General features: G+C 46.2%; 6 protein-coding genes, 1 long non-coding RNA gene and 1 gene segment (V, D, J or C); 3 read left to right on the top strand and 5 right to left on the bottom strand.

The window, feature by feature from the left end:
• Nucleotides 1-7,259: 7,259 nt before the first annotated feature.
• Nucleotides 7,260-10,882, bottom strand: LOC128767501 (BOLA class I histocompatibility antigen, alpha chain BL3-7-like). Its single transcript, XM_053879596.1, has 5 exons — nt 10,778-10,882; nt 9,942-10,193; nt 9,596-9,874; nt 9,168-9,458; nt 7,260-8,909 (listed from the first exon to the last, which is right to left on the bottom strand). Exons 1-5 carry the CDS (start codon nt 10,848-10,850, stop codon nt 8,683-8,685), a joined length of 1,122 nt encoding a protein of 373 aa, XP_053735571.1. The 5' UTR covers nt 10,851-10,882; the 3' UTR covers nt 7,260-8,682.
• A 43,248-nt stretch (nt 10,883-54,130) lies between these two features.
• Nucleotides 54,131-56,865, bottom strand: LOC128767353 (class I histocompatibility antigen, Gogo-A*0501 alpha chain-like). The gene is made up of 4 exons (XM_053879344.1): nt 56,386-56,865; nt 55,766-56,044; nt 55,336-55,626; nt 54,131-55,077 (listed from the first exon to the last, which is right to left on the bottom strand). Exons 1-4 carry the CDS (start codon nt 56,729-56,731, stop codon nt 54,845-54,847), a joined length of 1,149 nt encoding a protein of 382 aa, XP_053735319.1. The 5' UTR covers nt 56,732-56,865; the 3' UTR covers nt 54,131-54,844.
• An 11,352-nt stretch (nt 56,866-68,217) lies between these two features.
• LOC128767760 (major histocompatibility complex class I-related gene protein-like) lies at nt 68,218-76,246 on the bottom strand. 4 transcript variants are annotated; one of them, XM_053880038.1, is made up of 9 exons: nt 76,123-76,246; nt 75,939-76,043; nt 74,529-74,783; nt 74,197-74,475; nt 73,767-74,057; nt 73,341-73,508; nt 70,612-70,977; nt 70,265-70,451; nt 68,218-69,916 (listed from the first exon to the last, which is right to left on the bottom strand). In XM_053880038.1, exons 3-7 carry the CDS (start codon nt 74,752-74,754, stop codon nt 70,664-70,666), a joined length of 1,278 nt encoding a protein of 425 aa, XP_053736013.1. In that variant the 5' UTR covers nt 74,755-74,783; nt 75,939-76,043; nt 76,123-76,246; the 3' UTR covers nt 68,218-69,916; nt 70,265-70,451; nt 70,612-70,663. The 4 variants fall into 4 exon arrangements, with proteins under 4 accessions (XP_053736013.1, XP_053736012.1, XP_053736011.1 ...); XM_053880037.1 differs by lacking the exon at nt 75,939-76,043 and having other exon boundaries at nt 68,218-69,689; nt 69,770-69,916; nt 76,123-76,245; XM_053880036.1 differs by lacking the exon at nt 75,939-76,043 and having other exon boundaries at nt 68,219-69,916; nt 76,123-76,245.
• A 13,826-nt stretch (nt 76,247-90,072) lies between these two features.
• On the bottom strand, nt 90,073-138,158 carry gria2b (glutamate receptor, ionotropic, AMPA 2b). 7 transcript variants are annotated; one of them, XM_053878455.1, is made up of 16 exons: nt 137,820-138,158; nt 137,598-137,738; nt 115,890-116,129; nt 107,679-107,875; nt 103,284-103,337; nt 103,049-103,207; nt 101,165-101,332; nt 100,167-100,271; nt 99,988-100,095; nt 99,614-99,820; nt 99,127-99,494; nt 98,696-98,894; nt 97,678-97,925; nt 95,209-95,323; nt 92,394-92,609; nt 90,073-90,662 (listed from the first exon to the last, which is right to left on the bottom strand). In XM_053878455.1, the coding sequence occupies exons 1-16, from the start codon at nt 137,902-137,904 to the stop codon at nt 90,498-90,500; spliced, it is 2,775 nt and encodes a 924-aa protein (XP_053734430.1). In that variant the 5' UTR covers nt 137,905-138,158; the 3' UTR covers nt 90,073-90,497. The 7 variants fall into 7 exon arrangements, 5 of the variants coding, with proteins under 5 accessions (XP_053734430.1, XP_053734426.1, XP_053734431.1 ...); XM_053878451.1 differs by having other exon boundaries at nt 92,475-92,609; nt 137,820-138,156; XM_053878456.1 differs by lacking the exon at nt 95,209-95,323 and adding an exon at nt 94,648-94,762 and having other exon boundaries at nt 92,475-92,609; nt 137,820-138,156.
• Nucleotides 108,378-110,518, top strand: LOC128766901 (uncharacterized). 2 transcript variants are annotated; one of them, XR_008416034.1, is made up of 3 exons: nt 108,378-109,094; nt 109,619-109,878; nt 110,107-110,518. It is a non-coding gene; the product is annotated as an uncharacterized LOC128766901 (long non-coding RNA). The 2 variants fall into 2 exon arrangements; XR_008416033.1 differs by having other exon boundaries at nt 108,378-109,878; nt 110,107-110,198; nt 110,288-110,518.
• A 4,901-nt stretch (nt 138,159-143,059) lies between the features above and the next one.
• Nucleotides 143,060-166,602, bottom strand: glrbb (glycine receptor, beta b). Of its 2 annotated transcripts, none has more exons than XM_053879555.1 (10): nt 166,338-166,602; nt 161,542-161,680; nt 158,366-158,472; nt 157,325-157,392; nt 153,127-153,353; nt 152,252-152,334; nt 151,721-151,861; nt 150,232-150,384; nt 147,554-147,846; nt 143,060-144,413 (listed from the first exon to the last, which is right to left on the bottom strand). In XM_053879555.1, exons 2-10 carry the CDS (start codon nt 161,661-161,663, stop codon nt 144,117-144,119), a joined length of 1,491 nt encoding a protein of 496 aa, XP_053735530.1. In that variant the 5' UTR covers nt 161,664-161,680; nt 166,338-166,602; the 3' UTR covers nt 143,060-144,116. The 2 variants fall into 2 exon arrangements, with proteins under 2 accessions (XP_053735530.1, XP_053735531.1); XM_053879556.1 differs by lacking the exon at nt 143,060-144,413 and adding an exon at nt 148,200-148,284 and having other exon boundaries at nt 147,712-147,846.
• Nucleotides 166,603-174,010: 7,408 nt separating this feature from the next.
• pdgfc (platelet derived growth factor c) lies at nt 174,011-232,575 on the top strand. Its single transcript, XM_053879331.1, has 6 exons — nt 174,011-174,586; nt 206,623-206,815; nt 216,410-216,590; nt 230,276-230,474; nt 230,548-230,768; nt 231,873-232,575. Exons 1-6 carry the CDS (start codon nt 174,412-174,414, stop codon nt 231,984-231,986), a joined length of 1,083 nt encoding a protein of 360 aa, XP_053735306.1. The 5' UTR covers nt 174,011-174,411; the 3' UTR covers nt 231,987-232,575.
• Nucleotides 232,576-252,608: 20,033 nt separating this feature from the next.
• LOC128767704 (Ig lambda-1 chain V regions MOPC 104E/RPC20/J558/S104-like) lies at nt 252,609-254,787 on the top strand. The segment is given in 4 exon segments: nt 252,609-252,659; nt 252,735-253,043; nt 253,128-253,262; nt 254,465-254,787. Coding segments are annotated over 4 exon segments (606 nt in total).
• The last annotated feature ends 2,736 nt before the right edge of the window (nt 254,788-257,523 follow it).

The following is a 257,523-nucleotide window of genomic DNA, read 5'->3' as shown; positions in this document are numbered from 1 at the left end:
CGATGAAAAATGCATCGCTTCCATCCAGCATCTCGTGTCTGTCTGCTCCTCCTCCGACTGGACGCTTACCGTCCTGGGAGGATGGGACCTGGGACCTTGACCTCTTTGTGTCAGAGTCGTGCTGCAGCGCTCCCTGGTGGCCACGCGGACAGTGACAAACTGACAATCGCTCGATACTCCGCTTCAGCTTGATTTATAAATATTTTTTTGACTGGAAATTCATCCGGTTCTCAGATTGTCTGTCGAGCCTGAGAGAGTTGGAGGTGACACAGTTGACAATGCAAATATCCATCTGTTTTATCTGCTTAGAACAGTAGCATCGCCGGGGCAGCAGCTGAACAGAAGAGGCCTATAGAAGTATTATCTAGCCAGCATCTGCTGGATCTGTCCTTTGGCCTCCCCCGAGCTGAACATTTCTCAGTCTCACCCTCCATCTGTCCCTCACTTGTGAGCAAGACCCCAAGCTACTTGGGAAAGGAGCTCATCTCCCTTGACGGCAGGAGAAAAGGCCCCAAACCGAGCTAAAAATGCACATCAAGAATTCTGTTCCTGCTTTGTTTCCAGATCAATATCCGACACAAACACGGCCGCTCCTTCGTGTCAGGCGATTCTCCTCAGCGGAGGGAGAACAAGCCAGATAACTAGACGCTGCTGCTGTCACTTTGACGTGAAAAACGTTGAGTCAGAAATTGCCGGGAAATGTCCCTGTGAGAGGAGCGACAGAAGGCTGGCTGCTTCAAGCAGCTCGCCTTGGTGACGCAGCACTTCAGATCCTCTCAGGGAAAAACAATGTAAACATGTCACAGGGTTTGTTCCGCGCGTCTCTGATCTCATCTGGAAACCAATAATGGAACAAAACTTTGCTGTCGGCTCGGCGCTGACTGACAAAAACACGGATAAATTTGACTATTTTGAAAACTTGGAAAACTTTTCACCATATTTCCACACATTTGTGTGTCAGCTGACTTCACCCGCAGCAGAGTGAGGATTAGACAGAGCAGCCCACACTAATGGAACTCTGCTAAAGTGTTAAAGTGCAGGTAAAGTGGCAACTTTCTCGCTGACTCGGCCAATTTCAGTCATTTTGAGGCAGAGAGGGAACGTGCTGACATCAGCGCCGCCATTGTAGGGTTGAAGGTTTAATCCGAGCGTGATGATGAGTGTCCGAGGTCATTCCAGGTCAAACATGGAGAGATGATTTTGTGACCCATAATCTGTTCAGAAACTCAGGAAAACAAAGGGAGGAAATACACTCCAAGGGTTTCGCGTCCTTCTGGCTGAGAACCTGCAGCACAAACCACTATACCACCGTTCTGCAATTGTATTTATATCAAGTATTCGTTTTCATATTGTGTGTGTAAGCGAGTGTGGCCTTGTTTGTCATCCTTGTGAGTATCAAGTCTTGACAAGCCACCTTCGTGTGAGGACATTTTGCTTTGTGAGGACATTTTGCCTGGTCCTCACAAGGTTTACAGGGTTAAAACCTCAGTAAAATGAGTTCATTATCACTGGCTTTCAGTTTGATTCAGAGTCCTGGTTAAGGTGAGTCATGTGTTTTGGATGGTTAGGTTTAGAGGCTGGGGAAAGGGTGATGTCAATGAGAGCCCCCCCCCCCAAAAAAAATAGTGAAACAAAAGTGTGTTTGTTTCGGACCAATTTTGGGGGAAACACCCTCTTGTGGGGCCGTTATGTCTATGGGGGGGACATGCCTCTTTGTGGGGATCTTTTCCCAGGGCTATGTAACAATGAGAGGTCCCCACAAAACAGCAACACTGTGTGCATCACAGAGAGACAGAGAGAGTGTTCCACAAGCATGTTACATTTATTGAAGCCAAACAGGAGCGCACACTTTGCTCATCAGAGTAGTCAAAGGTCAGCAGTTGTTTACAAGCATCATGGCGGCTCAGACCGGAGCCTCTTCCTGCACGTCTGACTCTGGAGACAGCTGGGACATCTCCAGCTCCTCCACAGGTGCTGGGACCTGCTCTCTCCTCCTGCTCCTCCACACCTTCACCCCCACAGCAACACCCAGCATCATCAGCACCACAGCACTGAGCAGCACAGACCTCAGCAGATGGTGATCAACCTCTGGCTCCCCGAACACCACCAGGAAGTCAGACCTGAACACGTAGAGACGGCCTCTCTCGACCACACACCAGAACTGTCCACTGTCCCGCAGAGAGATGTTCCTGATCACCAGCCTGCTGCCATAGAGATGCATGTGGTCTGGGAGTCGATGGCTGACAGTAGTGACTTGCCCATTGGTTCTGTTGGACCTCATGAACCAGTGAACCCTATCAGTCTGTCTCCAGCTGCCACAGTGGAGAGTGAAGTCCATCCCCCCAGTGAAGAGCTCCACAGCCGGAGGCCCAGGCTCCGGACACACATACAGGTAATAATCATTACGACCAGAAGCAAACTGACAGCTGTAAGTACCTGAGTCGTTCAGTGCCAGGGATGGAAGAAACAGGTCAGACTTAGAGGTCACACTTTGTGTCACTGACCCAAGTGAAGTAAATATCTCCCACTTAACTACTGGGTATTGGCTGCCTTTGGAACAGTTGAGCTCCAGACTCTCGCCCACCGAGCGGAAGATAAACTGAAACACTACTTCAACAAAGAAAGCACTGTGAAGCTCACACCTGAGCTGCTGCTTGTCCAGACAGAAGTAGTAGAAGGGCGAAGAATCTTTGGTAACTGTGAGCAGAAGGTTGTTCTTCACCTGCTGGAGTTCGTGCTCTGGAGGTGTTCCATCATCTAACAAAGATAATCTACCACGGTTTTTATCGTAGGCCCACTGAACACTCTGGTTTGGTCCCACACCGTCACAGGACAGCTCCACTGTCTCTCCAACAATCAGGTTCACAGTCTCACTCTTTCTCATCTTCTGGTCATCGCAGACGAGGAGGGTGGATTTCCTCTCCAGGGTCACGTTGCCCCGAGTCCAGCACTGCACCTGGTACTGACCCGAATGGGAAACAGCCAGAGAGCGTAGCAGATAATAGGAGCCTGAAGAGTTCCGCAGGAGCTGCTTCCCCTCACTGGTCCATCTGGAGACGGAGCAGAAGTCAGCGGTGCGGTCCAGGTTGAAGAGATGATGGGACCCTGCTCTCAGGATGAGCTCAGCGTGGATGTTGGAGATGAGCGCCAGCAGCAGCAGCAGCAGCACCTGTGCAGCCATGGTGTCGTCTGTGAGGGACTGAAGTCTGACAGCTGCTTCATCACCTCTATCTCAACACCATCAGCAGCTTCGTGGAACTGAGGCTAGATAAGGAGGAGGCTGCATGCTACGTGCCTGCTAGCAACTTCCTGCTAGCTTTATCAGGTGTGAAGAGTGGAGGATCAGCGACTAGCATCCCCTGACTGAAGTTTATATTAATAATAATAATAACTAATCATCATCATCATCATCATAAAATGGTACAGCCTTATTTATTTATATTATATTTATGATGTGATCTTAAAAAGCAGATCAATCAGTTACATAATTCAGGGTAAATAATGAATAAATATTCTCTAAATATACATTGAATCAGATCTGAAAATGTATTAAGATACAAATATCAGAATGTCACCCCCAAATATCCTTTTGAAAAACACACTACATGTCTCTCCACTTGCTCTTTGGAGATCTTTTGATAGGTTTGTGTAGTTCAATGTTTTTCTCCATGTCTCGAGGATCGTGTCGACTGTCTATCAAACCAATGAATCTGAAATGTGTGAACGCTCTGAGCTCTTTTTTCAGAGACTAAAAATGACAGAAAGAAAAAAGACTGGTGGATGTTGTTATGTTGATGTGACAGAAAAAAAACCATTATTATTATTATTATTGCACGTTGTTCCAAAGCACTTTCCTAGTTGGAATCAGTTCCTATAAAGCTGATTCTGGTTCTGGTAAAAACATGACTCTGGCCAGCAGGCAGCGCTGTTGCTCTTTTCGTCCATGAACTGGTGATCCAGACAATATAATGACTTTAAAATACGGAGCCTGTTTCAGTGTTTTACGGCTGCGGCGACTGATAGCAGCAGGAATCATTCGGCCTCTTCCTGTTGAGATCGCCTGGCTGAACTGTGTTGGTCAGTCTGACTCGACAAGTGTGTGGCTGATTCCCAGACCCTCCGTACAAGTGAGGCCTCGGCCAGCTCATCCATCCTGGTGAAATCTGGGGGAGACATGAAAACAGAACATGGTGACAGGATCTTTGCTTCTCCCACGCAGAGCAATAATTCAGGCATCAAGAGAGAGAACTTCCTGTTGTGACGCTGATCCACACAAAACAAAAGAGGGATTATACTCTTTGTTGTGATATTTGATCCTCGAAAAACTACATTTATTTAATAAATTGAATAAATTTAGTTTTCAAAGGCAGTCTACACTGTATATGACCATATACGCAATGCCAGACCTGGGCAATATGCGGCCCGGGGGCCATATGCGTCCCAAATGCCTGTATTTTTGTGGCCCTTTTGATGTCATACTAAAACTATAACTGATATGTTGCAATCTTTCTGTTTTTGTCTTTTTTTGTTCTTTCTCTTTTAGTCACCATCGCCACCACTTCGGCAGTATATATATATATATATATATATATATATATTCTTTTCATTGGCCATTTTTGTGTGTTTTTCTTCTTCCTCAAAGTACACTGAAGGAATATCAAAAATATATTTTGAAATAAATTACCTTTTTACCTTGAATGTCTGGTCCATAGTTGTGTTGATTTATAGTCAAATTAAATGCATATAAAGTGAAATATTTCAATATGTTTCATGACATATTTACACTTCTTAATATCCTTACTTATAGTTCATCTTTTTAGGTCTATTATGTTGTTATCTTGTCATTATATTGTCATTATGTTGTTACTTAAGTATATATTTTGGATATTTTGCCATCATGTTTTGTAGTCTGGAATGTCTTTCTTTTGATGATGGCCCCTCACAACAGGTTGTAATGAGGTCCTTTAGGAAATTTAATTGCCCACCTCTGCGCCATGCATTCGCTGGCGCAACTCACTTATTTTGAAGATGAGATGAAGATGAAGTGAGTTTATTATCTGTAAAGGAGAGGGACATGTATTTGCCCTTCCTGACTCCGTGGCTCTTGGATGATGTCATCTATTAAAGGGGCAGGGGGTGCTAGAGGGGGATGCAGACATGACAGTGGAGGTGCACACAGGAAGACCAGCCTAACCCCACCAAAATAAAACTGGAAATAAACAATCAAACTTTCAGACGAATAAAGCTTAAGCGGCGACGCGAGTCACGAGTGAAATGCCAGCTACATTCACCTGAGAGGGATTTGCACCATAGACATTCACGATGCTGTGTTTCCAATGTTAAGCAAAGAGGGGCCGAACACCGGAACCACACCCTGTGAGGCAGAAATGGTCCTTAGGCAGCGAGTTGGAGACCGTTGTTACAAGGAGACAAATAACTGAAGTCTTGTGCTTCATTTGTGCGTAAAACATGGCACGATATGAGCGGTCGTGGGACGGGTGGGACACTGCTAGCTTCAGTTTCCTTTCAGCTGTTTGAAGTCTGACCTCTTGGACATGGAAACACTACCAGAGATCCGATGGTTGAGATGTATGGGAATGTATTGGCGTCATCTGTGACACCTTCTGTACGAAGCTTGATCAACTCTGAGCAGCTGGGCATCGGGTTTGAGAGAGACAATATGGAGAGTGAAAGAGACGGGTGAGGACGTCTGAACACAGTAGAAGCACACACTGTCCTTCTGCTCTCAGACAGCTTCACAGGCAGCGTCCACTAAACCCACGGAGGTGAGTCAAAACAGAGAGAGGAGGTCTTCAGGGACGGTGCTGATATAATGAACTCCACACACCGACAACACTTGAGCAGGAGGTCAGGGGAGTGGCGGAGAAACATCAATCATTCCCACAAATGTGCTGTGGATTTCTGAGACTCGACCTGGGAAGGTGAGGCAGCTGTGTGAGTGAAGCTGGACCATGATCTTGGCCTTAAATGAGTCTGTCTATTTGACCTTGGAGGAGTTGGAGAAGGTCACAGGAATGATGGCCAGGCAAGTACAACTTCAGTGGGTGTCTCTGGTTTCCTCCCACAGTCCAGAAAGGAATCTGCATGTGTGGGAGTGACAGTCAGCCCGGCGACTGGGTTTATCTTGAGAGGAGGAAGATGTGTTTCTGGAGCAGAAGTTGGTGGCTGAGCTGCTCATGTGAGTCAGAGTAATGACTCACTTCCGTAACACTGGAGAAGCCCGAGGATGAACTCTGACTCCACTCAAATTATGGAGGAAAATAAGGCTGTGAGACGCGACTGAAGTTGAAGGAGTTTAACAATCCCAGCGCCGTACTGGGTCGGAGCTTCGTCCACGACAGCGTTTCTCCGTCTGAGGTTATCGCAGTAATTGATGGGGATCATGGCTGCGGCGTCATTAACTCGCTCCGGGGGAAAGTGAAAAATGTGCTGTGCACCAAACATCTGTTGCCTGGCCTGATATCAGAGCGATAATCTGATGATGAATCATCATCGCCATGACAACGCCGGCTCATGCAATAGCTCCGTGACATCTGTGGATTTTCTTCACGCTCACCATCATTTGTCTTCTTTTATGCTCAGTGATGCACGGGAGACCAGTCCAGGGTGTCCTTCACCTCTCACTCCTAGTAGCTGGGACAGATTCAACCACCCACCTGCATGAATGACAATGAGTTTTTTCCATTTCCTCTGGATCTCCATGGCGAATGAAATGTTGTCTATGAGAGCAACTCTGACACGGGACACACACACACACACACACACACACACACACACACACACTGACTCACACACGGCAGAAAGCAATCATAGCACGATTTATATTTTATCATCTGTTTCCGCATCCAACATTAACGTGCAGCTCTCATCGGCGGCAACACCTGCTCTTCAGCCGCTCAGCAGTTTGTGACGTCCCCCTCTTCACCGCCACCGTAAATCACAGTCCTCCGGTCGTCTTCATCAGCATGCCGCTGCAGGAAGAGGCTTCCATCGGAGGAGCAGATGTTGGAAGACGCCCACGAGCAGCCGAGCTTCCTTCCTTGGCTACGGAGTGAGGAACAATCCTTGTGTGGGGAGGTGTGACAGCGCCACAGAGTCAGAGTTTAAAGACTCAGAATCTTCCTGCCATTTCATTTGAAATGTGAATGTAGCATTTGTTTTGCGTCATGATTCATTTTTCATTCAAATAACTCCTTTATATTTGTCATTGTATTAACTTAGTATAAGGTACGGTTCACTTCAATTTTTATTTGCATCATTTAAGCACATTAATGTGAATAAAAACATCACACAAAACATCAGGTGTTGGAACCCAGGACCATCGATCAGTGGACAGCTATGGCATCGACACAAGCATCGTGAAACAATAATACGATAAATGTGAAACGTCTGTGACTCTTTGACATAATCATGCAAACAGCAACATTTGCCCTCCACTCAAAAAAAACTTGAGTAATTACAAACAAGTATGGATTTTAGCTCACTTCTCCAAAACACGAGAAGAAAAGTACTGGTGTGAGATGGTCGTGGCTGGACGATGGACAAGACCAGTAAATAGTTCATGCTTTATATAGCGCCGTTTAACAACAGTTGTGTTCCATAACTGATCTAAAAATGGAAACTTTTTTTTACAAGTGTGTCATGTAAACATTTGTTAAAGACATTTTTATCAACAATTTGGTGATTAATATTGAAAAAATCAGTCATATCCAATGAAATAGCAGTCAATTTCAGATTGTTCATTTACAAAGGCTATAATACTGGTGATTCTTGTGTGTCTTATATCTTCACAAACCCACATAGCAGTGGTTAAGCTTTACCTCTGTAAGTAAATATATGGACAAAAGTTGATTTTCACCCAGAATTATTCATTATTCTGAGGCAAAATCCCTGAAAAACATCTCAAGATGTTCCCATGGAATAAATAATTTTTTGTAGTACAATTGTTCAGCAATGATCAAAATAGTGACTTTCCAGAGGAGTATAAATAAAGGCCAAGAAGACGGAGCTCAGTGAGGACCTGCATCACCGTCTTGTCTGAGGCCACAGTACAAGAGGAGGTTACAAGGACATATCAAAGCAGTGTGATGAGTCTCTGTCAACAGCATCATCAAGTTCAACACCACAGTGGCAGGAAGGGTAAAGGTGTGACCCCAGACTTACTAGGAAAATCTGTTGAGAGGTCAAGAACAAAATCGATAAGAGGTAGAAACATCTGGAGGAATGAAGCAAGATCCCAGACAGACGAGCCTCCAGAGCAAATTCTTGGGGCCGGGACCCATTAGAAAGAATGTGAAAGATTTGTCTGGAAATTCCCCAAACTAGAATTAAGTATACAGGTTGACAAAACTGAAGTAGATGACAAAACAGCAGCAGTTGACCAAAAAATGAACATAAAATGAACGTCTCTGGATCTACAAACAAGCCTTCCACCCAATCAAACGTGAGGCAATAGTACATGAAGGTACAGAGCATGACATCCAGAAAGAGAGAAAGGATGTAGAACGCCTCAAGGCTCGGTTCTAGGAGACCAATTGTTTACACCAGTGTTTTTCAATTTTTTTCGAGCCACGGCACCCCCAAAAATCGCGGGGCGCACCACCAAAGGAACCTCAGCACTGGTTGAACACTGAGCCACACCCTAATTTTCAGCTTTGTTCTTCATGCCCTCAGTTGCTGAAGCTCCTCACCGTGACATGGATCTTCTGATGGGGCTGAGCTTTCCTGGATCTGACTTGTGTCTGCACAACGAGAGAAACGATGAGAACATCTCTCTGAAGGTCTGTGATTTCTGCTCCGGAGGCAAAACACCAAAGCACCAATGACGAAAATGGCGATGGGAATGAGGATGATGAGGATGGTGGTGGGACTGATCTGACCAGGGTTTCCTGGAAAACACAAAACACAGCATCAGAACCAGAACCACGGCTACAGAAACACTGGAATGATGTCCAGCTGGAGACACCAACCGACCCCCAACACCTTCTAGAATCACAAAGACCATCTTGTCATCTTTGAGTTTGACGTCACTTCAGTTGTCTCATCTTCAGTAGTTCAGAAGCTACGAGACTCCAGAGTCTGTCATCTGGATCTGGACTCTCATGGAGAGAGAGAGAAGTGAAGGAGGAGAAGAAAAGACGACTCACGCTTGAGTCCTTCATCCAGTCTGAGGGTCACATCGTCCTGACCGTAGCTCTGGAACACACACTCGTACCGGCTCCAGTCTTCAGGACGGACAGGAGGACGCAGCAGCTCAGCCTTTCTTTGGAAAGTCCCGTCATGGTTCGGGAGAGTGTCCGTCATCAACACATCGTCACCATTCATCACCTCTCCAGCTTTCCTCCAGAACAACTGGCAGTGTTTTGGGAAGAAAGCTGTGGCGAGGCAGACGATGGGAGAGGAGGAGTTCTTCTGGAGGAGAAACACTTCAGGAGGCACTGGAGATGAAAAGATGTTCTTGGATCAGAGTGTGATTTGAAGCTGCTGAGGCTCATGACTGTGACTCCCACTGACTCACAACAGGACACACACACACACGTCCTCTCACTCTCACACAGCACTTGCTCCTCTCTACCTTTTCTCAGCAGCTGGCTGCTGCCATACTGCAGATACATCTGGAGCCGCTCAGGACAGTCCTGGGTCAGATAGTCATGGACTCGTTGGTTCAGAGTGACTCTTCTGTTCAGGTCACCTATGATGGTGTCAGCTTCTGCTGTCAGAGCGACCCACTGTTTCTTCTGCAGGTAGAATCCAAGGAAGTCTTTTCCATCGTAGGCAAACTGGTGATGACCTATGACCTCTCCAGTCTCATCGTCCCACTCACATTTGGACATCCTCTGGACCCAGTGGACACCTGAGAGAGACACACTGCAGTTCACTCTGGTCTGTGTGTGTGTGTGAGTGTGTGTGTCTACACTAACCTGTAGTGTGGTTGAGTCGATGTGTTGGCTCTAAGATCAGCCTCTGGACCTGCAGGTCATCAGCCCACGTGTTCACCTGTCTCTCAGGATGTTCCTCTATGAGTCGAGTCATCCACTCCTGCCTGACTTCTATGGTGTTGGTCCTGCTGTGGTACTGGACAAAGTGAACATCGTCCACATATCCATCCACAACCCTCTCCAGGGGCCGGTCTCCATTTATCATCAGCTCATGATAAGAGAGAGAGTGGAATTCTGCAGGAAACAACCAGACATGAGACTTCTTCCTAAACATCTTCATTCTCAAGTTAAGGTTCTCATAACTGCTCCATGGATGATGATTATGATTTCACTTGTGTTAACCGCTCATCTGGATCATGTGTATCTGTGTTTTCCCAAACTGCACAGGTGTTGAATAACATTGACAGTGCAAACACCTCACTCGAACTGAAGAAGCCAGACAGGCCCAGTTGCTGAGCCCACCAAAGGGGTCAGCCATGACCTGCGCATGTCTGCACAGTTCTGTGGCATCATGCAAATCTATGGCACTTCCACTCCTAAAACTGGTAGCTTGGTGCCAAAACACAGTGTTGATTCACACCAAGCTCAAGAGAGCTGAGTCCGATCGTGCCCAGAGTCGTACTGTCTCACTCACAGTGGTGGTTATTCAGACACCGATATCAAATGAAGTCGTCAGTGGAACTGAGTTTCTAGAAGAAGTGGCTCTGTCTCACCAGTCTATGGCTGCTCTTCACTGCTCCTGTTGAGCTTTAACTCAGTGGCATCAGAGGAGACGACATCATCCAGGCGCAGAGAGGAGCTCAAAGTGTGTTGCTTACCTGCTGCCACTCCAGCGACCATCAAGAGGAGCAGAGACCACAGGAGAAACATTCTCTTCAGGTCAGGGATCATCTCTGAACAGCTGCGGTGGAGTTGCTAGAGAGTGTGTCAGCTTTGTTCTGTTATATCAAAGGAGGTGGAGTCTAACATCCATCACCTGGATCAGCTCAGCCAATAACCTTCACTTTCTAATGAGCAGAGCAGGAAACTGAGCTGCAGCTCACACACCTCTTCTTTGTCCTCGGGCACTGTGTGAGAGCTACCACCCGTTCAGTCAACACTTCTGAAGTCACCATAAACAATGGATGATAAATGACACTCCTTCACAACACTAACCCTAATCACCAATGATGTAACAAAAAGATGAAAAAAACAGACAAAATCCAACATAATAAGACAGCTATTACTATATACATGAACATTTAAATTATTAAAGCGTGACGCTTGTGTTTTAGTCGGGCTGGACACTCACCTGAACAGGTGGCAGCACGTTCTCTAGCAAGCTAAATGTTTCAGTGGCTCAAAGACAAATGTAGTGACAAACACAGGTGCCTGGTCTGAAGTGTCTCTCAGTCAAATAATCTTGATGTTAGTGACAAAGATTGACTCAGGATTGAACTGGTTCTTTAACAACAGTTGAACAAGAACCACTAAGAGTCGTCTCAACTCCACCAGCCGAATGACAACAGATCTAAATGTTCAGTCAAACTCAAGCTGTGGCCGAACAGAATGTGTGTTTATTGAACATCCTGCAGCTGCAAATGAGTCGAAGGACAACAAGATCTTATAATTCTCTGAGGCTCCATCACTGAACGTCTCTGTGGTTCACCAGAGAGTCTTTCATTTTTCTTGTGAAGCAAACAATAACTCCCTCCCTTCTGCTTCAAATACAACAGATCTTCGTTCCTCCTCGGCAGCATATGCCCCCCTTGTAATGACTAGACTGTGTTTTTACCAGCGACCACCACAGCAGCAACACAAACATGCTCTCTGTATCTCAACTACTCTGCAACTCTGATGGATCTCTGGGTGATTTACCAATGTATCATACGTTTGGTGAACACTATTGAGTCAAATGGATGTAATGAATCAATGCACACTTTCACTGACATGAGCAGACAGTTAATCTTCATTTGATTTATGAGTCATGTGATGATTTTATCATCTGACATGAAACAGCCATGACTTTATTCCAATTTTCCTCTGGACAGGAAGATCTAACTCAGAGATCTGAATCACACACAGGTCTGAGGAGAACTGAGCTCAGATACTGTCTGACATGAGGGGATCTGACTCGGATCTCTTGGTGATAATAACATGATTTGTCTTTCCCTCAGTGGACAGAGGGGCCACACTGACCCTGCTCTGTACTGACCTGTCGTTTCATTCTTCCTATGAACATTTTGTCCAAAGCAGTGACATGTTTGCACTGCTCTGTGGCGTCTCATCAACCTGCTGCCAAGTGAGTTCAAACCAGAATTTCCACATTTGCTTCTGATCATCTTGATACACAAACAAAAAACTAAACACTGGGTGTATGGGGCAAGGAATGGATCAGCGCTTTGTATTGTTTCTTTAATAAAAAAAAAAAAAAAAAATTAATTACAAGAAATTGTTTAAATGTTAAAAATGTTTTTTTGGGAAACGTGTCCGGAAAAAAAATGAACAAAAAAAGTGACGAAACTGAGGAAGGAAACTGAAAACATTTTCTAAAATATGTCTGAGGATCAGAGACAGTGAAAGTGACAGGAGAAGAACACAAATAATTGAATAAACACAGACAGAAATAGTCTATACATTGTTTTATAATAATAATATTAATAATAATAATAATAATGAAAGAAAAAAAACAAACATGGCTAAAGAGCAGTGGCACATGAGTTGAAATATTTCACCAGACACTGAAGTACACAGAGTTCTTCGTACTTCAGTGTCTGGCTCTGCCGACTGGACCACACCGGGGAGCTGGACCTGCTGTTCTTGTGTGTGCTTGAATCCAGAATTCATCTTGTGATTGCATAGGAAAAGATTCTGGCCGCGTCAGAAAAACATTGGCCTCTGATCTGATGTCCCGCAGCAGCGGTTGATCCACTAATCTGGGTGTATCAGAATGTGTACCTGAGCCGTTTTTCTATACTACACATCACCCATTCAAATGGGCCAGTGGGCTCCTGCTGAGCCTCCTGGTTGGAAGAGTAGGCTGCGATCACACCATTCAGTGAGAGAGGGAGACGTTTGGTTTGGCTGCAATGAATTATGGGTCGGAAAACACCTGGTCATTCCTTAATATTGCGGCTAGTGAATATCATAATGTGAGAAACCACACAGGACTGAATCGTATGGATGAATGAGGCACCACACATAGCAAGTCAGTGGTTCTGCTGTCCACACAAATTATTAAATGCGACATAGTTACATTCACAGTACATTCACAGATCAGCTGGCAGACCAAACACACTCACACCAGGGTGGAATCCCGACGGCTGCACTGTGGTGGACAGCTGGAGGCCGTGGATATAATGTTGGCTTGTTGAGGACACGTCCATGAGGAGCCTGAAACAGGATTCAGTCTTGAAACAGTGGTGTGTTGCAACTTGTTGATAAACACTTGAGGAAACTGACCAGTGTTTTTATACTCAGTAACACATCAAGGGAAGCTCCAAGTGTTTTATTCAGAGTGGAACCAAAATACATGAGCACACTGTTGATGTACAAAGACATGCGCAGTAATTACTAGTCATGAACAACTTGGTCTGTTTTCATAAAGTATCATCACAAATGCAAGAATGTTCATCTCAATCTCCTCTAACACATTGTAAATGTCTTACAGGACGAAGTGTAAGACCATGACATATCATGGCTTCATTCTCCTCACATTACTTACAATTCAGCCAGTGTTTCTTCGTACTTACGTTTCTCAGAGATAGAAAAGGAGCAGGGAGAAGAACAGTTCTCATCACTTCTGACCCTCAATACCACTTTTCCTGAATTTTCTAATTCATGATTTTATCATGAATGACCAGAAAAGAAGATCCCTTCTTGACACTGTGGGATGACCAACAGCAGATCTCTCCTGAAGTCACATGTGATATCACCTCAGAGGTTTTCTTGGACCGAAGATCTGTTTCACCAACTGCTGCGTCCACCTGAGAAATAAAGAGAAAAACATCATAAGGAGTGAATATTGAAAAATGATGACCTGCTGCTACTCTTCATCACAGATCACCACATCAACCGTCCTCACCTGGTCCACTTTCCTATTCACCACTTCTAATCTGTCCATCAATCTCTGTGACTGCTCTCTAAAACCTTAACTTTTCACTTCTTCTGCTCCCTCACCTTCAACAGGCCTCCTGCCTCTCTCTCTCTCTCATGTTTATTGTTCTGCATCTACAGAGCTTCATTCCTCTCCTTTCCAGCTCGTACTTCCAGAGCTTCTCCTCTCATCACATCATTCCCGGTGTGATCTTAGGATCCACTTGAAACCTTCCCTAACTCCTGCTGCATACCTCACCACTTTCTGTCCTCATATTGGCCCTCGCATGTTTCTTCTCTTAGGAACTCTGGGAAGCTTCGTCTTGAACTACAAAGACCAGTGTAACTCCTGACCTTCTCTTTACCTCGCTATAAAGATCCACAGGCCAATGTTCTAGACATGTCCTGAGGTGGTCTTGGAAGACCTGTCCCTCTCCACACAAAGTTTGCATCAGTTATAGAAAGGTGCTTCAACTAGACCAGTGATTCTTAACCATAGGGCCGGGGCCCATGATTGGGCTGCGAGTGCCTCCTCGAGGGCCGCTAAAAGTATTTTTTGTTTTCCTCCTTTGGGCCGTGAGATGCTCAGTTATAATACATGAGCCACGTATGGTGGCAGTACAGTAGTGTGTGTCACTGAATTGACTTGACAGCTGCAAATCTGTGGTAGTTAACAACTATGGAGAAGTTCCTAAAAAAATGATAAACAAAGTGATGCCGTCCCCTCCAACAGTAAAAGCTGTTCATGTAAGCACCTGTTGAAGCAGTTTTGAAAATTGTAAATTGTAATTGTAAAATGCAAGTAGATATTATGAGTCTGCGCTCGTTTTTCTCTGTGAATTTGTCGGGAAACAGAACAGAGCACTCAGGACGGGAGAGTGAATAAGAGCCAAAATCAAAGTCAAAATGGTGAAATTAGTGACTCGTGTGGCTGTAACATTGTAACAGGGATCTGAGAAGCTCAAATAAATGCAGTACGAAAAAAAAAAAAAAAAAAAAAAATCTTGGTCCTCAGACGATAAAAAAGGTGGTTTTCATGACCCCATGCAAGATTCAATAGACTAAATATTTGTGACCACATGAACAAATTGCCTTCAGACCGGGTTGGGAATTCAGCAGGAAACAAGTTGAGACATCTTCAATGGCAAGTAAGTTTCTCAGACTTAATCCAGTCATGATCACATTCATGCTGCATTTACATACAGTTCAAAGGGGTGACTGGACTGACAGGTGCTGAAAGGTGTGTCTGTGTTTTCCCAGAACTGCACTGGTATTGAATAATACTGATTATGCAAAAAAACTGGAAGCCACCCTGAAGACTAACAAAGTGTCAACAGTGTCAAAGGAGTTATAAAATTATATTATAAAAATAATAATGAACTGGAACATGGTATTTGCTTTTGGTGGAGCTACAGGTAAATGAGAGTAACTTCAGGCTGAGTCAACACATGAGGCTAATGTTTCTGAATTGTCATTTCATTGCATCTACTTTTGCTCATGTACTTATGATTGGCTGGACTCACTATCAATATGACTGACTGATGATAAATCCAATGGACACTGTGACTAAAACGCATTGAGAGACCCAACTAAACAACCTTTCATATGTATAACGCAGATCATGAATGTGGGCAACAGGTTGAACAGTGTCACACATCTTTGTATTTATCTATATAAATGACTGGGTGCTTAGTTCAATCTCCCTCCACACAGTGTAAATACCTAAATGTAGGACATTTGTATGACAATTATGTAGCATGGATTCATGGTTACTTTGCAAACAGGTGAGTCAATATTTCTCATTTGATTCCACAGATAAGGTTTAGAGCCAGTGCAGCTAAATGTAGCTCACTCAAGAATGCATTCATAAGGCTGACAGTGGCCCTTCATGTCTGCAGGGAGAGAGCAGGAGGTTTCATCCCCATACACTGAACAATGAGAAAGCAAAGCCATAGAGTGCATTCTTTATTCAGTAAAAATACATTGTTAGTTGTAATCTACATTAAAATGCATAAAGAACAGTTGACTCAAAACATTGGATTCGATCAGATGTTCTTTATTGGAACCTGTAAACAGAGATGCTGCTCAATGATCTGAGTCGCTCCAAAAATAATAACAACATGAGTTACACAATAAAGCAACATAATTGTTAAAAACCTTGAAACAAGTCACTGGTTCTGCGGCCCACACAAATTATTAAATGCCACATGGTTACATTCACAGTACATTGCAGTTGAACACTGCTCAGTTGAGGTAGATTAGGGAGCAACTGTGTTGGGTTTCAGATCAATAATGTGACTGAGGTGGGACTGTCTGAGTCTCACACTTGATCAAACTCCAACCTGCATCCAAGACTAAAATACTGGTGAATGTACTGAGGTTTCTTAAAGCTAATGTAAGTGTTGGTCACAGATCAGTTTTGGAGCTCTGTTTTGGGCTCATCTACCTTCTGCTGCAGGAGGTTCTGATCCAGGATCATACAGTGCTGTGAATAAGTATATGATGCTTTTAGTTACACAGAGGGGAGAGATGACAATCCTATCTGGCAAAAATAACTGTGACTAACAACAAATTTGGGACAGATGAGGTCAATCTCACAAGCCACACCTTGAACACACCAGATCACTTGACATGTTATTAGGTTCAGGAGCCAATTACTTTTAAGGTCAGATACTTTTGTGCCTTTGATAAATAAAATTATTCAGGAACAGCATTTTGTGTTTCCTTGGATTTGTCTCTGAGTGATATTAAAATTGGTGTTGTTATGTGAAACCTTTGTGTGCAATAGATTAAAAAAAAAAAAAAAAAACAAGTTCAGGAAGGAAAATGCAAATACTTCCTCACAGCACTGTAGATCCATGACTCCAGACAAAGGGACCTCCACATCCGGGTCTTCGGAAGGCGGCGTGCGGGGTACCCCACACCGACGTCCTCGGGAGGCGGTAGCCTGGAACCCACGTCGGGGTACCCCACACCGGCTCGGAGGCTACACCGGAGTCTTCGGGAGTCAGTGGCTGGGAGGCCACGTCGGGTCGTTGGGAGGCGGCGCCCAGGAACCCACTTCTGGGTACCCCACACCGGCTCGGAGGCTACACAGAAGTCCCCTGGAGCCGGTGGCTCGGAGGCCACACCGGAGTCCGCGGGAGGCGGCGGCCGGGAACCCACGTCGGGGTACCCTACACCGGCGCGGAGGCTACACCGGAGTTCCCAGGAGCCGGTGGCAGGGAGGCCACGTCCGGGTCTTCGGAAGGCGGCGTGTGGGGTAGCCCAAACCGACGTCCTCGGGAGGCGGTAGCCTGGAACCAACGTCGGGGTATCCCACACCGGCTCGGAGGCTACACCGTAGTCCCCAGGAGCTAGTGGCAGGTAAGCCACATCGGGGTCTTCGGAAGGCGGCGTGCGGGGTACCCAAACACCGAGGTCCTCGGGAGGCGGCAGCCTGGAACCCACGTCAGTGTACCCCACACCGGCTCGGAGGCTCCACCGGAGTCGCCCGGAGTCGGTGGCTGGGAGGCCACGTCCGGGTCCTCGGGTGGAGGCGGCCGGGGTACCCCACACCGGAGTCCTCGGGAGACGGTACCCAGGGGACCCGACACCGGGGTACCCCACACCGGCTCGGAGGCTACACCGGAGTCTTCGAGAATCAGTGGCTGGGAGGACACGTCGGGGTACTCGGGAGGCGGCGTCCAGGAACCCACTTCTGGGTACCCCACACCGGCTCGGAGGCTCCACCGGAGTCCCCCCGGTCCTCGGGTCCTCGGGAGGAGGTGGCCGGGGTACCCCACACCGGGGTCCTCGGGAGGCGGCGGCCGGGGTACCCCACACCGGGGTCCTCGGGAGCCGGTACCCAGGGGACCCCACACCGGGGTACCCCACACCGGCTCGGAGGCTACACCAGAGTCTTTGGGAGTCAGTGGCTGGGAGGCCACGTCGGGGTCCTTGGGAGGCGGCGCCCAGGAACCCACTTCTGGGTACCCCACACCGGCTCGGAGGCTACACTGGAGTCTCCTGGAGCCGGTGGCTGGGAGGCCAAGTCCGGGTTCTAGGGAGGCGGTGGCCGGGGTACCCAACACCGGGGTCCTCGGGAGGCGGCGGCTCGGAGGCCTCACTGGAGTAATCGGGAGGCGGCGGCCGGGAACCCACGTCGGGGTACCCCACACCGGCTTGGAGGCTACACCGGAGTCCCCAGGAGTCGGTGGCTGGGTGGCCACGTCCGGGTCCTCGGGATGCGGCGGCCGGGGTACCCCACACCGAGGTCCTCGGGAGGCGGCAGCCTGGAACCCACGTCGGTGTACCCCCCACCGGCTCGGAGGCTACACAGTAGTCCCCAGGAGCGGGTGCCAGGGAGGCCACATCCGGGTCTTCGGAAGGCGGCGTGCGGGGTACCCCACACCGAGGTCCTCGGGAGGCGACAGCCTGGAACCCACGTCGGTGTACCCCACACCGGCTCGGAGGCTCCACTGGAGTCCCCCGGAGCCGGTGGCTGGGAGGCCACGTCCGGGTCCTCGGGAGGCGGCGTGCGGGGTACCCCACACCGACGGCCTCTGGAGGCGGTAGCCTGGAACCCACGTCGGGGTACCCGACACCGGCTCGGAGGCTACTCCGGAGTCTTCGGGAGTCAGTGGCTGGGAGGCCACGTCGGGGTCCTTGGGAGGCGGAGCCCAGGAACCCGCTTCTGGGTACCCCACACCGGCTCGGAGGCTACACTGGAGTCCTCGGGAGGCGGCGGCTCGGAGGCCACACTGGAGTCCTTGGGAGCCGGTACCCAGGGGACCCCACACCGGGTTACCCTACACCGGCTTGGAGGCTATACCGGAATCTTCGGGAGTCAGTGGCTGGGAGGCCACGTCCGGGTCCTCGGGAGGCGGCGGCCGGGGTACCCCACACTGGGGTCCTCAGGAGGCGGCGGCTCGGAGGCCACACTGGTGTACTCGGGAGACGGTGTCTGGGAGGCCACACCGGAGTCCTCGGGAGCCGGGACCCAGGGGACCCCACACCAGGGGACCCCACACCGGGGTACCCCACACCGGCACGGAGGCTACACCGCAGTCTTTGGGAGTCAGTGGCTGGGAGACCACGTCGGGGTCCTTGGGAGGCGGCGCCCAGGAACCCACTTCTGGCTACCCCACACCGGCTCGGAGGCTACACCGGAGTCCCCAGGAGCCGGTGGCTGGGAGGCCACGTCCAAGTCCTCGGGAGGCGGCGGCCCGGGTACCCCACACCGAGGTCCTCGGGAGGCGGCAGCCTGGAACCCACGACGGTGTACCCCCCACCGGCTCGGAGGCTACACCGTAGTCCCCAGGAGCGGGTGCCAGGGAGGCCACATACGGGTCTTCGGAAGGCGGCGTGCGGGGTACCCCACACCGAGGTCCTCGGTAGGCGGCAGCCTGGAACCCACGTCGGTGTACCCCACACCGGCTCGGAGGCTACACTGGAGTCCCCCGGAGCCGGTGGCTGGGAGGCCACGCCGGGGTCCTCGGGAGCCGGTACCCAGGGGACCCCACACCGGGGTACCCCACACCGGCTCGGAGGCTACACCGGAGTCTTCGGGAGTCATTGGCTGGGAGGCCACGTCGGGGTCCTTGGGAGGCGGCGCCCAGGAACCCACTTCTGGGTACCTCACACCGGCTCGGAGGCTACACTGGAGTCTCCTGGAGTCGGTGGCTGGGAAGCCACGTCCGGGTCCTCGGGAGGCGGTGGCCGGGGTACCCCACACCGGGGTCCTCGGGAGGCGGCGGCTCGGAGGCCACACTGGAGTCCTCGGGAGGCGGCGGCCGGGAACCCACGTCGGGGTACCCCACACCGGCTCGGAGGCTACACCGGAGTCCCCAGGAGCCGGTGGCAGGGAGGCCACATCCGGGTCTTCGGAAGGCGGCGTGAGGGGTACCCCACACCGAAGTCCTCGGGAGGCGGCGGCCGGGAACCCACGTCGGGGTACCCCACACTGGCTCGGAGGCTACACCGTAGTCCCAAGGAGCCGGTGGCAGGGAGGCCACATCCGGGTGTTCGGAAGGCGGCGTGTGGGGTACCCCACACCGAGGTCCTCGGGAGGCGGTACCCAGGGGACCCCACACCGGGGTACCCCACACCGGCTCGGAGGCTACACCGGAGTCTTCGGGAGTCAGTGGCTGGGAGGCCACGTCGGGGTCCTTGGGAGGCGGAGCCCAGGAACCCGCTTCTGGGTACCCCACACCGGCTCGGAGGCTACACTGCAGTCCCCTGGAGCCGGTGGCTCGGAGGCCACACCGGAGTCCTCGGGAGGCGGCGTCCGGGAACCCACGTCGGGGTACCCCACACTGGCTCGGAGGCTCCACCGGAGTCCCCGGGAGCCGGTGGCTGGGAGGCCACATCCGGGTCCTGGGGAGGCGGCGGCCGGGGTACCCCACACCGGGGTCCTCGGGAGGCGGCGGCTCGGAGGCCACACTGGAGTCCTTGGGAGCCGGTACCCAGGGGACCCCACACCGGGGTACCCCACACCGGCTCGGAGGCTACACCGGAGTCTTCGGGAGTCAGTGGCTGGGAGGCCACGTCGGGGTCCTTGGGAGGCGGCGCCCAGGAACCTACTTCTGGGTACCCCACACCGGCTCGGAGGCTACACTGGAGTCCCCTGGAGCCGGTGGCTCGGAGGCCACACCGGAGTCCTCGGGAGGCGGCGGGCCTGGAACCCACGTCGAGGTACCCCACACCAGCTCGGAGGCTCCACCGGAGTCCCCCGGGTCCTCGGGTTCTCGGAAGGCGGCGTGCGCGGTAATCCACACCGAGGTCCTCGGGAGGCGGCAGCCTGGAACCAACGTCCGGGTACCCCACACCGGAACACCGGCCACGTCGAGGTCCTTGGTAGGCGGCGCGCAGGAACCCACTTCTGGGTACCCCACACCAGCTCGGAGGCTACACTGGAGTCCCCTGGAGGAGGCGGCCGGGAACCCACGTCGGGGTACCCCACACCGGCTCGGAGGCTACACCGGAGTCCCCAGGAGCCGGTGGCAGGGAGGCCACGTCCGGGTCTTCGGAAGACGCCGTGTGGGGTAGCCCACACCGACGTCCTCGGGAGGCGGCCCGGGAACCCACGTCGGGGTACCCCACACCGGCTCGGAGGTTACACCGGAGTCCCCAGGAGCCGGTGGCTGGGAGGCCACGTCCGAGTCCTCGGGAGTCGGCGGCCGGGGTACCCCACACCGGGGTCCTCGGGAGGCGGCGGCTCGGTGGCCACACTGGTGTACTCGGGAGACGGTGTCTGGGAGGCCACACCGGAGTCCTCGGGAGCCGGTACCCAGGGGACCCCACACCGGGGTACCCCACACCGGCTCGGAGGCCACACCGGAGTCCTCGGGAGGCAGCGGCCGGGAACCCACGTCGGGGTACCCCACACCGGCTCGGAGGCTCCACCGGAGTCCCCTGGAGCCGGTAGCTGGGTGGCCACGTCCGGGTCCTCGGGAGGCGGTGGCCGGGGTACCCCACACCGGGGTCCTCGGGAGGCGGCGGCTCGGAGGCCGCACTGGAGTCCTCGGGAGGCGGCGGCCGCGAACCCACGTCGGGGTACCCCACACTGGCTCGGAGGCTACACCGGAGTCCCCAGGAGCCGGTGGCAGGGAGGCCACATCCGGGTCTTCGGAAGGCGGCGTGCGGGGTAACCCACACCGAGGTCCTCGGGAGGCGGTAGCCTGGAACCAACGTCGGGGTACCCCACACTGGCTCGGAGGCTACACCGTAGTCCCAAGGAGCCGGTGGCAGGGAGGCCACATCCGGGTGTTCGGAAGGCGGCGTGTGGGGTACCCCTCACCGAGGTCCTCGGGAGGCGGTACCCAGGGGACCCCACACCGGGGTACCCCACACCGGCTCGGAGGCTACACCGGAGTCTTCGGGAGTCAGTGGCTGGGAGGCCACGTCGGGGTCCTTGGGAGGCGGAGCCCAGGAACCCGCTTCTGGGTACCCCACACCGGCTCGGAGGCTACACTGCAGTCCCCTGGAGCCGGTGGCTCGGAGGCCACACCGGAGTCCTCGGGAGGCGGCGTCCGGGAACCCACGTCGGGGTACCCCACACTGGCTCGGAGGCTCCACCGGAGTCCCCGGGAGCCGGTGGCTGGGAGGCCACATCCGGGTCCTCGGGAGGCGGCGGCCGGGGTACCCCACACCGGGGTCCTCGGGAGGCGGCGGCTCGGAGGCCACACTGGAGTCCTTGGGAGCCGGTACCCAGGGGACCCCACACCGGGGTACCCCACACCGGCTCGGAGGCTACACCGGAGTCTTCGGGAGTCAGTGGCTGGGAGGCCACGTCGGGGTCCTTGGGAGGCGGCGCCCAGGAACCTACTTCTGGGTACCCCACACCGGCTCGGAGGCTACACTGGAGTCCCCTGGAGCCGGTGGCTCGGAGGCCTCACCGGAGTCCTCGGGAGGCGGCGGGCCTGGAACCCACGTCGAGGTACCCCACACCAGCTCGGAGGCTCCACCGGAGTCCCCCGGGTGCTCGGGTTCTCGGAAGGCGGCGTGCGGGGTAATCCACACCGAGGTCCTCGGGAGGCGGCAGCCTGGAACCAACGTCCGGGTACCCCACACCGGAACACCGGCCACGTCGAGGTCCTTGGTAGGCGGCGCGCAGGAACCCACTTCTGGGTACCCCACACCAGCTCGGAGGCTAGACTGGAGTCCCCTGGAGGAGGCGGCCGGGAACCCACGTCGGGGTACCCCACACCGGCTCGGAGGTTACACCGGAGTCCCCAGGAGCCGGTGGCTGGGAGGCCACGTCCGAGTCCTCGGGAGTCGGCGGCCGGGGTACCCCACACCGGAGTCCTCGGGAGGCGGCGGCTCGGAGGCCACACTGGTGTACTCGGGAGACGGTGTCTGGGAGGCCACACCGGAGTCCTCGGGAGCCGGTACCCAGGGGACCCCACACCGGGGTACCCCACACCGGCTCGGAGGCCACACCGGAGTCCTCGGGAGGCAGCGGCCGGGAACCCACGTCGGGGTACCCCACACCGGCACGGAGGCTCCACCGGAGTCCCCTGGAGCCGGTAGCTGGGAGGCCACGTCCGGGTCCTCGGGAGGCGGTGGCCGGGGTACCCCACACCGGGGTCCTCGGGAGGCGGCGGCTCGGAGGCCACACTGGAGTCCTCGGGAGCCGGCGGCCGCGAACCCACGTCGGGGTACCCCACACCGGCTCGGAGGCTACACCGGAGTCCCCTGGAGCCGGTGGCAGGGAGGCCACGTCCGGGTCTTCGGAAGGCGCCGTGTGGGGTAGCCCACACCGACGTCCTCGGGAGGCGGCCCAGGAACCCACACCGGGGTACCCCACACCGGCTCGGAGGCTACACCGGAGTCCCCAGGAGCCGGTGGCTGGGAGGCCACGTCCAAGTCCTCGGGAGGCGGCGGCCCGGGTACCCCACACCGAGGTCCTCGGGAGGCGGCAGCCTGGAACCCACGACGGTGTACCCCCCACCGGCTCGGAGGCTACACCGTAGTCCCCAGGAGCGGGTGCCAGGGAGGCCACATACGGGTCTTCGGAAGGCGGCGTGCGGGGTACCCCACACCGAGGTCCTCGGGAGGCGGCAGCCTGGAACCCACGTCGGTGTACCCCACACCGGCTCGGAGGCTCCACTGGAGTCCCCTGGAGCCGGTGGCTAGGAGGCCACGTCCGGGTCCTCGGGAGGCGGCGGCCGGGGTACCCCACGCCGGGGTCCTCGGGAGCCGGTACCCAGGGGACCCCACACCGGGGTACCCCACACCGGCTCGGAGGCTACACCGGAGTCTTCGGGAGTCAGTGGCTGGGAGGCCACGTCGGGGTCCTTGGGTGGCGGAGCCCAGGAACCCGCTTCTGGGTACCCCACACCGGCTAGGAGGTTACACTGGAGTCCCCTGGAGCCGGTGGCTCGGAGGCCACACCGGAGTCCTCGGGAGGCGGCGTCCGGGAACCCACGTTGGGGTACCCCACACCGGCTCGGAGGCTCCACCGGAGTCCCCGGGAGCCGGTGGCTGGGAGGCCACATCCGGGTCCTCGGGAGGCGGCGGCCGGGGTACCCCACACCGGGGTCCTCGGGAGGCGGCGGCTCGGAGGCCACACTGGAGTCCTTGGGAGCCGGTACCCAGGGGACCCCACACCGGGGTACCCCACACGGGCTCGGAGGCTACACCGGAGTCTTCGGGAGTCAGTGGCTGGGAGGCCACGTCGGGGTCCTTGGGAGGCGGCGCCCAGGAACCCACCTCTGGGTACCCCACACCAGCTCGGTGGCTACACTGGAGTCCCCTGGAGCCGGTGGCTCGGAGGCCACACCGGAGTCCTCGGGAGGCGGCGGCCTGGAACCCACGTCGAGGTACCCCACACCGGCTCGGAGGCTCCACCGGAGTCCCCCGGGTCCTCGGGTTCTCGGAATGCGGCGTGCGGGGTAACCCACACCGAGGTCCTCGGGAGGCGGCAGCCTGGAACCAACGTCCGGGTACCCCACACCGGAACACCGGCCACGTCGGGGTCCTTGGTAGGCGGCACGCAGGATCCCACTTCTGGGTACCCCACACCAGCTCGGAGGCTACACTGGATTCCCCTGGAGGAGGCGGCCGGGAACCCAGGTCGGGGTACCCCACACCGGCTCAGAGGCTACACCGGAGTCCCCAGGAGCCGGTGGCAGGGAGGCCACGTCCGGGTGTTCGGAAGGCGCCGTGTGGGGTAGCCCACACCGATGTCCTCCGGAGGCGGCCCGGGAACCCACGTCGGGGTACCCCACACCGGCTCGGAGGTTACACCGGAGTCCCCAGGAGCCGGTGGCAGGGAGGCCACATCCAGGTCTTCGGAAGGCGGCGTGCGGGGTAACCCACACCGAGGTCCTCGGGAGGCGGCAGCCTGGAACCAACGTCGGCGTACCCCACACCGGAACACCGGCCACGTCGGGGTCCTTGGTAGGCGGCGCGCAGGAACCCACTTCTGGGTACCCCACACCAGCTCGGAGGCTACACTGGAGTCCCCTGGAGCCAGTGGCTCGGAGGCCACACCGGAATCCTCTGGAGGAGGCGGCCGGGAAACCACGTCGGGGTACCCCAGACCGGCTCGGAGGCTACACCGGAGTCCCCAGGAGCCGGTGGCTGGGAGGCCACGTCCGGGTCTTCGGAAGGCGCCGTGTGGGGTAGCCCACACCGACGTCCTCGGGAGGCGGCCCGGGAACCCACGTCGGTGAACCCCACACCGGCTCGGAGGCTCCACTGGAGTCCCCCGGAGCCGGTGGCTGGGAGGCCACGTCTGGGTCCTCGGGAGGCGGCGGCCGGGGTACCCCACGCCGGGGTCCTCGGGAGCCGGTACCCAGGGGACCCCACACCGGGGTACCCCACACCGGCTCGGAGGCTACACCGGAGTCCCCAGGAGCCGGTGGCTGGGAGGCCACGTCCAAGTCCTCGGGAGGCGGCGGCCCGGGTACCCCACACCGAGGTCCTCGGGAGGCGGCAGCCTGGAACCCACGACGGTGTACCTCCCACCGGCTCGGAGGCTACACCGTAGTCCCCAGGAGCGGGTGCCAGGGAGGCCACATACGGGTCTTCGGAAGGCGGCGTGCGGGGTACCCCACACCGAGGTCCTCGGGAGGCGGCAGCCTGGAACCCACGTCGGTGTACCCCACACCGGCTCGGAGGCTCCACTGGAGTCCCCCGGAGCCGGTGGCAAGGAGGCCACGTCCGGGTCCTCGGGAGGGGGCGGCCGGGGTACCCCACGCCGGAGTCCTCGGGAGCCGGTACCCAGGGGACCCCACACCGGGGTACCCCACACCGGCTCGGAGGCTACACCGGAGTCTTCGGGAGTCAGTGGCTGGGAGGCCACGTCGGGGTCCTTGGGAGGCGGAGCCCAGGAACCCGCTTCTGGGTACCCCACACCGGCTAGGAGGTTACACTGGAGTCCCCTGCAGCCGGTGGCTCGGAGGCCACACCGGAGTCCTCGGGAGGCGGCGTCCGGGAACCCACGTCGGGGTACCCCACACCGGCTCGGAGGCTCCACCGGAGTCCCCGGGAGCCGGTGGCTGGGAGGCCACATCCGGGTCCTCGGGAGGCGGCGGCCGGGGTACCCCACACCGGGGTCCTCGGGAGGCGGCGGCTCGGAGGCCACACTGGAGTCCTTGGGAGCCGGTACCCAGGGGACCCCACACCGGGGTACCCCACACGGGCTCGGAGGCTACACCGGAGTCTTCGGGAGTCAGTGGCTGGGAGGCCACGTCGGGGTCCTTGGGAGGCGGCGCCCAGGAACCCACCTCTGGGTACCCCACACCAGCTCGGTGGCTACACTGGAGTCCCCTGGAGCCGGTGGCTCGGAGGCCACACCGGAGTCCTCGGGAGGCGGCGGCCTGGAACCCACGTCGAGGTACCCCACACCGGCTCGGAGGCTCCACCGGAGTCCCCCGGCTCCTCGGGTTCTCGGAAGGCGGCGTGCGGGGTAACCCACACCGAGGTCCTCGGGAGGCGGCAGCCTGGAACCAACGTCCGGGTACCCCACACCGGAACACCGGCCACGTCGGGGTCCTTGGTAGGCGGCACGCAGGAACCCACTTCTGGGTACCCCACACCAGCTCGGAGGCTACACTGGATTCCCCTGGAGGAGGCGGCCGGGAACCCACGTCGGGGTACCCCACACCGGCTCAGAGGCTACAACGGAGTCCCCAGGAGCCGGTGGCAGGGAGGCCACGTCCGGGTGTTCGGAAGGCGCCATGTGGGGTAGCCCACACCGATGTCCTCCGGAGGCGGCCCGGGAACCCACGTCGGGGTACCCCACACCGGCTCGGCGGTTACACCGGAGTCCCCAGGAGCCGGTGGCAGGGAGGCCACATCCAGGTCTTCGGAAGGCGGCGTGCGGGGTAACCCACACCGAGGTCCTCGGGAGGCGGCAGCCTGGAACCAACGTCGGCGTACCCCACACCGGAACACCGGCCACGTCGGGGTCCTTGGTAGGCGGCGCGCAGGAACCCACTTCTGGGTACCCCACACCAGCTCGGAGGCTACACTGGAGTCCCCTGGAGTCAGTGGCTCGGAGGCCACACCGGAATCCTCTGGAGGAGGCGGCCGGGAACCCACGTCGGGGTACCCCAGACCGGCTCGGAGGCTACACCGGAGTCCCCAGGAGCCGGTGGCTGGGAGGCCATGTCCGGGTCTTCGGAAGGCGCCGTGTGGGGTAGCCCTCACCGACGTCCTCGGGAGGCGGCCCGGGAACCCACGTCGGTGAACCCCACACCGGCTCGGAGGCTCCACTGGAGTCCCCCGGAGCCGGTGGCTGGGAGGCCACGTCCGGGTCCTCGGGAGGCGGCGGCCGGGGTACCCCACGCCGGGGTCCTCGGGAGCCGGTACCCAGGGGACCCCACACCGGGGTACCCCACACCGGCTCGGAGGCTACACCGGAGTCTTCGGGAGTCAGTGGCTGGGAGGCCACGTCGGTGTCCTTGGGAGGCGGAGCCCAGGAACCCGCTTCTGGGTACCCCACACCGGCTAGGAGGTTACACTGGAGTCCCCTGGAGCCGGTGGCTCGGAGGCCACACCGGAGTTCTCGGGAGGCGGCGTCCGGGAACCCACGTCGGGGTACCCCACACCGGCTCGGAGGCTCCACCGGAGTCCCCGGGAGCCGGTGGCTGGGAGGCCACATCCGGGTCCTCGGGAGGCGGCGGCCGGGGTACCCCACACCGGGGTCCTCGGGAGGCGGCGGCTCGGAGGCCTCACTGGAGTCCTTGGGAGCCGGTACCCAGGGGACCCCACACCGGGGTGCCCCACACGGGCTCGGAGGCTACACCGGAGTCTTCGGGAGTCAGTGGCTGGGAGGCCACGTCGGGGTCCTCGGGAGGCGGCGCCCAGGAACCCACCTCTGGGTACCCCACACCAGCTCGGAGGCTACACTGGAGTCCCCTGGAGCCGGTGGCTCGGAGGCCACACCGGAGTCCTCGGGAGGCGGCGGCCTGGAACCCACGTCGAGGTACCCCACACCGGCTCGGAGGCTCCACCGGAGTCCCCCGGGTCCTCGGGTTCTCGGAAGGCGGCGTGCGGGGTAACCCACACCGAGGTCCTCGGGAGGCGGCAGCCTGGAACCAACGTCCGGGTACCCCACACCGGAACACCGGCCACGTCGGGGTCCTTGGTAGGCGGCACGCAGGAACCCACTTCTGGGTACCCCACACCAGCTCGGAGGCTACACTGGATTCCCCTGGAGGAGGCGGCCGGGAACCCACGTTGGGGTACCCCACACCGGCTCAGAGGCTACACCGGAGTCCCCAGGAGCCGGTGGCAGGGAGGCCACGTCCGGGTGTTCGGAAGGCGCCGTGTGGGGTAGCCCACACCGATGTCCTCCGGAGGCGGCCCGGGAACCCACGTCGGGGTACCCCACACCGGCTCGGAGGTTACACCGGAGTCCCCGGGAGCCGGTGGCTGGGAGGCCACATCCGGGTCCTGTGGAGGCGGCGGCCGGGGTACCCCACACCGGGGTCCTCGGGAGGCGGCGGCTCGGAGGCCTCACTGGAGTCCTTGGGAGCCGGTACCCAGGGGACCCCACACCGGGGTACCCCACACGGGCTCGGAGGCTACACCGGAGTCTTCGGGAGTCAGTGGCTGGGAGGCCACGTCGGGGTCCTCGGGAGGCGGCGCCCAGGAACCCACCTCTGGGTACCCCACACCAGCTCGGAGGCTACACTGGAGTCCCCTGGAGCCGGTGGCTCGGAGGCCACACCGGAGTCCTCGGGAGGCGGCGGCCTGGAACCCACGTCGAGGTACCCCACACCGGCTCGGAGGCTCCACCGGAGTCCCCCGGGTCCTCGGGTTCTCGGAAGGCGGCGTGCGGGGTAACCCACACCGAGGTCCTCGGGAGGCGGCAGCCTGGAACCAACGTCCGGGTACCCCACACCGGAACACCGGCCACGTCGGGGTCCTTGGTAGGCGGCACGCAGGAACCCACTTCTGGGTACCCCACACCAGCTCGGAGGCTACACTGGATTCCCCTGGAGGAGGCGGCCGGGAACCCACGTCGGGGTACCCCACACCGGCTCAGAGGCTACACCGGAGTCCCCAGGAGCCGGTGGCAGGGAGGCCACGTCCGGGTGTTCGGAAGGCGCCGTGTGGGGTAGCCCACACCGATGTCCTCCGGAGGCGGCCCGGGAACCCACGTCGGGGTACCCCACACCGGCTCGGAGGTTACACCGGAGTCCCCAGGAGCCGGTGGCAGGGAGGCCACATCCAGGTCTTCGGAAGGCGGCGTGCGGGGTAACCCACACCGAGGTCCTCGGGAGGCGGCAGCCTGGAACCAACGTCGGCGTACCCCACACCGGAACACCGGCCACGTCGGGGTCCTTGGTAGGCGGCGCGCAGGAACCCACTTCTGGGTACCCCACACCAGCTCGGAGGCTACACTGGAGTCCCCTGGAGCCAGTGGCTCGGAGGCCACAACGGAATCCTCTGGAGGAGGCGGCCGGGAACCCACGTCGGGGTACCCCAGACCGGCTCGGAGGCTACACCGGAGTCCCCAGGAGCCGGTGGCTGGGAGGCCACGTCCGGGTATTCGGAAGGCGCCGTGTGGGGTAGCCCACACCGACGTCCTCGGGAGGCGGCCCGGGAACCCACGTCGGTGAACCCCACACCGGCTCGGAGGCTCCACTGGAGTCCCCCGGAGCCGGTGGCTGGGAGGCCACGTCCGGGTCCTCGGGAGGCGGCGGCCGGGGTACCCCACGCCGGGGTCCTCGGGAGCCGGTACCCAGTGGACCCCACACCGGGGTACCCCACACCGGCTCGGAGGCTACACCGGAGTCTTCGGGAGTCAGTGGCTGGGAGGCCACGTCGGTGTCCTTGGGAGGCGGAGCCCAGGAACCCGCTTCTGAGTACCCCACACCGGCTAGGAGGTTACACTGGAGTCCCCTGGAGCCGGTGGCTCGGAGGCCACACCGGAGTTCTCTGGAGGCGGCGTCCGGGAACCCACGTCGGGGTACCCCACACCGGCTCGGAGGCTCCACCGGAGTCCCCGGGAGCCGGTGGCTGGGAGGCCACATCCGGGTCCTCGGGAGGCGGCGGCCGGGGTACCCCACACCGGGGTCCTCGGGAGGCGGCGGCTCGGAGGCCTCACTGGAGTCCTTGGGAGCCGGTACCCAGGGGACCCCACACCGGGGTACCCCACACGGGCTCGGAGGCTACACCGGAGTCTTCGGGAGTCAGTGGCTGGGAGGCCACGTCGGGGTCCTCGGGAGGCGGCGCCCAGGAACCCACCTCTGGGTACCCCACACCAGCTCGGAGGCTACACTGGAGTCCCCTGGAGCCGGTGGCTCGGAGGCCACACCGGAGTCCTCGGGAGGCGGCGGCCTGGAACCCACGTCGAGGTACCCCACACCGGCTCGGAGGCTCCACCGGAGTCCCCCGGGTCCTCGGGTTCTCGGAAGGCGGCGTGCGGGGTAACACACACCGAGGTCCTCGGGAGGTGGCAGCCTGGAACCAACGTCCGGGTACCCCACACCGGAACACCGGCCACGTCGGGGTCCTTGGTAGGCGGCACGCAGGAACCCACTTCTGGGTACCCCACACCAGCTCGGAGGCTACACTGGATTCCCCTGGAGGAGGCGGCCGGGAACCCACGTCGGGGTACCCCACACCGGCTCAGAGGCTACACCGGAGTCCCCAGGAGCCGGTGGCAGGGAGGCCACATCCAGGTCTTCGGAAGGCAGCGCGCGGGGTAACCCACACCGAGGTCCTCGGGAGGCGGCAGCCTGGAACCAACGTCGGGGTACCCCACACCGGAACACCGGCCACGTCGGGGTCCTTGGTAGGCGGCGCGCAGGAACCCACTTCTGGGTACCCCACACCAGCTCGGAGGCTACACTGGAGTCCCCTCGAGCCAGTGGCTCGGAGGCCACACCGGAATCCTCTGGAGGAGGTGGCCGGGAACCCACGTCGGGGTACCCCAGACCGGCTCGGAGGCTACACTGGAGTCCCCAGGAGCCGGTGGCTGGGAGGCCACGTCCGGGTCTTCGGAAGGCGCCGTGTGGGGTAGCCCACACCGACGTCCTCGGGAGGCGGCCCGGGAACCCACGTCGGGGTACCCCACACCGGCTCGGAGGCTACACCGGAGTCCCCAGGAGCCGGTGGCTGGGAGGCCACGTCCGAGTCCTCGGGAGGCGGCGGCCGGGGTACCCCACACCGCGGTCCTCGGGAGGCGGCGGCTCGGAGGCCACACTGGTGTTCTCGGGAGACGGTGTCTGGGAGGCCACACCGGAGTCCTCGGGAGCCGGTACCCAGGGGACCCCACACCGGGGTACCCCACACCGGCTCGGAGGCCACATCGGAGTCCCCTGGAGCCGGTGGCTGGGAGACCACATCCGGGTCCTCGGGAGGCGGCGGCTCGGAGGCCACACTGGAGTCCTCGGGAGGCGGCGGCCGCGAACCCACGTCGGGGTACCCCACACCGGCTCGGAGGCTACACCTGAGTCCCCAGGAGCCGGTGGCAGGGAGGCCACATCCGGGTCTTCGGAAGGCGGCGTGCGGGGTAACCCACACCGAGGTCCTCGGGAGGCGGCAGCCTGGAACCAACGTCCGGGTACCCCACACCGGAACACAGGCCACGTCGGGGTCCTTGGTAGGCGGCACGCAGGAACCCACTTCTGGGTACCCCACACCAGCTCGGAGGCTACACTGGATTCCCCTGGAGGAGGCGGCCGGGAACCCACGTCGGGGTACCCCACACCGGCTCAGAGGCTACACCGGAGTCCCCAGGAGCCGGTGGCAGGGAGGCCACATCCAGGTCTTCGGAAGGCAGCGTGCGGGGTAACCCACACCGAGGTCCTCGGGAGGCGGCAGCCTGGAACCAACGTCGGGGTACCCCACACCGGAACACCGGCCACGTCGGGGTCCTTGGTAGGCGGCGCGCAGGAACCCACTTCTGGGTACCCCACACCAGCTCGGAGGCTACACTGGAGTCCCCTCGAGCCAGTGGCTCGGAGGCCACACCGGAATCCTCTGGAGGAGGTGGCCGGGAACCCACGTCGGGGTACCCCAGACCGGCTCGGAGGCTACACTGGAGTCCCCAGGAGCCGGTGGCTGGGAGGCCACGTCCGGGTCTTCGGAAGGCGCCGTGTGGGGTAGCCCACACCGACGTCCTCGGGAGGCGGCCCGGGAACCCACGTCGGGGTACCCCACACCGGCTCGGAGGCTACACCGGAGTCCCCAGGAGCCGGTGGCTGGGAGGCCACGTCCGAGTCCTCGGGAGGCGGCGGCCGGGGTACCCCACACCGCGGTCCTCGGGAGGCGGCGGCTCGGAGGCCACACTGGTGTTCTCGGGAGACGGTGTCTGGGAGGCCACACCGGAGTCCTCGGGAGCCGGTACCCAGGGGACCCCACACCGGGGTACCCCACACCGGCTCGGAGGCCACATCGGAGTCCCCTGGAGCCGGTGGCTGGGAGACCACATCCGGGTCCTCGGGAGGCGGCGGCTCGGAGGCCACACTGGAGTCCTCGGGAGGCGGCGGCCGCGAACCCACGTCGGGGTACCCCACACCGGCTCGGAGGCTACACCTGAGTCCCCAGGAGCCGGTGGCAGGGAGGCCACATCCGGGTCTTCGGAAGGCGGCGTGCGGGGTAACCCACACCGAGGTCCTCGGGAGGCGGCAGCCTGGAACCAACGTCCGGGTACCCCACACCGGAACACAGGCCACGTCGGGGTCCTTGGTAGGCGGCACGCAGGAACCCACTTCTGGGTACCCCACACCAGCTCGGAGGCTACACTGGATTCCCCTGGAGGAGGCGGCCGGGAACCCACGTCGGGGTACCCCACACCGGCTCAGAGGCTACACCGGAGTCCCCAGGAGCCGGTGGCAGGGAGGCCACATCCAGGTCTTCGGAAGGCAGCGTGCGGGGTAACCCACACCGAGGTCCTCGGGAGGCGGCAGCCTGGAACCAACGTCGGGGTACCCCACACCGGAACACCGGCCACGTCGGGGTCCTTGGTAGGCGGCGCGCAGGAACCCACTTCTGGGTACCCCACACCAGCTCGGAGGCTACACTGGAGTCCCCTGGAGCCAGTGGCTCGGATGCCACACCGGAATCCTCTGGAGGAGGCGGCCGGGAACCCAGGTCGGGGTACCCCAGACCGGCTCGGAGGCTACACCGGAGTCCCCAGGAGCCGGTGGCCGGGAGGCCACGTCCGGGTCTTCGGAAGGCGCCGTGTGGGGTAGCCCACACCGACGTCCTCGGGAGGCGGCCCGGGAACCCACGTCGGGGTACCCCACACCGGCTCGGAGGCTACACCGGAGTCCCCAGGAGCCGGTGGCTGGGAGGCCACGTCCGAGTCCTCGGGAGGCGGCGGCCGGGGTACCCCACACCGCGGTCCTCTGGAGGCGGCGGCTCCGAGGCCACACTGGTGTTCTCGGGAGACGGTGTCTGGGAGGCCACACCGGAGTCCTCGGGAGCCGGTACCCAGGGGACCCCACACCGGGGTACCCCACACCGGCTCGGAGGCCACATCGGAGTCCCCTGGAGCCGGTGGCTGGGAGACCACATCCGGGTCCTCGGGAGGCGGCGGCTCGGAGGCCACACTGGAGTCCTCGGGAGGCGGCGGCCGCGAACCCACATCGGGGTACCCCACACCGGCTCGGAGGCTACACCTGAGTCCCCAGGAGCCGGTGGCAGGGAGGCCACATCCGGGTCTTCGGAAGGCGGCGTGCGCGGTACCCGACACCGACGTCCTCGGGAGGCGGTAGCCTGGAACCCACGTCGGGGTACCCCACACCGGCTCGGAGGCTACACCGGAGTCTTCGGTAGTCAGTGGCTGGGAGGCCACGTCGGGTCCTTGGGAGGCGGCGCCCAGGAACCCACTTCTGGGTACCCCACACCGGCTCGGAGGCTACACAGAAGTCCCGTGGAGCCGGTGGCTCGGAGGCCACAACGGAGTCCGCGGGAGGCGGCGGCTGGGAACCCACGTCAGGGTACCCTACACCGGCTCGGAGGCTACACCGGAGTTCCCAGGAGCCGGTGGCCGGGAGGCCACGTCCGGGTCTTCAGAAGGCGGCGTGTGGGGTAGCCCAAGCCGACGTCCTCGGGAGGCGGCGCCCAGGAACCCACTTCTGGGTACCCCACACCGGCTCGGAGGCTTCACCGGAGTCCCCCCGGTCCTCGGGTCCTCTGGAGGAGGTGGCCGGGGTACCCCACACCGGGGTCCTCGGGAGGCGGCGGCCGGGGTACCCCACACGGGGGTCTTCGGGAGCCGGTACCCAGGGGACCCCACACCGGGGTACCCCACACCGGCTCGGAGGCTACACCGGAGTCTTCGGGAGTCATTGGCTGGGAGGCCACGTCGGGGTCCTTGGGAGGCGGAGCCCAGGAACCCGCTTCTGGTTACCCCACACCGGCTCGGAGGCTACACTGGAGTCCCCTGGAGCCGGTGGCTCGGAGGCCACACCGGAGTCCTCGGGAGGCGGCGGCTCGGAGGCCACAGTGGAGTCCTTGGGAGCCGGTACCCAGGGGACCCCACACCGGGTTACCCCACACCGGCTCGGAGGCTATACCGGAGTCTTCGGGAGCCAGTGGCTGGGAAGCCACGTCCGGGTCCTTGGGAGGCGGCGGCCGGGGTACCCCACACCGGGGTCCTCGGGAGGCGGCGGCTCGGAGGCCACACTGGTGTACTCGGGAGACAGTGTCTGGGAGGCCACACCGGAGTCCTCGGGAACCGGAACCCAGGGGACCCCACACCGGCTCGGAGGCTACACCGGAGTCTTTGGGAGTCAGTGGCTGGGAGGCCACGTCGGGGTCCTTGGGAGGCGGCGCCCAGGAACCCACTTCTGGGTACCCCACACCGGCTCCCGAGGTCCTCGGGAGGCGGCAGCCTGGAACCCACTTCTGGGTACCCCACACCGGCTCGGAGGCTTCACCGGAGTCCCCCCGGTCCTCGGGTCCTCGGGTCCTCGGGAGGAGGTGGCCGGGGTACCCCACACCGGGGTCCTCGGGAGGCGGCGGCCGGGGTACCCCACACCGGGGTCTTCGGGAGCCGGTACCCAGGGGACCCCACACCGGGGTACCCCACACCGGCTCGGAGGCTACACCGGAGTCTTCGGGAGTCATTGGCTGGGAGGCCACGTCGGGGTCCTTGGGAGGCGGAGCCCAGGAACCCGCTTCTGGTTACCCCACACCGGCTCGGAGGCTACACTGGAGTCCCCTGGAGCCGGTGGCTCGGAGGCCACACCGGAGTCCTCGGGAGGCGGCGGCTCGGAGGCCACAGTGGAGTCCTTTGGAGCCGGTACCCAGGGGACCCCACACCGGGTTACCCCACACCGGCTCGGAGGCTACACCGGAGTCTTCGGGAGCCAGTGGCTGGGAAGCCACGTCCGGGTCCTCGGGAGGCGGCGGCCGGGGTAACCCACACCGGGGTCCTCGGGAGGCGGCGGTTCGGAGGCCACACTGGTGTACTCGGGAGACAGTGTCTGGGAGGCCACACCGGAGTCCTCGGGAGCCGGTACCCAGGGGACCCCACACCGGGGTACCCCACACCGGCTCGGAGGCTACACCGGAGTCTTTGGGAGTCAGTGGCTGGGAGGCCAAGTCGGGGTCCTTGGGAGGCGGCGCCCAGGAACCCACTTCTGGGTACCCCACACCGGCTCGGAGGCTACACTGGAGTCCTCGGGAGGCGGCGGCCGGGAACACATGTCGGGGTACCCCACACCACACCGCTCGGAGGCTACACCGGAGTCCCCAGGAGCCGGTGGCTTGGTGGCCACATCCGGGTCTTCGGAAGGCGGCGTGCGGGGTACCCCACACCGAGGTCCTCGGGAGGCGGCAGCCTGGAACCCACGTCGGTGTACCCCACACTGGCTCGGAGGCTCCACTGGAGTCCCCCGGAGCCGGTGGCTGGGAAGCCACGTCCGGGTCCTCGGGAGGCGGCGGCCGGGGTACCCCACACCGGGGTCCTCGGGAGGTGGCGGCTTGGAGGCCACACCAGAGTCCTCGGGAGCCGGTACCCAGGGGACCCCACACCGGGGTACCCCACACCGGCTCGGAGGCTACACCGGAGTCTTCGGGAGTCAGTGGCTGGGAGGCCACGTCGGGGTCCTCGGGAGGCGACGCCCAGGAACCCACTTCTGGGTACCCCACACCGGTTTGGAGGCGACTCCGGAGTCCATTGGAGACGATGGCTGGGATGCCATGTCGGGGTCTTCGGGAGCCGGTGGCTGGAAAACCCACACCGGAGTCCTCGGGAGGCGCCGGCCGGGAACCCACTTCGGGGTACCCCACACTGGCTCCTCGGAAACAACCAGACATGATACTTCTTCCTAAACATCTTCATTCTTAAGTTAAGTTTCTTATAAGTGCTCCATGGATGCTGAATATGATTTCATTTGTGTCAACACAAAGCCTGACGTGTCCCCACAGGTGTGTCTGTGTTTTCCCAAACTGCACTGGTGTTGAATAACACTGACAGTGCAAACACTGGGACTCACCTGGTTTGCACTAAAGAAGCCAGACGGGTCCTGGTGCTGAGCCCGCAGGCTCTTCTCGAATGCCTACATGTTCAGCCTGACATGTCATGGAAGAAGTGGGTTTGCAGTTAATGTGTCACGAAAAGTTGCCACGTGAAGAAAGACGGACACATTGAATCTTTTTTGAGGTTTATTTAAAGAAGAAGGCGTTTACAGCCTCGTTCACAGATTCTGAATTGTCTCAACAGTAAATGACGTTCGGCACCAGAGCGTCAGTCAGAGATGGCGGCGTTCGATCTGAGACGATGTAAAGCGATGTGAATTGACTCATCAGCTGACGTGGCACTGTCGTCTACGCTGCCAGAGATTTCCCTCAGTGGACAGAGGGGCCACACTGACCCTGTTCTGCTCTGACCTGTAGTTTCATTCTTCCTCCGAGCATTTTATTTGGAGCAGGAAGCAGCGACTTGTCTGCACTGCTCTGTGGCTTCATGCAAACCTGATGCCACGCCCTGAAACTGGTGAAGCTTGGAGCCAAAAGACAGTGTTGATTCACACCCAGCTCAAGAGAGCTGAGTCTCATCGTGCCCAGAGTCGTACTGTCTCACTCACAGTGGTGGTTATTCAGACACCGATATCAAAGGAAGCCGTCAGTGGAACTGAGTTTCTAGAAGAAGTGGCTCTGTCTCACCAGTCTATGGCTGCTCTTCACTGCTCCTGTTGAGCTTTAACTCAGTGGCATCAGAGGAGACAACATCATCCAGGCGCAGAGAGGAGGTCAAAGTGTGTTGCTTACCTGCTGCCACTCCAGTGACCATCAAGAGGAGCAGAGACCCCAGGAGAAACATTCTCTTCAGGTCAGGGATCATCTCTGAACAGCTGCTGTGGAGTTGCTCGAGAGTGCGTCAGCTTTTTTCTGTTACATCAAAGGAGGTGGAGTCTAACATTCATCACCTGGATCAGCTCAGCCAATAACCTTCACTTTCTAACAAGCAGAGAAGGAAACTCAACTGCAGCTCACACACATTTTAAACAAATAAAGCACCAAGTTCCTTTTTCCAGCAAACCATGTGACTACATTGTTATCTGACACCAACAAGCTATGAAAGGTGAGGAACACTCATTTCTGTGTTTCCTCTGTGATCGCTGCCAGTCTTGAATCAAAGCCTGACGCTTGTGTTTTAGTCGGGCTGGACACTCACCTGAACAGGTGGCAGCACTTTTTCTTGCAAGCTAAATGTTTCAGTGGCTCAAAGAGAGAGAAAGTGTCTCCCAGTCAAAATCAACTTGATGTTAGTGACTCAGGATTGAACTGGTTCTTTAACAACACGAGTCATGTCAAAAACACATGCTGGGGTGGAAGTAACAGTTGAACAAGAACCACTAAGAGTCGTCTCAACTCCACCAGCCCTTCGACAACAGGTCTAAATGTTCAGTCAAACTCAAGCTGTGGGCCGAACAGAATGTGTGTTTATTGAACATCCTGCAGCTGCATATGAGTCGAAGCACAACAAGATGTTGTGATTCTCTGAGGCTCCATCACTGAACGTCTCTCTGGATGTACTGAATCAATGCACACTTTCACTGACATGAGCAGACAGCTAATCTTCATGTGATTTATGAATCATATGATGATTTTATCTTCTGACATGAAAAAGCCATGACTTTATTCAAAATTTCCTCTGGACAGGAAGTTGATCTACTTCAGATGAGATCTGAATCACACACAGGTCTGAGGAGAACTGAGCTCAGATACTGTCTGACATGAGGGGATCTGACTCGGATCTCTTGGTGATATAAAGACGATTTTTCTTTACTTCATTGGACAGAGTGGACACCCTGACCCCACTCTGTACTGACCTGTCGTTTCATTCCTGTATTTCATGACCTGTAATTTTTATTCTTACATTATCACTAGCAGTGACACGTTTGCACTGCTCTGTGGCGCCAACATGCTGTCAAGTCAGAATGTGTGAAAACAGGATTTGGATGAAAATGGAAATGAGTTCAAACCAGAATTTCCACATTTGCTTCTGACCAGTTTGATACATAAACCAACAAACCAACAAACAAAAAAAAAAACACTGGGTGTGTCAAGCAAGGAATGGATCAGCACTTCGTATAGTGTTTTTTTTTTCTGTCACTCTCACACTGTCCCACTGTTTCATCTGCAGGTAGAATCCAAGGAAGCCTTTTCCATTGTAGGCAAACCGATGATGACCAATGACCTCTCCAGTCTCATCGTCCCACATACATCTGGACATCCTCTGGACCCAGGGGACACCTGAGAGAGACACACTGCAGTTCACTCTGGTCTGTGTGTGTGTGTGAGTGTGTGTGACTACACCAACCTCTAGTGGGGTTGAGTCTATGTGTTGCCTCAAAGATCATCTTCTGGACCTCCAGGTCATCAGCCCACGTGTTCATCTGTCTCTCAGGATGTTCCTCTGTGAGTCGAGTCATCCACTCCTGCCTGGCTTCTGTGGTGTTGGTCCTGCTGTGGTACTGGACAAAGTGAACATGGTCCACATATCCATCCATGACCCTCTCCAGGGGCCGATCTCCATTTGTCATCAGCTCATGATAAGAGAGAGAGTGGAATTCTGCAGGAAACAACCAGACTGGGGTTTTCCTCCTGAACATCTTCATTCTCAACTGATGTTTCTCGTAACTGCTCCATGGATGCTGAAGATGATTCCACTTGTGTTAACCGCTCATCTGGAGTGACAGGTCTGACGTGTCCCGACAGGTGTGTCAGTGTTTTCCCTAACTGCACTGGTGTCAAATAACACTGACAAACACTGGGAGTCACCTCTCTAGAACTGAAGAAGCCAGATGAATCCTGGTGCTGAGCCCACCAGCTCAGCCTTTCTAAGAGGAAGTGTCTGGAGAGAAGCGGATTAAACATGCAGCACAAACATGCTCTCTTTACTGTATGTCAACTATCCTGCAACTCTGATGGATCTCTTGGTGATACCTCAGTGGACAGAGGGGCCACACTGACCCTGCTCTGCACTGACCTGTAGTTTCATTGTTCGTTTGTTTGTGTCTCTTCAGGTCAGGGATGATCTCTGAACAGCAGCAGTGGAGTTGCTGTGTCAGCTTTGCTCAATGAAAAGGGTGTGGAATCTAGCTCTGGCTCAAAGACAAATGTAGTGACAAACACAGGTGCCTGGTCTGAAGTGTCTCTCAGTCAAATAATCTTGATGTTAGTGACTTAGATTGACTCAGGATTGAACTGGTTCTTTAACAACAGTTGAACAAGAACCACTAAGAGTCACCTCAACTCCACCAGCCCTTCGACAACAGGTCTAAATGTTCATTAAAACTCAAGCTGTGGGCCGAACAGAATGTGTGTTTATTGAACATCCTGCAGCTGCAACTGAGTCAAAGCACAACAAGAACTTGTGACTCTCTGAGGCTCCTTCATTGTGGTGATGGGCAAAACAGTTCATTTTAGTGACTCAGTTCATTAACTCTCGCTCAGTATAAAGAACAAATCTTTTTTTGAGTCTTACAGGGCTTAGTTTCGCCACCTAGTGGTGACACACAATACTGCCATTGAATTGTAATTGCCGTTGGATTTAATTGACTTTACCAACATATTACAAATAAAACAAAGCGTCAAACATGGCATGCTGTTAAACAGTTTTGAGCAAAGTTTGCAATTTTTCTGTTTGCAGAGATACTGCATGCAATTTCCTGCTTGAATGAAGAAGTGGTAGGCGTAGGGACGCGACCCTCTCGTTCACCGGGGTAAACCCCAACACGAAGCTGCAGAGCTGCGGGGCTATGAGCAAGCCTACGCCAGCCCGCCGCCTCTCCCCGCGGACAACTCCAGAAAAGTAGAGGGTCCAGCCTTTCTCGAGGAGTTGGGTTCCAGAGCCCAGGCTGTGCGTGGAGGAGAGCCCGACTATATCTAGCCGGTACCTCTCAACCTCCTGCACAAGCTCAGGCTCTTTCCCCCCCAGCGAAGTGACATTCCATGTTCCAAGAGCCAGAGAATGTCCACACGAACCAGGTCGTCGGGCCCCCCGGCCTCGACTGCCACCTAGTTCTCTTTGCACCCAACCCCTATGACTCCCTCTGTGGGTGGTGGGTCCGCAGGAGGGACGGCCCATGTCATTCGTTCGGGCTTGGCCCGGCCGGGCCCCATGGGCAGAGGCCCGGCCACCAGGAGCTCCAACCCCAGGCCTGGCTCCAGGGTGGGGCCCCGGCTGCGCCATGCCGGGCGATATCACGGTCCTTGGTGTTTTTATTTTTGTCATCGGGGCTTCTGAACTGCTCTTAGTCTGACCCGTCACCTAGGACCTGTTTGCCATGGGAGACCCTACCAGGAGCCCTTGGCCAGAGGTCTATGATAGACTTTGTGATCGTGTCATCTGACCATCGGCCACGTGTCTCGGACACTCGGGTGAAGAGAGGGGCAGAGCTGTCAACCGATCACCACCTGGTGGTGAGTGCGATCCGCTGGCAGGGGAGGAAGCCGGTCAGACCGGGCAGGCCCAAACGTATTGTGAGGGTCTGCTGGGAACGCCTGGCGGAACCCACTGTCAGTGGGGTCTTTAACTCCCACCTTCGGGAGAGTTTCTCCCAGATCCCGAGGGAGGTAGGTGACATGGAGTCTGAGTGGTCCATGTTCTCCTCCTCCATTGTCAGTGCGGCTGCACGTAGTTGTGGTCGCAAGGTCTCCGGTGCCTGTCGCGGCGGCAATCCCCGAACCCGGTGGTGGACACCGAAAGTAAGGGATGCCGTCAGGCTGAAGAAAGAGTCCTATCGGGTCTTGATGGCCTGTGGGACTCCTGAGGCAGCTGACGTGTACCGGCAGGCCAGGCGTGCTGCTTCCTGTGCAGTCTTGGAGGCAAAAACTCGGGTCTGGGAGGAGTTCGGAGAGGCCATGGAGGAGGACTATTGGTCGGCCTCGAAGAAATTCTGGCAAACCGTCCGTCGCCTCAGAAGGGGGAAGCAGTGCCTCACCAGTGCTGTTTACAGCGCGGGGGAGAGACTGCTGACCTTGACTGATGATGTTGTCGGGCGGTGGAAAGAATACTTCGAGGGTCTCTTCAATCCCGTCATCACGTCATCCACCATCCGTCCGGAGTATCTGAAATCCCTGCATGTTGTAGGGCTGTCGTGGCTGGAGGACAGTGCCTCTGGATTGGCAGACCGGGGTGGTGGTGCCCCTGTTTAAGAAGGGGGACCGGAGGGTGTGTTCCAACTACAGGGGGATCACACTCCTCAGCCTCTCTGGAAAGGTCTATTCCAGGGTACTAGAGAGGAGACTTCGGCCAATAGTTGAACCTCAGATCCCGGAGGAACAGTGTGGTTTTCGTCCCGGTCGTGGAACACTGGACCAGCTCTATACCCTCCATCGGGTGCTCGAGGGTTCATGGGAGTTCGCCCAACCAGTCCACATGTGCTTTGTGGATTTGGAGAAGGCGTTCGACCGTGTCCCTCACGATGTCCTGTGGGGGGTGCCACGGGAATATGGGGTGCGGGACCCTCTGCTAGGGGCTGTCCGCTCCTTGTATGACCGGAGCAGGAGCATGGTTCGCATTGCCGGCAGTAAATCAGACCTGTTCCCGGTGCATGTTGGTCTCCGCCAGGGCTGCCCTTTGTCACCGGTTCTGTTCATCACTTTTATGGACAGAATTTCGAGGCGTAGCCAGGGGTCGGAGGGGATCCGGTTCGGGAACCACAGAATTTCATCTCTTCCTCCGCAGGGTGGCTGGGCGCACCCTTAGAGATAGGGTGAGGAGTTCGGTCATCCGGGAGGAGCTCAGGGTGGAGCCGCTGCTCCTCCACATCGAGAGGAACCAGCTGAGGTGGCTCGGGCATCTGATTCGGATGCCCCCTGGACGCCTCCCTGGGGAGGTGTTCCGGGCATGTCCTACCGGGAGGAGACCCCGGGGAAGACCCAGGACTCGCTGGAGAGATTATGTCTCCGGTCTGGCTTGGGAACGCCTCGGGATGCCCCGGGAGGAGCTGGAGGAGGTTTGTGCGGACCGGGAAGTTTGGGCTTCCCTGCTCCGAATGCTGCCTCCGCGACGCGACCCTGGATAAGCGGTAGAAGAAGGTGAAGGTGAAGGTGAAGGTGAAGAAGTGGTTGGACATCATTGCATGGAATACATGTCCAACCAGCCTGAGTCAGATGTATGCATAACAACAATATGAATCACGAGGCATAGTCTAAACCATCTTGAAGAGTTGGCCTGGTGTTTGACACCATATGAACAAGTCAAAGCTCAGCACAATATCACCACTGAAGGAAGAATGCAGGCAATCTCTTCACAATAAAATAGAGGAAGATTTTCAAAAGTGTTTATTTTTTTCAAAGCACAACAAGAATAAATAATGTAAAACAAATGACTCTCTCCGGCACATGGAACAGGTTCTGCACCATCCTTCTTGACGCCCCACAGGTCTGAGAGACAAGAATGTTAGTGGTCACACACTGCACCAGCAACATGCTTTTAGCATAGAAAAAGTACCTGCAATGGGATCATACCCCCTGTAGTGCCCACATGTGTTTTTGTGTGAAGTCTGGTGGGACGGAGGGTTGAAAGGGGCGAGAGAGAGAGAGAGAGAGAGAGAGAGAGAGAGAGAGAGAGAGAGAGAGAGAGATGGGGCAACAGGGAAGGGAGGGGACCCCAGATGAATAGAAAATGGCTTTGGACATTGTCACCATTCTTCAACCCCGGTGCTGAAAAGGAAAAATTTGTTTAAAGTTTTGAATGAACGTCAGCTACTGAACCACATTACTGTGTGTCATTTTGATCAGAGGAGATCTGCGCAAAAAACAAAGGCCTAAAACTAAACCGAACCTGCAAAGAGTCTGCTGGACTCCCAGATGAGAGAAGTGACCTCAGCATTCGGCAGAGTGGAATCCATTTACAACATCCATCGTCAAGCACAGAAGGCAGAGGAGACGGTGAAGACCGTCCTAGCAGCTGTCGCACCTGTGAATTCAAGGAGGACTGAGCCGTTGTCATGGTGGAAGAGATGTTCCACAGTTAACAATAGGCTTTCTGTGGTGATGAAGGCCAGTCATTGTGGCCACATTTATTCCGTTACAAATATTACAAACAGGGCTTCAACTTGGTCATTCAGTGTTTGGTGACTTTCTGTGTGGTGTGAAGCAATAGCATTTATTTTTTGTTATTTACCTTGTTTGTTTTCAACTGGTCACCGTTTTGGTGTCAGAATGGAACAGGGAGGACAGCATCTTCCATCCGTGTCTGGAGTGTGAGAATGCAGGTGGAGTGATGGGGTGCGCACTATTGAACTTTCTCATCTTTGACCTTGATAGCTGTTTTTTTCTGCAGCTTTAACCCTCATGTGTCCGAGATGTCGCAGAATGAGTACCGTGAATTTTATAAGCAGGTTTGCCTGGAAATCACTCGCAGAATATTACATTGAAAATAATGTCAGTTATAATAAAACAGAGTTTATCTCTTACAAGAGAATCGCCTGTGAGTGAAGGACAGTGTTTTGCTTACCTTCGTTGTTGCCCAGACAGTAAATGCTACGTGGGTAACATCACAGCTCGACTATATTCTAACTTACCAGTCAGACAGTCTGTTCGTTGAGAGCTTCCGTGTAACAAAGACGGAGGACGGAGTGCAGACGAGCTCATCGTTTGGGGACTGAATTAAGTACGACACAAGTAGATCTGAACATAGAAATAATAATGAACATAACTTCAGTTCTATGAATACGTGCGAAGCCCTCTAACGGGTTCCGCCTCGTGCCTGAGAATTGATTGGCTTAACTCTCCGCCAGGCAGGCTCCACCTCCCCTAATAAATCCCCCTGTTCATCCTCATTCGTCTCCTTTCTAAAACTCAGGAGAACAGGGCCTGCTGGGCAGAACGTTAGAGGGCTTCGCACGTATTCATAGAACTGAAGTTACGTTCAGTAACTATTATTTCTATGTCATACGTGCTCCGCCCTCTAACACCTCGGCGAAGCCCATAGGGATGAGTTCCCTCCCAGCGTGGCCCTCAATCGAAGGACCAGCCAAAGCGGAAAGCCAACCACAACAAAGTGACGCAGGTCAAGACGGCCCTGAAACCGCCTGCAAGACACAATGGGCCACGGACCCAGACCCAATATCCCTGAGATACGCGTGGGTGAACGTGGAAGCTGATGACCACGTTGCAGCTGCACAGATGTCCAGCATCGAAACACCTCTAAACAAAGCAGCCGATGCGGAGATGGCTCTGGTCGAGTGCGCCTTCAACCCCACTGGAGGCTCTGCACGGTGGCCTCACACGCACTGGAGATGGCTGCACAGATGCATCGTGCCAAGCGTTGTGTGGTCACAGCTGTCCCCGCCGAATGACGACCAAAACATATGAAAAGTCTCTCCGACTTCCGTACCACTTTAGTACGGTCCAGATAGGCCAGCAGGGCCCTCACTGGGCAGAGCAGGTGTAAACGCCCAGCCTGCTCATCCTGATGTGAGGGAGGAGAAAAGCCCTCAGAGAGATGACTCGTGACCTAAAAGATGATGTAATCACTTTTGGGATATAAGATGGTTTGGGCGGAGGGTGACTGAATTGCCATCATCCCCAAACAATAAACATGTGGAGGGCCAGAAGGAGCGCAGTTTTATATGACACCATGTCAGTGTGAGCTGACTCCAAAGGCTCAAAGAGTGGCCCGCAAAGTCCTTCCAGGACGACTTGCAGACTCCAACGTGGGACCACAGCCCTCGTGACTGGTCTGATCCTGTGAGCTCCACGCAAAAAATGGAGTCGCCCACAACAGGGTGACTCCTGGCTGAAAACCAACGAAAACCCTCGTGGCCCATAGTAATAGCAACTGCAAACACTCAAGGTGTAGACACTGCGCAGCCCTTGTCTAACAGTTCCTGCAGAAAACCCAAAACCCCAGACAAGGGACAAGACACTGCAACTGACCTTGTCCTTGGACCAGGCAGCGAACACCCGCCACCTTGAAGCATACGCTCTGTTAGTAGCCGGCGCCCGAGCGTTCTGAATCGTGGAAACCACAGATTCAGATAAACCAGCAACCAAACCTTGAGTGGACGTCCCAGGACAGGACGAGACAAGATTGTCCCCCCCCCTTCTGTGTTAGGGCCCAAGACACGTTGGGGACCGGCCACGGCTCCCCCACCGTCAACTCCATGAGGTTGGGAAACCACCTGGTGCCCGGACTCTGCAGGGCCACCACCACATCTGACAGTCTCTGATCTCTTATTCGCTGCAGCAGCGGCATCATGAGACCCAACGGAGGAAAGGCATACAGGAGCCCTTGCGGCCAGTGATAATGCGTCAGAGCATCCACCCCCAGTGGGACGACATCAAGGAGAACCAGAGGGGACATTTCGCATTCGCTTTTGCAGCGAAGAGATCCGCAACCAGTATGCCGAACTGACTCCAAACTGATGTCATAAGTCGAGGAGACAGCTCCCACTCCTCCATCAGGGCGCCCCCTCGCAACATCATGTCTGTTCCCACCTTGAGTGACGCCGGGACGTGGCGTGCTCTCAGTGACAGCAGATGACTGTCCGTCCATACTAAGATGGATGCTGCCATCTTGTGGAGAGCGGGTGACCTGATACCCCCCTGTCTGTTCAGGTAGGCTCCAGCCGTCGAGGTGTCCGACCTGATCATGACATGGTGGTCTTTGATGCGCGGAGCAAAATGGCGAAGAAATAGGTCCACTGCCATCAACTCCCAAAAATGTAGGTCCCGTGGCGGACCTGACCAGACTCCGCCCACGCTGTGTCCGTCCAGCGTCCCGCCCAGCCTGACAGGGATGCGTCCGTGAACATGTGAAGATATCTCGGAACACAGCAGATCGGCATGCCCTTCATCAGACGTGCCCGTGCACCAGTCAGCAATTCTTGTCCTTCACTGGGTCCAGCTTCACGTGGCTGAACCATCTCTGCATCCTTCTCATTTTTAACAGCCCCAGTTTCACTACTGGGTGCGCTGCTGACATCAGCCCCAGCAGCGACATGACCTCGCTGGCTCTGACTGTTGCTTGATTGAGCAGCCTCAGCACACGCTCGTCTGACAGACGTCCCAGCATCAGGGCGGAGTCGAGCCAGATCCCCAGATACTGGACCTTTCATGCTGGGCCCCAAAAAACTTTTCTTCTTGTTCACCACAAACTCCAGCTGTTTGACGTGACGTAACACCATGTCTGTCTGTATCTCTGCCTCCGTCTTTGATGGCGCTAGAAGGAGCCAATCGTCCAGAAACGTCAGCAGCCTGAAACCCCGTCTTCATAGCGGTTCCAGAGCCGCGTCCACGAACTTGGAGAACGTTCGTGGAGCCAGAGGGTACCCGAAAGGCAGGCGACGGTACTCAAACATCTCGCCTTCCACCACAAACCTGAGGTGCAGTCTGTGTCGCTGTAAAATGGGAACATGGACATAAGCGTCTGTCGAATCGATAGACGTCATCCAGTCCCCGGGTCTGACACACTCCAGCAATTGTTTCACCGCCAGCATCCTGAACGGACGCACCGCGATGTGTTGGTTCAATACTCGGAGATCCAGGATGGGTCTCAGCCCCCCGGACCTCTTCGACTCCAGGAAATACGGGGAGAAAAAAACCCTCTCCTTGTCTTCCTGGTCCACTCTCGACACAGCCCCCTTTTTTAATAAAGACGCGACTTCCTGGTCGAGACATTCTCTCTCCTGCAACGTGCAGGGTTGAGACACTCGGATACCCTGGAACCGAGGTGGTTGACGGCAGAACTGGAGAGCCTAACCGCTCCTCAAGGTCCTGTCGAACCAGGGAGCGAGAGGTCCGCACATTCTGACCCACTCCGTGTAAAACTGTGACAGCGGAGGAACACCCAGCTGCAGACGCTCTGGCTCCCCCACGTCCGACTTCCGTGGTGAGGGGGCTCCGTTGAAAGGGAGGCATCCCAGAGAGCGAAGAAACGTCACTGCCGTCGGTGACGTGCAGCTCGTCAGCTTCCATCGACATGCGCCCGGTGCATCCTGGGGATTGTAGTCTACAGGCGTCCCCAAAATGGCTGCTCGACTTGCATCCTGGGGATTGTAGTCTACAGGCGTCCCCAAAATGGCCGCTCGACTTACCAGATCTGCCCCCTTGAATGGACTTGGCTGGTGGCGATGCAAAATGGGCGTACTTGTCCACAACGGCCAGCGTCTTACGTCAGAAGTGGCGGTTTGTGATGCTGGCGATGTCGTCACTCCTACCCAGAGAACGCGTCGAAAAGCAGGAAGTGTAGTAGGCTGCAGTGAGGCCTGAACCACTTGACGAGGCACCACACAATGAAAAAGTACGGGCAACAGTAGCTGAATCACCAGGCAGGGAATACTTCTTGGAATTTTTATTGAACTTGCCAGTAGAAGGAGCAGTGTAGGGACCAACCTGGCACGAACTGGGCCTCGCGCCTCCTCCCTCGGCGTGGAAGAGTTGGCTCTTGGCTCGATCAACTCCAGCTCTCGGGTCCCTGCTCTCCTCTCGGCGAGTACCCCTCCGGTCCTCCTTTGAAGGGGACGGAGAACTAGGCCGCTTGTTGGAACGTGGGCCCAACGGACGGAGGCCCTTCCAGTCGACTCCCTCCACCTTATCAAACGGTTCGTATGCGTCAGCTGGAGCCTTGATATTCGTTGGGGCCTCCATGTCGTTCTTCAGAAAACCCGACAACGACGGTATCTTGGGGCAGGTGGTCGACGGCCTCTTCCTCGACTTGGTCTTGAGCTCGTGAGCCGAGCTAGTCAAGTCCTCGTACTGAGGAGGATCCGGGTCCTGTGGGGCGGTTAATCCCAGACGCTCCATCGCCGATGCTAAAAGCTCCGGCATGTCGTCGAGGGGGAAATGTCTCGGTGGGGGAGCAGCCGCATCCTCCTCATCGACATCACGCAGGGCCAATTCCTGAGAAGGCGCGGTACTGCCGGTCAACAGATGCGGCGGTTCCTCCTCCTCGTCGCTCCCGTCACACTGGGCCCGCTTGGCCTTGCCTTTGATCTTGGCCTGCGATGACTCGGGCCCGGCTGGCTTGGCCGTCCCGTGTAGGCCGCTGAACCACGAACGGAGGATCTCTCTCCTCCGACGTTCTTCCGCAAAGTTGTTCGCGCAGGCAGAGCATGTGTCAGACAGACAGTTGAAGCAGCGGTCGTGGGATTCCAACCAAACCAATAGTGAAGCCTGTTAGAGGGCGGAGCACGTATGACATAGAACTAATCGTTCATTGAGCCGGAAACAGAACTGAAACAAAACAGTGAACGATTACTTCATTGTGCCTGAACTGAATGAAATGCTGCACCAGAAACCGAAGGGAAAGAGAGAAGGAAACAAAGCAACGACTGTTCCCTGGAGTATCGTTTTGATCATGATCCATGGACTCGTATTTAGAAACTATGAATCCAACAACAAAGCAGAGGAATCCAGCACTTCTGTTGGAGCTACAGCGGACGATTAAGCGTTGTTTATTAGCCGTGGGAACTTAATGACAAGACTTCCGGTAGCGCCTTTCAAAATGAACTAAAAAATGACGGTGACATGAGGAAACCGTATCTGCGCATGCGCAAAAGCGAACTCATTACTCCCTGAGATGACTGGTAGTTCTCTGTTCATTTTGAAGAGTCGTTCAAATGAACGAATCGTTCAAAGAACGACCCATCACGACCGTGCACTGTTGTGATGCAAGCTTCACTCTACGCAGTGCTGTGCTCCAAGCTAAACACTTGCTCTGCTCACACACTAGCGACTCTATCGCTGCAGCCATCAAGGACATGTTGAGCAAGTGGCACATCCCCTGGACAAAGTGCATGTCATTTTGAGAGACAATGCAAGCAATATGCGGAAAGCTATGGACAACATCGGGGTGCACAGCCTGGGCTTATTCTCCACTCGCACATTCTCACCTTCAAGAGGCACAGGTGTCGATGCAAATGCCTGTTAAGCGACTGCAGCAGGATGTAAAATCCAGGTGGAACAGCACCTGTTTTATTCTTGCAACCAACCAGTGGACCTTATAAGAAAAAACAATAGCCGTTCTTGCCCCATATGAGGAGTTAACCAGGAAGGTTGGCTCAGCCACCTCCACTGCAGCAGATGTAATTCCAGCTGTTACTGCTCTTAAACGTCTCATGGCCAAAGAGAATGAGGAGGATTATGGAATACGAACGATGAAAAGGACACTTCAAGCTCTCGACAGACGGTTCAGTTCAGTACCTCAGTGCTCCATGCACCAGCATCGAGAGTGAGAGACTTTTCAATGTTTCTGACACGGTGGATGAAAAACGGAACAGAGTTACAGCTGAAAGTGCTGAAATGCTTGTGTTCCAAAGGAAGAATTTACCAATGCATTTCAGTGAGAAATGAATTAGAACATTCTACGGCGACACATTCATTTACACTTTACTTATTTGTTCTTTGGAGTTGCAATAAAATATATCATTTTTATTTTATGACATTCAGACATGGTTAAATTATATTTATTCCGAATTTTATTCAGTTTTTCCAATTTAAATAAAAAAAAAAATAAAAAATAAAATTAAAAAAAAAACCTTGAACACATGCATGCACATACGCGTTTGTCTTTCTATCTTAGTGAGGACATTTGTTTAACCATCCAAAACAAATGGTTCACCTTAATCTTACTAAAATGCTATTATAATAACTTCCTTTATTTTAAGTTACTTCCCTTCAAAATGAGGGTTGAAGAACTGGCCGAAGGACCGGCCAAAGCAAAAATAAAAAAAACTCAACTCTGAATTGGCACGAGACGAACTGTTACACGACACAAATACAAAGTTGGACAACCGTACTGCAACACCCACCTGTTCAAAAGTACGTCTGCTTGTTTGCCCGTCCCTGGGGTCCTTGAAGACGCAGGCAGCGCTTCAGTAGCCAATGACAACGTCTCTTTCAAATTTCGTTGCATGCAGGGCAAATAAGTTTCATTTATTTCCACGAAAATGTGCTTCATTCACTAAACTGATTCAGATGAATCAAAATGCGCGTACATCTTATGAGTCCGCGCTCATTTTTCTCTGTGAAGTTGTCGGGAAACAGCAGAGCACACTCAGGAGCGGGAGAGTGAATAAGAGCCAAAATGGAAGTGAAACTGATGAAATAAGTGAGTCGTGTGTCTGTAATGTTATTGTCATGTTGTTATAAATGCCTCCCCCTGGAACTGCAACCTTATCGTGGTGGGGGAGTTTGTGTACCTTGAATGATCCTAGGAGCTATGTTGTCGGGGGCGTTATGCCCCTGGTAGGGTCTCCCATGGCAAACAGGTCCTAGGTGACGGGTCAGACCGTGACGTCGCCCGGCATGGCACAGCCGGGGCCCCACCCTGGAGCCAGGCCCGGGGTCGGAGCTCGAATGCGAGCGCCTGGGGGCCGGGCCTCTGCCCATGGGGCCAAGCCCGAATGAATGACATGGGCCGTCCCTCCTGCGGACCCACCACCCACGGAGGGAGTCATAGGGGTCGGGTGCAAAGAGAACTAGGTGGCTGTCGAGGTTGGGGGACCCGATGACCTGATTCGTGTGGACATTCTCTGGCTCTTGGAACATGGAATGTCACTTCGCTGGGGGGGAAAGAGCCTGAGCTTGTGCAGGAGGTTGAGAGGTACCGGCTAGATATAGTCAGTCTCTCCTCCACGCACAGCCTGGGCTCTGGAACCCAACTCCTCGAGAAAGGCTGGACCCTCTACTTTTCTGGAGTTGCATGTGGGGAGAGGCGGCGGGCTGGCGTAGGCTTGCTCATAGCCCCGCAGCTCTGCAGCTTCGTGTTGGGGTTTACCCCGGTGAACGAGAGGGTCGCGTCCCTACGCCTACGGGTTGGGGACAGGTGTCTCACGGCGGTCGCGGCTTACGGGCCGAACAGCAGTGCAGACTACCAGGCTTTCTTGGAGTCACTGGGAGGGGTACTTGACAGTGCCCCAACCGGGGACTCCAATGTTCTACTGGGAGACTTCAACGCCCACGTAGGCAATGACAGCAAGACTTGGAGGGGCGTGATTGGGAAGAACGGCCTATCCGATCTGAACCTGAGCGGTGTTCTACTACTGGATTTCTGTGCCACCCACAGTTTGTCCATAACGAACACCATGTTTGAGCACAAGGGTGTCCATAAGTGCTCATGGCACCAGGACACCCTTGGCCGGAGGTCTATGATAGACTTTGTGATCATGTCATCTGACCTTCAGCCATGTGTCTCGGACACTCGGGTGAAAAGAGGGGCAGAGCTGTCAACCGATCACCACCTGGTGGTGAGTGTGAGGAAGCCGGTCAGACCGGGCAGGCCAAACGTATTGTGAGGGTCTGCTGGGAACGCCTGGCGGAACCCGCTGTCAGTGGCGTCTTTAACTCCCACCTCCGGGAGAGTATCTCCCAGATCCCGAGGGAGGTAGGTGACATGGAGTCTGAGTGGGCCATGTTCTCCTCTTCCATTGTCAGCGCGGCTGCACGTAGTTGCGGTCGTAAGGTCTCCGGTGCCTGTCGTGGCGGCAATCCCCGAACCCGGTGGTGGACACCGAAAGTAAGGGATGCCGTCAGGCTGAAGAAGGAGTCCTATCGGGTCTTGATGGCCTGTGGGACTCCTGAGGCAGCAGACGTGTACCGGCAGGCCAAGCGTGCCGCTTCCTGTGCAGTGTTGGAGGCAAAAACTCGGGTCTGGGAGGAGTTCGGGGAGGCCATGGAGGAGGACTATTGGTCAGCCTTGAAGAAATTCTGGCAAACCGATGTTGTCGGGCGGTGGAAAGAATACTTCCAGGGTCTCCTCAATCCCACCGTCACGTCTTCCATTCAGGAAGCGGGGACTGACTCAGACGACCCTCGGTGGTAGGGCCCCGGGGGTGGACGAGATCCGTCCTGAGTATCTGAAATCCCTGGATGTTGTAGGGCTGTCCTGGCTGACACGTCTCTGCAACATCGCGTGGCAGTCGAGGACAGTGCCTCTGGTTTGGCAGACCGGGGTGGTGGTGCCCCTGTTTAAAAAGGGGGACCGGAGGGTGTGTTCCAACTACAGGGGGATCACACTCCTCAGCCTCCCTGGAAAGGTCTATTCCAGGGTACTAGAGAGGAGACTTCGGCCAATAGTTGAACCTCAGATCCAGGAGGAACAGTGTGGTTTTCGTCCTGGTCGTGGAACACTGGACCAGCTCTATACCCTCCATCGGGTGCTCGAGGGTTCATGGGAGTTCGCCCAACCAGGCCACATGTGCTTTGTGGATTTGGAGAAGGCGTTCGACCGTGTCCCTCGCGATGTCCTGTGGGGGGTGCTCCGGGAATATGGGGTACGGGACCCTCTGCTAGTGGCTGTCCGGTCCCTGTATGACCGGAGCAGGAGCATGGTTCGTATTGCCGGCAGTAAATCAGACCTGTTCCCGGTGCATGTTGGCCTCCGCCAGGGCTGCCCTTTGTCACCGGTTCTGTTCATCACTTTTATGGACAGAATTCCTAGGCGTAGCCAGGGGTCGGAGGGCATCCGGTTTGGGAACCACAGAATTTCATCTCTGCTATTTGCGGACGATGTTGTTCTGCTGGCCTCATCGGACCGGGACCTTCAGCATGCGCTGGGGCGGTTTGCAGCCGAGTGTGAAGCGGCCGGGATGAGGATCAGCACCTCCAAGTCTGAGGCCATGGTTCTCGACCGGAACACGGTGGTTTGCTCTCTCCAGGTTGGTGGAGAGTCCTTGCCTCAAGTGGCGGAGTTTAAGTATCTCGGGGTCTTGTTCTCGAGCGAGGGAAAAAGGGAGCGTGAGATTGATAGACGGGTTGGTGCAGCGGCAGCAGTGATGCGGTCGCTGTATCGGACCGTCGTGGTGAAGAGGCAGCTGAGTCACAAGACGAAGCTCTCGATTTACCAATCGATCTACGTTCCCACCCTCACCTATGGTCACAAGCTTTGGGTAATGACCGAAAGGATGAGATCGCGGATACAAGCGACTGAGATGAGTTTCCTCTGCAGGGTGGCTGGGCGCACCCTTAGAGATAGGGTGAGGAGTTCGGTCATCCGGGAGGAGCTCGGGGTGGAGCCACTGCTCGAGAGGAACCAGTTGAGGTGGCTCGGGCATCTGATCCGGATGCCCCCTGGACGTCTCCCTGGGGAGGTGTTCCGGGCATGTCCTACCGGGAGGAGAACCCAGGGAAGACCCAGGACTCGCTGGAGAGATTATGTCTCCGGTCTGGCCTGGGAACGCCTCGGGATCCCCCGGGAGGAGCTGGAGGAGGTTTATGTGGACCGGGGAGTTTGGGCTTCCCTGCTCCGAATGCTGCCTCCGCGACCCGACCCCAGATAAGCGGTTATAAATGCAGCAGTAGCGCGTTACAGCATGTGAAGGAGCCGCAATTGGAGCCCCATTCATTTTTTTCATGTTCCACAGAAGGCAAAGAAGGTGGTTTTTGTGACCCCATGAACCATTCAATAGATCAAATGTTTGTGACCACATGAACGAATTGTGTTGAGAGCCTGTTGCGAGTCAAGACAATACTTATTCTAGAGAGTTTGTAGAAACATGACTTCAGAACAGTGAAAACGAAGTGGAAAAAAAAAAATCTGAAAACATTTATTGTTTTATTTGCCCTGCAGTTTCAATTGTCAGCAGCAGCATGGAACAATAAATGTAAATTGTTATGATTCACGGAGCGGATCCCAAATGTCTTAATGAATAAGACTCACCAGGAGATCAGAGTATCAAAAAATGATATTTAATTTGAACAAAGAGTTCACAATAATCAAAACAAGAGATAATCTCACAAACGTGATCGTCCAAACGAGCACACGAGAGAACTACACTAAAACCAGAGCAAACGTGAAACATACGGAGATCAGAAGCAAACAAGGAACTGAAACACCACTAACTCAGGCACCAGGGAGAATAAACCAAGAGATCAGAAAACACAGAGAGCGAGTGGATGAGGAGAAGGATAGGCGGAAGCCAGTTACCAAGATGCGAGTTGATTCGATCTGGCACTCGCTGCTGGAAGCAAGGTGTTGAAGAAAGGGTGGGATGATGATGTGTAGATCAGTTCCAGCTGTGTTCCAAGTCTATGGCAAAGCTCCAACAAATCAGGGAAAAAGAAGGAGGCGAAAAAGGAAGTGGTGCAAAATAAAAGCGAATCATGATATAATCACACAAAACACTGCTGTAAACAAATACACTCCCTCTAAATGTAAAAAACAAAGAATTAACAGAGGGATTTGTTCATGTGCCAGAGGTGAAATGTCTAGGTTCACATGAAAACAGTGCTAAATGTAAATATCCAGTCAGCTGTGTATCTGAAAACTGCAATGTGATGCTGCCGCAATCACTCAACAGTGGAGTTCTGGCTGAACACTTGCAGAAGTAACACATGATCACATCTACAGTACACAGCACATACAAATGTGAAATGAACCAAAGAGAGAATCCTTAAACATTATTCAGGGGGTGGCTGCTGAGCCAAACCCTGTTTTTCAGCTTTGTTCTTCATGCCCTCAGTTGCTGAAGCTCCTCACCATGACATGGATCTTCTGATGGGGCTGAGCTTTCCTGGATCTGACTTGTGTCTGCACAACGAGAGAAACGATGAGAACATCTCTCTGAAGGTCTGTGATTTCTGCTCCGGAGGCAAAACACCAAAGCACCAATGACGAAAATGGCGATGGAACAGATGAGGATGATGAGGACGATGGTGGTGGGACTGATCTGACCAGGGTTTCCTGGAAAACACAAAACACAGCATCAGAACCAGAACCACGGCTACAGAAACACTGGAATGATGTCCAGCTGGAGACACCAACCGACCCCCAACACCTTCTCGAATCACAAAGACCATCTTGTCATCTTTGAGTCTGACGTCACCTCAGTTGTCTCATCTTCAGTAGTTCAGAAGCTTCTAGACTCCAGAGCCTGTCATCTGGATCTGGACTCTCATGGAGAGAGAGAGAAGTGAAGGAGGAGAAGAAAAGACGACTCACGCTTGAGTCCTTCATCCAGTCTGAGGGTCACGTCGTCCTGACCGTAGCTCTGGAACACACACTCGTACTGGCTCAAGTCTTCAGGACGGACAGGAGGACGCAGCAGCTCAGCCTTTCTTTGGAAAGTCCCGTCATGGTTCGGGAGAGTGTCCGTCATCAACACATCGTCACCACTCAACACCTCTCCATCTTCCCTCCAGAACAACTCGCAGTGTTTTGGGAAGAAAGCTGTGGCGAGGCAGACAATGGGAGAGGAGGAGTTCTTCTGGAGGAGAAACACTTTGGGAGGCACTGGAGATGAAAAGATGTTATTGGATCAGAGTGTGATTTGAAGCTGCTGAGACTCATGACTGTGACTCCCACTGACTCACAACAGGACACACACACACACACGTCCTCTCACTCTCACACAGCACTTGCTCCTCTCTACCTTTTCTCAGCAGCTGGCTGCTGCCATACTGCAGATACATCTGGAGCCTCTCAGGACAGTCCTGGGTCAGATAGTCATGGACTCGTTGGTTCAGAGTGACTCTTCTGTTCAGGTCACCTATGATGGTCTCAGCTTCTGCTGTCAGAGCGACCCACTGTTTCTTCTGCAGGTGGAATCCAAGGAAGTATTTTCCATCGTAGGCAAACCGATGATGACCTATGACCTCTCCAGTCTCATCGTCCCACATACATCTGGAAATCCTCTGGACCCAGTGGGCACCTGAGAGAGAAACACTGCAGTTCACTCTGGTCTGTGTGTGTGAGTGTGTTGTCATAGTATAGGTCTACTTCTGGGGACCAACTTTTGAAAACATTCCTCCTTGTGGGGACTGTATGCATTTGTGGGGCCCTTTTGCCGCAACCCATGAGGGTTAGCCTCATATATGAGGATTAAACCATCAAAGTAACTGGGTAATTATGACTAGGCTTCAGTTTGGTTCAGAGTCCTGGTTCAGGTGAGCCATATGTTTTGGATGGTTAGGTCTAGAGGCTGGGGAAAGGGTTACGGCAATGAGAGGTCCCCACAAAGATGGTCTACCGAACGTGTGTGTCTACACTAACCTGTCGTGAGGTTCGGTCTTTGCATTGCCTCCTCTAAGATCAGCGTCTGGACCTGCAGGTCATCAGCCCATGTGTTCATCTGTCTCTCAGTATGTTCCTCTGTGAGTCGAGTCATCCACTCCTGCCTGGCTTCTGTGGTGTTGGTCCTGCTGTGGTACTGGACAAAGTGAACATCGTCCACATATCCATCCACGACCCTTTGAAAGGACCCGTGGGATCCATTTGACATCAGCTCATGGTAAGAGAGAGAGTGGAATTCTGCAGGAAACAACCAGACTTGAGACTTCCTCCTAAACATCTTCATTCTGAGACTAATGGTCTCACATCCTTCACTGCTACCCAACATCACCTCTTCTGATGATCATGAAAACACTTACACTTGTGTTTACTGTTCCTCAGGGGCATCATGTATCAACGCTGCATATGCACAAATACAGTATGTGGCACTGTATGGGCACTTTTTCTTGTTCCAAAGTATCAATGAAACAGTAGAACAATGAACATTGAATGCAACCTGAACTGAGCGTCTTCACAGCATCATTTCTATCGTAAATAAAACACAACAGCGGCCCTTGATGATTTGACGACTGAAAATAATCTTTATTTGTCCTTTTGCACTGTCAAAACTACATTCAACAAAATACACATTACATAATACACAATAGGATTCAGTCGTAACTGACATGAACTAATATGTGACTGTTAAAAACATTTTATCTTTATGTAAATAATCAAAAACCGTATGAGGCAAAGTATTCAAGATAAAATTTTGAATCAACTTTGTAGTTCACTAACTTCCCAAACAAGTTAACATACTAACAAAAGGGTTGAGTAGCTGCCCGAGGGTTGACTCAGCACATAAGAGAAAATAAAAATAAAAGGTTTGTTGGCGACCCCTTGTGGCATAAGTGAGCCCGTCACAGCGCCATCTACAGTAGAGTTCTGCTGACGGTGACCAAATGTTGATCGCAACTTTGACTGGCTTCCAACGTTCACCAGACGACAGAAGGGCCGCACTGACCTGACTCCGTTCGTGCCGAGTCATAGTTGGTTACTGTTACTCGATAAGCATTTCAACTGGAGCGAGAAACTGTGACACGTCAGCATTGCTATGTGGCATTTTCCATGGCATCAGTGGGCGAGGGGGAGCCAGGGCGCGGTCATTGACCTGAGAGCCACAATTCTGGATTTATTGTTCTGATGGACCCTCTACCCATAATTGTCACTAGGCTACAAGGTAGGGTCAAGCTAGCTAGCCTTCATTCCGATTGAATCGAGCTTGAAGGCTGTGACATCAGAGGTGACCACGACAAAATGAAGCTCAGTCGTCGAAGTGAATCAAAGTGTAGCCCTTACCTGCACCACACCTTGCTACGCCGGTAACCACCAAGACGACCACCAGGAGAGCCAGGTCAGGCCGCATTTCTGAACAACTGCGACAACTGTGATGTACTCGTGTGCCAGGTCGAAAAGGACACGATGAACGCGTCCGTGTGTTATATTATATGCGGAAGCAGATGTGGGCGGAGTTTAAGATGAGCAGATATGTCAGCGAATAAGAGTCGGGCTGACCTTTAATGGGGAGGAGAATCAAAGGTTCAGACGTAACGTTGAGCTACGTGCTCGTTCAAGGGGAACCACATGACCGACCAGTCCTGGCCGATCATGAGATGGCTGCCTGGGCGGAGTGTCGGCAATCTGTTATGAGCGGTGGAGGAAAACACTCATCATCCTTTCACATTCATCGCTTCCAAACAACACTTTATTTCTCTGTGATCCCACATCCTGCTGCCCGACACACACTGATACCAGTGAAGATCTGATTTATGACTGGTTTCAGTCATTTTCATCCTTCTTTATTGACTTCAGACGGACCAGTGCGGTGCAACCGTGTCATGTTTGTTTACGATTTCACTTGTGAGCCTGGTGGTACGTCAGTTTTATCGTCCAGACAACCTCCTTCCACCACTGTCTCCCACATTGCTCTGTTCCACAGAGGTCCAGCATCAAATCATAAGACACTTTAGTCCAGTCATAACGCATTTCTAAAGCTTCACAGGTGATGTGAATGTTTGGGATCATGTACGACAAGTCATGACAAGAATGATAGAGTTTGATAAGCAATGCACTTGACTAAGTGAAGTTATAAACACTTGAGAACCCCGAACCCTCACCACACTGTGTCATGTGACAGCAAATGACACTGTTCTCAAACATTATGATGCCTTCTGAATGTACCAATGATGCATTATTGCAAAGGTGACTGGTTGGAACAGACACCTGAGGACTGGGTTGAGACGCCTGAGATGAGAAGTTTTTTCTGCAAAAGCTGCTGGGAATAATGACAGTGATAATATCAGGCCTCTCTGGCATCATCTCATGATGGCAGCCTGCAAACACAAACAGAACCAGACCCATGGTCTCGGAAGCACAGCACTGTTGTGCAGCAGGAGACACCAACAGACCCTCACCACCTTGTAGAAGAGACATCATCGTCGTATCTGGTGTCTGTTCTATTACTTGCTTTTCCAACCGAGTCGTTCACCTTGTCTCCATGTGTTATAGAATCCAGAGCCATTTTGGATCTGGACTCTCGTGGAGAGAGAGAGTAGAGAAGGAGGAGAAGAAAAGACGACTCACGGTCGAGTGCTTCATCCAGTCTGTAGGTCTCATCGCCCCACACACACACTCGTACTGGCCCCAGTCTTCAGACTGGACTGGAGGATGCAGCAGCTCAGCCTTTGCTTGGAAAGTCCTGCCATGGTCCAGCAGGATTTGTCGTACGTGTGTGTATCTGGTTTACCCGAGCAAGTGGGGACCAATTCTTGACAAAACACTTCTCTGTGAGGACCTCATTCCTTTGTGGGGACTGTTTGGCTGGACCCCACAAATCCAAGCCTCAATTTGAGGATGAAGTCTTCAAAAATAACTGGGTCATTATCGCTGGGTTTCAGTTTGGTTCAGAGTCCTGGTTAAGGTGAGCCATGTGTTTTGGATGGTTACGTTCAGAGGCTGGGGAAAGGGTTATGGCAATGATAAGTGCCCACAAAACACACAAGATGATGAAAATCATTGGAGGAAAGATCACAATGACTGAATTCCGTAGCTTGTGGAACTTACGGGCACAAATCTAGCCAGGACCGTCTCTGAGGGTGAGACGCTGGGAGGCACATTATATCAATGCGTGAGGAAGACAAACAGGTCTGAGTGTCCACACTAACCTCTAGTGAGGTTGAGTCTTTGCGTTGCCTCCTCTAAAACCCTCCTCTGGACCTGCATGTCATCATCCGTTGTGACGATCCATCAGTCTTTCAGGATTTTCGGTGAGTCGACTTTTCCAGTCCCGCCTGGGTCCTCGGGTGCCGGCCCTGCTGTGGTACTGGACAAATAGACAATGGAGCACAACAACACATATTTGTTATTCAAACATGTTTTCCTTTACAAAGGTGATACTGGATCTCACTGCAGCTACGACCATTGAAGCCATTCAAATCCTTGAACAAAGCATCCAGAAAAGGTTGGTCTGCCTCATCAGGTATATGTCTATATCAAATAGGAGTGTCACGGTACACACACTCAGATCAAACCAGTTTTTGGTCTGGGGACAAAACAGCTTTCATCTGTTGACGCATGAAACAGACGTGAGGCATGGCAACCACCACAATGAACAAATCCAGCTGGGAGATCTTCAGTGATGTGTATTCTGTATTCTGTGTATTCGAGGCTTTGATGACAGCAGCGACCAATTCAGCCAGTGAGTTGGTGAGGATTTCACCCAGCTCTACTCAGATGATGCAGCTCTCTGAAGAATCTACAGTACAGGATCTGGATCAGGCACTTCAATGAAACAAGAATGAACCTCCGTCAAGGAGGTTATGTTTTCGACGGAGTTGGTTTGTCTGTGTCAAAGACAACTCAAAAAGTTATGAGCAGAGTTGGATGAAGTTTTCGGGAAATAGAATTTATTCTCATCAAAACGTCACTAGGAAGAAAAGATCCGGATCATTTTTTTCAGCTCTCAATTCAGGTGATCAGTACACACAGATATACACCCGGCTCAAGGTCTCCCTACTCCCTGTACTCCCTGGTGGTCCCAAGATTTGTTCACCTCTCTGAGCCTGAGCGCAGAGGTTTGTTCTCTCTAGTTTGTTTCTTTTTCTTCTTCAAAAAGGAATGCAGTTTAAAAAAGAATCCTGATGATGCTGCGCATTGGAGTCCATTTTTAGAGTCCATCAGAGGTGACATCTTCGATACAACAGAGAGGAGCTCAGTGTATAGTATAGAGCAGTGGTGGGCAATTAAATGTCCCAAGGGGCCGGGTTATATATTGTGACCGTTGAGAAGGGCCGTCAAACACAAAGAGAGGAGGACAAGAGAAAATTGAAAATAAAAATCATGTGTGATTATGAATCTACACTGTAAAAATGCATAGAAACTGTTGGTTTGTTGTGTTTTATTTAATGTAAACCACATTCCATTTAAAGATTGATGTATTTTAAGGGACACGAAATACTCCTAAAATAGCCAACGGAAAAGATTTAGAAAAATAATTAAACAAGAAAGTTATGTTTCAGTTACATCATAATAAACAAAAAACAATCCATAAGACAAAATGTCAGAGACAACAACAATGTCAGTTTTATAGTTTTGCTCTGACTCCAGGAGGGCCACATAAATACAGTCAAAGGGCCGCATTTGGCCCCCGGGCCGCACTTTGCCCAGGTCTGGTATAGAGCTTACCTGCTGCCACACCAGCAGCTGTCCAGAGGACCAGATCCACCAGGAGAGCCATCATCTTCAGGTCAGGGAGTATCTCTGAACCACTGTGGCAGAGTTGCTGAGTGAGGAGTGAAATGCTGAGCAGGCGTGGAAGTACAGGGGTGGAGTCTATGTTCGGACAGGCAGTCTCCACGCTGGTTAGATCAAAGGATCTGCCTCCACCTGGTCAACGCCATTCTGTATGTTTTGTTAAAAGAAAACTTAATGTGATCGAATAATAACGATGAAATGTAAAAATAACAAACAAAAATGCGTGGAGCGAAAGACGTAAATAAAATAAAAATAAATCGAAGAAATACACGAGTTATACACAAGGATTAAATTACAGTTTAAAAAATATTTATTATTGAAGAATGTAGAAAATGCAGAAAAAATGAAAACTAAGTACCATGCCTTTTAAGAAGCATCTTACAAGTTAAATAAATAAAAAAAGAATAAATAAATAAGAATTATAATGATATGAGAGTCAATATTCTGTATATTTTTTTGACATATTGTAGACGGAAGTTAGCTGTGAATCCTGTTCCATGCTTTTATTTTGTTACTCCAGTTTGCTCCCGTGTTTCCTCTTCCTTCCTTTGTTCCAGCTTCACGAGCGGCACAGCTGGTGTGCATTTGATCATCAAGCCTCATATGGATTCAACCCCTCGACACCAGTTTGTGCCGCCAGATCATTGCTTCGCATTCGCACGGTAACTCTTCCAAGATTAAATCTGTCTTTCAAATTTAGTTTTCTAAATTTGATTTCCTTTTTTTTCCTCGTTCTTCCTTGCTCCATTTCTGTTTCTCTCTCCTCCATTCTCATAGTCTGCCCGCGTGTGAGCACTAAGTAGTCTCACTTTTCATTCATCGCTGATTGTAGTTATTTCCTTGTGAGAATTTCAGTTTTCTCCTCCACGTAGCGCCTTCAGTTAATTTGACCTTGCAAGCTTATATCCCAGCGTGTTTGTGTTCTTCGTTTATAGGCTTGATTCTAATTCGCCTCTCTTTTGTTCCAGATTTTTCCCCAGATCCATGGCACCTGTAATTATCAAGCATGTTATTTATTTTTTTAATTTCTATGTTTTGATGGTGCATCCACATGTTCTTACACTTGGGATGAGTTGATGATTAATATCAGGACTATGACTCCATCTGATTTATTACCCGTTTTGGGTGTCAGTTTCAGAGGAAGAAACTGAGGAGAAGAGGGAAACGTGCTTCCCAATGCAGTTTGCCTTCGGATCTGTGGTCGATGCAGTGAACCAGGCGCTTCTTTTCGTTCTGGAGCATCTGGACTGCCCAGGAACCTATGCCAGGATCCTGTTTGTAGACTTCAGCTCTGCCTTTAACACGATTCTACAGCTCTGCTTAAAGACAAGCTTCGCCAGCTCAACGTGCCTGACTCCCTCTGCAGGTGGATGACAGACTTGCTGAGCAGACGGAGTCAGCGTGTGCGGCTGGGGGACGACTGTCAACATCGGGTCTCCTCAGGGCTGTGTCTCTCTCCATGGCTCTTCTCTCTGTACACTAACTGCTGCACCACCAGCCACCAGTCCGTGTAGCTGATCAAGTTTGCGGATGACACCACCATCATCAGACTCATCTCCCATGCAGATCCTGGTGCAGCCTACTGTGAAACGCGACACACGTTGTCTAGTGTGTGTCACTGAATTGACTTGACAGCTCCAAATTTGTGGCAGTTAACGATGGAAAAGTTCCTAAAAAAATGATAAAGAAAGTGATGCCGTCCCCTCCAACAGTAAAAACTGTTCATGTAAGCACCTGTTTTGAAAATTGTAATTGTAAAATGCATGTAGATATTATGAGTCTGCACTCGTTTTTCTCTGTGAATTTGTTGGGGAACAGAGGACTCAGGATGGGAGAGTGAAGAAGAGCCAAAGTGAAAATGGTGACTTGTGTGGCTGTAACTTTGTAACAGGGATCTGAGAAGCTCAAATAAATGCTGCAGTACGATTAAAAAAAAAAAAAATCATGGTCCTCAGAAGATAAAAATGGCGGTTTTCATGACCCCATGCACAATTCAATAGATTAAATATTCGTGACCACATGAACAAATTGCCTTCAGACCGGGTTGGGAATTCAGCAGGAAACAAGAGTTGAGACTTCCTCCTTAACATCTTCATAGGCAGGTAAGGTCCTCAGACTTAATCCAGTCATGATCACATTCATGCTGCATTTACATACAGTTCAAAGGGGTGACTGGACTGACAGGTCCTGAAAGGTGTGTCTGTGTTTTCCCTGAACTGCACTGGTGTTGAATAATACTGAATATGCAAAAAATGGAAGCCACCCTGAAGACTAACACAGTGTCACCGTGAAAAGAAATTGGATGAAAAACATAAAATTAACTGGATCACGATATTAACATTTCAAGTGTATAACATTGTCTTTTTTGCAATTCCAATGTTATTTTGTCATTGCAGGCTGCACTGTTCCATCTGGCTCCAGAAACAATAAAGTCGCCTTTTTTTGTTTGTACTGAACAAAGAATTGATACTTTTTTGGTGACTTCTTCATGCACACACAACGTATTAATTCAGATCATACCAAGCTGAAATGCTCGACTATCCCACTTGACTCATGTGTTACAGCTGGGATCGGATGCAAAACAGACACGTCTCTGCCACGACTCAGTATCGTCAGGGAGCGAGGAGCTTCAGAGTGGACTTGGCTTGCGCAGCCTCTCGGAAGCTCTCGTTCCCCGAGATATGGGAAGGTAGAGACTTTAATAAAGACATTAGTTTATCAGGTCCATCATCATGATGAGGGACTTCATCATGGCGCGGAGCTCCACAGTGGAAACATATGTGAACCATGAGTCAGGAAAGTTAGTCTCCGTCAGCCATGTCAGCCAAAGTGTGTTGCTTACCTGCTGCCAAACCAGCAACCACCAAGTGGACCAGATGCACCAGGAGAGCCATGGACTTCAGGTCAGGGAGACAGTGAGTTGAACCGATGAGTGATGATGATGAGGAAAGGGTGGAGTCCTCCCTCTCGCACTTGACTCATTGAAAGTTAAGCAAACAAATTCAAATCCAGCCCACAAGCACCTCAGTGTTTCTACGCAATGGAAACTTGAAATTGCTTGTCTTGACATGTGTCTTGAGTTAGTTCAGCAGAAGATATTCAACCCTAATACTGACGATACCAAATCAATGACTTGACCTGATTCAATACATTTTTACATCAAAAGTTGACTCATGTAAATAATTCAAGTTGGCTTAACCACCACAGAGCGGGCAGCAAAACACAGTGCAGGTGTCCTGTCCCCACAGCAGAAACACCCCCCAAAAGCATGAGGTTTCCTAGAGATCGGTGGATGAGGTTTCATGAAACAGCGTCCTGAATGTTGGAGGCCACCAGGTGGCGCTGTCTGCTGTAAGACGTTTGGACTTGAACAACTAATTCAATGAAACCTAACATCATTTCTAAACCAAGAGCGCCATCTAGTGGCCTCTGAAAATGAGGACACTGTTTCATCAACCCTGCAAGACTGTTTCATGACGCCTCATGTGCCCATCACTCATGTTTCCATCCCCATGTTTCATAGTAGGGATATTGTCCTTGGTGTTATAATGTTCTACTTTGAGCTCATCTGAGCACATGACCACTTTCGTCGACTTCCCCTCCGCATCATCCAGCAGGATACAGGAAATTCAACAGGTGGAAAACTTCAGATGAGGCTCGATAGACGGAACTTTCTATGGTGCAGGGTTTGAAACCACAAAATTGCAGTGTAACTATTGAAACTTTGGTCCAGGTCTCTTTGGACGACTGACCTCACTATTCCTATCATCATTTATCATCATGAGTTGAGAACTTGCATGGAGCCCCTCAGCTTTATCCACTTTCTAAGAGTTGCTCTCTCTTTCCACAAAGCTGGCCTCACCAATATCCAGGCTTCTGAAGCAGCTGAAACTCTGTGCAGCTCAGTGACAGCCCTAAATCTTGACAATACTGCAGTGGGCCAAAATCCCTGCTGCAGTGTGAGCAAAGCTGGTCCACGACTACAGGACACCTCGGTCAAAACACTGCCTTCTGTGCCAAATACTGGCATTGATTTTCTCAGGTGTTCAAATAGAGAAACACCTACAGCATAACCCTCCATCATTTCTGACTCGCAAAGTTGCATGGTGTTCAAATTAGTGTGTGAAATTCTCATGTTAATGGTGAGAAATGTGACTTTTTATCATGTTAGTCTGGCCTTTCTCAAATTGACTGAGGTCAGTTACGCTCCAGTTGCAGTGGCCAAATTCTATCTTGCACTGATGCGTTGCTGCTCATGATAGTGGCATCTCCGGCAGGATCCCTCCATAAAGGCACTAGAAAGTAATTTAAAGGATAATTCTGTACTGTGTTCTGTGAAGGAAGCAGTTTGGCAGCTATGAAACTGATGTAGACACACAGGAAGCTTTATAAAACAATACAATGTGCCACATGGCCTTTTTCAAAGCACCTTTATTCTGAAAGTACATGATGGAATCCCCTGAATCTTCCTGGGTCTCTTCATCAGGGAGCCTACTAAAATGGGTCCACTGAAACAGCTTGTCTTTCAAAATGATTTCTGGTGCCTTTATTTTGAGGTTATCCACAATCTTGCAAGAGATGGCATCAACTGTAGCAGTACTGTATATGTGATAGAGTTCTGCCACTCTGAGCAGGTGAGGGCTTAGTTCTAATAGTGGGGCGACAGGGGCCGAGACACAGAGAGTGCAACCACTGCAGCATGTAAAGGAGACACATCGTGTTTTCAACTTCCACTGTCTGAGTCCCAAAGGTGATCCGAGTCTATAAACATCAAAGTCAGTTTAAACTACAGGCCACTTTTGACATATTAGTGATCAGAAAATGCCCCCTGAGGGATCCTTCTGTTTCACTCAGTTCGGCATCCAATCTGCCCTTATGTGGCTAGTTCCGCCCTCTTTCCACCGACTGGTCGGCCGTGTTGACATGAGAATCCCGCCCCCTCAATGTGAGAGCAAACATGGCGGCTGTAATCCAAGTGAAGCAGAGACTGACACAGCCAGTCGATCAAGTTCTGAGTCAACACATGAGGCTAATGTCTCTGAATTGAAGTTGCGTGTACTTTTGCTCATTCATTTATTATCCGTTGGATTCTATCAATATGACTGACTGATGATAAATCCAATGGCAACTGTGATTAAAACGCATTGAGAGACCAAACTAAACAACCTTTCATATGTGTAATGCAGATCACAAATGTGGGCAACAGGTTGAACAGTTTTGTACATCTTTGTATTTATCTATATAAATGACTGGGTGTTTAGTTCAATCTCCCTCCACACAGTGTAAATACCTAAATGTAGGACATTTGTATGACAATTATATAGCATGGCTTCATGGTTACTTTGCATACAGTTGAGTCAATATTTCTTATTCGGCTACACAGATAAGGTTTAGAGCCAGTGCAGCTAAATGTAGCTCACTCCAGACTGCATTCATAAGGCTGACAGTGGCCCTTCATGTCTGCAGGGAGAGAGCAGGAGGTTTCATCCCCATACACTGAACAATGAGAAAACAAAGCCATAGAGTGCATTCTTTATTCAGTAAAAATACCGTGTTAGTTGTATGAAGATGCATTGAAGCAGGGTTCTTCAGCGTTTCCACAGCAAATGGGCCCTGGACCCATACAAGTCCTGAACTGATTCATTACTCTGGATTTCATTTGTGATCAATAACCATATTTAATCTACTTACACGTAAAGAAACCAAAACCTTGAAATAGCGTGAAACCATGTGATTAGATCTATTTGTCATCAAAAACACCCAACCTGCAGCAGAACTAGATGCAACTCATGTTCATCAAATTTGCAAAAGAACAAAAGAAAAAAAAATCACTTGATACCAACTGTTGAGAAAATTGGAAAAACTGTACGTCATGAATCAAAATTTGAGTAAAATAAATAAAATAATGTCTAAATATCCTGAAATAGGAATAATATATTTTTCAAAATATAAACAAAAGAAGATATAACTGTAAAACAAAGCATCAACATCTAATTTTGTGATTAATTCGACAGGTCTTTCATGAACAATGTTTACTGTTGGGGCGCCATCACTTTCTTTATCATTTATTCTTTTCAAGAACTTCTCCATCGTTGGTAACTCTCAAAGATTTGCAGCTGTCAAGTCAATTCAGTGACTCACTACTGCCACCATACGTGTCTAATGTATTACAACTGAGTGTGATGGGTCATGCATAAACACACATATCTCAGTGAATTTTTTTTTAGTGAAGCATCATGTGCAATTATTAGAAGGAAAATACCTCAGTGGACAACAGGGGGCCACACTGACTGCACATCTCTCCAGTATTTTGTGTAGAGCATGAAACAGTGACACGTTGGCATTACTCTTCAGCATCTCTCCAACTGACACGCCCAGAAACCAGTACCTTGGAGGACTTTCCCACACAGTTGAGTTGCTGCAGCAATATTTATGCATATACAGATATATAGTGCAGCCTTGACCTTGACCACAGTCTTTCCCGTCACTATATTACACCACAGGCGTGAGGTTGTATTTATCCATCAAGAAGTTTGCACTCCATTCACATCTCACAACTGACATGGTATTTCTATACTACCACAAACTCAGAAGCAAATGTATATGAACCAACCCCCTAAAATGATTGCAACAATATTAAATGTTAAAAACAATGTTAAAAACCCTGAAACAAATCACTGGTTCTGCTGCCCACACAAATTATTAAATGCAACATGGTTACATTCACAGTACATTGCAGTTGAACACTGCTCAGTTGAGGTAGATAAAGGAGTAACTGTGGAGGGTTTCAGATCAATAATGTGACTGAGGTGAGTCTCACACTTGACCAAACTTGCCTTGGCAGGTGGCCTTGGTTAGTGAGGAGGTCCACTCCCTCGTGTGTGTCACGAGTATGAAGGGACGAGGGAGCTAAAGCCACGTACAGAGGACGTGGTGTAGGACCCAAGTGCGAGGGGTTATAGGCACAGGAGGCAGGAGGGAATTATACATAATATTTAATAATCAAACAAACTAAAACAGAACAGAAAGCGTCACCGAACCGGGAGAAACAGAGCGAACACAGAATGTAAAAACAGAGTAACCAATACTAACAGAAGTGCACAAACATGAGTAAAAAGTCAAAACAGAAAGCGTCACCGAACCGGGAGTTAAATGAACTTAAATCACAAATGAAACCGAGAATAAACTACAAAAGAAACCAAGAAACACGGCAAACAGCAAGAAACCAAAAACACTAACTCAAGGCAGCAGGGTTAAACAGAGTAACAAAAGAACTAGCAAGTGCACAGAATAAAGGTACGTACACACCGAACACGACATTTCTGTCGCTGTAGCGCCAGTCGTCAGCAGCAGGTAGCTTGCTCAAGTCGTCATTAGTCGCCACCTGTCCGGATCGAAAGTAGGTCAGTCGCCGGAGGGCGTGGTCTCAAGTTGTTGTGGACGGTGGATTGAAGATGGCGGAGCCGGTGCTCAAACTATCGCTACATATTAATTGAAAACATGGAAAAAGAGACGTCTCTCGTTTCGTAGCATTCGCCAGAGCCGCCCACACTGGTGAATTTAACTTCCTGCTCCAGCAGCGTCACCGGGATACGGCCGCTTCGTGCGGTACTTCAGGCGGAACCGCCGCGAGTTGGACGACCTGTTGGTCCGGATCAGTGGCCGAATACAGGACACCAAGTGCCGCGGTCTGTCCTCTGGCGAACGTCTGACTTCGGTAAGCAACTCGATGTGTAGTTATGTACGGCGACTTGTGTCCAAGTCTTTCTGAACTGTCATCAGTTCATGAACTCCGCGGTCGTATCTGCTGTATGCTTGAAGTAATTTTCGGAGATATATAATCTGTCATCGTCAATAATTTGTACACTAAAGTCTTTTCAGTGAGCGCCACTTTGTGGTAATCAATGAATGCAACAGTTAAATGCATTGTGATGAAACAATTTATCCTAGATGCACTGTTGTATGGTTGATATATACTTTGTTAAATTATCACCAACATATATATGTTTACATATCCATGTATGGTTTATATTTTGCAGATCTTCGGTAACAGGAGACTCATCACCAACAGCTTCTGTGTTGGTGTGACGGTCCACTTCTAGGAGCTGACCAGAGGACCACGGCACCGACCACATATGTTTTTGTTGAAGATGAGGCTTCTCCTTTTTGGAAAAAAAACAGTTATCAGTGCAACACAATTGCTCATTCAAGAGTCAGCCACCTATTTTAACAAAGCATAGGTTCTTGCATATATATTTCATCTCTGCAATAAAACAAAGCTGTGTTCAACTCAATTTGTTGATATTTTGCAAAGTGCTTTTGATTTTATTTTTTTCTGTGAATCCATTTTTCACAAAAAGAAATGTTCATTGTCAAACACTTTATTTGCAAAAATAAAGTACGTAGGTGTGTTTTGAAGGATCTTCCTCAGAGGGACGAGGGTCAAGAGAGGCGGAGGAAGTGGGGCGGCATCCGGTTGTTTAATGAAACTGTAGCTACAAAGAAAATAAATGAAGGGTCCAAATGGTTTCAGTCAGCTGTTGTTTTGCTTGGTAAAGTAACATGTACATTTTACATTTATGTGGAACCTGGAAGGAACAGGGACCTTGAAAACTGTCCCTTCTTCTGAGCTGGGTTTGTGGAGGGAGTACATTAGTAGATGTTTGAGCTCAGCTTCAGCATCGGGGGACCCCTTCCTCTGTTGGTCTCTTCCATCGGTGTCCTGCACATAATGAAAGTTGAGTCCAATTACATGCCATAGTGATGAGTACGAATAAATAAAATCTGTATAGGACAGCAATAATTAACTTAAAGCAAGTCATGTCACTATGACAGTGCTTGAATGATGTAGAACAATAACATTTAATTATGGAAGGTCCATCCTCCTCATCATCATCACCAACATCATGAGTGGATCCATCCTCCTCCTCTCCTTAATGACAGCATAGCTTGATTACATTATTGTACAAGCTATACAGAAAAAAGCTATACAGAAAGCTACATACATTTTTATATTTATATATTAATCTAGTATTCAGAATATCCCCACTAAATGAACGTGCAAACCTACCTGCTACCTTGCTGCTGCTGCCTCTCCAGTCATGTTGGCCGAGGTCTCTCTTGGAGATGAAGGGCTCCAGAAGAGAGAGGACGGTGAAGAACGCTCACTTCACGGCACTACAGTAGATGCCGCTGACCACTCCGCTCCTCGGTCACCGTCCTCCCCTCATATAAACAGACCCTTCAGGACGTCTCATCTGAATTTAATTAAATCAGAAACAGTACTTATTCATCTCGTCACCATACATACGTAGTTTCTACCGTCGCAGCGGTGCATTCGCCTCGTAAACTCGGTGGACATTGCGTTTAGGCGAACATAACTTTAGTAAACTTACGTAAATAAAGGTCTCAACTCACCAGGAACGCCACCGTTGTGGCGAACTATCCCTCCGGACAAGATTCTTCCTATTTATGTTCCGGTGGAAATTAAAAAATGCACGATTTGAGCCACTCTCAGGACGGCGGAAAGTCTGCTTGTAAACAACCGCAGCGATTTGCTTCTCCTCCGCCGGGACACTGGTCTCTGATTGGTCAACGCTCCGCAGGTGGTGAACTTCTGCGACTGTCGCTGTACCCCAGTTGTGTCGTCTTGAGTAGCCGGAGTCGCCGTATGTAGCTCAAATCTTGTAGCGTTGCACACCCCAGTCGTGTCGCTGCCATGTTGGTCGCCGCTGGTCGCCGTCAGTCGCCCAACCCCATTGACTTTCTTTCGACGCGTTTGGTCTGTACGTACAGTAAGAGAACGAAAACAAAGAGAGCCACGAGTTAAATGAACTAGTTAGCAAAACAGAACTAAAAGCCGAACACAGGAAGAGACACGAGAACCAGGAGAGCTAGCAAATGGAACCAAAGAAGCCGAACACAGGGAGAGACACGAGAACCAGGAGAGCTAGCAAATGGAACCAAAGAAGCCGAACACAGGGAGAGACACGAGAACCAGGAGTTACCACGGGGGAACGAGAGGAGTCCAGAAGCACAGGAACCAGAGGAAACATCACAGGGGACGTGGAAACACACAGGGACTAGGAGAACTGGCAGGGAACAAAGACAACGATCAGGCACACGTTGCTGGAGCCCAGGTGTTCTTGAAGACAGTAATCAGGTGGTAATCGGCTCCAGCCGTGTGCCAAAGGAACAGAGGGAGAGAAGCAAAACCAGGACTCGGAGCCTGGAAGCGGAGCCATGACAGTACCCCCCCCTTAAAGAACACCTCTTGGTGTTCTACCAGTCCTGGATGGACGGTCGTCGTAGACGAGGGGAGGAGGAGGCCCATTGGAGCGACTGGAAGAGCCGGGCTGCAGCGACCCGGAAGACAAGCTGGGGTACTGGGGAGGTGGCGGGTGGGAAGTTGCGGCTGGGGTCTTCGGGAGGATGCGGCGGCGGCTTGGGAGCCACGCTGGAGTCGTCGGGAGGCGGCGGCAGCTTGGGAGCCCCGCTGGTGTCGTCGGGAGGCGGCGGCAGCTTGGGAGCCCCGCTGGTGTCGTCGGGAGGCGGCGGCAGCTTGGGAGCCCCGCTGGTGTCGTCGGGAGGCGGCGGCAGCTTGGGAGCCACGCAGGAACGTTTGCGAGGCGGCGGCTTCAGAGTCACGTAGAAGTCCCTGGGAGGCGGCCGCTTGAGAGTCGTGCAGGAGTCTTTGGGCGGCGGCGGCTTGGGAGCCCCGCTGGAGTCGTCGGGTGGCGGCGGCTTGGGAGCCCCGCTGGAGTCGTCGGGAGGAGACAGCGGCTTGGGAGCCGCGTAGGGGCCCTCGGGAGGAGGCCGCGCCGGAGAACATGGGAGGCGCCGGCTTGAGAGCCGCGCCGGAGAACACGGGAGGCGCCGGCTTGAGAGACGCGCCGGAGAACACGGGAGGCGCCGGCTTGAGAGCCGCGCCGGAGAACACGCGAGGCGCCGGCTGGGGAGGCGCGCCGGAGAACACGGGAGGCGCCGGCTGGGGAGGCGCCGGCTGGAGAGCCGCCGGCTGGAGGGCCGCGCCGGAGACCACGGGAGGCGCCGTCTGGAGAGCAGCGCCGGAGACCACGGGAGGCGCCGTCTGGAGAGCAGCGCCGGAGACCATGGGAGGCGCCGTCTGGAGAGCAGCGCCGGAGACCACGGGAGGCGCCGGCTTGAGAGCAGCGCCGGAGACCACGGGAGGCGCCGGCTTGAGAGCAGCGCCGGAGACCACGGGAGGCGCCGGCTTGAGAGCTGCGCCGGAGACCACGAGAAGCGGCGGCTTGAGAGCTGCGCCGGAGTCCACGGGAGGCGGCGGCTTGAGAGTCGCGCCGGTGTCCACGGGAGGCGAAAACGGGGAAACACAAGAGTCACGAAAAAAAATATCACGGACGGGAACCGACAGAATTGGCTCCGACGGAAGAGCAGAAGAAGCAAGCGGAACACTGGACAGAGTTAAATGAACTTAAATCACAAATGAAACCGAGAATAAACTACAAAAGAAACCAAGAAACACGGCAAACAGCAAGAAACCAAAAACACTAACTCAAGGCAGCAGGGTTAAACAGAGTAACAAAAGAACTAGCAAGCGCACAGAATAAGAGAACGAAAACAAAGAGAGCCACGAGTTAAATGAACTAGTTAGCAAAACAGAACTAAAAGCCGAACACAGGAAGAGACACGAGAACCAGGAGAGCTAGCAAATGGAACCAAAGAAGCCGAACACAGGGAGAGACACGAGAACCAGGAGAGCTAGCAAATGGAACCAAAGAAGCCGAACACAGGGAGAGACACGAGAACCAGGAGTTACCACGGGGGAACGAGAGGAGTCCAGAAGCACAGGAACCAGAGGAAACATCACAGGGGACGTGGAAACACACAGGGACTAGGAGAACTGGCAGGAAACAAAGACAACGATCTGGCACACATTGCTGGAGCCCAGGTGTTCTTGAAGACAGTAATCAGGTGGTAATCGGCTCCAGCCGTGTGCCAAAGGAACAGAGGGAGAGAAGCAAAACCAGGACTCGGAGCCTGGTAGCGGAGCCTTGACAGTGTGATATGAGATGATCAGGTGATGGTGGCTCAGATTTGGGTGACAGTGAGCCATGAGGAGGATTGTTGGCCAGGTGTGTGAGAGAGAAGAGAAGTTTTCAACCAACGATTAGATGGTTTCTCTGAAGGTCTGCTATTTCTGCGCCGGAGGAGAAGCACCAATGAAACGATGATCATTATGATGGCGATGGGACAGATGATGATGAGGAGGATGGTGGTGAGGCTAATCGCAGTGACGGTACCAGGCCTCTCTGGGATGATCTGAGCAGGGTTTCCTGGAAAACACAAAACACGGCATCAGAACCAGAACCACGGCTGCAGAAACACTGGAATGATGTCCAGCTGGAGACACCAACCGACCCCCAACACCTTCTAGAATCACAAAGACCATCTTGTCATCTTTGAGTCTGACGTCACTTCAGTTGTCTCATCTTCAGTAGTTCAGAAGCTTCTAGACTCCAGAGCCTATCATCTGGATCTGGACTCTAATGGAGAGAGAGAGAAGTGAAGGAGGAGAAGAAAAGACGACTCACGCTTGATTCCTTCATCCAGTCTGAGGGTCACGTCGTCCTGACCGTAGCTCTGGAACACACACTCGTACTGGCTCCAGTCTTCAGGACGGACAGGAGGACGCAGCAGCTCAGCCTTTCTTTGGAAAGTCCCGTCATGGTTCGGGAGAGTGTCCTTCATCAACACATTGTCACCATTGAACACCTCTCCATCTTTCCTCCAGAACAACTGGCAGTGTTTTGGGAAGAAAGCTGTGGCGAGGCAGACGATGGGAGAGGAGGAGTTCTTCTGGAGGAGAAACACTTTGGGAGGCTCTGGAGATGAAAAGATGTTCTTGGATCAGAGTGTGATTTGAAGCTGCTGAGGCTCATGACTGTGACTCCCACTGACTCACAACAGGACACACACACACACACGTCCTCTCACTCTCACACAGCACTTGCTCCTCTCTACCTTTTCTCAGCAGCTGGCTGCTGCCATACTGCAGATACATCTGGAGCCGCTCAGGACAGTCCTGGGTCACATAGTCATGGACTCGTTGGTTCAGAGTGACTCTTCTGTTCAGGTCACCTATGATGGTCTCAGCTTCTGCTGTCAGAGCGACCCACTGTTTCTTCTGCAGGTAGAATCCAAGGAAGTCTTTTCCATCGTAGGCAAACCGATGATGACCTATGACCTCTCCAGTCTCATCGTCCCACATACATCTGGACATCCTCTGGACCCAGTGGACACCTGAGAGAGACACACTGCAGTTCACTCTGGTCTGTGTATGTGTCTACACTAACCTGTAGTGGGGTTGAGTCTATGTGTTCCCTCTATGATCAGCCTCTGGACCTGCAGGTCATCAGCCCACGTGTTCATCTGTCTCTCAGGATGTTCCTCTGTGAGTCGAGTCATCCACTCCTGCCTGGCTTCTGTGGTGTTGGTCCTGCTGTGGTACTGGACAAAGTGAACATGGCGCACGTATCCATCCACGACCCTCTGCAGGGGCCTTCGGTCTCCATTTGACATCAGCTCATGATAAGAGAGAGAGTGGAACTCTGCAGGAAACAACCAGACTTGAGTTTCCTCCTAAACATCTTCATTCTCAACTAAAGTTTCTCATAACTGAAGCGAGCCAGACGGGCCCTGGTGCTGTGCCAGGAGCCATGTGTAACGACCAGATGCCAAGCAAAGTATCCATCCTCATCTCTTCGTGCCTCGTTCACAGATTCTGAATCGTTGCAACAGTTAATAACATTTGGCACCAGAGCGTCAGCTAAAGATGGCGGCGTTCGAGAGGATGTAAAGCGATGAGAGTCGACTCATCAGCGGAGCTGACACGGTGTAGGTACCAAATGTGTCCCACCTGCCGCGGAGTGATGATGTCACATCCGGCGAATATATATCTTTTTTTAATGTTTTAATGAGCCAGAGGACATTGATATGAAGGATTTAAAGGCGATTTCTACCACGTGTAGCATATATTCCCACAAAATATAATGTTTGTCATCGAATCGTTTGCGAAGTTTATGTCCGTTCTTCTCCGCAGTCTGCGGAACAACTGGCTGACATGCACGGAGCTTTGTTTTTCCTTGATATCACGCAAGAAATCACCATAGACTTCATGGAAGTCACTTATACACATCCAGATACATTTTTATTCATTTCACGCGGAAGTGGTAGGACTGATTTGGCAGGGGTGAAAACTCCTTCATAGATGCATACTCTCCCTGGTAAATGAATAAAAATGTATCTGGATGTGTAGAAGTGACTTCCGTGAAGTCTATGGTGATTTCTTGTGCAATATCAAGGAAAAACAGAGCTCCTTACATGTCAGCCAATCACGACGTGTTGTTCCGCAGACTGCGGAGAAGAACGGACATAAACTTTGCAAATTATTTGATGACAAACATCGTATTTTGTGGAAATAAATGTGACGCATGTAGTTGAAAGCGCTTTTAAATCCTTTATTTCAATTTCCTCTGGCTCATTAAAACAATGAAAAAAATATATTTTGTTTATGCCTGGTGTGACTTCATCACTCCGCGGCAGGTGGGACATATTTGGAAGCAGCGACTTGCTCTGTGGCTTCATGCAAATCTGATGCCACGCCCTGAAACTGGTGAAGCTTGGAGCCAAAACACAGTGTTGATTCACACCCAGTTCAAGAGAGCTGAGTCCGATCGTACCCAGAGTCGTACTGTCTCACTCACAGTGGTGGTTATTCAGGCAACGATATCCAATGAAGCTGTCAGTGGAACTGAGTTTCTAGAAGAAGTCGCTCTGTCTCACCAGTCTACGGCTGCTCTTCACTGCTCCTGTTGAGCATTAACTCAGTGGCATCAGAGGAGATGACATCATCCAGGCGCAGAGAGGAGGTCAAAGTGTGTTGCTTACCTGCTGCCACTCCAGCGACCATCAAGAGGAGCAGAGTCACCAGGAGAAACATTATCTTCAGGTCAGGGATGATCTCTGAACAGCTGAGGTGGAGTTGCTAGAGAGTGTGTCAGCTTTGTTCTGTTATATCAAAGGAGGTGGAGTCTAACATTCATCACCTGGATCATCTCAGCCAGTAACCTTAACTTTCAAAAGAGCAGAGCAGGAAACTTGTTTAAAAAAAAACACCAAGTTCCTGTTTCCAGCAAACCATGTGACTACATTGTTATCTGACATCAACAAGTTATGTAAGGTGAAGAACACTCATCTCTATGTTTACCTGAACAGGTGGCAACACTTTTTCTAGCAAGCTCAATGTCTCAGTGGCTCAAAGACAAATGTAGTGTCCACCAGGAGAGCCCTTCTCTTCAGGTCAGGGATGATCTCGGCACAGCTGCGGTGGAGTTGCTAGAGAGTGTGTCAGCTTTCCTTGTAATGACTAGACTGTGTTTTTACCAGCGACCACCACAGCAGCAACACAAACATGATCTCTGTATCTCAACTACTCTGCAACTCTGATGGATCTCTGGGTGATTTACCAATGTACCATATATTTGGTGATCACAAACACTATTGAGTCAAACTCAATATTGAGTCGACTGAGTTCTCTGAGGAGAACTGAGCTCAGATACTATCCCACATGAGGGGATCTGACTCGGATCTCTTGGTGATATAAACATGATTTTTCCCTCAGTGGACAGAGGGGCCACACTGACCCTGCTCTGTACTGACCTGTAGTTCATTCTTACTTTGAACATTTTGTCCAGAGCAGTGACACGTTTGCACTGCTCTGTGGCGTCTCACCAACCTGCTGCCGTTCAGAATGTGTGCAAACAGGTTTTGGCTATGTAAATGATAGGTCACAAGGATGAAAGTGGAAAAACCAGAATTTCCACATTTGCCTCTGATCGGTTTGATACACAAACAAAAGACAAAACGCTGGGTGTGTTAAACAATGAAAGGATCAGCACTTAGTCTAGTTTCATTTATTTGCTTTTTAAATGAAATTTTTAATGGCAAATTTTTAAAAAAATATTTTTTGGGAAACATGAACACAGAAAAAAATGAACAAAAAAGTGATGAAGGTGAAGAAACTGAGGAAGGAATCTGAAAACATTTTCTAAAATGTTTCTGAGAATCAGAGACAGTGAACGAGACAGGAGAAGAACACAAATAATTGAATAAACACAGACAGAAATAGTCTATACGTTGTTTTCTAATAATAATAATAATAATGAACGAAAAAAAAAATAAACATGGCTAAAGAGCAGTGGCACATCAGTTGAAATATTTCACCAGACACTGAAGTACACAGAGTTCTTCTTATATCAGTGGCTCTGCCGACTGGACCACACCGGGGAGCTGGACCTGCTGTTCTTGTGTGTGCTTGAATCCAGAATTCATCTTGTGATTGCACAGGGAAAGATTCTGGCCGCGTCAGAAAAACATTGGCCTCTGATCTGATGTTCCGCAGCAGCGGTTGATCCACTAATCTGGGTGTGTCAGAATGTGCACCTGAGCCTGAAGCAGTCTACTGATCAAACTAGTAATGAAATGAAAACCCAACTGTCTCATGACAGTGAAGTGTTTCTTGAGGAGATGCACCTGACACAGACAAAAGCAAGCTGTTTTTTCTATACTACACATCACCCATTCAAATGGGGCAGTGGGCTCCTGCTGTGCCTCCTAGTTGGAAGAGAAGGCTGCGATCACACCATTCAGTGAGAGAGGGAGACGTTTGGTTTGGCTGCAATGAATTATGGGTCGGATAAATGAGGCAGCACATTTAAGTACTGATACCAAATTCATAACAAGTGAGATGAACTTGGTTTTATGGCATGAAAGACAGCAATGCAGCTTTGAACAGCCTCTGGTCCTGATCCTGACCCCAACCATAGACTCATGAAAAATGATGGTTATAGCATTTGGAACCGACCAGTAGTCGCACAGGAGGAGCCTCCTGGTCCATATGGGTGATATGTGGTCTGAAAACCACCCAGTCAATGGGATGATGCGTCTGTATAGGGTGGCTGGGAGGAGGCCCCGGGGCCAACCCAGGAAAAATGACGTTAATAGCATTTCACCTCTGATACTCAAGAAGAATATCTCTCTTTATATATAAAAAAGCTTGTTTTACAAGACGAGAGGAGCAAATCTCATCCTGCTCACGTTTGGCATGGGACTTAGTTCCGATGGAAAACTGCTGAGAAGCACCTGTCTCACCATCTGTCCCCTCCACAGCGTGTGGCTCGTGCACTCGCGCGTCCATGTTATCTAAAGGGAGGTATTCTGATTTTCCTTTGGCTCGGGGGCCCCATCAGAACCCCAGGTCCGGTTTCCACCTCGGATCCGGTGTCTTCTCTGGGAAATACTGATGCATTAGTTTATCTGAGCGCAACAATGCTATCGATGGGAGCGGCCTCTGGGCCTGGCGGTTAATAGCTCCTGACACTCGGGCATGGGCTTGATAGATCAGGGGCCAAATGGAGGAAGGCTGCGGAGGCTTATTACAGCCTGACAGAAGGGAGTCGGAGCCGAGATCCATCACCCTCTGGGGAGCTGTTTGCCTGTGTGTGTGTTTGTGTGTGTGTGGGGGGGGGTGTCGAGGAAAATGGAAATCTACTGCTCGACACAAGGTGGTGGGCTTCTGTCCTGCGGGGCTTCTGTGAATACAGAATGTGGGTCTCTGTCACCGAGATGGTGCTGAGTCCAATCCTGTGGTGAAAGTGAGGCGAGTCTGGATGTTTGTGCTCAGGAGGAATCATTTCAGTTAGCAGATGAACCGGAGTGAACATGCCTCAGCAGGTCGGCGCTCTGACTCCTCCCTCCTTTGAATCTTAACCCATGAGAGACTCAACACTAATGAGACTGTGTCCCTGCCACTCAAACTGTGTTTTAAAAGATGGTTGTGAGACAGGAACAGGAAGTGTCTCTCACTCCTTGACAGGATTTTCTGGATAGTTTCGTGGATTCCACAAATCTGAGTGTCATGAGTCACTCATTCTGCATTCCTCTGAAACAGCATGGGTAATACTTCAGGCATGCAGAGGTACTACCAGTGGGACAGGAAGTGATGTGTACGTTCAAGAAACATTGCTCACAGAAACAAAAGAGGCCAACATGAAATTCCTGGAAGTTCGATACTTATTTGGGCCTCCGGTTTGTTCACACTGAGCACAACTTTTAGTGCTGACTTGTTTCAACAAAGGACCACCCCCGACCCCGCCTCATGAGTCGTATCACAAGAGTCCTGAAGTCGAAATTTAAAAACTTGTTCTCCACTTTCGATCTGACAAATTAGCACCAGAGCGATGCTGGTTTCTGTTGAACACATATTCCAGGAGCCTGAAAGCTCTCTGAAAGCTCCTGGATGTTCGCGGGAACAACCAAAACAGCAGTTTACAAGTCGGAACACGGGCGAAGTCGCGCACCTGCATTATTGACGAGATTCAGACCCCCCACCCCCGACAGACCGGCGGCGTCATGAAAACACAGGAGCGCTCACACTTCAGTCATGCGTGAGGAACCAGCTGCATTCTACTTCCAGCACGCAGAGAAGAAATAATGCACTTTATCAATAACTAAAGAGAGAGAGGAAAGTGCTGCGTCGGGGAACAAGCGGCTTCACGTGAGACGGTGCTTCAGAAGCCACGACTTAAATGTTCATTAGATCTGAGCAACACGGTGAGAAGCTTGGGCATCTGGGAGGGACTCATAGCGGAGCTGCTGCTCTCACTAGTTGCCTGCCAAACAGTCATTAATGCTGGTGAAACTCCGTGGGAAAGACATGGGACTCGCGGGGGGGTCAGCCTCAACAAGTCAGCTGAAGACAATAGGACAGAAGTTTGTCATGTCGTCTGAAAGTAGAGTTTCCGGTGGCGAGAACGGTGATGACATCACGTCACTAACATGTCTTGGAGGTCACGGCACCAGATGGTTGTTAGCTCTTCCCGCTAGTTTCACTCAGAAAAACGAATGAGTGCGCTGAAAATCCGACAATATAGTTGGATGACAAGCGTGGTGGGGCTGTCACTCTGCTGCAATACATCTTGAAAAGTGATGTCACCGAGGTCTTTATGTCGTAGAGTCCAAGAGGAACTGAACAACTAATTGGTCCAGCAGCTCACTGACCCTTCATGACCATCACAGAACCCCATTCATTCCCTCCCAGATGTCCAGTATCTCCTGCAAAGGTCCCCTCACTCTCTGTCCTCCATGCAGCTTCCTGTCGCTGCGCGGTACCTTCTGCTGTGTTGCCATGACGACCACTTCTCCAGCCTTTCATTACCAGCTTCCTGTCGCCAACATCTCTGGAACAGCTTGTCCTCTCCTGCTGACAGATGTCCGTCATTTCTCTCAGCCCCACGTTTTTCTCCCAGTTCTGCTTCAGTTCCGCTGCATCTGGAGGTGTTTTTGCTCTGAGCGAAGTTGAGATGACACGTGAGGAAAACAAGCATCATTACAGCCCGTTCAACATCCGATTACTCAGCAATTTGTCCAACAGCGACGTCCAGCAGGCATCATCCGTCAAAACGGGGGATGCCAGGTGGCTCCTCCCTGAACTTCAGTCTCTCCTTGAGGAGCACTTCTTCTTCCTGCGACAGGTCATTTAGAAGGTTTGGGTCCCTCGGGAGTCTCTGACCAGTTTTGGATTAATGGGTTTGTCCTGGGTGTCGACTCCCGACCAGCTGCTTCTTCTCTGGTGAGCAGGTCTGAATCAATCCAGGAAACAACAGTCTCAGTCGGGCAAAAACTCACCCAGTCACCGAGTCACGTCTCTGTCAAGTGACTCGGCTCATCAATCTTTATTTCAACCTCTGACTCAAGGATGACTCCAATTTACTGAGTCCCACAAATACTGCGATTTATACAGTATATGTAGTGGATTTGTTGGCCAATAGAGGGCCCCCTCGACTCCACTGAAGGTGGGTTATGGACTGAATCCCACACGTCTGAGTGGGTCCTTGTATGGTGAATGTTTTAAAGCAGAAATGAATTGTTGGGCTGTTCATTACGCAAATGTCAAAAACAAATATATGTACTGAATCGCAGACGTCAGGGTCATGGCACAAGCATGGATTTCCTCCTCGTGTGACTTGAACTTGAATCGTTCACTTTGTCAACCATGTTTAACCCGGTCGAAGAGACGTGACTCTTCAGTGGTGAATCGCACACTGAATCCTGGTGTGAGCCGGCAGCGCTGACTCTGCATTAGCATAAACTAGTTCTTAGATTAGTTTAAAAAACATGTCTCCTTCGGGACATATGAAATTTATATTCAAACGGATGGAATCCAAGTGACTCGCTAACACAAGTCAATCAAGTCAGGCGGTGGTGTCAGGATTCCTCAGAAGAGGAAGCAGCGCAACTCTTCATCGACGTGGAGCGATAACCAGCAGAAATCAGCTCCGCTTGATACCCTAAAACTATTAACAGTGCAGATAAGCAGCTTAACTTCCAGGAAGAAGCAAGCGAGTCCTTGTGATCTCAGAGTTAGACGTGTGAGTAAGTCCCATGTTGGCAGCACATTCAGACAGATGTGAGGATGTTTAGACTTCACTGGAGTCCACCTACGAAGGTCCAGGTGTCTGAGAGAGAAGTGAGTCACACCCTCCCACTCACGTCCTCCGTCAGCTGCGAGACTTCTGGACAGAAGATGAAAGCTGTCGCGCATCAAAATCGAAGGCCCCAACTTTTTTTGTGGCCCTCATAAGGATTGATCTCAAATCTCCAAATATGGAGTTGATGTGGAAGGTGAAGGGGTCATCTCCACGGTTGTAAGCTATCATGTGATCAAATATAGCTCAGGCTGGTTTATGCAGGTTTTGCAAAATAAAATAAAATAAGCTGAAACCTGAATCAGTTATCCATTAAATCATGCAGTCAATGGCAAAGTATGAAAATAAACAAAGAAAATTGGACTGAAAAAAAAAAAACTCAATACAAATCCACACAATACTCATTTTATACTCACAATACTCAGTTTGACATTTAGGAGCAGAAAAAAAAACACAAAAATAAATAAGTAGAAGTAAAAAGTAAAAGTTTTTCACTAGAAAAAAAAAGATTTTTATATTTTATAATAATAAATATACTTACTTTAAAAAATAAAGACAATTACAAGAAAGAACACAATTATATGAATACAAATATTAACTGTTTCATTTGAACATCAGTTGTCAACGGCATATACATTTAAATAAAGAAAATATAATAGTATATTGTACAATAAATTAAAAAAAGTCTTCCTGATTGAAAATGGAATCTACTCTTTCACAATGGAAATAATACAGTGATATTGGTGCAGATGAATGTCAGTTATGTCATGTTAAAATATTAACTTTAAACTTTAGTAAAATACTGATTAAAAATACATGAAATTAAACAACATAACCTCAAGAAGGAAATTGAATAATAATAAAAATGTAGTTTTCTATTTTATGATATTTGTATCAATAAATCCTTCTGCACATATATTTTAGACAGACGAGTGAAACAGTGAATGTTATCTGGCGTAGACTCCTGGAAGAATTATTTCATGTATTTAGTCATAAATAATAAATAAAACTAATAGATATTTTGGGTGCCAAAATATGTGCAGAAAAATGTTGATCAAATATTTACTTTGAATCAGCATAGTAATCCCCAAAACTGATCATCTTCAGTCGTGACACAAAACTTAGAGCCTTCACGCAGCAGCTGCTCCGGACGTGAACGTCGCTGCGGTGACATTTGCAAATCAAATGCCATCAAAGCTGCTCGCCGCCTTCCAGCTATAATAAAAAGACAACAACTCTCTGAGCAGCGTTGCCATGGCGATCTCTTCTCTCTCCCGTCGCCCAACATCTACATGATGTTGTGATGAAAAACTGTTTGTTTTCTCACGGCGACTTAAAATGGCGCCCCTCCCCCCCTCGCCTCCCCATCCTCCCCCCTACAGGGATGTCAGGCTGTACAGCAACATGAGAAGCCCAGCCAACGCTGTTGCCATGACGACCCAGCCAGAGGATAACTGTTTTACAGCCACCCACCACTTCAGATGTGGTTGCTGCTCGCCAGGCGAAGAGGAGCCGACTTTCTCTGGAATGTTCGCCGGAGATTGTTTCTGGTTTCCCTCCAATTCCAGATTCAAGTCGTCCTCTTTGACTGGACAGCCGTTTGTCACCACTCCGACTCGAGTCACAGACAAATATTGCTGTGATGCCATCGACAATTCAAAATTCAAAAATTGAGGGGAAAAAGTGTTACTGACTGTCAGTAACACTTGAAGACAAACTCACTTTCTGTCTGATGCTCTCATTCATGAGTTTTAAATGCTTTTTTAAAAATGGTTCACACATTCAGGCCTCATTCAAATGTTTAAACACATATTTCATATTTTTTTTTATTTTATTATAAACAAATGTCATGTTCTCATAATTTTTGCCAATACTACTTTTATTATTATATTAATTTCAGTAAATAAATGAATAAATAATTCAATAAAATGAAAAGTAAAAATGATCTTTATCCAGGTGACAACAGTGAGTGGTATGGTTGAAAGAGTATGAAAGAGTTCAATGAAACAACTTGGGAAAGTGAAAAAAGTTTCAGTTTCATATGTAGTTAATTGAAACCACAATGCAGTCAGTATGGAAATGACACACACCATGTCCAGAAAAAAAAAGCAAAAAAACAAAAGCTGGGGCCTCAGCATCAGTTTTGGATATGTGTTTTATTTTTATGTTATTTATTATTATTAGATTTATTATTATTCTTTCACATAGAAATGCTTGTTCTTCCTTGTAAAATGTGTATGAGTGCACCTGGTTTAGCTGCACTTGTGGGGACATTTTTTGCCAGTCCCGCAAAGTTAAGCCTCAATTTGGGGATTAAAACTTAAAAAATAACTGGGTCATTATCGCTGGGTTTCAGTTTGGTTCAGAGGCCTGGTTCAGGTGAGCCATGTGTTTTGGATGGTTAGGTTTAGAGGCTGGGGAAAGGGTTACGGCAATGAGAGGTCCCCACTAAGACGGTGGGACAAACCTATGTGTGTGTGTGCAGGGTCTTTTATGTTTCAGAGTTGATTTTCAGCGGACTGCGCTCTGCTATTGATAAATATTCATCACGTCGGCTGAAAGGTTGTCGGACTAAAGACGAAACATAAATGGCACTGAAAATGTCACGGGACCAGTAATTGCATCGCTCCATCACCAACTCAATAAATAAACCGATCGTCCCTCAGGTTTCTCATGAACGGAGCGTTGCATCAAAGAAGTCCCTCCATCAGCCGCCTCATCGGTTCTTCACGTGCGGCGCCGTAATGAGCTCATCAACCTGCGGCTCTCTGGCCGCGAGGCGGCAGATCCAGGCCAAGCGGCCGCTCGCTCCTTGTTAGCATCTGACCGCCATCTGACCGGTGAGGACTTGTTTAGCTGGATTATATCTGTGTCAGTCTCAGCGGATCTGATGTGAGGATAGATCAGGATAACAAGGCTCAGCAGGAAGTCCCGGTCAGTGCTGTCACCGCGAGGCCTTCAACATTTTCCTACGAAGAATCCCACTCTGGAGTTGAAACTGAATCATGACGTCGACTTTCAACTTTCGTCTGTACGGAGGCTGAGAAGTGCAAAACACATTTACAAACTTTTTAAACAAATTCACCAATGGCCAAACACAATTGCGACATTTCAAACAAATGTACAAACTTCGGCAAACTCATTTTTTTCCTGACTTTGTAGGTGTATTTGTGAGTATGTAAATGTGCTTCCAGAGTTTGTAAATGTATTTTCAGAGTTTGTAAATTTGTCTTTCTGCATTTAGTCGACTCCTAATGGAGATGCCCCAGCGCTCTGTATAAGTGGTCCCCTCCCTGTCTGTATGATTCTTCGGAAAGTTGGCACACTCTGGCAACACATTTACAAACTCTGAAAACACAGTTTGTATGTTTGTTTGAAATATTGTAAACGTGTTTTTGCTATTTGTAAATTTGTTCCAAGAGTTCCAAGAGAGTAAATTTGTTTTGCACTTCTCAGCCACCGTAGTCTGTCTGCTATGCTGTTTGCGAAGCTGACAATTATTCTAGTAGCTCCTCAGTAAAATCATTTTTGTGATATCACGATTGCTTTTTCAATTTTACGTTATAGTCATGCCAAAATCCACTGGAACCTTTTTTTTTTGGAAAAAAAAAGAATCTATTTTACAAAAAGACTGAAAACAAAAAACAGATATTTCACTGAAAAACCTTTTTTTTCCAGAATAATATGAATGGAGAACAAAAGAAAATAGGAGCTGTTGTTTCGATCAAACCGCTTGGCAGGTGGAGCTGGGAACCTTCAGCTGCTCTCCTTCCTCACAACTCTGGCTCAACAGTTCTACCTGACTGAGGCTCACTTTGTTATCTGAGGTCCAACCTGCAGCATCCGCAGCGCCGTCAGAAGGCCAGCGCACTTCGGCTAATGGGAGCACCGGTGTGGAAAAGCCTCTCCATTTTCAGGGGTCTGTAATCCGTCAACCTTTTGTTTGACAGATGTGAAGCTCCTGCGAGTGCTGGGATTCACACACTTGGCTTTTTGGAACACGTTTTTAATCACTCTGCAGAGAGTCTCCACGTCCTGAGCAGCACCAGTGGTCACATATCTGACAGCTAAAGGAGAATTAAGACCTTGGTTTCATCACCAACCATTATTTGTATTAAAACTCTTAAAACATAAAAAGACAACTTTTGTGACTCAGCTTCAGCAAGCTAAAAATGAGGTTCACTTTTGCTTTCCACTGCTCTGTTCCTCAACATTGCTGTGCCTTCTGAGTTCTAGTTTATACATGGAAACGTAAAAATAAACATGGTTGCTGATTCAATTGAAATACACTCAAATACTGATGTAGGACAGTATTTGTCTGGGGAAAAAATAAGTTCCAGATATATAAATTAAAAAATGGTATTTTGTTAATAAATAAACCACATTAAATGAACAAAAATAAAGAAATCACATAGAATCAAATAAAACAAAATGGAAATAAATCAATGATAGAATTTAGTCAAACAATACATAGACGTAATTTTCTGTTATATTCCACACAATTAAATAATAATAATTAGAATCTAAAAAACATTCTACTCATTTATTTTAGACTAGAATAAACCTTTAATATTTGAAATAGAGACTCCTGATTGAAGTTTAACTTAACATATTTGAAAGAAGCCAACATGATCCAGAGCAAAGAGATTGCAGATAATTGTAAAACTAAAATATGTAATATATATTTTTACAATGTCAAAAAAAATGTAGGTACTATGGATGCAAATGTTGGAACATTTAAAAATGAAAATAAACAATGTAGTCATTGAAATGGAGAACTCAATGAGACATTTTGCTTTAAGGGGCGTGATGCCTCTCTGCACATGGAGCCGCTGCTGACAGACAGCAGCCGGCTCGGTGCTGAATCCGTTCCAGAGATCCATCCACCTGACAAAACGCGCATTACCAGTTCAAACTGACCAGATGTGCCTGGTGGCATCCGATCCAGCTCAGCAACAGATGGCGAGCGAGTTCCCCCCCCTTCCCTCGCTGGCGCTCACATCAGAACATCTCAGCGTGTGCTGAGAGGCGTTACATCACCATGGCCTGGAGCGAGATGAAGCTTTTCCCAGCCTCCAGTGGCCCAACAAAGGAGCACACAGAGGCTTTATCTCCATGTAGCATCGGGTCGAGAAACATAAAAGGAAACTATGAGAACTAAAGAACTCCAGTCTGACAGGGACGCTACATATTTCTGGAGGATTTATTCGACGCCTCACCTGACTTCAGATTCAGAGGCACTCGTCTTCATGAAACACTTGTTGACATCACGTGGACGAGAAGACACGGCAGGTTCCAGAAGTCAGGAGGTTTAATTATTAACTCGAAGAGAGCGTCAGGAAGTGAAGACAAAGTAGCGGAGAGGTGGCGCATGTGAGGAAGGAGGATTATCTCTTTCGGAGCTGAAGCAAGTCGAGCGTTTTCAGAAGACGTGTGACATTCATTAACACCTGCCAGGAGGAGGGCTGACCACAGGAGCCTGTAAGCTCTCGGCGGGTTCCTCGAGAGATTTACTCCTCATCACTCTCCTCAAAGCTCTTTGATTAGTTAACTGCACCAAAGTACACTTTACTTTATCACTGAATTGGACCCCACCCCTCCTCAGTCTTCACCCCGCGACGCCGCGTTCCTCACTTAATGTTAGCCTAACATTCTCCATCGGACTGAATCAAACCCAAACTGAAGTCAAACCTCTGACATAACCTGACCTTGGTCCCGACTGACCTGAGACTTGACTTAACCCGAATATTACAAAAGCCTGGCTCGACACCGACTGCAGTTGCATGTAGCGCGACTAAGGCAATAGTTTGTTTAAGCCGCTGAGTCCAACAATCCAGCTGTGAGTAGTTCACCTCTGTATGAGTGGTGGTGCCATCAGCTCTTCAGTCCTTCCGGCTCCTAGTTTAACTTCAGAGGTCCAGAATCAGTGTGTTGGAGCGACGGTTCAACACCATCACCATCATGGAGCATCATCGCTAACACGTGACCTTCAGCAGGTTTTGGGAATAAACTCACGGATTTCTGAGTAAAATTCATTCATATTCTGGAGATTCTTATTTCTTTGTATCACAAGAATGACTTGAATGATTTGGAGTATCTACAGAGTCGCGCTTTGATCACTCGATTCACTTAGCAACCATGCTAATGGTTGCTAGCATGGTAATGTCATCTCATAAAACCAACAAATAATGTTCACTAATGTTCACTGTGACATTCGACAGTGGTTAGTCGAGGAGTTTGTTTAGTTCCGTTGCATCGCTGAAGCTCGTGCAGCCGCACATCACCCAGTCCGGTCATAGTCCAGCTACTTGGCTACATGCTATCTTATTCTAGTTGTTAACCACATTATCCAAGTCATGTAGTCTCACTAAGACAAATTCCAATTTCTCTCCAGTAGTCTGACTAAGCTGTTTACATGCATTTTAAGTCAAAACTTAGCCAGACTAATGCAATAATTCTGTTTTCTGAGCCGCCATGCAAACACGCTCACGGACCTGACCATCTTCGGACTCAAGACTGACATGCAACTCTCCTCACGACACCCCATCACAATCCTAACCACATCCAAACTCCAACGATGCCCTCACCTTATCGTGCGTGCTACTGCAACTCCCTTCAGCAAAACCTCAAGTTCACAAAACTCAGACTTATACCCACACGTGCCTTTAGCACCATGAAACTACGCACAAGCCTGCATGGACCTCAGTTGCTTGTTGGCACTCAACGTTCACCATCAACCCTGACTAACTCACTAACCTTTCTGTCCAAACAAAGAGCCTTATATGTCTCTCTACATGACTTTAACCAATAGAGATAAAACAAATCTGGAGTGTAATGTCTGTCATGTGCCGTGATGATGCCACAACACAGCACACGTCAAGATTCTGTCCCACCACCGATCTAGACTCTCTCTCATGACCACATGAAGCAGAGGCGGACAACACTTTTGCTTCCTTGTTTCTCAGTCGGCTCGATTCTAGAATGGCTGAATTCCATTACATCTTACAGTTCAAGTCACGAGGCTCTCGCACACCAAGATTGAATATGTTTAACATTTATGAAAGTCCTTGACGGTTAATAGTTAATAAGACTTATCTCACTCTCAGGTTCAAAAGTATATTTATCTCGACTGGGCAAGACACACAACACTCTTTGTCTTCATGGGACACCTGGGTACTACTTGTAAACAGTGCTACTTTTTGCAGCTCATTTAAATCTTATGACCTTGAACTGATGAATGCTAACATGCTCTACATGACGTTTATGAGGACATGTGGAGGAGGGAACTTGCGAGGGAGATCGAGACGGGCGAAGAATGAAGACAAGAGAAGCCGAATTAACCACAGCTGTGGAGCGGTAGCAAGAGATCAGCCACTTTTATTTAGAAAGAGTCCCAAAAATAAACAAGTTAGCACACATTCCAAATAGAAAATGCCAGTGAGAACATCCTGAATAAAGTCGACCTACCCTCTATGATTCTAGAATCCGTTACAAAAAACCCAAATGTTCCCATCGCACTTTTAGTTGGTCGAAAAAGGAAGTGAAGTGCTTTTCAGCAGGCGTGTTAGTCAATCGAAAGGGTCGCGGGAACGTAGCTTGGACACTGGAGTGGGGGGCTGGGGGTTTACTTTTCATATAAAATATATGTTTATATGTATATACTGTATATATGTCTAACATTATAGTTCCGATTCCAAACATTAAACCTCACAAGTTGAACACTGAAAATGAAAATTTGGCAGTAAAGTCATAAAAAAGAACGACATGCAACTGGCGCTACTTCATCGTCAGAGTAATACGTGGAGACGGGAGGAACCGAAAAAGAGAAGCTATTTATTGTATCATCGCCACCAACTGTACATCTAGTTACAAAAGATACAGAATGTTTGATTTACATTCACTGAAATGACAGTGAGTAACGGACCTCAGACCTACGTTTGGCACTCGGACTTGTTTGGCATTTGATCAGAAATCACCTGATGATGCTGCCTCTTCTAAAACATTGTCGTTTTTTTTCTCGTACGTGTTACATGGCGTGTAAACGGAGACAACCCTGGGCAGTTCCCGAAAAACAGCAAAAGCACTGAAGCGAAACACAAAGAGACGAAAGTAGGAAGCAAAGTAACGCTGCACCGACTCCTGTCAAGCATTGACGTATAGTTCATTATCAACACCGAGAAGAGTAAAATATACAGGAAGAGTATGAATTAATACATGACATTTGGCTTTTCAAAAATATGAAGCTGTTTTTTCTTTAGTTAGATGACTCCACCAGAATGTTAGCAAGATTCTTTAAAAGCTATCTTTTGTGAAAATACATAAAAATATTTGTACATTTTCATACATTTTCTTAAAAAAAAGGAATCACATTGTAACGCGGATGATATCAAGTGTGCTTGTTTGTGGTGGCTACAGAGACGGTGTTTTTTTTTTGTTTTTTTTTTTTTCCCGACAGCACACACACTCTAATCACATCCACGGAAGTGAAGGACTTGGAGAAGCAGATCAGTTAAGCCCTCGCTTCCCATCTCAGTCCAGATGGGAAAGCATGGTGATGCCAGTCAAGGAAAACACCTCCTTTTGTGTCCTAGAAATGTGATTCCGCCCAGGTTGTTTTGGAAAACGGAGACAGGAAGCAACAACGCGAGTCTTTGTGATGGACGAAACCAAGCCTCCATTTCCAGGATTTTCACAGAGACGGTAAACGAAAACAGAAGCACAAAGAAAAAAAAAAAAACTCTTGAAACCATTTTAAGGCACTCAGAAGTTCCTCGAGGATCAGGACAGATCCGTCAGGCTGACGTTGAGTCCCATGTCAGGTCTGGAGTACGGGACGCTGTGGACAGCTTTAGGAAACTCTGGAGTCATCACTCGACCGTTCTCCCCAGTGCTTCCAGTGACAGAGAGCCTGGCTTTATTCCTCATGGCGTCCCCGAACGTCATCTAGGAGGAACCGCACCAAACACACGCGCGCACACCATCACGCACGCACACGGATCGGGACACAAACAGGAGAGCACGGTCAGATTACAGACACTCAGACTGGAGCTGCTTAAGATTGGAATGTTAAAACGAATGTCGATGGGAAATCAAAGTGACGTCCATTGAAAACGCAGTCCCTCCTGGATTTTGTGTAGTTTGCTGCGAGCAAAAATGCCTGAGAGTGCTTTGTAATTCAATTACTTTTTATTATTATCGAAGGAACATGGAGATTTCAGACTTCCTGCCAATTGTCCCTCAAATGGCAGTGCATTTCAGTCACGTCAGTAAGAGCAGAGCCATGAAATGTAGCATGTGGCTTCCTATGTAATTCAGTGATGAGGATCCTGGAACGCCTCTGAATTTTTTTGTTCTCCTTTGAAATGTGTCTGCATCAGCATGCAACGCTGAAGGCTGCCTTCAGCGCCAGTATGGGACACAAAAGCCCACTTTTCCAACGTCAGTATATTTCGTCATGAGAGTGAGGATGGGTTGGTCAGAAAGAATATTTTGACAAAATGTGATCTAGTTTGACTTTTCAAAAATTGTATACGCTCCATACATTGTATATATCGAGTGGAAAATAGCAAATATCAAGGGAACATCATAAGAAGACGGAACGAGACAAAACAAAGACCAGAAGATTTCAAATCAATAAAAAAAATAAAGTTGCTAATTTGAGAAAATGCTATTTTTAGGACTACCTTTGTCCAAATTTCATTTTCATTCATTTCATTTCAAGTCATAAGTCTGACTTGACTTATTTTTCTAGTGGTCAAGGCTCTTGTTACGGTCACATAATTTGCCTTTTTCAAACCCAATTTAATATATTTCCATGAGATTTTGTGGAAATTGGGTGCTGTCCCATATGACAATCTGGAACAGCTGCAAAACAAGCTCCTATTTCCAACTACTGCCACCTGCTGTCCCATTGTGCTCACTTTAATTTCACTATTAATGATATGAATGATATTTCAAATAAATATTGAACAAACTTTTAAGGGGGGAAACATTGTAGACGGAGGTAGCTTCCAAGCGGCGGGATGCACTCACTGCCTTTACTAGTACAATTTCTTTGTTGTTGGTCAACGGGACCATTCAAATTGTCCTCAATGGTTTGACCATTACAGACTTGAAGTCCTTTCAGCCTGTTGTGCCGTCTGACGCTAACTGCTCGCATGTAGCTTCTTCAACGTTGGGCCGTCATGTAGTGCGGACAAACAAACAGCCATAATTCTTGGACCAGTTTGGATGCTGTGTGATATTGTTGCAGATCTTCAGCTACCTCTTTATATATTTCTGTGACCTCAAAATCTGGAAGGGACTGGTCGCGGGGAAACAAGACGGAATGATGATGTAACGGCGTTTGCATGGTTGTTGCAAGCAGTGTTACTTGGACAGAGGTGTTTACGAGCGAGGCCATCAACAGTCATACATGAAAATGGGTTGAAACTGGAAGGAAACTTAAAACAGACAAACACAGTTTATGTTTTGTTTAAAAAAGGGGGGAGGATATCTCTCTCTCTCTCATTAAAATCATAAATCACCAGTACATATGATCCTTTGGCCAGACCTCTTCATTCACTAACACTGAAGGATGGAAAGGATGGAGCCAAAAAAGCGTGCATTTGGGGGGAATTTATGAAAAACCTTGTACCCTACCCCCTAAATTTTTACACTTTCGATCCCATATACGTTGTAACCTTCCTTATAAGTTGCAAAATTCTGTGAATTCTGCGAGGAAGTTGGGTTAATATTCTGTGCATTCTTTGCCACCTTCATTCGTTTCGCCTCGGCTCGGGACTTGTAACAGAACTCGATCAAGGCCACCAGCATGGCCAAGCCAAGTCCCCCGACCAGAATGTAGAAGACCCCAGCCACGTTGCTCAGGCTGAGGGCGCTGGTCTTCTCCTGTTGAGCGCACATGAGACGCAAGTCAGTTCCGCAGCAGTGGTGAGATGCTCAGGTTTAAAAATGCACAACCAAAACAACCACAACCACCAAAACAAAAGGCACGAAAAGGCACCAGAAGTTACAGTTCTGACAGCCATTAATAAATACTAACAAGCACAAAAACCACAAGACAGGAAGTGGTGATCATTGTTCATTTGGGGTCACTTGAAAGCAGTCGTAGTGTGGCGGGTTAGTACGTCAATCAAAATGAAATGCAGCAGTAGTCTGTATGCAGTGCAGCGTTGTGTTGGGGTGAAAATTTGTGCTGTAGTAGGACCATTTACAGGGGTTGCCCATTGTGAGGGCTAAGCCGATACAGACGTGCTGAGAGACCTTCATGTCTTCTGTACACTCCACGACTTTGAGAAACAGTGAAATGGTTGACTTCAATGGGACAAGTGAAAGTCATGTGAGAAGGTCTGGAAGGGGCCCCAGACTATGACCCCCCTCATGAAGGGTCTGTGCCTTTATTGAGCCTAAAATTTTCTCCTACGGAATCAGTCTATCCAAGCAAATTTTGGGGGTGGGGTGCAAAAAATAGGCCTTAAAAATCAAATTTGTCTAAACTTGCAACAACTTCATTGAGACTGTGGTCATATTCTCTTGAGATGCCCCGCAGAGGTTTGTCAGCTACTTTTCATGAGAGAGGATGCCTATTCAATCTGTCAAGACATGTCTCCAACTGAAACTTGTGATCATTGAGGGCCACAACGTGTAGCTTCAGAGCCTCAGATTCTTGGATCGAAGGGAATTCCAACAAAAAACTGGTCTTGGATGACCTTGAGTGCGAATGGCTCCACAAGGAAAATCACGGGGCAAGTATTTGTGGTACAGACTAACTTGCGAGGGACATATTTACAGATAACTATCAAGTGACAAATATCAATGGAACCACCCAATTTTTTAGGGGGCGGTACATTCCCTACACTTCACTCCATTTCTGTGTACAGCAATTTAAAGGGCTACCGCTGTTACAGTAAAACAGGTACTGCAATGTACCTTTTTTTTCCTAAAAACAGGATGTTTTTAGGCAACTCAAAGTCGTGTAGTGTAGGGTCGACATTGCTTTTAGGACAGAGACAAGAAGGGGGGGCAACTTCTATCTCAACAAATTAGGGTCTCACACATAAGGTCCTCTTAGCTACCCATGTATACATTGGCGCTCAATGAATACATGGGGCTCTACCTGAGGCGGTGCGGAATATATCCCTGTTGGAGGAGTGATACGATGGAAGCCATGGACAACACAGTTACAGCAAGAGTTTTGAAAACAGGACAAGGATGAATAATCACGGAAAAGAAACAAGTGCTGACGGAGGAAAGAGAATCATTAATCTGAGTTCTTCAGAAATTGAGAGAATTGAGCCTAAACCAGTGAGGAGGGGGGATAAGGGGTGAAGGAGCTGCTTGCTATATCCAAATGGTGGGTTCGCAACTGCCACGAAACACCGACAAGATGCCAGGCAAAAACACATAAATAAATCCAAATAAAAAGACAAGAGACTGCGTGAGACACGGACACGGTACTACACAGTACAGGGGACAGGTACGACAGACGTTTAGCACCATTGGACACCCTTTATAGATGGTCCAGGAGTGAGCCAATCACTGTCACTGTTAGAGTTTTGTGTTTGTGTAGCCGCGTCTGCTTGTATTTTGCAGCTATTTTTCTTTTTTTCTCGAAAGAAAAACAGCTCGCCATTTCATTTGTCTTTAGGAATTAGGGAGCTGGAAAAGAGGGTTTTCATAAAGAAGTGCACATTTCAAGAATGACATGGCATGCATTACTGTATCTTAAGAGGTATTGGCTATAGCTATGTAGTAATCATTAGTAGGTCTGCAGGCATTAGTACATTATATCTTACCAAGGCATCTCATGCTTTGTTTGTGCATTTGCTTGAAATGGTTTATCATTAAATGGGGTCATTCCCACTCAAAACAAAATAAAAAAAAATCATGAGTGTGCTTGAATCACATAGAACCTGCAGCGACTAACCTTACTTCCAGAGTCCTTGGCTCCACATTCACCCTTATCGTACCACCATTTGTTTTTCAGCTTGTCTAAGACTCCTTGCTCACTGAGTTTCAATACCGCAAGGTTTACTGGCGTTCTTCACGTGGGAAATAACATAAATAACATTATAACATGTTATTTTATGTTATTGTGATTACATTTTTACACTGATTCAACTTTATCTCTTCTGTTTTTGATTCTCTTTTCTTACATTTCTTTCTCTTCTTTCTGTTGCTGTGGCGACGTACGTTGATGCGCCATTTGGCCTAGGCAAACGCGAGTTTTGCAGAGCCAAATGTGCATTAACATATCGCCCTAAGTAAGCAGCCAGGGCGACAGATTCTTTGCCAATTGTGGGTCGACGTCTTACTGGAGCTGGTGGCTGTCATGTGCGTTTGATGTCATTGCAAAGATGTGCTGATTCAGCAGGTGACCGAGGCCGCCGCTGTCAGTGTGAATCGGGCTCCTGCGCTGGTCTGCTGCTTACTTTTTTTTTTCGGTAGTTGCAATGAGTTACCCATCACTTTGCTCACTGGGGCTGACCTTGGAATCACCTCCCCCGCTGCCGCACTCTCCTTTGTCGTACCACCATTTGTTTTTCAATTTGTCCAACAGGCCTTGCTCATTCAGTTTTAGTACTGCGAGGTTAACCGCATTTCTTGAAACGATAAAACATACTTGTAAGACAGGGTGAGCCATTTTCAATTGACTTTGTGTTACTCCCTCACTTTAGAGATTAGGAAAAGCCAAACATGATCATCCCCCCTCCGCCCACCTCCCCGCTCGGCTAGGTCACTTACAAAGTTTAAAAATGCTAATAGGTGGTAGCGCTTTACCAACAGAGAACGCTGAAGGGATTTGGAAGCTACGGCAACGTACTCACATCCAAAACATACATAAAACAGTGTCTGCCGAGTGACTCCACTACAAGAGAGACAGCAGTTATGAAGAGAAGAGTTAGATCTCAATAAACTATAGTAGCACATGCAACATTTTGCCGCCCGACCCACCCGCCTGCTCTACACTAGAGGGAGGTTTTCTGCTGCGGATCCAATTGAGGGGCACAGTGAGTAAAATGCTAATCATTCAATAAACATCATCATTAAATCATAGAAACCCAAGCAGTCGCACAGTTATTATAAACAATGAATGCAGTTTGGTTCCCGCCAATTGTTTCCACAACGGAAACCTTGCTTAAGCTGTTAAATAAAAGCCGTGGGCTGCGAGGGTTTAGCAAGAGGAAACACTTTACATGTCATCATCAGAGGTGAAGCAGAGCAAGACACAACATGTTAAGCATCAGAGAAAAACACAGACAGAAGAAGTGACAGAACTAGACAAGACGGTCTGTAAGAGAGACATCTAAATTTAGAGCCATTTGAGGAAGAAAATTGTTCAATTTGTAACTGGAAATTTTAAGAGGAAGTTAGGTCATTGTGTGAAACTTCAGTCTCAGCAGGAGCAAAGGTTTTTACACACCAGAGCACGGCAGCTGTCCGCAGTTATGGACCATTATTCGATTGAGATTGTGAGGTCGAAGAGGGTCGAGCGAGAAAAATAAGACGTACGGACGACGTGCTTTAGTTTGACTCTTCGGTCTCGGCAGAACACAACGTGTTAGGGTGGAGGACCTGCTGCGGCAACTGCAGCTGGGAAATGCCCAAAGAAGGCCAGCAACTGTGCAGAGGAGAAGCAGCTTAAGGTTCCCTTTTCTCCAGCTTAATCCTGTGGTGCCTGTTTGTGCCTGGTCACCGTGAGGGCAGGGAGGACGCTCGCTCAGTCAGATAGAACGTGTGCTCATGTTGAGGAGCGTCACGGACGATAGACGGGACAGGATGGGCAAATGACGATCGGTCATGTGTAGTAGAGACCCCACTGTGTTGCTCTACTCACAACTGTGATGCCTGAGTCGAATGTATGTTCTTCCCAGGTTCTTCCGGAGGATTATTCCGCTGTGCTGTTTAATTTTTCTTTGCTGCTCCAGGACTGGAAAGGAGTGAGTTATGGAGAAGAAGACCCATTACTCATGGGTTAATTTAAGAGTGAGCACGAACAACAGAAAACTAGTTGTTCTCGAAAAAAAAACAGAAAGACTGAATCTTTTCCAACTCTAACTTTAAAATCTAGATTTCCTAGCTTGTTTATTTACTTCTACGACCCGAAAACAGTCCCCACTCGAGCAACCCGAGTTGATTTGAGCTACGTATCCAAGTGTCCAGCGAAAAAACCAACTCACTCATTAAATTAACCCAGATCTGAAAGATTAACCTGTGAGTCACGAATGTCCTTTTCCACTGACTCTCATTCACTGCCTTTGAGCCAGAGGGCAGCAGAGAAACTCAAACATTGTGTTTGTGATATAAGCACCACATAGAACAATCTTTGGTGAAGCCAGTGGCGAGGCACTTTCAACACTTTCTAGTCGACAGCTGCCGTGTACACGAGAAACAATGACTCATTTACCCTTGTGATTCTGACATGTTTGTCTACTGATCAAATCCTACATCTGTTGCTGTGCTTGAACTACACAACAAGACACGGACCTGCTGTGATCCTTGCAGCAGGTGGAGTCCCTCAGACTCTTTACCATGTTTAACTTCCACTTATAACATGGTGTAGCCTTGTTATATCATGGCGTATTAAGATAGCTACGAGAGTAAACCACATCAATACTCCTGGTTAAGAAGATTTTTCTAAACCTTCTGCCTCCAAACATGGTTGTTAACTTGTTGAATTTGTTGTTGTTTGCATGTATTCTGTTTATATGTCTCCCCTGGTGTGCAAAAACCATCACCTCATGATATCCAACGATAAATTTGGACAAAGATATGAGAAAAAAATGTATAGATTTTTTGCAATTTATCGACTTACAATAAATTGCAATGGTTTTAAGAATTGAAGGGGGCTTTACCTTATCTCTTAATACAAACCAGAGACATATAAGCAAAGCTACATCAGGGTAGGTGGGATACTATAACAACATTGGACACATTGTTATACTATTCCACCCACCTTAATGAGGATCCTTTCGGCGTGGCGATCCCGTATCCTTTGGAGTCCAGGTTCCCTCCCACCTTCATGGTGTCGCAGGGCTTGCGCTGCTCGATGTACTCATTCATGGTGGACTCCAGCAGGTAGGCGTACTTGCCCTTGGACTTGCGCACCCTCAGAACCCCCTCGGCTGTGGTTTTCACAAACACGGAGGGCTCTGCACTCTTCATGTACGTCCACATTTTGTCAAAGAGGGCAATTTTGGAGCGCTGCCGAGAGAGGAAGGACTTGGTGAGTGCTCAGGTCTTCAACAGATGGAGCTCATTTCTGAATTATTTAGGACGAATGCTGCTAAACGACTTGGGGGTCGGAAACCTTGTGTGTGGTGTCTCCCGCGATCACTTCAAACATTAGTTCAGAGGGCCAGGTTTTGCTAGGTCCTGCAAACCAAGCCAGGAACCCTCATAAAAATGTGTGTTATTTGATCACGATTCCTTGTTTTGTTTTGTTTTTTTCTCATGTCTTTCGAGAATTTTTATGTCTTGCCTTCTTTGGCATTGTCGTTGTGGTCGAGTTGTGCTACCCAAAATGTCTCATCGTCCATGGTGTCAAGTGCCAAGTTTTTTCACCTGACAGCTTGGAGTTCAGGTCATTAGTTTTAACATTCTGTTTTTGTAAATTGACCACATTTTTTGTGCTTTGTTTGGACTAACTGTAACCAGTAGGAAAAAAACAGAACAAGTTTATGCAGAGTTTATGGCACTCGTGGGACACTTCAGGGCCACAGAATTGTCACCTGGTGGGAGCACTCTCTGACTACAGTTGAAGTGATCAGTGCTTCATACTTGGCTTCACTCAGTGCATATTTATATGAAATATAAAAAACAGTTTCGCTAATATTCTCTCATATTGGGGAGGGCTAGAGGACATCTGTTAGAATCTCCTTCATGAAGGTGAACTGACCATTATTTTGGCAGCCACAAACTGGATTGCGGCTGCACCTATGAGCATTGCATTCAATCCAAAAAACACCTCATACCCTGAAAAACTCTTTAGTGGAGCCAGAGTCCAGAGTCCCATAAGCAATTTCGGTCTGTTTAGCCAGATCCTCTGCGCTCTCGATCGGGGAAACCATCCTCTCCACGGTCAGGAAGGCAGCGAGGTTTGCCGTGTAGGAGGAGATGATGATTAATGTGAAAAACCACCAAACGCCACCGACAATACGGCCAGACAGAGACCTGGAAGACCACAAATATAGCAAATTTAAATGTCATTATTCATTATTGCTGTGCAATATAAAGAGGTTGCTACTTCCATCGATTGTTTTTTGTGCACTTAAACGTTCCTGTTTGGATTAATGCTGCTACAGCATGAGACTAAAGACATTCTGAATCATTTGTCAAGTTCGGGAGCTCTGAAGTGGAGCTGTGCGGTGACTAATTTAATCTAGGACAACAGTGTCGTCCTTACCTCGGAGAGATGTCACATCCTTGTCTCATGAAGGCACCAAGCGAGAACCAGAGACTGTTGAATATGCCGAACTCGTTGGTTGACTCATTGGTCTGAATCTGCCCGTCCTCATACTCCTCAGTGTGCCACTCGTACGGGCTGAAGCGGCTGACAAGGAAGAGCACCACGCTGACGCCGATGTAGGCGAAGACGATGCACATCCAGATCTCGTAGGCCAGCGGGTCGAGGAAGGAGAAGACGCCGGGCTTGGACTTCTGAGGCTTCTTGATCATGATGGAGATTCCCAGAGACATGAAAGGTTTGGAGAAGTCGATGACCTCTTCTCGCACCAGAGTGATGGTGAGAGGTGCCACGGCTATGTCGGCTTTCTGTCGAGCACAAGTATTGCGGAGTCAGGGTAAGATTTCTCTGAGCAACTCAAGGCAAAACAGGTAACCCAGGTCATAGTTTCATGGAAGATCAACAAGACTGGAGTTTGATAACTCACCCCATACACCAACTCCCCCACCATCCCGTTCCAGATCTTGGTCTCTGCATCTCTGGCTCCATATTTCCCATCGCCCACTATTTTCAGCTGATATTTGAAGCCGCAGTGTTTGGCTATCTCAGCAGCCAGATCCACGCAGTAGCCCTCGTAGCGATCGTTGTCGACATAAAGGTCAGCATTCTTCTTCAGCATTACGTACGGAGCTTCCTGGAGAGACGGACACACAAAAGGCTCTTCAGCACGAGTGGATCGAATTACAATGAGGTCGGCATTTCTTACAAAGTGGACATGGAGAGCAATAAGCAGGGCTCACCACCGCGGCGAGAGATGCTTCAGTTACAGGGAGAGAACAGCAGTTAACTGCTCAAACTTACCAAGATGGTGGTGACAATCACCGTCTTGTTTTCCATCCCAGTCGTTTCATTCGCAAAGACGTCCGACTTTGTAACAGCCATTTTGTCCACCTCATTCCAGTAGCCAATCTGTTGGAGTCAGAAAAAATACCGGTTGACATCAAACTGTAAAAAAAAAGACTCATAAGAGCAAATCTCACCTTCACAGGACCATTGGTCTTCAACTCCATGATGTTGACCGAGTAGTTGACTCGTTTGCCATGCTGGTCGAACTGAATGTTTCCTGTCAGGCCCTCGACACGAACCTGGAATCACAGGATCCCTATTAGCTTCTCCCACTGACGGGACATGTATAATTCATCAAGATCAGGATCTGGATGCCACTCTGCAACCAGCTATATAAGTGGTGGTAAACCTCCAGACTCAAAAGGAACTGAACCATAAACTCTCCACCCAAAGCGTCTTACTTCCCCGCTGCTCGAATATCCTGGGAATTCCACAGGGAAAACCGTCACGGCACAGTCTGAGGGAAGGGGGATGTACTCATAGAGTTAATTTCCAAACAAAGTGTCAGGCAACTGTTTTTATTTATTTCCATAGCTGGTAGAACAGTTTTATTCCAAATCCGTAGCAAAATCATGAGCAGCCTCCATCGGATCCACACAACACACGCCGCTACAGCTGTTCATCTATAATGCATGGCACCATATGAGGCTCCGAAACAGCTTATTTCTGTGTGTAAACTAAAGTTAAAAAAGACTGTGGAGTACAAGCAGTATCAAAGGGAAGGCACGTTTGACGGTTATTTTGAATATTTTTTTAGGGTATCTTAAGGTTTTATAAGCATTAATAAACAAAATCATGGAGCCGTGTCGACAGCTGTCTTATCTCAGATGCAATTTTGTATTTCAAGTTGTTAAGCTGGAGAAAGACTTCAAAGGAAAAATGAACTCTTGCCGTCGAGCTCCATTTCTCAGCACGATTGAAGCGGATCTCAAACGCTCTGAGGACAATTTGAAGTCAGGCCTGTTTCTCCTCTGAAGAATATCTGTCCATGTAACCTTGGGTTCCGCACGCATGGCAGAGGCATCGCTCTTTCATCAGGCTCCTTGAAAGACGTGCCGCCTTTGGTGTGTGTTTTCAAAAGAGATCTGCTGTAACCACGGCAACAGGTCTTCATTATGAGAACATGCTTTACCTGTTTTAGCGCCCGCTCGATCTCCACTCCCTGGGCCCAGGGAACCGCTGGGTTGGCCAGGCAGTCGCCGGTGTTGGCTCTTCTGGTGAAGTCGATCCGCTGTTTGTGCAGATAGCGGAACGCTTCCGTCATCACCTGGACTGCATCGTAGGTCAACGCCGAAGTGTACTGAAACAAGTCACATTATTTGGTCATCTCTCAGACAATAACTCCATGATGCTAACTTGTGGCGAGGTCAAAAGTCTTGGACACCAGGTGGGCGAAGGAGAGAGAGTACCAAAGAAGTTCAAGCATGTGCTTAAGGAGGCTGACTTCTTGTGGCATGTGATGCTAAGAGACAAAGAGGAAGAGATATCAAGGTCACTCTTGTGACCAAAGGCTGGGGCCAAGTTCACATTGCCACATATCTGGAACATCTTGTGGACATTCCTGAACCAGAGTTTGGTCTGGACTACATACTTCCTGAGGACCCGGCAACCTCGGGACCAAATTCTCGATGCATAAAAATCTGTATTCATGAGTGTGTAAAGACTCTTACAGGGTGTCTTAGTCAGCCCAGCAGCAGACCCAGGGCCCAGGACTACGCCTCAGAGGAGGTTTCTGAGCAGAAGGTCTGCACCCCTTTGTCAGGGGACTGCCACGTCAACTGAACCTAGTTGTGGTGAAAGTCAATGGGTGACTCGAGTGGGCTGATGAGTGTCAGCCCGCATGTCTGACTATACATTATTTGACACTGTCTAACATTTGAAGAATAAGAACGAAAGATTTGCAAAAGCCACGCCACGCCAACCCCTCCACACTGCAACACTGTAATTATTTCTCAGGATACACGACACTTCAGACTCCAGTCACGAGTGACGCATAATCAACGCGAAAGCAACTTTATATAGTGCAATTCACCCACACTGAGAGCTCCTATGGTCACCCAACTCACTTCAGAACACAAATGCCTCTGCCTCTGTTTTGCCGACATTTTCCTCATTATAACTTTTCTTTTAGTCATGGACGGGAAAGTGATTTGTCATCCAGACAGCAGGCTGAGTGCTAATAAAAACAACTTCTACTGTTGTGATGCAGCGATGGAGATGGTGAGACAAGCTCAGTTTCCATGGAGATGTGCTCTTGCCTTTCTGGTGGATCAAAGCCCCGGTACTTGGAATTTCATTATCCAGATAAAGTGCCCAAATTGCTGCTTTATCTCCATACAAGGACAATAAATAACACATCGGGTTGTTTTCGTTGTGTGTAATTCATTAAAGAAACTCTTAGCCATTCATCTATGATCCATACTGAGATGAAAAAAACACTTGGTATTCAAAGACAGTGAAATGTTGAAACCCTGTTTTCTGATTCTGGTTGTGTCACGTTGCGATGAATGGAAGGACAGCAGCGTATCGGGCTTGTAGGTTCAAACTGGACACTGAAATCCACTAGATATTTGTAGTTGTATCAATAAATGCATAGGATTTAAACAGGTCGTCTGTGCGGCTGTCGGTGGGGAATGCATTCCACCATTTTGATGCCAACAGAGCAAATGGACATGAGCTTCCAGACTGAGATGATCTGAATAGTGAGTGAACACCAAGCTACTTCAGAGTGAACAGGGTATAAGGCAGAACTACTTCCCAGATGCATCTTTCGAGACCTCAGAAGCCAGTTCCAGAGTCCTGAAACAGAGTCTGGTGGCCAGTGGAGGAAGTGGAGGAGTTGTGCCGCAGACACCAGCCAGGGGAGAATTGCGGGAGTCAAGATGCGAGGATGGATCCTCCTGACTTTTAGGCGTGGAGAGTTGGTTGTCTAATATCTCACTTTTTTTGCGTTGTGTCAAAGGGTGACAGCCAGGTTGTCAATAGCGTACCGCAAAATGAAATGTCAGCGTCTCACCCTTATCTTATTGTCAGCACCAGGATACTCCTTCTCTTCCAGCGCCTCCCATCTCTGGTCAAACTTGGAAACCACCGGGTCATCGAAATCTACGATCTGGAAACCGGAGACGTTGGCGCCACCGTACTGGATCTTTGACAAGTCTCCGTCCACGAAACCCTGGGAAGAAGAACGTGATACTGAGTCACAACGACAGAAGAAGAACTCAGTTCTTCTCAGAATAAGAAGGACTCACCAGGTTGGCGATGATGTAGTGGTAGCCTTTGACGTGTCTGCCGATGGTGATCACCTGCAGGACGATGGGACGTTAAAGACTCCGGAAACAACCACTCAGAACAGGAAACACGCAGAGAACTGGAAGTGCAGTTGGTTCAGAGTAAAATATTTACAAGAGAGCAAACATTAAGATTTATTTTTTTTAGGTCGCGAACATTTCCACTAGCTTCAGCCTCCAGGGGGCCGGTCCGCAGCCATGTCAGACTCGGAATTTGAAAATGCTTTTACGCAGTATCGCCATCAAAATATTTTCAATCTCAACATACGTTGATGCAATGAGCAGTCCATTAGAGTTTGGGAGGCATCCAGAGATGATTTATTAATTTGGAGGAAAAAACACAAAGCTTATGTAATGTCTCTAAGTGCACAACAGCATCTATAATAAATCATTTTATTTTCAGATTTCTCTGAAGTCGTCTGGTCCATACTCCGATCCACTGTTCATCAGGCTGATATTGCCAACTTATAAATGTTTCAAGGTGGGTATGGGTGACTCACAGCCCGACCTGAACCAATCGTGTGTCAAAGGCAAAGGTCGGGGGCCAAATCCAGCTGACTGAATCATTTCTGTGGCCCTGTTGTGAGATGGCTGCTTGTGTTCAAGGCTACGGAACCATATTTAGACCTACTGTATTGACTAACCCACATACAGTAACCTTCAGTCAAGGGCCATATTCTGTCCTGTCACAGAAGTGAGGGGCCGTCGAGCCAAGAGACAGAAGGACAGAAGAAAAAAGAATCATAAAGGCGACTTTATTTACGTGACCTACATCATGAAATATGGGAAGTGTCATTATGCCATGGCATAAAATGCTGAATACCAACTTATTTGATTTTGTTACTACATTCAAAACATGACCTACAGTAGGACGACCAGGTTTGCCCACCTCTGGTGGAGACACCTGTCCAGGGTGACCATGCCCCTACGCCCCCAGTAGCCGGGATGGAATGGAACAAGCGGAATTATTATCCTTGATAACCAGTATTGTTAGTCGTGTTTATGATGTTAGTCTAACTATTCAGACTTTGATGACTGACATCAGGACTTGCTGAGGAGAACCACTTTGGTCATCTCCCCTGTAAGAACTTCCACCTCCCCCCAGGAGCCATGTTTAACAGCAGGTGATCTATTTCCCACTGGCGGATTTGAGCTGTGAGAAAAGACATTTGCAACCCAGACTCTGAAACAGAAACGAGGCACTGACAGAGTACTTAATGGCGCCACTATGAGGAAACAAATAGGCAGAAATATCTTGATCGGTCGGTAACCCGCCATGAAATGGCGGGAACTCATGGCTATTATCATCCCAGCGAGAAAACAAAATTGTTCACGCCGCCAAACATTGCTGGAAGGAGATATCACATTCCAAAGCCACGTCCCTTATCAGCCTGGCAACAGGAACATATATCTGGGCCGCGTACCATTTCACAGCACACCTGAAACTAATCCCAATGCTTTGACTGACACCTCCATTTGTCAGGGCAACCACTCGACGCAGATTTAAATAATAATGTGGTGCATCTCCGACTTAAACGTCTCCGACACCAGGCAGGAAAGTTCCAACTGTTCTCCGCAGATAAACAGTCCTCCAGGCCGCAGACATTGACTCGATTCAGCATTCTGTTTAACAGTTGTCGGCCGCTTTAAATGCTAATCGATGGGCGCTTCCCTCTCTGGGAATCAGCTTCCGTAAAAAAAAAGCCGTTTCCTGCGTCCACTTTAATTGGAGTTTTGTTTACAGCCAGGGAGAGCCATTAGTGTAATTGTTATGGTTCTGTTTAACCAGCGCTGGTCCGCCCCTCCAAGTGTCTTCTGAAGTGATTCATAAACTTGATGTTCCAGAGAGCGAGCGAGCGCCTTCTGCTTAATCTCATTGTTAATCGTGTTTCAATTGAAAGAGCTGCTAGAGGGCCCTTTTATGCATTTTTAATGCATATGGAGAGAGGTAGAGGTTGCAGTGGCGGAACAGAGGCAGCATCATTCATTTCAGGTTTCATTCCCAGGATTTTCTAAAATCATCTCCAGTGATCCAGAGATGGTTTTTCAGTGCGCGAGAGGAGAAATCAGGGATTTGACACACAAGGAAGCATTTTATAAACTAAAAGCAAGTTCAGCGGATCGCATGGTTGTTTTTGGGAAGGACGGCGCGGTTGAGAGGGATCAAAGCAGGAGCTTCAGACGACAGGACTCGTCTGTCAGGATGAAGAAAGTGCTGAGATGAAAGAGGAAACTCCCTGTTCACCAGGTGACATCCTGCAGCATTTCCTGATGCCACAGTGCCTCACCCGAATGTGCAACACAATGAAAACAAAACAAAACAAAACAAAAGAAAACAGTTGGGGTTTGGTTGGTGGTCCTCAGGTTCCTGAAGTCACAACACAACCAGGTCTCACTTGTGTGACACTTTCGTCATCACATGAGTCAAGCATAAGGGACTATAAAGTACAGTATATGCCAAGTGACAATGAGATAATAACATTGCTAAACCAAACCATCCCTACTGAGTGTCAGGAAGCCCTGTGATTTAACCAAAACCCCTCATGTGTCAATGGACGGTGTGATGGGTAGATGAGGTATCATGAAACAGTATTGCAAGGCTGACAAAACAGTGTCCTAATTTCCGAGGCCACTAGGTGGCGCTATTGCTTTCGAAATGATGTGGGCCGGTGTTTCATTGAATGAGTTGTTCAAGTCCAAACATTTTACAGAAGACAGTGGCATCTGGTGGCCTCTGAAAATCAGGAAACTGTTTCATGAAACCTCATCATTATTGGACGCAATGTCCCCTTGACAATCTCCAAGATGCGACGTCTAGGGAATGAGGCTCCAAGTAGAGCGAGAAGCCAGAAGACCTCTCATCCTGGTGTCTCTTGGAGACCTAGTTACAGGCATGTCCATCTGTGCAGAGAGCTGTGACCCACTAACACCTCCCCCTGGAGATCTGGAAGAGCGACCTAAGTCCTGACAGAGGTCCAGACCTCTAGTTTGGTTGTTACTCCCCTCTCCATGTTCTCATTTCCTGACTACTGAACCTCATTTTCAGTCTTCCTGTTTTACATGGTGATGTACCTCATACAAGCGCAAGGGAACAAGCCGGGTAAATGGATATTTGTACTACTTATTTGGCAGTGAAATATACATGCAGGACAACAGGACGCTCCCGAAGTGAGCAGATTTGTCCTGGAAGACAAACAAGCTTGCCTTTCAGTCAAAAACGTCTCATCATTCCCAACATATACAGTGCAGTTACCATACCATATTTATTTATAAAGCACTTAAAAAGCAACACAAGATTGTCACTAAGTGCTATACAACTGTAAAAACAAGATAAAAAAAACATTGAAAGGGGGTCAAAAGTTCTACTAGGTACTGAAAGGCAAGACCATTTAAAGCTTTAAAAACGAACAGAAGAACTTTCAAATCAATTATAAAAGTGGAGAGAAGCTAAAATGGGGGTGGTGTGCTGACTTTTGCGTGGCCACGTTTAGAACCTGGCTGCGGCATTCTAGACCTGCTGCAGACGGGACAGGGACCTGGCTAACTCCAACAAGGAGGCAGTTGCAGTAGTCCAGTCAGCACGTGATAAAAGCATGAATCACTGCTTCCAAATGCTGCCTGGATAAAATGGTTTTCACCTTAGAGAGCCGACGGAGATAAAAGAAACATGACTCGACCACCGCGCTGCCATTTTAAAACCAAGGTTTCTACCCGTGGGTTTAACATAGTCAGACAGAGGACCCAAGTTAAAAGACAGAGGATCACAGACAGACAACAAGAAGTTATTGTAGTTGTTGAGCTGCACATTATTTTTTGTTATTTTTTATAGTTTATTTTTTTCACTTTTTTTCTGGTTTGCAGTAACAAGCCACCAACTGAGATTTACTTTGAAACCATTAAGGAATTGATTTTCATTTGTCCATTTTAATGTCTAATATGAATTTAAATGATTCTTCCCTCATTATTATTTATGATAATGGAAGTATCAACTCGTACGTCTACAGCAGGCTTGTCCTAACTCCAGCATTGGGCCCTTTGGGAGCCTTGATCAGGTTCAATGCAGACCTCTGTCATCCAGTACTTTGTTAGAGGCCCATTAGCGCACTCAACCATAAAATAGACCAGTGAGGAAAAAAGGCGCATGTTTGTGTTATTGAACATCTTGTGAGTGAAATGAAAATTTCATGAGGTTTTTATGAATAAAAACTGAAGCAGAAACAGGGGTTGGGCTGGTCATTGCCAGATAAAGATAATAACAGTTTCCCCAGGTTAAACAGAAAAAGCCTCAGAAAAAGCTTGACACCCCGGATCTATGTGTACTTCACACATATTGGCAAGGGAGCTGCCGGACTCTACCTGGTCCATGATGTCTTTGACTTTGTCCTGCTCACAGTCCAGGATCACCCGCCTCTCCTTCTTGTTCTCCAGATCCTGGAACAGCGAGCGGTAGGCCTCATCCTTCCGCTCGTCCTTCAGGTTCCCCACGTTGATGGCCGTCACCTGCCACTTCCTCTCCGCGGCTGTGTCCAGCACGACCTGCAGCGTGGTCAGTCCTGCGGACGCAGGAGACAAAGCTGATCAACATGACAGCCTTTTATCTCACTTACCATCATGCTCAAAAACCTCAAAGAACATAAACCCGACCACTTGCAAAGTCAGCATATTTTCCTTTAGACACATTAATGAAAACGTTGAAGAGCACAGACTCATTGTGATAATTCATCTATTTCAATTTCAGCTCATTGAAAGCAGCACAACTTGTTATTCAGCGTGGTGTCTCGTCGAGAGACGTAGGAGGGACGTGCGTTCAGCAATATAATGGACTGAATCACACCGAGACTGGCTGCATTTTAAACGTGCGTAGGCTGGCGTCTCACTCTTTTCTCCAAAGTCAGAGGAGAGGATTTTTGGATTACTTTGTTCTTAAGTTGGAATATCTTCCACTGTGATCAAAGCCGTGTTCGGACGAATCTAACTGAAGTTGAGCTTTAGAGCCACACGACAAAAGTTCTGTTGCCAGACTGGACGTGACCCTGTCCATTCCTTTGATGTCATGTGACTGGTGTTGAGTTCGTATGTAGGAACTTCAGATCAGACCACAACAGAACGGACGAGCATCATCTGGTGTTTTAGCTCCTGGGACATTCAATGTTGGGTTTCACTGATCACTCCACAAGGATACATCTCCTAAAGCTGATGCAAGAAAGTCTTTAGACAGGAAGGACAACATAAACTACTGTGGCAAGATGACCTGAAGTTTTGTCAAGGATGGAGGTGGGAGTGGAAAAGTTTGTGGCTGCAGGAGTGTTGCCTGAAGTGTGGCAGTACTTTTACCCACTGCACGGTCAGACACTGTATGGGTGAATAGGGCAGGTCTGCTGGAGTTTTTCATGAACCCTGAATGCATCTTTTTCCATGTGACATGTTTTCAACCACGGATCTTTCACTGAGCAAGAGATACAAAGTATGTTGAAGTGTTTTGTCTCAAAACAGTGACGTGAATGTACTGTACCGAAGTGATGCCACAAAGATGTTTAAGACAAGCTGTGCCAAAGGCATCATTTTGAGACACATCACCAGTTCATGATCTGAGCAGGATCCCATCCCTTTGGAAAACTTAGCCTCACTATAACAGCATGAAAATCACACCTCCAAGAGGCGCCCGCACACATAAGGATTTTCTGTCGGTTGGCGATGTAAACTGCCTAAATGACAGGAAGACATCCGCAGCTGGCGGGACAAAACATTGTACATCCTGAAGGAACTGACCAGGTGAGGACAACTGCAAATTTATGCTCACGAATACTCATGATTTAAAAACAAGTGTTTTTCAGCAAGTCCATAAATGTCAAAGGCAGAGGCCACTCAGTTTTATTTTTTGCCAACAGTTTCCACATGAATGCCTCGAGCTATTGTGGTGGAGGTGGGGGACTTTACGTCGTATAAAACTGCCATATCTTCCGTGTTGTTTCATGAAAAGATGATCACAAAAAAGTCCTCTGTTGGATAAGTTATGTCCTGCTGGCTACAACAGCTGAACAACAGTGCCATCTTGTTAAGCAGTCGGCTGGTGAACTCACAAATCAAACCACCTCTTGTCCAATGAAAGCATCTATTAACCCCCTGCGCCCCCTGCGAGCGGAAGAATAATGAATAAATAAGACCTTCCTGGACCGGTCTGCAAATACATTCCCTGGATCCTTGCTGCCTCACAGCCTGGGAGAACCACCGAACTCCGGGCTGGTGTCGGTAATTGTTTGCTCTTTACATGAATATTCTTGTCATGGCCTCAGCAGTTTTGGATTTACGCGCGACCCTCTGAGATACTTCAATGAGCAGCAGACGTGGAGCGCGACCTGCTGGATCAATTTCATTTAGCAGCGATTGATCAACGTGAAGTTGAGTGAGTTAACGTACATGGAGGGACAACTCTGTCCATCTGCAGCCATCTCCTTCATTTCACAGCTGAATCTCTGCTGGAATCGATCGGGAGTCGGCGGCCGGAGAGGCGCTTGATGAAGGGGTCCGGTGTTTCACTCCGCAAGGCTACAGCAAGGTGAATTACACATGCAATCAATTTCATGCGCGCAGCTTTATGACGGTGCGGCTGAAAACGGAGACTTGCAGTTTGGCCGCAGTGAGCGGTGCATCATCATTACGGCGGGTCGTTGCGGTCCGACTGATCTGAACGGCTTAATCAATTTGTAAATGAGATCATTAAAATTCAGTTATTTACGGGGAGGTCACGAGGAGGAAATGAAATGTTTCTTTTTTCACTTCTCAGCGTCCGTTCGCTGTGAGTCATGGCAGAGCTTTGACCAGCGGTTGGATTTGGACAAAGCAACTTCAACCAGTTTCTGAGTCTTTTTACTGAAGGTTTGTTCTCCTCCTCACCAGCTGAGCTGAGTACTCCTCCACAAGGGAAGTTTCACTAACCAAATGAACTGCATATGGTGGTTAAGTAGTGTTACAGTTGAGTCCATCTAACCCGACACCAAGCTGAGACCGAGGCCAGGGGATGCAGAGATCAAATCCAAGACCAAGACTTCGCTGGCACCAGACCTAGTCAAGATCAACACCAATGAGCAGAGCCAGACCACACTCACACATCTAATTCCTACTGAAATAAACGCATCATTTTCCCAAAATAAATCAAGAACTGAGATGCTTTCGTTGGACCAAACTAGTAGTTTGTCGTGACGGGTGGATGAGGTTTTATGAAACAGTGTCCTGATTTTCTGAGGCCACCAGAGGGCACTGAAAATGAGTACACTGTTTCATCAACCTTGCAGTACTGTTTATGATACTTCATCATCACTAGTAGATTGTTCTGTTTGCAGTTTGGGCTTGACTCCGTCTTCGGCCGTCAAAGTCTTGGACTTGGTCTGTGTTTGCCCTTCACAGTTCTCCATTCTGAGCCTTTGTCTTGGTCGAGGACTTCTGTTCCGGGATGACTCTGATTCCAACCTCACTGCCTCATGAGTTGTGATTCGAACTTACCACTGATCTGCTTCACCTTCCTGCAGCATCAATACACGAACAAGTCGGTGCTTGTCACAAAGCTTTTGTCTGACCTTATGTCTCTTGGATCGATTCACAGAGTCAATTATTGACCCACAGCAGTGAGAGTGCTGGACCTGGGTCCACTCTCCACTCAAAGCCGACGTCTTTGAAAACAGGGTCCCAAGTGACCTGGGTGCACAAGGAACAAACCCACACCTCTCACACACAAAGTGTCAGAATGAGATGAAGACAAAATGTTTGTAAGTTTCTTTTCTGCTACCTAAACAAGAGACTACTACACAAGTGTCAGACTCAAGGTCCTGGGGCCAAATCTGGCCCACAAGGTCAATTTTCGAGACCTGCATGCTATAAATACATATACTGTATCTCAAATCAAATTCGAAACAAATTTAAGGTTTATGAAAAACAAGCTCACCAACTAAACAAGTCGACAAGCCAGGACGCGGAGCTTCTAATGGTCTAAAATATTCTTAAAAGTTGATGCGAGTAAAAGGGAATATTTTTGTTATAAGAGGAGAACCAGTCTGCCACACCTGTTGTGGGTCAGTGGTGTAAGAGGAATGTGTTTCCGAGGTCACAAAAAGGGAAATGACTGTGTTTAAACTTTGATGAACTTGGTTTGTTTGGCCCGGGACTTGGTCTGTGTCGGAAATTTCCTCTGCTTGAATGAGTGCGTTCAGCACCACGGTCCACACTAACGTACAGACTCCTCATCTTTTATTGCAGAACAGACCAGGTTAATTTAAAGCTGCGCAAACATCAATATTAAAGAGCGAAGTCACGTCAGTCAGTGCACTGCATTAAAGCTATAGGAAACATAAATATGTCCTGTGTGTGTTCAGCCGCTGCTGACCTTTAAATCCAGGACAATTTAAAGCCAAACACAAGGTCGAGCAACATCTCTGCCCCGCGGCCGCGGGAGGCTCAGCGCCTCTGCGCTGATGTCGCTGCCTGAATTCAGAGCTCCATCTACAGTCAAGGTTCAGGAAGCGGGATCTAACTGGAGCTGAGTGTTGTGGTGAGGAGTTTGCTGTACTGGAGTGATGCAGCAGAGGCACCTGCGTCCCCCAGCGATCGACAAAACATCTCCTCATACTCTTAGTTATGAGTCCAACGGCTCGAAGTACAGCATGTGAACATATTAGTATTTGTGTAATATAATGCAAAATTATTCAAATAGCTCGGAAAGTGACTCATAAATAATGCAGCGAGTAATTCAATACCTGCAAGTGCAACCTCAGAGAAACTCGATGAGGAGAATCATCCGAAAGATTCTCTGCAGGCAGTTAGTGAAGCGACTTCGTACGTTTGGCTACTACGTTACGCCTATTTTATACAGGCGTCAGTGACACTGGGCCGGTTTTGTTCTGCTGAATCGTTGAACAGGGCTACATGAATGAAAGAGTGACAGGACATGAAACTGGAGAGAGGACTTGAGACAGTTGGAGAAAGAACGACGCCATGTTAGTTGTGTTGCAGCAGCTGGATGGTTTCCCTTCTTGTCTGTAACAGGAGACGCGCAAATGTTGGAGTTTGCCTCCAAGAAGACAGAGCAGACAGCAGGAGTCTCTTCCACCCACACGCACGACACACACTCATTATCACCTCAGGACAACATCTATGGTGTCCGTCCAGTCATTAGTCAACGTGTGAACACATCAGAACACACCAGCGCCACCGTCCTTCTCTGACAAACACCCGCCCACTCATCCTTTACCAACCCGCTCCCTCGCCGCCACCCGCTCTCCCCGCACATTTGGTTGCCATGGGAATGAGAGGATCACACTGACCTAATTAGAGAACCGTGCGACGATGAAATATGCATGACGGGACCCACGGAACCGTCACAGACGTACAGTGGGGACGGCGGGTCAGATGTGAGGGTGAAGTCGATGAAGGCTGCAGGTTTCAGTCGAGGGAGGCGAAGAAGACGCAGCAGGAGTGAAGGCGTGGGAGAAACACTGGAGTCGCAACAGAAGATCTGAAGCCACCCGAGTCATTTGCATGTCTTTTACATTCCAATACTTTTTTCATCAGTTTGTGGTATTTTCCAATTCAAATGTTCTCCCCAGTGCAGATTTTTTTTTTGTAATTATTTGTTTTCACTTTCATTTTTTAATGTAAAAAAAAGTTTGTTATCTATATTTTTATGTCTCAACTTTACTTTCTGCTTTATGTAGTATATTAAATTTTCAAACCCTTTTGAGTTCGTGTTGAACCACTTCTATAATTGGTCATTAAATCGCAATCTATTTTTTATCATAGCTAAAGAAAATAGGAAATTTAAATATTTAAAATAAAAATGTTTCATTTCAAAGCAACGTAATCTAAAAACATTTCAATTGTGTTGTAAAATGTGTATTTAACGCATAAATTGTCTAACTTTTCTTTTATTTAAATTATCTTTTATTTACTATTCATTATTGTTTGGGAAATGAAATCCAAGAGATTTCACTTTTTCAATTCATATTCTTGCCATATGCTCTCATTACTCTACTTTCTTTATGAAACATTTTTTGAAGGACACTTCCAAAACATGTCTTGAACTCCAAATCTGATCCATCTGATTAAAAACAAACAAAAAAAAGTTTCACGCTCATATGTTGCATATGTATCGTTTTTTCTGTCACTATGATTTATTTTCTTATCTTGAACTTTGTGACTTTTCTTTTAAATTCAACAAAACACACATTTTTCTTTTATTAATGTCATTCCAAACTGTGTTGACTCTATTTCCAAACACAAAGTTTGTCTTGAGCCATTTCCTTTCTAGATTTATTTGAAAATCTTTGTATTTGAAAAATACATTTACATTGTAAACAATTTTTCGGGGGCTTTCATTATTTTAAATAATTGAATTTATTACAATACATTTTTATTTTATGTGATTTTTCCATGATGGTTATTTTACATATTTGACTTTGTAAATATGTCCAATAGATACATTTAAGGAGGTTAACAATGGTTAAATAAGGGCTAAATATGTGGAAAATATTTTAATAAGCTCCAATCGAGAAACCATCAACAAGAATATTCAGCTGAATAAGTGTTTCTCAAGTGGAGAGCAGTCAAACGCAGCATAAAACGCCGAGTCGACAGAAGAGGTGAGGATCTCACACTTGCTGCAGTGCTATCTGATGACACAACAAGAGCTCATTGTGAGCCAGTGACTGTGAGCCTCGGAGAACAATGCCGCCTCTCGCGTTGTCATCGGGCAGGAAACTCCGCCGCAGAGATCCTCTTCTATTTCCATCCTGCAACAAAAGCCGGGTATCGACGCGGCGACAATCGTTTGAGCCAGAAATAACAGGTTTTACGCCTGAAATCATTTTCTGTACTGCAATCACCGCTCACAGAGAACAGAGCCAGTCAAAGAGTCTCTCAACATCACGGAAGCTTCTCCCACACTGCACCGTGCCTGCACTCTCTTCTTCACCTGATGAGGGAGGCGACGACTGACCTTCATTCCTCTTCTTCGCCACCACCACATCATCAGCAAACATCAAGGTCTACAGAGACCCCTGTCCAACCTCATCTGCCAGTCTGTCCATCAGCACAGAGAAGAGAAGAGCTGATGTCATCTCGCTCTCTGCTGGGCTCCTTCCTGAAGTTCTGAAGCATCAGAACCGGCGCGGCTGACTTCAGAGAGAGCCAATTAAAACCATGAATCGTTGGCTGAATTGGAACCACAAGTCTTTCCCCGGTTTGCTGTGCTTCATTTGACATGTGGTGTTTATCTCTGATGTGCTTAAATAATGAAGAGGAATGATCAGAGGAATCGGTTGCCATGGTAACAGGCACTGCCGACTGCGAGTCTGTCACTCGACTGGTTCAAACACAGACGATGGCATGTGTGATGTCACTGTTCTAAAACTACAATTAAGAGAGAAGGAGAGCGGCTTCTTCCCTCCCTCCCTCCCCCCCGCCTCACCCCCACGTCTCCTATTATGATCCGATGTGACAGGCTGTTTGTGTGCACGCACCAGTACAACACATAAAACCTGCGACAACAAATCAAACAATTCTGGTCTGCTGACACTTCTGGGGTGCTTTTTTTTTACAATCACGTTGCCTTATCAGCTTTCACAGACATGAAGGAGACACAAAGAGGCGCTTTGTTAAAACCTCACTCATACAGACCATGAGAAAAATAAAGAAATGAATAAATAATTTTTGGCAAATGATTATATTTTAGTGTGAAAAGAAGATACTACTTAATAGTTAATTGTGTGTATATATATATATATATATATATATATATATATATATATATATATATATATATATATATATATATATATATATATATATATATGCTTGTCATCTATGCAGAAAATGCATAGATGACAAGCATAAAAAATATATATATATATATATATATATATATATATATGCATTTTATGAATATAGAAATTTGAATTTAATGTTTATTAATTCAACACTCAAACTATGGCACGTTATTAAATTGTTATTAATTTTTTTTAAATTATAAATATTTCAAAAAAATTTAAAGATATATAAAATACAATACACATTTATTCTTATTCGTTTTTATTCCACAGAAAGAAGAATCGAAGTATATTTCAAGTGAATTGTTTATTTTACCCAAATAATTCTGTAAACAAACATTATGTGAGAAATGTATTTCATTTATTTTTCTTGAAATATTCATCTCATAGAACACGTTTTTTAAAAAAACAGTTCTGAGGCACATGAGTTCATTTATCCACATTGAAATATTGTGATTTGTATTATTAGAAATGAATAATTCTACTTTAAAATTGAATTATTTCCATGTTTTACTTATTCATTGAACCGGCCACTTTCTTAATGTTTGTAATGGCAGAGGTTTATTTTTCATCCATTAATTGTACGTATATTTCTTTAAACCCTGCATTATTATTCATTCATATATATTTTAAGATTTTATCTATATTTATTTGACATTTCATCATCAGTTTTTTAGTCGACCAAACAGAGGTCAATGATAGAGTAGAGGTTTGAACTCGACACCACAAACCAAATAGTTGTCCCGGGTCCTACCTCTGTCGCTGTCGTACAGATAGGCGAACTTGTCCCACTTGTAGTACTCGATGAGGCTGAGCAGCGGCCCCTTGATGTCGGGTCTCATCTGGATGATGAACTGCTGGTTCCCATCCAGGGGGAAGCTGGGCGTGATGAAGGAGACGTGAAGCGTGCCGCAGAACGACGTGATGGTGTTCACAGACTTCTTGTCGTAGAATCCGAAAATCGCGTAGACTCCTCTGGAGAACTGCGAACAGACTGAAGAAGAAGAAGAAAACGTCACTTAAAGTGCCGCGGTGACTCCATCACACCTTCATATCTTCCCATTCGTTGTCAGGCCTCGGTCATCGAGGGACATCTGGCTTTCACTTGCAGCGGATTAATGGATGACTCTCCATAATCTCTGTCTGGGGAGTCATTGCAGCTGTTGAGCTGCTACTCTGTGAAACTTTTATGAGAGCAATGGAGCTGGACTCCAGCAGAGCTAACAAGACCGTAGCTTCTCAAACATCTGAAAAGCACTGTCCATGATCAATGTCCCCCGCGGGAAACTTTGAAACGCTAACATTTAGAGTCTGAATTTCCCCTCAACTTACGAGAAAAGCAAAGAGAAGAAAATAAAAAGCAGACCATTAAATGAATGGGTGTAAACATCTTCAGCAGTTTGACTGTGCTTTCTAATGTTCAGTCTGTTGGCTTCCTCTAGTTGGAGGTTCGGTCATGGGGGAGACTTTTGTCTCTTCGGGAGCCTGAATGTGGGGCATCTCTTTGCGTCTCTGGTGGATCCTGGGTGTGCCCTGGGGCCTCCACCCAGTGGTAGACCTCACTAGTCCAGGAGACACCCTGCCATGTGCTTTGAATATGAGTCTCTCTCAGATGACTGAGCTTCCATCTCGATGAGACTCCAAAGATGGCGGAACTTCTCGTTCTTCTAGTCACAACTCATCGTCCTCCACCACATGAGAGAGGATGATATGCAAGTCCATAAACAGATTTGTGTCAGTGAATCGTACCATGATTCACTCATTCATTTTTCATTGGTTCAAACCAGAGGAACGCAGCTCCATCTTGGTGTCAGAGAAAGTCTGGCTCACTCTGGACTCAATTCAACTTCCAAACCTCACTTTTGGGACTCTTAAGAGCCACATTAGCACCAAAGCGTCTCTAAATAGCTCACCGTGAAAAAAACACGAGTCGGGACAAATTAAAAGCGTGTTTACGTTTCGGGTTTTGGAGGAAACCTCAGGAGAATCATAAATTATTCTGGGAGACTCTGTTATGTTTCTTAATTGGCATAATATTTGCAAGACAGCGTTGCATCATCTTGGAGACTGACTTCTGAATCTCCGTCTTACAGCAACGGAGGGAAGGCTCAGCCAAGTCTTTCCTGGAGTTAAGCACTTCCTTAGCATCACTTCGTAATACACCCATTTCACAGGTGCTTCCTCTCAAGACTAGTAACGTGACACAACGTCTTCAAGGAAAATATACAGGCAGCACTTTGGCGTAACAATATTATTTAGGACTTTTCTATGTGAGCTCAGCTACAGCAAAGAAGCCCGGGAAGAAGCCTTGTAAACAAGAATGTCGACTTCATAAATCTGACTGGATGTGTTGGACCGGGTACCAGTCCACATATTCCACATCTGGACACATGCTCGTCGTGTCACCTGAGGATGACATCACACCAAGGTGTTTTGCACTGGGATGTTTCGTGCTTTCATTCCCACACATGCAACCTTTATATCATCAACTTTGTGAATGTCTTCTGTTATTGGCTGAATCTCACTGAGCCATCAGCTTGGAACGATCGTGTGGGCGGAGAATGTGGCATTCACTCTTTTCAAGTCCATTAAAATTCCATTTGTGGCTGATGAATGGAGTTTAAAAAGATAACAACGATAAAGGACAATAATACAGAGTTTTAAACATCAGATGTCAGACAAGGGAAATTACAGTGTAATGACAGGGGACTTGTTGATCCATGTCTTGGAAGAAAAACTTACCACGCAGAACAAAATACAAAAATAAATAATGTCAAATTAAAGTCAAATAAACAAATAAAACAAAATATTTGGGACCAGCATATGTTTAACATTCCAAAAATATGACATAAATATTTATTTATTTTATTTATTTATTTATTTTAAATATATGACCAGTACTTGAAAATGGTCACCTAATATACCTTTATTTTGACATTTAATATCAGAGGAAAAATATTGTTATTTTGAACAACATTGTGTCAAAATGAAATTTATACAAAAAATTCTTGTACGGCCTTTTTCACGTAACAAAAATAAAAACAAACAAAAAAAAGAAAGAAAAATAAACATAGAAAATAGTGACTCTAAAGGGGCGCGACATTCCAGAATCACGCATAATTTCGCCGACACTTCCATCCCGTTGACTGCGCGGATATTTGTTGAATGACCGATGGCAGCTTGTGTTTATAGTAAAGACGCTCGCCCACTGGTTCGTTGCGGACTAGCAGCCAAGGTGAACATGACGAGTGGATGTGGGTAATCCTGAGGTTGCAGGTCGTTCCTCAAACATGGGCCTGCGGTCAGCAGATTGGCACGTTGCCTGCAGATGTGTATTGATCGCATGTAAGTTAATCAGGGTTATTGACGGGGCCATCTGTGTCCTCCGGTGTAATTAATCTAATGAGGCATTCCTCTCTCACAATATTGCCGAGATGATCTGCTGACAGAAGCAGCTTCACATATCATGAGGTTTGTGTCAACACACGGCTTCCTGCTGGTGTAACTGAACCAGTTATGGAGGCAATTTTACGTCAGCAGTAAATACATCAGTAACCGAACGTCAGATTTTCTTTCCTTATACCTCAAAAGTATTGTTCCCAGCAACTTCAGTGGATGTCAATACGATCTGTGACATAGTGTGCCTCAATATGTCCATAAAAAGTGTGAGAATATCTCAGCCATGTTAGAGTGAACTGCCTGTTTTAGGCCTGAAGAAAGAGCTGAGCCAAAGGGCTCACTTTTATCGGTTGAACTATGCACCTGTTCACACCCGTGGCCATGAGTTTTGGGTGAGGACTAAATGTGGGTGGATACAATATGTCTTATTTTTAAAGGGGAGGAATGAGAGTAGAACAGTTGCTCCTTTACATCCAGAGAAACCAGTTGAGCTGCCCCTTGGATGCCTCCATGGCGAGGTACTCTTATGGCATCTCCATTTGTGAGGAGGCTCAGGACACGATCTAGAGACTCTGCCCTCGGTATCCCTTATCTGAAGAGGTGGAGATGATGATGATGGGAGGCAGAAGATGGACGGATGGAATTCATCTTGATTATAAACTCCCTTATGAAGATGACTCCCTGCTCTGATTCATCTGAAGCTGGTAACTACAAGAAACAGTCAAGAAATACATTTTTTTTTCAATCCAATGGCATGTATTTTATCTACATTTGATGTCATTTGACTCATTTCTTGTTGGATCTCTGGCTCTCCAAGTGAAAGCACAGAAAGTACAATAAGATCGGAGGAGAACAAACATCTAATCGCTCTTCTCTAGATTCGCCCCCCGGAGCAAACACAGCCGCTCCACTTCTGTGACGCTGCTCTATTGTCGAGCTTCCCGAGCTTTCGCTGCTGACACTCGGCCGCTTTTCAGCATGCTGAGTTTGGATTAAAACTCTCTGAGCTCACCCTGCGAGACTGTGCCGCAGCTTAAACCGGTGCCAACCCTCTGACAACATGTTACTTTATTAACAAATATGGAAATCCGTCTCCCGGAGCCGTGAACTTCCAGGCAGTGGATATCGGAGGGATTTTATTCGGCAGGAAATCTTGTAGCTGGGCGAGAGAGGAGGAGTGTACGCTCAAGAAATGAAAGCTCCAAGTAAAATTTTGGGTCGACACTTGACGCACAACATGGTTTAGCAACAGACAGCCCATCCACACCAAGCTACTGTAGACCAAGAAAACATGAGCTGAGAAACATAAACATGTCCAGCGAGAACTTAGACTCAGTGATTCTTGCCACATCCAAAACATGCTAATCATTTAGCGTAGCATGAGCTCCAAGTCAAATTCATTGCTCATTTAACCCTTTAGGTGGCAGGAGTTTTTTTTTTTACAATGAAATGTTCAACTTATCGATCTGTATTTCAAAAGGATGTTGCTTGAACACCATGAGAGGTGAAGGCAAAGAGAAGTGATGACGGAAGCAACGTCTATATTATATGTCACCAGGCGGCGGCAATAGTGAATTGGAAAAAATTTACAGATGTTTAAATGCCACAATACCACAAAGCCTGTCACATCGGAAACAAGCAGAAACAAGCTTCAACCTTCAGCTTTAGCCGATGACAAAATGACAAAAAGTCATTTCAAAATGACTAAAAAAACAGTTTTAATGCAGACTGAAGGGAACAATGAAAGGTTAGAAGGCACTAGAAATGGTTTGTTGTCCTGCTCCCAGACCAATTTTCCAAGGGTGAATTCAATTCCTTCCTTGATCCTCAACCTCAAAAATGGAGTGCAAGGATTGCCATGAATCTTGGGACTTAAGTTGAGGAGCAAGACTGAGATTCTACAGCACCTACCTTACGGTTTAAACAACAAGAGTCAAGGCACTAGAAGGAGAGGGGAACCTTAACATTTGTGTCATGAGGGGGAACTTCTTGGTCCATAAAAAAGACGTGTTAACATGCAAGAAAAGGACTAAAAAAGGAAAAGGAAGCTATAAAATCACCCAGACTGTAACACAACATATGCAGGACAAGCTGCTGCTTTCACAGACTTGGAAGCGACTCATCTTTACTCAGCTAAATGAGCTAAGCCTCGCACGCATTACAATTTCAGCGCCGACTTACACAATGGCTTCTGATCAGGCTACATTTCATTCTGCAGTAGAAACCAAGCCTTCAAAAACGCTCAACTAAGGGTGGAATGTGAGCAACAAGGAGTCACTCCAGGAAGGTCGGGGGGTGGAGGAAGTCATTAGCCGTTGTCACATCTGACTGACTTCTAATGAAACAGGAGACTTCTCAGACGCACCCGATGCTAACGCCTGTACCCGTGTTGATGAAGTGGATGTTTCTCCCGTCTGCTGAAGAGGTCATGCTAATTGGAATCTGTTGGGTGGAAACAACATTTGTGTTTTCCCGGCTGAAAAAATGAAGCTGTGATTCAGTATGCGACTGGATTCTGAGGAGTTCCATCAGTCGCAAAGTGGCCGCAGTGACTTTGGCTTTGGGGATCACCTTCCAGTGACAAGGTGAACCCTGTGAAATATATTTAGCCGGCCCAATTAAATGACCTCCTTTCCTCCGCGGGGCCGACTCCGCCTCGGCCCGGGCTGTTTAGGTTATCGCTCCAAACATGATCAAATAAGACGGATGAATTGCAAGAGACTCTCGTGTCACACAAGCTTGGAAAACAGACAGGAAATTACATTGTGAGTGTTCACATTTGGCGCACAGAATACTGTCTGTGTACTGGGCAAATAATAGGCCTGAATCCACCTTTTGGTTTGACCAAAACAAACAGAGCAGAAGGTTTGGCTTTTAAATGCGACTGTGTTTATCAAATGTTCTCCGGCGACATGGAGGCCAAGGATTCTGTGTTGCATCAGTAATATCACACTCAAGCATCGCCATGGTGACCATCAGCAGTCCAGTCGCAGCGGACACAGCTCCATATCTCACACTCCTCTCACACTCCTCTCACCACTCGGCTAGCCAGGCCTTCGGGACTTTTGTGCTCAGATCTAAAAACGATCTGTCACCAGTTGCCGACCAACAGTTACAACCAGAACCATATTGGAAACGCACTCACACAGCAGGGCCGGAAGGCTGTTCATCTTGATGATAGCTTTATATTTCAGCTATTACTAGGCTTTCTGGATCGAGGTCACCCTAGACAGGTCTCCAATCCCTCACAAGGTCCAGACAGGCAACACACACACTCACACCGAAACAAGTTTGACTCATCGCTTCGCCTCTACATGTTTTTGGGAGGAAACAAGAGGAATGACCAACACCAGACAGCGACGGAATTGAAACAAATCTCGTTGATAATGTAAATCCTCCATATGACTCCAAGAATTTAGTGACTGTGGGATTCTGACATCTGACTAGACGAAAACAATTTAAGAACCACTTGATGTGGAGTCGTGATACAATACAAACTTCACAAATCCACAGGATTCAAGTCATCCCACGTCTCTGCTCCAGGGAGCCCCCTGGAGGGCAGCAATGTCACGTCATGAATAAACTTCCACACAATATTCGGTGGTTAGAATCAGACTAAAAAGTGAGTCATACAAATTAAAGTCCCTCTTCACTCCCACACTGACTCCACCTTTGTCTCCGCCAGTTGCAAACAATGCACAAACCAAAATACAGTCTGAATACAAAACCCACTCAAGAGAGAAGCTCATTATCTGCTAGGTGAGAAGAGGACAGATCAGATATATGTTTTCCATCCAGTCTTCCGCACGGGTTTACAAACACAGCTCCAGCATGGGGCCCACAATATGCCCCGCAGCAGGATTCCTATTTCTGACTTGGCTGTCTATGAAGGGACGCAGCTGACCGGAACCCCAAGACTTCAGGAACAAGGTTAGTGAAAAATCCATCTCGCGTTTATGACTCATCCGGAGTGTTGATGTGAAGCCCTTGAAAGCAAGATAAAGATTTTTGATTGGATAAAGAAAGCCAGCAGCAGAGCACTTTAGTGAGGATGAACTTGAAGGTTTGCAGTCAACCCCACCAAGCTTTTATTTGATTCCTCTTCAACGTCATGTTTTATAGGCTCATTTCTGCAGGGAGAACCGCTGTTGTCGCACGTCGCCGCTCTCGTTCCTGCAGCTGACTCACCAAACAAACACCTCTTCACCTCCCTTCACAATGACTCCTAAATCATTTTTCAGGCTTATTATCCACCCACTTCCTGAAGTGAAAATCCTCAGCCACCAACAACTAATCCCGCCCGCTCACCCTGTTTGACTCGGACGGAAACTTCCCCGACAGACGTGTCTGAAGTCTCACCTGTTTGTAAATCGCGTCACCAAATATTCTTAGTGTTTGGAAGGTGCCATGTTTTCGTCCCCACGGATCTGCTGTATTCTGATGTACGTGACTCTGAACAGAAACTGTCTGGTTCATGACATCCTTCCACGGCCCCGCTGTGTTAGCCCGACCTGTTTCCGAAGCCTCTCTGGTGCCAGACAAACTGCTGTTTAGTCGTTTTACAAACTGCCCACCAATAACTTCGTCTTTGAATGCTGACCTGTGACTAGCAAAGCTCGAGCGGCTCCCACAATTCTAATTAAGAGAATAGCGCAGCAGTTTTACAAGGAACTCGAAGGGACAGTTTAATAGGAGCAATTTGCTTGTGAAAGTCATTCTGAGGGGCTCTTAGAAGAATCACTTGCAGGGCGATATTGGCTTGAAGAAGAGATGTGCAACTGGAATTTGATCGGGCGCTTCTCAGATACGAATCCTTGAAGGCGTATTTAGTGAAAGCATTCATTAACGCTGACTTTAGAAGCTAACTACTCTGAATGGTTTGGGATGTTAAACCTTGTCAATACTGAGCGATTCCTTCCCGCCTCAAATCGACGTGTGTCGCTCGGATTTGTGCTGTTAGCGACTCAACCAGTCTGACTTCTGTTCTGTGGACAGTAGGTATGAGCTCAGGCCTCATTTTCAAAGCTGACTAGATGGCACTTTCTGCTTCATAATCTTTGTTTTAAACAACTACTTGAGTGAAACCCACATGCTTCTTAAGACGTACAGTGCCTTTGACTGAGATCTGACAATGAGGCTTCACAAGGCTTCACCACCGCTCATTGTTTATCAAGTCATTGCTCCTTGGCGATCATCTCCACAAATACGAAGCAAGCAAATTCATCACAACTATGACAAATACACTGAGTCCCACATATCCAGGTGAGTCCCAGTGACCGGCAGGTGCTAGGATTGTTAATCATTTTCTCCCTTCTCAAGTGCAGTATTAATACTTGAGGAATATAAGTTGCTCCTGTGTCGTAGTTTGAACAGCATCTTTCCTTCTCCTCTATGAGGTGTCGAACTGAATCTTCACACCACACCTTTAACTACGAGAAGCCAACTTCTATTAAAGCTGAACAATAAAAAAAAGACACATTTGATGATGACTGTTCGGCTGCACTCGCAAACAAGTGACTCTGCTCTAATGTGCGGTTTGGCTTAGAGCGAAATGTTAATGTCACCATAGACTAATGCGTTCACAATGACCTTAACAAGCCCCGCTGCCATGTTTGTCCTTTTGTGTTGGGATTTTTTTTCCCTCACCAACAAAATCCAACGTGCCCTCTTGTGTCAGCGTTTGAATTCAGCAGGACTAAAAATACGACCAAATCAAGCTAGACACTCAACAGTCCTCATCAAATGAGTTTTATTTGAAAAGACCCAGGGCAGCTGTGATCGTAAAGTGGAGGTGAAACATAAACCCTGACCCTAACTCAAGATATCTCGAGCAGTTTTGAGCAAAGGCGATAGTCTTCTTGGCACCTCCCTCGAATGTGCCGCACCATTCTACTTAAACCACAGCACGTTTAAAGGCTCCACACACTCGCCCTTCAACTTTACATTTGACTCCCCCATAGCCGGTTAGATTTATTGTCGCCCTGTTGCCCTGTTTCTTTGGATTACTTTTGCCCTCCCCAGCCTCAGCTAGCGCTCTCTGCAGTTCCTCCACACCACCCCCGGTTTGTCTAGTGGCCCCAGTTATTGTAATTTCATTGATGAATTAATTCATATTTTTTTCATATTGGAGTGTGTTTCGAACCACCTGCCCCAACCTGTTCTATAGTTATGACTTTCCAGGGTTTTGGTCTTATTATATTCAAAGAGTTTTGCATTATTTTCTGGGTCCAAAACTGTGCTGAACATCAGCAAAACCTGAGCAAGATCTGGAGGAACTGATGGCAACAACACAACATAAAGGCTGGGACACGTGGACAAGGAGTACACAGCTGCACATAAACACTGTTGGAGAAATGAGGGAATAACAGGCAGGAAATACAGTGCAGCTGAACGGTTATGTGTGTCGGAAGGAATGTATTATAATGCAAAGAAATGTAAGTCAAGTAAATGTCAAATATAAATAATGTCCAAGGATGAGAGAAGATTGAAATATATATTCATATTCATTCAACATCACAGTACTGTCATGGCTCCAGAGGATTCTTGTGAACACCACAAGCACAGGAAGATAAGGAAGAAAAATCTGAATAACTGCGCCTGGTTGAGTAACTTGCTTAGCAGGAAAAACAGAGAAACAAAAATTATGACAAAGAATGAATGGTTAGATATCAGGGTGTGATGTTTGTTACCCGGCTGAATAGAAGCACTATATATTACTGTTATTTCCTGGTCTTCTTTTAAAGTTGCTTTATTTATTTTTGTATATATTTAATCCAGTTTTGCCTAATTCCGAAGAATTGAAAAAAAATTCCCTTATATTAAAAATTGCAAAAACATTTTCATATTCATAAATGTTTGCAGATTGTAAATTTATTTTTTATTTTGTATCTTTTTTCTTCAACCTATTTCAAAATATAGTTTATTTGATCATTTATTTCTAAGCATAAATGTACCTCTACTTCCTTCATTTCCTACACATACATTGCTCCTAGGCTCAAACGTTAAAACACACACTTACAGAAGGTCTTATGCATCAGTAGCATGTTTGCATTCACTGAACCTGAATCCACGACCAAACCAGTGGCCATCTATTTCTCTACATGTTCACTCATGCAGCTGCTCTGAATCTACAGACGCAGGTTTGCAGTTAAAGGCGGCAGAATCCAGCCGTATTGATCAGAAAAAAATCCATCTCATGAATCACATCCAACTACTTTGTTCACATTTCATCTCCCTCCTGCAAGAAAACACAATGTTCGCTGGCTGACCTTTCGCTGAAATACCAAAGCGGAGTTGGCGCTCGCACCTCGGTGTTCTAATGATCTTTGAGCTGCTGCTGCAGAATTAGTTACATCATTAGAACTTGTTTTCCGCTGGAATCAAAGGAAGCGGCTGCCATGGCAACCAGCAACTCCGGCTCGGCTGGATGAGGCTTTCTTCTCGGGTTTATGGAGGAGAAGTGAAATTCAACGTTCAGGAAAGGAAGGAAAGAAGACTTCCATCTATAGTGAACTTGGAGAAGGGAACAATCTTCTTGCACTGTGTCCTGCTATGAGCCATAGATGGCGGCATCATTACCATCCATCAGAGGGATGTGAACGCAGCGCGACTGAAGACGCTCTCGGGGTCGAGGTTTATAGAATGACGGTTAGAAACCCAGCTGTCAGATTGTAATGGACTCGGGGCGGGGGTCCAAGACAACTGGCAACAGGTAACTCCAGAGGCGACAACAGCAGTTTGTTCTTGCATCGAGACCCTGTTACAAAACAAGATCCAGAACCTGCCAAAGACCAGTCATGAGGTGCTGAACGGAAGCAGGAGTTTCAGATGGTGGTGAATTCAAGGAGCCTCTGAGTTCAAGGACATCCTGTGATTCCAGACCCATGACAGAACCATGTCAGCTGAAACACGTTTTAGAGACCAACGACCTGTGAAAGAGCTATTTGGCCATTCAGACCCGTGTGAAACGTGCTAGCTCTCTATCCGATCGACTGTCTGTGATATTCCATATTAACAGTTGTTGTTTCTCTGAAAATTAAGATACAGTAAATGATGAGAAAATAAATAAAAATAAAATATACATTTGAAAAGTTAACTTCTAATTGAAACCAAATGAATGTCACATATACCGTATAAAAGAGAATAAAATAAATTACTGCCTACAACATAACATTTATATGAGTTTTTATTTGTGTAATGAATAAATTCAAACATGGACTATAATAATAATTCAAAACAATTATGAAGAATAATTCTCTTGCTGATCATCGCAATGTTTACTTTTGTTATGGAGTGTAAATAGTTTCCTAAATGTTGGAATGAAACCTCTGGTCCCACCCAACACCAGCGAGTACAGTTGACCCACTGATCCCTGGTTATTTGTGCCAAAATAATGAGGCGCAGGAGACACACACAGTCACTGTCATTTGCATGCAACGTCCCACTGAGAGAGAAGTGGCAGCCCGTCCTCTGTCCTTCCCTTTAAAGCAGCTCTGACATTGTCACAGTCCACGTCAACACATTTAGATCCAGCGCCAGAAACAGATGAGATAATATCACAAAGTCATTCGGAGCAGAGCGGGGGAATAGACTGCCAGAAAAGTTCGTTCAGTCAGTGTTATTTGGTGTCTACTCAACGTTCATCCTCGACACCTTCTCAGCCGACTCACCACCAAGATCCTGGTCATCTCCCTGTCTGTCCCTCGAGTCACCCTTCCAAGAACATTTCTTCACTTCCAAGAAGTGACCTTTCTAAACCTGCAGCATTGCGCACCGCAGTAGGATGTAAAGGTCCAGAAAATGGCATCCATCTACCCGAGGCTTCACCTCATTAGATGATTCCTCTGTCTCCAACCCAACACAGCTTTCCTTCCCGAGGCAACTCCTCATACTCTCAACTACAATCCTTAAATCCAGCATTAATGGAGCGTGATCCCATCTCCTCGGAGACGTGAGCATCACACACTTTCCTTTATAGCAGCACTTCCATTCATGCCCTCGAAATATCAGCCTCACAGACCCCAAGCCACTCTGGAGTAGAAGGTCAACATCTGGTATCAGAGCCACTCTGGTGAGCACATCAGACAGGTCTGATAATTTATGCAGCTTTTTCTTTCACCTGTCTTTCTCCTGCTGTGTCATTGTGACAAGGGGTGGAGGAAATGCCCTCAGACGTGAGGCGGCATTGCCGACTGTATGACTCGACTGCTCAGTGAGAATGAATTTGATGGGTCTGTTGTTTTGCTTGTTTCACAGCAATGAAGATTTAATAACAAAAAAGAGAAGTCAGCAGGAATATGAGTTATTAAAATGGAGAGTAATGTTCTAAACTTCTTTAAACATTTTATTTCTCCAAATTTAGATATTCATTTTTTTCATAATTGCAAAGTCTTAGAAATAATAATGTCCTGTGGTCAAAATGGTTTTGAAAACTATGAAAAATAAAATCATTGTTATTTCAATAGTTTTCTCATTTATTTATTTCTTAACTTTAAAATTAAAATGGTGAACGAGAAAAGATGTAGTAATCCTATTACATAAATAAAATATACCAAAATAATGCCACATAAAAGTGAGAAAAAAATTGTAGTCTACGACCTCAAATTTGACATCAATAATAACACGAGATAAAGCAGTTAATAATAATTTCAAATATTGACAATGAAGGAGAAAGTACTTGTGAGTGACTGCAAATACTAATGATGTCTTCAATGCGATTCCTATATTTTTGATGCCAAATTTAAGCAGGGTTTTGGCTCCCAGTGACAAAATGAGCGACAGTTTTGTCGAATCAACAGTGAGCAAATACATCAGCGTTAGTGAGCTGTTTATACTGTCACCAGTTTCAATGGAGGACTCACGCGACGGAGACATGAAGCCTCTCAATGAAACGGGCATGAAAGAGCAGCAATAGACCCATTTTCTCGCTTTACTTCCCGTCATCCTGCCCTTTGAAAGCACCACACCCGAGGCATGTTGCTCTCACTCTGACGACATTTACATCTTCCTCCTCATATGAGATACAAGCACAACAAAAGAGTGAGTTATGTGTATTTAAAGTGATCTCTGGCTGCAGGCTGCCAGCAACAACAACAAAAAAAATCAGAAACGACATAGTAAAGATGAATAAAAATTACAAGGATCGTTCTTTAGGAAGTTAAATGACCAACCACGGCCAAGACGCTTCTCATGGTTGTGCTTCTCCTTCACATAACTTGAACTATATGAGGAAAAAAAGTGAAAAATTCAATAACTCTTTCAGTTTCTTCAGATCATCTGAGGTCCAGTAAACAGGTCGACATTACCCTTCAATCCCAAGCCTCATCCAGATATCAGATTAAGGGGGATCGGGGTCTGTCCCAGGACCTCCTCCAACTTGACAACATCTCACTAGCCCATCCTGAGCAGAGCAACCTGAACTGTCTGCTCTAGGACGAACAGAGGTTACCCTCTGAGTCCCTCCAGGATGACTGAGCTTCTCTCTCTAAGAGAGTCCAGACAGAAAGTCCAAAGCTGGCAACAGGTGGGAGAAGAAAGCCACTAGCCAGTGGAGAGCTTGTCATCTGAATCAGCTCTTTCTTCACCACAGAGTTTTCATAGCTGAAGATCAGTCAAGCTCAGGCTACAAACTTCCCTCACTGGTCACTGTCACACCCCGAGATATCTTCACTCCTCCACCGAGGAAGGAAGTTGAAGCGTCACAGTTCATATGATGTACAAGGAGCATGTCAGCCTTCGCTCCATGAGGAGCTGAAAAACAATAATATACGTGAAAAGAATGTACAGCTTCGCTGCTCAAACTGTCTCCCTTCAATTTAAATTTCGTCTCCCCACACACATGCTGACACACACACACACTCCACTTAATCTGTTGAACAGAAACACCTTGTAAGAGCAGACGAGGCAACTCTAATCATCACTGCTGCGGGTAATGAATACTGATGGAGCTGGGCTGAAGACACTTTTGCCAAAGTGCCTCACACTCTCCAGACTGGAAACTAAAAGCTGCATGATAGACACACAGAAACGTGCGCCCCAATCTGGATTATCAAGACATTCACCACCATGAATGGTCGACTGTGTGTGTGTCTCAGTCGCACTGCAGCCGAGCTTCACATCCAATTGGTCACCGCACATGACTCACGCAGCTCTGCTCAGATATGACCAGTCTGTCGCTTTTCTCTCCACACTTGATTCTCTCACACCGGAAACTCAGCTGCAGCCAAAGAATTAACCTCCACAATGTTGAAGAGCTGCTCAGCCAAACACTTTCTCCACCTCCTCACCCATTTTTTAAAAGGAGCGGTGCCCAGAAATATCGACCCTCAGTTCCACCAGACAGTCTTTCAACCTTAGCTGTTTCATGGACTTTTTTGTAAATGACTTTTAGGTCTTCAACTGTCATGAATCCCCCTCACAAAGACAGGGATTCAAACCAAGTTCTCTGATCCAGTGGTCCCCAACCCCTGGGCTGGGGACCGGTATCGGTCCGTGGATCAAGAAATTATTAATTGTTTCCGTTTTACGTACTAGAGTTTGAACAATCTTTTATTTTGAACAACCTTTCATTTTGAAAAATGACCGGATTCTTTTGGTTAAGCCTCAGTCACTTGAGAGCCACAAGGTCGCAAAATGAGTCAGAAACAGCCCGCTTTGGAAAGTTTCCTTGCAAAGAGGAAAAGGCTCAGTGAAGAGACAGGAGAAGAGCCCAATACTTTCAAGAAGAAGAAAGTCTTCTCCTGCAGGAGAGCAGGAGTCATACTTGAAATATGGATTTATCATGGACGATGAGTCCCACGAACCAAGCACACAAACATGCAGAGGCCTTATCTTATCCTTATCTTTAAAATGGCAACTTCATACTTCCCAGGCCACGTTCAAATGGTCAAGTGTAGACCGGTTCACGGTGATAAAAAGGTTGGGGACCACTGCTCTGATCAACGCAAAATCCAAAACACGTGGAGTACATTGAAGAAAGATGCCAAAAAGAATCCTTTTGTAGTTGCTCTTATCTGGCCTTTCCGTTGGACTCTCAGGATGTTGTCAGAAAGTGCTGATGTGACATTTCAAAAGCATTTCTGGTTGACAAAAACCACATTCCATGACGGCGGCTGCGGGCCGTATGAAATCTGATCAAGCGTCGCAAATGGCTCCGGGCGGGACTTCAGACATACAGAGGAACATCTGAACTGAAATGCAATTTGTTCCAGAAGCCAATCGAATCTGGAAAAGTTCAAGAGTAACGATGGAAAAAAAAGCATCCTCCTAAACAAATAACTCTAACTAACTTTAACAACTAAAAACCACTGAGACTGGACTATAAACCGCTACTTTTTTTTCTGAACCCTACAGCTTATACAACGAGCGGCTAATATAGGGATTTTTACAGGATAAAAGCATCACTCTGCCAAAATATTGAACCTTGTCGTTTTACCTTAAAGCGGACAAAACGCGCTGTTTTCGCCCGCATGTCTGCAGCTCCGCCCACAGAGCTGATCTCCTGGAGGCCCGGAGACATGAAGCAGCAGCTGAGACCTGCTGTGGTGTCAATAATGTCAATAAAAGATGTGAGGAGTTCATGTTCAGAACATTGCAAAGTTTGTTTCAAGAGTCAGTCTCCATGCTGGAGCCCGTTCCCCAAACTCGTTCAGAAGTCCTGATGCATTTTTAAGCCGGGAGCACCACTGACCTTTCTACAGTGCAGACAGCACCACTGCAACCACAGCTTATGTATGAATAAGATCTAGTTCCTTTCTTAAATTTTATGGGTGGGGCTAATGTTCTGGTGCGCTCTATAGTCCGGGATTTATCTTTTTTATGTCACTTCTTTAATTTTATTTAGAAAATTTAATTCCTTTTATTAGTTTTAAATATCCATCATATTATTTGCATTCAAATCGAAGCCTGCCTCGACGAACAATACAATACCCCGTGGGCTCCGGAACACGCCTGCTGGCACAGTCTGGCGCAGTAATTTCCCTATCTGAACGGCCCACAGATTAATTCCTTCATAGCTGATGATATCTTCCCTCAAGTAGACACTTTCCTCCCAAGACCTCATCTCTTCTGAATCTCTCAAACGGCTCTAAAAATATTGATTAGGAAGACGTTAGTATTCCACACGGCGGATTCCCAAAGGGACAATTATCTGTTTAGAGGAGCAGAAAATACAATCATGTCGCTTGTCTTAAAGTCATGGATCACTCTGTTACTAGGATACAAGCGGCAACTTCCAGCTGAGTGACTGAATGGAGCTGCGACTGATGCTCTCTTTCTCTTGCTGGTGTTTTTGAGGACAGAGTGAAAAGGCCCTGGTCAGGGCGGCTGTATTCAGGGCGAGAAAAGCTCCATGGAGACTTCTCCTAGCTTCGCTCTGTGACCAGCCAGCTCCCACGCCTGTTGAAGCGCCTCAGATATGATGGGAGATAGACTAAATTAAGCATGAACAATAAATTGGCTTCAACCGACGCTCGGTCGCACATGCTTTTGATGTTTCTCCGTGATTTTCAGTCGGGATAGATGCGTGAAATCAGAGGGCGGAGCGACTCAACCGTGACAAAATAAAACTTGGTCGTGCTAAATCGCAATGCCGTCGTCGGCAGTCGCAGTGTGAGGAGGGAATTCACTTCAGGAGGTGAGAGGAAACAAATTGTTCGACAGCATTCGAGAGCATTTGCACATCCCCCATCACGTTCAGAACTTGAGGAAAGTCCTCCGGCAACTGAACCAGTGTGAGCAGAGTGTGTTCAACTCTGAGTCGTGTTGGTTGCATGGCAGGAACTGTGATGCCTGAGCCACCACGGGTCTCTAAAGACAAGCAGCAGCTCTGGTCTGAGTCTCTGGCAGGCGATCGAACCCTTCAACCCCAACAGGACCTATAAGAAGGCCACTCACCATTGTAGGTAGAAGGGTAAATCACAAATACTGCTATCGATTTGGTTATTGAAAACCACCGCTTGACTAACTTATCAAATAAAACATTTCATCTAGTAACGGCCAGTGTTTTTTTTTTTTAAAAAACATGGTTTAACTATGATTTTCTCATAGTCTCGTCTTGAATGCTCTTTATTTATGGTAACATTTCTCTTTTTCTAGCTTTATATCTGATTGATCTATAAAATTTCTTCCCATTTCAGATAGATTTATTTAATTTAATTTTTTGTCCATATTGTGTTACCTTTTTCCCCAATAACCTTGTATTTTCTATTATTATTATTATTATTATTATTATTATTATTATTATTATTATTATTATTATTATTATTATTATTATTATTATTGTTGTTGTTGTTATCATCATCTGGATTGTTATGCGGGGCATGATAAACGATATACTCTGTTTTATTTACCTCCTCCATCACCTGCTAGAATCACCACCTTACAGAGAGTCAGGTCATGTGTGTAGGAGTTGGAGTACATGTCATGAAAACGGTTCAAATATTTGGTGTCAATCACCCAGAGTGATGAAGGGAAGCGAAGAAGTGGGTGCAGATGGGGATGGGAGGTTTGGAGATTGGACTGTGACCAAAGATCAGAGAGAGATCAGATCAGAGAGGGACATGATAGGACAGTAGTGGTCACAGGTTTGGACAGGTGGAGAGGAGAGACAGTGTTGGCCCACGAATGACAGAAATGGGGTTCATGATGAAGGAAGTGTGAAAAGGGAGGATGACTGAGACAGGAGGGGAGGTGTGGCAACCCCTGACGGAGAATGAAAGCTCATTGTTATTATAGGAGGGGCAATAACAAAGGCTGTTTTCTCATTAAGGTCAATCTTCGGTTGCTTCCGTCAATGTAAACATAGTCATTAGTACATCATCTGATAAAAGGGTTTCTGCGAGATTGATGGCTTTAGTTCTTATCTAGAGTCTCATGAGAGGACTTGTATTGATCCTTGGTGGGAAATTAGGTTACGGCAGGCTGAAGCACTGTCGAGGCCGAAGCGTTTTTAACTCCACTGGTGGCCTCTTCCAACCATCCAGATCCACACCTTAATCTAGGATTCAGTGTTCCGCTGACGGTCCCTTTAAAAGACTCTTGGACTGTGACTCTGGAAGCAGAAGCGGCTCTGTCCAGATGAACTGTTATTGATGGAGAGATGCATCATCCCGCCTCCCACTGTCTCCGACACGCAGCATTGATGAAGCAGGGATTGGTGCAGATACCGCCGGCGTTATATTTCACACACGTCAATATTTCATCATTTAAAGGGGAGCAGAGGTCAGAGAAACCTGCTGTGGAGGACGGGAAAGGTGATTCTCACCATAAACTACCAGCCTCTCCACCCAGGCTCTGTTCATCATGACGCTGCCTCTGGACCCGAAATGAAGAAGTCAGAGAAGTCGCAGCAGCTCTGTCTCAAATGAAGCGTGACGGGTTTCCAGCCGGCGCCGTGCGACTACAGTGCATTTTTAGAGAAAACAAAGTGGAAGTTAATGTGCGGTAATTACAGCTGGAGACAGACTCTGAGGCAGACTGCCATCTACTGGACCAAACTGACCCCTACCTCCTCCCCCTCCTCTCCCCACTCCCACTCATGCAAATCTAATTATTATGCAAAACACCACACCAGCGAGAGAGTGTGTCAGCACAAAGGCAGTCGGAGTGATAAAGTTGCTGTTCAAGTGACAACAATAATATGCTCTTTCAGTCAAGCTCCTCTGAATGGCGGAATAGATCACAGTGATTCTAATTTGATTCCACTTCTGTCTCTTGTATTTCACAGACATTGAGGAAGGAAAATTCTCCATCTACATTTGTGACTGTCTCTGAGGAAATACAAACTCAGCCATGATCGCAGATGCTGTTTCACTTATTGAAGTTCGCACCACTCACATTCCGTAAACATAGCAGCCAATGCTATTTGCCAAAACCTTAAATTTCCAGTCTTTGGTTGGTAAAAAAAAAAGACAACTAAACAAGGGAACTTGTCGAACACGGCAAAACAACACTGAGTCTTGTTGCAAATATAGACGCATGCTAGCTTTCCTCTCGCTGTGGTACAAACTCATCCATCAGTTCCTGCTGTTTTCCGAACAAACACGGCTGCAGACGTAAATACCGCCTGCAGGAATCTGCCTGCGTAAATCAGAGACAGAATTATGTAACTGGAACAGAAAATGATTCTCTGTACCGCCATAATCACGGCGAGACAGAAGCAATCACAGTAAATAAGCAGTCAGTCAGCCGTGTGACGTGTTTGCAAGGAACAAGTGCTTCAAACTAAGTCACAAAGCAGCTCCACTGGTGGATGTAGTTACTGCCTTGGAGACCGTACATCAGACTATTTGGTTACTTAGCCTGGAAAGATATATATTTGATTCTGAAAAAATACGTTTGATTATTCTTGTCTCTATAGATACAGTAATTTATGATTAAGCTTTTGCTGCGTCACCGATATAATAAGAGACAGGCACCCAGAAATAAAATATATTTATGTTTATATTTTGGTTTTTACAATTTTTACAAACCCAAATCATAATTTTTTTTGCTTAATATGAATATAAATATTTCTATAGTTGAAGAATTTCCCCTTTATGGGAAGAAATTACAATATTATCATATCTTATCTGAATTCTACTTCTGGTTAAAATAAATAAATAAATGTTTTCCTCATGGCCTGCCCCCAAACAAACAAAAAAATAAGCATTTCCATCGTGAAACAAAAATGTAATCTTTAATTCGTTTTTTTGTCTCTGTATTCTTTATTTTTCACCCTGTTGTTTTTGTATCACTGTATCACTGTATTTGTTTTCTTTTTTTTCCCTCAAAATAAATGTATACTGCTCATCTATTCAAACCAAATTTCTCTTTTTTTATTTCACTAATACACATTTTTGTTGAAATATGCTTCTGTATGATCAATTACCTCATCACACCACTTAGGTTTGGGATGAGAAAACAAAACGTCGTCCAGACAGATCAAAGACTGAACACTGAGCTTCAAAGGAAAAGTTAATCCACTTCAAGAAGCAGGATTCTTGTCTACAGAGGCACCGAGCCCTGCCGAGAGGACAACATCTGGAGCATCTGTATTCCGAACAGCGGCAGGATTGTGGCTGTAATCTGTCGGAACCAGTGAGTCTCCCCTCGCAGGGAGCTTTTATATGGTAATGAAATCGATTGGGCTCGGCGAGGACCAATCAGAAGCCTTTGATTTATGTTTCAGGCACTGTTGAGAGAAGCAGTCGCCTGGCAACCACTAATGAAATGTGCGAACCTGCGCCCATTAAAACGGTCGCCACATAAAACCAGCGTTTAGGCAGGAAATGGATTCGAATGGCGTGACTCAGTGGGAGAAGAGCTCACCATCGCACTTTTCACCCGTGGAAAGTTTCACTAATGTCCCCGCATGCTCACTCATCATGAAATCCTTTATGAAATGGATAAATAAAATATCACACTTTCTTTACATCAATACCAACCAGATGGCAAACAACAAACACTTTCACCTTCATTTTAAATTCATAAGGTATCAATATTTATAAATGTAGGGCCATTCAACCAAATATAAATGTATGAATATGAAGTGAATTATTAATTGAACACAAAGAACTTTTCCATTACGATGAGAATAATAACCTTAAAAGATGATTTGACGGGAGAAAAAAAGCGTATTTCGCACTTTGGCGTTAAATATGAGTTTATAAACGCATACAGACAAACCATCAGCCAATTAGCAGTAAGAATATATGAACACTTTTGTTCAGCAATGTATATATATAAGATAACAAGGCCCTCTACATGTAAAGAAAAAAAACATGCTGAGACAGCTGAACCAAGATTTTGTCAAAGTGAGTTTTGAATGGAGTCATTAACAGTGCAACAGATGTTGTGCAACCCTCTGACGGTGATAGGGATTACATAATGACTGGAGTGTTCTGGCATTGTTTTGTCAATTGTAGTTTGCTGCCTGAATTAAAATAGAAATGAAGAAGGGAAATGCCTTATTTTAAAGCTTTTCAGCCCTTAAAAATAGTTGTAGTTTATATATGTTGGCAGAAAAGATTATTTTTAAGATTATGTTTGAGATTGTTATTTTTTTAGCAAACATTCAGCTGTAAAGAGTAAAAATTCACAATGGTTTTCATCTTCTGTCAAACAGGATTAAGAGTTAAACCAGAAAGTGAACGCGTCATTCATGGACACAACTTGATGAATTGGTAAGAAAGCACAAGTCAAATGGGTCGTTCTGACAGGGCTCATTGAGTCTGATATTTATTATGTGCAAAGATCGACCACCATATTCACAGAAAATGGTGGGTAAACATGAAGCTGCGCTCAATTCTGGACACATCAAATCTGTCTTTGTATGAGAGAAATAGAAACAGAAATGACCCGGTAATGTGACGCTCTGAACGGCTTCTACAAGGACAAACTACTGGAATTAAATTAGGAACATCTCACACTCAACACGACGTGATTTAATAAATGGATTAAAGTTGTTCATTTCTTTGAAGGATTATGAACAATTTGCATGATAATGAGAACTAACCCTGGGTCTTAGTCTCGATCTTACACTCCTCAATGATCCCTGCTCCACATTATTATTGGGTTTATTCAAACTATTGATTAAAATAAAGCTCATAAATGGAATGAGGTTTTTTGAACGTGGCTTATGATTTCATTTTACACCTCTAAAGGACATCAATCTGATTAAGAGTGAACTGAAATCTTCGACAAATCTGATTAAGGGATCGTTTTTTTATGAATGACATCATTAAGATGGTGAAAGACATTATCATTATGACGTGTTACACCAAGAACCGACACAACCTGTCACCAGTTCTCTCATCATCTTTGAATCCAATGGAGACTGACCAGCAACGTCGAGCAGCTCTGACGCCCACGCTGACTTTTACGCACGGAAACAGTTTGGAACGCAACAAAAACCCATCAATTGGCGCCTCTCCATGAATCTCAGTCTCAATTGAGGGCTGAATCTGAGGAGCTGATTATGGGATGGAAGCGACCGTTACTGTGGAAACAACTTTCCGGCTGTGGTTTCGCTTACAGAATATTGATCATGACGCGCAAGTCTCGGACCCTGACGAGGAGAACTTACAGCAATTGGTGACGGCGAAACTGTTGGCCACTTCCAGGTTGTCAATGTGAGGCGTCAGTCTGAATTCCGCGGTGCCAAACTGAACCATTCCTATCCGAAACGCGCTGTACTCCTGATCCGCGCCCCTTGGAAAGAGCCCCCCTGGAAGAAGACACATGGACAGCATGACTTTCCTGTCTCTGCAAAGCCGAATCCTCCCAGGCTGAAGTCCTGAATACCCACCTATCTGCACGCTGGGCGACCCTCCGAGCGCACATCCCCATAAAACTATCAGCAGCGACACGGATAAATTCTCGATCTTCTCCATGTCCACGATTCAATGTCCACATCCACTTCGATGGTATCTCCGTTAGATCCGACTCATATTTGGAGAAGTAAAGCCTCCGGGAGTGACAATGAAAAAGAGAAAAGCAGGAGCAGGAGCAGGTGTCTGTCAGGGATGAGGAGTGAAGGAATGGAAGCTGCGATGTTAGACTGTCTCTCCTCTTCCGCTCCTCCTCCTCCTCCTGCCGGTGGCAGCTGATGGCTTCGCTCCTCTCGGCGCGCCGGAGACCCTTCCAGCTTCACACCCACCAGCGAAGACGACGGAAACAACCGAGAAAAGCCGAGTCCACAACACTCGGAGACAAAGCGCTCCTGCGTCCAGGGGCGCGCACACGGAACCAGTGAACCCTGATCTGGTACATTGGTGACCTTGCGTTAAAACCTTAGATAAAATCAGCTACACATATACACAGACTTCAAACACTGACACTTCTTTGCTTTATCATTCATTCATCATGGTGACTTTTCAAACATGGACAGTATTTAGTGAGTATGTAGGGATATGTTTTTGCAGTGCCTCAGTCCATGCTGCTGCCTCAGGCCAGAGCAAGCAAAGGAGAACTGAAATGAATTTCCACCACTTCCTTCTCATTTTCTAAACAGCGATTAAGACACACCTGTCGACGACAGCATGGTTCACGAACCCGACTTAGCTTTTCAGGTTCCGAGCCAGTTCTCATTCCTGTCTAAACATGGCCACCGATTCAAAAATTTTGTTCAGGAACTGCTATGTTGTGGAATGGCTCAGTGGACAGGAGTTTCTCAAGTGCTGCCCAGGTTTAACCACAGCACACCGTAAAGCTGGCTGGTCTCATTTCAGAGACTTCAGTTTTGGAAAATCTATGAGAGAATTATAGAAACTCTCTTTTAAAAAGTAAATATTGATACTTCATCTGTTGCATGCAGAGCCTCGTTCTGCCTGCTACCCTGAAGCAGGTCGTTCTCAGCCAAAACATTATCACAAAGTTATTCTAAATGCTGTTCATGTTTACATCCTGAGGAGAAAAACATCCCGCTGATGCTTTTAAGTTCCCGTAAGTGAAGTGAGACCACAGAAAGTCACGTCAGTCTCCGCCACAGATGAATCAGCAGTGAGAGAAAATCATTCTGGAAGCAACGTGGGTGTGAGGCGAGAAGAGCCGAGTGAGGGAGTTTCAGCACCACGGACAGCTCCTTACTTTAAGAGGTTTTTCAATACTAATAATCAGAGGAAAAAGTTTATGAAGTATAAAAAGTGACATCATGCGGAACAAAAACAACATGTCTTGGAATAAAGTGAATCGATATTTTTTTAAACCTGAAGCGATTCCGCCACACCAACTCGTCGACCTCATGTGGACGTTCTGCTCCACGTCACCTCACTTTGTCGCCAGCGGATTGAAAATTTCATTTCACTTTGATTATCTGGCAGCGACACTCCACAATGTGCCGCCGCAATAATGTGACTGTCACGTCGGCGCCGCGCCTCCTAATGAGTTTTTCCAGCGAGCAAATGATAATCAAATCATGAACCCGCTGAGTGTGTAAGAATGTTTACGTTCAAGTCAATTGACGCAATTAAATTCGGACCAATGTGGCGGCGATTTCACGCTCGCTGATGGGAAATTCAGCTGCGTGTGACCGGCAGTGGGATCTGGACTGATCTGATGGCTTTCTTTCAACAGCTGTATTTTACCATTTTCACGGTCAATGTAACTATGCAACTAAGATATTGCAGGAAATGATCATCGATAACAGCAGCCTGCTGACATCACACAAAAGCAACCCATGAAGTTCTCATTCAGCAGAGCAGCGGCGGCTAACTCAGTTGCAGTAGGGCTGTGATGAAGCTTCAAGATGCCCCAGTTTCTGCACCCACCTTAGGGCACTCGCTAGTTTCCCACTTTGATCACTATTTTATTGAAGCCTCTCATCTAGTGATGGGTAGACGAGGCTTCATGAAACAATGTCACAGTCACAGCTACCCTTGTCCCCTCTCCACCTGATCTCATTGATATCTTGCCGTACCACTAGTGATGGGTACATGAGGTACCATGAAACAGGGTTTATGAAACAGTGCCCGAATTTTCCCAGGCCACTAGATGGCACTCTTGGTTTAGAAATGCTGTGAGGTTCCACTGAATTACTTGTTCAAGTCCAAACATCTTACACCAGACAGCACTATCTGGTGGCCTCTGAAAAGCAGGACACAGTTTCAAGAAACCTCATCTACCCATCACGAAGTAGCATCATTCGACAATGAGCACATCACAACTGCTGAAGCCGTGGCAGCTAAAGCAGGCAAGCCAATCGCTGAGGCAGGTGGTCTTAATGTTATGGCTAAGACACCGGCAGAAGCCTCACGTAATAAAATATATATCACAGCAGTGTGAGGACTGGGGGTGTTGATCATGTGTTGGGCGTTTATGGAACACTTTGATTTACAGGGTTGTTTCTCAGAAACTCTGCGGCTGTTTAATGGAGCTCATCTTCATGTTTCCTTTACTTTTATTGCCGGCAGCAATTTGCCGAGCTGTTAAATGCCAGAGCTCACAGTCGCTCACCTGTGGAGCCGAGCTGAGGATCTAAGTCTGATTTATGAAACTTTGATTTCAACCACTGCTGTTCTCTCCAACAACTTTTCTAATAGAGTTTACTTTTTTACGAATTATGACAATAACATTTTTAGTCATAATCCTGGTTCAAATGTTTGATTAATTTATATTTAATGTTTAATGTAATTATGTTTATGGAAAATGCAAAAGTTCTTTGATTATTATCGCTATTCTTTCAACAAATATTTTGTAATGTTTTTCTTCAGCAAAATCTGTGTAATCATCTTAATACTACTGACAGACTTATGAACATATATTTCATTTCATTAGAATTTATATTGTCTGGTGTGTGATAATACTTCAACATCAGATTTCCCGCAGCAAATCCAGCTTTTATTTCTTCAGTAGGTTTTTCAATAATGAAGCTCTCTTCTCCAAATGTCTTTATATTTTTAATACTATTTCATTTTTATTGTTCACGCCATGTTCTACTGAATAAGCAATTATTTTTTGTATGAGATTATTAGTGATCGCCTCTGAATAAATAATTCTAAAATTCAAATCTGAAATGTGAATCATTTCTCTCATTCTAAGCATTTTCTTTAAGTATTCTAACGTAACCAACCGCCTCACCTGCATAGTTTCCACATCAGTAATTTCCTAAACCGAGGGCTGTTTACTGGACTGGCCTGCTGACGTGACTGTTTGGGAGCAGCCATGTGGAGCGCATACATATGGAGGCCAGCCTGAGTTGCAAAGCCAAGCGTTTGCTGTCATTAGAGCAGGTCTGGGGAGTCGAACCTTCGGGGAGGGGGTCCGAGGTCGCGCAGAGTGCTGAGGTGCAACTCTGGCTCTCACTCACGTCAATAACATCCACTCAGCTGACACGTGAGGAATTCAGATGCTGGAGGGAAAAGGAGATTATTTTCAGCGCTGGGTTCGCAGCAGCCACACGGCAACCTGCTGCTCGTCCTCTCACCGTCGCCTCGGGTGTCCTGGTGCTGCCCTGCTGACACCTCGTACTGGATTAGACGCTCGCCGTGTGATAAAGGTTACGCCGCTGTTTAGAGTGGCGGGGGGCTCGAACCCAACACATCCCTAGTCACGTCATGGGCGATTTCAAACACAAACAATGAAGTCATCTTTTGAGCCAGGTGTGGCATTTTAGGTTTTGATTTTTGCATGTAGAATAATCAAAGATGCTGTGTGGTTGTCATGGCGACAGTCCCCGACCCAGCTTCTCTGCAGCAAACACCATCCCCCAAACGATGGCAAAAATAAAGCGTTTATATATTACACAAGTGTCACTCTTTCGGACAGTAGGGGGCATCGTTGCGTCTGAAAGCTTGATGTGGCCCTTGACTGAAACTACTGCATGAAATCCTTTTGATGCCAACAAGAATCAAATATTGAACATCTACACCTTCGATTATACATTTGCTTCTGCCTCATCTTTTCTCCAACCGGCAAACCTGGCTTTCTTTTGGCGTCAGCAGTCCCTCAAATTTCAACCAGCTTTCGTCCACTGCGCTGCTGAACAGCACCAACCATGCTGCCAGAGGTCGTGGCCTGGTCCAGCTGACCAAGTTCCTGAGAGAAAGAGTATATTTAGCAGGGTCAGCAGGCGGGAATCGCGCCAGGCGACTGTAGAAACGCAGCTGTCGCTCTCGGATTTGGCAAAACGCCCGACCCCCACTCTGCTCTTTCTTGCACAACCTCTGGGGACCACACATACAGAGTGAGAATCCTAGCTCTCATCCATGTCCTTTACAAGAACACAGCCAGACTACAGACGATCTTTGCATTTCCAGCTGGTGAGACAGAAGATCCAGATTTGTCTTGTCTAATAGGGCAACGTTTGGTCACCAAGTGGACTTTATTTAATTGGAAACCCAGCTGTGAATTCCAGAAATTCCAAGTGTTGGGGAGAGGCAGATACTGTAAAGCATCAGTTTTATCTGGAATGTCTTGGCAAAACATTGTTAAATGATGGTCAACAGCATTTGAGTGTCCTTCACACTGGATTCTTCTATTCATTCCCGAATTAAAATGCAAAACTCTGAAGCAGAGCAGGATCACAGCCGGGATGTGGTCTGGGTGAACTGACCAAAAAAGTCCCTGTATTTTTGGTTTCTATGACCTGCAACTGCTTCCTTTCATGTGATGAATATAAACCTAAGAATAAGCAATTGAAAGAGAAACTAGATGAGCCACTCATGAGGGAGGGAAGACGGGTCACCTCTTGTGCTTCTTCACTCACAGCTGATTGAAGTGGTCAGGGGAAAGGTTGCCTGGTCATCAGTGGCTACCTCCATCTGTCGTTACAGCGCAGCTCCAGTTGTGGCGTAATTAAATTGACCCTGTTGTCGTAACATGAGGTCACCCTTTGTCTCGCATCATTAAACCTGAGACAGATTTCATACGAACCCTGCCACGCTGACGGTCAGGGGTCACTTTTCCCCGGCAGGTTTGTATGAATAATAGATGACCAGTTTGGGTGGATGAAGAGTGAGGAAGCATCTGCTTTGTCATGTGACATCCTGGAGACGAGAAGAAGAGACTTTTATACAGACATTTGATTTCACCACAAGGACGCACGCTGAGAATGGCGTTCGGTGAAAAGTCATATTTTAATATTTCCTTGTAAATGTCACAAACACACGGCCACGGCTCAATGGTGACCCAGGTAGGAGTGTAAAACGTTACAGTTGCTGGAGGGTGGCAGTGTCACATCTGGACAAGAAGAGGGAGATTCACAAACCCATCTTAGGATATTCTTCTCAAGAGGCAAACCATCATAAAATCTGATATACATTTTTTCATATATATATATATAGAATGCTTTTTATCTCCATGTACATGCCTTCTGTTGAACATGCTATGTAATTACAATGTTCGCTTTTGATTAGCTACTTTGCAATAAGTCATCACTTATGAGGTGACTGACTGTATTTATTTCCTTATATTTCTGTTTTCTTTCATTACTGCACTATTGTAAAACCTTTTAAGAGACACAATTATTTTATAGATTTTTCCTTCCACAACTATTAGTTTCATTTTTTATTTTTCAATATTAGCTTCCCTGCAAAATAAGTAATAAATAAAAATGGTTAGGGATTAATTACTGTTCTAGAAATATAGGATGATTTCATTCATTTTTTAACCCTTTAAACCATTCAAAATTACTATAGTAATTTATAGTAATTATATGCTGATAAATGTCAATACTAACCGATATTATGATGATTTTTTTGGTGATGTTATTGCTGCCACATGAACAATTTAAAGGTATAAGTGCCAGACATGAATGGTCATATTTAGGAGAATTTCGTAGTTAACATTTTCTTCAAACAGCATCATGAACCAATGATGATGACCTCAGGACAAATGACTTATTGCAAAGCAACATCATGAAATAAAACTGGGCAGAAGATTCCCACATGGTTGTAGAAATATTTACAAATGCTCTTTCATTGAACTGTCTCAAATTTTCAACAATGTGAATGCAAATTAAGGAATTATTAATACACAAGTATTTCATGTTGAGTTAAATACAGTCATACAGAGTATATCATTTCTAAATAAATTCATTTCTTTTTTAGTTTGGTTGATAAAGCACTGGTGGAAATGAAGAGCGTGTGAAGAGACACAACAGTTTCGATCACAAGTAGATAGACCAGTAGATGACGTTGAAGAAGAGGAAGGAGAACGGGAAGAGAGCTCGGGAGTAGAGGTCGATTCTCTTGGCAGCGGAGGGGATCACCGGTTTGGGAGGAGGCGGCTTCTTGTGGTTCTTTGCCTGGGATTTTCCGAGCGGCCCGCCGGTTTCGATGGGTTTCCCGTAGCAGTCAAAGTTCGACAGCTCAAAGTCCCGCGGGAGTGAGCCCACGATGCTGAAATCGTTGGTCCGTAGGTCGGATTTAGAGGTGCAGACCTTCTTACAGCGAGTCTCTGCCACCTGAGAGAGCAACACAATCCATGATTACCCTCTGCAACACTTCATCCCAAAAGAAAAAACGAAAAAAAAAACAAAAAAAAAACAGATTTATCTGACACACTGTCACGCCGGTTAGATTTACTCTGGAAGTGCTGCCGGCAGCCCCTGTGGCACTGAAAGTGGACCAAAGTGGTTTTAAATTTGCCTGACTGCAGCAGGATAGAGGCGGCCTGTTTATCCGGCACTGAAAACATTTTCAGGATGAATCTGAATTAATTAGGCTTACAGTGTGAGAGGATGGCAGTGACGAAATCACTGTCCTTAAATGCCCAAAATCCTCATCCCTGTTTCTTTGAGATCCTCCTCTGGGAACCATGAAGGAACTATTTTCTGACTCGGTTTGGAGAGGCACAATATTTTATACACTTTCAGCAGCGCATTAGAGTCAGGTGACGTCATCTCTTAAACATCAGGCATCCTGGCATCTATGAAGAAATACAACTTCCACAGACACCACATGAAACTGTCTCTCTTTCCTCAAAAGACACCAAAATTCACTATTCCGCCTGGATTAAAAGCCTGGTGTTAGTGGGTGGCACTAGGAGAGCAACAATAAACAAACTTATACGAAGCTGTTTCGCTCTGTCACCTTTGGTCCAGTCAGGTCGTGGGCTGATGGAGTTGATGCGGAACACATTGCTTTCATGTGTCTTACCACACAGCAACCACAACAACAAACACAACAAAAAACAAAAACCTAGTGACTGTTCACTGAGGTGCAGACAGGAAATACACCTTCAGTAGTTTTGTGAAGCCTGCACCTATGTTCCGATGACATAGCTATTAACAATTGAAGACTCTATGCCGGGCGTACCTTTGACAAGCTTTAAGAGGCAATGCAAGTCCCCCATTTTAATCACTCTTGCTTTATTTATAAATATTTAATAAATATATAAATATAAATATTATTTATAATACAGAAATCCCATTAGTTGGTACCATCTTACCAACAGGGTCTGTTCTCATTCTGACAGATGGTTGACCGCCTGACAGGAACAAAAAAAAAAAAAAAAGTGTCCCTAGTCGTATCACAAATGTACTGAACCGAGGCTTTCAAACTGTGAATCATGTCGAAGATTTTGTTTGGCGTAACACCTAGTCGTCACAGCTGATTCAGATTAACTGTCGACTCTACTCTGTGTCAGTATCACAAGTACAGAAAGAAATTCAGAATTCCTAAAGAGGGTGAGCAGCAATTGAACGATCACCACAGCAAGTTGAACATTCAGCATTCAACGTGCAACAGTGCCATATGTAATCGACAATAGGGGAGACAATTCTGGGTCTTCAAACTGTTCTCCTCTTCACTGACATAAACAAGTGCAGATGAGACTTGTGGGATTTGACACACATTTAGCTCTCACTTCAACATCAACATACTTGTCCGACATGGACATACATGTCCAGTTAACAAGGGTAGGAATCTGAAAACAGGACTCCCCTCAGTGTTCAACAGTACACGCTGTTCTGGTCGGGGAATCACAAGAAGGTCAAACGGCTGTAATCAAGCAGAGGAACACTGTTTAAAAAACAGGTTCTGACACTTCCCTTCAGGAAACACTCTTCTTTTTGGGCTAATTACATAATCCTGACATCCGTAGCAGCCCAATTACTAGAGGTCTGATCTTAACAGCTCCCTAAAACACTGCATCTGTCATGTTTCACTTTTAATGAGTCTGAAACATCCGGAAAGTGCAACAAATGATGATCCAGCCTCCTTAATCGAAAGAGACAGCTCAAGTCTTCCACCTCTTCCAAAGTGCTGCTTGACATCTAGAAAGTGTATACGAGACGTCTCTTATGTCACGTCCAAGTGGCAGATTGGTTTCAGCTGAGATGAGAGCTGAATTTAAACAAGGCCGTGGGACACGATGGCTGAATGAGGACTTTCAAAGGAGGCGTTTGATCCTGAAGTCTGTACCGAAATCCCGCTGATGAATCCAAACTACCAGAGGAAAAACAGGGAGACAACGACTAATTCTAAAATTACATTCACTTTGAGCTGGAGAATGGCGTCTAATCTCCGCTGGCATCCTGTGATGCCCCCTCCGTTTTCACAGCGGTGATTAAAACGCAGAGCGCACGAGGGCTGCGCCGGCGTCGTCCAAAATCGGGTTTTCATCATCTCCCCTGAAGGAACGCGATCTAATCAGACGACGGATGCTCACTGAAGTCATTTAGCTCATTAAAGCGTCATTATTTTGATTTGGATTCGACATGAAAACCAATTTAAGCTCAGTGGAATCAGGTAATCCTCTCAAACCCTCGTCCAAAGCTGACTCGGGGCGAAATTAATTTCAATTAGGCTCAACAATTGCAGAGTTCATTCGACATGCATGAGTGACACGCGTGTGACAGACCTGTGTGCACATCTGCGGGTCCCTGTAAACTGTTTAGCATTTAGATGAGAGACAACTTCAGGGGCTTGTGTTCAGGGACCGGGAGCTGCAGCACCCTCATCTGGAGAGCCACAACACACTCTCATTCTCACTCCAAAAAAATAAGTGCATGTTGAGAGGATGAGTAAAACTTTAAGCACTACCAAATCAAATGATCTTGAACGGGTAATTGTTGCTTGATTGTTGGAAAAAGCCGCAGCATGCCCACTGAAAATACAACTTTAGGTGACACTAGTTAAAGTGTGGCACTTACAGGGGACAGCAGATAGTTCACAAAAATATTCTCATTAATGAATAAACAAGACACAAATCAATCTTGCTGGGGACGGCAACTCAATATTTGAGGAGCAGCAAGTTAGACTGATGGTTGCCAAGGTGAGACTGCAGGAATAGCTTTCGTGATCTCAAGGTGTCCGAGTAATTCAGACCTGTCTTCAAGTTAAACAGGATATGAGGAAGACTCATGGAGTCTCAAGGTCACACATATGGGTGTAAGTCCCTCTGATTTGAGTGGAGAGCAGAGCCACCGGTGGGCCTGCGTTGCTCAGAATGGAGACCAGGTTTGAAGTTACAGCTTAGCTCACAGAGTTACTTAACTTAACTAACCAAAAGGGCCTGCTCTCTCAAGGCCGGTAATTCCAAGTGACAAGTTCAACCTTGAAGTAGAAACTTTGAAGAAGTTATAGAACGAGAGATACTGACATGCAGCGTGCTGACATGCAGAGGCGTCCCTCCGGTCCCGTTGACCGTGTTGTTCCTGGCAGCCGGGATCTTCCCCGCCGCCTTCTCCTTGGACGCGATCTTGGCCTTCTCCGCCTCGATGCGCTTTGGGCTGTTGAGCATCACTTGGACCACAGCGTACTCCACCAGTGAGGCGAAGCCGAACAGCAGGCAGGCGATGAGCCAGATGTCGATGGCCTTCACGTAGGACACTTTAGGAAGCTCGGACGCTAAAGAGGTGCACTCGGATGAGAGAGACAGCACGGACAGGATGCCTGCGAGGAGAAAGAGGAGTGACCTTGTCTGTCTGCAGAGGAGCCAAACCTTCAAAAGGCCATTTCAAGTCCTTGATGTTTTAGTCTGACAGTTGATCACGATGAACATATGTTGTTTCAATTTCAGAATAGCTAGTTGTTTTTGTTTTTTGTGTAATACTTTCATTACAGGTTCCAGCTCAACAAGGCTTCAACTTAATTCTACAGCAATTTGCTCCACTAAATATTACATAAAAACACAGCGATACTTGAGTTTATGTGCAAGGAAGTGGCATTAAACATCAACCACAGACAGCTCTCACACACATGCCCACACACAGTAAATGAGAAATGAGAGGCCGGTGTTAACTGACCTGGACTGATCCCATTTAGAGAAGAGTCAGAGGAGGCTTCCAAAAAGACTTGGAGTGATGATGGGATGGAGGAGGTGATAAACAACTGGAGGGAGGATGGAGGGAGAGAAGTTGGTGGACGACAGGAGCGGGATACCAATGATTATCTTATCCATGCAGGCCAGCACACGCACGGGTAGGTGACCGTGCGATACGGTGAGTGGTCGGTGACAGACATGTCGCGGTGGAAGGTGGGAGAAAATGCAGCAAGTGAAGTGGACATATCTACAGCAAACACATGCCTGAGTGAGCTTCCTGGTCTTGTTCGCTCACACATCTGCTGACAAATTTAATGACGACTGACACTTGATTTACTAGCAACAGTGTGAACAGTAGAGCTTCGATTTTGCTTTGTAGTTTAAGTGTCACAGAGAAGAGAAAGAGAGAGAAGAGAAATACAAAAGCAATCAGATTATTATGATTAAAGACACAACAAGGGAGAAAATGACGCCAGAATCTCTAACGAATGACAAAAGGTGCTAAGTATTGTGTGATCTAATCTATATTTTGTTCCGACTGAGATTACTTTCACATTGTCTCAGTCTGACACTGAAGCAGCACATCTGGATCTCCTTTTAGGATTGGCTGCATGTGTTTTGGGGTTTTAGAGGCACAACATTTCCTGTGATGCTGCGCAGCTCACCTCAATGTTAACTACTCCAATGTGGATAATTTTGATCAGGTGTCTGGTGGATGAATTTGCCTTGAAATATTTCCTTTTGGCAACAAGCGTTCTCACTGGAACTGATGCTTGGACTGCCTCTCATGTGCTTCCTGGCAGCGGAGGGACACAACACTGTGACCATCCTAATGTTGTATCTGTCTAGGAGGTTCAGTGCCAAGAATGCACCATCATGCGCAACACGTATTATAATGATTCAAATTTCATTTCATATCATGCTCATTGTTTGATTTGGCATCTTTTTCTGTTGTCTCTCTTTCCCATAAAGTGGTTGCCACGAGGGTGCCACTTTCCTTGGTCACACCTCTACTCCTCCTGTTATCTTTTCATAAATAGATGAGGCTCACAGGTGTCTTTCTGAAATACTTCATCAACACTGTATGTTCCTTCCATGCGTGTAAACCATTGACTCGTAACTAACCATAACTATACTTTCAAAATTCTCCACGAGCAGTGTCTCTGATGTTCCAATCTCATACTTCCCAGTCGCTAAAAATGAAAACCAGAGCTCGACTGTTCCACTTCAAACTCTGCTTCCTGTCTGTAACCCATATATCATGGCATGTCACACTACTGTCCTACAGAGCTTGTCTTCCACTCTTGCTGCCACTCTTCTGTCACAGGTCACTCCCGACCCACCTGTGCCACCCCGGCAGTACTCCACACTTTGCCTCTTTTACACTCCGTCTATCACTCTGTATGACTGATCCCAACTGCTTGAACTCAAGTGTTCTCACCGCCTCATCCTCACTGATCCTTCAGAGTGATTTGGCATCTGATGGAAAAATGTCATAAATTATGTTTATGACATTTATCATGAGATATTATTGTGGAAATTAGTTGTAATGGTCTGTGCATTCGGCTATTAATAGAATATATGTGATATTTAATATATCTTGCATTAATCCTCTTTACACTAAAATGCATCTGCTTGACTCTCTTTTTAAATCTTCATGATTAATAACCTCACACGAGGCGATTCGACGCTGAAGTGGGTCGCAGGTGTCAATTCCATTCCTACTTTATGATTTATCACACGGACGACAGATTTGGACATGAGCCTCATGCTTGGTTGATGCAGTCCTTCATGCTGTCACGATGATTGATGATGTCATGGTTGTGATGATTGTCAGTGATCCTTCAGAACCAACAAACCCCCAGAGAGTTTCAGGGTTTCAGTTCTTCACACCCAATTTCCCCAGTGTCATTCATCATCAGATTAAGCCACATCCAACCAGCCACTGAGCAAACTAGCAGCAAAGAACCCACAAAATCAAGACCATTTGGGACGGCTCAGAGATGACGCCATACCTAACGGGACTCTGGCAGCGCTGGCGTCAGGGTTGATCCAGAAGGACAGCCAGGAGAGGACCACGATGAGCAAGGTTGGGGCGTAAACACCCATCATGTAGAAGCCCACCTGTCTCCGGAGGGTGAAAATGACCTCCACACAAGTGTAGTACCCTTCAAATTAAAGAGAGATATTGAAAAATACTATCTTTTGCCACAAATGTATTAAATACATTTCAACCACAAATGAGGAGTCATACAATAATTGGAGGGTTCGAATCCTGTGCCATCCCATGAGCGGCCTCTATGAATGTGTGTGAATGGGTACAGTGGTAGTGGTGGTACAAATGTAGCCCACTCGCCATTACTATAGTATTGTTGAGTGAATTTCATTCTTTAAGGAACTTATTCAAATTAACATAATACATGTTTTCACAGTTTCGTGACAGAGGCTGATACAGTCCTGAGGTGGAAGTCAGCAGTCAAGCAGACCTGTATTCCTGGTGTTTATCTGTTGATTGTGCCAAGCACGACTTATACACAGTTCAATCGTGGAGCAGGCGGAAAATGGCACTTTAATGACTTCACTGTAGAAATTGGAGTAAAGTAATGGAGGCAGAAAAGGTCAACTGAAAACACATTTCACTGTTTTCAGTCTAGAAAAGATTATTGATCTCAAAGTCTCCCACCAAATAAATGCGCTTTAAATCTTATCGACTCCGAAAGTCCAAATGAAACAGGTATGTAATGTACACTTCCCATCAGCGCCTATAGCTTCCCGTGTGCAGCGGGAAGTTGAGATGATATTTAACTATGTCAGAGCGGTCTATCAAAGTGCTGGGAATATCTGGATGATGGAATCTATTTATTTGTTTCACGGACCTCGGAGGTAGTCATGGAAACCAGTTGGGAAGCTGATTCATTAACAGCAGGCGAGGACGATAGGGACAGCATGTTCTTATCATTCTGAAGCCTTTTATCAGTGAGCACACTGCCATCTGTTTGCTTGATTAGATTTGAATAGAAATGTTTAAAAAGTGCTAGATCCAGTGAATACATTTCTATATCCAATACTGTCCAAAATAGTAACTGAATCATTCAATGAAGTATTCCATGGTAAATTAAGCATCTTTCGTAATTCATGCAACAGTAAGATTAAAAAAGACACATTTTGCATCAAGTGACAAATGAAGTGACACAAAGCAGTGTGTTTTTGTCAGTCATCTTGAGCATTGAATTAACGCTTAAAGGAGAAACTATTTTGAATCAGTGAACTGTGAGAATAAAAAAATTGCTTGGTAATGTGATCCAAATGAAAGCAAATGTTACTTTCCTCGATACGTAAATAAACAGCTCGCATCTTAAATTGCTTTAATGCAACATGTAATTAATTATGAAATTCAATTATATTTTAAATATTAATTGGCACTTTTACAATAAAATAAAGCACCTCCTCCAATACATTGTAATGTAATTACGTCATATTTACGACATATTTCGACAGCCATACCTGTTCCTGAGTAGAATTTGGTGCAGTTCCCATAATCAATATCTTCCTGTCTGATGTCGAACTGAGGAAGAGCGATGGCGTCCATCTGCACTGGGTCTCCAGTCTGCCACATGAACTGCAGGTCGTCTGTGGTATATCCGACTGAACAAAAAGGGAAACTCTCAACTATGCTATATCACACATACGTAAGTGAATTAATATATCATGATAATAGGAGGAGAGGAATAAAGGAGCAGAGAGGGGCAGTAATTCAAGCCGGAGGTAAATGGTTCAAGTCCATTAAGACTTAATAGTTCTGTTAGCAATAAAGTGCTCTGTAAACAAGACGTGATAAACATGGTGACGCTCAATTACCTGCAGCGTCAACATCTTCGCTGACTTTCACAAAACCAATTTCATATGATTTATAACACACCTCCAACAGCTCACCATTTATATAAGATGATAAAACAAGCATGGCATTAACCTTCACAACGATTTATCTAGATGGACACAACAAACAAAAATGGATTCTGCACCAAACCAACTCACAGCTTTCAAGTTGCATTTTGCACCTCTGCGTGTCCATGGGGAAGAGCGTCAGGTCCAAGGGACAAGACAAGGTGATGGACAACCTGGCAGGGCGAGAAATCAGAAACACATTACCAGCTGCTTTGCGCTATTTTTGTCAGTTTTTCCTGAGTCTTGCTGCTTCTTTTAAGGTGATTTGCTGGATTACTGTGTCTCTGCCAGTTGTCTATTTCCAATTGATTGCGATTGAAGTATTAACCCTTTGGTTAAAAATGTGCCAACATTTCAACAAGCCAACCTCCATATAGGGCCTACTGTAGTGAGCGCTTTACACAAGCAGTGGGCGGACACCAGTTACTTTATTCACAGCAACATTTGTGGGTAATGTTTCTATAAAAAGTTGTGGAGTAAAAAGTGACGCAGCCAGCGACAGTCCGCATGCATGAATAAAAAGACAAGGAGACAGGTGGCAGGTGTTTCGTGTCCACTCCATGAATATTGGTTTCTTATCGTCCAGCACACCACATCTATTGAGAACTTTCGGAGTGTCTTTTCTACCAATTTACAACTCAGATATTTTTCAGATTAGCTCCTTCTCACATATTTTCACTCGGCCTCTGGTAACATGATGTTCGAATTTTCATTCTTCCTCTTGTTAGATGTTCTTCTGCCTTTTATAGGTTGTTTCATTACTGATATTGAGGATTTTTAACTAGGTCTGAACGCAGACCTTGCCACTTTTAAGATACTTTATGAAGGGATGTGATTAAATGTGGCTCTAAACTACAAATAAAAGCACAGGTTACACTTCAGAAGGCCGTCCAAGTTGTGACGCCACTTGTCCACAGTGTACTTCTCAAAAACATCAAGGAGAGAGGCTTCTTTGACTTGCTTACCTCATACTGATGAGGACATCCCCATTTCGAAAAATGAAAAGCAGAATATTCTCTTGTGTGACGTCGTGGAAGTTGGCACTTTTTTCGTTTGCGAAAAATAGATCGGGTTTCCACAGACATTTAAACATCTTTGGGTCGACTGTCAGAGAATCAGACTTGAAATCTTGGGGCAGCTTTAGGCGTGGATCATTCCAGCGCTGTCGCAGGAAAATGTTGACCCTATAATCCTGTCATGACCAAACACAGACACTTTTAAAACAATAAAAAAGTTGATTTATTGGAAACATGTTCTAGATACGGCCACAGTTATCTCTTGTCAAAACAACAGAAAAGTTAAACTTCAACCTTTAAAGAAAAAAAAAAAGTCAACTGACCAAGCGAATTGACTGTTTTGTGTAATAATTGACAATATTCCAGCATAAACATTGTCAATTGCTGCACAATGTGTACAGAATAATGGCTTTAAACTTCAGTCCCGAACCAGTCACGATTTCAATTCATTTTTTTCAATCATTTTTGATGGCTACATCAAGCTGATCGGGGACCAGGTGTTACTAAGAAACGCTCCAGTTGAGTGCGGAGATGCGTTGTCAAACAAAGCTGGAAAATACCAGCTGTGTAAGTGTGTGTGTGTGTGTGTGTGTGTGTGTGTGTGTGTGTAAGCTTGCCAACAGCAGTTTTTAAAAGAAGAACTCATCCATTTAGCCCTTGAATGAATCACGACAGAGCAGCCAGAAATAGTGGACAAGATAAATGCCAAGATTCTACTGAAGGAGCATTAAAATAATTATGAACCCTTCATTGTGAGGTGATTCACTTTTTATTTCGCTCTTATGACATTTGCTGGAACAGCAATAGGTATTTTATAATGTGTGACTTTTATAGACTGAAGTAGTTGCATGGTAAGTATGACTAAAAAAGACAAGCTTTGTGGCCCTTGTAGTCGTGATTAATATTTAACTGTAATTATTGTTTTTCTAACAAGCTAAGCCACTTATTTCTTGTACATATGTTTTTTCTCTCCTCATCCCCTCCTTAGCACGTCCCACATCATTCAGAAACACAGTGACATGGTAGACATTTCAGACACAGGAACCATATCATTGCTTTTTTCGTTGCAAGATCTACAGCTGAGCTCCCTTTGGTGCCTCAAACACAGCACTGCCAGGTCCACAGGCGCAGTTCCTGAATTGCTTTCATTTGCGCCTCTCTTCTAGCCATCAGTCTGATGCGTCCTGAGTGGATATTTCTTGACCAGTCAGCTCCTCGATCCACCATTATGGTTTAATCACGTCTTTCTCTGGTTTCCGGTGCTTCAATTATTTACCAACAGCTGAGAGACGTTCTACCCCATCTATTTATGGATCTCCATTTATCTCACATCCACACTCCTCTGCTTCCTCGCCTTGGTTTGCTTGCATTTGACTCTTGGTCTTTTGCAGCGCTGTAATTCCTTATTTGAGCAACCATCCTTGCACCATGGTGTTCGTTGCCCACTGGTACTCAAAGCATGAGGCAGCTCTTAGTATGAATGAGGAAAGCTTAGCAACAACTTAACGGAGACAATGTGTCCTCCATCTGTATATATACATATACATATATATATATATATATATATATATATATATATATATATATATATATATATATATATATATATATATATATATATATATATATATATATATATATATATATATATATATATATATATATATACAGTCAAGGAAATCTCATTTCCCACCTCTGGTCCAGAAGTGGATGGCGTTTGGAGCATTCCTACACAACATCGAAACTCTTCATTCAAACACCAAACTTGTTCGCAATACTTCTCGCATGTGCCAAACTTGCAAGACGTTGACCACGTCCCCAATCCTTTCACCAGCAACTTTAATTCCTTCAGATCAACAATTCGTTTGGTTCTTGCCATCTGTTTTCCATCTAAATTCTTGTGGTAGAAAGTATTTGGGGACACAAAAAGCAAATTTGAGGTCTTTTGTTCACGTATGGAGTTTGACATTTTTCCATTATTCTTCATGCATTACTCCAAAACTAACCAAATATACAAGAGCACATGTGACAAAGTAAACCTTACTTGGGATGTTAATAAATCAAGCATGAGATATTTGGAAGCAACGTCAGGCCAAACCACATGAAAGAGCTTTGTATTCTGCAAATGCTGCATATTTTAAGTATAAACTACTTGGATGTTTGGGTGTTTTAATTCACGAAGGACTTGAGCAGTTCTTATTTTGAGCCAAATACCAGGAAGTGCTTGATTCCCAGGCCTTTCTTTGTTATTTAAACAATGGAGAACTTGTTTCTATCTTATTTTGGAGCGCGCATTATTATTCCTAGATGACTTAATTTAACACAGTAATGTTCAACCCGTCCAGTCTATTCTGTGTCTGATAAAGCCTTTTAAAAACCAGACACGGATATAAATCTTCTCACTTCGGCTCCGCACCAAGCTGCCAGACCTGCGTTCGATACTGATGGCTTACGACTATCACAGACAAAATCTCAAAGTGAGAGTCAGTAAATAGCAAATGCCTCCTTTTATTTCAAATGCAACATCAAATTATCATTCTTGCTCATGAAGATTATCTTGCAATGTGGAGAAGTGCTAACTACAGCGAATGAGATGTGGTGTACTGCTGAGGGAGGTGTAAATGATGAGATGGTGTCTGGAGATCAGATATCCAGCCGGGTGATAGATTGAACGGGGAGAGGTGAGCAGCTGTCTTTGATTTCTTATTCGGATTTAGGTACTTTCACTGGGTGGAAAGGAGCTAAAGTAGACAGAAGTCTCCATCAGGGGGAGTCTAATCTCATTTTATCTGTCTCTCACTTTGCCTTCTCTGCACTCCCAAGGACTTTCCTGCTTCATCTTCTTTTCTCTATTTTCCTTCTCCCTGGCCTTCACATCTTCCTTCCAGTCCACATAACACATTTGTCTTCTCAATGGGACATTAAATGTTTCTTTTCACCTCATCTGGGCCCAACAAGTGTCACTTCCACACAAGATATTTCAATAAGATGGACATGAAATGAATCACTTTCCTCAAAGTGACGTGCAATGAGCCAATGCAGATCAATATTTTTGATTTAAATGGATCATGTGAACTCTTCAGTTCAGTCAGTCTTCAACCAAAAGTCAAAATGACTATTTTAAAAACAGTATGCCTCAATAATGGACTGCTGAATATAAAATATTTGACCCATGAAAGAGGATGCATTAGGTTGCTGGATAGGGTACAACTTCTGGGTACATAATAACATCACATTTGCTGCGATATCATTGCAGTATTAAAACAGATCATCACTGAGTTTCATGTTCACATCCAGTCATGACTTATATGACAAGTATATGAGTAAAGAAAAATACATTACCAATAAAAAGTTGTAAAAAGCAAATTTAATATAATTCAAATTATGACAATGTAATAGGAAAAGTAACAATTATATAAATACTGAAGATTTTAACTAGAATGTATATATTAATCTAATTAAGTGCATGAAATAAAAAGTAAAATAATGATTGAATAAGAAATAACATGAGAAAAATAATGAATTGTGAATTTGCTCAATATGACTATTTAAATAATCGTGTTTCATTAAAAACGAAAAGGGATCAAATATGAATGTAAACATCTGAACTTTTTTAAATTAATCACAAGTCCATAAAGGTAACTTTGCAATGATATAACGACAATATAGCTGATGATGATGATGAGTAATTAATCTGTTTAGACACCTTTCACATGAATTTAGATCATGATTACAACTGAATTTGCTCTAAACCGAGACAGTCGGAGCATATTCATTGACTTCTCACAGCAGCTTTACTGAAACACACCATTAAAACAAGCTTATTGGAAACCTTCAGGAACGCTCCCAATAAAGTCTCCACCTGGCTCTGGACCCGACACAAATCTGTCCTTGAGTTTAATCCACTCATTAGCATTCAAACTGCACTTTCTTTATCAGCAATTAAGCCATCAGATAAATGAGGCATGAAAACCACAGCGTCTCCATGATGACTCACTGCTAAGTGGTTTGATGCTGTTGAGAAAACACGCTCACCACTTCTTCCAAGAACGAAAGATAAAGCACTTTTTTTGGACCCAGTCCACTGCCCCTGGTTGGCTGAGCTATTGATCACCAATGTAGTGGAGATGAACAAGTGAATGCTCACCATTGTAGTTTCCTGGATGGAGCCAAAGCTGTTGATGAAGATGTTCACTCGATCCTCCACAGGAATGCCTGGATTGGGAGAGTGGAAGCAGAGATCATAGTGAGTGACTTCCACACTTGTTAGACCAGCACTGACAGAAATTGCACTGTCACCAATTTCACTGGGTTCTTTTTGAGGTAATTTGCACAGTGCCATCTGTTTAAATGGTTTTTGTTTGTTTCATACATAATAATTTGTAAATTAAACAGGCGATATATTTGGTTTAAAAAAAATCACTGCAATGCAGCTAACTGCAATTGTTGAAAATAATGCTGAAGGCGCATTTTTGGTGAGTAATTTGGGAGACCATGACGCGATGGGGGAATTTTCAGCCCACCCTGACAACCAAGAGCAGATGTTGCAGCTGCTGACACATCGAACACAGATACCATTTCTGCTGCCAAGAGCAGAGAAAGGAACCGTTCAGAGGATCCACCTGAAGGCTCGTAGGACCATCAATCAGGAAATCAGTCAGAGACGGATGACGCATGTCAGCTTGACAGCTCTTTCGACAGAGAATGAAGGCGCCCCGCAGTGTGACGCTCACAGTTAACGTGTTGGAATGACAGGGATTTAAATGGTAATGTGAAACACTTAATTCACTCTCACCACAAGCAGCATTTTTTAATTTAATAGTTGGCTATAATAATACAGTAATGCCTCACAACATTCAGGTTTCCTTTACTGTATATTGTAGAGGTTACTCACTCGTGGTATATGGTGAATTATATCGCCTATTATGGTGTATAAATGACTCTTGTAATTATGGTGAAATAACTTTTGAAGGGCTCAAAATATAGCAGTATCAATAGGAGCACACTGTTTTTTTGTTCTTGTTCCATGAATACTGACAAAGTAGATGCTAGACGATAATTCAAGTGCCAGGACAAGAAAAAATACATTTATACGAATACATGTTCAAGGCAATAACTTTTCAGTCAATTCCTGATCTAAAAATGCACTTTATATTTGGATAACAGATCAAGGGAGAAGTTGACTCGCCTTTGAAGTTGGGCCTTATTCTGGGATCGTAGCTGATCAGTAACCTGTTCAAGATGTTACTGGTTGAGTTGGCGGGGACTCGGGCCAGATCCTCAGATGACAGCTGTCTGCAAATGAAAAAGCCAGAAAGGGAAAGAGAGAGTGAGCAGTTGGCACCACTACATTAGCCGGTCATATTTCTGGCACAGGCACAGCACTTCCATTTTGGCTCTGCCCACGCTTTGATTACACTTTCACCTTAAGTATTACTCGTTTGACATTAAATGATTATTACAAAATTGGACCCCCAGGTGAAGATGGACTGCAGATATGCAGTGTTGGCGTGTTCTGCATGATTCACTGATAAGAGAGAAGACTCAATTTGTCATGCAGATAAAAAAGCATGTTTTGTTGTTTCACCACTGTGTGTGTCTATACAAAGGTCTATCCCTGACATAAATACTTGAAGAGACACATACAAATAGGAGATGTGCGTCAATAGTAATGATAATCATTTTCATCATTTATTGCACGTAATCATACTTCCTCTTGTTGAATCATCCATTGCGATGATCTCCCAGGTTCACTGTGCACAGCAGTTGTCTTGGATTTCTCTGACTGGACTGATGTAACCATAAGCCTTGAGAGGCAGTTGCCATAGAAACAGGCTCTACTGTTGCTCAACCAAAGCATTCAGGTTTAATTACTAGCATTTTACAGTCTAATAATTTAAACATTGCCTGGAAAGCTGCAGAGGGATACAACTGCAGACGGTTGCTGTCCAGGCTAAAGGATAAAAAAAGGATTATATTTCTTACTTGTGAGGGTGAGGGCAAACCGTAAATCATTACAAAAAAATCACCTTTCATATCCATTATGATGTGTTATGAATGTACTGTGTTACTCTTCTCACACTATGCATCCTGGTGTTATCTATATACAATTAAAAAAATGTTTTTCTTCTCAAGTTATCAAACTTTTCCTCAGACAACTAACATGAGCTGCAAGCTAAGATTCCATTCATCAACAGCTCCAGCTTCTGATCACCAACTAAGCTTTCCTGTCGGCGCTTCTATGAAACTATCAGAGTTTATCCTAGCTCTGAGCCAAACGGTGGGATCTGTGATCGTTCACAAATATTTAGAATCAAATGTGTTCAAACTAAACTATTTCAGAAATTGTGATAAAAGAACTGGCTTTTGTTTGAGTGTGCTATTTCTGACGACAAAAGCTGTTTTGAATCTGCCAAATATCCCTGCAAGCCACAGAGATTTCATTTCCAAAAGTTTCATGATGATAAAAACAATGACACAAGTCAAGAAATGGGGAAAAAAATTCTGGCAGGGGAGAAAGATGAAACAGTAATAGTCTCCTGTGGGTGGCAAAGAAATCTCCTTCCAAAAGAATGTCCCTCCTCAGAGCACTCTACATATCATTATTTCAACGTTATCATGCATTAGAGGATGAGTTCAAGGCACCACAGGAATGTTTCACAGTGTGTACGTTCTGCGGTCGCTATGATCAAAGCCAAACACATAATTCCCATCCATAAACCTGCTTTTTTTTCTTGTCTGTCAGCAGTGTTCTGACAACCTCGAGCACAACAGCTAAACTGGAACCAAGTGGTTCCCTTGATCCACAAAGGCATCTGGTGCGCTTAACAGAAAATATGTCATCCAGCTTACACTTGCCAATACCAAGAGCACTTCAAACGCGTTCTCCTTTTCATTTTCAAGTTTCATTGTCAGGACATTTGTTACCATTTAAGGAGGAAGTCAGCACAGCTTTGCAAGTTTCACTTCACAAATCTGCTACAGACATGTCAGGACATGTCAATCCATATTATTGTACCAGAAAAATGTGTTTCGATGCTGACACACATCGTCTGGCTCTGCCTGCTCATCCAATTTGATGATCGTATGTGTAATCTCCCTGTTTGGTTAAGTCTTTTGATGTTTGTCCCAAATTTGAATTAAGCTATTTTTGCATTATTGTTGCCTTTAAAGAGGTAAGCAACGGTCGCAAGGTAAACAGTTTTTTGGGCTCCTTTACATTAATTCCATGGCTTGTGGTTTTCAGAAGCATAAACAGACAACTGACAGATTTCTTCCTTCTATATCACCATTTTGCCCAATCCAGACTGGAGATGGCTGATATGGCATCAAATCACAAGTCCGATAGCTGCCAAAGTTATTTTCGGTTCATGAAGTCATTGAGCCAAAATCCACATTATTAATGGGTGAGTCCATTTTCATTATCTTTTCAGGTTAATGAATACAGGGGCAGATGTCACACATGCATACAGATTCATATATTCTTAACTTGAACATGAGTACAGCTGACAATATAAACAAGTAGCGTCTCTGGTATGTCTGATCCACAGTCTCATCAGTGGAGAAAAGTGACACAATATGGACTGTGAATATACCAGTTCTGTTTTTAAATCCTCAACAATGTACCCTTTTAAAAATTAGATGCTGAAGAGCAGATATTCAGATGACTTGTCATAGCTGTCATCATTAATGTCAGCTGCCGACATTATTTGGTGCTCACTTCAAGCTACATGACTTTTTCATCAAATTTCTCATCAATATTAAAATAAAAGAAAAATAAAAACACAAAAAGTATTCTTGCAAAAAATGGAGAAGAGCAAAAAAAGGAAAATAATTCAAATTCAGTGGCCTTTAACTGTCAACCACAAACCATCATTACTGTAAATGAATATGCTGTTCAACATCAAAGGCTCTAACATGAGCATCCCAATGCAAGTTTTTAACTCACAATTGTGTGGGGTCAGCAGATTTGTGCTCTCATTTGGGCTCTCAGCCGTGTGATAAATGTCACTTGATATGATAACGATAGCCATTTCTCTTGCGTAACTGTGTTACCGCATAGTAACAATTGGAAGGTGCTTTATTTTGGTCCACAGACAGGTTTTCATGAAACCAAACCAAAGGCAGCACAGATTAGGCTACCATTTCAATTCAAGTCTTCTAAGATGTCATCAAAACTGAAAGCAATAGTTGTCTGAAGAAGGGGAATTTGAAGTGACAACCCATTTCTTGTAGTCAGTATGTTTAATTGTGGGCAATGCTCTTTACGGAACTTGTAATTAATTCATCACATCCCCCAGGTATCACAATGGTAACACTGTCAAGTCTGTTTAGCGGCACGGAGGCCTTCAGAGCTGTACTTACGATGGACAATAAACCTGCTTCCCTTTCTTTTTTCCCTTCTTTGTGCCTTTTTCTTTGGCAGTCGCTGCCTCTAGACAAAGACAGAGGACCAGGAGGAAGACAGCAAACCTCTTAATGCCCATTTTGGTGTCAGCTGAGCCTGTAGGAAGAAAAAAAAAAACAGGGTTTATAAAAATAACAGTTGTGTTTTGAAGCGGCGCAGCATAATTTCCCCACAAATTACATCTTTTCTCTCCTTGTGTTGTGCAAAATGGACTTCTTTTCCACACAGACACAACACAGTAATGAGTAAATCTTCCCGCAGTGAATGGTGCTCCCCGTCCCGTCTGAAGTCACGTCACACGAGGTGAACGTCCAAAATGTAAATAAATCACACTGACAAGGTTCAATCCTGTAGAGCAAGTTCAAACATAAATCCAATCAATGGGGCCATTCCAGACGATGGAGGAGAATGTGACCTCCAGTGGACGGCTGAAATTAATTTAACCTGAAATGACCTTCTGCTTAGAGCACGCCGCCTGAATTAAGTGCGACACCTTCATGGTGGAGTATAATGGCGATCCAAGTATGTGATTTGTCCTGACACTAAAGACCGACCTAGGCGTCGTTCCATCCATGTTCTAGAAGGTTTAAGTACCATTCAATAGCATGTCAGTGTTAATCAAACCTCTTGTTCAAGCCATTCATGTCATTCTTGGTCACATTTATAACCTATACAACAGAAGAATGACTGCACAGTGAACACTTCCAGTTCTGCACTTGACTTGAAATAATAAAAGACTGTTTCATAGAAAAAAATGAAAAATAGTATAATAGTATAACATTGATGGGTCCTTGGTGAAACGTTCCAATACTTTTGAATTCAATTCTCCACTTATTGCGAAGTGCGCTACGATAAGGAAGACATCACGACTCATGAACCCATCCACAACTTATTTTATAGTCGACTTTGTCGACTAACCTTTGCAGCCCTAGATCTTAACAAATCAAGATTTAGGTCCCAATTTTCTCAATGCTTTCAATGCAGATTTTCTGCTGAAAGAAATGTATTTTTACTGATCATACAAACTACACAGGGAACCACACAAATGCATCCTGCTTGCACGTGGCTGCATTTGCATTCTCTGATGGGGGCCATTAATCACATGGCAGACTATACCTCTGTGACCTGCCGACTATCAAGAGAGGAGTTGCCCTCTCATTGTTCAGGGACCCTGAGACCGACACCTACGCCAGCACCCTGCCAGCAAGAGATTATATAAAGCGAAGTAGTTTATTGTCTAGACAGAGACTCTCTCTCTTCCTATCTCACTTTCCGTCTTGGCTCAGTAACTCGCTGTCTACTTTCCGCCCGCACATTGATCATCATTGAGAAAAGTGGAAATTGTTTCTACTGCTCGGTTCAGCATCTTTTGTCTTCATGAGAACACCTTGCTTTGTCCAAGTTAACATCATTTCATTGATCAACACATTTCCAGCAGCATGAGTAGTTGCCTGGTGGTGCCCTGAGTTGGCAGGGAGAACTCCAATACAAATGTCACCACTGACAAATGTACATCAGACTACACAAGCAGATTGTTTCTTTCAGACCTTTTTAAAAGATGCACAATGAAGGTGCCTCATTTTCCAGTGAGCATGTGTCAACTTAAAAAAATACTAGGTTGGTGGAACCAAGAAAATAATAGGGCAAATAAATATCATTCTCCAGCCCACACAAGCAACATTAAAGATATCAAATAAACTATAGCTTATTTATTTTGTGTGACTCAGCTAAATGGTGTCATACTACCTCAGTTTAAACTAGGCAAACCTGTGATGCTTCCTTAAGTACAATAATAATCTTGTCTTGTGGACCTTAGGTTTCAAGAAATCCTGCATAACATTGTGATACTTAACTATTCGGCACAGCGAAGGTTTGCCTAAAACTGAAGTTCAAGAGGTGTGATGAAGCACGAACATGAGAAAAATTGAGACAATCTATACATTCACATCATCTGTCCCCAGTTAACTTGGTCTTGGGCTTGGTCTCCATATGCTCTGATCTCAGGTAGCTTTGGCCTCATTCATAACACTAATCTACACACTAGAACTACGTTTAGACAAAGATAGCTGACGACTGCTCTGATGCTGGGAATTTCCCAGGGTCCAGAGTTAACTGGGAACTTTGGTACTGAAGAGAACCCTGACAATATTGCCTTCAGGGAGAGGTTTGCCATCCAAGGGTTAGTGGCCATCGTTGATGCAAAAGCTGTTAAATCAGGATGCCACATCATGAGCACTGTTGTTAACAAGCTTTGCACTTCTCTCCTTAATTCATCCTGTTTCTCTCCTTTCCATCTGTATTTGTGTCTGTACCCCTTTCCTCTCCCATGACTCACTTCTCAACCTCAGTGAGCAATATTGCACACCCTTGGGATTCTGGCACGACATTTGTCATCCAGCATGATGGTCTTCTCTCTAGTAAACAATCTGTCTGAGCTGCGGATGTCAGCTAAAATGAAACAGTATCACTATTATACAGTAGTTTTAACGTCTTAGAACTGTCAGTGGAACTTAAACCGTGGAATATCAGCCATTTACATTTAAGGCCACTGGGATGATACTCACGGTGGCACAAAGCGTCGTTGAGCAAATCTGACCTTGCCAGAGTCAAACTCTTTGCCACCAGTGAAGAAATGTGTCCTGCTCATTGTTTTCCTGTTGGCAATGTGAAAGCTGCAGAAGCTTTCTCGTGCAATGGCTGACAGTGACTCAAGCAGGATAACACGCTCTGCCCCGTGGGTCTATAGTCTGTCAGCATTTCTGCTTTGCCCACATAACTTCCAAGGACAGTAAAGGATTCATTGCCAGTATTTACAGAACATGACTGCCAGACTTATAAATGGACACATCACTCAAGTTAAGCTTGTTGTGAGCTCATCTGTTTACATTTAAAAGGACATTAGAGTCAATCTTTACAGTACAAATCTCTGTCAGACACACACCCATCTCATCTCACTAAATTTGCTTGTGTTGATGAGGATGAGGATTTGGTTTGTGTTCTCTTATAGGCATGGGCAAAGGAATTGATCAAGACATGGACTCCTGGGTAGCATTTGTTGAGACTCCCCTAAATATGCCTTAAAATACAAAAATCCAGGGTAGGGCATGATGCCAAGACTCCACTAGCTTGACTCCACCCCTAAGCATCACTTAATGACTGTAATTACATTTGACAATAGGTTCTCATCACAAACTGCAACGGTTACAGCATCTCATTCAGTCCTCAGCTGGCTCTCAGCCCAAACACCTTATAGTACCTGCGTGCTTTGTGGATAAGGGCAGCAATACTACTTAGCATAGTCCTGGGTGGAACAAAATTTTACCGAATGGATGCTGTCAGCTGCCACAAGGGGCAAACAAATGGGACAGGAATTATACAAGCTGTTGAAAAAAGTGAAGTACATCACACACCACTAATCTGCTCTGTATTCTTTGAATGAAGTTGTCATTCCTGAACTTCAGAAAACATACATACACCAAAGTAAATCAAATGACTCCTCATCATTAGTCACAAGTAGGTCAAAATCAAATCTTATGCAAGATGGTCATATTATTGCTATCATACTGACTTATAGGAATAATAATACAAATCAGTGTTCTTAAATAGAAGTGGTGCTCCAGCCGAACCATAACACACATAGGTAAAAGCTCAGTCTAATGCACAGAAGTGGACGGTCAACAGCCAGGGACGCGACAGCTTGTCATAGGTTAAAGCTTGTAAAGCTCATATTGTGGACTTTAAGCAGGGATTAAGACTATTTTGACAAAAATAGGTTAAAACTTACATGTCGGGGGGTCAGGGTTATGTTGGTGTGTCTCAGCCGAGGGGGTGAGTTAAAGAAGAGGCACATTAATTTATTTATATTGTATGCAGTGGTTTGTGTTGCGGGCACTCAACAAGGGTAGTGTGTGAGAATACAGTAAAATACACAGAAGAAGTGCTCTGTCTCTCCGTGAGATGCAAATATGCATCCAGTTTCCATCTTGCAACAAATTCCATTCACTCAGTGTAATTTTGTTTTATTTCTGGAAGCTTCTGGGAGTTCGCTGGCATTGAGATCCACTGAGATCCTTGTGGGTCATGACATCAACATGCTGCAGTGTAACTCCATTTAGACATTAAACACCACATTAACTACCTTGGCAGGTCATGTCCGGCCCCCGGGCCTGGTCTTTAGTCTTTACCACTCAAAAATTGTCTGAGTGTGTGTGTGTCTATCGATTGTCATCCCGTCCAGGGTGTCATCACCCCTCACCCTATGTAGTTGGGATAAGCTGCATCCCCATTAAATAGATGATAACTATTAAATAAAATGTTCAGTTGCTTGTTTCTATTATTTCAGTCAGGATTTATATGATCCAAAATGCTGGTTTCATGTCATTTTTAATGATAAATACGACACGATAGGCTGCAGTATTGACCCATATTAACTAAAATGGCCTCTTGTCTGATCATAACATTGATATTTGCCCCCAAACAAAACAAGTCCTCGATCATGGACCTTCACAACCTGTGGCTGCACGCTTCCTTTGGCTGTATTTCCAGAAAGAGGCAAAGAAAGTGTCGGCGACAGGCGTCGGAGTGGAGCACCGCTGGAAGAAAACAACATCAGCTCACGTCGACCACCATGACATGGGGGGATGCGAGAGAAGCAGGCAGATGTGTAGGACCATTTATCTTCCACTCATGCTCACGCGTAAATAACAACACGCTATTTTTTTAAAAACCGCACAAGACAAAGAAGCTGACTTACCGTTCGGCTTGGGTTAAAACACGATTAAAAAGCGGCTGAAACGATCAGAAGCTTCCAGACCAGCTGCTGTCTGTCTCTCCCATCCTTCTCTCTGCTCGCTGCTTCAGAAAAAAAGATAAAAGTTACATCTCGGCACCGTGCCAATTTATTTCTCCTTAACCTATTCTCCTCCTGGTTTTTGAAATATATTCATTTATGTTAAATAAACTGCCCTTTCGCCTGCGCTCTCGGAAGCCCAAGATGGAGGCTGGCGTGTACCTGTCATGTAACATGCGCAGTAGCGGCAGCCGCACGCGCTCCGCTCCAGCTCGCAGAGGCGCGCGCGGACAGACGCCGCCTGCCCGCCTTCACATGTTGTGACGTCACACAGATGGAGCGGAGCGGGGGAGGAAGAATGAGGGATGCGCTCTCATTCACGTGACGGACGTAAACGCATCACTATTTATGACTGTGAGTGTGTGGCGTTCAGAGGTAGATGAACGGGCCGCGTCTATTAGGCATCATAAAGAATAAACTGGACTGATATTTATGAGGCAGAGTCAATTCACTTGCATCCCGGTCTCTTTCTGTGGAAATTTACTGTTTATTGGACTCGTTTTCTGACTTAACATAAAAGGGATATCAAGTAAATAGATTTAAAAATAGATTTTTAAATTTGAGAATTAAACATTGTCTTAAGGATCTCATTTTTAGTCGCTAACAATGTCGTGATTTGTGTTGATAGGAAGGCGAGAGCTTCGTAGTAAGTTTGAAGGAGGCATGAGAAAGAGTGAAGCTGTAGGATGTGGGAAGTGGGGTCAAACACACCTATAAATCAGTATCCAACTGTAAAAACAACTTGCTTTCACAATGCAAAAGGCTTTTGTCCATTGTGTACTATTATGCCAGGTGTGTCTGCGACAGTGTTGTCTGTTGACAACATAGTGTTGTGTAGGATTTGTCTGGTGATTGTAAAGAAGTAGAGCTGACCTTTGACATGCTTGTCTCTGTGGCACCACCGAACTGACTGAATTGAGTTACATTGTTTTCATATTTCTTTCATAATGGAATCAAACGACATGAAAAGCAAAGTGGACGTTTCATCATCGGCAGCACCGTTCCCGTCCCCTACACTTGAATCCATCACTTCATGCGGAACAACTTGGGCGGCCATTCCGCAATTTGATTGACAATCTCGCTTGATATACATACACAAATTAATCTGCACCACATGTCGCATAGATTAATGATTTATGCTGCGGCGAAAAGCTCTTTAGTTAAAGACAACAAACTAGTGCAGCTTAAACATGTTCACCGGCTGATAATGAGGCGCATGTGTGTGTGGGGTCGAAACCCAGGAACGTTCCAGAAATATGTCAGAGGGGATTAAATCCATCAGTTTTATTGTTGTACCTGGCGTATAAACTCACCCCCGGAGCTGTGGAGCGGTGAATCACTCAATGAGGCATTGAAATGTCAATAGCGTTTTTGTACACAGAGATCAAACACTTTTTTTTTTAAACATGACGTGCTGCTATGTGACCAAGGCCTTTGGAGGTGGGCGAGCCAGAACTGAATACTGAAGCATCAGTTTATGCGTCATATAGACACACACATGTATTTCTTACTGCGAAAGAAGTGAGAGTTTTAAAAATAAATCCAGAAATGACACACTTTAGTCTTTTATCAGTTTGGTCTTGGTCTCACCCGCCTCATGGGTCTTGGCCTCTGCTCTGGTCTCAACATGGCCAACGCCACTGGAGCCTGGACCTCAGTACGTTTTGAACAAAATTCCTCACAGCTTGATCCCAGGGTTATATAAGCAACACAGTAGCAAGTCTTCCCTCTGTGACTCGCACTAGAGCTCCAAACTGATGAAGGTTGGCCATATTGTGAAGATGCTTGCTTGATAACTCTATGCGCACATTGATGTTTAGATGATTTCCTGTACGAAATCTTACCAAACTGACCTCGATTACTGGAAGCCAACATTCTTGGCTGACACCAAATATTTTACTTGTTGTTGGTTTTCACTATCATTTGAAATAAAATAATCATTTTTGTCACATTGTATTTGTGAAACATGGGACATGATAAGCGAGCCGGGAACAAAATGGGAACCCGATGCAGATATTTCCAGTTTTCTTACGTACATATCACCCATTCATTCGAGCCAGAAGGCTCCCACCATTGGCCATGAATTGACTGGCTTGGCTTAGGGTCGTGCCTTGCCCTGAGTCTCTCCATGGGCCAAAGAATGGGGGATCAGGTACATGTAGGAGGCACAGGAGGAGCTTACTAGTCTATATATGCTCTACTGACAAATGGCCAATGAGTGGACGATAACATCTGAATGGAGTGAAATGGTGGTGCAGTCAGATGATTTACTGAACTGTACTAGCTAAGTAATATTGAATGCTCGGCAAAAAATATTTCAGTTGTTCATTGAAACAAATGCTCTTTCATTTGAATTCATGGTGGTATTGTTAATGTCTTTTCCGTCACAGCTGCAGTAAACATTCAGTCGCCAGGCGTCAGCTATTGATGCAGTTCTTTATTGCTGACTTCCTTGATCACTTATTGATCACTGTCCTGCATGCAAACTGGTGATAAAACTTGAATCTTTTCTGAAATATATCAAGCTTTAACCTTCGGTACAAGCCACTCACATAAAATGAATTTTAAAACCAGACAGCGAGTTGAGGCGAGCAGATGTTTGCCATCCCACGCTCCATCGCCGTGACTGCTGTTTTATATTATATTGATGCGGCTTGGCCGGCTGGTGGAGACGACCCCGTGATCAATAAGCAGATTGCCATAATGGAAGCTGAGACTTCCCTGTCAGCAGATGTCCAGTGAAGGCAACACTGACCAAGATTATGATGGAGGCACCGAGCCAACCATCAAGTTCTTAAAAGGTTATGTAGAGTTTAAAGGAGTTGGCTCATATTCAATCTAAAGTTAGAGCAAACTGGCGGAGCATATGACAACACTGCAGAGCACCTTAAGTGCTTTTTAAAATCTTTAATTGGCTTATCTCTACGGCTATATTCACACTGTGTTCGGGGATCAGAGTTTGTTTCGGTCACCGCTTTGAAGTGTTCACTAAATTACTGTCAGCTCTTTCATCATAAGCACCGAGGTCGGATTGAAAATTAATAATTCATGTCATAGTTACTAAGTATTTTCGCACGATTCATTTGCTTCTCATCGATATGGTAAGCAGTACTGACAGATAAATGCAACATCTGAGTAGAATGAATCTATTATGTTCACAAATCAATTTGGAATATATGGAAACGTTTGAATCACACTTTTTAAAATGCAGTCACAAAGATATCCAATGTGAATTGCGGACAAGAAAAAAAAGAAAAAAGAAATCCAGTTGAAAGGGGCTTCTTTTGTCCCAGCCCTCCAGGGTCACAACAAATCTGGAGACATTCTTGCAATTTGCTCCTGAGTTCATGCTTCTGTACTGTGATAGGACACTGGAGTACCCGGAGGAAACACTGAAGAGTCGAGGCAGCACAGGCTAATCTGAAATTGAAGATGCGCTGCTGGTCCTTGTGGCAGCAATATTCTTCATTCAGATATGAAAGCGCACACCAAAACCCCATTCAAATATGAGGGATTTAGGTGGAGTGCCGTAATATATATTAAGTTAAAAAGAGGAGGGAGAAAAGAATACACCAGGGTCCACTGAGCCTGTGTCAGAGCCTGATGTAGCCCTGTGGGGCACCACCAGGGGGCTCTGGTTTCAAAGCCAAGTGAGGCCTGGGGCAATTGAAGTGAAACATCTACTCGGATTTTTGAGAAAATACAGAGCACAAGTTAAGCAATTCCAGTGACATCACTTTATTTTTATGAAGTGAACTTCACCCAGAGCAGAACTTAATGTCGAGTTTCAATTCATTCTGGGAAACGTCTGAGTCACTTCTGTCTAAATTCCTCAGCTGGTACATTTCCCACCTTCCGTGTAAATCACAGGACCACACAGCAGAAGTACTTAGAGTATTAATGATGTCATCTCTACCTCAGAGGCTCAGCAACAGGCCAAAATCTGGATCCGACAAACATCCCGTGCTGACACTGTGACAGATGTGCCGCATCATTTATCTGGATGGGGACAAAGCACTTGTATGCTTCCTCTAAAAATTTGGCTTCAGGCTGTTGACTGTTAAACCTCAACTGTATACGTTTCCGTCGTTGACACCCGCGGGCTGGCATGTCGTGGTGTTTCAGCCGTGACCTCTTGGGGAAAAAAAAAAAAAAAGTTTGGCCTTGTTTCTGATTTCCTCTGTTTATTATATTCCATTGGTATCAAAGGCTTTTGCACGGACCACCGAGGAAGCAGGCAATCAAAGGTGGACAAGGAGACAAAATACCCAGCTTCTACAGACGGAACCTGGAGGGGAGTCGGGGAGAGAGGGATTCCACAGTGTGGAGTGCTGACATCTGCTGCAGGCCCTCGCAGGGCTGGAATGTGATACTCTCTACGCTTTAGACAAAAGAGCCTTGGCCCTTCTAGCAGGCACAAGAAGACCTCCATATGCCCCTCTGCAAGGGGGCAACACCAACGAAATTAGTGCAGTTTTCCCAGCCATTAGTTTTGATTAAAACCGCCCTACTTACCTTGATGCCGGATAAAACACTGTGCTTTCATTCAGGGTGGTGGTCCGGGGCGATGTGGGGGTACATTTCTGCAGCATTGCATCATAGTAAAGCCGAATGGGTTCAATATGTGTCCACCTCCCTTTCAAATGTTGTGTCTGTGCTGCAGCGGCAGGACTGGGCCAACAATGGGACGGGAGGAACGCCACATGAAAAGCAGATGATGAAGGACAACAGTGCGGTGCGGAGGGAGGAAATTGGGAACAGGAGGGAGTATTGTTCCTGACTCTGATGTTACAAATTGAAGAGCTCTTAAACGCCTCGAGAATTATTTAAAAAACAAGGTGTGAAACCCAGTTTGATTTATGTGTTCCAGTCGACTTTGAGGACAGTTTTTGTTTCATGTACTCCGCAAGGATCAGTGACTCTTGCGCTCAGGTCAAATGAGGCAATTTTGTAAGCTTTTTTTTTTTTTTTTTTCATGGCAGTTTTATTTCATTGGAAAGAAAGATCTCAGCTTTCTCACCACTGCTGGCTGTTTTGGACATTTCTGCACAGTCCGCTGTTGTATTTGTTGTAGTATTGTTGATTTTTTTATATTTTTCTAAAATTGTAATTATTATTTTAAAGTATTTTTCATTTTTTTGTTACAAAGTGTGGTTGTATGTTAGGCTCGGGGTACACGTACAACTCATGATATGATCAAACATGGTCCCTGACATGGTTTTGTAACGTAGCTGCGAAGGACCATCGAAGCACTCCAAGTTCCGTAATGCACTGCACCTTCCTGAAAGTGTTATACAGTTAATTCTACCTTGTGATTGAGTGTGGCACCTCTGGGTGAGCAGCAACAGCAAGGCATAAGAATCAAGGTTAGATTCTTTGGAAAGTGACCCAAGCCGTGCCACTCGCCTCATTCGGCGTGAGCCTGGTTTTCGCAGTTTTCCCATGCCAATGGGGTTGTTTTATACCGGGGATGGGATGACTTGTCTTTCATTTCTACGACAAACTACACTTGTCAGTATCAGTTGCACTCTATGAATAAATCTGTGTCCTTCTGCTTCAGCAGTTTCAAACCTAAAACTGTGGTGAAGTGGACTGTAAGATGTTAGTTTTGGAATATTTGTTGACAGAATGAGAGGAGACTTTGACATAAATGTTCATAACAAGGCGTTGAGACCGGTGCGATGCTTGTTTTCCTGCTTGCCGTTTGTTCAAACCTGCACTCACTGACCACTATTACATCCACATTGGCACAATAAGTTGAAGCGCAATTTGAGATCCTTAATTTTAAGTGGCTCCGATTCAAAAAGCTCTGGAAACAACCAAGGTTTTTCCCTGTTCGGACACGAGTGCATCACCTGGATTTGTTGGCGGGACATCCCAACTGTCAATCTCCTGGTCCACCACGTCCAAAAGGTTCTCCTGGACTGAGATCTGGCGACCGTGGAGGTTGTTTGAGTCCAGTGACTTCACTGTGCCAGAGTGCTTCCAGCTTTGAGAGGTGGAGCGCCCCCCTGTCCTGTAAGAGGTAATTATTAGCAGAAGGTCGACTGAGGCTGCTCTTCTGGTGTCCAATTTGGGTGACCCAGGTGTAAGTTGAATTTCCTGCTCCAACGTGATGGGACCTGGTGTGGTCTTCGGCTGCTCTATTCCATATGCTCGCTGGCTCCATTTGTGGCGTGTTTGGACAGTCATGCAGAACCCCTCAGCCACTAGTCGCTCACCTTTCCTGTTCATTTTTCTTGACAGCAAATGTAAAATAGCAGATTTTTCTTCACATCATTCAACTGAGCAGCCTGAATTTAATCGGTTGATTGATCGATTGATAGGTTGATGGATATGACGCGAGAGGGTACTGAGTGGCTGGGTGCAACACATGGAGCATCCTTTTTTTTCCAGACGTATCCATGCACAGTCACTGCTTATAGCCTTGATCTGCCATGGTGTGTTTTTGTGTGTTGAATAAGAAGCCTACTGCTGCAGAGAGATGTTGAAGGGCAGTATGGGATGGTGGTTGAAGGCATCAAATATTAATAGCATATAAATATATGGCTCCTACTTCACAGTTTTCGACCCACAATATTTAACTGTGACTTTTTTGCCTGGTGGACATTAGAGCTAATGTCACCTTGATGCTATCTGTCTCGTTGATTCCATCGAACCAGTGGATGCAGGAAGGTATGTTCAACCAGAGGGCTGCTTACAATGTATATGCATCGACAAGAAGCTATGAACCCAAAAATAACGCCTCACCCAAATGTAGACTTTCATAATGACTTGAGGTTCACAGCACATTCAGGATTTATTCATCTTATGTCCAATAAATCCAACAAATCCATAGGTTCCAGAGTCACATTTCTGAAATCACAAATGTGTTTTCAGCCAGCTTTAAGTATTCTCCAAATCATGCACTGGATATTTTATGAATTAACACACACAATATCCTGAAGATTTAAATATTTTAAGTGATTTTTAAGTTTTGTAAGGTACTAAAGACCTTCTATTCCAACTTAACTTACTTTATACAGTGTGTGTATATATATATATATATATATATATATATATATATATATATATATATATATATATATAGAGAGAGAGAGAGAGAGAGAGAGAGAGAGAGAGAGAGAGAGAGACTATATGTGCACAATAACGTAATTCCTGGTTTCTGTTTTACTATATTGTAAAGCCTCTTTTATTTAATTGATTTTTTTAAATTCTTTTTTGTTTATTTGTTTAATAAGCTTCCCCAAAACATAAATGCCTTCATTGTATTTTTACATTGTACTAAATTTTCTGAACAAAAAAGGAAAAAAAAAAAAACAAATTAAAAGAAAACTAGCTCATCATATTCATTCATCTTAACTAAAACTAATTTCCATAATTGTGGTATAACGCGCACGTTTCCACGCCAAAGTGCGACAAGCATCGGACCATGTCAAGTTGTGCAGAGCTGCTGACATCATGGGGGAAAGTTGGCTGACACTCACAGTCAGCACCGCAATGGTTAACAAGCAGGGGAGTTTCCTTCAGTTGGGAACTTGCACTTTATGGATCTGCAGCACCTGTTGCTCCGCCAGTTGTCCAAACTCTCGGCTCCGGGACGCAGACACGTTTTCCTCAGCTACTTTCTCGTCGACATCCGCGCCTGCGAGTGCGTAAAGTCGCTTAGGCTGAGTGCGCCAAAGTCAGCGAGGTGGTAAAATGCGCTCACTGGAGGCGCTTCTGTGCCCGAGTGCCACCGCGTACTTCTGCACTTCTGATTGATCATTCCACGAGCTGATTCCACCACTGGATTATCCTCCCCGAACCTCTCTTTTTTGAAGCTCAACAAGTGCGCTCTTGTGGATCGAGTCTGCACGGACAGGATGGGTTACGCTTCTCGGTTCCACCAGGACTGACTGATTGAGATTATGCGGATTCTACTGTGCGTCTGCCTCCAAATGTGTTCGAAGCAACACTGGTGCGCTGTGACCCAAGCATGTGCGTGATCCGACCCGTCCCGTTCGCTGCGCGCTGTGACCGCCATCCACCGCTGATCCAAATGATCCTTCCTGCTCTCCTGCTGCTTGCAACGCTTCTCCAACAGTATGGATCGCACGCGGAGTCAAGTCACATCGGCAAGTTTCACCTACAAAGTGTAAAAGAACAAAACGGTGAGTTTGGGTTGCATTTTGTTTCTCTCCATTTTACAAACTTTTTGCAAACGCAAACTTGAGGTTGTTGTTTCTTGGTAAAGAAGGTTTGGTGCAAGTCCAGGACACTTTCATTCATTTACTACTATCAACTCCTTTTTCTTCAATCGTCCACTGAAACTCCTCTTTCAAGTCTCAACTTCATTCTCTTATTAACACCCTGTTATATCACACTTTTGTACTGGTTCCTTGCTTTCTATTCATTCACTGGTGGCCACTGAGTTGGTGACTTTAAAGGACAAATGAAATGAGGCGTGAAGCTTGTCCATCCAGTAGAGACTCAACGTTAAACCCCCTGTTTCTCCAAGATGAGAAATGTCAGTTGAGCTTGCTCTGGACACTTGTCGGAATGAGGCCTCCACGCTGGGGTGTTCAACCGGGAGGAGGCCCCGGGGCAGACCCAGATCTTGTCTCTCAGTTGACCAGGAAAGACTCTGCCCACTTCACCCACTGTGCTAGAGTGGAAAGTCCGGGCCACTTAAATTTAGCTGCTGCCCCCACGCTATAGGAAAAAGACAATACACTTCATTTCAATCTCTGCATCCTGCTGCTATGTAGTTGTCTGCAACAAGACAGGCAGAGTAACCATCAGTGCAGGAGGAGCTCGTAAAGTCTGTCCTTGAAATTGTTCCTACATTGTGTCGTAAGTCAGCCTAGATCAGTTAACGTCACTTATCAAGTCGTAGGTCATCAAATTGGACATGAAAACACTTTTTTTTGTGTGACATGAATATATAACTAGCATTGAAATAGCATTTAGCAAAACATGTTGCACTATAAAAAAGAAATAGTGCCGTAAAAAGTCATAATTCGAGTACCTACTGTAGAATAGACATTGTTTTTGTGAAACATTGAACTATACAGGTTGTGAGTTGCAACATTCGCACAACATTTTAAAATGGTGCTCCCTTCGTGTTAGCGCTAATTGGCTAGCATGCTATTTCAGCGCAGTACCATTAGCATGAGCTGACTGCTAGCTGAACTGTGATAAAGTAAACTTGAATCTGTGGATTAACTTCACAATATTGGCATGAACTAGCAGGACGTATGTCAGACATAAACCTAACACACGTTTATGTCTTTAAATATTAATAGTTGATACTAAACACACTTTGGCTTCCAAGGCATTTTTCCAAAAGGCACATCTTGCTTGAGTTTCTCGGGAATGAATGGGAGCGTTTCATTCAGTTCAAACGGCCTTGTCCAGGATATGGAAGTGCAAAATTACCTTTTACCTTTTAAGTGTACGTATGTTTGAAAAGGGGGAAAACCCTCTAAAATTCCACGTTCCTCCTGGGAAGGTTTCTCTGTGATAATAAAAAAGGCTCCATTCATGAGCCGTCGATGGCAGCGGCTTGTCGGGATGCGTTTTTGAGCCTTTTTTTAACTTGGACTTTTCTGCTTCAATATGATAGTTTGATACGACACAATGGAGATTGATCTGTTCTCAATCCATTCCCTCATTCAAAAGAAAGTGAGGAATGTGAAGCAAGGTGGCCACTGTAAGACACATGCCACAACTCAAGTATTACAGGACCTCAAGTGTTTCAGAGCTTCCTGTGAGCTTCAATTACTCCAGAAAACTCTGACATGGACTTAGCCAGAGTTTCCCTCATTATACAGTCAAAAAGATTAGTTTAAGACTTCAACGCAAACTAGAGCACGCACTGCTGATCCGGACATTCTTTAACTGCTGTTTCCTGACTCAGGGGGAATTTACTGAACATGATATTTCTAAATACATTCATGTTTAATGTATACTTTGCCACAGGATCGAACACTGCTCGATTCTTTAAACTTCGCAGCCCTGTCGAACTGTTGCGTCTCAGAATACCTTTTCAAGTCACAACCTGAGTGAGTGGGAGATTCTTGGGTCCCTCTGCCAAACATTCAATCTCTCAGTTGTTTGATATGAACGTGAGGGTGGCATCTGTGTATTCAGAAGAAGAGCGCAGCACATCTGGAATATCTTTATCTTGTTTAAAGGAACAAAATGTTGTTTGCTTTACCCTTCACTGGACCATCTTTAACCAGAAATATGATGATCAGCCAATTATTGAATGCATATTCAAAAGTATTGGATTCCAGATGGTTGGCTTCTTGTTTTGGCATTAGGTGCAGGGGTCAGACATCGGTCAAGCTCTTGTAGTGCCACTTCTGAATCACATTCTTGAATAAAAACAAACACGTGAAAGGTGTTTTGGAACTCATTTCACTCATAATTCAAATATGTGGGTCAATATTTCCAATTGTGTTAGAGCCGCCTGCTGGCTTGAGGCATCTCATTTTATTGGGAAAACATCAAATATTGATTTTCTGTCCTAATAAAAGTATCACCACTGGATACTCCTACCATCTTGGTAAAGGACAGTGATTTCAGGTCGTGGTGAAAATAGAGCTGAGCCAAGAGCCGAAGCTCTCAGTGATCGGTGGACTTCTCTTGTATATGTCACTTTGGTGACAAGCCTTGGATCGTGACTGAAATATACACATGGAGAGGGGAGTCAAGTCCTGGAACTCCCTCTTGATGACTCATCGTCATGTGCTGTCCTTAGCTTGACCGACTGGGAGGAGGTCCCAGGTCTGACCCACTGTAAAGGTTCCATATTACAGTCAACTTAGGAAGTTTTTTTCCTTCATGTGTTGCCCTTGAAATGTGGAGGAAATAGATTGATGTGTTTCCACCAAAGAGCTGACTGGATAAGTGTTTAAAGATGGAGCAACAAACTGTTATTTATAGAATAGGAAGCCTTTAAAAAACTGAAATGTATTTACAGGGGGCAGTTTATTGCTGCAGCAACAGATGTGGAGGCGGCCAAACGCGACTTAGTTCTTTGACCTGCGGGATTGATTGGCCTTGTGTGAGGACATGCAGCGCTGACTTGACTACAGTAACGGTCCGGAGCCTGGAGAAATCAGAGCCTCCCGCTGGGATCTCCAGGTTTAATCAGGATGGCTGAGAAAGGAAAACAAGAGAGAGGAAAGAAGGAGGGGCGGCGGAACAGAGCGGGTGCGAGTGAAGGGATGTTAAACTGTCAAAGAACTCTTTAAAAAGCCGGCTGCAGGTCGACTCTAACCTTTGACTGAGGAGTCGCGCCGCTAGGCCGCTTGACAACTGATGCTGGGAGGCTGTCTGGAGAGCCACAGCCGTCAGGCATGTTTAGTTACGCCCCCCCTCCCCACTTGTATTTAAGCTGCAGCTGCTGATGACTCCATAAGATATCAGAGACCCCTCCGGTGCGGACCAGACCGCCGGTTGCTGTAAATGATTTGGACTTAAAAATAGCCAACTGTGAAATGTAAACTGTTGTGGTGGCAGAAGAGAACATTTCCGCGCTCCGCAGATTCTTTTACAGTATTGAACATGTCGTTTGCATCTGCGCTCCAGATGGCCCCGGGGTTTCAAAAGAATTTAATATGTTCGCGGATTCACATTGTTTGTCAAATCAAGTTTGCGTTTTCCACTGCTGAGTAAGTTCTATACATCATTAGCACGAGAGCAAGGAAATCCCTCTAAGCTCCTCTCTCAAATGAAAGGAATCAATGGAGAGACAGTTAAAGTAGCACAAGCTCTCAGGACTGAATCAAAAATGAGGTGAGAGCTGTGAGCCATATTTATCAGACGTTCAGGCTCACTTGTGCCCAAAAGTGCCCTGCAGGAAACAATCCACAAACTTCTTGTAAGGTTCAATAACGTCACTCTTCCATGCTGGTGCGAAATAACGTTCCTGAAAACCTACCTCCGCTTCCAGCTCTGAACTCACTGACCCCTTGATTGATCATATGTTAGACCGGAAGTTGCATTTCCGATTACATGTACGTCTCCTTTGTCAAACTGCCCTCTCATGTTTTTGCCTTAAAAGCTGTTTTTATTGTGTTTAAATTGTAACTAAGGTCGGTAGCAGTCTGTTAAGTTGGAACACAGTTGGTGCTCCAAGTCAGTTTGACCACAAGCTAATGTTCTATGTGACTGGTTGTGACCCATTCTCACTCCCGTGGTGTCATATATGGACTTTCGCGTCCTATGTTGACATCTATAGCAGCTTCCAGCGTTGCATGTAGATGCATCAGCCTTTCAGTTGAAGCACTTGTTCCGTCTTCACAGGAAGGAAAACGTTTTGTACTCCATTGAAATGCCTATGCATCAACATGCAATACGGAGGGCTGCCTTTGGCGTCAGTATAGGACGCAAAAGTCCACTTACTCAATGCCATTTTTCACGCCGTGGGAGTGAGCATGTGTTTTCTTTTCTCAGTCCCTCGAAAGACTCAAGAAATACTTTTCACTTATTCAGTCAACCTATCGATATACAATCAAAATAGAGGTAGAGTCGGTCCCCGACGTGCAATGCCTCGACTCTACGCCACTCGTATCATAAGGCTTGCCATTCCAGTTTGCAATATTTTCTTCCTGAATGTGAATCTTGTGTATGAACAAGTTCATGAACGTGGCGGAGGGATATGTCAGCTGGGAGTTGCTGAGCTCAGATGGCAACAGTAGATCAGGTTTTTCTGAGCCCTGGGTTCTTTATAATGGCAGTGTCCATTCATGAATGAGTTGCGTGATTGAATCTGACTAATGGCACTATCAGGTTTCTGGTGCTACATAGTTGTATTGCTCCTGATCACTGCTGAGGTGTGAAGAAAGGAAGACACACAGGCTTTCTTTGGTGGGCAGTGGCTGAAGTGAAGAGGCCAGAAACCTATTCAGTTTATCTAAGGGAATTCTGAGGTGCTCCAAGGTAGACTGTCTTTTTTTTAGACATGAAGTTTTGATCTTGAGGCAGAAAGTCATGACACTGACCACTGCCATCAGGGAAAACCCCCTCCAGAAAGTAGGTCTGGCTGCCAAAAAGTGGAACTTCTTAATATGAAGTGTTAATGTTTGCCTGACATCATGCAGCGGTTGCAAGTGAGGAAATGAGCCTTCCTTTATTAGAACCTCACAGTTTCACACTCAGCAGTTCTCGTCCTTCTGCTTTTGTTTTCCGACCAACAAGGATTTTCAGGAAGGATGCCGCATTGCATAACAACATCGCACATGTAGCTGAAGATGCATCTCCGTTCCACAAACACAAAGGTCATCATATTTCACTTCCCCGAGTTAAGTGGAATTGCTTCATTTTCCCGTAAAAGGTCGTGTGCTCGCTGCCCACCCTCCTCCACCTGATCACAGAACGATCTTCCGCGACGAATCCCTCTCCAGATATGATTCAGGATTACTCACATGTATGATCTGATATCCTCCCTGGGAGGAAGGTATGCAACATGTTGGACTGGCCAGTGATCACAGAGGCTGCTGTTCCACTCCAGATTAGCAGATTAGCGTGCAGACGGGGGTCGCCGGGGTCACAGGTCTATAAGGAACATGTGCACGTCTGAGGTTTAGTGATAGAGACGTATTGTGCATTCACTAGTAATGATGCCGACGAATATATAAGTGCTCATAGAAGGGATTTTAAAGACAGGAAAGAGGGTGGGTGGCCCTGCTGTGGAGTGTTTGAGCTGCGCTGCTATGTTCATCATCCATTCATTCATACGTGACTGGGAACACAGTTTGTGGAGGATGGCAGCGAAGTGGGAGGAGCTAAGTCAGTCTCCAGAGTAAAAGGATGTCTTTGCGGTGATTGTGACTTGGTTCCGTTCCAAGACCTGGGTGGCCCCGGGAAAGGGGTCCATTTGATACAGGCACACAAAGGAGGAGCCACTGTCTACAGAAATAACCGTTATTGGTCACGTCTCTAGATTAAGGTATGGAAAGCAAGGTTCAATTACACGGGATACATGAAGTGGAAAGTTAAAGAAAGACGGGGAAACACTAATCATTTTTGTCTGGCTGAACAATAACAACTGAAGATTAGCGTCACTGGAAACAATGTTGTTGGGAGAGCTTTGGGGCAGATGCCTGTTGTGGCTGGATATGGAACACAATATCTGCTGAAAAAAAACTGCAGCTCTCTCAACTCAACTTGACTTTCATCACCTCTGTCCGTGTCATTCTATACAGTTGATGAAAGGCTGACTTTTACCTGGAGTCTTTTGCTTTAGGGAAATAAATGCCAACAGGTTTTGGAAGAAGATGTTGAATACAAGTCTGAGGTACTTTCAAATTAGTTCCATTGGATCAAAGCTGGAGGATCTAACTACTTAATCAACTCAACTCCAGGATTCTGGAATGCAGTTACGGAGTACAGTGCAAGTCAACGATTTGCACTTAACTCTCTCCCTGCAAGTGTGAAACATTTGCACTTTTCATTTCGTGACTATAAATATGTGAGTTGGCTTTAGTTCCAGTGTTGTGTCGCTGCATCAAACATTTTTAAGGAACAAGCAAGGTCACACGAGGCTAAGTGAGAGAGCTCAACCAGCAGTCTACAGTCCTGACTCCACCACTAGTAAGACAGCAGTGCCACACCGTCCTTGGCATGACCAGGGGAGACCCTCCTGTAGAAACACAATAGCTAGTCGGAGTGATGACTAAACATGTCAAAAATGGCACAGCAAGATGTGAGTTTTTGCAAAATTTGGAGCAAATATGAAACAGGTAAAAACATGATCAATACATGAGCTGCGAGCTCACCAGGCTGCCAACGGTCTGTGCTGTAAGAGCTTCAATAAACTTTTTTTGGGGCTTGATACCAAGCAGGTACGGTGTAAATATAAATAAATTATAAATGAGGTGTTTCATTTTCTGCCACAGGCAGGAGAACTTTCCCGGGGTAAGTTTCAGGCACAGAGATCCGGCTGAATTGCTCTTAGAGTTTTCCGTCCGGCTCAGTCGGGCGCATTAATTTGAAATCACGATACGGCTCTTAAACAGGTGAAACAATAACAAGTCTCCTTTCATTCTTTAACACGGGTCAGATGTTTCCAGAGATGTCCGTCCTGGGAAACGTCGGTTTCCACTCAGACGGAGGCAGAACTTTGATGGATGTGCTCGACTGAACGAACCAAGCAAGCACTTTGCAGTTAATCATTTTAGCAGACAGTACAATGGCCGCTGGTATGTGTGGCGGGATTAAAGCCGTCAAACTTAATAGATGGCTGTGATGTTTAATGAACTCGGCCAGGAGGGCAACGATTACACCATGCAATCTATCTATCTATCTATCTATCTATCTATCTATCTATCTATCTAGCATCCATCTGTCCGTCCGCCCATCCATCCATCCATCCATCCATCCAGCCAGCCAGCTGCCCGTCCGTCCGTCCGTCTGTCTGTCCGTCTAGCTATCTACCGTATATATTACACTCTGTGTGTAAATACAAAGTGAGTAAAAAATGTGCTTCTATTAGAAAATACTGCTGGCAAAGTTAATGTTATTTTGAAATGCGATTGTTCTTCTTCTTCTTATTATTATTATTATTAATAATAATAGAGAGAATAGAGAAATAAATGAGCTAATTTAATAAATTTGCATTTATTATGTTCATAATTTTACAACAAAACTATGATATATGTACATATAACCGAAAAAGGGTAAAAAAGAACCACTGATTTCTTTGCCTGAAAACTTCTACAGAGAAAAAAAAAATTGTATCTTGAAATTCAAAGGCAACATAAAATTTGAGCTGTAACTATAACTAACAACAACAACAACAATAATAATAACAAATCCAACAAGGTATGACAGAGTACAGATTAAAAATGTGAACGTAATGGACCAGAATTTTTCTTGACGGAAGAGACGGAAACTTCAAAAGTCTGAACATGAAGACAGCGTTGACACAATCTTTACATCTTGACACCGATATAAATAGGATTTTCCACACCATGAGGAGTTGACCTCGGAACACAGGTACGTGTGTTTCCTGATGGAAGTTTCTCCCTTCACATCTTTCTTCGGAGTAGGGAACCCTGGATGACTGCCTCTATGTTTCCCTGTCAGCACTATTTCTACGTGGAGTGCTGTCTTTGGCAAGCAGAGCATGCCCATGCCTGCCTGCTGTTTGTCATTTCGGAGAGGGAACACCGTCTCTCCCACCTCCTCAAGCGCTTTTCAAGGGACTTGGCCCGCTTTCAAGGGATCTGGATCGCTGCTTTACTAAATGACTCCGGACAGACAGTGCAGCCGGTCTGGCCCGAATTAATGTAGCTGAAGTTTTCTTTGGTTAGTGAGGGTTGAGTGGCTTCCAATTATAACGTATAGTGGGCGCTTTGTGAGTTTCCACAACAAGATGTATGAGAAGAGATGAACCGTTTAGGTCAGCTATGACTTGAGCTTTCTAAAGGGGATTACTGTTTTTTGCAGATAACAATAGCACAATATTTGTGTCTGTTTGTGTTAAAATGAAGAGGAAAAGAAGGACGGCATGATGGTTCAGGTCTAAAGAAACGTTCGATCTTTATCTACCTGATCATCTTATGAAGAAGCGCAGTATTCACTTCACTCATGACAAAGAGTCCAACAATGCCAGAAAAAAGCCCCCCTTTTATCCTTCAGTGTCACTCGAGGTTTGAATTTTCATTTGCACGCCACAGTGGTTCAGTAGCTCTGCTACAAAGCCGCACAAGTGACTTCCTTCTGAAACCTCTCACCAGGATTTTGACACCGACATTTCCTCCACCGACCTCAAGCAACTGCACACGACTTTCTCTGTGGCTGAAAGTGAGTGTGGGTGTTGGTGAGGAACCGCACTCCTTCGCATGCTCGACAACCACTTCCTGCTTGATGCTCCTCAAGAAGACATCAGCCGCCTGTGTGTGGTTGTTGTCACCGCCGCCGGCTGCAGAGTCATGTCGAGGTTTCATTTGTATTGTCAGTTCAGCTGCTCCTGAGACACGCACGGTGGAGCAGTGGTTAGTGCTGCAGACTCACAAGAAGCCGGGCTTGGATGTTGCTGCTTCTAATTTGTCATTGAGCTCAGAGGGGTCAGGCAAGGTCACCCCGATTTGTTCAGATAAATTCTGGGCCGAAGAAGACCCAGTTGGTACTTGATTTCAAACAACTCTTCCTAATGTATTTGAGCAGTTTAATCCGGCGCAGGCACTTCATGGTTAACAAGCAAGGTCATTAAGCAGGCTAATTTTAGAACGCATCCGTGAGGGTCGCTGGAGCGTGAAGAGCCAGGGATTCAGCGGTTAACAGTAAATATAAACAGATTATATTAGCAGGAGGACAAATTATGAGGCTTTTTTATCACAGCTTTATTAGGTTCCTAGGTGTATGAATAGATAAGGAACATTGTTTTTACCTTCTCAAGGCCTTCTATTGTAACACAGTTACACAAGAGTCATTGATGCTCTTCAGGTCTTCAGCTTCATGGACCACCAGCCAACACACAGCTCCAAACCTGTTCTTAATTTTGGAGGTCCTCGTTGGTTTTTGAGTCACATTCGTCTGCATTTTTTTCACACTTTTCCTTCACTGACCCATCAGTCAGACATTGTGTTGGTGATGAACAGGCTTTAAATATGTCACCTGCAGATCAAGACAACTTCAGTTCTGAAATGCCTCCATCACCCAATCCAAAATTCAATATGTTACAATAAATACATGAAAAAATAAATACATTTATAAAACATGTTTGGACATTCGACCGTCTAACCTTTTCATGACTACAACTATATACAATTTCCGAATAACATTTTCTTGTAACGTCGATAAAATATGAATAAAGGGGTCTAGATACAGTTCTTTTGTTTTATATCTAATACACTGTGTTTTGTCTGGGTCTTTGTATGTGTGGGTTTATTTTGAATCATTTGGCCAGCATTCTGAGATGCGTTATATCTCCTACAGTATATCATCAGCAACATGACTGATTTTTTGACTGTAATAACAGTTTAAATAAAAATAAAGGAACAAAAACTCAAATGGATTTTATTACCATTATTCAGAAATAAATGTACACATGAACAAGGAAAGAAAGTGATATTTCATTGTGTTTACCTTCTGCTTTTTGTCTACAAATGTTCATTATTTATTGTTTCCTAATTTCCACATTTCTTTCATAAGCTCTCCATATGAACAACAAGAACAAACTTTCACTGTTCTTCAGTTTTACTCCCATAATGGCAGTTGTATGAGCACAATGCTCTGGTTCTCCACTTTCAGGGGTAGCATGAATTCTCATGGAATTAGAAGCTCTTTGAAGAGTTATGGTCATTTGAATTGTGTAGGCCAAATCCTGTCTGCGGAGACTGGATTTTCATTAAAGGGTTAAACAAGAACTTCCACCAGGGGGCTCTGTGGTCCAGATTGGAACATCCTAGTTCATGTTTTTCCAGCTTCAAGGACGGACTCTGTAGCACACAGTGGATGTGGCTCAGATTGCTGCCCAGGTTTAACCTCGACAGACAACAGAGTTCATGAACTTCTGCCTCACATGTTGGTCACCATGTTGCTTGGTGCCACAGAAGTCTTCAGTGACAGCCACTAAAAGTGGGAAAGCAGTAGACTCCTGAGGGCTGATGTTGACTTGATGCTGTTAATAATACTACACTGCAACTTCATGACCCTTTGAGGTTTCATAATGATCCACCACTCTGATCGCCTGCTGAAGTACCTCATCTCAGTGCCTCTAAAGGAGTTTGAGAAAAGATCCAGCAGCTAATAAGCAGAGACGCATGAGGCAGCAGAAGTTTGAAACACACCTGTCACAGTAATCATCCGCCGCCGCTCGCCGGCGGGATTATGCCACCTAGCATGTGTTGCGACGCGATACACGGACAGTAACTCGATCACTGAGTATTTTGAGAATGTTGGGCTTTTCCCAAAGCACAAATAGGTGCAGACTGTGCTTCCACTCGGAACCCCCGAGGGAGCGTATCCATTTCTTCCATGAGTGGAATGAGAAGTCACGGCAGCTATTAGGACTCATGAGTGGAGTGATTTGGCAGAATGTTGGGGACTGTGTCTGAGCAGGAATTTTTCATCAAACGAAACATGAATGATTCACTGTATTCCAGCGGCAGGAACGACACGTGGATCTGCCCCTCCAACTCCCTTCAAGGTCAGCCGGGAGGAGAAACTGTTTCTCCATGGAATCTGTGTTCCACTTTCTGTGATACAATACAAGAAGAATGAGCGAAACATCGCACTCTTTGAGGAAGCTGGAGGAGTTGTACGTGTTAATCAGATTTGGTGAGGGAAAGAAGTGATGAGTTGTTTGAGAAAGAAAAAAAAATAAAAAGTTGCAACTCATGTAAAACTGAAAGGAATGGTGAGATTGAGTCTTTGACTTTGAGGATCATTGTATTGTACGGCAGATGATTTAGGAATATTGGAAACAAGTTACGCTCACAGTCATGCATTCGTCCCAACTGTCTACTGCTCTTGCAGTTACACAAGCCTCATTTTTGGAGCTCAGCAGGTGGCGCTCTCTTTTTAAGATAACATTTCATAAGAGAAAATTTGGACACTGTTTCACAAAGCTTCATCAGCCCCTCACCCGCTAATGCTGAGACTCTTCCTGATGGTACTACTACTACTACTACTACTGCTGCTGCAACGTCTATAACGCTATCCAGCAGAACTAATGCTACTAGCATTACAACAGTTTTTACTTCGACTACTACTGCTGCAAGCACTGCTCCTATTATTGTAACGACTGCTGCTACCACTGCATTAGTTTTCACCAAGCATACCGATATGAACCAAACTGTGTTTGGTGGAAATTCTCCAGTGGCCTCACCGACCGCCGCCTCCTACAATGCTGCCCTGGTTTTCCTCTTTTGTGCAAGAGGTACATTATCAATACTTCTTCCATGGGTGCCATGTTGGTTTTGCAGTTTGTTTGTCATAAACGTTGACACTGGGCTGCTCCCCCTGGTGGATACATTGGTGAGCACCAATGCCAACATAAAGAACACATGGATGCATATGATCAGTGACAGTAACATGGTGTGAAACAAATGTTTGTTTCCAATTCCAAATGTAAACAAAGCAAATAGATTTAGGCTCATAGCACAGGAAACCGACTTATGGGCGGCTAGTTTAAAATGCAAATAAACAGTGTTGACATGCATTATCAAATTTCTGTTATCAAATTTCTCTAAGTTCTAAAACCAAGCAGCATTTTGATGCTGACTGAAGCCTCACGGCAGAGTCAAACTTTCAACTCAGAATATCCTGCATAACAACTTTCCTGGTGAATCTGAGTCATCAGAAAGCTTAACTTGTTCGGCGCAAACAGCAATTATTTGGCCCCTTTGACTCATGGGAAATGGCTGGGTAACGGGCCTATAAAATACTTCCACAAATGCACGGTCATCATTCCATGAAGCAGTTTCCTATTATTGCGACGTTAACTAAATTAAAAACACACATCCTCTCCTGTCCAAAGGTCCATTTACCTTGGCCAATCACGGCGGAAAACAGTGACCATGTTGGAAACAGAAGTCGGTCGAACCCTCATTTGAAGTTTGACCCAGATACTGGTGTCTTGAGCAGGATCATTTTAAATTACAGAACTATCAAATATTCCCCAGACGCCGTGCTGGCACGACCGACTGAGAACACTCCCACAACACCTCTGACAGCCTGAATGCTCCGTGTTATTGTTGCTGACCTCACGGAGCAGCTCAGGGCCAAGCAATACAAGCGTCTGGAGAGGATGGAAAACCCAAAATGTCTGAATTGCCGGGTATAAATTAAAACCCTCCATTAATTTCCCTGGATTCAGTGTGTGCAGGTGATAATTATCCCGAACCAGGCTGCACGCCAGTCCAGTCACTTATGACCATCGAAGTGCTTTTATGAGGTGTTCTCGTCTTCAGCTCACTTCAGTTTATGTTGTTGCACCGGCCACAACTTTGCTTTCAGTGTGTTGACTTATTTCAATATTGGTGCTCTGTAAGAATTTCCAAGTAAACTAAAGTAAACAAGTAACTGTCTTGTTTAAGCTGTGAAACTGGCGGTTGAGGCTATTAAGATGCAAAGTCAGTGGAACCATTGCTGTTCTCAACTCAGTTTCGTCTGTGTAACTTCTTCTCAGGAGTCTTGGAAAGATGGTGAAACCCACTGGCTGGTCTTTCTCTAGTGGAAGTTCCAGGCAAAGATGAAGATGTTCCTGGGATTGAAGGCCTCTTGATGAAGTTCTTGAGTGTTGTGTGAGGTGGTGCAAATGCTTGGCTCCAGTTCCCAAAAACTGATCTCCATCACATGAGTTCTTCAGAGTTCTGGGAAACCACTTGGTTGCCAGCGTGAACCTGGTCCACCAATCTTCTGGATGGCCATGTCCCAGCTCAGAGAAGATTGAATGGAAGGTCTAGACTGCAGACCCCTCCCATCCACTGCGTCGTTCACATGTTCAGCTGCCTCTAATAAGAGCTTTTACAGATGACAGCATTAACACTGGACAGAACTCTACTGAGACACCACAGACGAGCGTCAGCGTTCAGTCACAACGTTGTTTGACATATTCTGTCTTCCATTTTCTGCCAGTACGCACAAAGTTTGTTCAACACGTCTTCTGCGCTCACGCCTGCTGGCAAGTCGTAGCGCCCACAGAGTTTGCTTGTTTTTGACATAGCTGGCAGCACCGGCGCTGAGCCATGTCTCGGGCAGGTTGCTCCTGCAGTCTGGCAAAAACATGGATTTTCTCCATCAACGCTATACATGGATGTTTTCTCTCCCATCTGATGAGTTCCAAATCAAATTTCATGTGTAATTCTCAAGGAGCTCATGAGTTTTTGTCAAGATTCTGAATAATTTCTGTCAGATTTGCTTGAGCTCCCTGTGGTTGTGTTGGTTTCTTAAGGTCCAAAAACCTCCACCTGTCCACCAATTCCTTCTATTATACTGGGTTTGGGCCCCAAAGCCAGTTGCCCAGATTTCCCTCTCTTTTTAAGCCTCTTCCAGACGCTCTCCAGAATAGTCTGGATCTGCCCTTGAGCTTCCTTCACACTTCACCAGAGAAGTGTCCGGTTGATGCCCTGACATGATGATGCAGCCACCATGACTGGCTTGTCTTTGATTATCCAACCAAACAAGGCAAAACTGATCCAAGTTCACCCACTATCGTGGTTGCTACAGGATTATGTCTGTTCTACAGCGGAGCTTCTGGCTTTTGTCCTTTCATATTGATGACTTTGATGTTGCACCATCAGATATTTGTTTCTATCTGATGTGACAGTGGCATTGCAGACGTTAGATTATTCATTCATCCTTTCGGGGAAGTTAGGGTCAAAGTAACCTGCTTCCTGGGCTTCATGCTGAAGGACATGGACAGAGCCGGCAAAGCTGACAAACTTCAGCGCCCTCTGGATGTTTATATTGAGTTGAGTTCAGGGATGAAAAGACGAGAGTGTGACCCACAGCTTTGGAAATTCGCGAAATATAACGCATGTATTCTCTAATTTTGTGGCCCTTTCAAAGATGGAATGGAAGTTCTGAGAACATTAAGGCCATTTAAAGATGCTTCTAGTCCTTTCAGCAGCTGATGTCGCTGTGTTTTCAGAGTGTATTTTGAAACCTAGGTCCAGGTTCATATTTGAGCCCCATGTTAAATGGCATGTTGTATTTCTTGAGTACCAAGTTGCTGGCTGGGATTCCTCTCTCAGAGCGGTCTGAGGTAACAATTCTAATCTTTTTTGTCCACTAAAAATGTGTTGATGTCTTGTATAGTGTATAGTGTGTTGTGTATTGTGCACACCCGCACACGTACACTGGTTTCTTCCTGATGATTGGGATAGCAAATCCTACATTTTTATCTGCTAGTAGCCGTTTTTGGTCAACATTCTTGACATTTTCTTTTCGCTGAAATGTTGTTAAATCGGTGCAAACTGGTGCGGCTAGTGTCCCTAAATCTGGTCAAAGTAAATATGCATATGGTGTTGTAATGTCCTCGTGTGAGAGCTGCCAAAGTTTAAACCACACACTTATAAACTCTTGTTTTGTGCTGTCTGGACAGCTGAATCCCTTATTTCTCACTTGTCTCGAGCGTCCTGGCTGAGAACTCAACCCCGCAGACCCAAAAAGCGGTGCGACAGGTGGCCGAGCCGCAGAGAGAGTGTTTTACATCTCATAAATGTTTCTGACATTTGAGACTCGCAGACTCAATCTCATGCCGCCATAACCCAAATAAGGCTCATGCTTTTGTTTTTGTGCTGAGTCGGCTGTCTTTTTCGACTTGTAATGCCTTCAATCTGTCTGCAAAATCTTGGGGTTTTTTTTTTTCGATCTGTCCAAATGCTGATTGCTTAAGGACTGGAGACCAGTGACTGTAATGGTTTCATGTATTCTCTTGTGAATGAAAGTGTCAGACTTGAACACCGCGTCATGTGTCTGTTGGACGTCCAGCCCTTGTGGGCAGCGTGCGAAACACTAGTGCCTCTCTGGGTCCAACCTTCTAAGACTCAATTGTGCGCAGTTGACAGGCAAACAGACATCAAGTTTGGCTGTGCAGTAAAATAAGCATGTTGGTGCTGTAGTCAGAGGTGGCCAACAGGTTTTATCTGTGTATCCGAGCGCAGGATCTCACAGGAAGCGAGCGCTTGTTCCTAGCCAACCCACCCTCTGTAAATAGAGGTTGAAAGCAATACACTGCTCCTTCCAGAGAGTTCTGCTCTGCTGCCTCTGTTTCCTGGACAGCTGGGCCAAGAAGGTCACCAAGGCTTGCTGTGGCAGTAATTAAAGATCCAGGGCAACCCGCCTAAAGAAATCGATTTTTGTCCCAGAGCCATAGAGCAAAGCCTGTTATTCCATAACTGCCACAATTAAAATGTTGCTCCGCTTGTCTCCTTGACGGCTGATTCGGATTCATGGCGCAGCTGAAACTCTCATCAGGACTTGAATTTCTGAGTGCATATTAAAGGGTTGAGGTTGCTTTTTATGTAAATTGCAGGATCCATTTTGGGATTTATGCTTTTCGAGTTTAAAAGGCCTGTTTTTATGCTGACTCTGCACTCCTCCCCAGAGAGCTAAAGGTTTGAGGTGGAATCTGCCCCGCTTCGCACCAGAGTTTGTGCTGTTGATACACTGTCTTCTGTGTTAACCTCCTCCACCTTCATCATCCTCTAGTCACACCCGTCCTTCCGGTCCTGCCCTTGGGTCTTCCTCTTTTTCACCTCCAACGTTCTTTGTCCAACGCTCTCTCTTCTCTCCGCAAACCATCGTCCTCCCTAACCTTGTCTCCAAACCTCTCCACATGCTCCACTGGTACTCGTTGCTGATACGATAGCCTCATTATCTCCATCTCTGACTCTTCTGACTCTGACTCCTGAGTCATACATGATGGCAGGGACCATGGCTGGCCTCTGAAGATGCTGCTCTGAGGTCACAGTTGACTTCTCCTCCACCCATGGATCTGAATGGTTGACCAAAAGAACTCTTATACAGTCCCTCTCCTTCACACACTCAGGACCTACATTCCCCTTTTCTCCACCTCATACTGTACCTAAACTTTTCTACCTGCTTCTAGTCTCACTATTTTACACCTTTTTAATCAAGACAAAACATCAACAATGAAATGAGACCGTTTTTTTCTGCGTCCAGAACATGACAAAGACTTTTTTGACTGCAGTTTGTGGCATCACTGAAGCTATACATTCATTCATTTTCAGGCCAGGGTTTCCCCTCCGTCTTTCTCTGACCCTGCATCGTGTTGCAGCACGAGGAATAATGGAGGAGAATGAGTGTAGCTGCATCAAGTAAGGTGTTGCAATAAGAAGTCTTGTACAAGGCTGAGCTGACCTGCCCTGCCAGCAACATTGCTGGCTGTTACCCGGCAGTAAAACTGGCTCACTGCAGACTGACGAGTCTTGTAACATTAACAAGCAAGAACAAGATAAAAGGAAGTGGAATGACTCAACTTTCCTCATGAGCCGATCCGGTGACGACATTGGCAGCATGTTTTGGACAGATTCGATTGGAAATCTGTTCTGTGTGTCTGCACGATTACGACCAGGTGATCTTTGATCAGCCCCAATCGTCAGGTCTGGTTCTGGTCCTGTAAAGTCGCTCCTCCAATCCGGCCGCTCACAAATCAGCCCGTGATTCCCTCAGAACACGGAGTCGTGCAGCGCGCAGATGTGGCTACAAAGCGGCCCGGAGCTGCCGTCTGCAGCTGCACAGAGAGGTTCTAAAAAAGACATGGTTCATCTGTCAGAGGCTGGTGTTCTGCCAGGAGGAGAGCGGTATTGTGAGAAACATCCTGCGGACTCTGTCAGTCCATCCATCCCTCACAACCGGGCTTTGATATTGATTCAGAGTCGGACAGCTGCGAGGAAATTGGGGTCGATACGGGCTGAACTGCATTAATGATGATCCATTCCAGTCAGTAACAAGCTGTCAACTTCAATTTCAATATTCATTTAAATCACATTCCTGTCTTATTTTTAACATACTTGAGATTGCAATTCAGGAAACACTGTTTTGTCCTCCTTTATCACAGAGTCAGTGGACCTTCTAAACAGAAACGACCTAAACATTCCACCGACCTCATGAACAGAAACATCTGAAGGTCAAGATTTCTCAGCTTCATCGTGGTTCCTCAGTGGTTCTCCACCTAATAAATCCAGACACAAGCTCTGAAATGTCTGTCTCCATTCTGAACCCAGCCATGCTGAAACTCAAACTCTTCCTGATGGTGACAGGAGAACTGGACTGTGACTGCACATGTGCCCACTAAATCTGTGTTTACTGTACTGTACAGAATTGTACTGAACCATACGGTGATGTCATCAACAAGCGCCTCCCTTGACTTGGACTACTGAAGACTCTTGTGTATTAATTATCCAACCATCCAAAGTACCGTCTGCATCTTGAAATTAAAGATTTTTTCTCAGCAATTTTGTACTCTTACATAGAACTTTAAACAGACCTATAGCCAGGGGGCGCTGTGGTTTGGCGATATAGTGTTAGCTCCGTAGTCCCTTCTCTGTCTGCCTCATTCTTCATATGATTTAGATTGTTTTTTATTCTTGGTAGAACGTTGACCATTTAGGCAGTTGAAGAGCAGGTCTCAGACCTTCATCGAGGTCCTCCACAACCTCTACTAGAATGAAGCCTGAAAGGGAAATGAGAAATCTATTTATAGGAGATGTGTCTTCTGAAGAGTTATCGTACCTATTGTTGTGGGATTCATCTTCTGCGAGCAGTGACATACTGCATATGAAACTTAATGACAAATACAGTGATTGAGTTTGACCTGCCAGTGTGGGACTCATCAGCACCGAGTCACAGTCAGCAGATCAGCGAGTCAAGATCCAAGTGCAGACTTGAGTTGTGGCTCATGGTTTAATCCTCAGAGTTAAAACTGGAATTGTTTGCTCATTGGTTTGATCAATTCAGAATCCTCTGTACTGTGAAAGTCTGAGTGACTCGCTCGATCAATGAGTCTGAGTCCTCCGCCCCCGTGACCACAAATACGAGCTGCATGTAATGAAATATTCTCAACACAGTCTGCCGCTACGATTACTGAAGTATGTTAACTGAACACAGACTGAAGTGAGATGTGCTGGTGCTGCAGGTGCACGTAAATAACGTTTGACAGGTTCCTCTGGCGGGGCTGATATCACGTCTAAACCCAGGCTCAGCAGCTCAGACTCCAGAAATTCCAGCGGGTCAACTGCCACACTGAAAAGTCTGACACTCAATCTTCTTCATCCAGGATGCCAAACACAAGTGTGGGCACTAATTAGAGGCTCTGGGAAATCATTCAGAGGCTAAGGACCGCGGTAACCTGAGCAGAAGCCGCTTGGCGGTGACAAGTTTCGTTCGGCGTATTGACCCAGAGCTCGGGGGGGTTGAAAGACTTCAATTTCTCTTTGGTGTGCCGGCTGTTGACACATCAGCGCTGCTCACACACCACTGAGGAATAAGTGTAATTGTGGCTGCAGCTGTGGGTTCAGATGTTTCTTATGAAATGGTTTTGGGGCTATTTGGCATTGCAATGGAGATCAAGTTGTCCTCCCTGCAAGGGAGGCACAGTGTCACTGAATCAATTTGCTTACACACTTTTCAAACACACATCACCAATGATGGCTTCAGGGCACGTTTGGTGGCTCTTACAGCAGGTCGTGGTATCTTTTTACCCAAAACTAGTTGAGCTTTAGCTCGATCTAGAGTGGAGAAGCATGAAACTGAGGTTTGCTACTATCAATGGGGGAGAAGGAAGAGTGCAGGAAATTAGCAGTGGAAGGTGAAAGTGGATCTTGTTCATGTAGTGATGCAGAAAAATGTTTAAAGTAAGTACCACATGTGAATTTAAATGCATTTATAATGATAGAAACTAAGAACTATATAGGTTTTGAACTCTTCAGCTCCATAGAAATCTCAATTATAATGTGTATGAAAGGTAACACACCATTGGGTGGGATCATCATAAGCACATTGTGGGCATTGCAGTTTGTCTGCAATACCTCGGTGACTAAATAATAAAATCCTTGTTCATCATTCCCTCTGATTCCCATCAATACCAACAGATTTTGAAAGCTTTTTTTTTTTTTGTTTAATTCATCTCAGCGTCTCAGTGTGCGGAGAGAGTGAGTGTGAGCATAGCAGGAACTAGCAGGGCGAAAGTGAAAGTAAACCCTGAACTATAGGTGCGACTCTTTCGCATATACTGCACATGATAACTAGAAATAACCAATTTTGCCTCTTGTTCAATGGTTGTTTCAATGGTTTTCTTGCTCAAATAATTACCCAAGTATGACAATGTAATTATACTGCTTAAAGGTTTACACATTCCCTCTGATATTCTGCGTGAAGAAAAACTATTATTAGAATAATCAAGTGTGTTTTATGGTCAATAAGTAAATAAATTAATCACTATTTTATTGCAAAAATTTATTTATTTATTTATTTATCCATATAACATTGTTTCATAAAAAGTGAGATCCACCTGTAGCATCAAAAAATAATTATGTATCTTGAATGTCAAAGTCACAAAGAGCCATTTGCTCCTCTCATCTGCATACTGGACGATCGCTTCTTAGCTCGACGCATACTGGCTTCACCAGGAGTTTCCTTTTCACTTTCAGTACAATTCTCTCAGCAGGAAGCTGGTTTCCCTCACAACTCAGTTTTGGCATGTTTCATAATGGAGTCGGCGAGAGGACACTTCTACAGGCGGGTGTTGGGTTTTCAGAGATAAGGCCGGGCGCCCGCGGCTTGAGAATGACTGCTGTGTCACTCTGTTTGCGAAGGTCAAACATCACAGCGTGTAGATATCACATGACTTGCAGAGGCTAAGATAACGTTTCATTGACTAACACATCAAGATGTGTCAGCTGCTGCCACCTCGGTTCGCCAGCTCATCATGACACGCTATATAAAATCACATCCGGAGAACAGTGCTGAGAGAGTGAGATGTTGTATGTCTCCATTAGGGGCGTTACCATGCCGACCAAGTCCGAGTATGTATGTGTCGATCTGAAATAATAATAATTTCATACCAACCATTCTAACTTATGTGTTTTGTTTTTTTTAAGAAGTGTATTTACAGTGTTTATCACAGTGTTTAGTACAGTACAGTGATAGTACATCTTGAAGCACCATAAAGGAAGGAAGTAGCAGCACCATCATGGTTCTATCACCAGATCAAGCCAGAGTCCACGTTGCACGATAACTTCTCCATGGCTCGCATGTGTGAGGGCCTCGAGTCATAGGCCGACAACAGATCCTTGAGGTACACCACTCTGACCCTGACGTGAACATGCTAGCGGACACACAAGAACAGTAAGTGTGCAAGTCATTTTGTAGCGTATAATAGACACTTGAACTCCAGTTTTATACATTTAAATTTTTCAAGATTTATTTCAAAGCATACGTCATTTTATTCCAAAACTTTGCGGCTTTTTTTGGGACTTCTTTTGCTTTTCACTTTGAATATCCAATTGTGAATTAGTAAAATATATTCTATGTTCTTTTTTAGGTCATGTTTCTTATTTATACAACAATTAAAGCTATTTTCAGCAATGCTCTCCTGCAAATAAAGATCTGTTTTCCATTTGTTTTCATGCTTCAGACTGTTTCTCTCTCCACGATGAGTGATGCTTTGATCTTCCTCCACTACTCTCATCCTGTCTTTATAATTTTGGATTGTTGGACTGGAGTGGGGAAACCAAGTCGGTTGCATGCGAGCACCAGCTTGGTTTCAGTCCAAGAGAGCAACATTTTGGCTCAACTTGGACCAGCTGCCCCTTCAGATGATCTTAACGTGCCATTGTGTGTGGGTCGGAGGATTTGGATGCTCGGGTGAAAGCATTTTTATCATTTTTAACATTCTTGCAGCGAGCTCCAGTCCACACGCTGCTGTTGGCAAGACAAACACAGAAGCACAACTGGATTTCTGCAGATCAACCTGTCTGCTGTCGATAGCTGCTTCACGGTGAAGCAGCAAACCGAATGAACTTTAAAAACAGAAGTTTAATGTTCAACAAGCAACTCAACAGTAACCCTTTCTCAGGTTGCCATGGTGACCACATCTGGAGCCAAAGGCTTTAAAATATGAAATTAAAACTGGACTTCTATAAGTAGGAGGTTTGTTCATGTAACAACAACTACAACAACAACAACTGCAACTGCAACCTATTGGTAAACGTACGGCTGCAGGGCCACATGCTGACCTGTGACGCGAAGTCGATGTTCGATATTCTTTTTTTAAAATTATTATTATTCATTAGTTTGTTTTTTTCTTTACATTTTTTTTTACATTTAACACTTTTGCCTTACCATTGCCACTCATTTTCTATACTAATTCATTGTCAATGAAACCAGATCAATAAAAGACAAAATTCATAAAATATGTGGACTTTTTACAATTAATTTAAAAGATTATATTCCTATTATTTTATTTTATTTTTCTTTGGTGATTTTCTTTAAAAATTTCTATGTTTCTGTGAGTGTTTTTCTTTCTTATTTTGAAGAAAAAACAACAAAAAAAAACAGTGCTTTGATATTGATATGAATTTAAATATGTTCTGTTTTAGAATAATTTTTTGCTGTTTCTTCAAGGACTTCTCCCTTGTATCAGTGGAGATGTTGGCCTGCCACTTAACTTTGTTGCACAACCACTGGTCAGTTCAGCAGCTGAGTTTTAGCTCAGTCTTGTTACATTGACTTTCTCCTTCATTTGACCTTCATTTGAAAGCATGTCTGCTGTTTGAGGCATCTTGGTAAACAACATTGTCGGCTAGCAGGCTAGTCACGTTGCTTATATTATTGCCATACTTTTTGATAAACTTCGCCAATATTTTAGGCAATTGTCTTCCATCCTGTATGTTTTTCAGGCGTCTGGCTCAGAGTCATGCTCACATGTCGTCTCACTAGCATCATGACCAGGACTCCTTTGTGTAAGGCTTGGCAGAAATAAAGAAATAAGCTGGCTTCATGTTAGCCGAACACTGGCGTGTAGACTTCCATGCTAACGCAGCTATCGTGAGTGAGCCTATAAACGGAACTGCAGTTCTGCTCCACATTAAAAAGCCCGCTGTGAAAACAGAGCAACAGATGAGCGACACGCTATTTAAAATGTTCAGCTGTTAAAGCGTTTATGGAGAAAGAACATTAAAGCGTGTTTGCTTACACTCACGCCGGCCGGCCGTATCCAGTGAGGACATCTGATCTGCTATGAAGATGTCTCGCTTTGCTTCGACAGCGGGCGGCAACAGATGTCTCCGCCGGAGCGAGCGGGCCAAGTTGGCGGGCTCGGGAGCACGATACCAGAGCGAGACCACCGACCCTGCAAGGAGAGGGTGCCGACTCAGCAGGAAGTCATCCGTCCTGACTGAGCCCGAATTAAGATTGTGGAGGATCATGTAGCAGTCGTGTTGCGTAACGATGAGATTCAGGAATCAGAACTGACCGTGAAAGTCACTGATGTGATCTCTGACCCAGTGACCTTTCACAGGTGTTGACGGATGCAGCTGAGGTTCCTGCTTCAGGTTGTTAAAGTAGTGGCAGTACTCGTAAAATCTAAGTTGTAGTGGCTGATAGCAGTATTAATGGTGGCGGATGTTTTTGGTTGCCATGATGGTAGCAGTAAAAGAAAAAGCTGTCATAAAGTGCTACTAGTTGAAGCAGAATAAGGCCACTAGTAATAGTGTTTGTTTTGATAGTAGTTATATACATGAATGTAGCAGATGCAGTGGAAGTATTGACAGTGATATTAAGAACAGTAGCATTGTGAATATGGACAAAGTGACTGTAATAGTGCAGTAGTCATCACTAATAGTGCCTGTAAAACATTTTCTATTCGCACTAGCAGTTGAATTAGTGCAGTAGTATTAGCCTAAGTGGTCGTAATAGTACGTTATGTCAGTAATTAGGTGAGTAAATAAAAGTAATTGAAATTGTGATAGTAGTATGAGTGTGGAAATTGTACTATTACGAATGCAATACTAATGATTGTTGCCGTTGTAGTCAATGTGACTGGTTGTTGTAACAGTAGTGAAATAGCAGTAGTGAAAATATGAAAGTAGCTGTAGTACTGTAGTACATGTGGTACATGTGTTAGAAACCAGTCTAGTGGTACAAAGGTTCTGTCCTTGGTACCAAAGGAGAAGGAAGTGAGAGCTGAAGTGATGACTTAAGAGTCCTTGCATTCAACACATGCGTATTCTCTTTCTTCATCAGACTCTCTGTAATAATCCATTCATCCAGCCATCCATCCATCCATATGTCTGTCCATCCATTCATCCATCCATCCTTTCATCCATCCATATGTCTGTCCATCATCCATCCATCCATCCATCCATCCATCCATCCATCCATCCATCCATATGTCTGTCCATCCATTCATCCATCCATTCATCCATCCGTCCTTCCATCTGTCATCTGTCCATCTATCCATCAATTCATCCATCCATCCATCCATCCATTCATCCATCCATCCATCCATCCATCCATCCATCCATCCATCCATCCATCCATCCATCCATCCATCCATCCATCCATTCATCCATATGTCTGTCCATCCATTCATCCATCCATCCTTCCATCTGTCATCTGTCCATCCATCCATCAATTCATCCATCCATCCATCCATCCATCCATCCATCCATCCACCCACCCATCTTCCCCTTACTGTATTGATGTAGTGTTCCAGCGTGACTTGTAACTGACTAGCTTTCAGACCTGTTGAGTACTCGGTTCCCGTGGTTCTTCTTGGTCTGCTGGGAGCAGGATTGTCCCACATGTTGCACTTCCTCTACAGAAGCATGTGCCTGGCAGATTAAACCCATCGGAACCAGATCCCACGCAGCCAAATTATTCTTCAGCGGTGTGGGAGATTCCCGTGGCGTGTTGCAGCCCCCGACTGTAAACCTTAAAGCAATAAATATCCTAAGCAGGGTTGGGAATTAGCTGCACCTGCGGTCACCGCCGAGCGCTCCTGATGAGCTGCAGATGTGATCGCACCGGAGCAGGAGCCTCGGCTGCAGCGGAAAGCAGATTCTGTGTTTCTGCGTTTGTGGCCTCACCACCTGACGTGAGCCGCCTGTCGGACTTTGGATGGTTTGGCTTGATCTCCGGCCGATGGAGCGGAGATTAAAATCAATTTGGGTTTGGTGACAGAGGCGGCTGTGGTTGAACAGGAAATAGCCGTCGCGAGCGTTTATCCCGGGGACTCCGGGCTTGCTGGGAGAGACGTGGTTCTATAGCGCCGGACCAATCTGCGTTCCATCGAATTTAAATAAGCAGCAGGAACATGATCCCCGCCGCGGTGTAACTCACACCAATCGAATTTAACTCACCGCCTCCTTCATACACAAATATTTTCCAAGGTGCAGGAGGACTTGTAAGTTTAGGCTGAAGGCAAACAGATCAGCAAATTACATTTTCTTTTGTACATGGAATAAAAATCCTCTAAAAGTTTTACTTGAAATCCGCCATGCTCCTTGAGAGACCAGGAAATCCACTAGAAAACAAGCGTCTCACTCATACTTTCACTGTACCAATAAGGTGAGAGACGGATCATTTCTATGTTTGGAAATTGGTTCTTTGTTGCTCCAGTTGAGACATGAGCAATAGAAAAGACAGATTTGAAATGAACATAATTCAGTGAAGAGGATGAGGTCAGTGACAGGCTACTTTAGGATATGAGCTCACTAGGTGGCGTCGTCGGCTTAAAACAAAGGTGAGTGGGAAAGAGGCGTCACAAAGTGGTCAGTTAGTGAGATGCAAAGTTTGCATGATATATGGGGGTTCAAGACATGATATGCCCACACATCGCTACGCTTCCAGGTGATAATCTACCACTGCGCTCTCGGAGTTCTATGGCCACTGGAGGAAGTGTTGATAAGGGCGGCAGCGCTAATGGCTGCGGCTTATTCTGACCTGTTGATGTCACTATGCTCTTAATAAAACAGCATTTGCTGGTAGCTGAGTCAGCAATTTATCACCAGGGGTGGGCAATCTGGTCCTCAGAGGGTCGGGGTGGTGCAGGTTTTTGCTCTAGCCGATCAAACCCACACCGAAGGGGTTTCAGCTGAAACAAGCAAAACCAGACAGTCAACCCATTACACTTTTAAGGCACCTGATAAAGGTGTCTTCATTGGTTGGAACTAGAACCTGCACCCACTGTGGCCCCTTGTGGAATAAGTGCCCACCCCAGGTCTGGAGCAACAGACCTGTGAAGTTGTCGACAACTGTACTTGCATAGATTTGTGTTTTGGATAGGGAATGAGAAGAGCAAAATAATAATGAATGAGTGTTTATTTTAAACAAAATCTAATACATTATAAATTCCTTTTACATGATAAAATATATGACATTTATTTAACTATTATAACCATTAAAATCTACAGATCATCTGGCAGAAGGTTGGCGGAACAACCAGATTCAGAAACAGCCTGGCCCTCAGACTCTTAGATACAAAATGGATGTAACTACCTCCTATTCGTGCAACAGCCAATGTTTCTGTTTTTGTTTGTACAGTTTACTTGCAGGTCATTCTGTTTACTTACCCTTACTTTGCACTCAGTAGTATTCGTTTTTGCACTCATTGTGCAATAACAATAAAAGAAGTCGAAGTCTAATCTGAGTGAATGTACATTTAAAACAAAATAAAGAGAAATGCCAACATGGAAAATGAGTGGAGAAGATAAATGGGGAAAAATAAATGGGAAATATAGATAAATAAAGTTAATCTGAAGCAAAAACTAGACTTGGTGTTAAAGAAGAAGAAAAACAAGAACAAGACCTGAGGTTCACAGCAGCTGAGAATATGAGGACGAGGGTTGTGAGGATGATCGAGACAAGTCCATGGACTTGTGGTGGAAACCTCAGTGTCCAAAGACGACAAACAAATGAGTTGGACCCATCAAAACCATGTTTTTTGGTTGGAAGCCTGCACTATTCTGGTGTATTCATACTCATGAAGTGACAGTTCTGAAACACCTCTGAGTGAGTCTGTTCAACCAAATGTGCTTCTAATGAGTGGAAAAACGTCCTTGTTCATTAAAGCTGCGATAACACCTCCTCCCTTTTTATCTTGTTTTCCGTGTTCCTGCCATTGTTATCGCCGGTGTCGGCACGTCCACTCCCTCCTGCACATGTGCTCCGGTGTCTGTGGCTTTGTTTTGGCAGGTGAGAGGTTAATGTTTGACAGCGTTCGGTCCACTACCGTGTGAACAAAGCACAATGGCTGCTCTGTAGAGGCTCCTATTTATTCAGAGTCACTTCCTCCCTTAATGGTCGGCTGTCCTGCCCTCGCGGAGGCGAAGAAAAAAAGTAGGTCAAGGAAAAGTCATGTTTGAGGGGATTCACTCCGGGGGACCGCGTCTCTTGATCGCTTGATGACACCGGTTAACCCCGAAAGTGAGGTCACCCGCGATAAGACACGTCTTTTTCAGTCCTCAGGAGGGAGGGACAAGAAGCTGTCTGGACGGACTGTTGTTTTCATCGTGCTGTACTGTACTATACTGTACTGTAAATTAAAAAAAGGATAGGAAAATAATGAAATAAGAAAACAAACAAATCATTTTAATTCACAACAATGATGGTGGTTTCATTTGGAATAAAAAGTCCAATAATATTCTTGAATATATATCCTCAAGAACTACAACCAAAAGCCTTCTTTGATAGTTTTTAATTCGCAATAAATCCACATTCAACATATTAATTCTGCTCACAAACAATTATCACTTTTTAAAAATAATCAACCTAAAATGAAAAATGTATGATGAATAAAAACAATGTCTAAATGAAATTCCTAAATTATTATTGAAAGGCATTTTGACAAATAAATAACAGGAAAAAAATGAAGTTCACTATAAGAATGAAGAATGAGAATTCATTTTTTGAGAAAACACACTTCAAACATATTTAAATAAATAAATGAAAAAATAAATAATAAAAACAAATATGTTGTTGATATTTAATTTAAAAAATAGTGTATGTAAATCAATAAACATATAATGGTTTATAGAACAAAAATATTATTCATGAAAACAAAATACTTGAATGAAATATTATAAAATAGATAGTTGGAATTAAATGAAAAACAAATTGGATTTTTTGGGGGGGTTCTGTACGGAAAAAAAAATCACATTGTTTTATCCCAAAAAGAAAAAAAAAACTGTAAAATGCTATTACGGTTTGTGCTTCTACAATAACCAACCTACTGGATACACAAATTAAAATGGCTTTTCCAAAAGTGGACGTCTCATTTTTGGTACCCTAAAACAAGACTTCAAAACTTCTGTTTCACCAAATGTGGAGGAGCTGCTCCTCATCTCTGCACCTTCACTCATGTGTGATCTGGATCGGGGACCTCACCCTCAGATGAAGCCAGCAGCACAGGAAGCTGCACGGCGAGCGCCGTCCCATCGACCTGCGCACCTTCTTTTCCATCCTGTCTAAACTCACTACCCAACGACACTTGACCTGCTTGGCAGTGTCCGTCTCCAGCTGCCTCTGAAGGAGTCGGCTTCATGTTTCCGCTTTAATGAAAGCAAACAAAAGCTCCACAGAGGAGAATCCAAGTGGAGCAAACAGGAATGCAGCCTTCTCCTGCAATCACTGCTGATGAGTGCGTGAGGATCAGGACCTGGAACCTTCTGGATCAAGAGCCACTTCATCCCTGAAGATTACCTTTAAATCTCTACCTTTCATGTTGTGCCCCCCCGCACCAACACTCACTGGAAGAGTGGCCTCGATTGTTCCCTGCACATCCTGCCTGTAATCACCCTCCAATCCGAGCTCCATGCTTCCACGGAATGGTTCGCGGGGGAACCCCAAAAACGCTGACCACGTCGTCCAGATTGAGTTTGCCAAGTTTTACCCAGCGGTGCTTGCTGAGGTGCCAAGACCGCAAGCTTCATGAAAACAACAAAAATCATTTCAGGCTGTTTCTATTCTTCTGTTGTTATGAACTGAGTCACGATGGAAGTTAAAAATGCTGAGTCGTCTGAAAGAGACTCGGCTGACTCTCCACAATGTTCTGGACAATTTTTTTGTTGTTGTTTGAGGACGTCGGTTTAGTGGACATAAGCAGTTTTCAAGGAAACCTCAAACTCCAGCAATTCTTAAACAAATGGGTGAGGAAAAAATAGTTTAACAAAGTTACCATCAGAAAAGAAGTAAATAAATTCTAAACTCAAAATTCAGACTACAATAATATATTATCTATAATGATGTCAATGAATGTGAATATTTAAAATTCATTAAACAAATAGAAAACTACCAAAAAATAAAAATGTATAATAAAAAAAAGTTAAAAAAAATAGGAGAAAAAAAAAAAGTTAAAAAAAAAAAGTAACTGCTCATCTCCCCAAAAAGTACTTTCCTCTACAGTAAAGGGAAAATAATATTTTCTCACCTCATCTGAAAGGAAAAAAATGTAAATAAAACTAATGTTTTGAAAAAGTGAATGCCGGATAAGTCCGACACTTCTTTAAAAATAAAATAAAATAAACCATTATTGCAAAATATTCTGGAAAATAAATAAGTAAATGGATTATAAATAAATAAATACTCTTAAGAAAAAGAAAAATCATATATTCTCAGATGAAAGTCAATTTTAAATGAACAAATCAGCATTTAAATGTATTTAACAATGTCCTAATAAAAGCAGTCTTCGAGCGCCAGCCAACAACCTCCAAATGTCTCAGTCCCAATGGTTAAAAATCCGGCTGCAGTTCTTAGGTTTTACTCCGGACACCAGGTCCTGGAGAAACTCAACCTCCCAGCCTGTGATGTCTGTAAAAGCATGAGCCGCCTGCTATTCCTCGCCTGATAACAAACACCACTTGAAGCAAGCCTTCATTAACAACCGACGCCGGTGAGAACCTGGGCTCTAATGAATCACGCCGTCTTCTTGCTTATGAACTTTACCGTGTGTATGGTTGAGCCCGCAGTAATAGGCTTGTAATTAAAAAGTGTCACTGTGATGGAGGGCCGAGCTCTAATGGAATAAAAAGTGTCAGCTCTGTTTCCGCCTCAGCCAGCGCCGGTCAGTCATCGGCCGCTGCGACCGCTGAGGACAGAGACGTGAAGAAACATCAAACGCTCCGTCGGCCGCCGCGGCAACAAGTGGATTTTTCATCCCGCGTGTTGTGAAAGAGGCTTTTCATGGGGTTTGTTTTTCCTCCATCTGGCGTCCCATCACTCGCACTCCCACCTGGCTCCTCGCTCGACCGAAATGAAAACATCAAAGTCATGTTTGCAACCTGAAGTCTCGGTCTGATCGTGTCCGTGCTGTTTTATATTGGTGGGCAACACAATGGGAGGCGCTTCTCTGTCACAGGAGCTGAGGTCAAACAGGGTCATCACATTGCAAAAAATAAGCAGCTTGAATGCTAGAACTTTGAGTTTTATCAGAAAAAATGCATGATATTTATTAAAAATTCAAACTGAGGCCGGCTCAAGTCATGAATTTTGTACGTTAGAATGCAATATTATGGTTTTACTTCACTCAAGACCCAAGTTTACCGGAGAAATTTGTATTTTGCTGTGGAATACCTGAGGAGAAACTGCTCCTCAGTCCTGTCAGTGAACTGCGGTTTACTGGGCAGCAGCCTCCAGACAGTCTCACTTCTCCTTGAGACGTTTGCACATTATCATCATCCGACTTTGTCCCTCAGTCTTGACCCCGGTCTGTACTTGTAAATAACCTCCCTCATGTTGTTAAATCAAGCTCATCTCTCCCTCCGATCGCAGCCTCTTCAGCGCGGACGATGGGACACGCAGATGAATCACATGTGTTTAACTCCAGCTTGGGTTTTTATAGCTGCAGCTATTAAGTTAAGTGTTCTTGCTGCGCTGCAAATATTTGTTAGGAACTTCAGACGAGATTGATGATTCCAGTTGCCAAACAATGAGGCGAAGGTTTTCAGATTTCATTCAGGGTTTGAGTCCGTCTCACTGAGCAGCGACGTGAATGGAAAACAAGCAAGAGTCCAATGATTTAAACAACAGTATTGATGGGGCTTTGGTCCATGAGATGACGTTGGATTGATGTAGAGGCGTAGACTTTCACATTTTGGCTGTCATCCTCTGCCAAACATGAATAATAGCACGGTAATAACTCACTTTCCAGATGCAAAAAATCTATTATTTTGAAATATATTATTGAAGAGCAAGTTACTCAATATCATTGCGTGTATATATATATATATATATATATATATATATATATATATATATATATATATATACATATATATGGTTAATGATGTATATTACTGGTAAAAGAAAAAGTAATCTACTTTAAAAATAAAACTCATCATTCCTGAAATATTTATTTGCATAGTATAATAATACTTACATTTTTTTTAATATTTTTAATATTTTACATTTTATATATTTTAATATTTGTAGGCACAAGATGTCTTTCATGTTTTGAAATTCAAAAAGAAAAATTGAAACTAGAATATGATTATTTTCAAGCATTGTTTTTAAATAGATATTTCTGTAAACATTTCATGAATTTCAAGTTAATTTATTATGATTCCAATATTGTGTATAGGTAAGTTCAGAATATATAAAGAGATGTCTAAGCAAACAAACAACAACAGAAGATTTTCACAAGATATTTCTTTGTGAAATGATTCCATCCGGAAGATTGTGATTTCAAAATCCCCGCCGGTGTGGACAGCTACAGTACATCAGAATTGGGACAGAAACTCCTGCAGGGAGTGAGGAGAAGTTCAACCAGGTCCGGCAGCTGCGACACACTTTCTGTTGGATAGAAAAATCAAAATAACAACGATCTGTTCACTGAATTGAAGACCTTGACCTTATGGCACTTTACTTTCCCTAACTGAAGGGTTTCAAGGCTGTTTCCACACGGCTGTGTTTAGGAAGTGTTTCATGCTCGAAGACGGATGAACATGAATCTTGATTTATGATCAGTTTCAGCCTTTTTTTGATCCACATATCTTCAGTTGTCTTCAAAATGTTATGAGTTGCAGATGGGAATATGATATTACTTCAGACAGGATTTGATGTGGAGCGCTGTGATTGGCCGACGATCTCCGTATCCTGTAACTTATCAGTATCAGCTTGTTGAGCTTCATTTCGTAGAAACACAGTTGTGAAACATGCAGTTTAGAAGCGAGTTTGGCAGCATCCGTCTGTATAAACACTTGGGATTAAGAGGTTAGTTGCTCAGTCTGTTTGGCTGTCTAGTCATCTGTGACCTGCGATGACTTGTTTCATCATGGAGGTGGAGGATCGAGTGTGAGACAGGCAGATGCAGGGTCCTCATGACTGAAGATGCCGCACAGATCCATCGTGATGAAGGAAGAGCTGAGCCAGGAGGCAAAACTTCTCTCTTCGAAGTGGAAGCTCAGCCATCTAGACTCCGGCTCATATCCAAGAGACACCTGCAGAGATGGCTTAGTCTTCGTTGCCTCCCTTGTGAGGTGCTCCAGTGGGAAGACGCACATCAACAACTGCTGGAGGAAATGTCTGGGCCTTTTTAATATGGCTGCTACTGGAGGACCAGATTGTCTCTCTGAAAGAATTGGGATCGGGGCGAAGATCCAATCCGGCTCCTCATTGAATGGTCAATGTCTGAGATTTAATACTGGCTTGCTGCGCCATCTTGGCTTGGTGTGTGTCACAGAAACATGGACTTAAAATCACAACTTTCGTTTTTCTCTTTCAGGAGTTCAAGAGTCCCAGGAGGAGAAGGTCATCACAGTGACAGGAGAGGGAATGGTTCAGAGTCCGGAGTTCCCGAAGACTTATCCCCGGAATATCATGCTGGTGTGGAGACTAGTGGCGCCGAGCAACATGAGGATCCAACTCACCTTCGATGAGAGGTTCGGGTTGGAGGACCCAGAAGACGGCATATGCAAGTAAGACCCGATGGAGCGTGGCTGAAACAATATCTGGCTGGTTGCACCTCATCTTCATATCTCCCCAAAATAAATGACGCAAGCTGTCACCGGCCCGGAGATTAATATGGAATCTTTGGCAGTGTTGTCTCTGAAAATAATGTTTGAATAAACCTGAGGAGGAAACGCACAAGGCCTGCGAGGTATTTGGTGAAGGCGTACGAAAAATGTGTTTGTGTTGGCAGGCAAGGAGTTTAATGTGTGTAATGTGGGACAGAGAATGAATCCATCACTGTCGCTGCTCCAAAACTGGGGCGGACACTTCATTTATCCAGTGACCACACGGGCACCGGACCTGGGGCCGAGACGCGCTGCTTATAGCACATATTTCGGACCGGCTCACGTTTCGTAAGAGAAAACAGGTAACGCTAATTTTAAGCGTCCGTAATACATACGTGGTTTGTGGTCAGACAAGAGCTGCCCAAAAGGGTTCTCACATCTTTGCTATGCAAACTGGGCTAGCAGCACGAGCGAGTCACTTTGGCCCCTAGTAGCAGCGAGGAGACTTTGTAAATAGCGCTGTGGTTTCACTCCGTTGTTCTCTTTTATTGTCTGGCTGATTTCTGTCAACTGAAACAGTCATGCTGTTTTTATTTTGCTAAATTAGCCGCGCAGGCTGGTGAAGCCGCACTCTTGCATGGCTGGTATCCTTCGTACTGTGATAGTACAGTGAATGTCTGGGAGGATTCCAAACACACTTTTATATCAATGTTGTAGGAGCAGTTTATTACTTCCACTCCGTCCTTATAACTTCAGTTGAGTGGGGTTGCTGGTAACTGGTACTGTTGATCACGGCAGCATCTTCAGCCATGATGACCCACAAACCCTTGAAGAAAAGAGCTTTAGAATTGTGGGCTCCCGCTTCTGTTGGAGACCTTTAGCAGCAGCCAAAACAAGTGGGCTCTTGTGTAGAGACATGGAGAGGACCTCGGAGAGAGGGTCAAGACTGAAGGCGGTGGCGGTCGCTCTGGCATCTAGTGAGGATGGTCTCCAACTCCAAATGGGAGGAGGACCTGGGGCAGACCCAGGTCAGGCTGTGGTCATTCAGTTTTGCTCATTGTCAGTGGAATATACTGTATTTCACTGCTCGACTTCCATTCTCTTCATCATGTCACAGGCAAAACTCCTTCTTTGTTTCCTTCTTCCTCCAGCTGTATGAATCTAATAAGAGCTGAGCAAATATTCTTCCCATTTTGATGTGATCTACAGTTAACTTACTAGCACTGGGTTGGACCCCGTAACCTGAGATTTCCTGGACTGTTTTTTTTTTCTCGCAATGACAGCCCTGCGTCATCCCCAGGAGGACTCCTGCCCTTAAGGAAGCCTGTTAAGGAGGACCATTAAGAACTCACCTGCTACTCTCCTAATCGATGCCCAACAAAGTGGCTGAGACGATGAGAAAAAAGTCCAGGAGAGAATCATGTACCAGTCTATTTACTAACGTTGATGGCTCTGGAGGATTGAAGTGCTGGTGGCTACAGAGGAAATACACTGCGAGTATAATTTAATTCTTTCCTTTAAGGCAGACCTGGGCATAGTGTGGCCCCAATGCCCGTATTTTCGTGGTCTTGTTCTGTCTCTTTTAGTCACCACCACTACTTCATCAGTAAATATAGCATGTTTTTGTTTTCAGACTGAAATTTTCTATTTTTCATTGGCCATTTTTGTGTTATTTGTGTTCCTCAAAATACATTGAAAGAATACTGAATATATTTTGAAATAAATCCTTTTCATCTGGTCCATGGTCCTGGTCCATAGTTGATTTATCAAAATTAAGTGCATAGAAAATGAAATATTTCAATATGTTTTTTTTTATTTTTAGCATATTTACACTTCTTAATATGCTTAGTTACATTTCATCTTCTTAGGTTCATTTTGTCCTTGTTATTTAGGTATACATTTTGGGCATTTTTCCATCATGTTTTGTCGTCATCGCTGTCTTTCTTGTGGCCCTTTAGGAAATGTAATAGCCCACCTTGATGGTTGATGGAGATGGTTTGAGGTCACTTGAGGTCAGTATTTAGCAGAAGTGAATCCAGATCCATCTGGCAAAGTGACTTTTAACAAGCAAATCTTCAGCTTCATTTCCAGAACTGGCATGAGCATGTTTTACCACGTATTTCTCAGTGAATGAACAGATCACTTCACCAGAAATCTCACGTCACTTTAATTTAGTGCTTCAACACATCGTCCCTCCTGCATCCCAAATGTCGTGTCAAGGATGTTTGCTAAATATGGACCAGACGGAGACCGTCGGGCTTGATCCTCTTCTTCAACTCAACCCTGAGGGACCAAGTCGTACTGAGGGCTGTAGGGACCTGAATGAGTCGCACGATAGTGCCGCTGCGATATTTAACCATCTGCCAGTTGATTTGTAGCTATTTGTTTGGGGGGCTCACCTGCTGACACACACAGACACACACACATATTACAGTCGATCCATATTTATGACGGAGCCCACTTTCCATTACCGCCTGGGCTTGACTCTGTTGCCATTCAGTTTGAACAGGAATCGATTCTGTGCATTATACTCACCGCTGCGCCGCCAATAGATCACATCTGACTGGTTATCATGGAGGAGGCCAGCGGAGGGGGGTTTGCACCGGCATTCCTGGAGAGCCCTCTAATGGATGAGGGACTCCACTGCAGCAGCTCTGTGGAGCGTTAGGAGAAGGTGTGTTACATCAGAGGAGGCGACTGAATCTCCCTGGTGAACCTCTGCGGAGGGTGAGACGGTGCAGTTAATGAATGAGCTTGTTCTCTAAACCCTGTGAGGGGAAAGTTCCACAGCAGGGCAGGGTGATGATTGACAAGCTTTAGTCCGACCCGGTTTTGACAAGACACCGCTCGCCGCTTTCCTCGGGGGCGAGAGAGACAATAACAACATCCTTCTTTTTCTTCTCAGGGTCACGCAAGTCACCGCCACGTCTCCCCTCGCATTTTTCATTTTCCTTATCCCCTCCCCCCCAGCTGAAGGCCAACAGGTTTTGATGGGATCCCAAGATACACACTTCTGGCAGCGTTGGCAGACGCATGAATGCGGCGTGCAATCACAGGCAGAAACAGATTCACTCCTATTTGTTTTTCCTCACTTTCTCAGACTTCGCGTATTGCCGCCGGCCGAGTCTGCGTTTGTGTTTGATGTGTGCTTACATGCGCATTCATAATTCAGCCGTGCGCTCCAACAACGTGGCTGAAAGAAATGTCGGCAAAGCTACAAAGTCATGATTGACATTATTGTACAGTCGATGGTACATTTACAGTCAGACTTTGTCTTTGTAAAAGGACTTCAGCATTGTTCAGCAGTTCGACTGACAGGAAGGTGGAGGGTGTCATAGTGGCTGTGGAAGCAGCAGCAGGTTTGTGAGTGCTTTCAGTTTGATGATGTGATGTAGATCCAGTAGATCCAGAGGCAGTGAAAGGAATCTGACTGAGGAGGAAATATAGAGTGGTAACGGGAGCGGCGGTGGCTACTGTGAGAATGTATTTCTCTGTGGTGCATGAAGCTTGTTACCAAAGAGCTGGAAAAAAAAACGCGTGTTCCGGGCCACTCTCTCAAGTCGCGTTCAGTTTGTCTGGCTACTCTGCTTATGCTCATGCACATTATGTGGGAGTCATCTTCTTGAGCATGCGAGCACTACAGCACTGACTACTGGCCTGGGGTAGGTACGTCGTGCTACATGGTGTTCAATGGAAAAAATTGTTTTTTAAACCATGCTTCCAAGACCAAGAATACTGGTGATAGCTCTGCCTTGTACTTTACATCTGTTAATATCTGGGTTTACTACATTAATATTCTGCAATGATAACTCGCTTGCTGCCTCCAATTCATCTGCTCACCTTTGTTCCATCTTGGCTACAGTTGTGCTTGGCTTCACAAAACCAATTGCATCACTATAACACGTAATGAAGCAGACGACTGACCATGATGCCGACTGAAGCCCTTCTGAGAAAAGCTTTTCTATGCAATTGCAGCATACAAGGTTCGGCTGTTGGCAGAGTGACGGACAGCGAAACTGATCAAGGAAGCAGAGCCGTGTAACACGGGTAGAGAATGATCTATTTCCATGTCTGGAAGCTGCACAGTCTCTGTTTCTGACTGTCATGACTCGCCTGGGTGCAACAGGAAAGAGACTGACTTGTTATTTGGAAGCAGACGTGATGTTTTATTTGAGTGTCTTTTGTTAAAGGAGAGAATAAATGTTGGCACTTGATGGGAACCGAACACGAGTGGTAGAACTCATGTGGTTCTGGTTTGATGTGCGATAATACATTCACATTCAGTGATGAGGAGTTCACGTCCCATTGCTGTTATGTTTTGAGAAACAAACTGGGTGGTTATAAAGGGAAGCACCACGTCTCACATCCAGATAGAAGGTGTCTATAGGCGGCTGTTGAGACTCAGAGTAGAGACAATGTTTCTCTGCAAACGTATTTGGTTGAAGAACAGACCGAGAGGAGAGACCACTCACTCTGAGCTGGTTGATGTAGCCCAAGAGAGCCGGAACTGTTCCTGAAAGGGCCGCAGTGTTGCAGGTTTTTAGTTCCAAACCATCAAGAAAGCACTGTTTAACCAATGGGGTGTCAGCTGAAACAAGCAGCCTTTCCTTCGATCCTTCGATAAAAGGTTGTCTTCCTCTCTTCTCTTCTCTTCTCTTCTCTTCTCTTCTCTTCTCTTCTCTTCTCTTCTCCTCCCGTCTCCTCTCATCTCTTCTTTCCTCTCGTCTCCTCTCTTCTGTTCTGTTCTGTTCTCTTGTCTTGTCTTGTCTCCTCTCCTCTCCTCACCTCCCTTCTCCTCTCCTCTCCTCTCTTCTCCTCTCCTCTCGTCTCCTCTCGTCTCCTCTCCTCTCCTCTCCTCTCCTCTCCTCTCCTCTCCTCTCCTCTCCTCTCCTCTCCTCTCCTCCCATCTCCTCTCCTCTTCTCTCTTCTCCGCTCCTCTCCACTCCTCTCCTTTTCTCTCCTCACCTCCCTTCTCCTCTCCTCTTCTCCGCTCTTCTCCGCTCTTCTCCTCTCCTCTCCACTCCTCTCCTTTCCTCTCCTCACCTTCCTTCTCCTCTCCTCTCCTCCCCTCTTCTGTCTTCTCCGCTCTTCTCCACTCTTCTCCTCTCCTCTCCTCACCTTCCTTCTCCTCTCCTCTCCTCTCCTCTCCTCTCCTCTCCTCTCTTCTCCTCTCCTCTCCTCTCCTCTCCTCTCCTCTCCTCTCCTCTCCTCTCCTCTCCTCTCCTCTCCTCTCTTCTCCTCTCCTCTCCCGGCCTCTCCTCTCCTCTCCACTCCTCTCCTCTTCTCTCCTCTCCTCTCCTCTCCTCTCCTCTCCTCTCCTCTCCTCTCCTCTCCTCTCCTCTCCTCTCCTCTCCTCTCCTCTCCTCTCCTCTCCTCACCTCCCTTCTTGTCTCCTCTCCTCTCTTCCCGTCTCCTCTCCTCTCCTCTCCTCTCCTCTCCTCACCTCCCTTCTTCTCTCCTCTCCTCTCTTCCCGTCTCCTCTCCTCTTCTCTCTTCTGCGCTCCTCTCCACTCCTCTCCTTTCCTCTCCTCTCCTCTCCTCTCCTCTCCTCTCCTCTCCTCTCCTCTCCTCTCCTCTCCTCTCCTCTCCTCACCTCCCTTCTCCTCTCCTCTCCTCTCTTCCCGTCTCCTCTCCTCTTCTCTCTTCTGCGCTCCTTTCCTCTCCTCTCCTCCCTCTCCTCACCTCCCTTCTCCTCTCCTCTCCTCCCATCTCCTCTCCTCTTCTCTCTTCTCCGCTCCTCTCCACTCCTCTCCTTTCCTCTCCTCTCCTCCCTCTCCTCTCCTCTCCTCTCCTCTCCTCTCCTGGCCTCCCCTCTCCTCTCCTTTCCTCTCCTCTCCTCTCCTCTCTTCCCGTCTCCTCTCCTCTCCTCTCTTCCCGTCTCCTCTCCTCTCTTCTCCTCTCCTCTCCTCTCCATCTGAACCATCTTTGCCTCCTAACTTAGTCTCTTCTCTTGACTCTTGCTACAGAGATCACCCCGACAGTCATCTCCACCTGTTCCATCCTGTCTGGACTGTCATCTTCATTCACCTGTGTCCATCACGCTGCAAAACACTTCCCTCTCACGTACATGGATTTTGCTTGGTACATCACTGACATGCTGCTCTGTATGTGACTAGAATAGTGAGTCTGACCACTTCACAAGGGACATATGTTCTGGCAGCAACCCTGGCACAAGGTATCAATGCCAGAGGAGAGCGAAGCCTTGGAGTCTTGATTCTCATCTGCGATTCTGTTTGTGTGCAACACAGAGCTTTCTTCGCAAATCCACCGGAGAGCTAGCAAAGAGGACTCGCTCTCGCTGTCCTTTGTATTGGGAGGGACGTGACACACCAGGGCTGTCTGTCTTCATACAGAGTGAAAAAGTGTTTATGGTGCAATCACAAAATTGTGCCGCAAGATTTGTGAGCAATAAACATCTCTGCTGTGTCGGGAAGGTAATCCTAGCTCCGCTCTCTTCACCGCGCGCGCTATGCACGCCAGAGCATTTGTAAATCCGAGAAACCGCTGTTAGACACAGTGATTTTGAACACATGGCGATGTGTAATGATCAGAGTGTCCTGCATTATTGATGAGCCATCTGTCACAGGAGCTGGAGCTTTTTCCAGCAAGGAAATTTCTGCCTCCTCTCTGACCCACAACTTCAAATTGAAGTGAATAGAAGCAATGTGATATTCACTGGCTGCCAGAGGGATTCATGCTCATGCCAGAGACACATCATCAGCGTATGTAACATTCGAAGCGAGCCTTTACAGTGGAGCAGGAGCGCTGCCGCTGGGAATAAAGACGGGCTCTTCAGTGCACAGGAAGCTGGATCATTTAGAGTGTAACAGCGGCAAATAATTCAAAATGCATGCAGAGACTCTTTGGGTGAAGCGGACTGCAAGTCTTAAACGCTTTAACCGAAGGTTCGTATTGTTCGGGTGAACAGGTCATAGTTGTCGATGCAGATTTGAGTGGTTCTCTTCCCAGGTGGCCATCTTGAACTGCCGATGTAATTATATTAGTTGTCTGTTATTAACATGTAACAGGTCCGAACGTTTCCACTGCTGCTCCTTCTGGCCCTGGCTCTGATTGAGTTTGACACCTATGGTCGAAGATGTTGAGCTGCTTTGAATGGAAATTGAAGGACCTTAGAGGACACTGATGGTAACATTCAGGATGTGCTCAGGAGCGTCACAGCGATGTATCTTTAGCGTAGCAGAAAAAAAGGTCCCTTAAAACCTGGTTCAGATTTCATTGGAGATACTTGACTCCTTTCCATCGAGAGAAGCCAGTCGAGGTGGCCTACTGGACAACACTCTGGTGAGGTCTTGGCATATCCATTTGGGAGGAGGTCCCGTTGTAAAGAAAAGTTCTCTTGTTTCTAGTCGCTGTTTCATACTCCCTCGGATTGTCTTCTTCTGCCAGCAACCTCAGAACTATCTTAACCTCATAGCTGGAACAATGTCTCAAGATTTTAAAGATGACTCAGACACAGTGATGGACATGTCGCAGCCCACTGGCCAGTCTGATGGCAGTGAAAACACTTCAGCCAGGCCTATAGCATGTTGCTCCACATAGGACGGAAATAGTTTCTCTACATGACCGATGGCATATTTAGGATGAGGGGTATCCAATGTTCGCCAAATTTGCTACTCCCACAAACATATCCGTACTGGATGCGACCCATTGTTCAAACAGCATGTGGCCCGAATCTGAAACGCATTTGGAACCGGGCCATATACTTATTGCTAACAGGGGAACTTCGACTGCATCGACTGGTTCATGATGTGCTGAATCTGAGCAAGTATGAGATCCTAAATAAGGTTATTCACACTGCTGTTTGTTCATGCCACAGTCTCTGCGGAAAAAGAGAATGTACTATGGCACGCACCTTTAGTTTAGGTCCTTTTACACTTGTCTTTAATATAAATCTTGTCTTTTCTCAACTCATTTTGAGAACGAAACACAATAACACAACACAACTTCCAGTCTTCCAGCACCACTGCTGGCGCTGGTCTTTCTGAAGCTTTCACTTTTATCACTTCTGATGAGAACGTTTCACCCCGGGGTTGGCTTGCGCTGCAGACACACTGACGGTGACTTTCCAAGTGCAGCAGCGACGGGAAAGTTATTGACACTCGTCCCTTTCATGTTATTGAACCACACAGAAAATCCATTTTTAGTCTCGCCCATGTTGTTTTATTGAAGCCCGCTTGAACTGAATCTGTCAACCCTGCGCAAAATGTAAACAATGTCCCGGGAATCTAAATATCCGAATTGGCAGCGCTGAATGGGGAAGGTTAGCGTGTGTGTTGACGCAAATGGCAACATGATTAATCTCCGACTGTGGAGAGAGTCAGTGAATCGGGCCTTTATTGAATTTAGCAAAGCCGTCTCTGACACACACGGGTGTAAATAATAAAAGGCTGAACTCCTGAACTGCACGTCTTAAGTGCTGAGTTCGGTCGACGTTAGTTTGGAACACCAAAGGAGCCTGGAGAGCCGCCATATGCCTCCGCGCTCCATAATGTCCAACAGTATTATAGGCTGGCAGGGTGGTAGGTGGAGAGGCAGAGAGAGACTGTCATGTAATTACAGGCTTACATACTTTTATTTGCACAAGCTTTCATTTCTTCTCAACTGAGGCTGTTTTTTTTTTCTTTTTTATGTGCCTGATCTCACTTCTCAAAACCTGCTCAGCCGTGAATGACTGTTTTCCTGTGAACAAAACAGGATGTTTTCCCCTCAGATATTACTTTTAAATAACGAAACATGACTCCTTTTGTGACTCTTCTCAGACACCGATGCCTGTCTGGACGAGTACGCACAGAAGGTACGATCCAGAAATGGAGTCTAGTGGTCAGAGCTAGCAGCTCACTGGCACTGTAGCCGCATTAGAATTTTCTTTATACAGTTTTTATTTAAGGACATTCATGGTTGATATTAAAAAAAGACAACATGAAAATATTTGAAAGAAAATAAACTGCATAGATTTCTGAGAACATTATGTGTTCATTTTTTAAAGTATTTTTCTTTTTTTTTTCCAAAATATTTTGGTGAACAAATAAATTTAAAATGAAAAATAAAAGGAATAATAAATAAATTAAATACATTTTTTAAAAATCCATGTTGACCTCATTCAATGGCACAAGATTTCTCCTGATAGAAGTTGACAGCAAATAAATCTTGAACGATTCAAGAACATTTGAAACAAGATTCAGTGTTTTGACCTGAAACCACGCAGACTCACAGAGTGTGCTGCGGAAAGAGCCAGTATTTGTGAGCGAGAACATTTTTTTCAGATTTAGTACTGAAGTCTATTAATTATGTTTGCAAATGGAATAACAAAACCTTTAAAAAGTATATTTGTTATAGTTATATTTGTTTTGCATCTCTCAGTTTTTCATTGGCAACACTTTTTTTCTTGATTTTAAGATACTAAAATGTAGAGTTTTCTTGTTGAGTTTTGGTGAATTGCTGAGGCAGAACCAAAAGAAACACTGTCTATATTCCTCCTGTCAGCAGTGACGGCCTGTAGTTGAATGTCCCTCACCTCTCTGATCTGTTTGCCAGGTACGATTTCGTGGAGTTGGAGGAACCCACTGAAAAGACCATCCTGGGACGCTGGTGCGGGTCACAGTCGGCACCGTCGAGTCTCATTTCCAAAGGGAGTCAAGTCAGGATCCGCTTCATCTCGGATGAATACTTGCCTTCGGAGCCTGGCTTCTGCATACGCTACTCCCTTCTGCCAGTGGTGAGTTGAAGTGGCGTGAAGCTTTCACCGACCAGTGTGTCCAATACTGTTGTCAGAGTCACGCCATCCAAACTGTCACTTTTAGAGTTTTTTGCCATTGATGTTTACTTAATTCTATCTGGGATCCTCCTCTTTCCTCCATCACACGATGACCTCATCCATGAAACTCTTCTTCCATCGCCATGGTTGTTTTGTTTCATAACTGTTGTCACTTTCGGAGCCTTTAGATTCTGGTTAATCTTCGGGTGCTGTTGTGCAATTGAGGCGACTGTGAGTTTATATTGAGCATGAGCGAAGTGCTGCCCTCTCCAGGCTTGCATGGATTTCATCCTGGCACTATGGTTTCATGTCAACCCTATGTATGTATGTGACTTTTGGTGGGCTGGCTCTCTGTCCAGGGAGTCCTTCACTTCTTCCCTATGTACCTGGGATCACTGCATAAAAGGAACCGGTGGAGAAACAGAAACCCAAAGATCCCGACTGGCAGTCCAGAACAAGTTTCGACCACGCACAAATATTCCAAACACAAACTCTCAAGTCTTGCTCCATGAATCTTTGTCACATAATCCCTCCACAAATAAACTCAACATTAGCTTAAGTAGACTCCATAAACCACTTTTAATCATTTTCTGGTCACGCCTCATTGCCTCTCCCGACACAAATCTTACATTTCCAGCTTTCTTCTGAGGTTTACCCAATAATCAGGAATAATGTCGGCGCGGGTGCGAACATCTGGCTGCATTCATTTTCTTAATGAAGACGCTCCAAAACAAGGACAGCTCATTTATTTACACGCACGGATTAAATCGTGTCTTTTGTCTTGTTGGTTTTGTGGAATGAGGGGAGCACGACGGCTGCCAAATTTATCTGCACTGCATTATGGTTTAACATGGTTTCTTTAAACACCACTTCTTCATCTCCGGATTTCAAGTCAGGAACAACATTAATAACAGTTTTAAATTGATCACCGTGGCTTTGGAAATGAGCAGCTCAACTTCAGCTTGAGGGATTTGTGTTCTTGAGCCGGAGAAGGAACATCGCTTTGTCCTCAAGTCTGGTGTCTGTCTCCAGACCAGTGGGAGAATTTCTCTCCTGAACATCTGACGTTTGTCATCCTAGCTATCTCAACCTAACAATCCATTTCAGCCATTCAGTTTACGACCTGATGGCTTTGGAATCTGATATCATTCCAGTCATGGATGGTAGGATCACCAATCCACGGCAAGTTTTACGGTTTAAATCTGGTCATGAAAAATGAAGTGTTGGTTAGTGAGTTGAAATCAACAACACCAACTCTCAGATGCTTCAGTCTAGATACAGATCCCTCTGGAGCTTTATCTGAGGGGAAAAATGGGGAAGTAGTACCTGCCCTCAGTCACCCTCATCTAAGAGTCGTATTGATCTCACTGAAAGTCACCATGGTGGGTCCATCCATCCATTTTTATCGTCCTTTCCAAGGCTGGGTCTTAACTTCCCACTCCCTCACTCGAACCTCATTCGACTCTGAATTCCGACACTTTGCCAGAGACCCATAATCCCTCCAGTGTTTTCTGGGTCAGCCCTGGGGCCTCCCATAGTTGGAGATGCCAGAAAAAAACCTCTAGATAAGGAGGAGCTAAGGTCCTACTCTGAGTCTCTCCTGGATGAAAAAGCATCTTCCTCCATTTATATAGGAGACAGTCACGACACTCTGTGCTTTTCCATCATTGCCCCAAGCTGGGGACCCTGGATGAGTAGACCTGGGGTGGAGCTGTCAGCCATTAGGCTTTCAGAGTCGGACCCTTGTCGACTAAACTGTTGGAATCCAAATCCCCCTTCACACTTGCACACTCATTTTCCAGACTGCCTCATTGGCCTCAGACCAGGTGGTGAACCAAGCAGGTCGAGTCATTCCAGGATGTGTTGATGTCAGGGCTGTTTCTGCTGGGAATTGCTACTGACCTCTTTTGACTTCACATTTGGGAAATATCAAGCCATAAAATGGTCATTTTGGATGTCGCACACATCTTGGAGGGTTAAATAAAACCAGTTCTGCTGGTGTCTGTCCTCCAACTCTGTTATATAAAAGACAGCTGAGCCTCTGGTTATGATATTCTTGCTCTAAATAAAACCCTTTGACCTTCTGAGCCTTTATCACCTCTGTCGATCCAGTCAGATGAGTGTGAGCACCCGTATCTCGCTGCCCATGTTGGTGTTGCTTGAGCCTGGGCTGGAGGAAAACAAGAGTCTAGCAAGTCACATGGAGGTCCGCTGACCCCTGCGGGGATTCATTCAAGCCGCTGAAATGAAAGCAGGAATTAAGAGATAAAAGTGCTTTTTGCGGGTGGAATCGTCACACTGCTGTGCAACAGCCTCCATTTTCTTTTCATGTTTTATATGAGGGCTAAAAGTAATATCCTCTCTTTGACCATGGATCCCATTCTGGGGCTCGTAATTTATATATAACAACCACATTCTTTTCATTTATTTCATATTATTTTTTCATTTTACCGGCACTTTCGTAACTGTGCAACCGAAGCCGAGGTCAGACCTTCGGGAGATAACCTGAAGGACCCCATCAGAATTGAGCCGGGCTTCTGCTGTGTGGAATTACATTAAAACCACAGACCATCAGACATAAGTCAGAGAGATTTGACAGAAAAAAATAGCACAGGCACATATCCGTCTGGCAAGAGAACAAATCTCTCATTGGTTCTGCTTAGGTCGGGAATGTAGGTCTTACTTGTGTAGTTTAGATCTGTGAGTCTCGACTTTGCTGTTTTGGTGATTTTACTGACCATAAATCCAGACTAAATCTTGCCCAAATCTTGGTGAAGAACCTGCAAAAGGCCTAGCCTTGACATCTGAAGCCATCTGTGTGACCAAAATATGGCCATCAGAATGACGCTTCAGGGAAGAATCCTAAGAAAAACGGACTTGTCAACAACTTCATTTTCACTTCTCAACCTTCAATTCTTGAACCACAAAAAGCTTTGATCAAGGTGTAGGACTTTTTCACCCATAGAGTCCTGTGGTCACTTGAGATTGAACCCAAACATTATTGTCTGGTCCTAGTAGTGTCTTGGTCCTCAGTGTCACCAGAGGTTATGGTCGTAATCCAGTCTTGTCCACTCCTCTTGTGCGCCTGGAGACGTGGCTTTACTCCTGGAAGGTCTTGCAGGTCTAACCTCTCTCTTGACCTCGGAAACTTGGTCGCATTCTTGACCGTCTGTCCTTCTCTGCTCTTCAAGCTTCGAAAGCCGAGACTGACTTTTCTTCGAAGGTTTTATTCTTGTGTGCTATCCAGCTCCCTCGTGACAGGGTCTCATCCTCAGGTGAGGCTTCTCAAACTCTAGGGTGACAGGCCTCAATACTCCTCCATTTAAAGCCTTTTCTTTAAGAAACAATAATCTAAATCTAGTTAGTTTGTGATGGCTGTTTTTTGAGACATGGTCAAATAAATGACAAAGACATTTTTTATTGTTAAAACTAAGAAGTTGGTGCTCTATTTAATCAGGATGTCAACATTCAGTGACCAGGAGAGGGGCATCTTTCGCCTTCCAAAAATCAACGGACTTGTCGAGGGCTCGGTCTCTTCTTGGTTTTTGACCCCTAAATGTCTTAACATTCACTGATAAACTATGTTTGGAATGATTCACTTTTGTTCTCCTTCTTTAAGTATCCAATCTTGTCCTTGTTATTACCATGTTTAGAAGCTTCCAACTCCAGTCTGAGAACCAGAAAAAAAGGCGAGTGAGGTCAACAAGCACTTTCCCTGTCTTCACTTTTTCTCCTTGCTTCAAAGACTTCTCTGTCTTTTCCTCCCCCGACTCATTATTATTATGACACTATTTCGTCACCCAGCAGTCGGCTTTTGTAAAGTCTTGCAGAGAACCAAGAGGGGATGAGTAATCTCCACTGGCCACCACAGGGAGCTTAAAAAAATACTCAGTTTAAAGGTTCTCTCGACGTTGTTTTGGTGAAGTCCGGGAACTCTGGTTTCCTACCACAGTCCCAAAACATGCACTTATCTTAACTGGTGACTCTAAATTGTCTGGATGTCAGTGTGAGTGGTTTTTCTGTTTGTGTGTCTTGTGATGATGACCTGGTGACCTGTGTCTTCTATGTTGTGCTGCCGTTATGCAGCTAAAGCGCTGTTTGCATGAAATTGTCTGGTGCCAAGAAGAGTTACATGTCAAAGACAATGGAAGTGAAGTTGGTCTGAGTCCAGTCAGGCCACTGACTAACTTATTTTGAAGGGCAGAACACATCACACACTGTGCCGATGTATCACGTAGATGCTGTGGCATCGGAGCTCAGTAGAGGAGTGACCCCCGAAAACACTTGGAGATTAATTTTTTATGAGTAAAATGGATATGGGGTTTCGGCTTGGGTCTCGACATATATTGTTTTTATTATATTGTTCGCCATCTGAAACATGTTGTGTTCGGAAAATCGCAGACTGTGTTCCATCAGTTTTACTTTGTAGTTATATTGTGGGTGAGTCAGGATGAGAGAACATGCCTTAGCACTTCAAGATGTTGCCTGTTGCCGTCATAAGGTGGCGATTTTTTTCAGGAGAACTGCATCAAAGGAACATAGTCCCACTAAAATTGGTGCAATTGACGTTGGGAAGTGGACTTTTGCGGCCTATACTGAGGTTAAGGGAAGCCTTTATGTTGACGCTAAGTTGTTTCAATGTAGTAAAAAAACGTTTTTTGGAGTGTTCCAGGTGGGTGAAGACGGTGTGAGGGAAGACATTTGGATGCTCTTAGGAGCGCCGTCTCATGCCTTACCTAACCCCAACCTCCTTCTCTCTCTGCATAAATATGCAACACTGAAGGCTGCTTTTGTTGTGGGCATTGACTTCCCAACGTCTATACACTGTATCAGAGTGGGATATGTTGCTTCAGCAGAACCTTGTTCACGTATTGGAATTGATTTATCATCAACATCTGTGTGAGTCTGTGATTCCAGTTCAGCTTGAGGACTGGAAAAAGGATATGAGTTGCTCAGCCTGTTGACCGGGTTTAACTTTGTCAGCAGGACTACTCTTGATAACACTCAAGTGCATGCACCAGTAAACTGATGGTTTTATAGTTCACTCTTCAGCGAAAGTGAAACATAAACTACCTAAAACGTTACTAAAACAGCTGTCTGTTTCGTCCACTGATGGAGCAGGAGTTTGTCTGCCTCAGTGTTGCACCAGAAGGTGTGGAAAAGCAGGAGGAAAATATACAACCTGCTCGGCTTCACTTTGAAGAACAGCCGGCTGGAACAGCGACACTCTTTATCCTCTGCGGTTCGGCAGCTACTGGAACCTTGTGCCACGGCGGGGCCAGCACTTGGAGTTTATATTTAAACAAGCAATGATTTCTCTCCACCACTTCCACACGAGAGGGAGGGAAAATAAGAGGCAGTCTGTAATTCACAGGAAGAGATTTGAGGAGGGTGAAGATGAAAAAAAGACGGGCAGAGGTTGTAAAAACAGAGGGGAGAAGGAGAGAGTTGTGTTGTTGTGTCAGTTGTGGGTTTGAGGGGCAAACAAAATATTCGTCATTGTCGCAGAGCTGAACATGAGCATGGAAAACCCATCACTGACTGTTTCATCAGTTCATATTCCAGAACATGACTTGGCTCAGAGTATACTGTGTTGAAGAGGAAGAAATCGTTGAAGAGAATCACTGTAATTATGGTATGTTGGAACAACTGTTGCGCCTAAGAAATCCAAGGCACGTATGAAAGCAAGCGCAATTCTATTGAAGGAAAATCACAGACGTCTAACAATTTACCATGATTCATCCATTCAATCTTTGTTCTTTTGGGCATTTATACAGGCATCAATAAACCTCTGTATGTTTTTGGACTGTGGGAGGAAACCAGAGCGGTCAGAGGTTACAAGAAGGTCACGTCAGAGCGCACACTTAGAGCACATTAGACAAGAGATCCAGATAAGTAATTTATTCATTCATTCAGGCTTATTGGAAAATTCTGCGTCTGAATAAGTACAGTTTAAAATTTTACTCAAATCTTGAAAAAATACACTCCATTTTGAGATAAATGGTCGATAAATGCTTTCATGTTGAGCAATTATTCTAATGAAGCCTTATTTTAAACTCATGGTGCCTCCTCTGGAAATGAGGCTTCATGAAGCTTCATCTGCTCGTGATGGGTAGCTGAGGTTACAGTGTCGAAATGTTCAGAGGTCACTAGATGGCGCTCTTGGTTTAGAAATTATGTGAGGTTTCTTTAAATTAGTTGTTCAAGTCCAAACATTTCACAGCAGACAGTGCATCACAACACTGTTTCATAGAGCTTCATCAACACTTCAAAACATCCAAAACCTTTTTTTAACGCTCAGTCCTCAGTCAAGACTTTCCCTGGGTGGTAAGTTTGGACTTCTTGAAGTCCATTTTAAACTTATTCCAGGAAGACTGAGGTGGGAAATTTAAAAGGTCTTAATACAGACCAAGCAGAATATTTTGAGAACCAATACCACACTGACTTATCAAACATCAGCTTAAGTGAATGTGAATGTTGGAAGACCATACATGTGTATCCTACTGCAGCACTCGACACAGCACCAACACTGACATTTTATCACATTTAAGATTACCTGGCTGTGTATTAAAATCCTGTCACAAAAGTGGCATGTTATGGGCCCTGAAGGACCATATTTCTGTGTGAATTACTAAAAAACGACACAGATAATCTAAAATTAGACAATTTGGAAACTCGTATTTCCTTTGCTCCTGTCGTGGACGAGACTCCTGATATGCGAAGCACTGAAGCAGAAGAGTAAAACAACAGAGTTTCGCTGAAAAGAAGTGAGACGATACGGTTTTGCCAGTCAGAATTATAACATATATATTTCTGAACATGGTCTCCACAGCAGCAGCCGTCTGTCACAAGGCTTCACACTCCACTAACACTTGCAGCCTTACATCTCCCTCTGTGATGACCGCACCTCGTGTTTGCCAGCTGGGAGGAGCTGAAAGCTCTGAAGAGAGGAGGGAGAAACATGGCAAACAGGACTCACACCAGAGTCGTGATCAAATGTGCACTTGAAAATACCTCACTGTTGTTACTGAACATCATCAGGACATTGCATAACATGATCTAACAGCATTTGTCAAATGCATGCCGGTTTATTTTGACTCTTTCATGGACCTTATTTTAGATGTTTGTTGACTCCTTCTGTCTGCTGTAGAACCATGGGGGTGCCTGTAAAAACACAGCAGCATAACTAAGTTCTCAGACAGAGATTTCTAAACCAAACATTTATAGTAATTATATATCATACAATGCTGACTTTGTTATACTTTATTCCGCTGTGGTCAAAATGAAGCAGGGAAGACGTCTGATTGCACCTATAAAGAGGGACGCTCAGATGTAAATAACCTTCGCTGGAGACTTATCCTCCTGTTTTTAGGCCGACCTCAATTACAGAGTCGTGCGAGTCAGCGACACACATTGTTGCTGGGAAACTCAAAGCTCCGTTGTGCAACCAAGTGGTTTTGCTGCTCCATGAGAAGGAGACGATATTGCTATCCGGAGGTCTCCCACGATGCTATTTAGGAGCTGTCATCTCAACATCGTGAGCTGAACCTGTCATTTCGTTCGCCAGGAATAAACAAGTGCGGTCGCTGTGTGTGAGAGCAGCTTGAGATGAGGTAACAGGCGTTTGCAAGTGAGCTCTTCCATCGGGTTCTGACTCGAGGAGAACAGCACGGAAGGGAACTCGTGGAATTAGCTCTGTTTAACTAACAAGTCAGTGAGAGGGACTCAAATTTCAGGAGCAGGAGGAAGGCGTTCCTGTCAGGAGTTCTATTTTCATGTTCACCTCCATGGACTCATCCACCTTCACCTGTCCTGGCCACCCACCTTAGACACACCTGTCACTTCCCGTTCACTCCCTCTACCCAGGGCTGAGAGATCCATCAATCCCAATCCAATCGTGGAACATTTCAGTCTGTTAGATTGGTTTTTGGCAACTTTTGCCGAGTATTCTGTTTGTAGCATTAGCCACCAAGCTAACTGGTTCCAACCTGGCGTCATGTCCATGTTGTTGCTGAGCTGGGTGAATTTGTTCCCACATTTACTGTATTTACTTGATTTTATTTGCTTTGTAACAGGGCAGCTATGTTATTTTTTTTTTTTTTTTTTTTTTTTTTTTACGTTGTCTGAAGATTTTTCATTCATTCTTTGTTAGACACTGTTACAGTGATTTCCAAATTTTATTTGCTTTATTTGTTTAATGGAAGCAGAATCAAAATCTGGAATTTTTAAAAACAATATAAAGTAAAAAAATAAAAATAAAAATAAATAAATAAATAAAATCAAGAATAATAGAGATTGAATAATATGCCAAAAAAAATATCACAAATAGATCTGTTTTTCTTTTTTTCCACGTCACCCAGGTCTTATACCACGACACTGTACTTCTCCCCAATTCTTCATGGCAGCACTGCAGCCTCTCAACAAGGTCTGTAATTTGGCACTCTGGTTTCCTCTCACCAACCAAGATGACTGGAAAGGTGATGGGCGGCAAATCATTTGAGATATTCCATGGGACTTCACTCCAGCTCCAGAGGGACAAACATCTAATTCAGAAGGCAAAGACAGAATCCCGACACCCTTGGCTGCACCCAGATGACACCCCAGAAAACGTCATAACCAAAAACCTATTTTGCTTCTTTTCCATCTTAACTTTCTCCTTAAAGCAAATATGTTGTGCATGTGTTGACTCCAGTAGCAAAGCAACCTTTAACTCGCCAGACACGCTCCACCTCCAGCGTTCTTGTTTACAAACACTGAGCAAGCATGCTGCATGTGACGTCATCATGTCCACCAACGCACGATTCCGGGACTCGCTCGGGTCATTTGAAGCTCACACAAGTCACTCTTGATTGAAAATGCAAGTGACCTCACAAACACTTGAGCACTAAACCCTGCACACTGAACATAGCCAGAGCACGCAGAGCACCCAAGACTTCGATCTGCTTCTCCTGGCATCATCTTCTGGAAACCTCTTCAGTTGTTCCCTTTGAGCATTAAACTCACCTCTTACAACCTCAGCTCTGACAGACGGCGCCGGGATTCAACTCTAAATTACATTACTCAGAGTTACCTCCTTCCTGGTTTGAATATTTTCTTCTATGATACTTCGTTTATTCATCAGAAACCCCACCAAATTCCCGTCAGCATTTCCCATAAATGAAAATGGTATTTCACAGTTCGACCACTGGTGATCGCCCTGAGAGCTTTGTTCTCGACAGAAGTTCACATCTGTTCCTTATTGCTCCACTCACACCATCTTGATGTGTCTCTGAAGAATTGCCTCACTGTGCTTCTACATCTGCAGCCAAGCTTGCGCTGCGCCGCTAATTGGGGGAGTGTTGCACTGTCAACATTCACAAGCTGTTAATAGCTCACAGTCCGCGCGGCAACTCTCCGCCAGACTCGGCTAACAACAATCGCAGCTCTCTCCTCTCTTTTCTGGAAGTGGGGCCGAGCATAAAGGAGAAACCGCTCAGTCGCATCAGCGGCTCTGCGATCCGTCCGTTCCCTTTAAATTAACTTTCCCCCATTTGTGTCTATTTATCTCAGCGGGTTCCAAACACAGCAAGGATGTTGCTCAGCGGCTATTAAACCGGGCTCATTAGAGGTCGCCAGTGGCAGCTGCGCATCAGCTGTATTTTCTCAGCTTCTGGTGGCTCGGCCTTCAAACCGCCAGCGATTTATTACCAAATCTATTAGTTCAAGCGCCAAGAGGAAGTATTCCGACCGCATGTGTGGACTTAAGCTGTCGAAACATCTTTAGGGGGTTTCGTTTTGAACTCCAACTCAAATATTTTTTCACCACAAATATTCCAGATGCAGATTTAGTTTCTGAAATATGGTTTCTGCTTCCATTATGTGGCCCTTTTAAAGGCCAGGACTGTCTTCTCAAGAAGAGCACACAGTACTGTGCTAATGGCAACATTCAAGAAAGTCCGAGTGATGTTTAGATGAGGCTTCATGAAACAGTATTGCAGGGTTGATGAAACAGTGTCCACAAAAGGATGCTCTTGGTTTAGAAATGATGAATTGGTATGATAAGTACAAACATTTAGCTTCAGACAGCACCATCTAGTGGCCTCTGAAAATCTGCACCTCGTGTCATGAAACCTCATCAACCCTTTGATACTGTTTCATGAAACCTCATCAACCCATCACTACCGTTTGCTAGTGAAACTCTTTTAGAGAACTCAAATAGGAGCTCACTTGTAAGTGCTTGTGACAGCGAAGAGTGATTCATGTGGGAGTGTCTGGTGAAAGGGATTCGAGCAGAGGGATACTTCTGGTATCCATGACAATGTCCTCCCAACAAACTTCTGAAGAAAACAAGAATAGAAACGCTAATAATTAGACCTCATTTATTCCATGTTCGGTTCTAAAGACCAAGATCTATACTTCTTTTTTGGGTGTTTCCTCAGCAACCTTTTGAGGTTACTACAGGTTACTTTTGAGGCATAATAGCAGTACTGGAGATAAGGGAGTGCTGACATGAGAGCTTGTCTTATATTGCTCCGCTGCTACTAGTCTGTTAAAACGTCATAACTGGAGATGACTCAACATGACTCAGAATTTTTTGGTGTTTGCCGGTTTGCATCCAGCCTGAGACCTTTAAATGTAATGCATGGAAGTGATGAGTGTCTATAAAAAAAGAATCTACGAATGAAGAAAAATGGGTTAAAGTATGATGACTTTTCTCAGAGAAAAAAGGGTAAAAAGGTTCTACCACCACCAGGGGTGTATCTGTGTGTGTCCCATTGTGCCAGGAATGCAGCGCCCCCCTTCGATGACTTTGTATTGCTACCCATTGTTGGCTGGAGTCCTTGTTTCGACTCACCTAGCAACAGCTGTCTTTGCCAAGCATTGCCAAGTGGCTACTCAACAGAAGGGAGGGAGCTGTCCGTGGCTCAGTATTTCCACTTTCTTGAGGGGAAAGTCCCACAAACTTTGGCTGAAATGACTCAGTATTTGTCGGTGGGTCAGAGCTCAGGCAAAATTGTACCGACACTGGACTTGACACTTCATATGAAAGTCAGGTAGCAAGACTAAAAGCTCACCCGTCTGGAGGTTCTAACCAACACCATTTCTTTGGTAGATCATGTTGCTTCACAATCAAAAATGGTGCGACAAGTGAAGAACGCAGAACATCTGCCCATCGAGGGAAGTAGGAGAGAGTGCCCGCAAATATATCAAATTGTTACGTTTCGGCTAACCAAACTCTCTGTTGTTGATTGATGGTTTGGATTCCAGAGTCTGTCATTGGGCTTGGCTGTTTCCCGGCATCCAGAAATGATGCCCAGTTGGAATTTTAAGCTGCCTCAGTCGAGGATAGGTTTCTGCCGGAGTGACACGCTAATGACGGACGCTAATAACAGCTGGGATTGCTTCCATCGACCCTGCCTCGCCATATATTCGTGCAGAAGAAGAAAGTTAAAGACTGAGCCAGAACTTCTCTTCAAACACTACCTTACACCAAAAACTCAATTCCACTGACAAAACCGACCTTCAACAGTAAACTCTAAATGTCTGCATTCTTTAAACACGCCTGCCTTCACAGCCCTTCAACATCCCACCGCCTTGTTTCCTTTGCTGCGGCGGTAGCGAAATGTCACAATGTTCCCCTCTTGCTGTCCATCACCAGAGATAAGAGGGTGAGGAGCGCTGACATGTTGGACAAACACAGCTTCACAGGACTGAAAGGTTGCAGAGATTAGCCTCTGTGAGAAGACCAGGGACCCAGGTATCAGGCTGCTCTGTGGGCGTGTTTGCCTCTTGCCCCTCAAGTCAGTGAAGCTTCAGAACTGCCTCCCCACAGGCCTGAAGAGACTATTGTGGGAGCTAAGAGTGGCAGATTTGACTGTATCAGACGCTCTATATTGACACGTACTGTTAGTTGCCTCTCTGACAGCAGACACCTGTGATATCTGATGAGCGTATTCCAGTACGAGTGACTTTTATTGACTTCATTTTTTGAATTTCTCAGCCTATTGACTTGTGACAGACTGAACTCATATAACTAACAGTGTTACATAAGCAATCTCTGTTCATGTCAGGAACGATGTGCAGCACGAATGTTGTCGCCTCAAGGGGTTGGTCAAGTCGGTGTTCGCCTGATCAGCAGGTTACTATTCTCTTGCTTTGGCAATAAACAATAATGGGTTTTGTCAGTTGAAATACTTCACCGTGACGACAAGTGGACACCATCTTGCACTGAGGGGATTCAATCCCAGGGTACGTGGACGTGTACGACAATCATGGCGAATGAACTGAGATAGCAAATGATGGCGTAATTGGCTTCCAGACCCGATTACTGTCTGCATTTTCTGCCTTGGATCCAAGGCCCTGTGTTCTACGAGGTTGTACAGAGAGACGGACAGCTGAAAGTCAAAAAAACGATAAAGGAAACACGTTTTTTTGGGGTAGGTAGGTAGGTAGGTAGGTAGGTAGGTAGGGAGGTCAGCTTTATTGTCAAATATGCTACAGTACAAGACATATAGCATTGATGAAATATCTGTCAGACCTGGACGGCATGACATATAAAAATCAACAAACAGGAACAAATGATAAATAATTGATAAATAGACACAGCAGGACACATGGGACAAAATCATCATCACATCAGTCTATCAGCCGCTGGGGGGAAGCACCTAGCTCATGAGCAGCATGAGCAGCATGGTAACATCCTCTGCCCTAAACCCTCGCATTGGCTAAAGAAAAAAGTCTCAGAGGAGGGGTCCCCCACCCAGCACGGGCAGACGTGCAATGGATGGAGCCAAAAGTGCATGGTGCAGACCAGGAAGGGAGTTCAGCATCATGACAGCCTGGTGGACGAAGCTGGCTTTCAGTCTGCTAGTTCATGCGTGGTGAAGGCGGTGTGGCGGGTGGGTGGGGTCTCCTGCGATCCTCAGGGCTCTCCGAGTGCGGCGAGTCTTGTAGATGTCCGGGAGGGATGGAAGAGGCACCCTGATGATCTTCTCAGCAGTCACACGCTGCGGGGTCTTGCGGCAGGCGATGGTACATAAGACGAACCACACTGTGATGCAGCTGGTTAGAACACTCTCGATCGTACCTCTGGAGAAGGTGCACATGAAGGGGGGACGGAACTCTGGCTCTCTTCAGCTTCTGTAGGAAGTACAGGTGCTGCTTTCTTGGCCAGTGCTGTGGTGTTCCAGGTCAGGTCCTGGGAGAAGTGAACACCCAGGAACTTGGTGCTGGTAACCTGCTCCACAGCGGCACCAGCGATGAGAAGAGGGGGATGCAGGACGGGTCGTTTCCTGAAGTCCACCACGATCTCCTGGGATGTTCATGAACACAGCCCTTCATCCTCACCATATAGCCCATTCTCTGAGGGCCTCTCAGTTGGTTCATAAATGCTATTTCCATCCCTTTTCATGAGTCTACAGTTGGGGTTAGGCTCTGGATGGCTCACTCATCATGATATCAGTCCTGTCATGTCACGACAGTTTTGGATAAATCATCGCTATCGACCATACGGCACCAATCTGGTTGTGTCTTATGAGAGTATTGTATTCCCTGCACTTTCAATTAGGTGATCCTGTCAGTTCCAGGTGGTTAGCTGGTGGCACTTAGAAATGTCCCAAGTCTCTTCCGCTAATTCGGACATTTTTTTTCACTGCTCTCTTTCGCAGAGAGACCTGGAAACTCCCGCCGTTCCACCATCTCACCAGGACATCCAAGAGTTATCGGAGACGGTCGCTGGCCTCGGCACTGTGGAAGAAGTCTTGAAGTACTTGGAGCCGGAGCGATGGCAACTGGACATGGACGAGCTGTACAAACCGACGTGGCATGTGCTCGGCAAGTCCTTCATCCTGAACAGGAAGCCCAGAGGTAGGAGGTGTTCCTCGTCTGTGACAGGTCGAGCAGTGGCTCTTTTCTGATAACCCTCTGGTGCGTCTCCCAGGAGGAGTGGATCTCAATCAGCTGCGTGAAGATGTTCAGCTCTACAGCTGCACGCCACGGAACTTCTCTGTGTCCTTGCGGGAGGAGCTGAAGAGAACGGACGCCATTTTCTGGCCCAGTTGCCTTCTGGTCAAGCGCTGTGGCGGAAACTGCGCCTGTTGCTCTCATCGCTGTTTCGACTGCCAGTGCGTGCCCTCCAAGGTCACCAAGAAGTACCACGAGGTAAACATGGGGCAGGAGAGACAGCTCTCCTTAGCACACTGCAAAAAAGAGGGTCCTCCAAACGTAAGATTTTAACACCGATATCAAGCATAAAAGTGTTTTTTTTTAGTTTAGTTTTAGTTTTTAGTAAAATTATCTGTCCATGCATTGAGCTATTGTAGTCTACTTGAAACAAGCTCAATACTAGAAATAAGAATTCAATGGTGAAAGTGTGTAACCTAGAAATAAGCACAATCTGCAGAATTCTAGCCCATATATTACTTCAAATGAGTCTCGGTATCAAGAGTAGAAACAAAATAATGAATACCAATATCAAGGGGAATTGACTGGGTAGTTTAGGTTAAATAAAGAAAATCTGAAGCAAGTTTCTTCATCGCAAAGTAAGTATTTTTCATTAAACATACTGCAATAATAATGACATAGTAAAACAAGCTGAAATATTTTAACTTTGGAAACGATGTAACAGAACGCAGGTCCTCTCCACACAAATCCTACAAAGTTACGGTGCTAACTGTATTTGTAAGAAGGGGAAACATCAACACAAACATCCCAAATAAGAACAAGACAGATAATTCACAGTATCACACAACAACAATCCTAACTATCCATTTTTATACCTCAACCCTACTCTCATAATCCTTTGCTACAGAGGTAGCATGGATCGCTACAATGTCCTAAATTTAGCATAAAACATCTGGTTTTAAGATGGTGAAATAAATGACTGTTTGACAACGAGTTGTGACATGGCTTTGTCTCAACATGCTTCAAACTAAGAGCAACGATAAACACTTGAATAAAGCAACAAGTATTGTTTTGATGAGACAGGACAGTGATGTAAAATATCATATTTTACCAGTCAGTTACCTCATTTTCAGATTTCCTGTCTATTGTAGACAGAAAAGATGAGGTTATGCTTGAGATAAGACTTTTTTTAAAAGTCAAAAACCAGAAATAAGGAATCCATACTTAAAAATATCATCTAACACTTCAAATCTAAGTTTCCTTTATCTTGTGAAAAAAACACTTAATTTGCAGTGTATATGGCACGGGGTGAGGTTGTGATCTTCCGCCAGTGTTGATGTCTGTGTGCGGTCTTGTTGGTAGGTTCTCTTGCTGAAGCACCGAAGCGGCACCAGAGGCCTGCAGAAGTCCATGACTGACGTGGCCCTCGAGCACCACGAGGAGTGCGCCTGCGTGTGTAAGGACGACTCGGACTGACCTCACAGGAGTGACGGGATGATGGAGATGAACCTGTAACTCATCCGCTCGGAGCTAACAAGGCACTCTTCCTGTTGTCCTTTCGCTAAGTGGATGAAGGGAACAGATTCCCATAAATCTCCGGGCTGCCGTGTCGAACCAAAGACAGAGACTCAGAAGATCACTGGAGCTGATCAGGACTGTGTTCCAAAATCAGAGACAACAAGTGCAGTTTCACTTCTTTCGTTTTAAATTTGTCATCAGCTTTTTTATAAATGCATTTTATACGAATGAGATGTTCCGCTTGTTTATTAGTGCCACACATTCTGAGCTTTCCATGGCATTTGTTCTCAAACTGCATTGATATTCAGAGTTCGGTTCTAACTTTAACTGAAGTTTTGTATATATTTGCATCCTCTTTATTTTTTTAAACCACAGTGGCATCCGGTCAATTCTGCTCCATCAAATTTCCCTGTGACATATTTATTTACAAAATCATTTTCCATTTGTGTGATTTTTTTTTTTTTGTGTATATTTTTGGCCTTGATTTTCTCACATGATTTTCCCTCTTTTTCATGAATACATCATGTACGTTTCCAGAAATCTCTGTTCGAACAACTTATTTATCACTTTGTTTTTGTTTTTTTGCAGCAACAGTTTGTGTACTTTATGAAATAAATGTTTTCATTTGTAGTTTTGATCTTGTAATGTGTTTGATGATTGAGATCACTGTAGACTTCAGCTTGGAACAAAGAGAGAGGAGCTAACTTTTAAAATATCGATTTAAAATGGTCAACATCAAATGCTACTAGAAAAAACAAAAAACAGACTGAATATAATTGAAAATTCTGTCTTGGTTTTGGCCTCTGACAAAAACAACCTTGTGTTGGAGCTAGTTTGGTATTGAATCTTGTGCCCACTGAAGAAACTCATTCCTGTGCATTGACAGCAGGGTCAAAAGTCTGAAACTGTAAAAAGTGATTAGACCCCAGAAAAATCAAACGAAGACGTCCGTTTATATTGAAAATAATAATGGAGCAGTTTGTGATTCAAATCTTTTTTTGGAATTTGAAACATTTAAAACTTTGCTTTTTATACATCCGTAACAGGAGAAAATGTGGTTCCTTGCATATAAAAATAAAAATACAAATACAAATACAAATAAAAATGGAAACGGATAAAAAAAAACATTTTAACTATTTGAATGAAATGCACTTAGAAATACACTTTTATTCATTTATTCCTTTTGTTTGTTTTGTTTTTTGTACTGTTTTGTTTTTGTAATAGTCTCAGAACAAGTCAGAGTGAGTGATATATTGGCTGAATTTAAAAAAGTAATTCTATGTAATGTGAGAGAAGTTTATTTTTTGCTCAACATGTTAGACTTGAATTCATTAAATATTTTGTCTAACACTGACTATAAGGGGAACCATGGTCAGTTTTATGATCCACAGTCCGTCCTCAGCCACGCAGAGACAGACAACCTCTTCCGCACACTTCCACTCTGGCATGAGCGCCTCACTTCACCCGCTCTCATCAGCTGACCCAAGAGGAGGCTCTCATTTGTCCACTTCATGCGGCCAGTTATTCCCCTCTAATGTTCGCCCTGGCACTCATCTGCGGCGACACCAGATGCTCCAGCAAAGATCCGCCAGCTCCTCGAGCGGTTTATGACAGTAATCAGCAGGCGCTTCTTTTTTTTTTTCTTTCTTTTTTTTTCATGGATGAACCCCGACTGGCTGGAGATGAGCCACAGGCTGGATGGAATCTCTTTCATGGGCACAGAAGTCCGACGCACCTTGCAGAGAGTTTGGCTCCAACTCCACGAGGTGGAGTCTGTGTCAACAGGTCTCAGATGAAAACGGCCCAGCGACAGGCCTGCGCTGTGTTTCCATAATGACAGGCCGCACTCGTGGTTCACGCTGCATCAGCCGTGGGAACATACGAGCCGAGGTCAGGAAATCATTCGTGAAGCTCTGCGGTAAACATACAGTAGGTTAAGTTGCCTGACAGATGTCTCCTTTTTCAAGCCCCCGCCTCCGCCCCCCTCGCCTCATTACTTCCTACGCTCAACCACTTCAGTTCACCACAGCAGGATGAGAGGTTTGTTGAAAGCAGAACTTCCTGCCGCACATCCTACAACGACCTAACCGCGCTGAAGTAGAACAAAAAGATGCTTCGCTCTCAGTGAACGTCAGCTGAAGCTCTGTATTTTTTTCTCAGCTTTGGTCCTTCACCTGCCTCTCCTCCATCTTCATCAGTCCCTCAGCAGACCTCCAAGCACCACACCGTCATGAGGCTCAGTAAAATACAAGAATCCACTTGTCATTTAAATGAGGCCCAATACATTTGTGACCATACACAACATGTGAGCTTTGAGTTTGTACATCTGGTAACGCTACAATGGTTCCTGAAAGCGCTTCTCTCTCCGAGCCTTTATAGCGCCACTCGCAGCACGCTGGCAGCTGATCAAGGCTCTCGCAGAAAGAGAAATGGAACGGAGCCATGAATAACGTTATTAGTTCCACCTGTGATATACCTGATACGCCGAGTAAAAATATCTCCACTCGCCTGTGACGTGAAGCTGTGCTACTTTTGTCCAATCCTGAAACACGTTCGGATTTTAATCGCTCTGCGAGGCGACCGCACTTCTTATCTGATTTGTCGCTCCGTATCTAATTATCAACACAGATTAAGAGAATTTATCCGCCACCGCTGCCGCAGCCAGAGAGGAAGCCAGGAGATTAGAGGATAATGAGAAATCGCGGCAGGTGAGCCCTGGCTACGCCTGCTGACTCCCGACATCTGCTCGATGTGCTCGCAGATATCTCTGTTTCACTTGTTGTCATGTTGATTCTATGTGAGTGTGTATAGATCAAGAGTAGCAGCCGACTGGTCTCTCTTCACCTCGGCTTGGAATCTATGACCAAGCTATCAGCAGGAAGCCAGAAGAAACCACTGTGGATGAGAAGGACTCCCCATTGAGACACAGAACAGAAACATCCAAGACCTTTAAAGAATCAACTTTCCTGAGTTTGGGCACTACATTGTCAAGTTTTGCTCAAGTCTTGCAGACATGGGGTCAGTAGTGTCACAGTTGAGACCAAGTCGAGTCAAAGTTTGTTAGTTTGTTCCTGTAAAAGTCTTTCAGTTCTTGTTTTATTTTGAATAAATGACAACCATTTCTTTTGCAGTAAGAAATAAATGTGTGTCTACACGACTAATAGACTCAGTCTAAGGCCCTCCAATGACTTGGACTCAGTCAAGACTCGGCCACGGGTTTGGTGGTCTCGACTGCAGCACTGGTAGTGAACCTGGATGGTGTGTAGCTCAGATGTTGGAGCAGATGTCCATCAGGATGGAGTTCCCATCAGTGTTGCCACAGCAAGTCCAAGTCATACCATCCTCTTCATCTACCACATCCATGAACCGCTTCATTTTATTCCTGGTGTCTCCATCTTCACCATCTTCCAACGATCTTCCAACACATTTGATCTGACCCTCTCAGGTAGGTAGGTCAGCTTTATTGTCAAATATGCTACAGTACAAGACATATAGCATGGATATCTATTCAAACTCTATATACAGTTGCAGGGTCACACTTTGCTTGTTTTGTTCGCCATCTGTTAGTTCGAACATTTGGTTGTTCATTTCCGGTTTTATTTTGATGGGACGAGTCTTTTCTTCCAGTGTGCACATCAAGTCTCCATGTCATGTCACATGACAGTTTGGTCAAGTCCCTTCTCGCCTAGTCATATGATCATCTTGTCTTGCCCTGTCAAGTCAAGACTCCTTGTCAAGTTAAGACTCCAAGTCAAGTACAGGACAGGTCGAGTCCCGTCTTGTTTAGTCTAGTCATTGTCTCATCTTGCCTGGTCAAGTCTACACATCAAGTTTAGTAACCTCTCGTCGAGTCCCACCTCATCTGGTCCCTGACAATGTCAAGTCATCGTCTTGTCAGGTCAAGCCAAGCCTTGTCACGTCTTGTCTAGTCAATGTCTTGTCAAGTCTTTTCCATGCCTAGTTCTGTTTGCCCTCCTTTTAAGCATTAAACACTATGGTAAAATCTGATCCTGCTGAAACCCTAAAGCCGACACACCTCAAGACATGCAGTGCATTGTGGGACTTGAAGTGGTGGAAGTTTTGTCTCTCCCCTCATCTGCATCGCCACATACTTCCGGACCTTCACCCTGTCCACATAGACTCCACCTTAATAGTGTAGCCTGACAAGTGCTCTTCTCTAGGGGACATTTTCAGAATTGATGCTTTGGTTTTTGGACTTTTGGCTGCACAACCAGCTGCTTAGAGGAACATGACGATCTAAGCCAGGTGGTCAGGATGTTACCGCTGGATGAAAGAAAAGTCTGATCTGGCTAAAATGTAATTGTGTTTGTCGTTCCAGTTCTTGAATTGCGCTTGGCTATTACATGTGGGCAAAATCACCTTGTTTCTCTCCGACATGCGGCGGCCAGCAACCCCCCCATCACACGCAGAAACGGGCTGAGTCAAACCTTGCATCCTGTTTTCCCCGCTTCTTTAAGCGGCAGGATCAGAGACCACATATGAGGGAAAGCACAGATCCCAGTCAGCAGTTGGCTAAACGTCCCGTTCATTTTTGGATCACTGCTGCGGCGGTTGCTAAAAATCCTCAGTTCTGATGTGGTTTCCTGAGGAGAAAGAAACAGGCGGATGGGGTCGGTTTACACTGTTAGTACCACGACTTGAGTCCTGATCCAGTCCGATCCTCAGATTAGCCGGGATCTTCGCCGCTTGTACTCACTTATTCTCAAGCAGCGATCGCTCCAGATGTTCCTGAAATTATTGTAATTACCTTTTCAAAATAGCGACTTAATCACTACCAGGTTTGGTGGAGGACTCGGGCTTTCGGGCACCTGGAGGTTCAGTCTGTACTCTGTGTTTAGGAAATGTTGAGGTTTATCTAAGACTTGCGTACACAGCAGGATGTCATGTTTTACTAGCAGGAGGAGTCATGCAAATTTCACCTGTAATTTAAAGACTCCATGAATGCGACAGATAGAAAAGCTCCACATATGTGAGGGTGGCGAGTATGAGGATAGTGAGACAGGTGAGCTGAGCAACAGGTGGGTTCAAGGTGACTCCATAAGTGTACGACTGTACATGTGAGATGGTGGAGATGAGGTGAGTGAGGCATCGAATATGTCATGATCCGCTTTTATTTTGTTCCCTTGACTCCTGTTTCTGTTTCTCTCTCCTTCCTTCCTGTTTGTGTGGCACACGGCTGGAGTCAAGCATCCCGATTACCTGCGTATAAGAACACGTGAACTCCAGCAACGTGTGCCAGATGGTCTATTTGATTTCTGTGGTAAAGTGGCTCTCCTCGTTCGTTCTGTCTCTCCGCTCCAGTTTGGTCATTTTTTACTACTCTCTCTGAAACCCTGGTGCCTGAGTTAGTGTTTTATTCCTTCCTCTGCTTCCGCGTGTTTCCTGGTTTGTTCTGTTATTTTACTATTTCTGTTCATTGCGCTTTTGTCTCTCTGTTTACAGATTTAAGTTTGTTTGACTCTCCCGGTTCGGTGACGCTTTCTGTTTGGACTCTTATTCGTACCTGTGGACTTCTCCCAGTTTGATGCTCTAATTTTGGACAATTTAGACTTCATTTTGTTTCACCCAGTTCGGTGACTCTTTCTGTTCTGGTTTTATTGTTTAATGATATTGTACCTTGTTTCACTCCTTGCCTCCTGTAAGTTTTCTCATCACTGCACTTGGGCCCCACTCCGTGTCTTGACTCATAACAGAATAAGTCCCACAAGACTTTTTTAAATTGATTGTTTCAGCCGAAAATGCCTGATTTAGCAGCAGATTTTGAGAAAAAAAATGTGTGGAAAGAAGTGAAATTTGGATCCAACTGAAATATTTAGGGTTTTGGAAAAACAAAATGGGGAAATAAGAACCTTTGCAAACAAGCTTGCTAAAAAAATAGTGTAAGTTTCGCCTAAAATAGCTCCAGACCACAATGATTTTAACAAAATACGTTTTAATATTTCAAGAGTAATTCAAGTGGTCGGGGTATAGACTGTCAGAAACAGTCTGGAGAGAGATGGATCTGGTGGTCAGCCATGTTTGTTTACATCCACCCCTTATAGTGTTCAGGTGACTCTGCACTAGTGAGTTCCACTTTTTAGTTCCGTCTATTCTACATTTCAGTCGTGGAGATTTGGACATTTAAAAATGGATTCAGAATCGTTCATGTCTGAATCGCAACCCTAGGTGGCAATATCTGTGGGCAAATGTGAGCCAGTCCCACATGACTTCATCTCAAAAATTCATGATCTTAAAAGTCTTGACAAAGCTACTAAACCTTGACCTGCAGATCTATGGATGTTCACAGCGCTCTGCTCTGGAGAAACACCACAGGACTCTGCAGAATAGAGTTGTTTAGTCCCTGGCTGAATACCTACATGCACAAGAGCTCAATAACAGATCACACTGTGTAGAGGGATTGAATCACATCCAGTCAGTCTCAGAGGTTTTATTCATTTCTCTCTCGTTATTATCCGAGGAAACAAACAGATCTCTAATTAGATGTTGAGCATTGAGGATGCGTGAACGAGCCAAACAATGTCGAATCGTCTCCGAGTCTTTGGAGAGGCAGCCGGTGTTTCCTTCACAGCTGCCATGTTGGAAATGCAGCGAAAGCGTGTGAAGAATGACAATCAAGAGAGGCACTTTCACCTTCAGTTTCAAGACATGTACCTGTCACTCACCGCCTTAAAAGCCTGTGCGTCGCCTTCACCTCCACATCATGATACGCTGCAGCTCTTTATGCATTCAGTCCCACAAAGAGCTGCTCCACCCTTTGTTCTTGAGCTTTGCAGGAAACAAGGCAAGACTTTTGAAATTGTCCCACGGGTGATGAAAGGTGTTAAATATGACCAACACTTTTGGAAGTTCTCTCTGAAAACATCTGCTGGAAACAGCTTGGACGAGCTGCGCCAAATGGAGTCAGTACTGTTGTGTTTAATTGAAAGATTCAGAATCTTTGTCTGGACAGGCAAGATTCCTTTTTCCAGGAATGCAAGGACTCTTCCTGACAGCTCAGCTCTCCTGCTTTGTTTTCCACCACAGAGCGTTGGTTCTCTGCCTCTCTGGCTTCAGACCTCACCGTCACCCTTCTACAACCCAAATTACTTTGGTTTAATTGTGTAAATATTTACAGATAAAGGTGCAGTATGAAGACAATATGCATCAGAGAGAAACATTAAACAACTGTCAGCAGATTGTGCTTTGAAGTAAAGTTCCCTCAATTGTTTGTTTATTGTGCAGTGCCATGGAGTGCTAGTACAGTATCATCGACATGTTGCCGACACGTCATGTTGCCTCTGATGCAGAACACAAATGATGCGTTCAGGTCATCTGAAGTACTGAGTTATGTGTGTGAAACACGTCTCACATAAATAAGAAGTGTTTCAGGAGATTGTTGTCCATAGAAAAGGGACATGGTTTTTAATGGCACCTGTATTTTGATGACCGTTCCGCTGGTCTTCTTCTATGCTGTGTAAAATAGCATCACACAGCATGATCGCCACCTGCTGAGTGTAAATAGATTGCATCCGTTTCACCATGCAAAATGTTATGACTCAAAAAAAAAACAGTTCCGTTACCAACTTTTGGTCATGTCCCACCTCTTGACCAATTCGATATCTTCTCCTCTTATCCAAAGTTGGGTCGCAACAGCTTGAGCAAAGGATTTTGGGGTGTTCTGTAAAAGTGTTATCGGTCAGTGGGTCCTCAGATGCCATGTTCAACTCTGAAGCACCTTCTCACCCGGAATCCTCGGAAGAGCTGAGTCAGTCTGCGGTGGAAACCCACTGTATCTTGATCCTGCTGTACAATGCTAACAGCGATAGAAAGGATGAGATCATGGACCCAGCTCTTTCTTCATCTGTCCTCATGACTCGTCCATCTCACCCTCCTTCCCTCACTCATGAACAAGACCCCATGACAACATCGAACTAGCGCCCAGGACTCTCCGACTCCCCTGCTGACAGGGAGGAAGTGGTCCACTGTCTTATTACCGCTTGTTTAATTACACTCACAACTCTTCCTTGACCCTGATTCATTACATGGAGCACCAGACCTCACAAGAAAACACGCCTTAATAGACCCTCAATTGAAGTGAAATTGCTTCTGGTAATGAATCTTGACTCATCAAAGAACAAGTACTGACTTCACGATGAATTAAAACACACCTCAAGCTCGCGCTCGCCAAATTGGCGCTGATGTCAATGAGGCGAAGAGGCAGTCACTCCGACGCTGTTGCCAAAAGGAAGCGGAGGTTTACGAGCCGCCTGGCACGGCCAACCTGCCGAGGCAGCAGCGAGGTCTCCATGAAGCCTCGAGTGAGCACAAGCCGCCGCTTATTCCCACCACAAAACAACTATTTACGCGCCGTCTAATTGATAAAGGCCTGAGCTCCACACAGGGCTTTTACGAGGCTCGGTGATGCATGAGCTGACGCAAGCGGCCGCCCGTGCAGATCTGCTGATGATGACTGAGGCAAACAAGACTTTATTTTCAGGCCCTCCTGCCTCATTTAGGGCATCTGAAGTAGCAGCCAGTGCTTTTAATGGGGGGAGGACCGCAGGGCAGGGTCAGGCGGACGCCGTGTAAGAGGTGAACGCTCCATTTATCCTCACGCACTTTGATCTAACACAGTGGCGAAAGAAAAGTTCCCTGTGGACCCTGCAGCCTGGAGAACTTTTAACCCTCCGAACTGTCTGAAAGAAAACCGTCTTTTTAGCAGTGAAGTGTTGAATCGTCGCAGGAGGAAGGCTGTGGTGAAGCACCTGCAGGAGACAGAGCCCATTATTGAGTCATTACTTGGTCCCTTCCACTCGGAGCAGACCACCCGTCCTTCCCTGGGCCTCCTTCTCTCCAGCTGAGGCAGCAACACTGGAATCACTGGTCACTGAAGTCAACATATATTTGGAATATGTGGCGTCAAATTTCTTCTCTCTTTCGTTGAAATGGACTGTTTTCCTTATTGACTTCAAATGAAAGAGAGATCATTAAAAGGCCTTTTGTTTTCTCATGCGGCGGCGAAGCAAGAGTATTTTTCAACAGTGTCCCAACGTTAGAAACGTGACAAAAGAAGGTGTGGGTGGAATTCATCTCCCGACCAGACGCCGGGTTCCTAACGAGGCTTGAAACACTTCCAGACATTTTAATGGGCAGATATTTCAGGTCGTACACACACTTTACTTCGTATCAGCGCCAGTGAGAGAGATGTAGCATTCACTCTGAGGAGACCATTTGAAGAATGACGCCATTATTTAGGAGCCGTGGGCCATTATTCAACACTCTGGTTCGACCCTGCCGCAGAAGGTGGAGGGTCCCGGACCATAAAATTGAGGTGTCACTTTTCAACTTGGTCTGGCTTGATGTTTCAGACGATCAGGAAATGAAAGAGTCTCCAATGAAGCTGAAACAAACGTGATCCAGGACAAGTAGCAGTGCGATTATCTGGGACATACTGTGGTGGGTATTCAACACCTTGGGGTGACAAGTCGCGGCACATTGACCAAATAGAGCGTCGAATATACACCTGCACTGAGGGAAACTTCATCAACGTCACGACTCACCAAGCTGATAGCTTCTCTATAAGGTCTGAGGGACCCAGAGACAACAGAGTCCCAAGTTTTTGTTGCCTAAATATGCTTCCTCGGCAGATAAAGGGCAACAATTCAGCCTCTCTAATCCACCATGTTGACTTTCCATTGGCTTTGGACCCACCCCCAGCAAACTGACTTACTCGACCTGAGAGGTGAAGTTGCTTTGGTTGTGATTATTCATTTGTTGTCAAGTACCCTAAGATGCTGCCAGAGACCTAGATACTGGCCTGGACTCAGTGTATCATAGTTTGCTGAGCTTGCCAAAAAACAGTTTTGGTCCAACCAAGCTCAAACTTGGAGCTAACCCTCCATCCGAGTGAGAGAATACCACTGTCCTCTGGAGTGAGAATGTCTTGGGATCCCTGAGTGAGCTGAAGTCACTGATCATTCTAAACTAAAAAGCATGATGCAATATTGTCTATGTGATCATTTAAAGGTGAATAATGTTGTAATAATTTAGACATGTTATATAATGGACAAACAAAAGCCATATAACAATGTCTTATGTCTTAAATATTACCATAGAAATGTTAGGACTTGAAAAGAGTCCACATGGTTCCTTTATTGCATAATAATAACAACAACAACAACAATAATAATAACTGTGTAAAGCTCAAAAGTACGATTTTTAAGGCTCAAGTGTTATAGCCAAAAAAAGGTCTGCGAATGAAACATATTTTTCTTGTTGTTGTTGTTACGATGACTTCCATCCGTTCACATGTTTGTGGGCCTGAGAAGCCACAATGCTTCTCCCATGAAGGATGAAAGAAGCAGACAGACATCTGCATCTGTTTTCCCCCTTCAAACAGTCCAGACTGACAAAACATTCATAAAGTTATTAAATTAAATATCAGACTTGAAACAGTCTGTGCGGCAACATTTACTTTCCCAGGAGCTTGCAGCAGCAGCATTGTCTCCTAGCAACCAGCTGTGTGCAACTCGTACCAGACCTCCGTTCCCTACAACATAAACACTTTTTTAATATTTATTATTGAACTGGGAGTTTCCATCGTGCCAGCGTCGGCCGAGTCTGTAAACGGCGAGGCTCTTTCATTTTTATTTGGCACCTTTAAATTCTAGCAGCATCGATCATAAAATTCTTTGCAAAAATGTGAGGTCAAATCACCGGGGTGATTGTTGGCAGCGTCTCAGTCCAAACCTAAAGTTTGGAAAGAGCCTCAACCCCTTCATTCATCCACTCATCATTCAGGATGTTAATTCTAAACTGCCCTGCTCATGTTTAGGAGGAAGCTTTGCATCACTCTGCTCATGGAGACAGAGAGTCTCCTCTGTATGCCGACCGCCGTGTCTATCGCCATAGCAACGGTATCTCTGAGGTTTCTGCATGAAGCCGCTGCTGCATCTGAACCCGATCAGTGGCTAAATTCAATTTTAAAATATTGAAGAAGCTACTCTGCTGGAGAATCTTAAAGAAGCGTTTGAACTCTTGCTTGTTTTGAAGAAGTCATGGAGAGTCGTGGAGCATCTTCTTTGGAGCATCTAAGATTTTGTCTTGGACTTTGACCTCCTGATCTTTACTTCGCTAAAACACATAAATGTATTAAATGCCATGAGGCAAGTGAGGAGACCAAATGGACGATTCTCTGTCGCTACTGACTTCAACTGAACACTGACAGCTCTGTTCTTCAGTGAAGAGTTGATCAGGACAGATAACTCTTCTTCTCTTTCAGCAAGTTGGATTTGACCGACTGCACCAGTGGGTGAGTACTGAAACATGGCTGAATCACATACTAGTGCGACTCGTGTTTAAGCTCCATCAATAGCTGCCACTCTCACGCCTCCTTTTGATCCATCATTTTAAACAACTGAGATGGAACCTAATGACTACAAGGGTCCAGACCTGGGACAGGTTCCTTCCCGGGCCCACATGCGGCCCTCTGTATTTATCTGGTCTTCATGAGTGAAAGTAATGAAGCGTTACTATCCAGACACTAGTGAAGATTGAGACCAAGTCCAAGACATTGAGGGACCGAGACCAAGTCGAGACCAAGACCAATGAGGAGGGTAAGACCAAGACCAAGCTGGAGAACAAACTGAAAACCAGCTTTTCTGTACTTTTTCTTTTGCAGTAAGGAGTACATGTGAGTCTCTATGTCTCTAACAGGTTTAATGCTTCTGTATTCTGTACTCAGTTTGGTTGTTGACTTGGACTTGCATGCTCCAGACTCGACTGCAGTACAGAGCACAGTATAATTCAGCGGAACATTCCATCAGAACATGAGGTCTTGCTCAACCAGCAAATGGCTGATGTGGATTCTTTTTTTATTGCTTTGTCAAACGTCCCATAAGAACTGTGAATGTAACAGATGAGCTTTGCTAGCTCCAGATTGAGACTCATGATCTCATCGATGAAACTGTTTCATGGTCGGGCCCTGAAACAGTTTCTGTTTCATCTGTCTGTCTCCAAAAAATGGGGTGTCTCCAGCCATGATGGTGGAAACCGGCATCTCTACCAAGAACTGCTGCCCAGAAAAGACTCAGCTCAAGACTCAGGGAAGCAACCTGTTTCCTTGGGTTGAAGTGGTCCCGGTTTGGTTTACGGTCGGGGAAAGTAACTGCTCACTTTCCTCAGTGACCTACATGATGAGATGAAGTGTGGCATCTGCATTCCAGATTAGACTGGAGCCCACTTTCCCACAATCAAGACACACCAGTGTTTTTCCTGTCTAAGTGGCTCACATGTGGAAGAAGAGGTCGCTGCTCCAGCGGTCAGGGGTGGGGCCGACTGCGTTTGTTTTAATATGTCCACTTGGATTATCCTCGGGGGAAATATGAAGGATCCTGCTGCAGATGTTTCAGCGCCTTTGCATGCTTGGAATTGGGGTTGGGCTCTTTGATCTAAATGGAAAGGCACCGCAATGTGGCCGAGCCGCGGCTCCGCACGGAGAGAGTGTTTCCCACCTCCGGATTTTCCCAGGTCCTCCTGCAGCGTCTACCTTCTGAGATTGGAGTCATGGGAATACCACGGGCCGTCTCCTCAGTCCCGCTCCGTCTTGGCTCCGGCTCTGACCGTTTGGCATCGGCAGTAGAAACAGTGGACGGGTGCCAGCAATGGCAGACCACCAGTGACTGCACGCTTCCTCTTGCAGAGTTGGTTCTTTTATCCACTCTGTGCTCCCACCGCTGCACCGTCAACACTCTACTTTTTAATAACTTGGTGATAAAAGCATGTTTACTGTGGGAACCAAGTGGGTTAGCAGCAACAGATAAAACAGCCTTGATACTTTGAGTTTCATGCGCAGTGTGGATCCTGAGGTGAGTGACTTCTAGCGCACATCAGAGTGTGTAGATGTGTTGTTCTGAAATATGGAATGTAAAGTAGAATGTTTGAGGTAGCAGATCATGAGGTCTCCACTGTTATGACATGCAGTACTGTGGAGCACAAGGGACCAGAGAGAAACGCTAGGAGTCGTCTTGTTTTCAATCCCAAATCCTGCATGTATTCATCTAAAATGCCTGACTTAATACCCAACGTTCCAGAAACCCCTTCTTATTGAGGGAATCAGTTGAGGCTGAATCGCCTCAAGCTTTTTCATGACTGAGGTTACGGTTCATGAGTTTCAAGGAGCATTTTTCTATGTCAGAGCGAGAAGGTCCCCAGTTAGCAGCCTGGACTGCATTATTTATAGACAATCCTGGGTACCTTTTTTGGAATTTTCCGCAGGTTTGTCCCGATCCTTCAAGGGTGTCCTCCCCCTCTTGAGAGAGTGGGTCTCCCCGTATGAACCACGGATTGGGAATAAGACGAGGAAAAGGACAATGACTACATTAGCAGTTTGTTCCTTGTGTGTTCTGTTGTGAGCGGCGCCTGTTCCAGGACGAGGGCAGTGTGTCATGTGACCAGAATAAAGCGACCTGCTTCCATTCATCATGAGCTCTGCTTACATTAAGGCATCATTGTTGGACGACCTACAGAGACGTTCCCCGGCTGATGTCGCTGTCTCGCTCGGCTGATGGGCTTTTAATAGCTGCACTCACTCAATTTGGGGCCACAAACTGCCTCTTGTTGGGCAATTACAGATTTATAAAAGTAGATTCTGTTTTGATGTGAGAGCGGTGACGTCCGCTTCACGACACGGAGACTCATGAATTTTAAACACATTTCAGGGAGGAATGTGGCGCCTTATTATGTGGAGACAATGACAAACTAAAGACTATTTTTGGTCTCATTCTTGTCCGGAAATTTGGCTGTTATTGCCTTTGATTTCTCATTTTTCATTACCACCTGCTTTCTGCTCATGAGCTGCCTGAGACATTCCCGAGCCAAGCTGGACCACAACCTAACCAGAAAACCTCAAAATGACCAACTTCAAAGACAGACTTCAGACAGAGAAGCTGGTTCTACGCTGAGTCACAAGTGGATGACGGAACTGAAGAGTATTTTTCTTCTCTTTCGCTGATTCGACTCATAAATCCGACTCAGAGTGATGAACCGCTGAAGGTATCTCTCTAGCGTCCGACTGCATCTTGAATCAATTATCGCTGACTCATACTATGGATTCCCAGACTAAATCGGAGCAAATCAAGTGGAGGTTGTGATTGAAGTGATTTTGACCGTACATGGTTCAAGCCGGGACAGGAGCCAGGTAGAGCCAAGCTTGTGCTAAAAACAATATCAGAAGAGTCAGATTCCTTCTGAAGGACTCATGACACGAGGAGGTCTCTGATCGCCATCCAGCAAGTTTTACTTTCCATGTTTAATGTGAGTGGACATCTGTAAACATGACCTAAGACTGATAGCTCTAAATCCAAACGGTATTTTTTAGATTCACTGGATCATGACCACTGGTCTGTGCAATAGCTGCTGCATTAACTTCTCAGGCTGGAAAATATAGAAACACGAAGCAAAGTAAAGTGAAGCTGAGCGTTTGCTTCCATGAGGCGCTTGTTTGGTGGTGACAGCTCTTTATGCTTATGATGCAGTCATGTGCTCACTGAAGTGCAACCTCCATCAGGCACTTTCTGAATTGTGGTTGAAGGATAACTGACGCCTCGAGGGGAACATGAGTGTTTTGAACTCTGAATTGTTCCCAGTATTAGAGAAAGCGCATATATATATATATATATATATATATATATATATATATATATATATATATATATATATATATATATATATATATATATATATATATATATATATATATATATATATATATAAAACCAATAATAATTGTGCTGGAAAATATAATTTTATTATTGTTGTAATAGTTATTATTATATTCAATGTTAACAATTAATGTTATTTTACATTACTATTTATTCATTTCTCAATCTAAATCGAAATTATTTCAGTAAAAAGGAACATTTAATTTCATTTGAAGAGAGAAGTACGATTTCTTCTCAGTAATTTGAATTAAAACCAACAAAATAAAAATGCTGATCCTGTCTATGTCGAGTCATATATGATTTAAGTTCATCCATTGCACCACAGTCATGAGAATAATTGATTTAAAAACAGCTTTGAGGGATCATCCCCACAAGTCTCCTCAAGTCAACAAAAGAGCTGGTTCAGCTGTGTCAGCTTCCGTTACAGGGTGAACGTCACAAACAATACCAGAGCTGATTGTTTTAATTCCATTTCTATTCCCATTTTTGTTATATTTCCGCCTTTTTTGGTCACAGTTTCAATGTTGACCCATCTGTTCTTGTCTCCTTTTATGTCTGTGTAATAGAAAAATAACGCTGCGTTAAACCTGTAAGAAGGATCGATGACCCATAATCGCGCTCACTGGCAGTTAGTTTCAGAGCTGGTGAAGGAGGGAAACACTGCCATCATGTGGTCCACCGTTGCTCAACACCAGCTCCTGAGTTGACCCTCGGTGTTGCCATGACATCAATTGATGACTCACTTTTTGATCCTCTTTAACGCGCTCAATGAAGGACTGTGCGCAGCTTCCTGTTTTCCCAGCTCCACAGTCGGCTCGGTTCATGACTTCACAGTCGCCCCCCTCCCATGCTGCCCCTGTTCTTCAGATCCCCGTTCTCCTCCAGCGGAGGCCTGGGCCTCTCAAAAGGTGCCGTGTGAGTCCAGTGCTGGATTGTGGTTTGATGTGGCGGGGAAGCGACCCGGTGTGAAAACAAACTCAAGCCTTTCTGCTTATATTAACACCCAAATCCAAACACACACAAGGATCCAGAGGAAAACGGGTTTTATATTGAATAAATTGGGACGAACAGTACCGGCTCTGTCGGACAAATGGACACTTGAGTTTGGGTCATTCATCGACACAACGCAACACAACTCCTCAGGATGTGTCCGGCCGGGACGTCCGAACAAGAGCCACTTTCTTCTGCAGCATGTGTGCTCTGGGTGGAGCCGAGTTCTAATGTGTGCGGCTATTCACAACCGCTGGCCCGTCTGGGGAAACAATATTAAACATCTCAGGCCAAAAAAGCTATTTACTTAAGGGTATTTTAAATGTATTTCTTTTCAGAATGAATATTGTGTTCAGTTCAGTGGAGTTTCCGTCAAAAGGATTTGTTCTTGCAATGTTTCTGAACACATTTAAGGCAACTGCTCACTAACTCTAGAGGCAAGTAACAAAGCATTGCAGGTCCAGGTTAAATTCAACTAATAATAATAATAATAATAATAATAACCAAGTGTTCATACTGACCTTAACCGGGAGGTTGACACTTGCAGCTGAATACCACACACTGATGGAGGAGGCGATGAGACAAACTGAAAGTTAAGAATCCAAAAGTTTCAGACCGTGTTTTATTATTTTTTATTTTCCCATAACTGAGGCCCCAGCTGTCCATCTGAGATCCACCCTGTTATTGGTCAGATGAATAGGCCTTATATAGTACATATCACTCATCCACATGATGAGCTAGTGCCCTCCTACCGTGCCTTAAAATACGCCAACGTGACGTGACCATGGAAAATTTCGAGATGGTGATGAGTTCTTGAAGTTGGAATTTGAAAGACGTTTGATCACTGGGTTCAGGGTTGATGGCAAGCTGAGCGTGTACTACACCTAACTCCATTCCTTAACCTCACTATGACCTTATCTTACCATGGTCATGTGATGTTGGCATGGGCCAATGAAAATAATGAAAGGTACAGGAGGATTATTCTTATTCTTATTCTTATTCTAATTCTTATTCTTATTCTTTTTATATTCTTTTTATATTCTTATTCTTTTTATATTCTTATTCTTTTTATATTTTTATTATTTTCCTTATTCTTATTCTTTTTCTTTTTCTTTTTATTCTTTTTCTTATGCTTATTCTTTTTATTATTTTTCTTTTCTTTTCTTTTCTTTTCTTTTCCTTATTCTTATTCTTATTATTTTTCTTATTATTTTTCTTTTTATAATTCTTATTCTTAATCTTATTCTTATTCTTTTTATAATTCTTATTCTTTTTCTTTTTCTTATTACTATCAATACCCTTCAAACATAACACACACACACACACACACACACACACACACACACACACACACACACACACACACACACACACACACACACACACACACACACACACACACACACACACAAAAAAAAAAACAAAAACCTCAGAAATCATCTCCACCCATCTGCAGTCGTGCTCGATTCAAAAATGAACTTCAGGTCTGTTTCACTGCGCGGCACAGTCATCTGGCTCCCTCCAGTGGTCAGTTCTTCACAACAGCTGCAGCTTCACTGTTCAGCAGGAACCATTGAGAAACTCTGTGAAAAAGTCTGGCACAAGTCTTTTTCCTGCTCCTTTGTCAAACATTCTACATTTCAATGTCTTTATAGCAGCAGTTGAAACATCAATAACACCTCACTCTGTTGCAGCTGGAAGAGTTAAACACCAAACCAGTCGATAAAAGGTCTTCAGATTTCGACAGCGGTCTGATCAGTCTGTCAAGCTGGTGGCAGTTTAACCAGATGAGGAAGACAAACAGGAAGTGAATGAGATTGAAAGTGAAACCGAAAGCAATGTTTTTGATGTGCGGTGATGTCATTTTTCACCTCACATCAGCCTCTCAACATTGTAGAAATGTTAAAATATAAAACAACAAGTCCTAAAAAGCAATGATCATATAAACATATTTGTGTTGGCTGGAGCTTGAGGTCTTCCCGCTCGAGAAACACTGTTGAACCAGACGTGGTCACTGAGTGTACAGATATGTACGCAGCTACCTGAGCCACAACCCTGAACCTCCAGTGACCGTCGTATGACTGGAATGAGCATGTTATGATGTACAGCCAATATCCTCCTTCGACCACTGCTGTTATATCTAAAGCATGAACTATGACTTCATCATCACTGAAATATTGTATTTTATTGACATACATTTGAGCAGTTGCCATTTTTGCTCTGCTTTCATTTCCACCGTAGTTCTGCATGTTTCGACAAAGCTCAGTGATACGGACCAAACGGAGCAGTACCACCATGGGAAACCACGGGGAGCAGTGTTGCTGTTACTACCTGATATGTAGCGACCACCGCCTCTTAAACTCGGCCTTTACTTCTTCCACAGTCGCCATGTTTGTTTTGGAGTTAGTTGTTGTCATGAAAGTTTGACTCTGGGCTGCTCCCCCGGTGGATGTTTAGGTGAACAGCAATACTAACCTAAAGAATGCATGCAAGCATGTGGTCAGCGACGGTCGTGCAACCCATCCTCTCTCCCATGTCGTGATATATTGACGTTGGGAAAGTGGACTTTTGCGTCCTATACTGAGGCTGAAGGCAGCCTTCAGGTTGACGCATCAGGTTTTATATTCCACCCTCAGCGGCATATCCTGACGCCATGGGCTGCGCGTCATGTGAAAGGAATATAGAGGTTGGGGTAAGTTGAGACATGGGATGGCGCTCCTTTTATTCTGCATGTAACAACAACGTGTCAGTTGCTATGCTTCCTCCAGTGTCCTGTTACTGTCCTGTATGTATATGTATATATATATATATATATATATATATATATATATATATATACTGTGCCATCTCTATTTTGTTTTGAATATTCTGCCTGTGAAAATGGTCATAATAATGTGTCAATGACCACAGCACGGCAAGAAACCGCACCCTGCAGAAAAGTGTGAAAAACATTCTCACTCGTGGGCAAAAAGTTTTCAAACTTCGTGTTTCTCACAGAGCACCCTTCCGTTTATCACTTAGATAGGATCTTTTTTTTTCTCTCCTGCTTGCGTATGAGCGTCACATTGTGGTGAGACTTTGGCTTCATGATTGAGAACGAATTCTCACGACTTCCTGAGTGGCCCCGGCTAATCGCAGCCCAGGCAGGATGTCGCTTTGTCGACCCATCGGAGGATGAGAGAGGAGAGATGAAGAACGGATGAAGAGATGCTGGGGGAAAGGAGACCCAGCAGCTCCATGGATGCAGTGGTCAGGACCCCACAACTGGAGAGGAGCCACATAGCTGCTGCTCACATTCTGTATTATTTTTATTTTACATCTATTTTCACTCGTTCCCCTGAACAGCCCTCTGCGCTGACCGCAGCTCATGCTTGCTCTCACTGCAGACTCTTGCAAATGCATCCATTAACCACCAAACTTGTGTGAAACTGTCACCCAAAACCACAGCGAGCTGCTTCTCAGGCAGACCAGACGCCCTGCAAGCCTGACTATCTTCCCCGTCTGCTGCGAGAGGCTCACTCTGTGGGCATCAACAGGAAGTGACAGTTGCACGGCAGAAGCATCTGAAAACTCACCAGTGGAAAATGTTGGTTTGTAGCGTGTCTGAGCGCAGCGTTGGCCAACAGGTGCGTGGAGCGACTCGACCACACGAGCTCGGGGACTTCATTTTAGTGTTAGTATTTTTGGTCACAGTTTAGTGTGGAGAACATAGTTGGTAAGTTGCCAATAAAATCGTAATTACTTGACTATTATGTGTATTATGTGTTCTGAGTGTAGATGGTAGGGTGGTGATTTTAGTGTATCCTGATAACATTTTGGTGGGAGGGGACACAACTCGCCTGGTCGTAATTTTTGTGTGTGCAGAATGGACTCAAATATAGACTAGTGGTTTAAAGTTCAAGCACAGTGTGTCGGGGACTGGACACACGAGTGAAGTGGGGTGGAGATTCTGCACTTGATCTGTGTGGGGTGGGAAAATACGTTTCTCAAAATGAGTGGACTGAGTCACCATTACGTCGATTGTTATTCCGAACCAGTTGAGATGTGACTCCACCCCGGGATGGTGGAAAGAGGTTCGAGGTGAACCAAAGCAACCACCCTACAGCAATACAGACCCTTAACTCCGCCTACACAGCCGTGTCACTAGCAATGTCACTGTTTTCTCACCTGCTTGTTTGGTATATTACTGAATCAAATAATGGACCCGTAAATACATTTAAACAACAAAACATTTGCATCAGTTTGACAATAGCACAATAAATCACGATGGTTGTTTGGATGACAGTGTCTTCAAAAAGGAAGGCGGAGAAAAGACTTCTGAAGACTTGGTGTCCAGCAGAACTTTTCATGTTACCACTTTTCTTCCCGTGATTTTGGTCAGTCTGGTCAACCTGATGCTGGATCCACTCCTCCAACCCTCTGGGCCCTTCACTCTTCTGACATTCACTCCACACCTTCATGCTGTACTTCTGGTTCTCCAGCTCCAACCCAGCTCATACTGTAGATGCAAATATTATTGTGGGTCTCCCACACTGCATGGTGCTGACCGGTGGCATCTGTACTTGCCTGGCTGACCTTGAACCCTGGTCTTCAGGGCAAAACCTCCAGATCCCATGATGAGGTCAGTGAACCTGAGTGCTGTCAAGGCTACACAAGGCAGTATACTACACTATTACTTTATACAAACTGTAAACCGGCGTGGATATTGAATATTTATTGTTTTTATGGCATGTGTGAGAGGATAGAAGTGAACTGGGGTGTTTTCTAGAGTGAATGCATTTCCTCGTGAGAGCGTCCTCGCTCAGGTCCCTCCCTCTTTGTTCAGTGCCCCTTGTCTCGTGTCAGTGCGCTGCAGTGCTCAGAGGAACAACCAGAGGGATGGTGGTCATTCTTGTCGTGCTGCTGCTCCTGGCCGAGGCTCGTGAGTAACCTGTGTTGTGTCTCTGCTGGAGGCAGTGCTGGAGGGCTTCACCCTTCTCTTCTCTTTTCTGCTCAGAGAGTCACCAGAGTTTGACGCTGGAACACAAGACTGTGAGTCCTGGTGAAGATGTCACTTTGACCTGTGAGCGCAGGGCTATAACTGACGTGTATTGGATCAGACTGGTCCCACACCAGTTTCCAGAGGTCTTTGACAAGTCATCTGTGGATGATATGAGGAGTCCTCGCATTAAAACTGAGAAACAAACAAACAAATTGTTGCTCCGCCTGACTAAAGTGAAGAAACAAGACACTGCAGTTTACATCTGTGTGGAAGTACTTGACAGAAAATGGACTTTTATCAATGGAACAAAGCTGACAGTTGCAGGTAGATCCATTTTACTTGACCGAGGTGAACACATCTTTTCAGTTGAACAACAGGATGATCTTTCTCCTCTGCACTGACCATCAGCCCGACCCATCACAAGTGACAGACCACCTCCTCACAGGGGACCAGGACCCTCGGAGAGTCTCCACCCGTCTGTCCAGAACCAAACTGACAGATCCATCACCTCGTGTGGAGAGAGGTCTGATGCTGGAGCTGCAGGTAGGACTTTAATGTAATATAAAATGTATCTAAAAACTATTTCTAAATCATTTAAAAATGAAAAATATACAATGAGAGTACATTTCTTCTTCATCTTCACTCTACTTTCTTATACTTTTATTATGATTAGCTGAACTCAAACTCGCTTGTAAACTGGTCCAGACAGACGGAAGATTCTTCAACTGAAGACAAAACCACTGAATGTCTCTTCTCTGAAGATTGTCAGAACAAAAGAGGAAAATGTTCTGAAAACGGGATTTAATTCAAATGAATTGGATTTAACAGAGTCCAGAATTTCATGTGTCTAAAAACATTCATAAAAGCACATCAAAGTTCAATGTTGTGTTGATTTGACTGCTGTAAGAAAGTGTTAAGTCAAAAGTGAACGTTCTAATCTGAAGAATTAAGTGTCAACTAAAATGACAATAAGCCAATGAGAGCTATCAGACAATGAGCAGTCAGAATTAGATGGCTGTCTTGAATGGAGCCTTTTTCCATTCTTCATCTGAGCAGTTGTTGAAACCAGACAGACTTGGTTAAGTTAAAAATACACATTAAAGCGAGTCGATCTTTCATGTGTGAACACAGTCTTCTACCATGCACCTCTTTTTTGTCACAACTGCTTTACAGAGAATCAAAACAACATCAGATTCATGAGAGAAACGCAGCAAGCCAAACAGCATGGAAATATTTCTAAAATTGGTCTTTCGCTCCACTGAACATCAATACCATAAAGTGCATTTCATGTGAAGGACATGATATTTAAAAATAAATAAATAAGTCAATGAATAAAGAACACAATCTATTGTTGTTTGCGTATTTTGCTATGGTTAAACAGTAAGAATTATTTATTTGTTTATCAAGCACAATTTTATACTTCTTTTCCTTCTTTTTTTGGCACAGTAAAAGTATGTTTGTAAACAGTTGAACTGTAGGTCCGAGGTGAATTCCTGTGCTGGATGATTCACATTTCCTGTCATTCAAATATTCATGTTATATTTCCCTACTATTTTTAATCTAATTATGGAATATTCACTTGATAATCCTTCATTTCAGCCTTGTTTACCTTTAATAAGCATTATAATTTTATTCATGTTTATGATAACATGTATATTCCATGAAAATAACATCTATGTCAAGCTTTGGCCAGAGTTTTCTTGCTTCTGTGCTTCATATACATCACTTTATTTTCTTCTCAACAGGCTGTAATTGTGCGTCAGTGGCGAGCGTCTCACTCTCCATCATGGCCGCCATTTTGGCCGTAAGCCTGGTGGTCATAATGTTGGAAGCTGAAAAGTGCACGAACTCAAGAAGGCGGTGATCAGCAGCCACAGGTTCTCGACCACCTGCACCACATCTGTGTCCTCCCAGTTCAGCGCTCAGCCTTTCTCTGTGTCTCTGCCTCTGTTACAGGATGACTCGGTGACTTACACCTCACCCATTCATTTCAAGGCCAAGTCTGGGGAGAAGAAGAGTGTTAACCCGAGGAAGGAAGAGTGTGTTTACTCCAGAGTCCGGACTGAAAGCTGATGATGCCGACACCGTCATGGCGTCCGACGCGTGGGCGGTCTGCGGGACTGTTTTCACACCAGCACTTCACTGACTTCAGTCTATAAATACATGGAAAACATGAGCTTCAAAACGTGTCTTCACACTCCCCTCACTCTTTCTTCTGCTGTCGAGTGTCTCATTCTTTCATTAAACATTGTTCAAGTCCTTCACTCGTGTGGTCCACGATTGCTCTTGCACTCACTGACATAGTCGTTGCAACTTCACGATGATAGCAGGATGGAGAAGTGTGACTTCCAGGGGAGTCAGGGAGGACAGAGGAACCAGCCCCAGCTTTAAAGAATCATTTCAGGACCATGTGGTGAAAAGGAAATACAAAAAAGTGGAGAAACCATTGGTCAATGTTCAGGATTTGATGTTCAGTGACGACGCTTCATGAAGCATCACAACTAGATGGCACTCTTGCTAAATGCTTGAATGACATTATTGATAAAATCTGGTATCTGGAGCGCCACCTAGTGGGTTACAAAGACGATGCGTCATGATGATTCTCACAAATGACTCATTTCCATGCGATTGTTTTTGTAACTTCTGGACAGGTTCCAGGGAGCAGGTGAATCCCAGTGAACCTGTGAGCGTGTGGAGTGTAAATAATGTGCCATACCAACAAAAACAATTCTCTCTTCTGGCAAACAACAGAGGTGGAGAGTGCTGAAGTGCAAACATCTTGTTGTTGCACTTGCTTGACGGTTGAGGAATAGAATGATATTAAATATAACAACATACATAAGTGCATTAAAACAAATGGTTCAATGCTTTTATTTTGAAAAGACGTGGTTGTCTAGAGCAGGAAGCAGGTCAGTATTTAATTCCATGTTTGTGTGGTGGGTTGTAAAGGAGCTTATTTGATCTGTTTTCCTATTATAGTGTTTATTTTGTTTCTGAATTTGCTGTTACAATGAGAGAAACGCATGTGTTGATGAATGTCGTACTCACAGACACGTGACATCTGTACCTGGAGCAAGCAGCCATGATGCAGGCTCCTCATCTCAATCATGACTCTCAGTCAGGTGTGTTTCTACTGTCTAGTGAGGACACAGTGAGAAACCTTTCATTTGATGAGAAGTTTCCACTGAGACATGAGAGTCAAGCGAAGACCAATCAGTCTGTCCTGTGTCTGGCTCCTCCTTCTAGATGTCACTTCTTCTGTGCCTCAGTCTCGACAGAGCTCAGACCAACAAGGAAGGATGTTGATGGTGGTGACTGTGCTGCTGCTCCTCCACCGAGCCCGTGAGTAAACTCTACTGTCTCTCACCTGGAGGCAGTGTTGGAGGGCTTCATCTGACTCTTCTCTTCTCTGACTCAGGGAGTGAGGAGAATATGACGTCTGAGAAGCAGACTGGGAGACCTGGTGGTGAAGTCACTTTGACCTGCGAGCGCAAGTCTGTGGTCAACTTGTTTTGGATCAGGGTGGCACAGGACCAGGCTCTTGATATTTTTGGGAAAGCAAGCTTCTCTGTTGTGAGGTTTCCTCGCATTAGAATGGAGGAAGAAAAGGAAACATTCTCCCTCATTCTTTCTAAATTGAAGGAAGAAGACTCAGCACTTTTCTTCTGTGTGGAAATAATTGCACGAAAATGGACTTTATTGAAGCGCGTGGAGCTGACGGTCACAGGTAGAGACATTTTTCATGTTTTAAATCACAATAATTCAACACCTGAATGACATTTATCCTGCTGTTACCTGTAGATGTGTCCAAACCAGTCCATCCAGGAGCCTCAAGTCCTCCTCCTCGCCCAACACTGGAGGATTTAACCTCCTGTTTTCCACCTGGAAAGTTTCCATCTGGACCTGCTTCAGTTTACACTGAAGGGAATCATGAGTACGAGTGTGGAGATGAGCGCGAGGGACAGTCCTCCAGCACATGTGTCTACAGCTTCTTCATGAACACCAGCCTGTCTGAGGGAGGATTACGCTCTGTCACCTCATGTGGAGACAGGTCTGATGCTGGAGCTGCAGGTAGGACTTCATCGTGTTTTTTGTTTTTAAACTCAGTTTTATGTGTACATTTAAGCTTGATAGCATCAAGATGAGACTTGGAGAGTAAAAACTAATCTATTCTTGTTAAATGTCTTATTGTCTATATTTCCTCTGAGCATCCTCGATAAAAACAATAAAACCAGCAACATTTTGTGACATGAATCAAACTTGTATGAGCTACTTCCTGTCATGATGTGTGAAACCTTTTTGATGGTCTCTCAGTGCCGCTGAAGCAAAACAAATATGAAGACATAAACACGGTTTTAATGTTGTTTTTTAATTAAAAAAAAACGTTGCCAAAAATAATTTCTATGATCTAGTAATTTCTCCATCTTTTTATTATTTATGAGCGATGGAATATATTTGTCTTATTTCAATTATTGTCCAGTGATTGTTATTATTATTACTATCCACACCTTCAGTTTGATATTTGAAATGACCCTGTTGAGTGAGTCACTTATTGATGCATTGAACCGTGATTTGACATTTCATTTCCATCGTGTCCTCCACAGCGAATGCGAGTCACTGGACGAGCAACGTCATTTATTTCGGAGCGGCTGCTGCTCTGACTGTTCGGCTGATCCTCATCCTGACGCTCATCTGTTTCATCAAGAAACCCCAAAGTAACTGCCTCAAGACGTCTTCAAAAGATGAATTTTGTATATTTATTTTAAGACACGGTTGAATAACAAACACTAGCATTTTCTCCTTC

The sequence above is a fragment of the Synchiropus splendidus genome, chromosome 11, assembly GCF_027744825.2.
Source record: "Synchiropus splendidus isolate RoL2022-P1 chromosome 11, RoL_Sspl_1.0, whole genome shotgun sequence".
In the NCBI taxonomy this organism is placed as follows: Eukaryota; Metazoa; Chordata; class Actinopteri; order Syngnathiformes; family Callionymidae; genus Synchiropus; species Synchiropus splendidus.
The sequence above is the reverse complement of the archived record's forward strand: the minus strand, read 5'-3'. Positions and strand labels throughout refer to the sequence as shown.

Coding starts and splice junctions, on each gene's coding strand:
- LOC128767501 (XM_053879596.1), bottom strand. CDS start 10,850: ATGATCCCTGACCTGAAGAGAATGTTTCTCCTGTGGTCTCTGCTCCTC. Junction 9,875..9,941: donor TCGACTCAACCACACTACAG/GTTAGTGTAGAC, acceptor TGTCTCTCTCAG/GTGTCCACTGGGTCCAGAGG. Junction 8,910..9,167: donor ACTGGATGAAGGACTCAAGC/GTGAGTCGTCTT, acceptor TGTGTTTTCCAG/GAAACCCTGGTCAGATCAGT.
- LOC128767353 (XM_053879344.1), bottom strand. CDS start 56,731: ATGTTGGGTAGCAGTGAAGGATGTGAGACCATTAGTCTCAGAATGAAG. Junction 56,045..56,385: donor AAGACCGAACCTCACGACAG/GTTAGTGTAGAC, acceptor TTTCTCTCTCAG/GTGCCCACTGGGTCCAGAGG. Junction 55,627..55,765: donor CAGCCAGCTGCTGAGAAAAG/GTAGAGAGGAGC, acceptor TTTCATCTCCAG/TGCCTCCCAAAGTGTTTCTC.
- LOC128767760 (XM_053880037.1), bottom strand. CDS start 76,174: ATGTTTCTCCTGGTGACTCTGCTCCTCTTGATGGTCGCTGGAGTGGCA. Junction 74,476..74,528: donor TAGACTCAACCCCACTACAG/GTTAGTGTAGAC, acceptor TGTCTCTCTCAG/GTGTCCACTGGGTCCAGAGG. Junction 74,058..74,196: donor CAGCCAGCTGCTGAGAAAAG/GTAGAGAGGAGC, acceptor TTTCATCTCCAG/AGCCTCCCAAAGTGTTTCTC.
- gria2b (XM_053878455.1), bottom strand. CDS start 137,904: ATGGAGAAGATCGAGAATTTATCCGTGTCGCTGCTGATAGTTTTATGG. Junction 99,495..99,613: donor TGGGGGAGTTGGTGTATGGG/GTGAGTTATCAA, acceptor TGTGCTCGACAG/AAAGCCGACATAGCCGTGGC. Junction 97,926..98,695: donor CCACTAAAGAGTTTTTCAGG/GTATGAGGTGTT, acceptor CTCTCTCGGCAG/CGCTCCAAAATTGCCCTCTT.
- glrbb (XM_053879555.1), bottom strand. CDS start 161,663: ATGGGCATTAAGAGGTTTGCTGTCTTCCTCCTGGTCCTCTGTCTTTGT. Junction 158,473..161,541: donor AAGCAGGTTTATTGTCCATC/GTAAGTACAGCT, acceptor TTTCATTTGCAG/ACAGCTGTCATCTGAGGATC. Junction 157,393..158,365: donor AATAAGGCCCAACTTCAAAG/GCGAGTCAACTT, acceptor CTCCCAATCCAG/GCATTCCTGTGGAGGATCGA.
- pdgfc (XM_053879331.1), top strand. CDS start 174,412: ATGTGCGTGATCCGACCCGTCCCGTTCGCTGCGCGCTGTGACCGCCAT. Junction 206,816..216,409: donor CCAGAAGACGGCATATGCAA/GTAAGACCCGAT, acceptor TCTGTTTGCCAG/GTACGATTTCGTGGAGTTGG. Junction 230,769..231,872: donor TCACCAAGAAGTACCACGAG/GTAAACATGGGG, acceptor TCTTGTTGGTAG/GTTCTCTTGCTGAAGCACCG.